Source organism: Camelus bactrianus, chromosome X, assembly GCF_048773025.1.
Source record: "Camelus bactrianus isolate YW-2024 breed Bactrian camel chromosome X, ASM4877302v1, whole genome shotgun sequence".
NCBI lineage: Eukaryota > Metazoa > Chordata > Mammalia > Artiodactyla > Camelidae > Camelus > Camelus bactrianus.
The window spans coordinates 63,802,719-64,091,076 of record NC_133575.1 but is presented as its reverse complement, the minus strand read 5'-3'; positions in this window follow the sequence as shown (position 1 = coordinate 64,091,076).

Genomic DNA, 288,358 nt, shown 5'->3' with positions numbered 1-288,358 from the left:
AAATTCTGGCAAAGGTATGGAGCAACAGGAACACTCATCCACTTCTGGTGAGAATGCAAAATGATGCAGACACTTTAAAAAAGTTTGGTTGTTTCTTACAAATCTAAACATCCTCTTACCATGTAACCCAACAATTGTGCTTCTTGGTGTTTACTGAAACAAAAGTTGAAAATTTATGTTCACATAGAAGTCTGCACACAGTCATTTAGAGCAGAATTATTGATAATTGCTCAAAAATTAGAAGCAATCAAAATGTTTTCCAGTAAGTGAATGGATAAACTGGTACATCTAGACAACAGAATATTATTCAGTACTAAAAAGAAATAGCTATCAAGTCATGAAAAGACATGGAGGAAACTTAAATACAAATTGCTAAGTGAAAGCAGTCAATCTTAAAAGGCTGCATACTGTATGATTCCAGTTCCAACATTATATGACATTCTGGTCAAGGTAAAACTATGGAGACACTGTAAAAATTAGTGGTTGCCCAGGATTAGGAGGGGAAGGAATAAATAGGTGGACCAAGAGGATTTGAGGGCAATAAAAACTATTTATATGATATCATAATGATGGATTACTTTCATTATATATGTTTTTTTCAAATCCATGCAATGCACATCACCAAGCGTGAACATAATACAAACTGTGGACTTTGGAAAATTGTATTATGTTATTGTAGGTTCATCAATTGTAACAAATAGACCACTTTTACAAGGACTGTTGATAATGGGGGAGGCTATGTATGTAGGTGCATAGAGTATATGACAAATTTCTGTTCCTTTCTTTGAATTTTGCTGTGAAACAACAACTACTCTAAAAATTGTCTTAAAATAAAAGGGAATGGAGAAAGATAGATTATGCTAATAAGAATCAAAAGAAATCTGGAGTACCTATTTTAATTTCAAACAGATTAAATACCAGAAAAAGTAATGTATCAAAGATACAGAGGGGAATCACACAATAAAGGAGGGGTATGTTCTCCAAAAAGATACATAAATCTTTAAGGTGTATAAATCTAGTAAGAAATCAGAAACAAGGCAAGATGTTCAATCTCACTACTCTTTTCCAACATAGTATTGGAAGTCTTAGCTAGTTCAATAAAGCAAGAAAAGAAAATACATTTTATATATTTTAGGAAGAAAAAATTAGAATGGTCTTTGTTCACATAGCACAAAATTGTCTATGTAGAAAAATCACAAAACATTGACAAAAAGACGTCTCCCAGAATTACTTAGAAATTATAGCAATGTCAACAATGTTGATACACAAATACAATGGCTTTCCTATATATTAGTGATGAACAACTGCAATGTGAAATTAAAAACACAATGTCATTTAAGTCAGTAGTGAAAATGAGTATTAAATGTTAATATAACTAACTATATGAATATAACATAAAAAACTATAACACTCTGAAGAAAGAAATAAAGATATATGTTAATAGTGATTTATTGCATTTCATTCTTTGGGAAATTTGATATTGTTAAGATATCAGGTACTCCTAACTTGATATATAGATTTAGTATAGCATCAAACAAAAGTCCAGCAGGATAATTTAAAGATATCAATAAACTGAATATGAAGATGACATGGAAACATAAAAAACATCAAATAGCCCACACAATACTGAAGAAGAACAATGTCTGTAGACTGACAGTACATGAATTGGAGAATGTATATAAATTTTTATCAATCAAGAAAACATGGAATTGTAAAAAGAAGAGTAACACAGGTTAATGGATACAGACTAGAGAGTTTGTATCAATTCAAAATAGATTGTAATAACTTTAGAATGCAATCCTCATGGTAACCAGAATGATATATCTATTGAATATACACAAAAAGAAATGAGAAGGGAGTCAAAACTTGTCTCTAGAAGCACTCAACTGAAACACAAAAGAAGTAGTAAAACAAATGAGGGAAAATATTATGACATAAAGAACAAAATAGCAAAATGTTAGAAATAATTCCATCATTGTCAGTAATTATTTTACATATAAATAGATTAAACTCTACAATCAAAAGGCATAGATTGGCACCTTGGACAAATATACATTGTCTAAGTCTCTTCAGCAAATGGTGTTGGGAAAACTGGGCAGCAGCATGTAAAGCAATGAAGCTAGAACACTCCATCACACCACACACAAAAATAAAATCAAAATGAATCAAAGACTTAAACATAAGACAAAATACAATAAACCGCCTAGAAGAAAAATACAGGCAAAACATTATCTCACATAAATCTCAAATATGTTCTACTAGTGCAGTCTACCCAAGCAATAGAAATAAAAGCAAGAATAAACAAATGGGACCTAATTAAACTTACAAGCTTCTGCACAGCAAAGGAAACCATAAATAAAACAAAATGAAAACCTATGGAATGGGTGAAAATTTTTGCAAACAATGAAACCTACAGAGGATTGATCTCCAGAACATATGAGCTCATACGACTTAATAAGAAAAAAACAAACAACCCAATCCAAAAATGGTCACAAGACCTAAACAAGCAATTCTCCAAGGAAGACATACAAATGATCAATAGACACATGAAAAAATGCTCAATATCACTAATTACCAGAGAAATGCAAAACAAAACAACAATGAAGTATCACCTCACACCAGTCAGAATGGCCATCATTCAAAAGTCCACAAATGACAAATGCTGGAGAGGTTGTGGAGAAAAGGGAACCCTCCTACACTGCTGGTTGAATACAGTTTGGTGCAGCCATTGTGGAAAACAGTATGGAGATTCCTCAAAAGACTAGGAATAGACTTACCATATGACCCAGGAATCCCGCTCCTGGGCGTATATCCAGAAGGAATCCTACTTCAAAATGACACCTGCACCCCAATGTTCATAGCAGCACTATTTACAATAGCCAAGACATGGAAAGAGCCTAAATGCCCATCAAGAGATGACTGGATAAAAAAGAAGTGGTATATTTATACAATGGAATACTATTCAGCCACAAAAACCGACAACATAATTCCATTTGCAGCAACATGGATGTCCCTGGAGAATGTCATTCTAAGTGAAGGAAGCCAGAAAGAGAAAGAAAAATACCATATGAGATCACTCATATGTGGAATCTAAAATTAAAAACAAACAAACAAAAAACAAAACAGAAACAGACTCATAGACATAGAATACAAACTTGTGGTTACCAATGGGGTGGGGGGTGGGAAGGGACAGACTGGGATTTCAAAATGTAGAATAGATAAACAAGATTATACTGTATAGCACAGGGAAATATATACAAGATCTTATGGTAGCTCACAGAAAAAAAAAAGTGACAATGAATACATATAAGTTCATGTATAACTGAAAAATTGTGCTCTACACTGGAATTTGACACAACAATGTAAAATGATTGTAACTCAATAAAAATGTTAAAAAAATAAAATAAAATCATCATATATATATATATATATATATATATATATATATATATATATATATACACGTATACATTTTCTAACTATATTCTGTCTATTAGAGACTCACTTCAGGTCTAATTACCCAAATAGATTGAAAGTGAAAAGATAGACAGTTGCATTCCATGTTAGTGGTACCAAAAGTGTTGGGGTAGCTATACATACCTAAAAATAGACCTTAAGTCAAAAACTTTTACAAGACACAAGCAGGGACATTATATTTTGCTAAAAGTGTCAATTCAATAAGATAATATAATTATAAATATATATGTACTGAACATCATGGCCTCAAAAAACATGAAGTGGGCATAATCAAATGGACAAATATACAGTGGTACAAAAACATATGGAAATTTCGTTACCTCACTTTTGATAATGGATAGAGTAACCAGATATAAGATAAATAAGTTAATAGACAGCTTGAAAATATAAACCAATTATATCTAACAGATATATGTGTGTATACACACACACACACACACACACACACACACACAGGACACTCACCTCATAACACCAGAGAACACATTTTCTAAGTGTTAATTGAAAATTCTCCAAGATAGGCAGTATGTTAGGTTCAAAACAAAGCTTAATGTATTGTTGAATATTGAAAGTATACGGAGTAGGAAGGGTGCCAAGATGGCAGAGTAGAAGGACGTTCTTAGCTCACCCTTTTCCATGAATACACTAAGAGAGATATCCATAAACACGCCCATTCATTCAGAACACTTGATGAACTTTGAGAGAATATCACCTACTTCAAAAAACAAAATTCCTCACAAAATAGTGCAGGAGAAAAAAAAGAAAAAGGAAATTACTGCCAGACCTGTCCCATGGGGAGGGAGTGGCAAAGGAGGAATAATGCTCTTACTCTGGGATTCCCCCTCTCCAATGGAAAGTTCAGAGGGGGTGGAGCGGCAACCTCTGAGGCTCTGAGGAGTGCACAAGAGGCACTCAGACCTGTGAACTGTACACAGACACAGTGTTAGGGATGGTGCTACCCAGTCGTACACTGCAAATCCAGGTGTATGACTGCAAAATCACTATACCTGGTGGCTTGGTGAGCACACTCCTCTGAGATGAATGAGTGGAGTTCTGCTGCATAGAGGGGGTGACTGTGGGAGTAGTGTTTTCAGCAGACCTGTGTACCATATGTAGATGTGGTGCTGGGGACAGCAGTGCCCTGATATTGCACCACGATCCAGGTGTGTGACTGCATGATCACTATGGCAGATCCAGATGTCAACAGATGTGCACTGGTAGCTCTGAGGGCACAAAACCTGGGGACACCAGAGCAGAGTATTGATATTCTTGTGGCTAAAGCAGGAACAAAGGCAGCATCAATACAGAGTACTTGAAGTACTGCAAATACTCCTACCACACACTGCAGCTCAGAAGCTTCCATTAAAATGAAAGAATAACAGACCCATCCCCTCTCAGGGTTGTATCAACCACAGAACAAAAAGGAGGCCCTGCTCAATAACCAGGGCAGGCCCTGATCGCCACAATACCAGCCATACCCCCAATAAAAGGGATAAGAGCCAACACACATGGAAGAAAGATGTAGAAACCATCCATACTAAAAACAAACCTTGCAACAAAATTGTTAGAGGCACACAGTCTACACAGGAAGACATCCTTTAAAAAAAAAAAAAAAAACCTTCAAGACCAGAGTAGATAACTGATACTCCTTAATCCATAGAGCCAGAAAGATATAAGTAAAATGAAGAAGCAGAGGAACTACTCCCAATTAAAAACACAAGAAAAGTCCCCTGAAAGAAAGATCAATGAAATAGACCCTGACAGTCTACTAGATCAAGACTTCAAAAACAGGAAGAAAAAATCACTCACAGAAATAAAGACTATGCAAAAATGAAGAATACTATAAAAATGAAATATAAACTATAAAGAGGAGCCAATTGAAAATGGAAAACTCAAATGCTGAGATAAAAGCTGAGCTAAAGGCAGTCAAAAGCAGACTAGACAATGCAGAGGGACAAATAAGTGACTTAGAAGACAGGATAACAGAAATAACCCAAGCAGAACAACAAACAGAAAAGCAAATGAAAACTAATGAAAACAACATAAGGGACAAAAGGGATAATATAAATTGTGCCAATTTATGCATAATAAGTGTCCCAGAAGGAGAAGAAAGACAAAAGGGGATTTAAAAGGTATTTGATGTGGTGTATTTATACAATGGAATACTATTCAGCCATAAAAACCAACAACATAATGCCATTTGCAGCAACATGGATATTCCTGGAGAATGTCACTCTAAGTGAAGTAAGCCAGAAAGAGAAAGAAAAATACCATATGAGATTGCTCATATGTGGAATCTTAAAAATATATATATATATGTAAATACAAATAGAAACAGACTCATAAACATAGAATACAAACTTGTGGTTGCCAAGGGGGCAGGGGATGGGAAGGGACAGACTGGAATTTCAAATGTAGAATAGGTAAACAAGATTATACTGTACAGCACAGGGAAATATATACAAGATCTTATGGTAGCTCACAGAGAAAAAAATGTGACAATGAATACATATATGTTCATGTATAACTGAAAAATTGTGCTCTACACTGGGATTTGACACAACATTGTAAAATGACTATAACTAAATAAAAAATGTTTAAAAAAATAAAAGGTATTTGAAGAAATCATGATTCAAAATTTCCCACTCATAAAGAAGGAATCAGACATCCAAGTACAAGAAGTACAGAGGGTCCCCAAAAAGAATATAAATTGACCTATGCTAAGACACAGTGTAATTTAGATGGTCAAGGTTAAAGAGAAAGAAATTATTCTAAAGGCATCAAGAGAAAAACAAAGAGTTAGTTACAAGGAAATCTGGATAAGTCTGTCAGCTGATTTCTCAACACAAACATTGTAGGCCAGAATGGAGTGGCAAGATATATTCAAAGTACTGGTTGAGAAAAAGCTGCAACCTAGCATACTCTATCCAGGAAGATCATCCTTTAAAGTAGAAGAGAAAACAATTTCACAGATAAGCAAAAACTAAAAAAGAATCAGCAATACTAAACCTGTGCTAAAAGAAATATTAAAATTGTCTACTCTAAACTGAAAATAACCAGGGCACCATAAAAAGGAGAAAACCATAATTGGAAATGTGATAACTACAATGATCTGCAATAGCATACACATGAAGATGTAAAAGAGGACATTAAAATCAAAGAACATGGAAGAGGGAACAGGAAAATATAGATATTTTTCCTTTTTTGTTCTTTTTAGTATATGTTTGAGCTTATATGACTATCAGTTTAAAGCTAATGAATATAGTAATGGGTTAATATACTTGAAAAACAGGGTAACCATGAAGCAAATGCATACACCAGTGTCTCACACACACACACACACACACACACACACACACACACAAAAGAAACCAAGATAATAAAAAAGAAAATTACCAAACCACAAAAAGAAAAACAAAAAGGAAAAGAAACAAAGAGGAAAACCAAATAAACTGGAAAACAATGTTCAAAATGGCAATAAACACACATCTATCAATAATTACATAAATGTTAATGGACTAAATGCACCACTCAAAAGACATACACTAGCAGATTAGATAATAAAACAAAAGCCTACAATGTGCTGTCTATAAGAGATCCACTTTAGGGTGAAGTACACACACAGATTCAAAGTGAGAAGATGGAAAAATTATATTTCATGCACGTGGAAATTACAAGAAGACAGCAGTAACAATACTGATATAAGACAAAACAGACTTTAAAACAAAGACCATAAAGAAATATAAAGAAGAACTCTATATAATGATCAAAGGAGCAATACAAGATGAGGATATTACACTTATTAACATGCATGCACCCAATATAGGAGAACCTAAATATAGAAAATAAATACTAACAGGCATAAAGAGATGCACTAATGGGAATAAATAATATTAGGAGATTTTAACACCCCACTAACATCATCGAACAGGTCTTCCAGAAAGAAAATCAATAAGGCAATGGAGATACAAAATGACACAATGGAACAATTGGACTTGGTTGATATTATTAGGACTTTACATTCCCCCAAAATAGAATACACATTCTTTTAAATTGCTCATGGAACAATCTCTAGGATAGACCACATACTTGGCCACAACAGAAGCCTCAACAAATTTAAGATGCTAGAAATTATTTGAAGCCTCTTCTCTGACCACAATGGCGTAAGACTAGAAATCACCAACAGAAAAACAAATTAGAAAAATGACAACATGAAAATTAAACAGCAAGCTAGTAAAAAATAAATGGGTCAATGATGAAATCAAAGAAGACGTTAAAAAATACTTTGAGATGAACGACAATGAAAAGAAAGCCATAAAGAATCTATGGGATGCAGTAAAAACAGTCCTAAGAGGGAAGTTAATGGCAATACAGGCCTTGCTCAAAATAGGAAAATCTCAAATAAACAACCTAACCTATCATCTAAAAGAATTAGAAAAAGAATAGTAAACAAAATCTAAAGTCAGCAGAAGGAAGGAAATAATAAAGATCAAGGAGGAAATAAATAAAATTGAGATAAAAGTGATAAAATCAATCACACCAAGAGATGATTTTTTGAAAGAGTAAACAAAATTGACAAACCTCTTTCCAAGCTCTCCAAGAAGAAAACTGACAGAACAAAAATAACATAAATAAGAATGGAAAATGGAGAAATTACAACCGATAACACAGAAATACAAAAGAAAAAAAGAATACTATGAACAACTATATGGAAACAAATTGGATAACTTAGAAAAAATGGGCAAGTTTCTGGAAACTTACAGTCCATCAAGACTGAATCAAGGAGAAATTTAGACCACATGAACAGACTGATCACTAGAAATAAAATAGAACCAGCAATAATAATAAAAAAAAATCCCTAAAAACTAAAGTCCAGGACCAGATGGCTTCACTGGAGAATTCTATCAAACATACAAAGAAGAACTCATACTGATCCTCCTTAACTCTTCCAAAAGACTGAAAAGCAGAGAGTATTCTCAAGTGAATTCTATGAAGCCACCGCTACCCTGATACAAAAAACAGACAAATACATTAACAAAAAACCAAAATTACAGTCCAATATCATTGATGAACATAGATGTGAAAATCCTCAACAAAATGTTACCAAACAGAGTCCAACAGTACATTAAAAAAATCATACACTATGATAAAGTTGTATTCATCCCAAGGAAACAGGATGGTTCAATATATGCAAATCAATTAATGCGATACACCATATCAACAAATGAAAGGACAAAAATCACACGATCATCTCTATGGATACAGAGAAAGCATTTGATGAAGTTCAACATCCATTTATGATAAAAATCCTCACCAAAGTAGGTATAGAGGGAACTTATCTCAACATAATAAAAGTTATTTATAAACAAACCTACAGCCAGCATTCTACTCAATGGTGAAAAACTGAAAACCTTACCACTAAAATCTGGGACAAGATAAGGTTGTTCACTCTCACTATTTCTATTCAACATAGTCTTAGAAGTCCTAGCCACAACAATCAGGCAAGAAAAAGAAATAAAAAGAATCCAAATTGGAAAAGAAGAGGTAAAATTGCCATTATATGTGGATGACATGTTAATATGTATAGAAAACCCTAAAAGCCCCACACAAAAACTACTAGAACTAATAACAGAATTCTGCAAGGTAACAGGATATAAGATTAATGTACAAGAATCAATTGTATTTCTTTACACTAATAATGAATCAATAGGAAAAGAAACTAAAGAAACAATCCCTTTAAAATAGCACTCAAAGTAATAAAATACCGAGGAATAAATCTGACCAAGGAGGTGAAATAATTACACATGGAGAACTACAAAAAATTGATTAAGGAAATTAAAGAAGACTTAAAGAAATGGAAAGATATATCATGTTTCTGGATTGGAAAAATCAATATTGTTAAAATGGCCATACTGCCCAAGGCAATCTACAGATTTAACACAATCTCTATCAAATTATCCAGGACATTTTTCACAGAACTAGAACAAAGATTCCAAAAATTTATATGGAATCACAAAAGACCCAGAATTTCCAAAGCATTATTGAAGAAAAAGAATCAAGCTGAAGGAAAAACCCTTCCAGACTTCAAACAATACTACAAAGCTACAGTAATCAAGACAGTATGGTATTGGTACAAAAACAGACATGTGGATCAATGGAACAAAATAGAGAACCCAGAAATGAACCCACAAACTTTTGGTCAATTAATCTTTGACAAAGAAGGCAAGAACACACAATGAAATAAAGACAGTCTCTTCAGCAAATGGTGTTGGGAAAACTGGACAGCAGCATGTAAATCAATGAAGTTAGAATACTCCCTCACTCCACAAACAAAAATAAACTCAAAATGGCTTAACAATTTAAATATAACACAAGACACAATAAATCTCCTAGAAGAAAACAGGCAAAACATTATCTCACATACATCTCAGTAATGTTATCCTGGAGTAGCCTATTCAAGCAATAGAAATAAAAGCAAAAATAAGCAAATGGGACCTAATTAAACTTATAACCATTTGCACAGCAAAGGAAACCATAAGTAAAACAAAACAACAACCTACAGAATAAGAGAAAATATTTGCAAAAGGTGAGACTGAAAAGAGTTTGATTTCCAGAATATATAAACAGCTCATATAACTTAATGAGAAAAAAAAAAAACAAAACAAAACGAACAACCCAATCCACAAATGGGCAGAAGACCTAAACAAGCAATTCTCTATTGAAGACATGCAAGTGGCCAATAGGCACATGAAAAAATGCTCAATTTCATTAATTATCAGAGAAATGCAAATCAAAACTACAGTGAGGTATCACCTCATAGTAGTCAGAATGGCCGTCATTCAAAAATCCACAAACACTAAATGCTGGAGAGGGTGTGGAGAAAAGGGAACCCTCATACACTGCTGGTGGGAATGCAATTTGGTGAAGCCATTGTGGAAAATATTATGGAGATTCAACAAAATTAAAAATAGTTTTACCATATGATTCAGCATGCCCACTCTTGGGCATGTATCCAGATGGAATTCTAATTTGAAAAGATACATACACTCAAATGCTCATATCAGCACTGTTTACAATAGCCAAGACATGGAAACAACCTAAATGTCCATCAACAGATGACTGGATAAAGAAGTGGTGGTATAATTATACAATGGAATACTACTCAGCCAGGAAAAAATAAAATAATGTCACTTTCAGCAACATGGGTGAATCTGGAGAATGTCATTCTAAATGAAGAAAGCCAGAAAGAGAAATAAAATACCATATAATATCACTCATATGGATGTGGAATCTAAAAAAAAAAAGACAAATGAAGTTATATATAAAAGAGAAACAGACTCATAGACATAGAAAACAAACTTATGGTTACCAGGGGGAAAGAGGGTGGGAAAGAATAATTTGGGAGTTCAAGATTTGCAGATATTGACTGGTATATATAAAATTTATTAACAAGTTTATATTGTATAGCCCAGGGAACTATATTCAATATCTTGTATTAGCTTATGGTGAAAAAGAATGAAAACGGATATATGTATATTCCTATATGGCTGAAGTATTGTGCTGTACACCAAAAATTGACACAACATTGTAAACTGACTACACTTCAATAAAAAAAAGAGAAAAAAAGAAAATCCTACAAGCTTCATAGGAAAACTACTAGAGCTGATAAAAGATGTTGGCAAAGTAGCAGGATACAAGATTAACATACAGTTATGAGTTGCATTTCTTTACACTAACAATTAAATAACAGGAAAAGAAAGTAAAAATCACTTTTAACATTGCATCCCTAAAAAATACTTAGGTATAAATCTGACCAAGGAAGTGTAAGACTTATACATGGAGAATCGCAAAACATTGATTAAGGAAATTAAAGATGACTTAAAGAAATGGAAAGATATCCCATGCTCCTGGATTAGAAGAATCAATATTAAAATAGTGAAACTGCCCAAGGCAATTTACAGATTTAATTCAATCCCTATCAAGTTACTCAGGACATTTTTCACAAAACTAGAATAAAGATTCTTAAAATTTACATGGAATCACAAAAGGCTCAGAATTCCCAAAGCAATAGTGAAGAAAATGAACAAAGCTAGAGGAATAACTCTCCCAGACTTCAGACAATACTACAGAACTACAGTAATCAAAACAGTGTCATATTGGCATAAAACAGACATACGGATCAATAGAACAGAACAAAGAGCTCAGAAATAAACCCACTGACCTACTGTCAATTAGTTTTTGATGAAGGAGTCAAGAATATACAATGGAGAAAAGACAGTCTCTTCAGCAAATTGTGCTAGGAAAATTGAACAGTAGAATATAAATCAATGAATTTAGAACACTCCCTCACACCATACACAAAAATAAACTCAAAATGGATCAAAGACTTAAATAAGAGACAAAGCATTATAAACCTCCTAGAAGTAAACATAGGCAAAACATTCTCTGACCTAAATCTTAGCAGTGTTCTTCAAAGACAGTATACCCAGGCAATAGTAATGAAAGAAAAAAATAAATGGGACCTAATTAAACTTATAAGCTTTTGCACAGCAAAGGAAACCATAAATAAAACAAAACAACAACCTACAGAATGGGAGAAAATATTTGCCAAAGATGAGATTGACAAGGGCTTAATCTCCAAAATATATAAACAGCTCTCACAATTTAATAACACAAAAGTGAACAACCGAATACAAATGGGCAGAAGACCTAAACAAGTAATTCTCCAATGAAGACATGCAAATGGCCAATAAACACATAAAAATGCTCCATATTGTGAATTATCAGAGACATACAAATCAAAACTTCAATACATATCACCTCACACCCATCAGAATGGTCGTCATTAAAAAGTCCATAAATCATAAATGTTGAAGAGGGTGTGGAGAAAAGGGTATCCTCCTATACTGCTGGTTGGAATACAGTTTGGTGCAGGCATTATGGAAAACAGTATGAAGATTCCTCAAAAAACTAAAAATAGACTTAACATATGATCCAGCAATCCCACTCCTGGGCATTATCTAGAGGGAACTCTAATTTGAAAAGATATATGCACCCCAATGTTCATAGCAACACTATATACAATAGCCAAGACGTGGAAGCAACTTAAATGTCCATTGACAGATGATTGGATAAAGAAGTTGTGGTATATTTTCTACGATGGAATATTACTCATCAATAAAAATAAATAAATTAATGCCATTTGCAGTCACATAGAAGGACCTGGAGATCATCATTCTAAGCGAGGTAAGCTAGAAAGAGAAAGGAAAATACCATAAGATATCACTCATATGTGGAATCCAAAAAATAAAAAGAAAGAAGGAAGTAAGGGGACAATAATTAACTCATCTACAAAATAGAAACAGACTCTCAGACTTAGTAAGCAATCTTATGGTTACCAGGGGAAAAGGGGTGGAAGCGATAAATTTGGGAGTTTGATATTTGCAAATGTTAACCACTATATATAAAAATAGATAAAAACCAGATTTCTTCTGTATAGAACAGTGAACTATATTCAATGTCTTGTGATAACTTTTAATGAAAAAGGATATGAAAATAAATATATGTATATGTATGCCTGGGATATTATGCTGTACACGATAAATTGACACATTTTAACCGACTATACTTCAATAAAAAGTTAGACTTTATACCACTGTTATTACAAAGAAATATTAAAGGCAAATGGGGATCTCAAAAAATACATACTGAGTAAAATGTGTTCTGATAACAATGGAACGAAAATTGAAATCAATATTAGAAAGAAAAATGGAAATTTCACAGATGCACTAATGAATCAACTTTTATTTATACACAGTTAGGTTAAAGAAGAAATCACAAGGGAAATTTTAAAAAAAATATTTTGAGACCAATGAAAATGAAAATACAACATAACCAAAACTTATTGGGATTTAGCAAAGGCAGTATTATAAAGTTAATTAACAATTGTAATTTTATACATTAAAAAGAATAACCTCAGTCAATAACCTAACCTTATATCTTAATGAACTAGAAAAGGAAGCACACACTAAACTCAAAAATAGCAGAAGGGAAGAAATAATATATATTAGAGTGGAAATAAATTAAAGGGAGCAGGAAAGCAACAGAGAAAATCAAGCAAAATGAAAGTTGGTTATTTGAAAAGATAAGATTGACACACCATTAGCAAGATTGGTTAAGGAAAAAGAGAAAAGTTTCATATTAGTAAAACCAGAGATAAATATGAGGACATTATGGAAATAAAAAGGATTATCAGATAATAGTAAGAAAATTTGTATGTGCATTGGATAATCTAGGGGAAATGGACAAATTCCTAGAAATAAACTATATTAGTCACCTCAGCTGCTATAATAAAATACCACTGACTGGATAATTTAAACAACAGACATTTTTAAATTGAAGTATGGTCAGTTTAAAATGTGTCAATTTCTGGTGTACAGCATAATATTTCAGTCATACATATACATGCATATATTCCTTTTAATATTCTTTTTCATTATAGTTACTATAAGATATTGAATATAGTTCCCTGTACTATACAGTGGAAAATTGTTGTTTATCTATTTTGTATATAGTAGTATATGCAAATATTGAACTCCCAATTTATCCCTTCTCACCCCCTTTCCCCCCTGGTAAGTTTGTTTTCTATGAGTTTGTTTTCTGTCTGTGAATCTATTTCTGTTTTGTAAATAAGTTCATTTGTGTGTGCATGTGTGTTTTAAGAATCCACATATGAGTGATATCATATGGTATTTTTCTTTCTCTCTTGCTTACTTCACTTAGAATGATGATCTCCAAGTCCACACATGTTGCTGCAAATGGTTTGTTTTATTCTTTCCTATGGCTGAGTAGTATTCCATTGTATAAATATGCCACAATTTCTTTATCCAGTCATCTGCCAAATGGATTTTTAAGTTGTTTCCATGTCTTGGCTATTGTAAATAGTGCTGCTATGAACATTGGGGGTGAAAGTATCTTTTCAAATTAGAATTCCCTTATTATATATGCTCAGGAGTGGAGTTCCTGGATTATATGCTAAGCCTATTTATAGTTTTTTTGAATAATCTCCATATTATTTTCCATAATAGCTGCACCTGTCTACATTTCCACCAAAAGTGTAGGGGGGGTTCCCTTTTCTCCACACCCTCACAAGAATTTATCATTTGTGGACTTTTGAATGATGGCCATTCTGACTGGTGTGAGGTGATACCTCATTGTGGTTTAGATTTGCTGCACTGATAATTAGTGATATTGAGCATTTTTCATGTGTGTATTGGCCATTTGTACAAACATTTATTTTCTCATAGGTCTGGAGAATGGAAGTATAAAATCAGTGTCAGCATGATCAAGTTCTAGTGAAAGCTCACTTCCTGTCTTGCATATGGCCATCTTATTGTTTTACCTTCATATGGCAGAGAAAGATCTTGCTCTCTTCCTCCTCTTAAAAGTCAAAACCCTTATTAAATCAGGGCCCCACACTTATGATACATTTTAACCTTAATTAACTTCTAAAAGCTGTATCTCCGAACACAGTAGTATTGGGAGTTTGAGCTTCAACATTTAAATTTTGGGGAACACAATTTATTTCATACCATACTTTAGGTACCAAAACTGAATAAAGGAGAACTAGAAAATCTCAGTAGAGAAAAAGCTAATAAGGAGATTAAGCCAGTAATCAAAAATCTCCTAACAAAGGAAAGCTCTATATCAGATGACTTCACTAGTTAATTTTACTAAACATTTAAAGAATCAACACCAATTCTTCTCTAACTTTTCCAAAATAGAATAGTATTGGATACATTTTTGACACTTCTTAACTCATACTATGAGAACAGTATTATTCAGATATCAAACCAGACAAATATAAGAAAATAAATTATAGACAAATATTCCTTATGATTTTTGATGAAAAAATCCTGAACAAAATACTAGTAAGCCAAATTCAGCAGCATATTAGGATTAAACACCATGTAATGAGATTTATTTCTGAAATGCAAGGGTCGCTCAACATATGAAAAATGATCAGTGTAATATACCATGTTAACAGAATGAATAATGTGAGGAATAAAATCATATGATTATTTCAACTAATTCAGAGAAATCATTTGCCAAAATCAAAACTGCTTTCTGTTAAATACCAGGAATAAACCAGTAGTAAAAGGAGATGTCCTCAACATGATAAAGCTCATATATGAAAAGTCCACAGCTAACATTATACTCAATGGTGAAACACTAAAAAATTTTCCCCCAACATAAGGAATTAGACAAGGATAATCACTTTCAACACTCCATTCAATATAATATTGAAAATTCTGGTCAAAATAACTAAGCATAAAAATAAATAGAGGCATTCAAATTACAAAAGTAGAATGAAAATAATCTCTGTTTGCAGATAACATGTTCTTAAATGCAGAAAACACTAAATAGTCCACCACAAGGAAATGTTAAAACTACTAAACAATTTCAGTAAATTTACAGTATACAAAATCAGTACCCAAAAATCTGTTGCTCTTTTATACAGTAATATGAACAATCCAAAAAGGAAACAAGTAAACAATTCCATTTACAATAGCATCAAAAATTAAAATACTTTTGAATAAAATTAACCAATATTAAACATGTACACTGAAAATTTCAAAAAATTTTTGCAAGAAATTAAAGATGTTAATAAATGAAAATACACTCTGTGTTTGTGAACATGAAGATGTCAATACACTTCAAAGTGATCTACAGATTTAATGCAATCTTTATCAAAATCACAATGGTAAGTTTTATTAAATAAAAAACATACTAAAATTCATATGGAATCTCAAGGGACCTCAAATAGCTAAAACAATATTGAAAAAAAGTAACCAAATTGGAGCACTCACACTTCTTGTTTTAAAAAATTATTATTAAACTACAGTAATCAAAACTATGCTAATGACATCAAATTTGACATACAAATCAAGAGAATGGACTAAAAATCACAAATAAACCCTTGCATGTATAATCAATTGATTTTCAACAAGCGTGCCAAGAACATTCAAAAGGGAAAGAAGAGTCTTTTCAACAATTGGTGTCTGGACAATTAAATATTCACATGGAAATAATAATTGGATCCTTACCATACACCAAATATAGAAATTTACTTGAAATGGAACAATACTTAAGAGCCAAAACTATGAAACTCAGAAAAAAGTGGGGAATTCTTCATGGCCTTGGATTTTATCAAAATTTCTTAGATATGATATCAAAAGAGCAGGTAACATGAAAAATATATAAATTGGACTATATCAATCTTAGAACTTTTGCACATCAGAGGACTCTATCAATAGAATGAAAAGACAATCCAAAGAAATGGAAAAAAGTATTTGCTAATCATATATTTGATAGGAAATTAACATCCAGAAAATATGAAGAACTCTTACAATGCAACAATAACAAAAACAAACAACCCAATACAAAAGTGGGTGAGGTACTTTAGTAAACATTTCTCCAAAGAAGATATTGCAAGTGGCTGATAAGAATGTAAAAGATGATCAATATTACTAGTCATCAAGGAAATTCAAATCAAAGTCACAGAGAAATAACAGCTCACATCCACAAGGATGGATATTATGAAATATCAGAATATAATCATTGTTGATGAAGATAAGTGTTGTGGGGAAATAGCAACTCTTGTGCTTTTCTGGTGGGAATGTAAAATGGGTGCAACTACTGTGGAAAATGCACAGTGATTCCTCAAATATTTAAACAGAATTGCCAAGTGATCCAACAGTTATATTCTTAATATATACCCCAAATAATTGAAAACAGGAACTCAAACAGATAACTGTACACCAAATTTCATAGCAACATTATTCACAGTAGCCCAAAAGTGGAAACAACCCAAATGTCCTTCAACAGATGAATGAATAAACAAAATGTGGTATACATACAATGGAATACTATTCAACTTTAAAAAGACGAAACTCTGACTCATGCTGCAATAAGGATAAACTGTGAAAACAATATGCTAAATGAAATAAGTCATACATAAAAATGTATAATTCCATTTAACAAAGATTCCATCTTTAACCAAATTTTTACCAGGCTTCTCTGAAACTTCTTTACATCTAGCCCTCAACCTTTGGACTTCTGTGTTCATCTTTTCAACACTCAACTGTAGCAAGGGTCTTACTAACATAGAGTAGCAAAAATCCCCTACCCTGATAACTCTTATCTGATAAATTTTTTGTTGTTCACCATCCCCCAGGGCATATCTAATCACCATGGCATGCCTTCAGCAAAAATTCTGTGAAGTTGATTTATCCAAAATGCCCCTTACTGATGTTTCTTCTTAGTAGTTATTCACCCACTGACCCTCACTCTAATCTTTGGCTGTAAATCTCTACTATTTCATGCTATATTCAGAAATGAGCCTAGTTCTATAATGAGGTATCTTTTGCTCTATTGATATTGTTCTCAACTAAAATCTGTTTTTGATCACTTTAACTATAGTAAGTCTCTGGTTTTTCTTATATATACTTACATGATGTATCTATAAAAATATTTATAGATACAGAAAGTATAATTGAGGTTACCAGGTTTTTATTTGGGATGATGAAATTGTTCTGGGAATGGTTAGTGATAGTGATTGCACAGCATTGTAAATGTACTTAATGCCACTGAACAGTACACTTAAAATGGTTAAACTAGTATATGTTATACATATTTTTAAAAAGAATGGATATATGTCACAGGGCACAGGAGCAAATCAAGAGTTATCATTGGACAAAGCTAAAACAATTTAAACAACAAAATTAAGTACCACTAGATTATAACCCAAAATATAAAATAAATATCTATAAATACTTATTACAAATAAATTACTGAATGAATAAATAAGTTAATAAATAAAAATAATGAATGAAAGAGAGGAAACAATCCTCCCATGAAAAAACCCGAATAATTTACATGTGTACTTTGTCCTCAAAGAAGGGAAAAATAATTTACCACATAGTAACTTCCTGTCCAAGATTAAAGAATAGAAATGGAGAAAATGCACAACTTTTAGCAAAGAAATTTGATAAATGTTACTTCAATCAGGTAATCAAGGTCAAGAACATTATTGATAAATCACCTTGAAAATATGTATCCTTGATATTATGTGATAAAGATGCTGTTTTGTTTCTGTTTTCTTCCTCCCAAATACTTATAATCTCTTTCTAACTATACTGGGTTAAATGCCAGCTGGGCTTCAAAACTGTGACAGAGTAAATATTGCTGTTTTTAAGATATTAAGTTTGTGGTAACTTATTACAGCAGCCCTAGATAACTAATACATTAACCATGATAAAAAGTTAAGAAAATCCAAATTGAAGTACATTTTACAAAATGCAAGACTAGTAATTCCCCAAACAGTAAAAGTCATCAAAATAAAGGAAAGACTAAGAAACTCACAACCATGAGGAGCTTAGGGAGATATTAAGACTAAATGTAATATGTTATATTAGAAAAGCCTATAACACAGAGAGTGTTAGGGAAAAACGAAGGAAATCTAATTAAAGTGTAGCTATTAGGAAAGTTGGATTAAGATAGTGGAGTAGGAGAATGTAAAATTCAACTCCTCCCATGAACACATCAAAAGTACATTTACATGTGGAACAATTCTCACTGAAAACTACCTGGAAACTGGCAGAAAGATTCCTGTACAACAAAGGTTGTAAGAAAGATACATGTAGAATTGGGTAGGAGGGGGAAGAGAAGTATTCAGATTGGGACTTGTGCCCTTGGAAGTGAACTCAGAGGAAAAGGGAGAATAAATGGGTTGAATCCCTCCCTGAGGAGTGAGCAGTTAGATCTACATATTGGGAAACCCAGTGTTGGGGTCTGACACAGGGAAGACAAAACTCCTTGGCTTGCTGGAGGGTCAAAGGGCCTAATATGAGGGCTGTTGGGAAGCCTGGACTCCACTAGAGAGGAGATGATGCAAACTGGCTTGCTTTTGCAGCAGAGTGAAGAAAGGAGACTGCTCCAGTGGCTGCCTGATTTCCCATGATTGCCCCATTGAGGCTGAACGTGAGCTGAGTACATGCTCCAGCCCTGCTTACTTCACATCACAGCACCATACTGGAGTGAGGACTACCATGACTGGGAAAAGAGCTTGGTCATTGGGTGCAGATGTTGCCTGGACCCAGTGCTGCATATGAATGGGGCACTATAAGCCATTGTTGGTGCCTTCATAGGCAGCACTTCAGTAGCAATCCCAATCTCTGATGGAAGCCAGACTATGACAGCCCATACTCCGACAGGAGCTGAGAGTCTGCACAGATCTCTCTTGCTCTAACATTGCTCTCTTCTGAGGTAGGGGTGTCAGTGCTGCAGTAGGAGAGAGTACACACTAAAATGAAACAGAGCTAGATCAGACTTGACCCTCAGGGCTTCTGCTCCAACAACTTGGAATCCAACCCTGCCCTCCACAGGGTAACAATGGCCACTGAGCAGAGGGAAAGACCTCAAACATGACTCTGGCCCTAGCCCCTCCATCTCTACCCATAACTAATACAAAACATCCCAGGGAAAGACATGATAGCTGCCAGCACACCCCAAGGAAGATGTCTATTATTACATCAAATCCATCTCTCCAACGAAAGGCCTCCTGGGCACATGCAGACTGTTTATGGATGATCCCACATAAGGATATCCATTCAAGACTGCAATAAGTAACTGCTTTAGCTAAATTCGTACAGATAGCTAAGCAAACTGAGAATAAAGGAACTGGTCTCAATTGAAATAGCAAGAAAAAACACCTGAAAAAATAATGAAACTAATAAACGATTTACTGGATAAAGAGTTCAAGGCATTAGTAATAAGAATACTAACTGAATTAAAGAAAATAATAGAAAACATGGTGAGAATTTTAACAAAAAACTAGAATATTTAAAAAGAGCTAGTCAGAACTGAAAAATAAAATAACTGAAATGGAAAACAGAGCAGAAGGATTTACTGGCAGACTAAGTGATACAGAAGAATGTATTAGCAATCTAGAAAATGGGATACTGGAAATGACCCGATCAGAGCCACAAAAAGAAACACAAATTGAAAAAAAAAATGAGAACAGATTAAGAGATCTCTGGGATAATATCAAGCATAGGTACATTTACATTATATGGGCTTCAGAAGAAGGGGGGGGACAAAAATGTATTTAATGAAATTATGGCTGAAAACAAACCAAAATTGAAGAAGGAAACAGATATCATTCAAGCATGAGAAGCACAGAGGATCTCAACCAAGATGAATCCAAACAGACTACACCAAGACATATTATAATTAAAATGGCAAAAGTTAAAGATACAGAGATGATTTGAAAGGCAGCAAGATCTCCTAGGACTGTCTAATCAGGCAATAGAGATAAAATAAAAAATAAAGAAATGGGACCTAATTAAGGTTATAAACTTTTGTAGAGCAAAGGAAACCATAAGTAAAGCAAAAAAAAAACCCTACAAAATGGGAAAAATATTTGCACATAATGAGACTGACAAGGGCTTAATTTCCAGAACATATAAAAACTCAAACAACTTAATAAGAAAAAACAAACAACCCAATCCAGAAAAGGGCAGAAGACCTAAACAAGGAATTCTCCAATGAAGACATACAAATAGCCAATTAGCACATGAAAACATGCTCAACATCTCTAATTATCAGAGAAATGCAAATCAAAACTACAATGGGGTATCACCTCACACTAGTCAGAATGGCCTCATTAAAAAGTCCACAATTGATAATTGGTGAGGCTGTGGAGTAAAGAGAACCCTCCTACACTGCTGGTGGGAATGCAGTTTAGTGCAGCCCTTATGGAAAACAGTATGGAGATTTCTCAAGAAACTAAAAATAGACTTACCTTATGATCCTGCAACCCCACTGCTTCGCATACATCTAGAGGGAACCTTAATTCAAAAAGATACATGCATCCCAATGTTCATAGCAGCACTATTTACAATAGACAAGAAATGGAAACAACCTAAATGTCCATCAACAGGTGACTGGATAAAGAAACTATGGTATATTTATACAATGGAATACTAATTAGCCATAAAAAATAATAAAATAATACCATTTACAGCAACATGGATGTTCCTGGAGAATGTCATTCTAAGTGAAGTAAGCCAGAAAGAGAAAGAAAAATACCATATGAGATCACTCATATGAAGAATCTAAAAACAAAACAAAACAAAACAAAACAAAACATAAATACAAAACAGAAACAGACTCATAGACATAGAATACAAACTTGTGGTTGCCAAGGGATCTGGGGGTGGGAAGGGACAGACTGGGATTTTAAAATGCAGAATAGATAAACATGATTATACTGTATAGCACAGGGAAATATATACAAGACCTTGTGGTAGCTCATAGTGAAAAAAATGTGACAATGAATATATATATGTTCATATATAACTGAAAAATTGTGCTCTACACTAGAATTTGACACCACATTGTAAAATGACTATTACTCAATAAAAAATGTTAAAAAAAAACAACAACCAGAAAACAAGTAACAAATGGTAGTAAGTGCATATCTATAAATAATTACTTTAAATAGCAATGGAATAAATACTCCAATCAAAAGATACCGGGTGAATGATTGTATTAAAATTACAAAGCCCATATACATGTTTATTACAACAGATTCACTTTAGAGCTAAAGATACATAGATAAGTGAGGGGATGAAAAAACATATTTCATGCAAAAATAAATGACAAGAAATTAGGGAATCAACACTCATATCAGGCAAAATAGACTTTAAAAGAAAGCCTATAATAAATGACAAAGAAGAACATTATATAACGATAAAAACTAAGAATAAATAAATATGTAAAAGATTCATGCACTATGATCAAGTGGGGTTTATTCCAATGATGCAAGGATGGTTCATTACTTGCAAATCAATGTGATACACCATATTAACAAAAGGAATGAAAACAATTACATAATCATCTCAACAGATGCAGAAAAAAATGGACAAAAATTAAAATCCATTCATGATGAAAACTTGCATCAAAGTTGGTGCACAGGGAACATTTATCAACACAATATGGGTCATTTATGACAAACCCACAGGTAGCATCATACTCAACAGTGAAAAGCTAAAAGCTTTTCCTCTAAAATCATGGAGAAAATAAGAATGCCCACTCTTGCCACTTCTATTTAACATAGTACCAGAAGTCCTAGGGATAGGAACCACACAAGAAAAAAGAGAAAAAAGAAATAAAGGCATCCAATTTGTAAGAGAAGAAGTAAAAATGTCACTATTTGCAGATGACCTGATACTTTATATAGAAAATGCTAAAATCTCCACCAAAAAACTATTAGAACTAATAAAGTAATTCAGTAAAGTTGCAGAATATGAAATTAATTATACAGAAATCTGTCACTGTTCTATACACTAATAATAAACTATCATAATGAGAAAGTAAAAAGCAAAAAAAAAAAAAAATCTCATTTAAAATTACATCATAAAGAATAAAATGCCCACAAATAAACTTAACCAATGAGGTTAAAGACCTATACACTGAACACATTAACATATTGATAAAGGAAATTGAAGGTGAAACAAAGGAAATTGAAAGTGAGACAAAAAATCTCTCCCATTTCTTAGATTGAAATAATTATTATTTTAAAAATGTCCATACAACCCAAAGCAATCTTCAAATTTAATGTAATCCTTATAAAAATACAATGACTTTTTTACAAAATTTGATCAATTATTGATAAAATTTATATGAAACCAAAAAAAACCTGAATTGCCAAAGCAATCTTGAGAAAAAAGAACAGAGCTGGAGGTATCACCCTATCAGACTTCAGACTATTTTGTAAAGCTACAGTAATCAAACAGCGTGGAATTGGCACAAAAACAAGCACATCATTCAATTGAACAGAATAGGGAGCCCAGAAATAAACCTATGGTGAATTTTTCTATGACAAAAAAGGCAAGAATAGACAACGGAGAAAAGACAATCTCTTCAATAAGTGGTGCTAGGAAAACTGGATAGCTACTTGTAAAAGAATTACGTGAGAACATTTCCTCGTACTATATACAAAAATAAACTCAAAGTCGATTAAAGACCTAAATGTAAGACATGAAACCATAAAACTCCTAAAATAGAACATAGGCAAAATCATAGAAATATTTTTTATGTGTTTCCTAAAGCAATAGAAATAAAAGCAAAAATAAACAAATGGGACCTGATTTAACATACAATTTTTGCACATAAAAGGAAACCATAAACAAAATGAAAAGACAACCTATGAAATGAGAGAAATATTTGCAAATGATATAACTGATAAGGGATTTAATATCCAAAATAAATAAACATTTCAGGCAACTCGATCAAAAAAAAAAAAAAAACTTGATTAAAGAATGGAAGGAGGCCTGAATAGACATTTTTCCAAAGATGTGCAGATGGCCATTAGGCACATGAAAAGATGTTCAAGATTGCTAATTATTAGAGAAATACAAATCAAAACCTCAATAAGATATCCCTTCACACTTATCATAATTGCTGTCATCAAAAGTCTATAAATAACAAATGTTTGTACAGATGCGCAAAAAAGGAAACCCTTGTACACTGTTGGTGGGAATGTATATTGGTGCACCCATTATGGAAAATTGCATGGAAGTTTCCAAAAATGAAAATAGAAGTACCATATGATCCAGCAGTTCCACTCTTTGGTATATCTGAAAATAGTTAAAAGAGTAATTTAAAAATATACATGCACTCCAATGTTCATAGCAACTTTACAATAGTCAAGATATGGATGCATTTCAAGTGTACATCAACAGATGAATGGATAAAGAAGATATACACACACACACACATACATACACACACACACACATATATACATATTTATATGTACATCATATATGTATGTATTCCATTGTATATTTATGTATACTCAGTCATAAAATAATAATATTCTGCCATTTGCAGCAATGTGGATGGACCTAGAGTATTTTGCTTAGAAAAGTCAGGCAGAGTAGGACACAAACTGTATGTTATCACTTATATGTGGAATTGAACAAATAATGGAAATGGATATATATAGCAAAACAGTAACAGATTTACAGATACAGAAAACAAAGTGTTGGTCACCAGTGGGGAGAAGGTAATGGGGAAGAGCAAGATAGGAGTTTGGGGCTAAGAAATACAAACTACTATGTATAAAATAGATATGCAACAAGGATATATTGTATAGCACAGGGAAATATAGAGATTATTTTTAATAATATTTACATAATCTATAAAAATATTGAATCATTATGCTATACATGTAAAACTAATGTAATATTGTGAATCAACCATATATTTAGAAAATTAACTTATGGAAATTTATCAGATACATTTGTACACAAATATTATATATATATATATATATATATATATATATTTAAAGTTTGCTCACTGAGCATGGTTTGTAATAGCAAAAATTTGGAAACCCATGTGTCCATATATAGGGAACTGATTTAATAGACTATGGCACATCCATATATTAGAGTAATATATAGATGTAAATATAAAACATGAGAGAGTCTTCTATTTACTGATGTGGAAAGATCTGTGCGAGGTATTAATTTAAAAAAGTAAAGTGCAGAATACTGTATTCTGCATACAAACATAAAGTAGCAGGATAAGAATATATTCATATTTATCTGTATTTGCATAAAGAAACACAGAATGAGATATTAGAAATTAACAAAAGAATTTATTCCTATGAGGTGAGAGGGGAATTGTGGAAATTGGTGGGTAGAAATGTGGAGAAAAAAATGGTGAGACAAAGTAGAGGCCATGGAGCCTAAACACACCAAGGGTGTTTAGGGATTGGGCTATACATATACACTTAATGTTTGGAGCAGCCTGGGCAAAAATAACTAATCAATCATTTAAAATACATTCATAAAAAACAATTACAACCAATTAAGCCTTGGCACCTAAATTCAGACTGCTCTATTATAGTCAAACTAATATACTAGCCTTATAACAATGGTTACAGTATTTAATTATTTTATGGGATAGTCTGACAAAAAAATAACATTTCATTTCAAAATTTTTTTTCTTGGAAGGTACATATTACTCAAGATGGAAACTGTTACAGAGATCCATTACCAAGACAAGAATGTAGTACAAAGCAGAAAGAAAACTAGACATTTATAGTAAAAGTATGTTTCTGGAGAACCCACTGTCAATTTTGTCTATAACTGCCATTTGTGAGTAGAGTATATATAATTTTAAAATATTTTAACATCTGTTACAAAACTGAAAGAAATAATATTTATTCATATCTCTAGCTATCTAAACATTAGTCTGATCTCATTTTACAGATAAGATAAATCAGAGTCCATGCCATGCATACTGTGAACATTAGAATAAGATATATCATTTCACGTGACTGCCACATTTTCCTAGAAGAGAAATTAGGATTCAAGTGTGACTGTAGACAGGACAAGGGTTGTACATATGGGCCTACACTTTGCCACTGAAGTGACATGGCAGGTCTTGATGCCAAGTGCTGTTTCTTTTCAATTCAAACTAATTTTGTTGTTTTTATCCAGATAAAAATCAATGCAAAATACCTCAGTATTTTTTTAACGTCAAGACAAGTGCTGTTTCCTGAAACATCTGGAGAATTATTTTGTGTAATTGTTTCTGTATCATCAAAATACTGCTTTGGAATTGGTTTGGCAATGTCAGTCTTATTAGTGGAAGTAACCAATTTCATTATAAAGCTAGAACATTAAAGTAAGTAAGCGTTATAATTTTTTAAATTAAAGGAAATATCTGGTTTGGGTCAATTTGAGTAGATTACTTTAATTGGAGAGAACTAGGATGCTGTTCTCTTTGAAGTTTTCCACTACCTTTCACTGATGATTAGTTTGAGGATGAGATGATGCATGGGTATTTTTAGTGCAAACTACTCTGCTTACTGCTTAATTTGGAAGAGTTTCTTTTCCTTTTTTCAGTTTCCTATAGTCTTCATGTTTCATCTTGGTTAAGTCATTTTTGTTACTTAGCACTTCAAAGATTTGCCTTGTTCTATGAAAATAGTAATTATATATTATAGGCATAGTAGGTGCTCAATATATGTTGAATTCAATTGACTTGCTACAAAGAATAATTTAGAGATCAAGTAAAAGAAACTCTAAAGCTTTATTATTTTAGTTTTGCTAATGGACTTATTCGACTATGAATGCCAAAAATAAATTTTGCTTCTTTCACTTTTGTGAGTCACATGTCCACAAGTCTCTGCAGTAACTATTCAAAATAGATCCTTAATTTACAACACTACATCTGGACTGGTAAAAACACAGCTTAGTGAATCTAAACAAAACTACAATAACACAAAACACAAAATTTTTAAATAATAGGTAAGTCATTTGCCAAGAGAGGGAGAAGAAGGTGACAGGGTTTAAGACTAGAGAGAAAGTTCCTCTAGCATGAGGATTGAAAAAATAATATTTATTATCATTTTAAAAGAATTGGTCACTTTGTGTGTGTGTGTGGCTTGTGAATCTCTCTTTTAAATTTTTTCCAATTTTATTTAGGTATAATTGTCAAATAAATATGTATATATTTAAGGTATACAATGTCATGTGTGTGTGTGTGTTTATATATATATATATATATATATATATATATATATATATATATATATATATATTTAAATGATTACCACAACCAAGTTAAGTAACATATCCATCACCTTACATAGTTACATTTTTTTTTTGGTGAAAACATTTATGATTAACTCTTTGCAAATTTCTGGTATACAATAAAATATTAACTATAGTCAACTTGCTGTGTGTAACATTTAGAGAATTATTCATTCCAGATAACTGGACCTTTGTATACTTTAACCAATATCCCCATTTTCACACCCTCCAAAATACTAGCAGTAAACATTCTATTCTCCACTTTTACAAGTTAGACTTTAAAAAAAATTCTTTCAGTTTTATGGAGATATAGTTGACATACTGCACTATATAAGTTTAAAGTGTACAGCGTAATGATTTGATTTCCATACATCATGAAGCGATTATCACAAACTTAGTGAACATCCATCATCTCATATACATACAAAATTTTAAAAATAGAAAAAAATGTTTTCTTACAATAAGAAATTTTAGGATTACTCTCTTAACAACTTTCTCATATAACATACAGCAGTGTTAATTATTTTTATCATTTTGTACATTACGTCCCTAATACTTATTTATGTTATAACTGGAATTTTGTACTTTTGACTGCCTTCATACAATTCCCCCTTACCCACACCCCACATCTGCTAACCACAAATTGATTTCCTTTTCTATTATTAATTTGCTAATTTCTGTTTCTTTGTTTCTTTTTGAAGTATAATTGACCTACAACACTATGTTCCTATTACATAGTGTTTAGATATTTCTATTCATTTCAAACTATCACCACAATAAGTCTAACTACAAAATGTCACTATACAAATGTATTTCATAGTTAATGACTATATTCCCCCACACTGTACATTTTATACCAGTGACATTTATTTTGCAAGTGGAAGTTTGTACCTCTTAATCTCCCTCATCTATTTTTTCTGACCCCTCCCCCCTGGCAATCACCTGTTTGTCCTCTGTATGTAAAACTCTGTTTTTACTTTGCTATGTTTGTTCATTTGTTCTGGTTTTTAGATTCCACATATAAGTGAGATCATACAGTATTTGTGTTTCTATGTCTGACTTATTTCTCTTAAAACAATACCCTCTAGGTCCATCCATGTGGTTGCAAATAGCAAAATTTCATTCTTTTTATGGCTGAGTAATATTCCATTGTGTGTGTGTGTGTGTGTGTGTGTGTGTGTGTGTATGTGTGTGTGTATGTGTCTCCAACTTCAATATCCATTCATCTACTTATGGGTCCCTGGGTTGCTTCCAAATCTTGACTATTGTAAATAATGCTGCAATAAACACAAGGGTGCATATATCTTTTCTAATTAGTATTTTTGTTTTCTTTGGATAAATACCAGGATTGGAAATGCTGGATCATAAGATATTTCTATTTTTAATTTTTTGAGGTAACTCATGCTGTTTTTTTTTATAGCGGCTAACCAATCTACATTCCCACAAACAGTGCATGAGGGTTCCCTTTTCCTCACATCCTTGCCAACATATGTATAATAGCCATTCTTTACAGGTGTGAGGTGGTATCTCATTGTGGTTTTGATTTGCATTTCCCTGCTGATGTGTGATGTTGAGCATTTTTTCGTATGCCTATTGGCCATCTGTATGTCTTCTTTGGAAATTGTCTATTTAGTTCTTCTGCCAATTTTTTAGTCTTGTTACTTATTTGATATGGAGTTTATGAGCTGTTTATATAATTAGGATATTACTAGTCATGTCATTTTAAAATATTTTTTCCCATTCAGTAGGCTGAATTTTCTTTTTGTTGATGGTATCTTTTGCTGTGCAAAAGTTTGTAAATTTAATTAGGTCCCATTTGTTTATTTTTGCTTTCCTTTCCTTTGCCTTAGGAGAAAGATCAAAAAAACATTGTTATAATTTTTGTCAAAGAATGTTCTGCTTATGTTTTCTTCTAGGAGTTTTATTGTTTCTGGTCTTACATTTAGGTCTTTAATCCATGTTGAGGGTTTCTTTCTTTTTTTTTTTTTTTGTATATGTTATAAGAAAATGTTCTATTTTTATTCTTTAACATGTAGCTTTCCAGTTTTTCTAGCACCACTTATTGAAGAGACTGATTTGGCTTTATCAATGAGATTTTTCCTTTTCTAATTTTCATGCTTCTAGTTGTGCCTTTTCTTTTTCGTTTAGAGAATTCTATTTAACATTTCTTGTAAAGCTGGTTTGGTGGTGCTGAAATCTTAGCTTTTACTTGTCTGTAAAACTTTCAATCTCTCCATCAAATCTGAATGAAAGCCTTGCTATTAGAGTATATTCTTGATTGTAGGTTTTTCCCTTTTATAATTTTAAATATATGATGTCACTTCCTTCTTCTGAAAAGTCAGCAGAGAGTTTTATAAGAGTTTCCTTGTACATGTTAGTTTTCCTTGTTTCTTTTGGTATTCTCTCCTTGTCTTTAATTTTTGTCATTTTAATTATAATGTATCTTGGTGTGATCATCTTTGGGTTGTTCCTGTTTGAGACTCTGCTTCTTAGACTTGGATGTCTATTTCCTCTCCGAAGTTAGAGAAGTTCTTGTGTATTATGTCTTCAACTATGTTCTCTGGCCCTTTATCGCTCTTCTCTTTCTGCGACCCCTATAATGTGAATATAGTACACTTAATGTATTCCCAAAAGTCTCTTAAATTGTCCTCTTTTTTTTCTGTTCAGCTCCAGTGAGTTCCACCACTCTCTTTCAGCTAACTGATCTGTTCTCTATCATCCTATCTTTGTTGATTCCTTCTGGTATATTTTTTAATATCAGTTATTGTATTCTTTAGTTCTGTTTGATTCTTCTTTGTATTTTATATCTGTTTGTTAAAGTTCTCACTCTGTTCATCCATTCTTCTCTTGAGTTCTTTGAGTATCTTATGATCATCACCTTGAACACTTAATGGGAAAGGTTGCTTATCTCCACTTCACTTAATTCCTCTTCTGGGATTTTACCTCATTTCTTTGTTTGGAACATTTTCTCTGTTGACTCATTTTGCCTAATTTTCTGCCTTTATTTCTATGCATTTGGTAGGTTGTTTATGTTTCCTGATCTCAGATAAGTGACCTTTTGCTGTAGATGTCCTACGAGTCTCAACAGCACACTTCCCTCTGGTCAGCAGAGCTATATGCTTTAGTGGCATTCCCTTGTGTTCCATGTAGGTCCTTCTGTTGTGGCAGGCTGACCTGTTGTTGATCTGGTAGGCATGGCTGGCTCCTGATCTGGATGGTTGCCAGGCATTGCCTTGTGTGTAGGCTGCTGGCTGCTATTAGGTGAAGCCATATCACAAAGTGGATGGCTGTAAAGACTGTAGGATTTCAGGTTATTGCTGGCCCACTGGTGGGTGGAGCTAGGTTGTGAGGTTACAGGAACAGGTTTCCTGGATCTAGTGTTAGCCTGCTGGTGGGTGGTGGCTGTGAGGTCTGGATCTAGTGTTAGCCTGCTGGTGGGTGGTGGCTGTAAGGTCTGGGGTTTTCCAAAGCTGGTGCTGGCCCACCAGTAAATGGGGACATTTACCAGGGAGAGTGGTTGAGTAGTCCAAGGTGTCACAGAAATGGTGCTGCATGCAGTTGGTTGGGTCAGGGTCTTGGGGCTTTCCAGGGGTGTTGTTGACCTGCTATTGTGTGTAGGGCTGAGGCCCAGGGAGTCATGGTCTAGTGCAGGAAAATGGTGGTCAGAGTTTGGCCCCAAGATCTCTATCTAAAGAATCATGATTGTTCCAGATGTGGTGGTGGCTTGCTAGTGGGCAGAGCCAGGGACTATGTGTTCCTGGGGCAGGTACCAGTCTGCTGGTGAGTAGGCTAGGTCCTGAAATGTCAGGTTGTAGGACTTTGGTGGTCCTGGGGCCCATATCTGCCTGCTGATTGGTAGGGACTGGGCTAAGGAAATCCCTAAACTGTTGCCCACCCACTGGTGGGTGATTCTAGGTGCTGAGACTGATTGTGACCCACCCATGGCTGGAGACATGTCCTGGCATTTCTGTCTGCGAGACATGTGATTCCTAGATTTGATGTTGGCCTGCTGATGAGAGGGACTGAGGCTACGGGAATCTTGGGGCTAATGATGGCTCACTGATTGGTGGAGCTAGGTCCCTGATTCTCTGGCTGCAGGGCCCTGAGTGTCTCAGGGATAGTTCTGGCACACTGATGTGTGGGGCTGGGTCCTGGGTCCTCTGGTTGACAAGGTCAATTCCTGGTCAGCCGTAGGCTCAGGGTTTCTTAAGGCAGCATGACTGGTGGCAAATGGCGTTGTTTCCTCTCCTGCTCATTACTTTCCTTGAGGTATCCCATTACTGGTGCTGACAGGCTGGTGGACAGGGCCAGGTCCAGGTGCTAATAAGCTAGAGGGAGTATTCCAAAATAAAATGTGTATCCATATAGTAGAAAAAACTCCCCAAAATGGCTGCAGCCATTGAACACAACCAGGGTGAGCTCCAGCTGCCTTCTGCCTCTCTGGGAATCTCCCCAGATCAGCAGGTGTATAAGATCCAGGCTCTTTTTTTTTTTCTTTTCTTTCAGGCTCTTTTCAAATTAAAATCTTTTCCCTGTGTCCCAGAACATGTGAGATTCTGTGTGTGTCCTTTGAGAGTGGAGTCTCTATTTCCTCTGGCCCTCTAGCACTCCCCAATGTAAGCCCTATGGGCCTTAAATCCAAACAATCTAGAGGCTAATCCTGCAGGCTGGGGAGCCTGATGTGGGGCTTGGACCACTTGTTCCTTGGTGAGAACCTCTAAATTGTAATTATACTCCCATTTTGGGGTCACCCACCTGGGGCTTGGGTACTGACTATACCACTTTTCCACACATCCTACCCACTTTATTGTGGTTCCCTCTTTATATCTTTAGTTGTAGTAGATGTTTTCTGCTAGTCTTCTGGTTTTTATCTTCAATAGTTTGTCTGTAAATAGTTGTAATTTGAGTGTGCTTATGAGAGAAGGTGTGCTCGGGGTTTTCCTACTCAGTCATCTTGGCCACCTTCTCCATGAGGTGGAACTTTTAAAATCCCATATATAAGTGAGATCATGCAGTATTTGTTTTTCTGTGTCTGGCTTATTTCACTTAGCATGTCCTCTAGGTTCATCCGTGTTGTTGAAAATGATAGGATTATTTCTTATTTTAAGGTTGAGAATATTTCATTTTAAAGATATACCATATTTTCTTTATCTATTCATTCATCACTGGGCATTTATGTTGTTTTCATATCTTGATTATTGTAAATAATGATGCTATTAACATGGAGGTGCAGATATCTCTTTGAGATAGTGATATCTATTTATATATATACATGTATACATATATATATACACATACATACACAAAATAGTGACATTTCTGAGTCACATGGCAGTTCAAAATATGTAGCATTTTGAGGAATGTCCATACTGTTTTCCATAGTGGCAGTACCAATTTACATTTCCACCAACAGTGAACTAGGGCTATCTTTTCTCTACATCCTTCCCAACATTTATTATTTGTTGTCTTTTGATGACAGCCATTATGACAGGTGTGAGGTAATAACTCATTGTGGTTTTAATTTGCATTTCCCTGATACTTAGTGAGATTGAGCATCTTTTCCGATGCCTGTTAGACATTTGCATGTCTTTTTTTGAAAAATATCTATTCAGATCCTCTGCCTAATTTTTAAATGGGTTATTTCTTTTTTGTTGCTATTGACACGCATGAGGTCTTTATATATTTTGGTTGTTAACCCCTTATCAGATATATCATTGAAAATATCCTTTGCATTCAAGAGGTTGTCTTTTTGTTTTGTTGATAGTTTCCTTTGCTGTGCAAAAGGTTGTAAGTTTAATTAGGTTCCATTTGTTTATTTTTGCTTCTGTTTCCCTCATCTAAGGAGACAGATCCAAAATAATAGTGATAATCTACAAAAAAGCAACAGGTTTCTGTATATTAATCTTGTATCCTGAAAATTTTATTACTTTTAACAATTATTTGGTGGAGACTTTAGAGTGTTCTATATATGATATCATGTCACCTGCAAATAGAGTTTTAATTCTTCCTTTCTAATTTGGAGGCCATTTAAAAAATCTTATCTGATTGCTATGACTAGAACTTACAATACCATGTTAAATAGAAGTGGTGAGAGTGGACATCTTTGTCTTGATCCTGATTTTAGAGCTAAAGCTTTCAACTTTTCAGCATTGGATATTAGCTGTGTTTTTTTTTTTTTTCATAGAAGGCCTTTTTTATACTGACATGTGCTCCCTCTATACCAACTTTGTTGAAAGTTTTTGTCATGAATAGGTGTTGAATTTTGTCAAATGCTTTTTCTGCATCTATTGAGATGACCCTATTATTTTTGTCCTTTTTGTTAATGTGGTATATCTCATTGATTGATTTTCAGATATTAAAACATCCTTGCATTCCTGGAATAAATCCCACTTACTTGTAGTGTATCATCCTTATTATATATTGCTGAATTCAGTTTTCTAATAATTTGTTGAGGATTTTTGCATCTATATTCATCACTGATGTTGACCTATAGTTCTCTCTCTCTCTCTTATCTCTATCTCTTTTATAATATCTTTTTTTTCCCCTAGTTTTGGTACCAGAGTAATGGTAAGCCTGTAGAATGAATTTGAGAGTGTTCCTCTCTCTTCAGTTTTTTGGAATAGTTTGAGAGGATACAACTTAACTCTTTTTTATATGTAGTGTTATCTTCTGAAGCCATTGGTTCTGGATAATTGTTTATTGGAACTTTTTGATTACTGATTCAGTTTCAATACTTGTGATCTATCTGTTTAGATTATCTATTTCTTCCTAAATCAGTCTTGGAAGATTGTATATTTTTAGGAATTTATTTAAGTACAACTAGTCCTAATGTGTCATTTAAGACCACTGCTTCCTTATTGATTTTGTTCTGATGATCTTTCAATTGACATAAGAGAGGTGTTAGAGTCCCCTACTATTGTTGTATTATTGTCAATTTATCCCCTTGTGTTTGATAATTATTGGTTTATGTATTTATATGTTCCTTTAGTAGGTGCATATATGCTAATAAATGTTTTATCCTCTTCTTGTATTGATCCCTTTATCATTATACAATGTCCTTGTTCCTTTATTATAGACTTTTTTTGAAGTCTACTTTGTCTAATATGAGTATTGCTGCTCGGCTTTCTTTTCATTTCCATGAAATATCTTTTTCCATACTTTCACTTTCAGTGTGTGTTTGTATTTCAATCTGAAGTGAGTCTCTTTTAGGTAACATATAGACGGGTTTTGGTTTTTAGTGCAATCAATCACAATATGTATTTTGTTGGGTGCATTTAGTCCATTTACATTTCAAGTGATTATTCGATTTTCTTATGGTTTGATGACTAGAGCAGGTCCTTTAACATTTGCTGTAAAGCTGGTTGGATGGTGCTGAAATCTTTTAGCTTTTGTTCATCTGTGAAGATTTTGATTTCTCCATCAAGTCTGAATGAGAGCCTTGCTAGATAGAGTATTCTTGGTTGTAAGTTTTCCGCTTTAATCACTTTAAATATATCATGCCTCTCCCTTCTGTCTTGTTGAGTTTCTGCTGAAAAATCAGCTGATAACCTTAAGGGAGTTCCTTTTTACATTAGTTGTTGCTTTTCTCTTGCTTGTTTTAATATTTTCTCCTTATCCTTAATTGTTGTCAATTTGATGACTATGTACCTTGGTGTGTTCCTCTTTGGGCTGATTATGTGTGGTGCTTTCTGTGCTTCCAGGACTTGAGTGACTGTTTCCTTTCCCAAGTTGGGGCAGTTTTCAGAGATTATCTCTCCAAATAATTTCTCAAGTCCTTTCTCTCACTCTTCTTTCTGGGACGCCAAAATGCTAACATTTGTGCACTTCATGCTGTCCCAGAGTTATTTCTAGTTCACCGATCCGGTCTTCTGCCTCATTTAGTCTATTCTTGGTTCCTTCTAGTGTATTGTTCATTTCAGTGATTTTATTCTTCAACTCTGTTTGGGTATTCTTTATATTTTCCAACTCTTTGCAGAAAACTTAACTCTGTGCATCTATACTCCTCTTGAGTTCACTGAACATCTTGGACATCATTACTTTAAACTCCTTCTCAGATAACTTGTCTATCCCCTCCTCACTTATTTCATCTTCTGGAATTTTTATCTTGTACCTTGGCCTGGAAGATTATCCTTTGATGCCTATATCATCTATCTTTCTATGTGTTTGTGGATTCCTTACACAGGCTTTGGGATTATTGTTTCCTTTTTCTTTTCCTAAAAATTTTATTTTTTTAAATTTTTTTAAAAGATTTTTTAACAATATAAAATTTTTTTCTAATTTAAAATAATTTTACAATGTTGTGTCAAATTCCACTGTAAAGCACAATTTTTCACTTATACATGAACATATATATATTCATTGTCATATTTTTTTTAATGTGCACTAGCATAAGATCTTGTGTATATTTCCCTGTGCTATAAAGTATAATCTTGTTTATGTATTCTACAATTTTTTAACATTTTTATTGATTTATGATCATTTTACAATGTTGTGTCAAATTCCAGCGTAGAGCACAATTTTTCAATTATACATGAACATATATATATTCATGTCACATTCCTTTCTCTGTAAGCTAAAATAAGATCTTGTACATATTTCCCTGTGCTATACAGTATAATCTTGTTTATCTATTCTACAATTTTGAAATTCCAGTCTATCTCTTCCCACTCCCCACCCCCTTGGCAACCACAAGTCTGTATTCTATGTCTGAGTCTATTTCAGTTCTGTATTTATACTTTGTTCGCTTTTCTTGTTTTTTTGTTTTTTGTTTTTTTAGATTTCACATATGAGCAAATTCATATGGTATTTTTTTTCTCTTTCTGGCTTACTTCACTTAGAATGACATTCTCCAGGAGCAACCATGTTGCTGCAAATGGCGTTGTGTTGTCAGTTTTTATGGCTGAGTAGTATTCCATTGTATACATATACCACTTCTTCTTTATCCAGTCACCTGTTGATGGACATTTAGGCTGTTTCCATGTCTTGGCTATTGTAAATAATGCTGCTATGAACATTGGGGTGCAGGTGTCATCCTGAATTAGGGTTCCTTCTGGATATAAGCCCAGGAGCAGGATTCCTGGGTCATATGGTAAGTTTATTTCTAGTCTTTTGAGGAATCTCCATACTGTTTTCCATAGTGGCTGCATCAAACTGCATTCCCACCAGCAGTGCAGGAGGGTTCCCTTTTCTCCACAGCCTCTCCAGCATTTGTGGACTTTTAAATGATGGCCATTCTGACTGGTGTGAGGTGATACCGCATTGTAGTTTTGATTTCCATTTCACTGATAATTAGTGATATTGAGCATTTTTTCATGTGTCTATTGATCATTTGTATGTCTTCCTTGGAGAATTGCTTGTTTAGGTCTTCTACCCATTTTTGGATTGGGTTGTTTATTTTCTTCTTATTGAGTCATGTGAGCTGCTTATATATCCTGGAGATCAAGCCTTGTCGGTTTCATTTGCAAAAATTTTTTCCCATTCCGTAGGTTGACTTTTTGTTTTACTATGATTTCCTTTGCTGTGCAGAAGCTTGCAAATTTCATTAGGATCCATTTTGTTATTCTTGCTTTTATTTCTTGAAGGAAAAAATTTTTGAGATATATGTCAGATAATATTTTGCCTATATTTTCCTTTAGGAGGTTTATTGCATCTTGTCTTATGTTTAAGTCTTTGATCCATTTTGAGTTGATTTTTGTGTATGGTGTAAGGGAGTGTTCTAGCTTCATTGCTTTACATGCTGCTGTCCAGTTTTCCCAATACCATTCGCTGAAGAGACTGTCTTTATTCCATTGTATATTCTTGCCTCCTTTGTTGAAGATGAGTTGACCAAAAGTTTGTGGGTTCATTTCTGGGCTCTCTATTCTGTTCCATTGATCTATATGTCTGTTTTTGTACCAATACCATGCTGTCTTAATGACTGTAGCTCTATAGTATTGTCTGAAGTCTGGGAGAGTTATTCCTCCAGCCTCTTTACTTTTCGTCAGTAATGATTTGGCAATTCTGAGTCTTTGATGGTTCCAATTAAATTTTATTATGATTTGTTCTAGTTCTGTGAAATATGTCCAGGGTAATTTGATAGGGACTGCATTAAATCTGAGGATTGCCTTGGGCAGTGTGACCATTTTAACAATATTGATTCTTCCAATCCAAGAGCATGGGATATCTTTCCACTTTTTAAGTGTTCTTTAATTTCCTTCATCAATGTTTTATAGTTTTCTGTGTATAATTCTTTCACCTCCTTGGTTAGATTCATTCCTAGGTATTTTATTACTTTGGGTGCTATTTTAAAGGGGATTGTTTCCTTACTTTCTTTTTCTGTTGATTCATCGTTAGTGTCAAGAAATGTGAGTTTTGAACGTTAATCTTGTAACCTGTTACCTTGCTGAATTCTTCGATTATCTCTAGTAGCTTTTGTGTGGACCTCTTAGGGTTTCCTGTATATAGTAACATTTCGTTGGCATATATTGACACTTTTATCTTTACTTTTCCAATTTGGATCCCTTTTATTTCTCTCTCTTACCTGATTGCTGTGGCTAGGACTTCCAAGACTATACTGAATAGGAGTGGTGATAGTGTGCATCCTTGTCTTCTCCCAGGTTTTAGTGGGAAGCTGTTGAGTTTTTCACCATTGAGTACTATGCTGGCTGTAGGTTTGTCATATATAGCTTTTATGATGTTGAGATATGTTCCTTCTGTACCCACTTTGGTGAGAGTTTTTATCATAAATGGGTGTTGAATTTTATCAAATGTTTTTTCTGCGTCAATTGAGATGATCATGTGGTTTATGTTCTTTCTCTTGTTGATGTGATGTATTCCATTGATTGATTTGCGTATGTTGAACCAGCCTTGTGTCCCTGGGATGAACTCCACTTGGTCATGATGTATAATCTTTTTTATGTGTTCTTGGATTCTATTTACTAATATTTTGGTGAGGATTTTGGCATCTATGTTCATCAGTGATATTAGCATGTAATTCCCTTTTCTGGTAGTGTCTTTGCCTGGCTTTAGTATCAGAGTGATGGTGGCTTCATAGAATGAGTTTGGGAGTATTCCCTCCTTTTCAATCGTCTGGAAGAGTTTGAGAAGGACTGGCATGAGGTCTTCTTTGTATGTTTGGTAGAATTCCCCGGTGGAGCCATCTGGTCCTGGACTTTTATTTGTAGGGAAGTTTTTTATTGCTATTTTGATTTCATTTCTAGTGAACGATATGTTCAAGTGGTCAGTTTCTTTTTGATTCAGTTGGTTGATTGTATGTTTCCAGAACTTTGTCCATCTCTTCTAGGTTATCCGGTTTGTTATATATATAGTTTTTCAAAATATTCTCATATGATATTCTGTAATTCTATTTTATTTGTTGTGATTTCTCCATTTTCCTTTGTTATTTTGCTAGTTTGTGCTGTCTCTTTTTTCTTCTTTGTGAGTTTGGCCAGAGGTTTACCAATTTTATTTACTTTTTCAAAAAAACAGCTTTTGGTTTGGTTGATTTTTTTCTATGGTCTTGTTAATGTCTATTTTATTTATTTCCTCCCTGATATTTATAATTTCCTTCCTTCTGCTGCCTTTTGGGTTTTTTTTTTCTTCTATTTCTAGTTCTTTTATTTGGTGGGTTAAATTGTGTATTTGAGATTGTTCTTTTTTGAGGAAGGCCTGTATCACTATTAAGTTCCCTCTTAGCAGTAACTTTGCTGTGTCCCATAAATTTTGTCTGATTGTGTTCTCATTTTCATTTGTCTCTAGGTATTATTTAATTTCAGCTTTGAATTCCTTATTGATCCGTTGTTAATTTTAATAGCGTATTGTTTAATCTCCATGCTTTCCTTTTTTTCTTTTTTTCTCTGTTGTTGATTTCTAGTTTCATGGCACTGTGGTCAGTAAAGATGCTTGAGATAATTTCTATCCTCTTAAAATTTTTGAGGTTTCTTTTGTGCCCAAGTATATGGTCAATCCTAGAAAATGTTCCATGTGCACTTGAAAAGAATGTTTATCCTTTTTTGGGCCAGTTTAATGCTCTGCAAATATCCCCCAAATCTTATTTTTCTGTTGTATTATTTAGTTTCTCTGTTGCCTTATTTATTTTCTGTCTGGAAGATCTGTCTAGTGATGTTAATGCAGTGTTAAATTCTCCAACCATGATTGTATTCCCATGGATATCCATCCCCCTTTATCTCTGTCAGTAATCATTTTATGTATTTATGTGCTCCTATATCGGGTGCATATATAGTAACAAGTGTAATATCCTCATCTTCTATCACTTCTTTAATCATCATAAAATATCCTACTTTATCTTTCTTTATGGCCTTTGTTTTAAAGTCTATTTTGTCTGAAATCAGTACTGCAACACCTGCTTTTTGGCTTTTCCATTTGCATGGAATATACTTTTCCATCCTTTCACTCTCAATCTATATGTGTCTTTCTCCCTAAAGTGGGTCTCTTGTATGCAGCTTATTAAAGGTTCTTGCTTTATTATCCAGTCTGCCACTCTATGTCTTTTGACTGGAGCATTTAGTCCATTAACACTTAAAGTGAAAAATGATAGATTTGTTTTTTTTTTTTTTTTTGCCATTTTCAACTTATATTTTCAGTTGATTTGGTATTTCCTCTTTGTTCCTTTCTTCTTCCTTTTGTGGTTTGGTAATTTTCCTTTGTATTATCATGGGTTTCATTTAGTTTTCATGACTCCCTTGTAAGTTTTTGGCTTGTGGTTACCCTTTTCTGTAAGTTTATTAGCCTATTACTATATACCAAGCCCATCCTACTGAGAACAAAATCTTTAAAAAAGAAAGAAAAAAAATACTCTATAGTTTCCTGCTTTCCTCCCCCACTCTTAATGGTTTTGATGTTTTCTTTTACAAATTCATGTTTATTTTATTTGTAATTCATGAGTTATCACCTTTCCAGTTATGACAGTCTCATTTCTGTAGCATCCTGCTGTTTTTCTATTTAGAGTAGACCTTTCAATATTTCTTTTAGTATGGGTTTAGTGTTGCTAAACTCTTGTAGTTTTTGCTTCTCTGTGAAATTCTTTATCTCTCCTTCTATCCTAAAGGATAGCCTTGCTGGAAACAGTATCCTAGGCTGCATCTTTTCTTCATTCTGGACTTTGATTATATCTTGCCACTCTCTTCTGACCTGTAGTGTTTGTGTAGGGAAATCAGCTGAAAGCCTTATGGGGATTCCCTTGTAACTCACTCTTTGCTTTTCTTTTGCTGCCTTTAGGATCATTTCTTTATCCTTGACTCTGGCCATCTTGATTATGATATGTCTTTGTGTTTGTCTGTTTGGGTTCTTCCTGTTTGGGACCCTCTGAGCTTCCTATACTTGGATATCTGATTCCTTCTTTAAGTTTGGGAACTTTTCAGTCATGATTTCTTCAAAAACCTTTTCAATCCCCTTTGATATTTCTTCCACTTCTGGAACCCCTATTATGCGAAGATTGGCATTATTATCCCATAGGTCCCTTATGTTACTTTCATTTGTTTTTACTTGTTTATCTTGCAGTTGTTCTGGTTGGGTGTTTTCTATTGTCCTGTCTTCTAGGTCACTAATTCGTTCCTCTGCATTATCTAGTCTGCTTTGCACAGCCTTTAGATCCATTCTCATCTCAGCCAATGAGTTTACCAATTCTACTTGGCTCTTCTTTATAGCTTCAATTTCATTTTTGACATATTTTATATCTCTAAACACTATCTCTTTTAGTTCCTTCAATATTTTGATCACTCCTTTTTTTGAAATCTTGATCTAGTAGGCTATCAATGTCTATTTCATTGATTGTTCTTTCAGGGGATTTCTCTTGTTCTTTTAATTGGTAATGGTTTCTCTGCTTCTTCATCTTGCTCATATCTCTCTGGCACTGTGGCTAATGGAGTATCAGTTATCTATTGTGGTCCTTATAGGAGTTTATTTATTTATCTATCTAATGCCTATGTAGGAATAAAACTGATAAAATAAAAATAGAAGAGAGAGAGAAAGAGAATTTTAAAAGAAAGGAGAAAAAAAGGTTTGAGAACTGTATAATCAGTTATAGAAGTGCAATTTGAATTAGACTAGCATTCGAGTTGAGAGGTCTTTTTAAAAAAACCCTTTTAAAAAAAGGGAAAAATGTCCAAAAACGATATTTGAAACCTATTTATAATCAATAACTGGAGATTGAAACCAAAAGAAATGAAAATGAAATCAGGTGGATTTTTAAAGAAAAATAATAGTATAACTACTTTAAAAGAAAAATTTAAAAAGTAATTAAAACTAGAAGCATATACAATTGTTTACAAAGTAAAAATTAAAAAGGTAATAGAAAATAGAATAGATTAAAAAATGATAAATAAACGGAATTTTAAGACAAGGGAGGAATAAAATGTTTGAAAACAGTGTATAGTCAATTATAGAAAAGCAATTTGAATCAGACTAGCATTCGAGTTGAGACATCTTTTTAAAGACCCTTAAAAAAAAAGGAAAAATATCAAAAAGTATATTAGAAACCTATTGATAATCAATAACAGGTGACCAAACCCAAAAGAAGTGAAAATTTAATCAGGTGGAGTTTGAGAAAATAATAATATAACTAATTTAAGAGAAATATTTTAAAGGAATTAAAACTAGAAGCATATCCAATTGTTTAGAAAGTAGAAATTAAAAAGGTAATAACAAATATAAGAGATAAAGAAAGATATGATAAAGAGGGGATTTTGAAAAAGGTGAGAAAAAAGGTTTCAAAACAGTGTATAATGAATAATTGAAGAGTAAGTTGAAACAGAATAGCAACTGGGTTGAGACTTTTCTTTAAAAGCTTTAAAATACTAGAAAAGAGGAAAAAATATATTTGAAACCTGTGTATAATCAATAACAGGAGATCAAATCCACGAGAGATAAAAATGACATGACGTTGATTTTTTAAAGTAATAATAATATTATTTTAAAAGAAAAATTTAAATGGGATTAAAACTGTTTTAATCAAATTTAATTAAAATTTAATTAAAACAATTAAATATAATTGTTTAAAAAGTGAAAATTAAAAAGGTAATAGAAAATACAACAGGTAAAAACAGGTTAAAAAAAGGGGGAGGGGGTGTTCTCCTGGGGACTGTGTGCTCTTAATGAGAAGTCTTTCTGTCTTTGCCCTGTTTCCCGAGCTTGACTTGCTGTTTCCAGAGGCCCTTTGTTGGCTCCCTCGTCTGTGCTGTTCCCAGTGCCTGTCGGCAAGCAGATCGCACCCTCCCCCCAGCACAGCGTTCCTGCTGGAAAGGTGGGGGGCCACCCGCTGTCTCCTGGCACCAGTCGCTCCACGGCTCTGTGCCGCTGCATGCTCTGCCCTGGGTCGGCGCTCTGCAGGCGGGCCCCGGGAAGACTGTGGAACAGCCCCGCCCCTGCTCCATGTCCAAACTCAGCTCCTTGTTTGTTCTGGTGGCGCAAACTTTGTGAGGCACCAGGGCCATAGGATCCTATCTGGCTGGGCTGCAAACAAGTCACTGTCTGGCCTTTGAGCCTGCCGAGCCCCTAGGCGCGGATTCAGGTTTCACCCCCGCCCCCACCTGGATGCCAAGCGCTGGATATGGTGGCTGTGCCTGAGTCCCGCCTCTCCACCGAAAACCTTCCACGGGTTTTCAAAGATGGGGGTATGTATCCTTCCCCCCAGGGCACATTAGCCATGCTGTTTTATGGAGGGCCCAGGTTGCCCTGCCCTGTGCACCCACTCATCCACGTTGTGCAGCACCCTGCAGTCCCCCAGGGCTGCCTCAGTGCAGCTGACCCAATCCCCCGCCTGGCTCAGGCAGCCTGTCCTGGCCCCCAGCTCCTGGCTCGGGTCTCGGGCTGGGTGTTGCAGGGACCCTCTGTGCCCATTTAACTTAGTTCTGTCAGTCAAGGGCTGCTCCGTATAGATCTGAGCCTCAGAGACTCCCCCTCTGTCTCGGTGGCCTCTCCATTGGAGAGGGGGAGGCCCAGCGAATGAGAGCACCAGTCCTCCTTTGTCGCTCCCTCCCCGAGGGACCAGTCCCACACTGCTTTGATTTTTCATCTTTTATTTTTTCCTTTCTCCTACCAGATTTTTGGCATCTTTGTCTTTTGAAGAGGACAATGTTCTGTAGGAGTTCAGCAGGTGCTCTGGTTGGCTGAGTGGGTCTGTGGATGTGAGTCTTGCTGTACCTGTGGGAAAGGGTGAGCTACAAGCATCCTACTAATCCGCCATCTTGGCCTCTTCCTTGGGATTATTGTTTTCTTATTTCTAGTTTCTGCTTCTGGTGGATGAGGCTGGACTAGAGGCTTATGCAGGCTTCCTGGTAGGAAGAGCCAGTGCCTGCCCACTGCTGGGTGAATCTTGGTCCTGGACCTCTGGTGAGTAGGGCTGTGTCTAGAGGCCTTTGTGGCTTAGGAAGTCTGAGGATGGGTGTGGCTCTGTTCTCACCCTGTAGGTTGTTTGGCTTGAGGCTTCCCTACAGGCTGTTGGGTGAGGCTAGGTCTTGGTGCTAATGATTGAATCAAGATGCCAGCCTCCAGGAAAATTCATGTAGAGTAACAATTCTGGAATATCCACCGCCAGCTTTTATGACCCCTGAGTGAGCTATGGCCATCCTACATGTCCCTAGGAGACCCTCCAAATCCAGCAGTCAGGTCTGGCCCCAGTTCCTATGAAATCACTGTCTCTGCCCTTGGAGCTGGTACATGTGAGTTTCTGTGTACACTTCCCAAGTGAATGGAGTCTCCATTTCCACCAGTCTTGTGAGGCTCCCAGAGCAAAGCTCCCTTGGCCTTCAAAACCAGATGTTCTTGGGTCTGCTTCTCTTCCCAATGTGGGACCTGAGCTGGGGAGCCTGATGTAGGGCTTAGAGCTCTCACTCCTGTGGGAGGGCCTCTGTGACTTAACAAACCTTCAGCTTGTGGGTCATGCACCCAAGGGGTATGGGGTCCAATTATATCACAAGCATGCCCCTCTTACAATCCTGCTGTGGTTCCTTCTTTATGTTTCCAGTTGCAGAAGATATTTTTGGCTAGGTTCTGGTCTTTTTTTGATGTTTGTTTAGCATTCAGTTGGTGTTTCATTGTAGCAAGGAGAGATCATTGATCAAGTGATCATTGATGGGTATGTTCATTTTGCCATTTTCTTATTTGATTTCTAGTTATTCTTGCAGTTCCTCTCTGTTATTTTCTTATACTTTCAGTCTCCCTTCTTGTGGTTTGAGGATTTTCTTTAGTGCTATATTTTTATCCCTTTCTCTCTGGCTTTTGTATCTATTGTAGTTTTTTGATTTGTGGTTACCATGTTGTTTGTTTGTTTGCTTGTTTATTTATTTTTCTGTCTTTTTCATTAGAAAAGCCCACTTGTGTCTTTTTCTTTATTGAGTTATAGTCAGTTTCCAATGTTGCATCAATTTCCAGTGTAGACCACAATTTTTCAGTTATACACGAACTTACATATATTCATTTTCACATTCTTTTTCACTGTGAGTTAACACAAGATCTTGTTTCTATGTCCATGTGCTATACAGTATAATCTTGTTTGTTTATTCTACATATGCCTGTCAGTATCTACAAATTTTCTCTTTCTGGCTTACTTCACTTAAAATGACATTCTCCAGGGACATCCATGTTGCTGCAAATGGTGTTATGTTGTCATTTTATGGCTGAATAGTATTCCATTGTATAAATATACCACATCTTCAGCAAATGGTGTTGAAAAAACTGGACAGCAGCATGCAAATCAATGAAGCTAGAACAGTCCTTTACACCATACACAAAAATAAACTCAAAATGGATGAAAGACTTAAACATAAGACAAGATACAATAAACCTCCTAGAAGAAAACATTATCTGACATACATTTCAAAAATGTTCTCCTAGGGAAGTCTACCCAAGCAATAGAAATAAAAGCAAGAATAAACAAGTGGGACCTAATGAAACTTACAAGCTCCTGCACAGCAAAGAAAACCATAAGTAAAACAAAATGAAAACCTATGGAATGGGAGAAAATTTTTCCAAAAGAAGAAACTGACAAAGGCTTGATCTCCAGAATATATAAGCAGCTCATATGACTTAATAAGAAAAAAACAAACAACCCAATCCAAAAATGGGCAGAAGATCTAAACAAGCAATTCTTCAATGAAGAAATACAAATGATCATTTGGCACATGAAAAAATGCTGAACATCACTAATTATCAGAGAAATGCAAATCAAAACTACAATGAGGTATCATCTCAAACCAGTCAGAATGGCCATCATTCAAAAGTCCACAAATTACAAATGCTGGAGAGGGTGTGGAGAAAAGGGAACCTTCCTACAGTGCTGGTGGGAATGCAGTTTGGTGCAGCCACTCTGGAAAACAGTATGGAGATTCCTCAAAAGACTAGGAATAGACTTAACATATGGCCCAGTCATCCTGCTCCTGGGCATATATCCAGAAAGAACCCTACTTCAAAAAGACATCTGCACCCCAATGTTCATAACAGCACTATTTACAATAGCTAAGAAATGGGAAAAGCCCAAAAGTCCATCAACAGATGACTGGATAAAGAAGATGTGGTATATTTATACCATGTAGTTCAGTTATGTTAACCTATAACTGTATCTACTTGTTTTAAAAGGATAGTCATTTAAGTTCAAATAACTTCTAAAGACTACATTTTTAGTACCCCCCCAATGTTTTGCATTTTCGATGTCATATTTTACATTTTTGTGTCTATCTCAACTGTTGATTTTAAAATTTTGCCTTTTATCCTTTATTATAGTTTATTTAAGTGGTTGAGCCACATCTTTTACTGTATATTTGCCTTTACCAGTGATATTTTATTCTTCTTAAAATTACTTATTTATTATTGTAGCCTTTTCTTTTTCACTTAAAGAAGACCCTTTAAATCAGCTTAGTATTGATGATGTTTAGTTTTCACTTGCCTGATAAACTCTTTACTTCTCCTTCAGTTCTGAGTGATAGCCTTGTTGAGTATAGTATCCTAGGTTGTAGTTTTTTTTTTTCTTTTCAGTACTTTAAATATATCATTCCATTCCCTTCTGACTTGAGAAGGTTCTTCTGCAAAATCAGCTGCTAGTCTTATAGAAGTTCCTTTTTATACAATTCTTTGTTTTTCTTTTGCTATTTTTAGAATTTTCTTTTTGTCTTTAACTTTTGCTGGTTTAATTATATGACATCTTGATGTGTGTCTGTTTTGGTTCATCTTGTTTTTGACTCTCTGTGCTTCCTTTACCTAGATATCTGTTTCCTCCTTCAGGTTCAGGAAATTTTTTGCCATCATTTCATCAAAGGTACACACACACACACACACACACACACACACACACACACACACATATATATATATATATATATATATATATATATATATATATATATATATATATATATTCCCTTTTCTCTGTTTCTTCTCCTTTTAATGCCACATATAATGAGATTCTATTCTTCATATTGTCCTAGAGGTATCTTAAACTATCCTCACTTTTCAAAATTTTTTTCTTTTTTGCTGTTCTGATTGGATGATTTCCGTTATTCTATCTTCCTCATTGCTTGCGCTTTCTTCTGTATCACCTAATCTGCAGTTAATTCCCTGAAGTGTATTTTTCATTTTAGTTGTTGTATTCCTCAGCAATGCTTTATTCTTTTTGATATTTTCTTGTTTTTTTGTTAAAATTCTCACTGTTTATCTGCTCTTTTCCGCAGTTATTTAGCATTTTATTATTATTGTTTTGAACTCTATCAGGTAAGTTAACTATATTTAATTTGGATTTTTTCAGATTTTCTCTTTGTTCTTTCAATTGAAACATATTTCTCTGTCTTCTCATTTTGTTTAACTTTCTCTTTCCCTATAAAATTAAATGAAACAGTTACCTTTCCCAGTTGTGATGTGGTGTCCTTGTGTGGGAGCATCCTTATCTAGTCTTCATGTGCCCAGTGACTTTTTGTGGAGAGCTGGATCTGTAGTGAGCTTGGGTTGCATCTTCCCCAGTGTGTACTGGCAGCCACCATCTTGGTTGGAGATATGACTGGAGTTAGTTGGGCTAGAGCCAGAGTCACATGTTAGCCAGGGCTTCCCCTATGCTCAGTGGCCATTATTGCCCTCTTGAGGTAATATTTGGTAGCCTAGAAGCCCTGAGAGGATTGAGTTTCTCATGTGTATGATGGCAATCTCTGCCTTGATTTGACAATTGCCCAGGGCCTGAAGGGTTGGAGTTGCACTTCTGTGCTGATTTTACTCCCCCATCCCAGTGTTCATGCCTTGGTTAGAAGCTAATTTAGTGCCCCTGCTGTTGGTGCTACATTACTGAGCTGGTTTTGCTTCTGTTGAAAATGGCTGTCTCTACCCTTGAGCTATTTTCACTCCTAAATGTGAGCAGTGACACACATTCTGGAAATGGCTGTCTCAGCCCTGATCAAAGGCATGGTTGGGTCTGAGCTTGTTTCATTTCTTCTAGGTTTGCATACTCTCATCTGCAACTGTAGCTTCTGCCCTAATGGAGATGAGCACCAGAACAAATGGTGCTGGTGCAGGCATCTTGTAAAGGCTGGGGTTCACACTTCAGAAGTTCTGGCAAGCCAACCAGAGCTTCAAGGTTTTTCAGTCTACTGCTGTCCTGCTATAACCAGAGTAAGCATATCTGTGCATGCATTCAAGAGCAGAACCTCAGGTTCTTTTAGCCCTCATATAAACTCCACTGGTTTTCAAACAGTTAAGGAGGCTTGCCTTTCCCATGTCAGACCCCAGAGTTGAGGTGTCTAACATGGGAATCAAATCCCTTGCTCCTCAGGAAGGATCCCCAAGCATGTGATATCTCTCTCCTCTTCTGTGTCCCACATAAGGAGGTCAGGACCTGATGATATTACTTCTCCTTTCCTACTCTACTATGTATAAATATTTTTTTACAACCTTGATTGTAGAAGAGCTGTTCTGCTACTCCCCAGGTCAATTTCAGTTAGTGTCACACTTTGCAATTGTAGTTTTGATGTGTTCATGATGGGAGGTGAGTCCAGAATCCTCCTACTCTGCCATCTTGATGTCTCCCAGGTTTCCATTCTTTCTGAAGATAAGTCTGCTATTAATCTTACTGAGGATCCATTATATATGATGACACTTTTGTCTTGGTGCTTTCAAGATTATTTCTTTGTCTCTGGCTTTAGACTGTTCTTTTATGATTTATACAAGTGTAGGATACCTATAAGTTCATCTTAACTAGAATTCATTGAACTTCTTTGATATATAGACTTCTATTTTTTTTATTAAATTTGAGGAGTTAGTTATTGTTTATATAAGTTTTTTTTTTGCCTTTTTCTATGTCTCTTTCTTGACCCCTATTATTTGTAGGTTGGCATGCTTGATGGGTCCCACTGATCTGAGACTCTGTTCCTTTTATTAAATTCTTTTTTCCCTGTTTCTCTTACTCAGTGATCTCAATTACTTTATCTTTAAGTTTACTGATTCATCTGTCATCTCAAATCATCTTTTGGTCTTCTAATAAGTGTTTTATTTCACTTATTAATTTTTTTACCTTTATATTTTCTATTTCTTTTTTATAATTTATATTTTTATTGATATTCCTTAAGTGGTGAAATATGAATCTCATACTTGTATATGTTTTTTACACATGGTTTACTTTAGCTTTTGGAACATACTAATAAGAGCTGATTCAATATCCTTGTCTAGTAAGTTCAACATCTGAGCATCCCTGGTGACAGTTTATGTCAACCACATTATTTCCTGTCTATGGGCCATATATTCTTGTTGTTTTGCATGTTTTGTTATATTCTTGAAAGGTGGATATTTAAAATAAATAATGTGGCAAATATGGAAATCAGAATTTCCCCTCCTCAGGGTTTGTTACTGTTTCTATTTGTTGTGTTAGTTGTTATTTTTTAGTAACATTTCTGAAATAATTTTGTAAAGTCTGTATTCTTTGTAATTTGTGGCCAACAATACCTCTATTCAGCTTACTTTCAAGCTAAAGCTTGTAGAGACCTTTTCTTAAATTTTGAAGCTAATAAGTTTCCAAGTTTTTGTTGATGGCTTCTGTGTAGATGTCATAGCATACTTACAACATTAATCCCAACACTGACAACTTTAACTTTATCTTCATTTCCTAATTGCATATCAACCCACCTATTGTTCAAAATTGGATCTGAGGGACTTCTCAATTATTTATTAAATATGTACAATACCTTGGGATAGCATACTGTTCTTTGCATGTGCATAGATATAAATATCAGAAATGTGTCATATAATTTCAAGGCTTTTATGGACATCCCATATTTTCCCCTAGATTTAGTTTCAAGATTTGTATATCCTACTGTTTACTCCAGTTTTCCCCACTGCTTCAGGTAGCAGTGAATTTAAACAATTATTCTTAATATTTTCAACCAACGAAACCTTTCCACACAGAGTAAGATAAGTAATATCAATAAAGATAATCTTTCAAATGTGGTCTTCCACTGACTTATCAAAAGTGGCAGGTAGTGACAATCTCTGGTAATGGGGATTTGAAGGAGGTCAAAGCCAGTTCTTTCATTGTGGTGGCTACCAGGCTGATGATTTTCACTGTGATTTTGAGCTATTTGTATTAAAGGATATTGTAAAGCTTGAGTGCTTGGGATGGGAATAGGACAATAAAGTAACATAAAAGGTAACAAAATAATTGTTGTTACAGAGATTAAGCTATTTCTATGGAATAAATTCTCTTCAGAATCCTGCAAGTGCTTGTTTCATTTCCACATATATAAATAAGTATATTTTAATAGTTTATGTCCATTTTCTCATTTATTTTCTGGAAAAATGATTTTTGGATGTTTCTCTTAAGCAGAATCTTGGACATTATGTGGCTTATGCCAACCAAGAGAGAATATCTATGTAGTTAGGCAAAAAGGCAAAAATGATGGAAACGATATCTGAGCAGGGACATCAATGACTTTACATTATGGAGGAAATATACTTCATAGAACTTTTCATCAAGGGGATTAAACAAATAAATGACAAGGAAAATAATAAAACAACCAGGGGTGTGTCAGCATCCAGATAAGCTACATTATATTATTTAAAATGTCCGCTTTTCAAAGCAAATTCGAAACATTCAAAGAAACAAGAAATAGTGCCACAAACGCAGGAGCAGGACATGCAGTATAAACTATCTCTCGAAGAAACTACTGTGAGTATGTTCACAAAACTACAGGAAATAGCACTTAAAGAATAAAAGAAGATATGAAGCCATTCTCTTTAAAATAGAAATATTAATATAGAAATTAAAATGTTTTTAAGAAGATCCAAAATGGACACTTGGGAGTTTAAAAGTACAATAACTGAAATGAGAAAAAATAGTAAAAGGGCTCAGCAGTAGATATGAGCTAGCAGAAGAAATAATTAGTGAACTAATTGATACAGGTTATTCATTCTGAAGAACAGGGAGGAAAATAATAGAAAATACAAACACAGCTTCAAAAAGATATAAGATGCCATTGATTGCATACATATATATGTAATTAGAGTGACAGAATTTTAAAGGGATAATGGGATAGACAAAATATTCAAATAACTAATGGCTGAAAATTCCAAATTTGGTGAAAAAAATCTATATAACTAAGAAAAACAAGTAAAATGAACAGAGAGGAAGATTCACACTCAGATACATCACAGTAAAAATGTTGAAAGACAATGCCAAAGGGAATATTTTGAATTCAGCAAGGAAAAAACTTGCAAATACAAGGTAACCCCAACAATCATAACATCTCATATCTCATAAGAAACAATGGAAGCTAGGAAAAGTGGGATGACATATATATTTAAAGCATTTAATGAAAAATAATTCCACCAAGAATCTTATACCTAATGAAAGGATTTTTCAAAATGAAAGTGTTTTAAAGACAATTCTAGATAACCCAAAGGTGATAATTAATTGCTTATATACCTGCCTTAAAAAAAAAACAAAGAAACTCTTCAGATTGAAAATAAATGGCCACATAGAGTAATTTAAATCTACATGAAAATTTTAAAAAAGATGGTATAAATATTAATTTTTTCATAATTTTCTATAACTGATTAAAAATTAACTGTTTAAACAAGAATATAATTGTGTTTTAGGGCCTACAAATTATGGAAATATAATATATTTGACAAGAACTGCACAAAGGAAGCAGTTGAGGAAAAAAACACTGTATTGAAGGAAATAACAGACAGTAATTGAATTCTATAGGAATAAGTGAAGACAATCAGAAAGGTTAAATAAGAAGGTTAATATAACATTCTGCAAATATTACTTGTTTACCTTTTTTCAGTCAACTCTTTATAGGATCTAAGAGTATACAAAGTAACAGTTATAATAATGTACTGTGGATTTTGTAATGTATATATAAGTAGTAGGTATGACACTAATACAACTAAAAATAGAGGGGAGAGAATGGAACTATATAAATGTAAAATGTCTATATTTCACTGTAATTTAGTCAGTATAAATCTGAAGGAGTTCTCAGAAGATAGTGTGTTTATTTCAGGCCCTAGAGCAATCACTAAGAATGTAACTCAGAAAGTATAATAAAATATCATTAAAAGAAGTAAAATGTTACACTAAAATATTTACTTGAGACAGAATAAAACATTAGAAAAGAATAGAGGAAGAAAATGACAAACATATAGAAAAAAAAACAAAGCAGAAGATATAAAAGTCAATTCTGTCAGTAATAATATTAAATATATATGGATTAGACAATATAATAAAAAGCAGAAATTTCCAGATTTTTTTTAAAAAAGAGCCATCTATGTTTTGGCTACAGGAGACAAATTTGATTCAAATATATAAATGTAGTGAAAGTGAAATGATGGCAAATGTTTTACTGTGCAAATAAGCATAAAAGAACTGCAGTGGCTATATTAATATCATATAAAGCAGACTTTAAATCAAATATATTAATAGAGATAAATAGGTAAAATTTATGATAAAATGGTGTATCCAACAGATATACCTTAAATTATACATATATATGCACCTAACAATAGAGCCCCAAATTACACAATGCAAAAACTGCCTGAACTGAAGGGAGAAATAAGTAATTCGGCAATAATATTTGGATAATTCAATATTTCATCTTCATTAATACGTGGAACAAAAAGACAAGAAATAAGCAAGTATATAGAAGACATGAACACCACTATGAACAAACTAGACCCAAAATACAACTGTAGAATTCTCCATGCAACAGCAGAATGATGCATATTCTTCACAAATTCACATAAAGTATTCTCCTGGGTAAAAGTCATCTTAGGCTGTAAGAAATACCTCAATGAATTTAAAGTGATTGATACAACACAAATTATGTTCTCTTAAAACAGTGGAATGAAATTAGGAATAAATATCCATCTCAAATTTGGAAAATTTAAATGTTTTCTAAAATTAAACAATATCACTTGAGATAACAAATGGGCCAATTAAGAAATAATAAGGAATATTAGAAGATACTTTGAGATTGACTTTAGTAATTGGTGAATATGAAGCCCTGGACTCTCTTTTTACTACAGATACACCAAGTCAACAACAATAGATAGATAAATTCATTTCATGAGACATCAAGGAACTAATTGAGAGGTTCCTGCACCCTGGGTGAGTGCAAAACCAGCCACATTAAAACTTGTATTAAAATTGGAGATAACCCTTACTCATAATTCCCACTCCTGTCACAGTGCCATATGATAAAGAGGAAACCTCAGTTTCTAGCTTCTTACTGAGAATAAAAAGATTTAGAACACACACCAAACATTCAAGTTTTCCAGGTACTGCCTGGAATACTGGATTCAGTCTTTTCTGTCTTGGAGCCCTGATGGAGAACATAACATTCTAATCCCTTGGGGACTGCAAAAAACAAAGGCAGTGGTTTGCTTAGCATTCAGGGACTCACCACAGATCCTCACTACAGCTCAATGTAGAGCGAGAAGGCAAAAATCTCCAGCATCAAGAAACTGTTAAGGGAGGAAGAGTTGAACTTGAACTTTGCATCATGTTTTAGCTTTTGGGGGAGTTGCCCAAGGATCTGGCCTCTGTCTAAACTGTCTTGGAGTTCTGATGAGGCTCTACATACTTTAGATGTCTAGGGATCTGGGGACTGCTATGAACAAAGACGACAGTTTGGGCTAGCATGAATTTTTGAGTATTGCTACTTCCTGCTTTCTTGTCATTTCCATTTGCATGAAATATCTTTCTCCATCTTCTCACTTTCAATCTATGTGTCTAGTTCACTCTAAAATGGGTCTCTTGTAGGCAGCATATTGTAGGCTTTTGCTTTATTATCAATCTTCCACACCATGCTTTTTGATTGGAGCATTCAGTCCATTGACATTTATAGTAATTATTGATAGATACGTGTTTATAGCCATTTTGAATTTTGTTTTCCAGTAGATTTGGTATTTCTTCTTTGTTTCTTTCTTTTCCTTTTTGTTTTTATTTCTGTGGTTTGATAATTTTTTTGTATTAACTTGGTTTCTTCTTGGGTTTTGTGACTCCATTGTATGCTTTTTATTTGTCATTACCCTGTTTTTCAAGTATATTAATCCCTTACTATATCTGTTTGCTTTAGACTGATGGTCATGTAGGCTAAAACACACCATAAAAAGAATGAAGCAAAAAAAAAAATAAAGAAAAGAAAAATATGAGAGAGAAAAAAACTATAATTTTTTGCTCCCCTCTCCCACATTTTATGATTTTGATAATTTTTATTTTTATTTGTTTTACAACTCCATGTTTATTCTCTTGCAATTCACTGTAGTTATTGCATTTCCAATTATGGTTTTCTCATTTCTGTATCTTCCTGTTTCTTTTCTAGATAGAATAGACTTCTCAATATTTCTTTTAGCATAGGTTTAGCATTGCTGAATTCTTTTAGTTTTTGCTTATCTGTGAAATTGCTTATCTCTCCTTATACTCTAAAGGATAGTCTTGCCAGAGAGAGTATTCTAGGTTGCAGTTTTTTTCTCATTAAGGACTTTGTATATATGTTGCCACTGCCTTCTGGCCAACAGTGTTTGTGTAGAGAAATCAGGTGAAAGCCTTATGGGAGTTCCCTTGTAACTAAGTCTATTTTTTTTTACTGCCTTTAGAATCCTTTCTTTATCTTTAACTTTAGCCATCTTAATTATAACATGTCTTGATGTAGGTCTGTTTGGGTTCTTCTTATTTGGGACCCTCCGTGCCTCCTGTACTTGGATATCCATTTCCTTCTTTAGGTTTGAAAATTTTCAATCATTTCTTCAAATATCTTTTCAATCCCCTTTTCTACTTCTTCTCCTTCTGAAACTCTTATTATATGTAGGTTGACAAATTTTATATTATTCCATGGGTCCCTTATATTGCTTTCATTGATTTTTATTTGCTTTTCTGTCATTCTGATTGAGTGACTTCTGTTATCCTGTCTTCTAAGTCATTTATTTGTTCTTCTGCATTATCTAGTCTGCTTTTGACTGCCTTTAGCTTGGCTCTTATCTCAGTCATTGAGTTTTCCTTTTTTAATTGGCTCTTCTTTAGAGTTTCAATTTCCTTTTTAAAGTATTCTCTGTCTCTATTGATAATCTCTTTTAGTTCCTTGACTGCATTGCTCATTCCCTTTTTGAAGTCATGATCTAGTAGACTATCGAGGTCTACTTCATTGATCATTCTTTCAGGGGATTTCTCTTGTTATTTTAAAGCACGTAGTTCCTGTGTTTCTTCATTTTACTTATATTTCTCTGGCTCTATGGATTTAGGAGTATCAGTTATCTACTGTGTTCTTGAAGGGCTGTTTTATTTTTTGTTTGTTTTTATTTAAAGTGGGAGCATTCCTGTGCAGACTGCATGCATCTAATAGTTTTGATGCAATGGCTGTTCTTAGTATGGATGGCTGCCAAGTCTTTCTTCCATGAGTGTTGACTGCTATTTCTTTGACTGGGGTGTGGTTGGTGTTGTTGTCAGAGCCTGCCCTGATTGTTGTTGTTGAGTCAGTCTCCTTTTTTGTTCTCTAGTTGTCACAGCCTTGACAGGGGACTGGTTGCCTCAACCTGTTGCTGGAGTAGAGGTTTCTAGACCCAATTTTGACCTGTGGTGCATAGTAGTCAGGGTTAGAGTGCTTCAGCTGGGAAGAAGAGTAGGCAAGAGATATCCACTAGGAAGTGCCTTCTCTGGTGTTGTCTGTCACTTGCTATGCAGGCTTACATGGTACTCTTTGTTGATGCTGCCTTTGTCCCCACCTTAGCTGCAGAAATGTAGGCCACTTGCTCTGATGTCCCTGTATTTGAGCCCGAGGAACCACCAGGGCAGATCTGTCAATGTCAGGCACTAGGACATGCCTTAGCAAGCATGCATTCACACACTTGAATCTGTGGTATGCCACAGGGTTGGCACAGACCCCAGCTCCACCTCCACTTACAGTAAAGTAAGTTGGCCTATTTTAAATATCCATACTCACCCTCTCCATGAGTCAGAACTCTGTTTACTGCCAATTTGTCCCAGAGGCATAAGTCCACAAAGGGTCCAGAGAAAGCAAATCTTCCCTCTCTGCTCAGGGCTTTAAATAAGTCTCAGTCCCTCCAGAGAAGTTGCAGGGCCACAAGGTATAGATTCAGCCTTCAGCCCTGCCTCCCTGAAGTAGTGATGGGTATGACTGAGCCCCACTACTCTTCTTGGGAGAACACACCAACAATGGAGCCAAGCTGAGAAAGTGGCTAAGACACAGCTGTGTTGTGCCCGTCCCCACCCACACCTACAGTGCTGCTTTTTTTATGGGGGTCCTAGGCTATTCTGTTACACATACATCCCTAGCCAAAGTTCATACTGCCCTCCAGTCCCCTGAGGCTGCTTCTGTGCATTGGGTCCCAGCCTTCTGCTTGGTCTCCTCACCAAACTCCAGCAGCCTGTCCTGGCTCATCCTTTCCTGCTCACATTTAAGACTGGGGATTGCAGGGACCCTCCATGGCAGTTTCCCTTAGTTATGTCTGCCAAGCAGTTGTCACTTTCTGCTCTGAGTCTCTAAAGCTCCCCTTCTGTCCCTGCTGACCTCCTGCCTGGAAAGGTGGTGTCCCAACATGCAGGTACCTTTCTTCTATGCCACTCGCTCCCTCCCTGCAGGACCAGTTCTGCACTGATTTTTTCTTTTTTCCTATTTTTGTTACCATACTTTGTGAGAGTCCTCTTGTAGTTGAAATGAGAGATACTCTGACAGAGTTCAGTAGGTATTCTGTGCAATTCAATGGGTTTGTAGATGTAATTATTGGTGTATTTATGGGAGAGGGCAAGCTGTGAGTCTCTCTACTACACCATCTTGGCTCTGCTACCACCAGCATGAAGTTTTCAGAAGCCCACAGAAACTCTGGCCAGATTGTTTTGTGAAAGATTTCTCCTGTGTGAGGCCAATCCGTGAAGACTGGGAGAGGTGGTGTATTTTTCTGATGTATAAGTACCGACACAAAGATTCAAGGATAGTAAAGAAACAGGAAGACATGATCCAAACAAACAAACAAGATAAAACAAACAAACAAACAAACAAACAAACAAACAAAAAACCAAACAGAACACTGACCCTAATGAAATGGTAATGTAATTATAACCTGGAGGACAATTCAAAATGATTGTCAAAAAAAATAGTCCATGAACTCAGGGGGACATATGGGAACAAATTAAAAATTTCAGTAGAGACAGAAAATTTTGAAAAGGACAAGCAGAAATCTTGGAGCTGAAAATATACAAAAACTGAACTGAAAAATTCACTAGAGAGGTTCAACAGTAGACTAAAGCAGGCAGAAAAGAATACAAAGATAAGCCATTGGAAATAATCAGGTCAGGAGAAAATTCAGAATAAAAAAGAGTTAAGAAAGCTTAAGGAACTTTTGGGACACCATTGAGGAGACCAAAATAGTCAGTCCTTCATATCAATAAATTTTGAATCTGCATATTCAACTTATCACAGTTTGAAAATATTTGGGAGAAAATTGCAGAAAGCTTCAAAAGTTAAAACTTGTATTTGCCATGTGGAAACAATCATTTACATAGCATTTACATTATATTTTCAACTGTTTAAAATAACATTTGATTGTATTACATATTATAAGTAAGCTAGAGATGATTTAAATTATACAGGAATATGTACATAGGTTATAAGCAAATACTATATTACTTCATATAGGGAATTTGAGCATCTGTAAATTTTGGTATCTGCTGGAGGTCCTGGAACCACTCCCCAGTGGATACTGTGGAATGGCTGTAAATGCTTTTGAGAGTCTCAGAAGAGAGAAATAATCAGAAAGCATATTCAAAGTGGTAGTACCTAAAAATCTTCCCAAATCTGCAGAAGAAAATTAATACCCAGATCAAAGAATTCTAAAAGATATCAAATATGACTTCTTTGGAGAAATCCACATGTAGGCATGTTATACTCAAGTTGTCAAAACTCAAAGACAAAGAAAAATTTGAAAGCTACAAGAGAAAAGATATTTATACAATGGAATACTATTCAGCCATAAAAATGACAACATAACGCCATTTGCAGCAACATGGATGTCCCTGGAGAATGTCATTCTAAGTGAAGTAAGCCAGAAAGAGAAAGAAAAATACCATATGAGATCGCTCATATGTGGAATCTAAAAAAAAAATAGAACATAAATACAAAACAGAAACATACTCATAGACATAGATTACAATCTTGTGATTGCTAAGGTGGCAGTGGGTGGGAAGGGACAGACTGGGACTTCAAAATGTGTAGATACTGACAGACATATGCAAAATAGATAAACAAGATTATACTGTAGCACAGGGAAATATATACAAGATCTTGTGTTAGCTCAGAGTGAAAAAAATGTGATAATGAATTTATTTATTTTCATGTATAACTGAAAAATTGTTCTCTACACTGGAATTTGACACTACATTGTAAAATGACTATTGCTCAATAAAAATGTTTAAAAAAAAAAAGAACTTGTCATGTGCAAAGGAACCCTCATAAAATCATGAGAAGATTTTTCAGTAGAAAAGTTTCAGACCAGAGGGAGTGGAATAATATATTCAAAGTGCTGAAAGAAAAAAAAAAAAAAAGCTGTCAACCAAGAAAATATACATGGCAAAAACGTCTTTCATTTAAGGAAGGAGATATAAAGACTTTTCCAGAAAAGTAAAAGTTGAGGGAGGTCATCACCACTAGACCTGACTTACATAAAATGCCAAAGGAAGTTCTTTAAGTTGAAATAAAATCATGCTAAACAGCACCATAAAATAATATGAAAATATAATGCTCAGTGGTAAAGGTCAATATATAGACAAATAGAGAATACTTTATTACTGTAATAGTGGTAGATAAACAATTTCAGTTCTGGTAAAAATTAAAAGATAAAATATTAAAATAAAAATAACTAAAATATGTTAATAAATACATAGCATAAATAGGTTTATATTGTGACACCCAAAACATGAGGCATTTGTGTTGAGTGGGTATGTAAAAGTGTAGAGGTTTTCCATGCAATTGAAGGTCAGTTTTTATCAGCTTAAAATGCATTTCTATAACACGGAGATATTTTCTGCAAGCTCCATGTGAACCACAAAGAAAAACCCTATGAAATTACACAAAATAATATGAGAAAAATTCAAAGTATATCAACACAATAAATCAGTGAAACACAAAAGAAAACAGCAAGGGAGAAAAAGGAAAAAAAGAACTACAGAAAGTTTTTAAAAAACAATAATGACAAGAGTAAATCTTTCCTATTAATAATTAATTTACATGAACATTTCTCAAATTGCCTACTGAAAAAGAAATGAGTATCTGAATGGATAAAAAATATTAAACCATTTTCTGTCTTCAAGATACTCACATTAGATGCAAGCACACACACCGAGTAAACATTACAGGATGGAAGATTATATTGCATCCAAATGGGAACCAAAAGAGAGCAGGGGTGGCTAAGTTTTTATTAGACATAATAGACTTCAAGTAAAAAAATGGTTATAAGAGATTAAGAAGGATGCTATAAAATGATAAAAGGTCAACTCACCAGGAAGATATGATAATTATAAACATATATAAACTCAACATCACTGATCATAAATGTATAAAATAAATACTGACAGAGGAGGAGGCCAAGATGGTGGAGTAGAAGGATGCTCGTAGCTCACCCCCTCCCACAAATGCACCAAGACTCACATCCACAGTCCCACTCGGCCAACCAGAGCACTTGCAGAACTCTGACAGAACATCATCCTCTTCAAAAGATAGAGAAACCAAAAATCTGGTAGGAGAAAAGGAAAAAAGACAGAAGAAAAGACAAAACACTGTGGGACTGATCCCACGGGGATGCAGCAGCAAAGGAGGCCTTGCGCTCCTTCGCTGGGTCTCCCTTCTCCAACTGAGAGCCAGTGGGACAGAGGTGGAGACTCCGAGGTGTGGATCTGTACAGACCAGCCCTTGATGGACAGAACTAAGTTAAAGGGGCACAGAGGGTCCCCGTGACACCTAGCCCGAGATGAAGGCCAGCAGCTGGGGGCAGGGCCAGGCTGCCCAAGCTGGGCAGAAAATGGAGGCAGCTGCACTGAGGCAGCCCCGGGGGACTGCAGGGGGTTGTGTGCCATAGCTGTGGGTTCACAGGGCAGAACAACCTGGGCCTTCCATAAAACAACAAGGTTGATGTGCCCTGAGGGGGAAGGGTGCATAACCCCATCTCTGAAAGCCCACAGAAAGTTTTTGGGTGAAGAGAGGTGGGGCTCAGGCACAGCCGCCATATCCTCAGGCACTTAGCACCTAGACGGGGGCGGGAGTGAAACCTGCATCCACACTTAAGGACTTAGCAGCCTCAAAGGCCAGACGGAGACTTGTCTAAAGCCCGAGGCAGATAGGATCCTTCCATCCTGGTCCCTCAGAGAACTTGCTCTGCCAAGACAAACAAGGAGATGGGATCTGGCCTGGAGCAGGGACAAGACAGTTCCTCGGTCTTCCCTGAGCCTGCCTGAGGAGTGCCAACTTGAGTCGGAGGGTGCAGTGGCACAGAGCAATGGAGTGACTGGCGCCAGGAGAGGGAGGGCTGCCCCCCCAAATTTCGGGCAGGAACGCAGCCCTGACCACAGTGCTGGGAGGGGGTGTGACCATGCCCTCCTACATGGCCAATCTGCAACATCTGACTGCAGCATCTGGAGGGGCAGTGACCCGCCCACCTACAGCAAAGGAGAGCTGCACCTGACCCAGTTTTGGGAGGAGGCGCGATCTGCTTGCCGACAGGCACTGGGAGCAGCAGAGACGAGGGCGCCAAACGAGGGCCTCTGGAAACAGCAAACTGAGGTTCCAAAACAGGACAAAGACAGAAAGACATCACATTAAAAACACAGTCTCCAGGAGAACACTGACACCCTCCCCTTTTTTTTTTTAAATCTGTTTTTACCAGCTCTATTTTCTATTACCCTTTAATTTTTACTTCTTAATTCGTTTTTATTTCTCTTGGTTTTGATGTCCTGTTGTTGATTATACACAGGTTTCAAATACATCTTTTCCTCTTTTCTGCTTTTTATAAAGGTTTTTAAAGGACGTCTCAACCCAATTGCTATTCTGCTTCAACTTGCTCTTCTATTATTCATTATACACTGTTTTCAAACATTTTTTTCTCCCTTCTTTTAAAATTCTCTCTCTCTTTCTATTTTTTTCCTAAGTCTTATTCCAACATAAGCATTACATAGATAAACTCTTCAAGGACAATAGATATCTGATACTCCATAAACCTCAGTGCAAGAGAGGTATGAACAAGATGAAGAAGCAGAGAAACGACTCCCAATTAAAAGAACAAGAGAAATCCCCTGAAAGAATGATCAATGAAATAGACATCGATAGCCTACTAGATCAAGATTTCAAAAAAGGAGTGATCAAAGTACTGAAGGAACTAAAAGAGATAGTGTTTAGAGATATAAAATATGTCAAAAATGAAATTGAAGCTATAAAGAAGAGCCAAGTAGAATGGGTAAACTCATTGACAGAGATGAGGAATGACCTAAAGGCTGTGCAAAGTCGACTACATAATGCAGAGGAATGAATAACTGACCTAGAAGACAGGACAATAGAAAGCACCAATCAGAAGAGCAACAAGATAAACAAATAAAAACAAGTGAAAATAGAATAAGGGACCTATGGGATAATATAAAGCATACCAATCTTTGCATAATAGGGGTCCCAGAAGGGGAAGAAAGATAAAAGGGGATTGAACAGGTTTCTGAAGAAGTCATGACTGAAAACTTCCCAAACTTAAAGAAAGAATCAGATATCCAAGTACAGGAAGCTCAGAGGGTCCCAAATAGGAAGAACCCAAGCAGATCCACAAGACCTATCATAATCAAGATGGCCAGAGTCAAAGATGAAGAACTGATCCTAAAGGTAGCAAAAAAAAAGCAGAGTGAGTTACAAGGGAAACCCCATAAGGTTCTCAGCAAATTTCTCTACACAAACACTAGAGGCCAGAAGGGAGTGGCAAGATATATTCAAAGTGCTGAATGAAAAAAAGATGCAGCCTAGGATAATTTATCCAGCAAGGCTATCCTTTTGGATAGAAGGGGAGATAAAGAAATTCACAGACAAGAAAAAGCTGCACGAGTTTAGCAACACTAAATCCATGCTAAAAGAAATATTGAAAAGTCTATTCTAAATAGAAAAGCAGCAGGATGCCACAGAAATGAGAAACACACAACTGGAAAGGTGATAACTCATGAATTACAAATAAAATAAACATAAAATTATAAAAGAAGACATAAAAATCATTTTTGGTGGCACCTGGAGGCAGGAAAATATAGAATTTTTTTCTTTCTATTTTAAAACTTTTTGTTCTCGGTAGGATGGGTTTGAGATTATGTTATTATCAGTTTGATAAAAACAGTTATGCTAATGGATTAATAGACGTAAAAAAAAAAAAAAAGGTAACCACAATACAAAAACTTACAAGGGAGTCACAAAAACTAAGTAAAGTTCATGATAGTACAGAGGAAAATTACCAAACCACAAAAGGAAGAAGAAAGGAACAAAGAAGAAATACCATATCAACTGCAAACATAAGATCAAAATGGCAATAAATAAACATCTATCATTAATTATTGTAAATGTTTATGGACTAAGTGCTCCAGTCAAAACACATAGAGTGGCACACTGGATAATATAGCAAGAACCTACAATATGCTGCATACAAGAGACCCACTTTGGGGAGAAGGACACATATAGATTGAGAGTGAAAGGATGGAAAAGGATATTCCATGCAAATGGAAAAGCCAAAAAAGCAGGTGTTGCAGTAATGATTTCAGACAAAATAGACTTTAAAACAAAGGCCATAAAGAAAGATAAAGAAGGACATTTTATAATGATTAAAGGAGAGATACAAGATGAGGATATTACACTAGTTAATATATATGCACCCAATATAGGAGAACCTAAGTACATAAAACAATTACTAACAGAGATAAAGGGGAATATTGATGGGAATACAATCATACTTGAACATTTTAACACCACATTAACATCACTAGACAGATCTTCCAGACAGAAAATAAATAAGACAACAGAGAAATTAAATAATACAATAGATAAGTTAGATTTGGTGGATATTTTCAGAGCATTACACCCCCCAAAATAGGATATACATTCTTTTCCAGTGCACATGGAACATTTTCCAGGATTGAGCATGTACTTGGGCAAAAAAGAAACTTCAATAATTTTAAGAAGATAGAATTTATCTCAAGCATCTTTACAGACCCCAATGCCATGAAACTAGAAAGCAACAACAGAGAAATAAAGGAGAAAAGAAGGAAAACATGAAGATTAAAAAATATGTTATTAAAAAAACAATGGGTCAATGAGGAAATCAAAGCTGAAATTAAAAAATACCTTGAGACAAATGACAATGAAAGCTCAACCACAAAAAATTTCTGGGACACATAATAGACAGTGCTAATAATGAAGTTTATAGCGATACAGGCCTTTGTCAAAAAAGAAGAACATTCTCAAATAAACAATTTAACCCACCAACTAAAAGAACTAGAAAAAGAAGAACAAAACACCCCAAAAGGCAGCAGATGGAAGGAAATTATAAAGATCAGGGAGGAAATAAATAAAATAGATATTAACAAGACCGTAGAAAAAAATCAACCAAACCAAAAGCTGGGTTTTTGAAAAGTAAATAAAATTGACAAAACTCTGGCCAAACTCACAAAGAAAAAAGAGACAGCACAAACTAGCAAAATAAGAAAGGAAAATGGAGAAATCACAACAGATACAATAGAAACACAGAATATCATATGAGAATATTATGAAAAACTATATGGAACCAAACTGGATAACCTAGAGGAGATGGACAAGTTTCTGGAAACATACTGTCCATGAAGGCTGAATCAAGAAGAAACTGACCACTTGAACAAACCAATCACTAGAAATGAAATCGAAATAACAATTAAAAAAAACCTCCCTACAAATAAAAGTCCAGGACCGGATGGCTTGTTTGATAGAACAAATGTCATCGGCATATAGTGACACTTTTACCTCTTCTCCACCGGATTGCTCCACCGGGGAATTCTATCAAACATACAAAGAAGAACTCATACCAGCCCTTCTCAAATTCTTCCAGAAGATTGAAAAGGAGGGAATACTCCCAAAATCATTCTATGAAGCCACCATCACCCTGATACGAAAACCAGTCAAAGACACTACCAAAAAAGAGAATTATACGCTGATATCACTGCTGAACATACATGTAAAAATCCTTACCAAAATATTAGTAAATAGAATCCAGCAGCACATAAGAGATTATACATCATGACCAAGTGGAGTTCATCCCATGGACACAAGGGTGGTTCAACATACACAAATCAATCAATGGAATACATCACATCAACAAGAGAAAGGACAAAAAAGACATGATCATCTCAATCGATGCAGAAAAAGTGTTTGATAAAATTCAACACCCATTTATGATAAAAACTCTCACCAAAGTGGGTATAGAGGGAACATATCTCAACATTATAAAAGCTATATATGACAAACCTACAGCCAGCATAGTACTCAATGGTGAAAAACTCAAAAGCTTCCCACTAAAATCTGGCACAAGACAAGGATGCCCACTATCACCACTCCTATTCAACATAGTCTTGAAAGTCCTGGTCACAGCAATCAGACAAGAGAGAGAAATAAAATGGATCAAATTGGAAAAGAAGAGGTAAAAGTGTCACTATATGCCGATGACATGTTACTTTATATTGAAAACTCTAAAAGCTCCACACAAAAATGGCTAGAGCTGATCGAAGAATTCAGCAACGTAGCAGGTTACAAGATTAACGTTCAAAACTCAGTTGCATTTCTTTACACTAATGATGAATCAACATAAAAAGAAAGTAGATAAAAAATCCTCTTTAAAATAACACCCAAAGTGACAAAATACTTAGGAATACATCTAACCAAGGAAGTGAAAGAATTATACACAGAAAACTATAAACCACTGATGAAGGAAATTAGAGAAGACTTCAAAAAATGGAAAGATATTCCATGCTCTTGGATTGGAAGAATCAATATTGTTAAAATGGTCACACTGCCGAAGGCAATCTACAGATTTAATGCAATCCCTATCAAATGACCCAGGACATATTTCACAGAACTAGAACAAATCATAATAAAATTCATATGGAACCATCAAAGACCTAGAATTACCAAAGCATTACTGAAGAGAAAGAAAGAGGCTGGAGGAATAACTCTCCTAGAATTCAGACAATACTATAGAGCTACAGTCATCAAGACAGCATGGTATTGGTACAAAAACAGACATATAGACCAGTGGAACAGAATAGAGAGACACGAAATGGACCAAAAACTTTTGGTCAACTAAACTTCGACCAAGGAGGCAAGAATATATAATGGAATAAAGACAGTCTCTTCAGTAAATCGTGTTGGGAAAACTGGACAGCAGCATGTAAAGCAATGAAGCTAGAACACTCCCTTACACCATACAGAAAAATGAACTCAAAATGGATCAAAACTTAAACATAAAACAAGATACAATAAGCCTCCTAGAGGAAAATATAGGCAAAACATTATATGACATATATCTCAATATGTTCTCCTAGAACATTATACTCAAGCAATAGAAGTAAATGCAAGAATAAACAAATGGGACCTAATGAAACTTACAAGCTTCTGCACAGCAAAGGAAACCATAAATAAATAAAATAAAAAGACAACCTATGGAATGGGAGAAAATTTTTGCAAATGAAGCTGACAAACACTTGAGCTCCAGAATATAGAAGCAGCTAGTATGACTTAATAAGAAACAACCAAACAACCTAATCCAAAAATGGGCAAAAGATCTAAAGAAACATTTCTCCCAGGAAGACATACAAATGATCAATAAGCACAGAAAAAATGCTCAGTATCACTAATTCTCAGAGAAATGCAAATCAAAACTACAATGAAGTATCACCTCACACCAGTCAGAAAGGCCGTCATTCAAAAATGCACAAATGACAAATGCTGGAGAGGCTGTGTAGAAAAGGGAACCCTCCTACAGTTCTGGTGGGAATACAGTTTGGTACAGCCACTGTGGATAACAGTATGGAGATTCCTCAAAAGACTAGGAATAGACTTAACATATGACCCAGGAATCCTACTCCTGGGCATAAATCCAGAAGGATCCCTACTTCAGCATATGTGCACCCCAATGTTCATAGCAGCATTATATACAATATCCAAGTCATGGATACAGCCTAAATGTCCATCAACAGATAACTAGATAAAGAAGAGGTGGTATATTTATACAATGGAATACTACTCAGCCATAAAAACCAACAACACAATGCCATTTACAGCAACATGGATGCACCTGGAGAATGTCATTCTAAGTGAAGTAAGCCAGAAAGAGAAAGAAAAATACCATATGAGATCGCTCATATGTGGAATCTTTAAAGAGAACAAAACAAAACCAAAACATACAAACAAATTAAAAAGCAAACAAAGCATAAATACAAAACATAAACAGGCTCATAGACATAGAATACAAACTTGTGGTTGCCAAGGGAGCAGGGAGTGGCAAGAGATAGACTGGAATTTCAAAATTATAGAATAGATAAACAAGATTATACTTTATAGCACAGGGAAACGTATACAAGATTTTATGGTAGCTCACAGAGAAAAAAATGTGACAATGAATATATATATGTTCATGTATAACTGAAAAATTGTGCTGAACACTGGAATTTGACACAACATTTTAAAATGTTTTGAAATCAATAAAAAATGTTAGGAAAAATAATAGAGATAACCTATGTGAAAGCACCTAGGTGACATGTAAAATTAAATAAATAATGTAATACTAATTAAATAAACGTGAGATTCTTTTTAAAATAAAAAAATATTGACAGATATCAAAGGAGAAAATGACAACAGTAATAGATTTCAATACTGTACTTTTAAAATATATTTTTATTGAAGCATAATCAATTTGCACTTTTGTGTCAATTTTTGGTGTGCAATACAATACTTCAGTCATGTAGGAACATTCATATATTCATTTTCATATTCTTTTTCCCCATTAGTTACTAAAATATATTGAATATAGTTCCCTTTGCTATAGAGTATAAGCTTGTTGTTTACCTGTTTTATATATATTGATTAATATCTGCAAATTTTAAACTCCCGTTATCCTTTTCTACCCCTTCCCCCCTCGTAATCTTAAGTTTGCTTCCTATGTCTGTGAGTCTATTTCTATTTTGTAAATAATTTCATCATTTTTTTAGATTCAACATATATGTGATATCATATGGTAATTTTCTTTCTTTTTCTGGCTTACTTTACTTAGAATGAAATTCTCCAGTTTCATCATTGTTGCTGCAAATGACATTATTTTATTATTTTTTTAATGGCTGAGTAATATTCCATTGTATAAATATATCAATACTGTACTTTTAATAATAGGTAGAAAAAATACAGAAAATCAACAAAGGACGAGTGAACTTAACAGTATGGACAAATTTAACTGTTATATACAAAACACTTCTTTCAACAACAGAAAAATATGTTTTTTTCAAGCACATTTGTAATATTCTCTAGGGAATAGCACTTTCAGAAAGTCTTATCAAGTTTAAGAAGATTAATACTTTATCAATTATCATTTTTGACCACAATGAAAATGTAATGAAACTAGAAGTCAATAATAACAGGAAAGCTGTAAAATTTACAGGTAAGTGGGAATTAAACACTAACCACCTGAAAAAAAGGTTGGAGCAGAATTGAAAGGTAAGTTAAGAAACATATTAAGACAAATTAAAATGAAAATACAGCATACTCAAACTTATGACATGTAAAAAATAAGAACTGATATAAAGTTTATAATAATAAATGCTACATTGAAAAAAATAAGAAAGACTTCAAATAAATAATCTAATATTACACTCCAACAGTAGAAAGAGAAGAAAAAACTGAACCTGGAGTTAACAAAAGAAGTATATAATAAAGAGTAGGGCAGAAAATAAATGAAATAGAAATACAATAGAAAAATCAATGACATTATGAAATTGGTTTTTAAAGATATTGAAAAAAATTTTTTTAACTTAGCTATGCTCAATAAGAAAATAAGAGAGAGGAATCAAAATCAGACATAAACAAGAAGACAATGAATGCCAGAGAAATAATAAAAATTCTAAGAGACTACTATAAATAACTTCATGTCCCAAACTAAACATCCTAGAAGAAATAGATAAGTTCCTTGAAACATAAAACCTATCAAGGCTGAATCATAAAGAAATAGAAAGTCTGAAAACATCTATAAATAACAAGATTTAATCAGTAATCAAAAGCATCAAAACAAAGAAAAGATCAGGGTCAGATAACTTTACAGGTGACTTTTGTGAAACATTTAAAGAATAATCAATGTCATTCGTGCTTAAACTATTCCAAAATTTGAAGATGAGGGAACAATTCTAGACTCATTTCATGACACCAATATCACCCTGATACCGAAGCCAGACAAGCCACAACAAAATAATACTATAGGCCAACGTTTCTAAAGGATATAGATGTCAAATTCCTCAATAAATACTAGCCAACTGAATTAAACACATTAAAAACATCACACACCATGACCAAGTGAGATTTATCCCTATGATGCAAATATGGTTCAACATATGAAAATCTATAAATGTGAGAAACTATATTAACACAATGAAGGATAAAAAATTACGATAGTCTCAAGAGATGCAGAAAAGATGTTTGATAAAATTTAATACAGTTTCATGATAAAAACTCTCAATAAATGAGGGAAAGAAGAAAATTACCTCAACATAATAAAGACAATATCTGAAATGCTCACAGTTGACATCATTCATAATGTTCAGAAATCAAAAGCTTTTCTCTACGATCAAGAACAAGGCAAGGATGCCCACTTTCACCATTTCTATCACCATGGTACTGGACATCCTAGCAGAGCAATTAGGAAAGAAAAAGAAATAAACAGAATCAAAATGAAAAAGGAAGGAGTAAAATTGTCTGTTGGCAATTTGATGAGATTATCTAAAATTAAAAACTCTTAGAGATGCCACAAAATAACTTTTAGAAATAATAAAAGGATTCAGTAAATTTGCAGGACACAAAATCAACATACAAAATTTAGTTGAGTTCTCTGCACTAAGAATGATGTATCTTAAAAGGAAGTTAAGAAAACAACCACATTTACAACAGCCATGGTCTTAATGTTTGTTTCCGTCACAATCCATATGTTGAAACCCTAGTACCCATTGTGATGTATGAGTATATAGAGCCTTTAGAATGTGCTTAAGTTATGAGGGTAGAACTGCCATAAATAACATTAGCATCTTATAAAAAAGTCTCCAGAGAGAACCCTGGCAGCTTAGGCCATGTGAGAACACAGCAAAACAACTGCATCCTGTATATCAGCCCTCATTTGACCATGCTAGCACCCTCATCTCAGACTTTTAGCCTTCAGAACTGTGAGAAATAAGTTTCTGTTGTTTATAAGCTATCCAGTCTATGGTATTTTGTTATAGCAGCCCAAACAGACCAAGATAGCATCAGAAACACAATAATCTTTAAAATGATCTTAACTAAGGAAGTGTAGGATTTGTACACTTTAAATTACAGAACTTTGATAAAGAAAATTAAAGAAGACACAAACACATGGAAGGAAGTTCTATGTTCATGGATTGGAAGAATTGATATTGCAAAAATTTCCTTATTATCCAATGTGATCTATAGATCCAATGAAACCTTTATCAAAATTCCAATGGCATTTTTATAGAAAGAGAAAGGAGATTTCTAAAATTCATGTGCAACCACAAAAGACCTCGTATAGCCAAAGGAGTTTTGAGCAAGAAGAGCAAACTTGGAGGCATCACTCGCTGATTTTTAAAATACATTACAAGGTGGCAGTAATCCAAAGAGTATGGTACAGTAATAAAATCAGACCTATAGATCAATGGAACAGAATAGAGGGCTCAGAAATAAACACACAGATGTATGGTCAACAGATCTTTGAAAAGAATGCCAAGAATACACAAAGAAAATAAGAACTGTCTTTTCAACAAATGGTGTAGGGGAAAACTGGATATCTACATAAAAAAGAATAAAATTGGACCCTTATCTTATACCTTACACAAAATTCAACTCTATTGTTTTTTATCCTGTTGCTGTAATAAATAACATCTGTAAGTAAGAATATATGCTCACTTCTGTGAATCATTTTAGCGATTTATCGGACTTTGGTGGCAGTGGTAGGATTTGCTCAAATGATGCTGAGTCAGTGAAATATACCAAAAACATATTTTGGAAAAAGGAAAAATGGAAGGGTGGGGAATAGTAAACCTTTCTTGTCTGGGTGCCTATGGAGATCACCATAGTACAAAAGAACATCTTAACTTCTATCTATTATAAATAATAAAAGTTGTGCACAAATTTTTTAAATGACAGGTCCAAGCCTGGAAGAGTTAGCTCAATGGATTTCCTGGCTGCTTTTGACTGTGAAAATATTTTTTAAAAGTTCAGATTGTGTGGTGCCTTTGGTTTTTGTTCTGTTTCTCAGGTTAGAGTAGATAGAGCACAAATATTCCAAAAGGTAGCTTTGGGTGGGACAAATATGTTAAAAATGAGTAATACTATTTTCTCCAAGTGAAAGGAGCAAAAAATTAAATCATTTGCTGGAGTTGAAAAGGAAAGGACAAGAAACACTCTGGTAGCTGTTGCAGCAGCATCTTCCCTCCATCCCCCCCACAGCAATCTGGTAGAGATCTTATGGCAGCTATAATGTTAACCTCATAAATGCTAAATTTACTGATAGGGACTTGAGTAAACTTGCAATAAATGTGGGACAATTTCTTAAAATGGTTTTCCATTTTGGGACTATTGAATTAGATGTATAATAAAATTCTTGTAAATACTATATATTGAAATTCCATTAATATTAAAAAAAATCATCTCAATCAGGGAAAAATGCAAACAATAAATATTAATGGTTCACCAGTACTTTGATTTTTATCTTTGATGGGTAAAATTCTTTGAGTATTGGAAACAGAGAAAAATCTCCATAAGTGATAATTTTTGCTAGAAATTTTACCTATAGGAGACAATGAAAAAATGAAGATAAAATTTAAAAAGTAATTTCTACATGGGAACACATTTTTGGAGTTTTAAAAAGTAGTCTCAGTTGCTAATGAGCTCTTGTAAAATTACATGCCTGACTTTTAGAAGCTAATGATACCCCAGCCTAATGCACATATTTCAGAATGGGCCAATTTCGACTCTAAAACTGTTAAAAGGAAAAAGGCTTAGGGAAATCTTGCTTGCCACTTGGATGTGGAACATGGTTATCCAGAGCGGCAGGATTCCTGCTTTGTTACTGCAAAAAAAAAAAAAAAAAAGCCTCTTTTTATATTTTTTGAAACTTAAATTCACAGACCTTAATTGCTTGGACCTGACTATAAGCTAAAATCTGATACTGTTTATATGATGCACCTTAGCCATACAATAAGCTTAATAAATAATACATTGATTATGGGAGTGTTGCAGATGTTAGGGCACTTCTTTTTGAGGCCATAAACTATAAATTCATCAGGGATGCTAGCTGAACTAAGTCATTTGCTTATACCCACCAAAAGGGCTTTTTTGATGATTTAATTAAAAGTGGATCTGCTTATCAGATCTATGTTTCTGATACATGAAAACTGAATATATTCTTAATTTGTAAAAGTTGAAAGTTGGGGAAGGGCACATAACAGGGAATATGACCCCTTTACCCACTCTTGACAGATTGGACTCTCAGTTCCCTCTTGAAACTGTCTCAATGCAGTTGATTAGTTGTGTTCAGCTTGCTGGATTAGTTACAATTTGCAAAAAAAAAGAATGTTACCTATTTCACCCTTTTCATTGTACACACATCTTAGCAAAGCAATGCAATTTTTTTCAGGTTTATTGAAATATAATTAACAAAATTGTATATATTTAAGGTGTACATATACATTGTAAAATAAGTACCACAATCATGTTCACTAACACATCCATCACCTCACCTCACATAGTTACCATTTCTGTGGTTTGTCTTTTTACTAGAAAAATTAAGATCTACTTTCTTAGGAAAGTTCAAGAGTACAGTATTATTAACTATATTTACCATGCTACACATTTGATGCTTAGAACTCATTCATTGTTTAAATGAAAATTTGTACACTTTTAATCACCTTTCCCCATTATTCTCCCCTCAGTCGCTGGCAATCAATATCTTACTTTCTGTTTCTATGAGTTACATTTTTTTTCTTTTCTTTTACATTCATATATAAGAGATACCATACAGTATCTTTTTACATTTGGCTTATTTCACTTAGCATTATGCCCTCCAGGTTCATTCATGTTTTCACAAGTGGCAGGATTTCCTTCTTTCTAAAGGCTGAATAATATTTCATTATTTATATATCTGTATCTATCTATAGATATATGTCACATAGTCTTTACTCATTTATCCTTTGACCAACACTTAAGTTGTTTCCATGTCTTAACTATTGTGAATAATGCTGTAATGAAGATGGAAGTACAGATATCTCTGAGATAAGTGATCTAATTTCCTTTGGATATATACCCAGAAGTTGGATTCCTGGGTCATATGATAATCCTACTTTTAAGTTTTTGAGAAACGTCTCTACTGTTGTCAATAGTGGCTAAACCAAATTATATTCTCACCAACAGTGTATATGGTTTTCCTTTTCTACACATTCTTGCAAACATTTGTTATCTCTTGTCATTTTGATGATAGACATCCTATTAGGTGTGAGGTGATATCTCATTGTGGTTTTGATTTGCATTTTCCTGATGATTAATGATGTTGAGATCTTTTCATAAACTTATTAACCATTCGTATGTCTTCTTGGAAAAATTCTATCCAGGTATATTGGCCATTTTTAAGTGAGTTATTTGATTTTATGTTACTGATTTGCATGAGTTCCTCATATATTTGGAATATTAACTCTTCATCAGATATATTGTTTGCAAAAATGTTCTCTCATTGTTTAGGTTGACTTTTCATTTTATTGATTCTTTCCTTTACTATGCAGATACTTTTTTTCAGTTTGATATATTCCCACTTGTTTATTTTTGCTTTTGTTACCTTTCCTTTTGGTGCCATATTCAAAATAAGCATCACCAAGACCAAAGCCAAGGAACTTTTTTCCTATGTTTTAATTTTTTCCCTTATGCTTTCTTCTAGGAATTTTATAGCTTTAGGTATTACATTTACATCTTTAATCAACTTTGAGTTAATCTTTTTCTATGGTGTAAGATAGCAGTCCAATTGTATTCTTTCATATATGGATATTTAGTTTTCTCAGCACCATTTATTGAAGAGACTATCCTTTCCAAACTATGCATTCCTGGTTCCATTGTTGAGCAATTATATTATTGAAAGCAATTATACTCAGAAATGAATTAATCTTTTCTAGGCTACTCTCTAAGTGAAAAAGCAGGATAAAAGGATGTAAATTAAAGTCATTTTGATCCTGGGCATATATCCAGAGGGAAACAATTCAAAAACACACCTGAACCCCAATGTTCATAGCAGCACTATTTACAATAGCCAAGACATGGAAACAACCTAAATGTCCATCGACAGATGACTGGATAAAAAAAGTTATGGTATATTTATACAATAGAATATTACTCAGCCATAAAAAATAATAAAATAATGCCATTTGCAGCAACATGGATGGACCTGGAAAAATATCATTCTAAGTGAAGTAAGCCAGAAAGAGAAAGAAAAATACCATATAATATCACTCATATGTGGAATCTAAAAAAAGACAAATAAACTTATTTATAAAACAGAAACAGAATCTCATACATAGAAAACAAATTTATGGTTACCAGGGTTTGAAGGGGGTGGGCATAAATTGGGAGTTTGAGATTTGCAGATACTAACTACCATATATAAAATAGATAAACAATAAGTTTATATTGAATAACAATGGGAACTATATTTAATATCTTGTAATAACTTATGGTTAAAAGAATATGAAAACAAATATATGTATGTTCCCATATGACTGAATTATTGTGCTGTACACCAGAAATTGACACAACATTATAAACTGACTATACTTCAATAAAAAAAATTTCTAAAAATGTTATTTTGAAATTATTTTGAAAATTCAGGATTTTGTCCTTACCAATTTCTGCACATGATGTGTTAGGCTGCATACAATACTTCTGTATAAAAAAAGCTTTTGTCTTTATTGTTTAAAACCTTTCTAGATGAAATGTATAGGTAATTATGGGATGATTGAAAAACACGTGAAGTTATAATTGCTAAATGAGACCAATTCATTTTACAACACAGAAAAAACCTCTGTTACCTGGAGAAGCATGGCAGAGGAGAAACAGAAATGACCTTGGGTTTTCAAAGCAGCTTTTATTTATTTATTTTTTTAACATTTTGTATTGATTTATAATCATTTTAAAATGTTGTGTCAAATTCCAGTGTTCAGCACAATTTTTCAGTTATTCATGGACATATACACACTCATTGTCACATTTTTTTTCTCTGTGAGGTATCATAACATTTTGTGTATATTTCTCTGTGCTATACAGTGTAGTCTATTCTACAATTTTCAAATCCCAGTATATCCCTTCCCACCCTCCACCCTCCTGGTAACCACAAGTCTGTATTCTCTGTCTGTGAGTCTATTTCTGTCCTGTATTTACGCTTTGTTTTTGTTTGTTTGTTTGTTTTGTTTTTGTTTTTTAGATTCCACATATGAGCTATCTCATATGGTATTTTTCTTTCTTTTTCTGGCTTACGTCACTTAGAATGACATTCTCCAGGAGCATCCATGTTGCTGCAAATGGCATTATGTTGTCGGTTTTTATGGCTGAGTAGTATTCCATTGTATAAATATATCAACTCTTCTTTATCCAGTCACCTGTTGATGGACATTTAGGCTGTTTCCATGTTTTGGCTATTGTAAATAGTGCTGCTATGAACATTGGGGTGCAGGTGTCATCCTGAAGTAGGGTTCCTTCTGGATACAAGCCCAGGAGTGGGATTCCTGGGTCATATGGTAAGTCTATTCCTAGTCTTTTGAGGAGTCTCCACACTGTTTTCCATAGTGGCTGCACCAAACTGCATTCCCACCAGCAGTGTAGGAGGGTTCCCCTTTCTCCACAGCCTCTCCAGCATTTGTCATTATTGGATTTTTGAATGACAGCCATTCTGACTGGTGTGAGGTGATACCTCATTGTAGTTTTGATTTGCATTTCTCTGATAATTAATGATATTGAGCATTTTTTCATGTGCTTTTTGATCATTTGTATGTCTTCCTTGGAGAATTGCTTGTTTAGGTCTTCTGCCCATTTTTGGATTGGGTTGTTTATTTTTTTCTTATTGAGTCGTATGAGCTGCTTATATATTCTGGAGATCAAGGCTTTGTCGGTTTCACTTGCAAAAATTTTCTCCCATTCCATAGGTTTTTTTCTTCTTTTATTTCTGGATTCCTTTGCTGTGCAGAAGCTTGTAATTTTCAATAGGTCCCATTTGTTTATTCTTGCTTTTATTTCTTCTAGGAGAAAATATTTTAAATGTATGTCAGATAATGTTTTGCCTATGTTTTCCTCTAGGAGGTTTATTGTATCTTGTCTTATGTTTAAGTCTTTAATCCATTTTGAGTGGATTTTTGTATATGGTGTAAGGGAGTGTTCTAGCTTCATTGTTTTACATGCTGCTGTCCAGTTTTCCCAACACCATTTGCTGAAGAGACTGTCTTTATTCCAACATATATTCTTGCCTCCTTTGTCAAAGATGAGTTGACCAAAAGTTAGTGGGTTCATTTCTGGGCTCTCTATTCTGTTCCATTGGTCTATATGTCTGTTTTTGTACCAAAACCATGCTGTCTTGATGACTGTAGCTCTATAGTATTGCCTGAAGTCTGGGAGAGTTATTCCTCCAGCCTCTTTCTTTATCTTCAGTAATGCTTTGGCAATTCTAGGTCTTTGATGGTTCCATATGAATTTTATTATGATTTTTTCTAGTTCTGTGAAATATGTCCTGGGTAATTGGATAGGGATTGCATTAAATCTGTAGATTGCCTTGGGCAGTGTGACAATTTTAACAATATTGATTCTTCCAATCCAAGAGCAGGGAGTATCTTTCCAATGTTAAAGTCTTCTTTAATTTCCTTCATCAATGGTTTGTAGTTTTCTGTGTATAACTCTTTCACCTCCTTGGCTAGATTTATTCCCAGATATTTTATTAATTTGGGTGCTATTTTAAAGGGGATTGTTTCTTTAATTTCTTCTTCTGTTGATTTATCGTTAGTGTAAAGAAATGCAACTGAGTTTTGAACGTTAATTTTGTAACCTGCTACCTTGCTGAATTCAATCAGCTACCTACCTTCAATCAGCTCTAGTAGCTTTTGTGTGGACCTTTTAGGGTTTTCTATATATAGTAACATGTCATCAGCATATAATGACACTTTTACCTCTTCTTTTCCAATTTGGATCCCTTTTGTTTCTTTCTCTTTCCTGACTGCTGTGGCTAGGACTTCCAGGACTATGTTGAATAGGAGTGGTGATAGTGGGCATCCTTGTCTTGTCCCAGATTTTAGTGGGAAGCTTTTGAGTTATTCACTGTTGAGTACTGTGCTGGCTGTAGGTTTGTCATATATAGCTTTTATTATGTTGAGATATGTTCCCTCTATACCCAGTTTGGTGAGAGTTTTTATCATAAATGGGTGTTGAATTTTATCAAATGCTTTTTCTGCATCGATTGAGATGATCATGTGGTTTTTGTCCTTTCTCTTGTTGATGTGATGTATTCCATTGATTGATTTGCGTATGTTGAACCAGCCTTGTGTCCCTGGGATGAACCCCACTTGGTCATGATGTATAATCTTTTTTATGTGTTGTTGGATTCTATTTGCTAAAATTTTGGTGAGGATTTTGGCGTCTATGTTCATCAGTGATATTGGCCTATAATTCTCTTTTTTTGTAGTGTCTTTGCCTGGTTTTGGTATCAGGGTGGTGGTGGCTTCATAGAATGAGTTTGGGAGTATTCCCTCCTTTTCAATCGTCTGGAAGATTTTGAGAAGGACTGGTATGGGTTCTTCTTTGTATGTTTGGTAGAATTCCCCTATGAAGCCGTCCGGTCCTGGACTTTTATTTGTAGGGAGGTTTTGAATTGCTATTTCTATTTCCTTTCCAGTGATCGGATTGTTCAAGTGTTCAGATTCTTCTTGATTCAGTTTTAGTGGACAGTATGTTTCCAGAAACTTGTCCATCTCCTCTAGGTTATCCAGTTTGGTTCCATATAGTTTTTCATAATATTCTCGTATGATATTCTTTATTTCTATTTTGTTTGTTGTAATTTCTCCATTTTCCTTTCTTATTTTGCTAATTTGTGCTCTCTCTTTTGTCTTCTTTCTGAGTTTGGCCAGAGGCTTGTCGATTTTATTTACTTTTTCAAAAAACCAGCTTTTGGTTTGGTTGATTTTTTCTATGGTCTTGTTAATCTCTATTGTATTTAATTCCTCTCTGATCTATATTATTTCCTTCCTTCTGCTGCTTTTTGTTCTTCTTTTTCTAATTCATTCAGGTGGTGGATTAAATTGTTTATTTGAGATTGTTCTTCTTTTTTGAGGAAGGCCTGTATCGCTATAAACTCCCCTCTTAGCACTGCCTTTGCTGTGTCCCATAGGTTTTGAGTGGTTGTGCTTTCATTATCATTTGTCTCAAGGTATTTTTTAATTTCAGCTTTGATTTCCTCATTGATCCATTGTTTTTTCAATAACATATTGTTTAATCTCCATACTTTCCTTTTTTTCTCCTTTGTTTCTCTGTTGTTGATTTCCAGTTTCCTGGCATTGTGGTCAGTAAAGATGCTTGAGATAATTTCTATCTTCTTAAAATTGTTGAGGGTTCTTTTGTGCCCAAGTACATGATCTATCCTGGAAAATGTTCCATGTGCACTTGAAAAGAATGTATATCCTATTTTTGGGGGGTGTAATGCTATCGAAATATCCACCAAATCTAGTTTTTCTATTGTACTATTTAATTTCTCTGTTGCCTTGTTTATTTTCTGTCTGGAAGATCTGTCTAGTGATGTTAATGCAGTGTTAAGATCTCCAACTATGATTGTATTCCCATCAATATCCCCCTTTATCTCTGTTAGTAATTCTTGTATGTACTTAGGTGCTCCTATATTGGGTGCATATATATTAACGAGTGTAATATCCTCATCTTGTATCTCTCCTTTAATCATTATAAAATGTCCTTCTTTATCTTTCTTTATGGCCTTTGTTTTAAAGTCTATTTTGTCTGAAATCAGTACTGCAACACCTGCTTTTTTGGCTTTTCCATTTGCATGGAATATCCTTTTCCATCCTTTCACTCTCAATCTATATGTGTCTTCTCCCTAAAGTGGGTCTTTTGTATGCAGCATATTGAAGGTTCTTGCTTCATTATCCAGTCTGCCACTCTGTGTCTTTTGACTGGAACATTTAGTCCATTAACATTTACAGTAATTAATGATAGATGTGTGTTTATTGCCATTTTGAACTTACCTTTGCAGTTGAATTGGTATATCCTCTTTGTTCCTTTCTTCTTCCTTTTGTGGTTTGGTAATTTTCCTTTGTATTATCATGCATTTTATTTAATTTTTGTGACTCCTTTGTAAATTTTTGGCTTGTGGTTACCCTTTTTGTAAATCTATTAACCCATTACTATAACTGTTTTTATTAAACTGTTAGTAACATGATCTGAAACCCATCCTACTCTTAAAAAAAATTTAAAAAGAAAGAAAAACATATTGTATATTTCCCTGCCTCCCTCTCCCACTCTCAGTGACTTGTATGTCTTCTTTTATAATTTCATGTTTACTTTATTTGTAATTCATGAGTTATCACCTTTCCAGTTGTGTGTTTCTCATTTCTGTGGCATCCTGCTGCTTTTCTACTTGAAATAGCCCTTTCAATATTTCTTTTAGCATGGGTTTAGTGTTGCTAAACTCCTGCAGCTTTTTTTTATCTCTGAAACTCTTTACTTCTCATTCTATCCTCAAGGATAGCCTTGCTGGATAAAGTATCCTAGGCTGCATCTTTTTTCCATTCAGGGCTTTGAATATATCTTGCCACTCCCTTCTGGCCTGTAGTGTTTGTGTAGAGAAATCAGCTGACAGCCTTATTGGGGTTCCCTTGTAACTTACTCTTTGCTTTTCTCTTGCTGCCTTTAGAATCCTTTCTTTATCCTTGACTCTGGCCATCTTGATTATGATATGTCTTGGTGTGGGTCTCTTTGGGTTCTTCCTGTTTGGGACCCTCTGAGCTTCCTGTACTTGGATATCTGATTCATTCTTTAAGTTTGGGAAATTTTCAGTCATGATTTCTTCAAAAAACTTTTTAATCCCCTTTGATCTTTCTTCCCCTTCTGGGACCCCTATTATGCGAAGATTGGGACACTATATTATCCCATAGGTCTCTTATGCTATTTTCATGATTTTTTATTTGCTTCTCTTGTAGTTCTTCTGAATGGGTGCTTTCTCTTGCCCTGTCTTCTAGATCACTAATTCGTTCCTCTGCATTATCTAGTCGGCTTTGCACAGCTATTAGATCTTTCCTCATCTCTGTCAATGAGTTTACCCATTCTACTTGGCTCTTCTTTATAGCTTCAATTTTATTTTTGACATATTTTATATCTCTAAACACTATCTCTTTTAATTCCTTCAGCAATTCGATCACTCCTTTTTTGAAATCTTGATCTAGTAGGCTATCGTTGTCTATTTTGTTGATCTTTCTTTCAGGGGATTTCTCTTGTTCTTTTAATTGGGAAATGTTTCTCTGCTTCTTCATCTTGCTCATATCTCTTTGGCACTGTGGTTTACGAAGTATCAGTTGTTTATTTTGGTCCTTAAAGATTTTATCGATCTTATGCTTATTTATGAATAGAACTTAGGAAAAAAGAAAAAAAAATAAGAGAGAGAGAGAAAGAATTTTAAAAGAAGGGAGAAAGAGGGTTTGAAAACAGTGTATAATGAATAATAGAAGAGTGAGTTGAAGCAGAGTATTAATCGGGTTGAGATGTACTTTTAAAACCTTTACAAAAAAAGGGGGGGTGTAGATGAATAGATGTATTTGAAACCTGTGTCTAATCAATAGCAGGATATCAAAACCCAAGAGAAATAGAAATGAATTAAGAAGTAAAGTTTAAGAGAGTAATAGACAATAGAACAGGTAAAAACAGATTTAAAAAAAAAAAGGGGGGGGGTGTTTGTCGGTGTTCTCCTGGAGTCTGTGTGCTTTTAATGTGAAGTCTTTGTGTCTTCGTCCTGTTTTGGAAGCTCAGCTTGCTGTTTTCAGAGGGCCTCCGTTGACGCCCTCTTCTGTGCTGCTTCCAGCACCTGTCAGCAAGCAGATTGTGCCTCCTCCTAACACTGGGTCAGGTGCAGCTCTCTGCTGTGGGCGGGCGGGTCGCTGCCCTTCCGGATGCCGCAGTCAGATGTTGCAGACTGGCCAGGTAGGAGGGCGGGTCGTGCCCCCTCCCAGCACCTCGGTCAGGGGCTGTGTTCCTGCCCAAAATGCGGGGGGGGGGGGCCGCTCTCCCTCTACCTGAGCCGCCGGTAGCTCCGCTGCTCTGTGCGGCTGCGAGCTCCACCCTGGTCGGCGCTCCGCGGGTGGGCTCGAGGAAGACCGAGGGACAGCCCTGTCCCTGATCCGAGCCAAAACCCAGCTCCTTGTTTGTCTTTGTGGAGCAAGTTCTCTGAGGGACCAGGATGGAAGGATCCTATCTGCCCCGGGCTGCTGGCCAGTCTCAGTCTGACCTTTGAGGCTGCTAAGCCCTTCGGTGTGGATGCAGGTTTCGCCCCCGCCCCCGCCTGGGTGCTCAGTGTGGAGTATATGGCGGCTGTGCCTGAGCCCCGCGTCTCTTCCCCTGAAAACTTTCCGCGGGTTTTCAGAGATGGGGGTGTGCACCCTTTCCCCGAGAGCACATCAACCTTGCTGTTTTATGGAGGGCCCAGGTTGTTCTGTCCTGTGCACCCACAGCCATGGCGCAGCCCCTTGCGTTTCCCCGGGGCAGCCTCCGTGCAGCCACTTCCGTCCTCCGCCCGGCTTGTGCAGCCTGGCCCTGCCCGCCGCTGCCGGCAGCGTCTCAGGCTGGGTGTTGGGGGGACGCTCTGTGCCCGTTTAACTTAGTTCTGTTAGTCAAGGGCTGCTCTGTACAGATCAGAGCCTCGAAGTCTCCCCCTCCGTCCCGCTGGCCTCTTAGTTGGAGAGGGGAGACCCAGCGAGCGAGCGCCAGTCCTCCTTTGCCGCTCCCTCCCCACGGGACCCGTCCCGCGCTGCTTTTCCTTTTGTTCTTCCTTTTTTCCTTTTCTCCTACCAGATTTTTGGTGTCTTTATCTTTTGAAGAGGGCGATGTTCTGTCGGAGTTCCACAGGTGCTCTGGTTGGCTGAGTGGGTCTGTAGATGTGGGTCTTGGTGTATTTTTGAGAGAGGGTGACCTGCGAGCGTTCTTCTACTCCGCCATCTTCTCCGTCCTCACAGCAGCTTTTAGATGCTTTCCCCTCCTCATGAAGAAAGATATTATTGCTCCCTTTCCAAGTTGTTGGGAGTGCTTTAAATTCAGACTGACAACTGAGCCTAAATCTGAGAGCTTGCTGACTATTAGAGAGCAGAACGTGGTCTCAGTTCCTGCAATTTCCACACAGAACACATCCAGATGTCATCCACACACATGAAGTAGATAAACTGATGTCATGGACAAACAGAAATGTTTAAAATTGACTGCACTCAGGCATTCTCTCTGCAACAAAGACAAAACTAAATAAATTGTACCAGACTGGGAACGCTAGAGCAGGGGACATCATAGTGGGAGCCCACATTGGCCCTGTTCATCTATACCACATAACTCATATATGTCCTGTTTGAGTTGCCTGAATATTTATAAGCTCTATGTTTATAGGGTGATCACCTGTGTCCTCTGGTATTATAATTCTTATGTGTACCATGAATGTTATGGTGCTGTCTCAGCCCTGGGACTTTCAGGTTGACATCAACCTATTGGCCTGGTTGTGCTGTATGTGACTTTATACCTCAGGAAAGATCAAATTGAGAGATTAAGCATGGATGGTCTGGGTGATTCCATAGGGTAAGGGCACTTAGAAGCTTATATGTGTTGTCTACCGGATTTAACCCATATCTCTTCCCTTTGCCAACTTTGCTTTGTATATTATTGTCTTGATAAAACATAGCCCTGATGATGGTTATATTCTGAGTTCTTAGCAAATAATTGAACTTGGTGGTGGTATTGGGGACCCCTGACTCAGGAGCCTTCATATATTTTGGTGACAATGTAAAATGGTACAGCCACATGTGAAAACAGTTTGTCATTTACTCAAAGTAGTAAACAGAAAGATTGCCCTATTATGCAGCATTTCACATGTGAAAAACTTACCCATGAGCATTCACAACAATATTATTCATAATAACCACTAAGTAGAAATAACCCAAGTGCCTTTCAACTAGTGAATAAATAAACAAGATATGGTATATACATACAATGGAATATAATTGAACAAAAATAAACAAATGACTAATATATGATACATCATGGATAAATATTAAAATTTTATGCTAAATGGAAGAAGTTAATTACAAAAGATAATGTATTATGTGATACTATTTCTATGAATTACCTAGAATAGACACATTTATAGTGACAGAAAATGTTTGCCTAAGGTTAGGACAGGGAGCAGTGTGAAGTGATTGCAGTTGGCATTTTTATTTTTGAAATGTAAGTATTTTAAAAGTAGATTGAACAAACGATCCAATCCAAAAATGAGCCAAACACCTAAACAAGAAATTCTCCACTGAAGACAAGCAAATTGCCAATAGGCAGATGAAAAAATGCTCAATATACTAATTATCAGAGAAATGAAAATCAAAACTACAATGAGTTGTCACCTCACACCAGTCAGAATGGCCTTCATTAAAAAGTCCACAAATGAGAAATGCTGGAGAAGGTATGTAGAAAAGGGTACCCTTTTACACTGTTGGTGGGAATGTAGTTTGGTGCAGCCATTATGGAAAACAGTATGGAGATTCCTCAAAAAACTAAAAATAGACTTATCATATGATCCAGTAATTCAAAATATACATGCATCCCAATATTCACACCAGCACTATTTATAATAGCCAAGACATGGAAACAACCTAAATGTCCATTGACAGATGACTGGTTAAAAAGTCATGGTATATTTATACAATGGAATACTACTCAGTCATAATAAAAAGAATAAAATAATGCCATTTTCAGCAACATGGATGGACCTGGATATTGTCATACTAAGTTTAAGTAAGCCAGAATGAGAAAGAAAAATACCATATGATATCACTCATATGTGGAATCTAAAAAAAAAGAAAAGAAAAGAAAAGAAAAAGATACTATTGAACTTATTTACAAAACAGAAACAGACTCAGAGACATAGAAATCAAACTTATGATTACCAGGATTGGAAGGGGCTGGGAAAGGATAAATTGGGAGTTCAAAATTTGCAGATACTAACTAAATATATAAAATATATATAAAATAGAGAAAAACAAGTTTATACTGTATAGCACAGGGAACTATATTCAATATCTTGTAGTAACCTACAATGAAAAAGAATATAATATGTATATGTAAGACTGAAACATACTGTACACCAGAAGTTGACACAACAGTGTAAACTGACTATACTTCAATTAAAAAAATTAAAGTAGATTCAGGTAATGGTTATAAAACTTTGGGAATCAACTCAAAACTACTGATTCTGTACATTAAATGAGTGAATTTCATGGATTGCAAATTATATCTCAATATAGCTGTTAAATTTATCCCAAAAAACAAAATGTATTTGTACAGTGGAACTCAAAGATGTATAAGAATTTTGCGTTTAGTTTATTGGTAATAGGTGAAGAATTTGGGGGTCATTCAGGAGAGAAAAAACACGTTGGTTATCGGAACAGAGATTTTTATGTAAAGAATTGACAAGTAGGTATAAAATTGTTAATGGGTCAATCAAAAGGGTAAAAGAGAATTCTTTAGTATAGCGGAAATAATAAATGCAGGATATAGATAACAGTGCTAATACTGAGGAACAAATGAAAGAAGCTGAAATTATTAAAACTTAGAAAATTAGAGAAAGGTTTTCATGCAGCTGAAACTCAGACCTCTTCTGAGGATATGCTACCTGCCTTCTCCTTTTGTCTCTGGGATGGATGTGAGGGAGTGGTGAACTGCTTCTGCAAGTGTTGCAGATATTTCAAACAGGGTTCAGTTGCTGCTGTGAGATAAAAAAGCTTTGCTAACACAATGCTCATAAAAAAAGAAAACACAGAGGAAGCAGAATTCTTCCTTCTTACTCTAGCTTTGCAGTCTATTTCCTGTGCCCATATTGGCAAACATAACAGAATGCTGGCTGGGAAAATAGAAACATGATTTGAACAATTCTACCATCAGAATTACTAAAGTGATTATAGAAGAGTGAGTTTGGGGCTGAAGACATTAGCTTAATAGCTGACATATGGTATTATACAAAATTAATAATTAAAGGCAAAATTAATAATTAAAGGCAGATATTCCAAAATTAAAAAGCTATGAGTTTAAATTTGCTAATGACTACATTTGTCAAATTCAGCATAAAAAGAAATGATTTTTTTAAAATATTGTCCAAAATTTCTGTATTGACTGCTTTGTCTTATTTTGCATGAGTGACACTTTGCACACAAGCTGATGGATTTTTTTAGGTTCCACTGAAAAGCATGATAAAGTCTTGTACCTGTGAATAATTCATATGGCCTGTATTTCTTTTATGTGCTTTACTTAATTGATGAATTTTTCTACCTATACAAAAAGTGGAACATTAATTGAATTATAATTAAAAACACCTTGAAGTTCTAGTATAATTTTGCCAAAGATTTTTAACTACATATTTTAAACAAGTTTTATTAAATGTAAATCAAATAATTACATTTAGTCTACATAGCTTTATAATAGAGTAAATTTTATATGATGAAGTGATTTTCATTTTGCTATGTGCAAAGTGTTTATCTCAACTGAGAGAATCTTTAAGGAGAAAATTCACTGAATTATACATTGAGAATTTCCATCAGTATTATTTTCTTTCAATTTTAATCCAGAGAATGTTGATAAGAAGAATTACTTAATGAACATTTTTCCACAGTCCATACTGGTTTGGCAAGATTCTTGCTTAAGAGAAAAGCAACTGAGTATGTTTAAATTATAACTTCAATATTTGAACAAATCAGAAAAGAGGCATAATAAACATTGAATGTTATGGACTGAACTGTGTCTCCTCTCTAAATTCATATGTAGAATCCATAATCCCCAATGTAAGTGTATTCAGAAATAGGGACTTTAAAGAATAAATTCTTGTTAAATGAGGTCACATAAGTGGAGCTCTAATCTGATAGGACCAGTGTCCTTATAAGAAGAGGAAGAGATACAAGGGATGCATGTGAATAGAGAAAAGGCCCTGTAAGGATACAGCAAGAAGGTGGTCATCTGTAAGTCAGGGAGAAATCTCAGGAGAAAACAAACCTGCTGTTATCTTGAGGCAGAATTGTGAGAAAATAAATTTCTGCTGTTTAAGTCATGCAGTCTATGATATTTTGTTATGTCAGCCCAAGTAGACTAATACATTTTTTCCCAAGAATGACTATAAAGACCTTCTTTGCAATACTAATTCTTGTACAGAAATATGTTACTATCAGATAATTAGCAGTGCACTCATGCATAATGCAGGTTGTGTTCTTTTTAGAAGCTATGCCTTTACAGTTGTGGTTCTCAACAATGGCTACTCTTTAGAATTATTTGAAACCTCATAAATTCTTCTAAAATTCTAATAACTTAGACTCCCAGTTTCTGGTTCAGCAGTGTAGGAAGGTTCTTTTTTCTCCACACCCTCTCCAGCATTTATCATTCATGGGATTTTGAATGAAGGACACTCTGACTAGTGTGAGGGGATACCTCATTGTAGTTTTGATTTGTAATTTTCTGATAATTACTGATACTGAGTATTTTTTCATGTTCTTTTGGCCATTTGTATGTCTTCATTGGATAATTTCTTGTTTAAGTCCTCTGCCCATTTTTGGATTGGGTTGTTTGTCTTTTTGTTATTAAGTTGTATGAGTTGTTTATATATTCTGAAAATTAAGCCTTTTTCAGTTGCAACATTTGCAAATATTTTCTCCCATTCTGTAGGTTTTTCATTTTGTTTTGCTTATGGTTTCCTTTGTTCTGCAAAAGCTTATAAGTTTAATTAGGTCCCATTTTATATTTGCTCTTATTTCTTTTGCCTGGGTAGACTGCTCTAGGAGAATACTGCTAAGATTTATGTCAGAGAATGTTTTGCCTATGTTTTCCTCTAGGAGATTTACTGTGTCTTGTCACATTTAAGTCTTTAAGCCATTTTGAGTTTATTTTTCTGTGTGGAGTGAGGGGGTGTTCTAACTTCATTGATTTACATGCTGCTATCCAGTTTTTCCAACACCACTTGCTGAAAGGACTGCCTTTTTTCCATTGTATATACTCACCTCCTTTGTAGAAAATTAATTGACCATAGGTCTATGGGTTTATTTCTGGGCTATCCTGTTCCATTGATCCATACACCTGTTTTTATGCCAATGCCATGTTGTTTTGATTACTGTAGTTCTGTAGTATTGTCTGAAGTCTGGGAGGGTTATTTCTCCAGCTTCTTTCTTTTTCTTTAATATTGCCTTGGCAATTTTGAGTCTTTGGTGATTCCATATACATTTTAGGATTGTTTGTTTTAGTTCTGTAAAAAATGTCCTGTGTAATTTGATAGGGGTAGCATTAAATCTGTAGATAAGAAGCACATGAAAAAATGCTCAGTATCACTAATTATCAGAGAAATGCAAATCAAAACTACAATGAGGTATCACCTCACACCAGTCAGAATGGCCATCATTCAAAAATGCACAAATGACAAATGCTGGAGAGGCTGTGGAGAAAAGGGAACCCTTCTACACTGCTGGTGGGAATGCAGTTTGGTACAGCCACTGTGGAAAACAGTATGGACATTCCTCAAAAGACTAGGAATAGACTTACCATATGACCCAGGAATCCTGCTCCTGGGCTTATATCCAGAAGGAACCCTACTTCAGGATGACACCTGCAGCCCAATGTTCATAGCAGCACTATTTACAATAGCCAAAACATGGAAACAGCATAAATGTCCATCAACAGGTGACTGGATAAAGAAGAAGTGATATATTTATACAATGGAATACTACTCAGCCATAAAAACTGACAACATAACGCCATTTACAGCAACATGGATGCTCTTGGAGAATGCCATTCTAAGTGAAGTAAGCCAGAAAGAGAAAGAAAAATACTATATGAGATTGCTCATATGTGGAATCTAAAAAACAAAGAAACAAACAAACAAAAGCATAATTACAGGACAGAAATAGACTCATAGACATAGAATACAGACTTGTGGTTGCCAAGGGGGTTGGGGGTGGGAAGAGATAGAATGGTATTTCAAAGCTGTAGAATAGATCAACAAGATTATACTGTATAGCACAGGGAAATATATACTAGATCTTATGGTATCTCACAGAGAAAGGAATGTGACAATGAATATATATATGTTCATGTATAATTGAAAAATTGTGCTGTACACTGGAATTTGACACAACATTGTAAAATGCTTATAAATCAATAAAAATGTTAAAAAATAAAGAGTATACACCCCAATGTTCATAGCAGCAGTATATAAAAGAGCGAAGACATGGAAGCAACCTAACTGTCCATCAACAGATGACTGGATAAAGAAGGTGTGGTATGTTTATACAATGGAATACTTCTCAGCCATAGAATAGATCAAAATAATGCCATTTGCAGCAACATGGATGGACTTAGAGATCATCATTCTAATTGAAGTAAGCCAGAAAGAGAAAGAAAACGACCATAAGGTATCATTCATATGTGGAATCCGAAAAAAAAAAAGAGAGAGAGAGAAAGAAAAAAAAGGACACTATGAACTCATCCACAAAACAGAAACAGACTCACAGACATAGTAAAAAATCTTATGGTTACTGGGGGAAGGGGGTGGGAAGGGATAAATTTTGGAGTTTGAGATTTATAATTGTTAGCTACTATATATAAAAATAGGTTTAAATAGAGAAAGTTTCTCCTGTATATCACAGGGAAGTATGTTTAATATCTTTTAATAACCTTTAGTGAAAAATAATATAAAATTTATATGTATGTGTATGCATGACTAGGACATTGTGCTGAACACTAGAAATTGACATATTGTAGCTGTCTGTTTTTCAATTTAAAAAAATTCACCAGAACTTTCTCTTTTTCATAATAAAGCCTGACACAAAGATATACTAGTTTATTGAGGTATAACCATATTGGAGTTTTATAAAAGCCCAATCAACCAGAAGGAAGAGAAATACCAAGGTTCTGCCTGCTCAAGACTTCCACATGGGGGAAGAGAAATGCCAAACTGTAGTCTCTTCTAGCCAACTTGTCCCACCTAAGGCAGAGATAAAACTGAAAGTCACTTGTGAAATTCACAGCCCAGAGGTAAATGCTCACTATGAGACCAATATGACTGTACAATGCTTCCTCTCTCCCTACACCTTAATGCCTTATTATTAAAGGCCTATTTACTGGAGTTCTTTTTACATCATGTCCTAGTTTCAACAACAAAAAAATCATAAGGCACCACTAGAAAATTAAAAACAGTTTGAGGAGATAGAATAATCATCATAACCAGACTCAGATATGTCAAGAATGTTGGAATTATTAAACTGTGAATCTAAAACCACTATGATTAGGAGATTTTCCTGTCAGGATGGCAGAGTAGTAGGACCACGAGCTTGTTTCATCTCATGATTACAACTAAATCACAACTGACTGCTAAACAAGCACTGATGGAAGAGAACTGGAACATGGCATAAAAGATCTTCTCAACTGAAACATAAAGAGGGAATCATGTCAGGATAGGACTCCATGGGACTGGGGGAAACAGAGTCTTCTCTCTCTTGGAAAGAGCACATAGGATCTAACGTGCACTGGGACCAAGGGAAGAGACAGTGATTTTATGGGAACCTGATCCAGACCTGCCTACTGGTTTTGGAAGGGTTCCTGGGGAAATGAGGGGTAGCTGCAACTCACCCTGGGGACATAAAGTTGGTGATGGACATTCAGGGATTGTTCATCTACATGAGCTTCTCTGGAGGCTGACATACTGCTTGGGTCACTGGTGCTGAGACCTGGCCCCACTCAACAGGCTGTAGACTTAAGTGCTGGGAAGCCTCAGGCCAAAAAAAACATACTGAGTGGGAATGTATCCACAATTCTGTGTTGCTAAAAATACTAACCATCATCTGAGACATATAATCATTTTGCTGATGGAGAGTCTTGCCCCATTGTTGATGGCTTCTGACTGATGATGATGGTGGTTGCTAAGTGTTGAGGCAGCTGTGGCAATTTCTTAAAATAAGAGAACAATGCAGTTTGCCTCATCATTTGACTCTTTCATGATATATTTCTCTGTATTATGAAATGCTATTTGATAGCATTTTACCCAAAGTCAAACATCTTTCAAAACTGGAGTCAATCCCTTGCCACTGCCTTATCAATTAAGTTTATGTAATATTCTAAATCATCATCAGAGCATCTAAAGATGAGTAGATTTCATCTTAAGAAACTGTTTTCTTTGCTGATCCGTAAGAAGCAAACATTCATCCATTAAAGTTCTATCACAAGGTTTCAGCAATTAAGTCACATCATTATGATCCACTGCTAATTGTAGTTATTTTGCTATTTCACCACCTCTGCAGTTACATCCTCCACTGGAGTTTTCATTGGCAGCTGGAATCAAATTCTTCCTGTTAATGTTAATATGCTGATTTCTTTCCATGAATTACAAATATACTTAATGACACCTGAAATAGTGAATCCATTCCAGAAATCTTTTTTTTAAACTTATTTTGCCCAGATTCATCAGAGGAAATGCTATCTATACCAGCTATAACCTTAGAAAATGTATTTCTTTTTTTTGATAGAAAACAAATCTATTTTATTTCTGTATATGTATATTTTTAATTGAACTATATTGAGTTTAAAATGTTGTGTCAATTTCTGGTGTACAGCAATATGTGTAAGTCACTCATAAACATACATATATTTGTTGTCATATTCTTTTTCACCATAAGTTAGTAAAAGATATTGAATATAGTTCCCTGTGCTATACAGTATAAACTTAATGTTTATTTATTCTATATATATCTGTCTATATCTACAAATCTCTAACTCCCAGTCTATCCCTTGCCACCCTCCTCCACCCTGGCAACCACAAGTTTGTAGTCTATGTCTGTGAGTCTATTTCTGTTTTCTAAATAAGTTCATTTGTCTTCTATTTTTTGTTTAGTTTCCACATATGAGTGATATCATATGGTATATTTCATTCTCTTTCTGGCTTACTTCACTTAGAATGACATGCTCCAGGGACATCCGTGTTGCTGCAAATGGAATTATTTTGTCATTTTTTATGACTGCACAGTATTCCATTGTATAAATATATGACTACTACTTTTTCTGATCATCTGTCGATGGACATTTAGGTTGTTTCCATGTCATGGCTATTGTAAATAGTGCTGCTATGAAAATTGGGGTGCAGGTTTTTTTCTAAAGTAGGGTCCCTTTTGGATATATGCCCAAGAATAGGATTGCTGAGTCACATGGTAAGTTTATTTTTAGTTTTTTAAGGAATCTCCATTCTGTTTTCCATTATGGCTGTATGAAACTACATTCCCACCAGTGGTTTAGGAGAGTTCCCTTTTCTCCACACCGTCTCCAGTATTTCTCATTTGTGAACTTTTTAATGAAGGCTATTCTGACTGCTGTGAGGTGGCACCTTATTGTAGTTTTGATGGGTATTTCTCTTATAATTAGTCATAATGAGCATTTTTTCATGTGCCTATTGGCCATTTGTATGTCTTCTTTGGTTAATTACTTGTTTAGGTCTTCTGCCCATTTTTGGATTGGGTTGTTTGTTTATTATTATTAAGTTGTATGAGTTATTTATATATTTTGGAAATTAAGCCTTTGTCTGTCTCATCTTTTGCAAATATTTTCTCCCATTCTGTAGGTTGTCTTTCTGTTTTGCTTATGGTTTCCTTTGTTATGCAAAAGCTTATAAGTTTAATTAAGTCCCATTTGTTTATTTGTGTTTTATTTCTATTGCCTGGGTAGACTGCCCTAGGAGAACATTGCTAAGATTTATGTCATAGAAAGTTTTGCCTATGCAGGAGCATGGGATATCTTTCCATTTTTTTAAGTCTCCTTTAATTTCTTTCATCAATGGTTTATAGTTCTCTGTGTATATGTCTTTCACCTCCTTGATTAGATTTATTCCTAGGTATTTTATTATTTTGGGTGCTATTTTAATGGGGATTGTTTCTTTACTTTCTTTTTCTGTTGATTCATCATTAGTGTAAAGAAATGCAACTGATTTTTGAACATTAAACTTGTAAACTGCTACCTTGATGAATTCTTCAATCGCCTCTAGTAGTTTTTTATGTGGACCTTTTAGTGTTTTCTATATGTAGTATATCATCTGCATATGATGACACTTTTACCTCTTCTTTTCTAATTGGGATCCCTTTTATTTCTCTCTCTTGCCTGATTGCTGTGGCTAGGACTTCTAAGACTATGTTGAATAGGATTGGTGATAGTGGGGAGACTTGCCTTGTCCCAGATTTTAGTGGGAAGCTTTTGAGTTTTTCACCGTTGACTACTATGCTGGCTGTAGGGAAAAAAAAAGAATGTTTTGCCTATGTTTTATTCTAAGAGGTTTATAGTGTCTTATCTTATATTTAAGTCTATAAGCCATTTTGACTTAATTTTTGTGTATGGTGTGAGGGATTATTCTGACTTCATTGATTTACATGCAGCTGTCCAGTTATTCCAAGACCATTTATTTTACTGATGTATAGTCAGTTTACAATGTTGTGTCAATTTCTGGTGTACAGCAATATGCTTCATTCATACATGAATATGCATATATACATTTTAATATACTTTTCACCATAAGTTACTACAAGATATTGAATATATAGTTCCCTGTGCTGTTTATCTATTTTATATATATATATATATATTGGTCAGTATCTACAAATCTCAAACTCCCTGTCTATCCCTTCCCACTCCATTCCCCTCTGGTAGCCATAAGTTTGTTTTCTGTGTTTGTGAGCCAGTGTCTGTTCTGAAAATAAGTTTGTCTTTTTTTTTTTTTTAGATTCCACATATAAGTGATATTATGTGGTATTTTTTTCTATCTCTTTCTAGCTTACTTTATTTAGAATGACATTCTTCAGTTTCATCCATGTTGCTGCAAATGGCATTATTATTTTTATGGCTGAGTAGTGTGTGTATATATATATATATATATATATATATATATATATATATATATATACCACAACTTCTTTATGCAGTCATCTGTAGATGGACATTTAGGTTGTTTCCATGTCTTGGCTATTGTAAATACTGCTGCTATGAACATTGGGATGCAGGTATCTTTCTGAATTAAGGTTCCCTCTGGATATATGCCCAGTACTGGTGTTACTGTCCCAACACCTTTTGTTGAAGAGACTGTCTTTACTCCATTGTATATTCTTGCCTTCTTTGTCAATGATTAATTGACCAAAAGTTTGTGGCTTTATTTGTAGGCCCTCTGTTCTGTTCCATTGATCCATAATGTCTTTTTTGTACACCTAACATGCTGTTTCTATTACTGTAGCTCTGTAGTATTGTCTGAAGTCTGGACGGGTTATTCCTCCAGATTCATTTTTTTTCTTCAGTATTTCTTTGGCAATTCTCAGCCTTTTGCGATTCCATATAAATTTTAGGATTATTTGTTCTGGTTCTATGAAAAATATCATGGGTACTTTGATGGGGAATGCATTAAATCTGTAGATTGCTTTGGATAGTATGGACATTTTAACAATATTAATTCCTCCAATCCAAGAACATGAGATATCTTTCCATTTCTTTAAATCATCTTTAATTTCCTTGGTCAATATTTTGTAGTCCTCCATGTACAAGTCTTTCATTTCCTTGGTCAGATTTATTCTTAAGTATTTTATTGTTTGGAATGCAATTTTAAAAGTGATTGTTTCTTTAATTTCCTTTTCTAATATTTCATTGTTAGTGTAAAGAAATTCAATTGATTTCTGTATGTTATTTATTCTTGTATCCTGCTGCCTTGCCAAATTCTTTCATCAGCTCTAGTAGTTTTTGTGGGGACCCTTTAAGTTTTTCTATATATAGTAACCTATCATCCACATATACCACTTCTCTTCCCTTTTATTTCTTTTTCTTGTCTATTTGCTATGGCTAGGACTTCCAATACTATATTGAATAGAAATGGTGAGAGTGGGCCTCCCTGTTTTGTCCCATTTTAGCAGAAAGTCTTTCAGCTTTTCTCCATTGAGTATTATGCTGTCTGTAGGTTTGTCATAAATAGCTTTTATTAAGTTGAGATATGTTTTTCTCTCTATACCCTCTTTGGTTAGAGTTTTATCATAAATAGGTGTTGAATTTTATCAAATGCTTTTTCTGCATTTATTGAGATGATAATGTGGTTTTTGTCCTTTCTCTTTTTGATGTGGTGTATCACATTGATTGATTTGCATATGTTGAAGCATCCTTGTGTCCCTGGGATGAACACAACTTGAACATGTGATGTAATCTTTTTTATGTGTTTTTGGATTCTGCATGCTGATATTTTGTTGAGGATTTACACCTATGTTCATCAATGATGTTGGCCCATAGTTTTCTTTTTTTGGTAGTGTATTGTGTGGCTTTGGTATCAGCATGACAGTGGTTTCATAGAATGGGTTCAGGAGTATTCCCTCATCTTTAGTCTCTTGGAAGAGTTTGAGAAGGATTGGTATAAGCTTTTCTTTGTGTGTTTGATAGAATTCCCTAGTGAAGCCATCTGGTCCTGGACTTTTGTTTCTAGGGAGGCTCTTTAAATTGCTGTTTCTATTTCACTTCTAGTTGTTGCTCTGTTCAAATGATCTATTTATTCATAATTCAGTTTTGGTGGACTAAATGTTTCTAGAAACTTGTCTGTTTCTTCTAAGTTGTCCAATGTATTGACATATAGTTGTTCATAGTATTCTCTTATGATTTTTTGTGGTGTTGGGTGTAATTTATCCATCTTTATTTCTTTTTTGTTGTTTATTTGTGTCCTCTAACTTTTCTTCTTGGTGAGCCTGGCCAGAGGTTTGTCAATTTTGTTTACTCCTTTGCAAAACTAGCTCTTGGTTTGATTTATTTTTTCTATTGTTTTTTAATGTCTATTTATTTATTTCCTCTCTACTCTTTATAATTGCTATCCTTCTGGTGACTTCAAGTTTTGTTCTTCTTTTTCTAATTCTTTTAAGCATTAGGTTGGGTGGTTTATTTGAGATTGCTCTTGTTTTTTGAGGAAGGCCTGTATTGCTATAACATTCTTTCTTAAGATTGCCTTTGCTGCATCCTATAAATTTTGTGTGGTTGTGTTTTCATTATCATTTGACCCAAAGTATTTTTTAATTTCTTCTTTGACTTCTTTGTTGACCTATTGGTTTTTTTAGTAGCATGTTTTAGTCTCCATGTTGTCATTTTTTTCCTCATTTGTTTTTATGTGGTTGATTTATAGTTTCATGCCCTTGCGGTCAGAGAAAATGCTTGAAATAATTTCTATCCTCTTACATTTGTTGAGGCTTCTTTTGTGCCTGTTTATGTAGACTATCCTAGAGAATATTCCATGAATACTTGAAAAGAATGTACTTTCTGTTTCTTGGGGATGTAATGTCCTAAAAATATCAATGAAATCCAACTATACTTTTGTGTCATTTATTATCTCCATTGCCTTATTTTTATTTTTATTTTTTTATTTTTTACAAACCCTTGTGTCAAGGGTTGAGTTTCAATAGATCACAGTGAGGGAGCTCCTCTGTTATGTACAAAACCCCAACACAGAAGCAGGTCATCTACCTATGGTTTGGCACCAAATCTGTTGCCTTATTGATTTGTCTGTGTGGAATTCCTGTCCAATGATATTAGTGGGGTGTTAAACTCTCCTACTATTGTTGTATTCCCATCAGTTTCTCCCTTTATGTCTGGAAGTATTTGTTTTATATATTTAGGTGCTCCTATATTGGGTGCATATATGTTAATGAGTGTAATATCCTCATCTTGTATTTCCCCTTTGATCATTATATTGTGTCCTTCTTTATCTTTCTTTATTGTCTTTGATTTAACGTCTATTTTGTCTGATATGAGTATTTCTAATCTTGCTTTCTTGTCATTTTCATTTGCATGAAATATCTTTTTCCATCCTCTCACTTTCAATCTATGTGTGATCTTCACTCTAAAGTGGTTTGCTTGCAGGCAGCATATAGTAGGCTTTTGTTTCATTATCCAATCTCCCACTCTATGTCTTTATATTGGAGCATTTAGTCCATTGACATTTATAGTAGTTACTGATAAATGTGTGTCTATTGTCATTTTGAAAAGTTGAATTGTTATTTCATCTTGTTCCTTTTTTTTTCTTTTTGTTTTCTTTTTGTAGTTTGATAATTTTCTTTTGTATTAGGTTGGTTTCTTTTGGTTTTTGTGACTCTATTGTATGCTTTTGATTTTTGGTTACCCTGTTTTTAAAATATGTTTACACCTTACTATATCTGTTTGCTTTAGACTGGTAGTCATGTAGGCTCAAACATATCCTGAAAAGAATGAAGAAAAAAAATAAGAGAGAGAGAGAAAAATATATATTTTCTTGCTCCTCTTTCCCACCTTTTATGATTTTGATGTCCCTTTCTTTTTTTACATCTTTATGTTTATTCTCTTGCAACTCATCTTAGTTATCGCATTATCAATCATGGTTTTCTCATTTCTATAGCTTCCTTTTTCTTTTCTATTTAGAGTAGACCTTTCAAAATTTATTTTAGGGTAAGGTTAATATTTCTGAATTCTTTTAGTTTTTGCTTGTCTATGAAATTCTTTATCTCTCCTTCTACTCTAAAGGATATTATTGCCAGATAGAATATTCTAGGTTGCAGCATTTTCTCATTCAGGACTTTAAATATATCTTGCCTCTCCCTTCTGGCCAGGAGTGTTTGTGTAGAGAAATCAGCTGAAAGCCTTATGATGGTTCCCTTATAAGTAGCTCTTTGTTTCTCTTTTGCTGTCTTTAGAATCATTTCCTTATCTTTAACTTTGGCTATCTTAATTATAGTAGGTCTTGGTGTAGTTCTGTTTCAGTTCTTCTTATTTGGGCCCCTCTGTGCTTCCATTACTTGGATATTTGTTTCCTTCTTTAGGTTTGGGAAGATTTCAGTCACGATTTCTTCAAATTTCTTTTCAATCTCCTTTGCTCTTCTCATTCTGTGGCTGCTGTTATGTGTAGTTTGGCACACTTTATCTTATCCCGTAGATCTGTTATATTGCTTTTACTGGTTTTTACTTGCTTTTCTGTCTGCAGTTCTGTTTGGCTGACTTCTGTTATCTTGTCTTCTAAGACATTTATTCTTTCTTCTGCATTATCTAGTCTGCTTTTGAGAGCCTTTAGCTTGGCTCTTTTCTCAGCCATTGAGTTTTCTGTTTTTAATTGGGTCCTCTTTATAGTTTCAATTTCCTTTTTATAGTATTCTGTCTCTATTTATAGTCTCTCTTATTTCTTTCAGTGCTTTTATCACCCATTTTTGAATTCATGATCTAGGAGACGGTTAATTTCTATATCATTGTTCATTCTTTCAGGAGACTTCTCTTGTTCTTTTAATTGGGAGTGGCTCCTCTACTTCATCATTTCATTTATATTTCTCTGGCTTTATGAGTTTAGGAGTAACAGTTATCTACTGTGGTCTTGAAGAGCTATTTTATTTTTAGTTTGTTCATTTTTATTTAAAGCAGGAGTGTTCCTGTGTAGACTATGTGCATCCAATAGTTTTGTTGTGAGGTCTGTTCTTAGTATGGATGGTTGCCACATCTTTCTTCCATGAGTGTTGGCTGTTACTCTTTTGATTGTGGGTATGGTTGGTGTTGTGGTGACTAGAGCCTGCCCTGACTGTTGTTATTGAGTGGAGCCTCCTTTTTTGTTCTGCAGTTATCATAGCCTTGACAGGTGCTGAGTCTGCTCCCCTGTTGCTGGAAAAGTAACTTCTAGACTGATTTCTGAGCTGCAGCATGTAGTAGGCAGGGTTGGAGCATTTCTGCTGGGAAGAAGAGTTGTTGAGTATACCTCAGGAGAAGGTATCTTCTCAGAAGTGTCCTCTGTGGTGTTGTTCATCACTTGTTATGTAGGCTTACAAAGTACTCTTTGTTGGCACTGTCTTTATCCTTGCCTTAGCTGTGGGAATGTCAGTCACCTACTTTGGTGACCCCAGAACCACTAATGCACATCTGCCAATGTCAAGCACTGACTCACTGTAATGAGAATATATCTGTGGTTCACCACAAGGTCAGCAGAGACCCCAGCCCCACCTTGGTGTGTGGTATATACACCAACCTATTGTAAATACCTATATATTCCCCTGCTTTTTTCCAGCACTCCACTCACTGCCTGTTCATCCCAGACATGCAGATTCACAAAGCACCAGTGGGTGAATCCACCTTTTCTACCTTGGGCCATAAAACTATCTCAGTCCCACCTTTGCAGTTGCAGGGCCCCTGGGCATGGATTCAGCTTTCAGCCCCACCTCTGTGCAACAGTGATGTCTATGACCAAGCCCCATTCCTCTTCTTGTGAGAACACACCAACAATGGAGCCAAATGGAGATAGCAGCTATGATGTGGCTGTATTGTGCCCCTCCCCTCCACACACAGCAGCAATGGTGGTTTTTTATGGGGGTCCCAGTATGTCCTGTTCTACACAAACCTGCAGTCAGAGCTCATACTACACTCTTGTCCCCTGAGGCTGCTTCTGTTCAGTGGATCCCAGCCCTCTCACTGGGCTCATCACTGATCTCCAGCATACAGCTCTGGCTTGTCCCTGTATGCTCATGTCTAGGGCTGGGGATTGCAGGGACCCTCCATGCTAGTTTATCTTAGTTCTGTCTTATGTGGTTTGCCACTTTGTCTTCCAAGCCTCAGAAGCTCTACTTTTGTCCCTGCTGACCTTCTGGCTGGAGAGAGGGGTGTCCCAGCATTATGATGCCTTTCTTCCCCTGCTGTTTCCTCCCAATGGAATCAATCTCACATTGATTTCCTTTTTCTTTTTTGTTATTTTTTTTTTTCTGTTACCGGATTTTGTGAGAATCTTTCAAAGCAGGAGACACTCTACCAGAGTTTAGTAGGTGTTCTGTGTGATTCAGTGGGTTTGTAGATGTAATTCTTGGTGTATTTGTGGGAGAAGGCAAGCTGTGAGTCTCTCTACTCTGCCATCTTGGCCCATTCCTGAAAACATGTTTCTTAAATAATAACTTCAGTCAAGTGCCTTAAGAATAAGTTGAAATAAGAATAAGTCAAAATGATTCCTTAATTCATGGGCTGTAGAACAGATGCTGTGTTTGTAAGAATAAAAACAATATTAATCTTTGTTACATGTTTTCATCAGAGCTTGTGGGTGGCCAGGTGCATTGTCAGTGAGAAGTAATATTTTAAAAGGAATCCTTTTTTCTGACCAGTAGTTCTCACAGTGGGCTTAAAATATTCAGTGAACCATATTGTAAACAGATGTGCTGTCATCCAGGCTTTATTTTTCCATTTATAGAGCATAGGCAGAGTAAACTTAGCATAATTCTTATGGGCCCTAGGATTTGGGAATGGTAAATGAGCATATTGGTTTCAACTTAAATTCACCAGATGTGTTAGCTCCTAACAAGAGAGTCAGCCTGTCCTTTGAAGCTTTGAAATCAGGAATTGAATTCTCTCTAGCTATGAAAGTCCTAGATGGCATCTTCCAATAGATTGAAAATCTGTCATTTAGTGTAACCACCTTCATTAATTATTTTAGCTAGATCTTCTGTATAACTTGCTGCAGTTTCTACATCATGATTTGCTGCTTAAACTTGCACTTTTATGCTATGGAGATGGCTTCTTTCCTTAAAACTCATGAAGCAATCTCTGCTAGTTTCAAAGATTTTTTCTGCTATTTCTTCACCTCTCTCAGCCTTCACAGAATTGAAAAGAGTTAGGGCCTTGCTATAGATTAGGCTTTGACTTAAGGAAATGTTGTGGCTGGTTTGATTTTTAATTGAGACCACACAAACTTTATCCATATCAGCAATGAGGCTGTTTTGCTTTCTAATCATGTATGTGTTCCCTGAAGTACTATTTTTAAATTACTTCAAAAACTTTTCCTTTACATTCACAATTTTGTTGTTCAGTATAAGAGGCCTAATTTTCAGCCTGTCTCTGCTTTTGACATACCTTCCTCACTAAGCTTAACCATTTCAAGATTTTGATTTAAAGTGAGAGACATGTGACCTTTCCTTTCACTTGAAAATTCAGAGGCCATTGTCAGGTTATTAACTAATCTAATTTCAATATTGGCCTGTCTCAAAGAATAGGGAAGCCTGAAGAGAGGGAGAGAGATGGAAGAATGGCTGATTGGTTACCATGAGCACTACATGTAACATTCTAAATTCATAATAATATAATTTAATTGATATCAAATTGCCTCTAATTGCATTAGTTCAGCACCACCAAACTAGCTTAATGAAAAATGTTAGAGGAACTTCTTTAGGTGAAAAAGACCACAACTAGAAATAAGAAAATTATAAATGGAAAAATCTCCTTGGTAAAAGCAAACATACTGTGAAGGTAGGAAATCATCCATACACAAAACTAGTAGGGAGATTAAAAGACAAAAGTAGCATACTCATCTATACCCACAATAAGCAGTTAAGGGATACACAAAACAGTTTGATGTAAAATATGATATCAAAAAATCATGATGGGAGAACAGTACAAATGCAGGATTTTTAAAATACATTTGAAATTAAGAGATCAGTGACTTAAAACAATCACATATATGTATAGTCTGCTATACAAAATGATAAACACAAATCAAAAATCTATAATAGATATATACACAAAAAAGAAAGAGAAATATAAACATAACACATAGTCATCAAATCACAAGACAAGAGAATAAAAGAAGAAAGGGAAAAAAAGATCTACAAAAACAAATCCAAAACAATAAACAAAATGACAATAAGAACATACATTTGATAATTACCTTAAATGTAAACAAATTAAATACTTCAACCAAAAGACACACAGTGGCTGAATGGATACAGAAACAAGAAGTATATATATTCTGCCTACAAGAGGCTCACTTCAGATCTAGAGACACATACAGACCGAAAGTGAGGAGGTGAAACAGGGCATTATATGCAATTGAAAATCGAAAGAAAGCTGGAATAGCAATACATCTATCAGAAAGAATACAATTTAAAATATGAGACAAAGAACACTAAATAATAATCAAAGGATCAATCCAAGAGGAAGAATAACAATTGTAAATATGTATTTACCAACATAGGAGCTCCTTGATATGTGAGGCAAATATTAACAAACATAAAAGGAGAAATCAAGAGTAATAGTAGGGGACTTTAACACTCCACTCACATCAATGGACAAATCATCCAGACATAAAATCAATAAGGAAGCAATTGTCTTAAATAACACATTATATCAAATTAACTTAATTGATACATAATGACCATTCTATCTGAAAGCAGCAGAATACATATTATTTTTAAGTGCAGATGGATCATTCTCCAAGATAGGTCATATACTAGACCATAAAACAAGCCTTGGTAAATTTAAGAAAATTGGAATCATATCAGGAATTTTTTTTTCTGGTCACAACACTGTGGGACTAGAAATCAAATACAAAAAACAAATAAACAAGAATTGCAAAAAAAAAAAAAACACAAACATGTGGAGGCTAAATAATATGCTGCTAAACAACGAATGGATCACTGAAAAAATCAAAGAGGAGGTCAAAAAATACCTAGAGACAAATGAAAATGAAAACTTGATAATCTTAAGCCTATGGGACACAGCAAAAGCTATTCTAAGAGGGAAGTTTATAGTGATACAAGCTTACCTCATGAAACAAGAAAAACCTCAAATAAACAACCTAAACTTAAGCCTAAAGCAACTAGAGAAAGAAGAACAAATAAAACCCAAAGTTAGTAGAAGTAAATAAATCATAAGTTCAGAGCAGAAATAAATGAAAAAGAGACTGAAAAAAAAAAAAACAGCAGAAAAGATCAATGAAACTAAAAGCTGATTCTTTGAAAAGAAAAACAAAAATGATAAACCTTTAGCCAGGCTCATCAAGGGAAAAAAAAGAAAAAAAAAAGGAGAGGGCCCAAATCATTAAAATCAGAAATGAAGTGAAAAAGAATTTATAATTGACACCACAAAAAAGCCAAAATCATAAGATACAACAATAAAATGGATAGCTTACAAGAAATGGACATAAAATTTTAATATTTTATAGTCACAGTGATTTCTTATTGTCTTTGTTTATCTCCTGAGTTATTGTTGTTTGATTAAATTTAATGCTGAATTTTTAGGTTGTCTTCTTAGGGGTTCTTCTCTATCTGCATCTATTGTTGGTCAGTTGATAATTATCAAAGTTTGTGCTCAAACTTCTTTAGTCCTAAAAATGTGTTTATTCTCTACTTGTAGATCTATGTTTGCTTTGGGTATTTTATTCAAATTCAAGCAGCTTTTTAAGATTTCTATAATTTTTATTTTTCACCAAGTCCTCTGAGATCTCCACTATAATTGCTGTAAAGGTCTCAGACAACCAGAGACACAGGAAATGTTAATAAAGTCATTAAATGGTTATCTAATTTCCAGGAAGTCTATGTTAAATTTATGGCTAGACTTCAGGTTCCTTTTGCTCTAACTAGCACTGCAGCCTTAGGCTAGGAATGCTTCATGGTTTTTCCATACACTACTGGTCATGAGTTTTCTGCTCTCTGATCAAAAGTAGTTTCTATGGCTGGTAGGTGGGAATGGAGAACTCCTCATGAAAGAATGAAATGACTCCCATTGTTCTTACCTAAAATTAATCTGTTTTTGTTTTTGTCATTACTTCTCAATTTGTTGCTTTTGTTCAGTGTCCAGAACTCTATAATTTCTTTTGACTATTTTATTCAATTTTATTGTTGTTTTTATGGAAATGGTCTGTCAACCTCTTCATTCCTCCTTAGCTGTATGTCTTACTTCCTCCCTTCATTTACTTTTTAATTTATAATATACAAAATATAAGACATAGTTTTCTAATGCATTATAAGCAAGATAAAATAATTTGCAAATTATTTTCTAAGTTCTTAATTCATAACGGTTATAGTAACTGAAACCAACAAATCAACTTAAAAAAATGACTGATTCATGGATCCAAGTGAACAAAATATTTGTATGAAGTCACTGTTCCTTTGGGAATAGCAATCCATGGGTTTACTATTTTTAAAAATTACTGTCTTACTATTCAGTGTATCTTATACATCAGATTAATTCTTTACTTTTTTCATACTGTAATTTTTGGAGTCTGGGAACAACAAAGAATGCCTCAGAGGTGGTCATTGGGCACTACCAACTCTGAAATGGTAAGCATTTGGATTACTAGCCTTCACTTCCTCAAATAATAACAACTCAATCTCAGATTTTTCATGCTAGGTTTCCACATAAAATTTTGTATAGTGAAAGAGCACCATGCATTTGAAAACATTGCCTTAACTAAATATAATGATGTTGTTTTTTTTAGTTGTGAGATGTGAGCATTCATAGTCACTTAGGTGGAATATTATATTATTCATTACTGCCCTGAGCTTAAATACCTGTTCCTAGTGAGTTTGAAAAGTAAAAGTAAAAGCAGGTTAGTGCATCTCATCTAATTAAATAAAATTTGGCATACACATAATTAGACTCTGTGCTTACTAAGCCCTTAAAAAAAGGAGGTCTTTTAGGGTTATCCTTTAAAAAAATGTATTGCCCATTATCCTAAATCAAATTATAGCTACATCAGAATATTTAACAACATTCCTTTCTTAATTTGTTTCACTACTCCCTTGTGAAATTTTATAAAAATTATTTATACATATATGATTAAATTTTATAACATGGTTTAAACAAGATGAGAGAATAATTATGAAAATACATTTAATTGAAGAATAGAACATGGAAAACATTATTTTTACTTCACTAAATTACTTTTATGACAAGGGTAAAACTGAAAAATCTGTTGTGGAAATTTTATCTAAGGTCTTTAATAAACTATGACGTTCAGTTATAATTTAGTTATTTTTGAAGTCTATTTTTATTTATGTTTTCATTTGGGTGCTGGTAAGTAAACTTGCATAGAAAGAACAAAAGTTACATTTAAACTTTGACTAATTTAAATTTTGATTGAGTTGAGGGTTCTTAAAATTAAAACGTGATTTATTGATGTTTATAGAGAAAAAGTAATTTTGTTTTCCTTTTTTCTGTAGGATGTGAGAATGTACTTAATAACATATTTGAAGAAAACAATTAAAATACCCCAACTTGTGAAGATAAACTCTTTCAAGACTGTGTTTTTCTCTTAAGTATTATTTTGAAGTGCTCAAAACTAGATGTATGTATGTGCTTGTTAAATTTTTTTCAAGTTTCATGGTTATCACAGAAAGTGATGGGGTTTTTTCTTGGTAAGGAAACAATTACTTAAGGAAAATAGGGATGACAACATGCAATGGTGGCTCACTCATAATTTAAAGAAGTTATTCTCAAAATTTAATACATAAAATAATTATGTGGTATATTTGTTAAAAATGCAGTTTTCTGGGGTTGCTGATACAGATTTCCAATGAATAGTACTGAAGTCGCAAAACTTGTATTTTTGATGAAAATCACAGAAATTTTCATATGCATTGTCCCCTATCTCTATTCTGAGAATCAATGGTTTAAGTCTTTGGGTTTTGAATTCTAATTTATTAATGCAATTTATGTAATTTATTGAAAGGATTCTTAAAAATGCTAATAAAAATTTGTATTGTCTTTTATTATGTATTAGTGGGAGAAACTTGATCCATTCCAGGATAAATGAACACTGACTACATCTTTTATATATATTTATTTAGTGTCTGCCAGTCAGAGTTCTAGAACTGACTATATAGCAATGAATAAAAAAGACAAAAATTCTTATGGTTGTGGAATTTCATTTTAGTGTGAATAGATAGCAAACAATAATGGTATAATGGATATGAAGATTTTAAAATATGTTAGATGTTATTATGGACTCTGAAAATAATAAAATAATAACAAGGAAGGGGGATAAGGAGTGTTGGGGTAGAAATAAACAAGTAAAGGTGTGATCAGAAATGTTCTCATTAAGAAGGTGAATTCTAGCTGAGAAAGAGGGAGTGAGCATTTGGAAGTGTGGCCTTAAGGCTGAGTCTGACCATGTTGATACAAGGGTGGTTCCATTTCATGATGGATCCCTCCTCATGCATTTTTTTTTCTCTGTGATGTTGTATCTGCTTGAGGTAAACAAGAAGCAGAAAGGAAGTTTTAAACTGTTAAGTCACTTGTCACACCCTCCATCATTCACAGCTGTCAGAGTAAATACCCACCTAGCCTCAGTACAGTGTGTGAAAAATCTGTTATTTGATGAACTTCAGAAGCATTTTGATGGATTAAGTTTTCCTATTCTTCAACATCCAGAGCTTCAGGATATCTTATTTATTCCTGTCATTGGACCTAGTTTTAAACCAGTTAGTTATAAGAACACTTCCCAGTGGACATCTTCTGTGGAGGTACACTCAGTGACTCTTCTTCCCAGCTGAAGCACTCCAACCCTGCCTACCACACACCACAGCTCAGAAATGGGTCTAGAAGCCTCTATTCCAGCAACAAGGGAGGAGACTTGGCACCTGTCAGGGCTGTGACAACCACAGAACAAAAAAGGAGGCCCCTCTCAACAACAACAATCAGGGCGGGCTCTGATCACAACACCAACTGCACCCCCAATCAAAGGGTTAATAGCCAACACACATGTAAGAAAGATGTGGCAACCATCTATACTAAGAACAGCCTTTGCAGCAAAACTATTAGAAGAATAGTCTACACAGGACAGATCCCATTTTAAATAAATCAAATAAAAAACAGCCCTTCAAGACCACAGTAGATAACTGATACTCCTAAATCATACAGCTAGAGAAATATGAGTAAAATGAAGATGCAGAGCAACCACTCCCAATTAAAGGAATAAGAGCAATCCCTTGGAAGAACAAATAATGAGATAGACATTGACAATCTACTAGATTATGACTTCAAAAAAGAGGTAATAAGGCTACTGAGGGAAATAATAGAGACTGTAAATAGCAGCAGAGAATACTATAAAAAGGAAATAGAAACTATAAAGAGGAGCCAATTAAAAATGGAAAACTCAATGGCTGAGATGATAGCCGAGCTAAACGCAGTCAAAAGGAGACCAGATAATGCAGAGGAATGAATAAGTAACTTAGAAGACAGGATAACAGAAGTCACCCAATCACAACAGCAGACAGAAAAGCAAGTAAAAAACAATGAAAACAATAGAAGGTACCTATATGATAATATAAAGCATGCCAACCGACACATAATAGGGGTCCCAGAAGGAGAAGAAAGAGAAAAGGGAACTGAAAAGGTATTTGAAGAAATCATGACTGAAAACTTTCCAAACTTAAAGAAGGAAATAGAAATCCAAGTACAGGAAGCATAGAGGGTCCCTAACAAGAAGAACTCTAATAGATCTACACCAAGACATATTATAATTAACATGGCCAAATTTAAAGATAAAGAAATTATTCTAAAGGCAGCAAGAGAAAAACATAGACTTAGTTACAGCAGAAACCCCATAAGGCTTTCAGCTGATTTCTCTACACAAACACTGCTGGCCAGAAGGGAGCAGCAAGACATATTCAAAGTCCTGAATAAGAAAAAGCTGCAACCTAGGATACTCTATCTGGCAAGAACATCCTTTAGAATAGAAGGAGAGATAAAGAATTTCACAGACAAGCAAAAACTAAAAGAGTTCAGCAATACTAAACCTATGCTAAAATAAATGTTGTAAGATCTACTCTAAATAGAAAAGAAGCAGGATGCTGCAGAAAAGAGAAAACAATAATTGGAAATGTGATAACTACAATGAGTTGCAAGAGAATAAATATGAAGATGTAAAAAAAAAAAGAATCAAAATCCTAAAAGGTGGGAAAGGGGAGCAAGAAAATATAGTTTTTTTTCCCTCTCACTTTCTTTTTTTTTTCTTCATTCTTTTTAGGATGTGTTTGAGCCTACATGACTCAGTCTAAAGCAAACCGATATAGTAAGGGATTAACATATTTGAAAAACAAGGGAACCACAAATCAAAAGCATACAATAGAGTCACAAAAACCAAAAAGAAACCAAGCTAATACAAAAGAAAAATATCAAACCGGTAAAATACCATATGATATCACTTATATGTGGAATCTAAAAAAAAAGGCAAATAAACTTATTTACAAAACAGAAACAGACTCACAGACAGAAAACAAACTTACGGTTACCAGGGTTGGGGAAGGGGGTGGGAAGGGATAAACTGGCAGTTTGAGATTTGTAGATACTAATATATATATATATATATATATATTAGTTTATTTATATATATATATGTATAAAATAGATAAACAACAATTTCATACTGTATAGCACAGGGTACTATATTCAATATCTTGTATTAACCTGTGGTGAAAAAGAATATGAAAACAAATCTGTGTACATTCATGTATGACTAAAGCATTGTGCTGTACACCAGAAATTGACACAACATTGTAAACTGACTATACTTCAATAAAAACAAACAAAAAAAAGGTGAATTTTAAGTAAAGGGAATAAACCTTTTCTTAAAGAAAAGTAATCCAGGAATAGAGACTAGAAAGAGCAATGACTGTGAGTCAAAATGTGCCATTCAAATGTGTGGTATATACCACATACCAAAATGTGGTATATTCTAGGAATAGGAAAGAGTCTTGTGTGGCTACAGCAGAAGAACCTAGGAGCTGAGGATTGGAAATGAGGTCAGAGGGCTAATGGCTTGGGGGAGATGAAAGGTGATGTAAGGACTGTAGGTCACTATAAGGACTTTGGCTTTTATTTGGAGTAAAATGTGACACTATTGAATGGTTTTCAGCACTGAACTGATGTGACAAGGTCTGCCACATTTTAACAAGTTCCCTATAGCTGCTGCTCTAAGAATACATTGAAACGTGTAGGAGAGAAATGAGTAGATGCAAGGAGACAGGTCACGCCATGGTAAAACCTCCAGGTCTTGCAAGACTGTAGTGGCATCAGTATTAATATCATAAATCTCAATCCATCTTGTAGTTGCAATTCAAATTAATCAGGTAATGTAGACTTCAAATTAAGAAATTTCTGAGACTCAGTCTGTCAGATATTGTACAATTTTTATCATACTTAACCTTAAGCTTTAAATAACCTCACCAATTACCCTAATTCTAAAGCATCTAACCACTGGTATATTGCATTACTTTGCATAGAGAATACATATTGATAGACAATTGTAAAATGGCACTGAAAAATATCTTCAGGTTATAAGAGAATGATCTCAGCAGGCTTATGTCACACAACATAGATATTATCAAAAGTTTAACAGCATTTTAGTAACATTATTAATTCTCAGAATTATGTGGTTCAGCATCTGGGCCTGCAAAGACCAAGTCAGCCTCAAAACCACTATATGCCAGAAATGACTTCACTGAGCTAAGATGTAGATGGATTAATTCCAGTACTGTAAAGTCAACATAATTGATCATTGGCTACATCACAATATTCATTACTGTGATCTGGATCAAGTTGTGATGAAGTAATTTCCCTTGAGTTTAGTACTTAGATAGCCTATAGGGTGATCTCCTTGGACTTGAGAGCAGTCCTCCATTCCCTACCACCAAATAAATTGGCTTTTATCAGTTGCACATGGATATCTATGACGTGGAAGAGTTTCAAATGAGATCCACATGGTTCATGGCACTTTATACTCAAACAATTGAATGCATGAGATGAAATTCAGTTTTTTTTTTGCTCAGGTGATGGAATTAATAACAGATGATAAAATACTCAATGTGAAGACTTACAAATACAGAGAAGCACTAGCTGATGGTAATTTTAATAATGATTCTTCCCACTTTGCAGTGGAGCCACACATTTGCTATATCATTTCTATTACTCAGATTTCAAATTCTCCAAAGCAACTGATATAGGGCCCATGCTTAAAATTCCACACCGGCCAGTTATAATCATAATTTTGACTTATAAGTGACATATTTTAGCCCTTAGAAGAGTTGCAGTCTTACAATGCCAAGCTTAAGCAAAAGCATATAAACTTCAGTTGCAGGCTGATTTTTCAAATATATTTCTTTTGTAATATCCACAAGCAGCACCATTCTCAGATGCATCCTATTTTTTTTTTTTTGTATCTGAGGGAAAATTGAAATGGTCAATAAACAAAGTAAATAAATAAACATATTTTGAAAGATTATCTATTTAAATTTATTACCATAGTACCTTAAACATTAAATAGAAAACAATATTCAGGTTATTTGCCAACATGGAAAGTTGAGATAAAAATATTGTATGGTATAATACAAAATGATCAGCCTTGGTATATTAAAAACTTGACATTGAACATTAGCTGTAAGAAAGTAGGCATTCTCCAAGTATCCACTCTACATAGCAGCTTTGGAATGTATGTGTTTATGTGCATAAAATTGTACATAATCTAGCTTACTTAATTCTGAAAAAAATTACTTTGTGTTCCTAGTGGAAAAAATTCATAGCATTTTTATTTTGCTCCTGCTACAATAATATGAATTAGTTACTACTAGTATCCTAAGTTAATCAATGAGAAAACTAAAATTTAGAGACTACTGAACTTGCCTAAAGTTAAATAGCAGGTAAATGGTCAGGATACAAAACAAGCCTCTTTTATTTAATCACAATGTTAAAGAAATTATTCATACATTTGTGCATTATGTACCTTGCCAACATCTTTCATATATCTTTAATCCTAGCAAATCAATTATTTCACCTTCAATCATAGTAGATCTTAACATATTTTATAATTGAAAGGAATAAATACAAGAGACTATGACTATGATGATTAATTTGCTTATGCTAAAATTATTTGCAAATTTCTAAATGTTTTCAGTCAACTAATTTGTATGTGCTATGGTTTCTGTCTTCTTTTTTTTTTTAACATTTTTTATTGATTTATAATCATTTTACAATGTTGTGTCAAATTCCAGATTCCAAATTCTGTCTTCTTGATTACAATATTAAGGCTTATTCCACATTGATGTTGCTAGATGGAACTCAGTGCTTTCTTTATGACTAGTCTACTAATTCTGCAGAATGATTAATTTTCAGTTAATTGCTTAGAAATTATTTGGACAAACAGTAAATATTTAGTAAGCATCTATTATATGCAATACACTGTCTGGTTAGAGTGCATAATACAAAGATAAAAGAGATGGAATCACATTTGAAGAAACAATGTCTGGAGAGATTAGATTTCTATAAAAACATTTTTGTGATACAAAGAAGAGTGCAAAAAAGTGCTAAACAGAGGCATGAAACATTGAGTCCAAAATATAAAGATTAGATTTAGATGGGATCACAGAAGAGTTCATGGAAGAAGTGGTACTTGAGCAGAAACTTGAAGGATTGCTAGGATTGAGAAGCAAAGCTAGGGAAAATAACCATTCCATTTGGAAAGAGCAACATGAACAAAGTTATGAATTCAAAGATAGTGCAGAATTGGTAGAAACAGAAGTAATCTAATCTAATTGGAACACATGTGAGAAATCTATGTGAGAAAAAGCAATGGAGAAATTACATTGGAAAGGTAAAATTTAGGCCTTGAACTCTATCCTTGGGCATTTGGGTATTCTCTTTAATCACTAAAGTATTATTAAAGGAGTTTGAGCAGGTAAGTGATATTATTTAAGCTGTGCCTTAGGAAGTAGGCTTCTCCAGTTTGATTATCGTAGTGACTGAATTAACTGAACCACACGTGGTTATTTTTGCCATTAATACGAATGAATGAGATCTATCATTCTGCAGTTGAGCCATTGCTTATTATTAAACTCATAGCAGAAGTATTCAGATCAAGGCAGTAAAACTAGTAGTGGAAGTTTGAAACTTATCTTTGAAACACAAAAATCAAGGCACAGCTGGAATCACTTTAGCAATAAAATCTACTTTTACAGTTTTTTACTTATGTTTTCCCATTCAGAACTTACAACTTAGTATACTTACCTGAGCACTTATCTCACATAGTAGCCTGTATTGATACGATTCTAAACATAAACATGAAAATTCTTTGCATTTAAACCTCACTTTCAACTTTTCTAAGTGGTTTTGTATTTAAGGTCAATTTTGATAACCACAACATTCCTAATGAGGTAAGTAGGCAGGCAGAATCAAAGAAATGAAGGCTAGAGGAGGTTAAGGAGTTTGTCAAAAGCTATTCAATTTATTACTATCAGGGCTGGGACAAAAGCCGTATCTCTTTGCTTTGAGTCCAATTTTTTTTCTATTGCACAAAAATGCTGCTTCTTCCAATAGAAAAGCATACAATCTTCAGTACAACTATAGAAAATGCACATAAAAACCAATTTCCAAATGTTTAATATAACACAAATAAAATTAGCTGAATAAATATAACCCTCTTAACTGGATGTATAGATACTGTGTTAACATAGCTTTAGTACTTTCCATAGTTAGTTTCAGAGCATCAGCTGAGGATTTAACTATTAAAATCACCATAGCAGATTAGCCATGACAGGTTATGATGAATCAACCATGCCAAATGAAGTGATACTGAGCAATTTTATAGTTATCTTGATTAGAGTAAGTAACCCTTTTCATGTGATTTATCTAAATTATCCAGATTAGCTGTCTTCATTTATCAGGGGATCTCTATTATTGTTAAATCTTCAGCTCACTTTGTACTTATGTAGATATGCTCAAAAGTGTAGTTTTTACTCTTTGTGTAGTAAAAATGGGTCTTTCAATGAGGAAACTGACACAAACTGTGTGGAATTGGTGTAAACATTTAAACAATGGTGGCATTTTTTTTTTCTTTTTGAGTATTGTGTCCATATGTTGATAAGAAAAAAAATCATTAGCCTCTTTTTCTAGCAGTGGCTTCAAAGCAACTCTGTTGACTGTAGAGTGATACCTAAGAACAGCCATCAAAATTGTAATGGCATTAAAGTTTATCTTTGGCATTTCTGCCTTCTTTTCTACATCTTCTGTCTGTTTTCTTCCAGAGTCTCTTTCTCCCAGAGACCCATCAGTCTCAAGCTATTTCAGTCCAAACCAGCCTTGGCAACACTTTTTCTATCAGTTAAAAGCTGATGGTTTTTCCTCTCATAAACATATATTTTAAGGCCAAAACCTAGAATTTTAGGCATCAGTAAAAGTTATATTTTTGAGTATGTAGTGGATTATTTTCTTCTACATTTCAGTTATCACAATGCATAAATATTTCACCATTAATTGGCACAACTGATGTCAAGGTTATAATTGGAACTGGTGACTGCAATGTCAAAGTGAAAATGTCCTGAATACTGCATAAATTTCTAGCTAATCATATGCTACCATCCTAGTCTAATCTGAGTGTGTCCATATCTTGGACTTATCTTGCATATATCTGCTTTTTAGTTACTATGCCCTACGGTGAAAAGAGCTGGCCAAATACAAGCCATCAATTATCAAATAAGTCATTAAACAGAATTCACAAGAACCTGGGCTCTTGCTCTCTGTATTTATACACCAACATCATATCTCATTCTCAGTTCACTTTCACTCCACAAACATATAATTTCGGCTTCTCTTCTATTTGACACCTATTCATTTGAGGACCCATTACCAACCTGATGCTCACTGAAAATAACACCTACTTAACTCTATATGAAAGCTTATTCCCAGCTGTTTTTCTCTTTATCCAGTTAGCCTACACTGATTCTGATCTTGCCAAGATGCAGAAAACCTGGAGTAAATGTGTCTGTGGACACTTCTTTTGTTGAATTTGGAAATTTGCTCTGGGTTCTGAAAAGTGGGTAGCATAGAACAGAGTTAAGAAATGTGTATGAGTTTTTCTGCTTAATTATATATATATATATATATATATATATATATATATATATATATATATACACACACACACAAACACACACACGCATTTTCTGTTGTTTGGAAGTATAGTCAGTTTACAATTTTATGTCAATTTCTGGTGTAAAGCACAATGCTGCAGTCATATATGAACACACAAATATTCACATTCATATTATTTTTCACCATAAGTTACTTCAAGATATTGAATATAGTTCCCTGTACTATACAGTATAAACTTTATCTATTTTATATATACTAGTCAATATCTGCAAGTCTCAAACCCCCAGTTTATCCCTTCCCATGCTCTTCCCCCTCTAGTAACTGTAAGTTTGTTTTCTATGACTGTGAGTCTGTTTCTGTTTTGTAAGTAAGTTCATTTGTCTTCTATCTTAGATTCCACATATAAGTGATATATGGTATTTTTCTTTCTCTTTCTGGATTACTTAGAATAACAAATCTCCAGATCCATCGATGTTGCTGTAAATGGCATTATTTTATTATTTTTTATGGCCGAGTAGTATTCCATTGTATAAATATACCACCTCTTCTTTATCCAGTCATCTGTCTATGGACATTTAGGTTGTTTCCATGCCTTGGCTATTGTAAATAGTGCTGCTATGAACGCTGGAGTGCAGGTGTCTTTTTGAATTAGGGTTCCCTCTGGATATATGCTCAGGAGTAGGATTGCTGAGTTATATGGTAAGTCTATTTTTGGTCTTTTGAGAATTCTCCACACTGTTTTCCACAATGGCTGCACCAAACTGAATCCCCACCAACAGTATAGGAGGGTTCCCTTTCCTCCACATCCTCTCTAGTGATTATCATTTGTGGACTTTTGAATGATGGCCAGTCTGGCTGCTGTGAGGTGGTACCTCATTGTAGTTTTGATTTGCATTTCTCTGATAATTAGTGACATTGAGCATTTTTTATGTGTCTATTGGTCATTCATATGTCTTCATTGGAGAATTGCTTGTTTAGGTCTCATGTCCATTTTTAGATCAGTTCTTTTTTTTAATTGAGTTATAGTAGCTATTTTCTTTTAAATAAACTTTCTGACCCTCCTTATTCTCTTCTACAGCTAGAATCCTGATTATCTATTATTTATTTTTTAAGGAGTTCCCATAAATCACATAGGTTTTCTTTACTGTTTTTATATTTTTAAATTTTTTTTCTGTTGTTTTTCTTCTGTGACTCGGCCACTTTTAAATCCCTGTATTCTAGTTCATTTATTCTGTGTTCTGTTTGCTTTACTTTATTCAGATACTCTATGTTGCATTTTTCATTTTATTGAGTTATTCAGCTTCAGAATTTTTGCTTGTATTTTAAAATTATTTCTATCTCTTTGGAAAACATCTCTCTGTAAACCTGTATGTTATTAATGATTCAGTTGAATTATGCTTCTGAAATTTCTTGTAGCTCATTGAGCTTCTTCAAAACAGACATTTTGAATTTGTTGTTGTCGAGATTGTAAAATTATATGATTTTGCACTCAGTTATTAGATAGTTATTATATTTTAGAGATGACATTTTTACTTGATATTCATGTTCCTCTTAATTTGGTGTTGCTACTTTCACATTTGAAGTAGCAGATATCTCCTTAAACTTTAGTAACTGCCATCAGGTAGGGTATTCTGTTCATTGTAGGTATTGTATCTGTGATTTTCTCTGCCTTTTTATGGGTACAGTTGGTCTATTTTTCTTGCTTTCTCTTGTAGCAGAATTCTTAAGATTTTATATCTTCTCCAGTTCTTAGCACTCACCAGACTACCTGCTGGAAACCTGTCTTTTGCTTTCCAGAAGGTGGCCCTATAGCTCAAATTTGGGGTTTCCTCCTTGCCCACAGATCCTTGTTTGCTCTTCTGATAGCATTCCATTCAATCTTGCTCTTGTGTTGTACTCAGGAACATGCACAAAGAGCTGGCCTCAGAGTGAGGGAAAATGTTTGTTTAGTATTTGAGGCATTGGTTGTATCCACAGGTCCAGTGGTGTCATCAGGTAAGGTTCTCCTAGAAGATTATGGGTAAACTTCCTGCTGAAATCTTGAGTTTAATTAGCATAAACCACATCCCTTTAATGCCTTTTGATATTCTTATCTGCCTTTTTTCTGACATCTCCCCAACCCCAGTCCTGGAGGTCTCACTTTAGTACTCTGGGTGGTGCTGGAAAGAAACAAGTTTCTCTCAGCAGCATCTCACACAGCTGTGTTTGCTGTACACTCATTCACTACTGTTCTTTTCTCACACAGAAGCTCTAAATAAAGTCTGAAATAAAGTCTAACACTGTGTTCTCATGGCACATAGATAGATAGTGTTGGCAAAGTTCCTCTTCTTTTTTGTGTGTTCAAACTGATATTTTTTCTAGTTATGTCATGCTACAATCTCCATTTGGGGAGGCTAAAAATCTTCAAATTCTCTCTCACCCACAGCTATCTACCCAGGTCACCGCTGACTGCAGCTGAGAGGGGTTGGGGCAAGTTTGCTGGCCCCACTGGCTCTACAGCTCATACTGAGATCTGTATGCCTATTACCAGATGTGCAGGTGCATGAGACTCTACCCAGGACCCTTGATGTGTAGTGCTGGATCTTACAACTTCCATAGAGGCACTTTTGGTTTTTTATGGATGTTTAATTAATTGTTAAAAGGGGTAGTAAAAAGGAGGGATGTCTTATGGCACCATGATGGTGATGTCATTCCCCCTCCCTCTTTATTTATGATACCCTTTATCTTATTCTTTTTGTTCATATTATTTCTCACTGTATACAAGGACCTTGCAAGAGCCTTTCCAGGGACATGGCATGGTTCACATCTGCTCCCTTCCCTGGTAACAGGCCAGCTGCCTGTAGACCCAGTTGTAGACCCAGCATTGGCACTGTGATCCAGCTACAACCCCACTAGACCATAGTCCAAGATGCAGTCCCATCTGCTAGGGAGCCTGGCAGGAATCACATCTACCCATGCCATTAGTAACAGGTCCATCAATCACAGAACAAACTGTGGATTCAGCAGCACATGTATGACCTGACGGCGGCCCCACTCAACTGCGATCCTGGAAGTAGTCCCGTTAATTTAGGGACCCAGCAGGAGATCTTAACATGTCAAAATCGGTCTTTAAAGACTGAAAGAGGTGTCTGCACCTTCCAATGTGTTGACACCAAAGGAAGACTGACTACACAGATCATGAAGAATCAGACAAACATGATACCACTTAAGGTAAATAATAAGGCTCCAATAACTGACCTTAAAGAAGTAGATATCCATGAACTGCTTGACAATGGATTCAAAACAGTTGTTGTAAAGAAGCTTAATCAATTGAAAGAGGATACAGATAGAGTAAATAAAATTAGGAAGATAATATATGAATGAAATGAGAAATTTAATGAAGATATAAAAACCATAAAAAACAAATTCTAGAATAGAAGAATGTTATGACTGAATTGAAAAATGAAATAGAAGTCTCAATAGCAGATTGATCATGAAGAAATAGGAATCAGTAAGCTCAAAGACAGGCCATTTCAAATTATCCAGTCAGAGAAGCAAAAATAATTTTTAAAAAGAGAGCGAGAAAAGAGTGAAGAATGAGTAAAGATTTATTCAGCATCGTGATATGAAATTATATGTGCATAAAGGCAATCCCAGAAGGAGAAGAAAGAGAAAACTTATCTAAAGAATAATGTCCTTAGAAGAACTTCCTAATTCTAGGCAGTGAAATGGATATCTTGGTTAAAGAAGTTCAAAAATCTCTAAATAGATTGGACCCAAAAAGATCTATACAAAGACACATTTTAATTCAATTATCAAAAGTCAAAGGCCAAGAAATAATTTTGAAAACAGCATGAGAAAAATGACTTGTTATATCCAAAGTTCCCATGGGACTATCAGTGTGTTTTTTAGCAGAAGCATTGTGGTACAGGAGAGAATGGGATGACATACTCAAAGTAGCAAAAGAAAAGGATGGCAACTAAAAACACTTTACCTGAAAAAATTGTCTTTTCTGAATAAAAGACAGGGTAAAACTTTCCCAAAAAGACAAAAACTAAGAGAGTTTATCATCACTAGATCTGCCTAACAATAAGTGCTTAAGGGAGTTCTTCAACTTGAAACCAAAAAGACGCTAAACAACAACCAAAAAGCATATGAAAATATAAGTATTACTGACAAAGGTAAACATAAAGACAGACACAGAATATTGTAATGCTGTAATGGTGACATAATCATTGTTAACACTATTATATAATTTAAAAGACAAAAGCAATATGACCACAGAAATTTGTTAGTAGAAACATAATATATATATAAAAAAGTAAAACCTAACATCAATTACATAAAATTTGTGGGGGAGGTAAAGTATAGTGCTTCTTTATGCAATCTAAGTTAGTTACTATTTACTTAAAACAGACTATTATAACTAAAATATTTGCTGTGAACTCCATGGTAATGAAAAATACAGTAGATACACAAAAGATAAAAAGAAAAGAATCAAAGCACACCAGTACAAAAATATCATCAAACCACAAAGACAATATGAAAAGAGAGGAACGAGAAAACCACAAAGCAGACCAAAAAAATTAACAAAATGGCAATATTAAGTCCTTACTTATAAATAATTTCTTTAAATGTGAATGGACTTAACTCCCCAATCATAGAGTGGCTGAATACATTTAAAAAATAACTAACTATATGTTTTCTACAAGAGACTCACTTTTTATTTAGAGACACACATATGCTAAAAGTGAAGGGCTAGAGACAGATAATTCATGAAAATGGTAAATAAAAGATAGCAGAGTAATTATACTTCCATCAGACAAAATAGACTTTAAGTCAAGAACTGTCACAAGAGACAAAGGAAATCATCATATAATGATAAAAGGCTCTAGTATATATTTCCCTGTGCTATACAGTATAATCTTGTTTATCTATTCTACATCTTGAAATCCCAGTCTATCCCTTCCCAGCCCCCACCCCCTTGGCAACCACAAGTTTGTATTTTATGTCTATGAGTCTATTTCAGTTTTGTATTTGTTTTGTTTGTTTGTTTTTAATTTTAGATTCCACATATGAGTGATCTCATGTGGTATTTTTCTTTCTCTTTCTGGCTTACTTCACTTAGAATGACATTCTCCAGGAGCATCAATGTTGCTGCAAATGGTGTTATGTTGTCGGTTTTTATGGCTGAATAGTATTTCATTGTATAAATATACCACATCTTCTTTATCCAGTCATCTGTTAATGAACATTTAGGCTGTTTCTGTGTCTTGGCTATTGTAAATAGTGCTGCTATGAACATTGGGGTGCAGGTGTCATGGTAGCTCATAGATAAAATAATGTGACAATGAACATATATATGTTCATGTATAACTGAAAAATTGTGCTCTACACTGGAATTTGACACAAAATTGTAAAATTATTATAAATCAATTAAACAGGTTAAAAAGTGATAAAAGTCTCAATTTAAAAGGAAGACATGACAACTATAAATATATGTGTGTGTATATATATATGCACACCCTACAGTGAAGCACCTAGATATGTAAAACAGACATTGATGTATCTGAAGGGATAAATAGATAGCAATACAATAATAGTAGGAAATTTAATATCCCAATCTATAATGGATACATCATCCAGGCAGATGATTTATCTAGTTTGCATTAAGCTAAAAAGAATCTGAGAACAAGGGAAATAATCAACAGAACGAAAAAGCAACATTTAGAATGGGAGAAAATATTTGCAAACCACATATTGGATCAGGGGCTAACATCCAAAATATATAAGGAACTCATATAACTCAACACACAGACACTCAAAAACCTGACTGAAATTTGGCAAAGGCCCTGAAAAGATATTTCTTAAAAGAAAATACACAAAAAGCTAACAGATATATGAAAAAGTGATCAACATCACTAATCATCAGTGAAATGCAAATCAAAAATAAAATTCATTTTCACTTCACAGCTGTTAAAATGGCTATAACCAAAAAAAGGGTAATAAGTGGTAATGAGGATGTGGAGAAAAAAAAAGTAACACTTTTGCACTGCTAGTGGGAATATATATTGGTATAGCCACTATAGAAAACAATATGGAGGTCCCTCAAAAATTTAAAAATAGAACTACCATGTGATCCAGAAATCCCACATCTTGCCTATAACCAAAGGAAATAAAGTAAAGCATTTCAGATAAATATTTGCACTCTCATTTCTTTGCAGCATTAATCACCCTAGCCAAGATATGTAAACCACCTAAATGAATGTCAACAGATGAATGGATAAATAAAATATAATATAGAGGGGGGGCCAAGATGGTGGAGTAGAAGGATGCTGGTAGATCACCTTCTCCCACAAACACACCAAAACTCACATCCATGGACCCACTCAGCCAACCAGAGCACCTGCTAAACTCCAACAGAACATCACCCTCTTTGAAAGACAAAGATACCAAGAATCTGGCAGGAGAAAAGGAAAAAAGAAGGAAGAAAAAGCAAAATGGTGCAGGACCGGTCCCAAGGGGAGGGGCAGCAAAGGAGAAATAGCACTCATTCACTGAATCTCCCCCTCTCCAACAGAGGTCAGCAGGACACAGGTGGAACTTCTGAGGCTCAGATCTGTATAGAGCACACCTTGACCTACAGAACTAAGTTAAATGGGCATAGAAAGTCTCTGCAACTCCCATCTCCAGAGGTAAAGCAGCAGGTGAGGGATGGGACAGGCGGAGGACTGGGGAAGCTGCACTGAGGCACCCCTGGGGGGCTGCAGGGTACTGCATGCCATGGATGAGTGGGTACACAGGGCAAAACAACCTGGGCTGTCCCAAAAACAACATGGCTGATGTGCCTTGGGGGGATGGGTGCCATACTCCCATCTCTGAAAACCCATGAAGGTTTTCCGGAGAAGAGAGATGGGGCTTAGGCACAGCCACCATATCCTCAGGCTCTTAGCACACAGGCAGGGGAAGGGTCAAAACCTGAATCCATACCTAAGGGCTTAGCAGCCTCAAAGGCCAGAGGAGACTTGTTTACAGCCTGAGGCAGATAGGATCTTTCTGCCTCAGTACTTCAGAGAACTCTCATAGCCAAGACAAACAAGGAGCTGAGTTTTGGCACGGAGCAGGGGCAGGGATGTTCCACCAACTTCCCTGAGCCCGCCTATGGAGCTCGGACCCGGGGTGGAGTGGGCAGCTACACAGAGCAGAGGAGCAACCGGCACTGGGAGAGGGTGGGTGGTCACCCACCTTCCTGGCAGGAGCTCAGCACCTGACCACAGTGCTGGGAGGTGGCGCAATCTACCCGCCTACCTCACAGAGTGCAGCATCTAACTGTGGCATTGGGAGGGGGAGTGACCTGCCCACCCACTGTGAAGGAAAACAGCCTCTGACTGCAGTGTCAGGAGGGGGCGTGATCTGCTTGCCAACAGGCACTGGGAGCAGCACAGATGAGAAGTGCCAACAGAGGGCCTCTGGAAGCAGCAAGCTGAGTTCGTGAAACAGGACAAAGACAGAAAGACCTCTCGATAAAATCAATAAGAGCACACAGTCTACAAGGGAACACATTCCTCCCCCTCTTTTTTTAATCTGTTTTATTTTTTATTATCTATTTAATTTTTACTTTTTAAACAATTGCATATGCTTCCAGTTTTAATCCCTTTTAAATTTTTATTTTAAAATTTTTTATTATTATTATTTAAAAAAATCCACCTATTTCATTTTCATTCATCTTGGTTTTGATTTCCTTTTATTGATTATACACAGGTTATTTTTTGTTTTTTTGCTATTTTCTCCTTTTTTAAAGGTTTTTAAAAGAGGTCACAAACTGATTGGATTCTACTTCAACTAGCTCTTCTATTATTGACAACACACTGTTTTCAAACCTGTTTTTCCTCCCTTGTTTTAAAATTATCTTTTTTCATTTTATCTTTTTTATCTATTCTATCTTATATTACTTTTTTAATTTTTATTTTTTCAAAAATTGTACATGCCTCCAGTTTTAATAACTTTTAAATTTTTTCTTTTAAAATAATTTTATCATTATTGTTTTAAAAAATTCACCTGATTTCATTTTCATTTCCCTTGGTTTTTATCTCTTGTTATTGATTATACACAGGTTTCAAATACTGTTTTTTGATCTTTTCTATTTTTTAAAGGTTTTAAAAGACGTCATAACTCGATTGCTAGTCTGTCTCAAATTGCTCTTCTATTATTGATTATACACTGTTTTCAAACCCTTTTTTCCACCCTTCTCTTAAAACTCTCTTACTCTTTTTTTAAAGTTTTATTCCTGCATAGGCATTAGATAGATAAATAAATAAACTCCTTAAGGAACACAATAGGTAACTGATACTCCATAAGCCACAGTGTCAGAGAGATATGAGAAAGATGGAGAAGCAGAGGAACCACTCTCAATTAAAACAGCAAGAAAAATCCCCTGAAAGAACGATCAATGAAATAGACATTGATGACATAATAAATCAAGATTTCAAAAAAGGATTGATCAAAGTACTGAAGGAACTGAAAGAGACAATGCTTAGAGATATAAAATATGTCAAAAATGAAATTGAAGCTGTAAAGAAGAGCCAAGTAGAATTGGTAAACTCATTGGCTGAGATTAGAGCTGACCTAAAGGCTGTACAAAGCTGACTACATAATGCAGAGGAATGAATAACTGACCTAGAAGACAGGACAAGAAGAAGCACCCAAGCAGAAGAGCTTAGAGAAAAAGAAATAAAAAACAATGAAAACAATATAAGGGACCTATGGGATAATATAAAGCATGCCAATCTATGCATAATAGGGGTTCCAAAAGGGGAAGAAAGAACAAAGGGGATTGAAAAGGTATTTGAAGAAATCATGAATGAAAACTTCCCAAACCTAAAGAAGGAATCAGATATCCAAGTACAGGAAGCTCAGAGGGTCCCAAACAGGAAGAACTCAAATAGACCCACAACAAGACATATCATTATCAACATGGCCAAGGTCAAGGATAAAGAAATGATCTTAAAGGCAGCAAAAGAAAAGCAAAGAGTGAGTTACAAGTGAACCCCCATAAGGCTCTCAGCTAATTTCTCTACACAAACACTACAGGCCAGAAGGGAGTGGCAAGATATATTCAAAGTTCTGAATAAAAAAAAAAAAATACAGCTTAGGATACTTTATTCAGCAAGGCTATCTTTAGAATAGAAGGAGAGATAAAGAATTTCACAGACAAATAAAAAGTAGAAGAGTTTAGAAACACTAAACCCATGCTGAAAGAAATATTGAAGGGTCTACTCTAAACAGAAAAGCAGCAGGATGCTACAGAAATGAGAAACTCAACTGGAAAGGTGATAACTCATAAATTACAAATAAAATAAACACAAAATTGTAAAGAAGACATCTAAATCATTGAGAGTGGGAGAGGGAGGCAGGAAAATATAGAATATTTTTTCTTTCTTTTCAAAATTTTTTGTTCTCAGTAGGATGGGATTGAGATCATGTTACTATCAATTTAATAAAAGCAGTTATAGTAATGGGCTAATAGACTTACAGAAAAGGGTAATCACAAGCCAAAAACTTACAAGTGAGTCACAAAAACTAAATAAAGTCCATGATAATACAAAGGAAAATTACCAAGTCACAAAAGGAAGAAGAAAGGAACAAAGAGGATATAACAAATCAACTGCAAACATAAGTTCAAAACGGCAATAAACACACATCTATCATTAATTACTGTAAACGTTAATGGACTAAATGCTCCAGTCAAAAGACATAGAGTGGCAGACTGGATAATAAAACAAGAACCTTCAATATGCTGCATACAAGAGACCCACTTTAAGGAGAAGGACACATATAGATTGAGAGTGAAAGGATGGAAAAGGATATTCCATGCAAATGGAAAAGCCAAAAAAGCAGGTGTTGCAGTACTGATTTCAGACAAAATAGACTTTAAAACAAAGGCCATAAAGAAAGATAAAGAAGGACATTTTATAATGATTAAAGAAGTAACACAAAGTGCACCCAATATAGGAGCATCTAATTACATAAAACAATTATTAACAGAGATTAAGGGGGAATTGATGGGAATACAATCATTGTAGGAGATTTTAACACTGCATTAACATCATTAGACAGATATTCCAGACAGAAAATAAATAAGGCAATGAAGAAATTAACTGATACAATAGAAAAATTAGATGTCATGGATATTTTCACAGCATTAATTTCCCCCAAAATATGATACACATTCTTTTCAAGTGCACATGGAACATTTTCCAGGATTGATCATGTATTTGGGCACAAAAGAAATCTCAACAATTTTAAGATACAAATTATCTCAAGCATCTTTACTGACTACAATGCCATGAATCTAGAAATCAACTACAGAGAAAAAAAGGAGAAAAAAAGGCACGCATGGAGATAAAATAACATGCTACTAAAAAAAAAAACAAAAACAAAAAAAACCCAATGGGGGAATGATGAAATCAAAGTTGAAATTAAAAAATTACCTTGAGACAAATGAAAATGAAAGCACAACCACACAAAATTTATGGGACACAGCAAAGACAGTGCTAAGAGGAAAGTTTACAGCGATACAGGCCTTCCTCAAAAAAGAACAATCTCAAGCAAACAATGTAACCCACCAGCTGAAAGAATTAGAAAAAGAAGAGCAATAAAACTGCAAAAGTCAGCAGAGGGAAGGAAATAATAAAGATCAGGGAGGAAATAAATAAAACAGAGATTAAAAAAACAGAAAAAATCAGTCAAACCCAAAGCTGGTTTTTTGAAACAGTAAATAAAGTCGACAAACCCCTGGCCAAACCCACAAAGAAGAAAAAAAAAAGAGAGCACAAACAAGCAAAATAAGAAAGGAAAATGGAGAAACTACAACAAATAACATATAAATTCAGAATATCATATGAAAATATTATGAAAAACTATATGGGACACAATGGATAACCTAGAGGAGATGAACAAAGTTCTGGAAACATACAGTCCACCAAGACTGAATCAAGAAGAAACTGATCACTTGAACAAACCAATCACTAGAAATGAAGTCGAATTAGCAATATAAAACCTCCCTAAAAATAAAAGTCCAGGATTGGACGGCTTCACTGGGGAATAATACCAAACATACAAAGAAGAACTCATACCAGTCCTTCTCAAACTCTTCCAGAAGATTGAAAAGGAGGGAAGAGGGAATACTCCCAAAATCATTTTATGAAGCCACCATCATCCTGAAACCAAAAGAAGGCAAAGACACTACCAAAAAAGAGAATTATAGGCCAATATCACTGAAGAACATAGATGCCAAAATCCTCACCAAAATATTAGCAAATAGAATCCAGCAGCACATAGAAAAGATTATACATCATGACCAAGTGGGGTTCATCCCAGTGACACAAGGGTGGTTCAACATATGCAAATCAATCAATGTAAAATATCACATCAACAAGAGAAAGAGCAAAAACTACATGATCATCTCAATAGATGCACAAAAAGCATTTGATAAAATTCAACACCCATTTATGATAGAAACTCTCACCAAAGTAGGGATAGAGGGAACTTATCTCAACATAATAAAAGCTATACATGACTAACCTACAGCCAGAAGAGTACACAATGGTGAACAATCTCAAGAGCTTCCCACTAAAATCTTGGATGATACAAGGCTGCTCACTATTATCAATCTTATTCAACATAGTCTTGGAAGTCCTAGCCATGGCAGTCAGGCGAGAGAGAAATAAAAGGGATCCCAATTAGAAAAGAAGAGGTAAAAGTGTCATTATATGCAGATGACATACTACATATAGAAAACACTAAAAGGTCCACATAAAAAACTACTAAAGGTGATTGAAGAATTCAGCAAGGTAGCAGGTTACAAGATTAACGTTCAAAAATCAGTTGCATTTCTTTACTCTAATGATGAATCAACAGAAAAAGAAAGACAAGAAACAATCCTCTTTAAAATAGCAACCAAAGTAATAAAATACCTAGGAATAAATCTAACCAAGGAGGTGACAGACTTATACACAGAAAACTATAAACCATTGATGAAGGAAATTAAAGAAGACTTCAAAAAATGGAAAGATATTCCATGCTCCTGGATTGGAAGAATCAACATTGTTAAAATGGTCACACTGCCCAAGACAATCTACAGATTGAATGCAATCCTATCAAACTACCCAGGACATAATTCACAGAACTAGAACAAATCATAATAAAATTGATATGGAACCACAAAAGACCTAGAATTGCCAAAGCATTACTGAAGAAAAATAAAGAGGCTGGAGGAATAACTCTTCCAGACTTCAGACAATACTATAGAGTTACAATAAACAAGACAGCATAGTATTGGTATAAAAACAGACATATGGACCAATGGAACAGAATAGAGAGCCCACAAATGAACCCACAAAATTTTGGTCAACTAATCTTCAACCAAAGAGGCAAGAATATGCAATGGAATAAAGACAGTCTCTTCAGCAAATGGTGTTGGGAAAACTGGACAGCAGCATGTAAATCAGTGAAGCTAGAACACTCCGTTACACCATACACAAAAATAAACTCAAAGTGTATCAAAGACTTAAATATAAGGAAAGATAAAATAAGCCTCTTAAAGGAAAATATAGGCAAAATATTATCTCACATACATCTCAAAAATGTTCCCCTAGGGCAGTCTATCCAAGCAATAGAAATAAAAGGAAGAATAAACAAATGGGATCTGATTAAACTTACAAGCTTCTGTACAGCAAAGGAAAGCAAAAGCAAAACAAAACAACAACCTATGAAATGGGAGAAATTTTTGCAATAGTTGAAACTGACAAAGGGTTGCTCTCTAGAATATATAAGCAGTTCATATGACATAATAAGAAAAAAACCTAACAACCCAATCCAAAAAAGGGCAGACTTAAACAAGCATTTCTCCAAGGAAGAAATACACATCATCAATATGTACATGAAAAAATGCTCAATGTCACTAATTATGAGAGGAATGCAAATCAAAACTACAATGAGGTATCACCTCACACCAGCCAGAATAGCCATCGTTCAAAAATCCACAAATAACAAATGCTGAAGAGGCTGTGGAGAAAAGGGAACCCTCCTACACTGCTGGTGGGAAGGCAGTTTGCTGCAGCCACTGTTGAAAACAGTATGAAGATTCCTCAAAAGACTGGGAAGATACTTACCATATGACCCAGGAATCCTGCTCCTGGGCATATATCCAGAAGGAGCCCTACTTCAAAAAGACACCTGCACCCCAATGTGCATTGCAGCACTATTTTCAATAGCCAAGACATGAAAGCAGCCTGAATGTCCATCGACAGATGACTGGATAAAGAAGGTGAGGTACATTTATACAATGGAATACTACTCAGCCATAAAAACGACAACATAACATCATTTGCAGCAACATGGATGTCCCTGGAGAATGTCATTTTAAGAGAAGTAAGCCAGAAAGAGAAAGAAAAATAACATGAGATGTGGAATCAAAAAAAAAAAAACATAAATACAAAACAGAAACAGACTTACAGACATAGAATACAAACTTGTTGTTGCTAAGGGGGAGGGTGTTGGGAAGGTACAGACTGGGAGTTCAAAATTTGTAGATACTGACAGGCATATGCAGAATAGGTAAATAAGTTTATATTGTATAGCACAATGAAATATATACAAAATCTTGCGGTAGCTCACAGCAAAAAAGAATGTGAAAATGAATATATGTATGTTCATGTATAATTGAAAATGTGTGCTCTACACTGGAAATTGACAGAACATTGTCTACTGACTATAGCTCAATAAATAAAATTAAAAAAAAAGAAAGAGTATTGGAACAATTCCAACCCTACATACCACATGCTGCAGCCCAGAGAACATTTCGTAGCTACAATTCCAACCAAATTGATTAGGTCCTGCCACCGTCAAAGCTGTGATAAACACTTAACCAGAAAGAGGCTCTACTAAACAAGAGTGAGTGATGACCACCACAACAAAAACCACACAGGTAATCAAAGAAATAAGAGGCAACACACACAGAAGGAAGACAATGCATCAATCAATACCCAAAAGAGTCCTCATAGCAATATTATGAACTTTGTACAACTTGCATAGAAAAGCTTCCATGCCCTTCAACTCTAAAAGAGATAACTGATAATCTTTAAGCCATGGAGACATAGATACATAATTAAATGAAAAAGAAGAACCATCCCTGATTAGAAAAGGGAGAAAACCCCTTAAAGAACAATCAATGAATTAGAACCAAAACTCCATAAGAACATTACTTGAAAAAGGAGGTGAGAAAAACATTGAAGGAACAAGAGAGGTTATGAATAAAAATGCAGAAGAAAAATTGAATCAGTAATTTAAAAATTCCAAAAAACAAAAGTCCAGGTCAAGATGGCTTCACAGGTGAATTCTACCAAACATATAAAAAAGAGTCAATACCTATCCTTTTCAAACTATTCAAAAAAATGAAGTGGAAAGGACAGTCCCATACTAATTTTATAAGGTAGTATTATCATAATACAAAAACTAGACAAAAACATCACAAGAAGAGAAAATTACACAGCAATATGCTCATGTATATAGAAGAAAAAAATCCTCAACCAAATATTACCTAACTGACTTCAGTAATACTTTAAAAGGATCATACACAATGATCAGGTGGAATTCATTCTAGGGACGCAAGGATGGTTTACCTGTAAATCAATCAAATTGATGTATTATATTAACAAATGAAGGCTATAAACTATGATTATTTCAATAAATGCAGAAAAATATTTTGCTAGAATTCAGTATCCATTTATAATAAAAATCCTCAAGAAGAGGGTATAGAAAGAACATACATCAACATATTAGCAGCCATATATGACTAACCAACAGCTAACATCATAGTCAATAGTGAAAATCTGAAAGTTTTTCCCCTAAGATCAGGAACAAGATAATGATTCCTACCCTCCCCACCTTCGTGCAACATAGTATTGGAAGTTTGAACTCTAGCAATTAGAAAAGAAAAAAAAATCTAAAAGACACCTAAATTGGAAGGGAAAAAGTAAGCATATCATTATTTGCAGATGACATGATACTACATATAGAAAACCTCAAAGATGCCACCAAAAGTATTATAACTAATAAACTGATTCAGTAAATTTTCCAAATACAAAATTAATATACTATTCTCTATATACAAAACTTATAGAAATTTGTTACGTTTATATACACTGACAAACTACAAGAAAAACAAATAAAAATCTTATTTAAAATCACATAAAAAATAGTATAATACTTAGGAATAAATTTAACCAAGGACATGAAAGACTTTAAAATCTATAAGATTCTGAGGAATGAAATTGACAATGTCATAATAAGTGACGGGACATACCATACTCATGGGGAAGTACTGATACTGTTAAAATATCTGTTCTACCCAAAGTAATACACAATTCAATGCAATCTATTAAAATATCAATGGCACTTTTCACAAAACTAGAACAAGTTATCCCAAAATTTATATAGAGCAGATAGAGATCCTGAATATCCAAAGAAATCTTTATCAAGAAGATCAAAGCTAGAGGAATCATACTTCTAGACATGAAACTATACTACAGTGCTACAGTAATGAAAGCAATATGGTAATGCTGCAAAAATAGATCCATAGATTAATGGAATAGAATGGAGAACACAGAAATAAACCCACACTTATGTGGTCAATTAATCTATGAGAAAAAGGCACAAATATATAATGGGAAAAAGACAGTATCTTCAATAAATGATGTGAACCTGGGAAGCCACATAGTCACATGTGAAAAAAAAATACTGGAGCACTATTTTACACCACATACAAAAATAAACCCATGTGGACTAAAGACTTAAATATAAGAACTGAAATCATAAAACTCCTAGAAGAAACGATAAGCAGTAAACTCCCTGACATCAGTGTTAGCAACATGTTTATGGATATGTCTTCTCTGGCAAGGGCATCAAAAGTAAAAATAACAAACACAAAACACAATTACATCAAACTAAAAAGCTTTTGCACAGTTAGGGAAAACCCCAAAATACAAAAAAAAAAAATCATCCTACTAAATAGAAGAATCTATTTTCAAACAATATCTCTGATAAGGGGTTGATATGCAATATATACAAAAAACTTACACAACTCAACATCCAAAAAAAAAAAAAAAACAACTTGATTAAAAAATGGGTAGAGAACTGGAGTAGATGTTCCTTAAGAAGACATACAGATAGTCAACTGGCACCAGAAAAGGTTCTCCACATCAATAATCATCATGGAAATGCAAATCAAAATCAAAATAAGAAATGAGATACCAACTCATATCCGTAAGAAAGGCTATTATCAAAAATACAAGAACAACAAGTAGTGACAAGGATGTAGAGGAAAAGAAAACTTTGTGCACTGCTAGTGGGAAAGTAAATTGGTGCAACCACTTTGGAAAACAGTATGCAGTTGCCTCCAAAATTTATGACTAGAACTACCATGCAATGCAGCGATTTCATTTTTGTGTATTAATCTGAAAAAAAAACAAAAACACAAATGAAATCTTGACATTTACAACATTGATGGACCTAGAAGGTATTACACTAAATGAAGTAATTCAGACAAAATACTTATATGTGGAATCTAAAAAGCAAAACAAATAAACATACAAAACAAAAAAGAAAAAGACTCATAGATAAAGATAACAAACCAGTGGCTGTCAGAGGATAGGGTTTGTGGGGATGAATAAAACAGGTAAAGCAGATTATGAGTCACAAAATTTCAGCTATAAAAGAAATAACTCGTGGGGATGTAATATACATATAAGCCATATCATCAATAATATCATTAACAACAAACGTTGTATGGTAACAGATGGAATTGAACCTGTGGTGATTATTTTATAAGGTATAAAAATATCAAATCAGTTGCTGTACAGATAAAACTAATACAATTTTTTTATATTTTATTTATTTATTTATTTTAACATTTTTATTGAGTTATAGTCATTTTACAATGTTGTGTCAAATTCCAGTGTAGAGCACAATTTTTCAGTTATACATTAACATACATATATTCATTGTCACATTTTTTTTCACTGTGAGCTACTACAAGATCTTGTATATATTTCCATGTGCTATACAGTATAATCTTGTTCATCTATTATGCATATGCCTGTCAGTATCTACAAATTTTGAAATCCCAGTCTGTCCATTCCCACCCCCCCCAACCCCTACCCACTTGGCAACCACAAGTTTGTATTCTATGTCTAAGAATCTGTTTCTGTTTTGTATTTATATTCATTTTTTTTAAGATTCCACATATAAGCCATCTCATATGGTATTTTTCTTTCTCTTTCTGGCTTACTTCACTTAAAATGACATTCTCCAGGGACATCCATGTTGCTGCAAATGGCCTTATGTTGTCGTTTTTATGGCAGAATAGTATTCCATTGTATAAACATAATAAAAGCTATATGTGATAAACCTACAGCCAGCAAAGTACTCAACAGTGAAAACTCAAAAGCTTCCCACTAAAATCTGGGACAAGACAAGGATGCCCACTATCACTACTCCTATTCAACATAGTCTTGGAAGTCCTAGCCACAGCAATCAGACAAAAGAGAGAAATAAAAGGGATCCAAATTGGAAAAGAAGAGGTAAGTGTCACCATATCCAGATGACATGATGCTATATATAGAAAATCCTAAAAGGTCCACACAGAAACTGCTAGAACTAACCAAAGAATTCAGCAAGGTAGCCAGTTACAAGATCAATGTTCAAAAATCAGTTGCATTTCTTTACACTAACAATAAATCTACAGAAAAATAAAGTAAAGAAACAATCCCGTTTAAAATAGCACCCAAAGTAATTAACTGCATTAGAATACATCTAACCAAGGAGGTGAAAGATGTATACACAGAAAACTATAAACCATTGATGAAGTAAATTAAAGGAGACATAAGAAAATGGAAAGATATCCCATGCTCCTGGATTGGAAGAAACTAATACAATGTTTCATAGCAAGGATAATAATTTTAAAATACTTTATTATATGCTGCCCATAAGAATATCACTTCAAGTTCAAGAAAAAACATAGGCCCAGAATGAAAGAATAGAAAAAGTTACTACACAACTGGAAACCAAAAAGGAGCAGGGGTAGCTATAGTTTTATCAGACAAAATGACATTAAAACTGTAATAAGACAAACATGTCATTACAAAATGATAAAAGAGGTATTTCATTCAGAGGATAAAACAATTGTAAATATATATGCACCCAACATTGGAGTACCTAAGCATAAAACTAATGGATCAACTGACCAGAAGGGGAAAATGTATAACTTTACAATAGTTGAAGGAAAATTCAATACCCTGTTTTAAACAATGTATAGACTATCCAGACATTAAATCAATAAGAGAACATTGCACTTGAACTATACCATTAACCAAATGCCTCAACTGACATATCCAGACTACTCCACCAAACAGCAGTAGAACGTGCAATCTCCTTAAAAGTACATGAAACATTTGCCAACATAGATCATATGTGTGGTCACAAAATAAGTCTTAAAAATAGAGGAAACTTGACATCATACCAGGTATCTTTTGCAAACACAATGGTACGAAATTAGAAATAGATAATAGAAGAAAAACTGCATATTTAAAAAATACATGGAAATGAAACAACACAATTCTAAAAAAAACAAAATGAGCCAAAATATTAAAAAGGAAATAAAAATATTTTGAAACAAATGAAATACAAACAAAACCTACCAAAATGTGAGATGTGTCAAAAACAATTATAAGAAGGAGTAGTGATAAATACCTACATTAAGAAAAAGAGATCTGAAATAAACAGCTTAAGCTTACAGTTCAAAGAACTACAAATGTAAAATAAACTAAGTACAAATTTTGCAGATTATAGCAAAACAAAATAAATAGAAACAAGAAAAACAATAGTAAAGATTAACAAAACTAAGAACTATTTATTTGATGAGACAAAAATTGACAAATTTTAAACTAATTACAAAAAAAGAGAGAAGTCAAATAAAATCAGAAACAAATTAAGAGTCACTATAACTGACAGTACAGAAATACAAAGAATCATGACACTACTATGAAAAATTTTATGTCAAAAATTGAGTAGCTTAGAAGAAATTGATAAATTCTTAGAAATACACAACCTACCAAAACTGAATCAGGAAAATATAGAAAATCTGAAGAGACCTAAACAAGCAATTCTCCAATGAAGACATACAAATGATCAATAGGCTCATTAAAAAATGCTCAGCATCACTAATTGTCAGAGAAATGCAGATCAAAACTACAATGAGGTATCACCTCACACTAGCCAGAATGGCCATCATTGAAAAGTCTACAAATGATAGATGCTGGAGAGAATATGGATAAAAGGGAACCCTCCTACACTATTGGTGGGAGTGTAGATTGGTGCAGCCACCATGGAAGACAGTATGGAGGTTCCTTATAAAACTGAAAATAGACTTACCATGTGATCCAGCAATCCCACTCCTGGGAATATATCCGGAGAAAAATAAAATTCAAAAAGACACATTCACCCCAATGTTCATGGCAGTACTATTTACGATAGCAAAGACATGGAAACAACCCAAATGTCCATCAACAAATGGCTGGATAAAGAAGATGTGATACATATATACAATGGAACACTACTCAGCCATAAAAAAGAATAAAATAATGCCATTTGCAGCAATATGGATGGACCTGAAGATTGTCATTCTAATTGAAGGGGGCTGGAAAGAGAAAGAAAAATGTCATATGACATCATTTATATGAGGAATCTAAAAAATAATAACAATAATAATAAGGACACAAATGAACTAATTATTATTTTGATTACTTGAATATGTGTAAGCACATTTGACTGTCCTTTATGGTTGGATTTCTGCATTCAATTGAGAGTTATTTTGTAGTTGGCTTTATTCCTTTGATAACTATGTAAGTTTAAAAAGCTAAATGTCTAATTGGTTCTTAGAAACAATAACTAGTACATATATGTAAATATTAAAAATGTTCAGTATATTGTATATGTGTATTTACATGCAATACAATGTGTATGTGCAGTTGAACTGTAATAATTCTACCTAATAAAACTGACAAAGGGAAAAAAATCTGAAGAGGCCCATAATGAATAAGGTGATGAAATCAATAAGGAAAATAAAACTCCCAACAAAGAAAATCAGAAGGCCAGATGGTTTTACTGTTGAATTCTATCAGGCATTTAAAGGAATATTAGTAACAGTCCTTTTCAAACTCTTCTAAACTTGAAGAAGAGGGCTCATTCTCAGACGAATTTTACTAGGGCAGCCTTACACTGATACTAAGTCAGATAAAGACAACAAAGGAAAACTACAGACCAGTATTTCTGTTGAATATAGATTCAAAAATTATCAATATAATATTAATAAACCAAATTCAGCAGCACATTAAAATTGTCACAAAGCATTATCAAGTGAGTTTTATTCCTGGGATACAAGGGCAATTTAAATTACACAAATCAACCAATATGATATGCCACATTAACAGAACTGAAGAAAAAAATCACAAGATCATCTCAATAGATGCAAAAAATTCATTTGACACAATTCAACAAACTGTTATGACAAGAACTCTCTGAAATTCGTGTATAGAAGGTACACACCAAAACATAGTAAGGCCATAAACAACAATCTCCCAGCTAACAACATACTCAAGGGTGAAAGGTTGAAAATATTTTTTTGCCAAAACCAGGAACAAATCAAGAGAGTGCTCACTCTCACCACTCTTATTCAGCCTCACACTTGAGTCAGAACAGTTAGGAAGGCAAAAATAGGCATCAGGATGTGAAAAGAAGGAATAAAATTGCATCTGTTTAAAGTTGATATGATCTTTTATATAGAAAATCTTGTGCTCCATCAAAAAAACTGGTAGAAATAATAAACTAATTCAGTAAATTTATGGGAAACAAAATCAATATGCAGTAATCAGTTGTGTTTTTAACCACTTTCAGCAAACTTTTCTGAAAAAATCCATTTACATTAACATCAAAAACAATAAAATTGTCTTGTGCATCTATTGTACTTGTATGGGTCAGTTTAGTTGTTAATAATAATAAAATGATATACAGGCCTAGAGAACTGATTGGGAAGATGATTATTAATATGTGATCATAAAAATGTAAGACTAATTCCATAGTGGGTCTTGTTGCATCTTGAAAGCTTAGTTGAAATGGATATGCCATAGAGACATATAGGATTCTCACCTATAATTAAACTTTGATAAAGTTACAGTTATGTAATATTTCCACTAGTATCTTTTATTGAGAAAGACATAATGGTCATGATGTTGGCTTGAAACCAGTTGAGGAAAGTTGTTTCCTTCCTTACTTATTTTAAGTTTACATAAGTAGTGTCTTTAAATGTGTAATATGATGGAGGGCATCCATGTAATCGTTCTGTTAGTAGTGGTTAATTTTGCTACTCAGACTTCTCAGTTGGATGCAAATGCTTCCCAAATTATGAAAATTGTTAATATTACTGCTATTAATGAGATGAATGAGCCTACAGTTGAAATTATATTTCATGTCATTTATGCATCAGAATAGTAGAAATATTGTCATGGCATTCCTGAGAGGCCCAAGTGCTGTGGGGAGAATGCTATATTTAATCCTATAATCATAATTGTGAAATAGATTTTTTGCTCATGCTAAGTTGAGTGTATAACCTGAGAATAGTGGAAATCAATACACAAAGCCTCCTATAATGATGAAGGCAGCTCTCATTGACAATGCATAATTGAAGTGTGCTACTACATATGTATTGTGAAGGACTAAATCCTAAGGTGAATTAGCTAGGACAATTCCTGTTAAACTACTTATTGTAAAAAAGAAAATAAAGCCTAAGCTCAAAATATAGCAAGAGATCATTTAATATTAACTCTGTGAAGAGTTACTAATCACCTAAATACTTTTACTCCTTTAGGATAGCAATCATAGTAGCTGATGTAAAGTATGCTTGTGTGTCAACATCCATCCCTACTGTAAACATATGGTGAGTACATATAAAAGGAAAAATGGATATCATGGCTCATACTATTCCCATGTATCCAAAAGTATCTTTGTTCCCCCTGAGTGATATGTAACAATATGTGAGGTTATTCTGAACCGAGGTAAAATAAAAATATAGACTTTAGGATGACCAAAGAATCAAAATAGGTGTTGGTAATAGGATTGAATCGCCTCCTCCTGTGAGGTTGAAAAAGGTTGTATTTAGATATCAGTCTGTTAAAAGCATAGTATTCTGGATCTAGTACTGGGAGTAATAATAGTAACATGACTGTGATTAAGACAGACCAAAAAAATAATGGTGTTTAATATTGAGATATGGCTGGTGATTTTATATTAATGATTATAGTAATAAAATTGATGTCACATAGAGTTGAGTTGATATCCTCTAAAGGAGAAAATGGAGGATCGGGCTAATTGTGGATATATAGTTTAGCCAGTTTCAGCACCAGCTTTTACTATCAATAACGCAAGTAAGAGTAGGAATGAAAGGAAAAGTAGCCAAAACTTTTATTGTTATTTGGGGGAATGCTATATCAGGTGTCCGAGTTATTAGTGGGAAAAGTCAGTTTCTGAACACTCCAATCACAGTTGTCATGACTATAAAGAAAATTATTACAAATGCATAGCCCATTAAACTATGTTGTAGATTTGATCATCTCCAAGTAATGCTCTGGGTCGGCCTAGCCCAGCACAGATTAGTAGACTTAACACAATGCCTACTAGTTCAGCTCAAGCACCAAATGGTAAATATAAATGCCAATATAATTTATAATTTGTTGAAAATAATCAGCAGTTCATGAACATTGGTAAAATGGCCGAGTAAACATTAGACTGTAAATCTAAAGACAGCGATTGAGCCCTCTTTTTGCCAAGTCCTGTGGCAAATTAACATATTCAATTGCAAATTCAAGGAAGCAGCTTTAATTCTGTTGGGGCTTCTCCCGCCTTTTTATTTTATTTTATTTTATTCTTTCTTGAAGGTTGGAGAAGTAGATTGAAGCCACTTGACTAAGGTATTTAGCTGTTAACTAAAATATAGTGGTGTAGATTTTGCTTAATTAAAGTGTATACAATTGATGCAGTATAGAGTTTTGCAAATTCTTAATTTTCAGGACTTAAGTAAACAACACTGGTGTAGAAGCTGGCTTTGAAGGCTCTTAGTCTGTGCTAACCTAAATTACTAGTCTAGTATTGATAGGATGGGTTTAAGGATAATAATAGTGTGGATATTATGATTACTGTTGGTAGAAACGTTATTTGTGTTTGTTCAAATTGTCATTTTATTTTATGTTGTTTATTATTGGAAGTATAGTCAATGATGTGAATATGTTAGTCCATATAGAAAAATAGGTTAACTAGTGTCATAATTGATAGACACTACCAAACTCCGTTTCACCAATCTGCTGCTATTTTAGGACAAGCCAAGCCAACTGCAAGTAATAATTTCTGCCTTCTGCAAAACCCATCAATCAGCATTTACCCTTCAGCTTACCTCATCTGCATGACAACTTCCGCCTCTCCAGACTTGAGTGAGAACTACTGGCGGGAAAGTTCATCCATGCCCCTCTCTCTTTCACACACGCCCCTTTCACTTTCAGGATACCCACCAATCAAAACTTACCTCTCAGTACCCCTCGTTTGAATAAGAACCCACCAATCAGCTCCAACCCCCAGGCATAAAATAACCAAGTCTGTATATCAAAAGTGGGCTCCAGTCCGGCTGGAGACGGCTTCTGCTGGTTTCTCCCAAAGCCTGCATGCACAGCACAGGCTCTAGTCTAACTGGAGACCCCTCTGCTGTTTCTCAAGTAAACCTGTCTCTGCCCTTGATCTGTCTCTCTCTCCTTTCTTTCTCTCAGACTTTAACAATAATGGCTATCAGTGTTGGTAGAATAGTGTTACTATTTATCTCTTAAATGTTTATTCACTTGGGTATACATCCTAATAGTGGTGGGAGACCTCCTAAAAATAGTATGGTGATGAGGATAAGGGTTGTGATGAGAGGCACTTTGTTTCATGCGTGTGATAACAGTAATGTTTTGGTGGATGAGCTGTGCATAAATAATATGAAGATAGTGAGTGTTATCTTAATGTAATTAATAGATTTAGAAATGCTATGGTTTGATTGTACACTATGATATTTGTTACTCTAAGTGAGCAATTGATCAGTAGGCTATAATTTTTCTCCTCTGAGTTTTGTTTAGTCTGCCTTAACCTCCAATTATAATTGATAACATGGATATAATTAATAGTGTATTTAGATTAATAGATGATGAGATTTGGTATAAAATTGATAGGGGTGCAAGTTTTTGTCATGTCAATAGGATTAAGCTTGTTGTTAGTGGAATATCTTGTGTAACCTCAGGTAACCCAGAAGTAAAATGGGAAAAATCCTAGTTCTATGACTGGGGCTATTGTTATGATGGCAGTTGCTTTTGGGTTAAAGATTTTTGTGATAGTTCATTGACCAGAGTATAGTAGGTTTATGATAATGGCCATTTTAAGTAGTATTGATGCAGTGGCTTGTGTTTGAAAATATTTGGTGGATACCTCTACAACTTGTGGATTAAACTTTTTTATTAGTATGGGTATTATAGCTAGCATATTTATTTCAAATTCAATTCAAGTAAGAGGCCAATGTGATTACAGTTATGGTCCCAAAGATAATAGAATGATAAAAATGATAGAATTTATTAATGTGGGAAGGATATAAATCAACATTTGTGGAGTATGGGCCTGATAGCTTACTTACCTGACCTTACTATAGAATGTGGTGTAATATGGTAACATAAAGAATTTTTAATTCTTAAGAGTAAGTTCAATTCCTATAATTCTAGAAGTAAGAGGACATACACCTCTATTATTTACTTTATCAAAGTAAGTCTTTTATCAGATACATTTCATATATTTGTGGTGGGATGTTTGATGTAAAATGGGTAGTGAAATTTGTCATATGCTTAGGGCTAGAATTAGTGGTAAGAAAATTTTTCATAAGAGATGAGAGTGGATCATATCTGAATTGTGGATAGGAGTCTCAAATTCATAGGAGAGAAATTGTTAGAATTGTTTTAATAATGAAATTGGCTGTATGTAATTCTGGCACGTAGGGATTGTGAGATGTTTATAAAAATAGGATTACTGTAAAATATTTGCTATGATGGTGTTGGCATAGTCTGCTAAGAAAAATAAGGCAAATAGGCCTGCTGCATAATCTACATTGAAGCCAGATGTGAGTTCTGATTCTCCTGCTGTTAAATCAAGTGGGGCTCAGTTGGCTTTTACTGAGGTAGAAGTAAATCATATTATCACTAGACATCAGGATAGGAAAATTAGTCACAAATGTTCTTGTGTAATAATTAGTATTGGAAGTGTAAATGATTAATCAGTAGAACTGATAAGAGAATAATTGATAATGTTGCTTCATATGAATCTGTTTGTGTTACTGCCCATAGAGCTCCAATTAGTGTGTGTTTTGAGTTTGAAGCTCATCCAAATTAGAGGATGGAGTAGATGGACAGGCTTGATATGGCTAATATAAATACTACACATACAAAGGTTTGATCTCCAGAATATATAAGCCGCTCATATGACTTAATAAGAAACAACCAAACAACCCAATCCAAAAATGGGCAAAAGACCTAAACAAGCAATTCTCCAAGGAAGACATACAATAGGCACATGAAAAAATGCTCAATGTCACTAATTATCAGAGAAATGCAAATCAAAACTACAATGAGGTATCACCTCACACCAGTCAGAATGGCCATCATTCAAAAATCCACAAATGGCAAATGCTGGAGAGGCTGTGGAGAAAGGGGAACCCTCCTACACTGCTGGTAGGAATGCAGTTTGGTGCAGCCACTATGGAAAACAATATGGAGATTCCTCAAAAGACTAGGAATAGACTTACCATATGGCCCAGGAATCCTGCTCCTGGGCTTATATCCAGAAGGAACACTACTTTAGGATGACACCTGCACCCCCAATGTTCATAGCAGCACTATTTACAATAGCCAAAACATGGAAACAGCCTAAATGTCCATCAACGGATGACTGGATAGAGAAGAAGTGGTATATTTCTACAATATTTATACAAAGTGGTATATTTATACTCAGCCATAAAAACTGACAACATAATGCCATTTGGAGCAACATGGATGCTTCTGGAGAATGTCATTCTAAGCGAAGTAATCCAGAAAGAGAAAGAAAAATACCATATGAGATTGCTCATATGTGGAATCTAAAATTAAAAACAAACAAACAAAGCACAAATGTGAAACAGAAACAGACTCACAGACATAGAATACAAACTTTTGGTTGCCAAGGGGGCAGAGGATGGGAAGGGATAGATGGGATTTCAAAACTGTAGAATAGATAAACAAGATTATACTATATAGCACAGGGAAATATACATAAGATCTTATGGTAGCTCACAGAGAAAAAAAATGTGACAATGAGTATATATATGTTCATGTATAACTGAAAAATTGTGCTCTACACTGGAATTTGACACAACATTGTAAAATTATTATAAATCAATAAAAAACATTTAAAAATAAATAAATAGTACACCTAAGTTTAAGTCAATGAGTGGATAGGATATGGGAAGAGGAATTCATATTATAAGGACCAGGATTAAAACTAGAATTGGTGCAATGATAAATATAGAAATTGATGAAATTGATGGTCAGACTGGTTCTTTAATAAATAATTTAAATGTGTCAGCAATGGGTTGTAATAATCCATAGTGTCCAATGATGTTTGGTCCTTTTGAGAGTTGCATATAGCCTAAGACATTTCATTCAATTAATGTGAGGAATGCTACAGTAAGTAAGACCAGGACAATGAGTGAAAAAATATTAATTGTAAACACTTCATTGAGAAGAAGAATTGAACTTCTAGTAATCAAAGTTTCAGTTTTATCCAAATACCAGACTCTATCACCCTAACAAACCCAGTTCTTCAGCAAGGCATATGTATAGATGATCTCGCCATTGGTGTAAGTATAGTGTCAAAGTTCCCCACTATTACTGTGTTACTGTCAATTTTGCCCTTTATGTGTGTTATATTTGCCTTTGCATATACACAAAAATCTTTAACAAAATACTAGAAAACTGACTCCAGCAATACATTAAAAGGATTATACACCATGATCGAGTGGGATTTATGTCAGGGATCAAAGTTTTTTCAATATCTGCAGATCAATCAATGTGATACACCACATTAACAAATTGAAGAATAAAAACCATATGATCATCTCAATAGATGCATAAAGAACTTTTGATAAAATTAAACATCCATTTATAATAAAAACTTGCAGAAAGTGGGCATAGAGGGAACATACCTCAACATAATAAAAGTCATATATGACAAACCCAGAGCTAACATACTCAATGGTGAAAAGCTAAAAGCATTTATACCAAGATCAAGAACAAGACAAGGATGCCCACTCTCCCCACTTTTATTCAACATAATTTTAGAAGTCTTGGCCATAGAAATCAGATAATAAAAATAAATAAAAGGAATCCAATTTTGAAAAGAAAAGCTGTCTCATGCAAAATCATGAGAGCCAGGAAAAAGTGGCACAATATTTTTCAAGTACTGAAATAAAGGAGCTGTCAACTGTGAATTTTACATACATCAGAAATATCCTTCAAGAATAAAAGGGAATTTCTTTAAAGACAAAAATAAAATTAAGCCAAGAAATAAAAAGGCTAAACCTACAACTATCATATGACACAGCAATTGCACTCTTGGGCATTTATCCCAGATAAATGAAAACTTGTTCACATAAAAGCATACAGAAATGTTTATAGCAGCCTCATCTGTAGTAGCTTCAAACTGAAAACTACCAAAATACACCTTAGTATGTGAGTAGTTAGATAAACTTTGGAACATCCAAACTAAACAATAGATAGGAGAAAAAACTATTGATAAATATAAGAGCTTGGTTGGATCTTAAAGATATTACATTGTGTGAAAAAACCTAGTGCCAATAGATCACATACTGTATCATTCAATTTATATAATATTTTAATGTATAAATTAATAAAGTTTGAAAACAGAAAAGTATAGAGGTTGCCAGTGGTTAGAGATGGGGAGAAAGGGTGGCCTCATTTATAAAAGGGCAACACAAGGGATCCTTAAGGTGATGATACTGTCAATATCTTGATTATGGTGGTAGTTACATAAACTTACACTTGTGATAACATTACATAGAATTATACAAACAGAAATGAAAGTACATAAAACTGATGAACTCTAAGTTCAGTGGACTGTAATAATGTTGGCTTCCTGGTTTCGCTATTGTATTATGTAGTTTCACAAGATCTTACCATTAGAAGGGATTGGTTAAGGAATATACAGAGTCTCTCTTTAATTTTGGGGGATTTTTGTACTAATCTATAATGATTTTAAAACAAAAATGTTTTGAAAAATGAGTATCAACAAGAAAAAATTAAATCATAGTCCTTGGTGTTTTAAAGTTCTACTTTCTTAGCAAAATAAAAAGTTGTCATCACTATGCTGGTCTCTAAAATGTAGTGTTTGAAATGTTGCTGACATTTAAAATCTAAAAAATCGAGAATCATTAAAGTAAATTATACCAGAGTGTGGCTTTTTGAAGAAGGCAAGAATAGAAGAGAGAGAGGAAAGTAGGTAAACAGAATTTTACAGATTTTTTTCTCTTTCTTTTTGTTTCACACACTCTATTTATTTTAAGAAAACATTAGTCATAGGGATCATAGGGGAGGAGATCAAGATGACAGAGTAGGACAGGGAGCTCACCTCCCTCCACAAGTACATTGAGAATACATCTACTTCTGGAACAATTCTCACAGAATACTAACTGAAAGCTGATAGAAGATCTCACACAACCAAAGCTGTAAGAAAGATCCCATATAACCAGGTAGGACTAAAGGAAAAAAAGGGTATTGAGATAGGACTTGTGCCCCTGGGAGGGAACCCTGAAAGAGGAAAAGTTTCCTCACCCTGGGAAGTATGTCTGACATGGTCTAGGAAAAGCAAGGAGACTGATGTAAATGGAGTAGTGTGAGCAACAGGAAGTAGTTGTAGAACTTTAGGTCAGAAAACAGTAAGCTTGATTATATAAGCTTTTTTTTTAAATTGACATTGGCTTTTTGAATGACATGACAAGTTACTACAGGATTCAAGTAGAATCCAGAGCCCTGGGTAAAGATTGGTTCCAGTTTCCACCACCGTATAGACCTAGAATATTTTCTCTCTTATCTCCTGCTTATTCATGGCTCCTCTGTATAAATCTACTCCACTCTCCCTGGATTAACCAATCTCTTTTTCCTGCCCCTATTCCCTTAAGGAGAGTTCTTACTTACTTAAGCAGTCATCCCTCATCCCTTGGTATCTATGGGGAATAGGTTCCAGGACCCACTGTGAGTGAATACCAAAATCTGGGGATGCTCAAGTGCCATTATCGGCCCTCTATATCCAAAGTTGTGCATCTGTGGATTCAACCAACTGTGCATTGTGTAGTACTGTAGTATTTATTGAAAAATATGCACAAAAGTGAAGCCACACAGTTCAAACCTGTGTTGTTCAATTGTTCAAGAGTGAACTGTACTCTGATGTAGGCAGTAGTTTATTTCACTAAAGAAGAGACAAGAACAGACAAATCTATAATCTCTGACCTCTGGCTGTATATATTTTTTAAAGGGGCACCTGGTATATGTGCTTGTGTGTGTGTGTGTGTGTATACATATATCTTTAGGCCTATCCCAATATGTAGGGCTATTAGACTTAACTACCTCTATACTGCTTTATAATTAGTCATTCTTCTTCCAGTTTCTTCTTCCCTGCCAGTTTTCATAGTCAGATTTGACAGCTTGCCTTCTTTGTTCCTAAATATAATTTAGCTTAGACAAAATTTTATCAGTAAAAATTAGATGAGTAAGCTTGCTACATCACTTTATTTTTGCACAAATCTAAGCTAATATACTCCTACTTGAATGTTATTTCACAATTTTTTGAGTGTGAGATAAAATGCAACAGTCTTAAGCCCATTCTTTCTTTCTCCTCTTAAAGACCATTTACATATATTTTTAGGTCTTGCCACTGTGGTATGATAGTTTAGGTAGTTTGATAAAATGAAACAGATGAAATCAAGGTTAAAATATTTTATATTATGTTTATATTCCAGGATCAACATGATCATCATAATCTATTTTAGAAGTATGACTGAAAATCTTGGTATATACAAATAGGAAACCTGCATGCAAAATGATCTTTAATTTTCTATGTCTGTTGCTTGCAAAGTCTTGTCTCTTTCCCTGTAAGCATCATATGATTTGATTTATATTTCAGTACATCTTTTAACCTGGTTTATTTTGCTTGAATTTACACTTACCTCAACAATCCTACAAAGTAAAAATAAGCATCTGTTCTCCTCACACATCTGTTAAACTGCCCTATTTCTTTTGTGATATTGATAAGATCTAGTTATGTAATTAAAATGTATTATACCCATATTTTTCTTTTGAAAACCTTGCAAGTGGACCTTGCAAGTATAGCCTTCCCTAAGTGGTTGGCATTAAGGAGAACAGTGAGTGAAAATACAGGCCGCACATTCTTGCTGCTCCTGGCAGTATGTGGCATTTCATTTAAATTAAATTGGTCAATATGTATCAAAGCACTTTATGAATTGTGAAACACTCTATAAATGCTATCTAGCTATTTAATTAGAAATTTTGACATCTGGTATCATGTTTCAGGTGGAAATGAAACAGGATTATTTTAGGAAGCTCTGTCATTGGTCATTTGCAAAAATGTGCCAGAATTCAGTGTCTGCTTTCTCCAACATTATTAAATATTTGACCAGATTTCAGCAATTTAACTATCTATTTTATTCATTGTTTTCAGTAACTTACCCTCAGAAGAACTTCTTTAGAACTCTAATACTCTCACACTTGTAAACATATTGTTACATTTAGAAAAATTTGAACTTGCTGAAAATGTAACAGGAATTTTATTGTGCTCATAGATTATTATAAATATGAAGGTAAATGATAAAATTTAAACCTTAAATGTGTTCTAAATTGTTACAAATATTCACTCCATATCAATTCTATAATTAAATCCAAGCTGATAGCACTATAATCTTTAAACTACTTCTTTGGTGAAGACACAGTGGGGGCTATTCTGCTCTTTGCTTCTTCCTCAGCAATGTATGAAAATAAATAGAGATTAAACTAACAGGGGAGGCTAAAACGCAGTGCCCTGTCTGGTTTGTCAGAAGATGGTTCTTTGTCTTTTGGGATGATTTTAATTTTTTTGTCTTTTCTCACCTCCTTTTCTTTATTCATCATTGATATGCACCCTTCCTATACCCCATTTCTCAAAGATCTTCTCAGTAACCAGTCACAGGGTCTCTGGAGGATAAAAATCCTTCAAGGCAAAATGGAATGAATTTTCCCTGTATAAATTTTGAACCTGTTGTAGGAGATATAGAGGTTACTTTTTGAAATGGTATCTGGCCAGTACCTCTCTTTTTGTCTTCTTTATATATATGCCAGTTCTGCTTATGAACACTGATAATTATTACCACAAGAAATATTTTCCTCAAACAAAAAAGAAAAGTACCAATATTTTCCTCTAAACACACAGGTAGTGTCTCACGTACATATTTATATATTTATTAATATATTCAACAAATTTTGTGAGCACTTACTTTGTGCCCAGCACCATTCTATGTACAGTGGATAAAGCTGTGAATAAGTCGAAGTTTCTAGGCCTTTGAAGCTTACATTCCAGAAGGGAGAGGGGCTGAAAATACATACATATGTACATATACATGTATGCACATAATATAATTGCAATGTTTTGTATTATATCTGTGAGAAGTGCTAGGAAGGAACCAAATACAGGATCCTTTGACAGTGTATGAGAGGAATCTAATCAAGACTGAGACATTAGAAAAGGCCTCTCTGTAAAAATGATATTTATGCTGAGATCTGAATAATAAGGAGAATTAGTTGGTCAGAAAGCTAGGAGAAAATCATTTCAGGAAGAGTAAACATCATGTCTACAGATCCTGAGTTTATAAGGCACTTGAATGAGCAACCAGAAGTTTTGAGTGTCTCAAAAAAGTAGAATAGTGAAGGAACAACATAAGTTTCTGGCTGAGATCACAGACTAGAGTCAAACTCCGTGGATACATTCTAGTTCTGCCAAACTTACTACCTATGGGGCCTCTGTCAAGTAATTTAACCTGTTTATACTTTAGTTTCCTCATCTGTAAAATGGAGATGATTTTAATAATAATGATCTCATAGGGTTTTAGTGACTATTATGTGAGATATTTTATGTAAAGCACTTAGGAAAATGTATGGCACATAGTAAGCATTAGCTATTATTATAAATATTTTGAATACCCCTCCCAGCAATAATTTGCATCTATGTGTCATCTTTCAGATAATCATTACTATATACAATTTGACTCATAAAAATCAACGTAGGAAAAAAACCTGCTTTTACTCTAGTCTCATTTTGTGAGAAGGAGCCTCAGGCTCAAACAACTAGTTGGCAGTAAACCAAGTCTAGTCCACAAGTCAATAGATTGTCATATCAGTGCTTTTCCCAAATCATTACCCCAAATCTTCAGTTAATATTCAAGTTAGTATCAAATTCCATTGCATTTTAGACTTAGAAGTTATAGGTTCTCCTGGGTGTGGAATGGAGTAATCTTCAATTCTTACATCAGACATAAACTTTGCTGAACCCAAATCTACTTCACCCATACTTTTACATGATTAATCAAAGGCAGAGCCAATGCTTAGTTTGTGGAGTCATAATTACTCTGGGCTTCATACTTGGGTTCATCCAATTTTAACAGAGTAGCATACAGAATATTTCCTGGAAGTTCCATAGGAAAAGAAGAATTATTCCTTACTTGATTTAAACTCCACTGGGACACAATTTACTTCCCATCCCCATCCCAAAATTCTACTCTAAGAAATAATTGAATTTTCAGCTTAGATGACTCTGTTTTGTATTGATTTAGAATAAAGCATCACAATTCATTTGGTGCAGAGATGATAAACCGTAGGAGATATTAGGGGCTATCTCTACACATTTCAATAAACACTAAGCAGTTACTAAATTCAAGGAATTTGGTTAAGTTTGTGTAGAATACAAAGAAAAATAAGGCATATCTTTTGACCTTAAGAACGTTGCCATCTAAAAAGGAAGTTAAAGCAAGGGCAGAAATAACTATCTCTTCGTAATATGAAGAGAGCCAAGGGAAGGTACAAAATAATATGAGGAGTGTTCAACTGAGGGAAGTAAATACAAACTTTGAATGTGGGGATGGGAACAAAATCATAGATGCGGTACAACTTGAGATGTCCTTTTAAAAGTTAAGTAGAATATTAACAGGCAGAAATAACAAGAAGGGGGATTGTAGATAGAGAGAACAGTATTGAACAAGGGCATGGAGATGGAAAAAATAAAGGTTGTGTTTAGGGAATTGGGAGTAGTTTTAAATTGGAACATAGGACATGTGTATGAAAGCTAAGAAATTATCATGGAAAGAAATACTGAAGACAGATTTTTGAACACCCTGAAATTCAAGCTGAGTAGTTTGGACTTAATTATAAAAGTAATGAGAATGTTTATGGACAGTGTTATATTTATAACTGTATACTAAGATGTCTCTTTTAGTGGTATATAGCATAGTTTGTTCAGGGAGATGCTTGGACATAGAAACAGTAATATTCTGGGAGAGATAAGCAATTAGGATTTGAACAATTATGGTAGCAGAGATAATGGAATTAGTCACTGCAGAGATAAAATTTGTGGATCTTGACATGTGTAAGAAGTCAGTGAGAGGGAGGTGTGAGATAACTTTATTGTTTTGTGCCAAGGAGAGTAGCAGAATGGTGGTGCCATTATTAAGAATAAGAATAGGAAGGAGCTGTTTTCTTTGTATGTGCTTATCATACAATCATAATCAACTGTTTTTTTTTTTTAGTTTAATTTTGTTTTTGAATTATAGTCAATTACAATGCATCAATTTCTGGTGTACAGCACAATATCCCAGTCTTGCATATACGTACATATATTCATTTTTGTATTTTTTCATTAAAGGTTACTACAAGATATTCAGCATAGTTCCCCATGTTATACAAAATAAACTTTTTAAAACCTATTTTTATATATAGTGGCTAACATTTGTAAATATCAAACTCAAATTTATCCCCTCCCACCCCCTTTCCCTGTTAACCATAAGATTGTTTACTAAATCTTAGAGCCTGTTTCTATTTTATAGGTGAGCTCATATTGTCTTTTTTTTTTCAGATTCCACATAGGAGTGATATCATATGGTATTTTTCTTTCTCTTTCTGGCTTACTTCACTTAAAATGACGATCTCTAGGTCCATCCATGTTGCTCCAAATGGCATTATTTTATTCTTTTTTATGGCAAAGTAGTATTCCATTGTATATATATACCACAGCTTCTTTATCCAGTCATCTGTCTGTGGACATTTAGTTTGCTTCCATGTCTTGGCTATTGTATATAGTGCTGCTATGAACATTGGGGTGCATGTATCTTTTCGTATTAGAGTTCCCTCTGGATATATACCCAGAAGTGGGATTGTTGGATCATATGTTAAGTCTATTTTTAGTTTTTTGAGGAAGATCCATACTGTTTTCCATAATGGCTGCACCAAACTACATTCCCACCAGCAGTGTAGGAGGGTTCCCTTTTCTCTACATCCTCTCTAGCATTTATCATTTGTGGACTTTGAATGATAGCCATTCTGACTGCTGTGAGGTGATACCTCATTGTAGTTTTGATTTGCATTTATCTGATAATTAGTGATATTGAGCATTTGTTCATATGTCTATTGGCCATTTGTATGCCTTAATTGGAGAAATGCTTGTTTAGGTCTTCTGCCCATTTTTGGATTAGATTGTTCATTTTTTTGTTATTAAGTTGTATGAGCTATTAATATATTCTGGAAATTAAGCTTTTGTCAGTCACATCATTTGTAATCATTTGTAAATATTTTCTTCCATTCTACAAGTTGTCATTTTTGACTGGTTTCTTAATAAATAAAGAAACAATATAAGCTAGTGGTTAAAAGTACAGACTCTGAAGTCAGTTCAAATCCTGGTTCCACTGCTTCCTAGTCTTGTGATCATGGGAAAGCTGTGTAAGCTCTCTAAGCTTAAGTTTCCCCAGTCTAAAAAATGTGTGTTGGTAACGATACTATCTACCTTAGAAAGTTGCCATGAGGATTAAGTTATAATCCATAAAATTGCTTATAATATTAACTGATATTTAAATAATTATTTTAAGAAAAGGACAAATGGTTAATTAAGAAATCTATTTATATGCTGCATTTGTACCAATAATATATGGATATGTGTCCATATAGTAAGATATTTTGGAGAAACTAAGAATCAGCTCTTACACGTAAAAGGGACTAGCAAACACAATATACACATTAAAAATCATTTGTATGAAAAAATATAAAAAAGAAACTAAAGAGCAATAAACAAGATTTTAATGATGAGCCATTAATGCTGTCCTTGAAACCCTCCTAAAACCCAAATTCTTTTCTCTGGTATAGAATATTATAAGCATTTACTGGTCATTTTACATATTAAAACTTACCAACAAATTGTTTCCACTCTATCCCTGAACTTCAAAAAATGTGGAGTGCAAGGGTTAACAAACTTAAACATTTAAAGAGTCATGAAATGGACTGTTTCCGCTTTCCATCTGGATTTTATCAATTTTAAGTCAGTTTCAGAAGGACTGCTACACAATCAAAACACACAATCACCCTAGTCAGATAATTGAATTTTATAAATGAATTACTTATGTGCCTATAAGTAAATACATTCCTATGCATGAAGATATCAACTGCTGTCAATGAGATAATCAAATCCAGAGGAAAAGTCTATCCTTGTAAACACTTTAAACTCAAAAAGGCCCCATATTTCTGGACTATGATAAATCCAATAAAAAAAAATTTCAGTCTTACAGAAATGGCAAGTTAGAAAAAAGATTTTCAGCACAAAGACACAAGGTCAACAGAACAGATGTCAAAAGAGAGCCATTTATATTAGAGAAAGAGAGTTAAAAAAAACCCTGCTATTCTGTACCACTTCAATGTCTTGAAAACACATATGCATGCCAAAAGAAAGTGAACATTGCCCAGCAGGTGACAATGATTTCTGAAAGACAGCAAAAAATAAAGGAAAAAAAAAAAAAGAGTCTGACAAACTTATATGTGAACCCTGGCTCTTCTACTTACCAGCTGTGTGAACTTGAGTGTGTGACCTTGAGCAATTTACTTAACCTCCCTGGTCTTCAATTTATATATATATATGTATTTCACAGGGTTAGACCACATAGAAGATAGAAGGCATAAAAAGAATAACAGCTCTTAAAGTCTGTCATTTGCTATAGAATTTAGCACAAATAATCTAACTTCTTGACTTTTGTCTGCTTTCTGTGAATAAAAAAGCAAGCTATTGGAGAAGGACAAATGTTGATATAAGTATACTGATGCATATAAAAGGAAATTAGTTTATGTATGTTAACACACAAAATCATATCTTAAATTTATAAGTTAATTTTCATTTTCACAAGAAGTTTCACATATATTAAATTATATAATCCACAGAACAAGCCTGTGATGTTGACAGGGTGGGTATTTTTATCCCTATATGATACATGAAAAACAAATTTTGGAGTAATTACTTCCTGCTTACCAAAATTCACACAATTAAGACAATAATTTAGACCTTCCACCATTCTGTTGTAATAAAATGACACATCTTAAACCCTTGATGCTTTTCTAAAACTCCACATATCCTCTCTTTTTGGCATTGCATGAAATTACTTTTTGTTCTTACAAGTCAGGAAAGTACATTGAGATCACCAGATAAAATATTTTAAATAAATATAAGATACTGTTTTGTTTTAAAACTTTGTGAAAAAGTTTTCTTGTTAATTATAAAAGCAATCCATGCTCACTGTATAAGCCAAATGTTACAAAGATATATTTAAAATTTGCTATAACACTTGAGCAAACACATATTACTAATTAATGATGAAGATAGTCTAGCCATGTTTCTATGTCTATTGTCTTTCTATACCTGTTTTGAGTAGATCTTTATAACTATTTCCTGGTAATCAATGAAAAATTTGAAATATAATTATTCTAAGCTATGCATTATAAATATGTTAACAGAAATGTGTTGCTTACCTAATATAAACATAGTGATTTGAGAGAGTTTGATTTTAACTTTCCAGAAGCATGATTTTGTGAATATGACTATTTTAAATTACCTTAGAGTGAGAATCTGAGGAGGCCTAGGTTCTTAACTGTGTTGCCTCTAACTATTTGCCTAATTTTGAATTAATAACTTCTCTTAAACTCCTATTCCCTTATGGATGAAATGAGGGAGGTTGCTTTTAACCCCCAAATTGAGTCTATAAGACATTAGCCAGATACTACTTAGTAAAATGTATCTATTAAGCCATTATTTTCCACACTAGCTGGAGTTTCATAAGTGTTTTAAATCCTAACTCATAAAAATTATGGGGAACTTTAAGCAAGGATATGTAAATTTCTGTATAATTGAGTTTTGGGATAACAGGGCTATCTAAAAACTTTTATTTTAATTATGTTTGTGAAAATTTATCATTCTATACTTATCTGAGCTGATCTATATTTAATTCTGGGTATAAACTGTGACCTTAGTTGTAAATAGCTATAAAAGAAAGCATCTTATGACAGGCATATTCTAAATTATTAAGAGTATCATTGGGCCCTTTGCAATTAAATACCCTTTCTGGTTGGCTTCTAGGACCTTCTATACAAAAGAAAGTACTATTGTGGGAAAGGAGGAAAAATACAGCAAAAGTGATCTTGTTATCATTCATTCATCTGTCTCCTATCACTCTTCATACTTTATAAATTTAGAATGAAAATAAAAGTAGACATAGGTGTCAAGTGTGGGGGAGAACAGGTGAAAACTATAGCTCGCTTAAAGAAAGGATCTGCGGATGACTAAAAGGAAGGCATATGAAATGGAATTGGACTTGAATAAATTAACTTAGAGTTGGCTCTAGAATCAGAATTATCTGTATTTGAATCCTGGCCCTGCTATCTATTGTCTGTGAAACCTTGGGCAGATTGTTACTCTCAAACTATATTCTCTCATTGGTATAATGATTATATTTATAGTACAGGACTATAGTGAGGATTAAATGAGGCAATGACACAATGTGTTTAGCACAGTGCCTGACACATATTAAGAACTCAATGAATGTTAGTTACCATGGCAGAGAAATTTACTGCTCACCAGGTATCCATGTACTTCTCCACATTTCCCAGTCTCTTTGTAGTTGGTTGAGACTGTGTTGTATTACAACATCTGTCCCATAGGCTGTAGATGAAACTAATGTGTATAATTTCTGGATCAAAATTTAGAAATGTGAATGTGAATTATTCATGTTCTAATCTTCTGTTCTGTTGACCAAGTAGTCCATATATTCCAGGTAATATAGTTACCAGATGGTACAGCATCTGCTAGTCTGGTCACTGAATAAACTAAATAAGAAGCAGCATCTCCTGCTCATCCATGTTAGAAATGTAGCAGGAGTGAGAAATAAACTTGTGTTGTTTTAAACCACTGAAATTTGGGGGGGTTTGTTAGGCAGCATAGCATAGCCTATCCTGACTGAATTAATTACATCATGAGCAGCATTATCAATGATCAAGGCTAGGTAATGATATAGAGAAAAGTACAACAGGATGGAAATAAACAGATGTGGGTTCCAGACTTGTTTCTCTTGTTAATTATATGACTGGAGAAAAGTAATTAAACTGCTATATGCTTTAATTCATATGTCTGCCAAATGAAGATATTATTCATTTTCTCAGAAGACTGTTGTTAGAATAGCATATAGGTAATAAATATTCTTTGAAAAGTTGAAATCATGTGGAAAAACAAAGAAATGTTATTGCTGTCTGGCTTGAGGGTATTAGTTGTTTATGTGAGCCTTTAGAGGAAGCTAAAGGGGAATCACTCCACAGTATTAAGAATATATGTTAAATTTTATTCTATGCTGGATTAAGGCAAATACTCTGTTCATGGGCAGGGGAGGCTCTACTCTTTTACAATACAAATGAATTATTTAGACCATAAAGAAACAACCATGACAAGAGTTGACTTATTAAATAGTACTAAGAAGAGAAATATAATCTTGAATAAGACTTGATTTACCTAGTTACTTTTTAGTATGATAGCATAGTACAAATAGAAATGACTTTAGATCTTGTCTAATCTAACACAATAACCTGAATTTTATAGATGTCTGAATTCTGGCCAAATGGCAAATGGTAGTTCCTTAATAACTACTAGATAATACTGCTTCTGTCTAAATGCCATCACCATTCAATTTGATCAATCTTTTTAAATTTGTGATTTATTTTTACATTACCACTTATCTTTTATTTCAGATAATTTTTCTTTGTTTACTTTTTGAAGAGGCTACAACATACAAGCCATATTTATGGGAATTAATTCATTGATGAAAACCATTGAGTGTTAATAAACAGACAAACCAGATGATGAGGAATCTTGATTGCTAAATTGCAATAATTAAATTTTATTTTTGATTATCAAATAACCTCAATTCCAGCTAGAATAAATGTATTTATTTTTAAATGTCTATGTATTTGCATATGTATTTAAATGTCTAATGCATTTGCAGCATGCTGGTAAAATATCCTCCTAAAATGTATACAGTGTTTCATAAGTAGTGGCCAGCTTTGAAGAAATTCAAATAAGATGGAGTCTAGATGAGAGTTTGGGCAGATATCATATCTTTGAAACACTATATATATATATATATATCCTGCAAACTATATATATATATCCTGCAAACACTATATATATATATCCTGCAAACTAATAGGACCACTCTCTTCTTGGATAATTTCCATCCAATGAAAGTGATAGGCTAATGGAAATAAACTGATCAGTGTGGCAAAAATATGCTTATCTTATAACATAGTATAACCACTGCCTCAAATAGTTACCATGGTCTCTAAAAAATCTTTGATTTTCACCAGCTTATTTTAATACTAGGTTTCTTATGCACAAAGCCATGGCAAAAGAATTAGTAATGACCCCAGGACTGCCCCTGCCTTGAAAAACAAATGTGGTAGACGTGTTCTTTAACACAACAGCCATCCAGGGTCACCTTTTAAACAGACTAAAAAAATCAGTTGTAATTAAACACAGTTTAAAGATTTGTCATTTCAGTTCACCAAAGGCTATGTTCATACCTCCATTTATCATTTTACCCCCAAAGCAATAAAGGCTCAGATATCCTAGTCCAGTTCTCCATAGCAATTCAGAATGGCAATATTCTATGATATCTGATGGAGTTGTAGACTTGGCTTAATAAAATCTGTGACTATTGAGTGTCATCTTCAGTCCCACAGCATGATATATTTTAGATTGGTATATTGAAAAAGAAGAGATAAAAGAAATAGGATTTTTTTTCTTCTTTGGGCTTATTTTTTTGTCACATCTGCATCAAGAGGAGAGTCAGTTTTATGCAGTTCAAAGAACACTGAGCCCAGACATCTCCTCTCTTTAACTACCCACAGTAGCAGGTGTATAATTTGACCAAATCTCCAACATCTCTGGGCTTTGTTTTCTTCATCTGTTCTATCTCTCTATGTTCTTTTTCTGTTCTGTAAGTCAATTTCTTTTAGAATATAGGTAAAATTAACTAAGCCGATAAATTTGATCCTCCTTAATTCTGTTGACATTTAAATTTGGCCTCAAATTTCCTCTGATAGTGCAAACCTGATTTCAGATTAGTATTTGAAAGCTGTGGCAAAGAAGAAAGCTCTCATGCTTGACTGGTCCATGAGAGACCTGGCTGAAGAGAAAAGAAAGGAAACCATGTGATAGACAGAATATATACTTGCTGTTATTCCCCCATCACCAACCAGATTTTTCATGACTTAGTTCTAAAAAAATCGTTGGCTTCTTTAAGTACAGATAATTGTCCAAAACCTTAAGGTTGTTATAATGTCTTCCATAATCTGCTCTCAACCTCTCTTTCTGGTCATGTTGCCCATGATTTTCCCAGTTACACTTTTTCTCCAACCAACTTGAGTCTTCAGTGCACATTCTCTGCTTATTATCTTTGTTCTTGCTATTCCCATAACCTGTGGTGACTTTGTATCCAAATATCATTTATTTACCCTAACCCTCAGGGCTAAGTAACATTTAAGAGAAATCAATTTCTATTAAACTCTGCCTGAAGTTATCATTCTCCTCTGAATTTTCATTTTCTGCATATACTCTCACTGCAGTAAAATGAGAAGATAAAAGTTTGTCTGCTTTTCTGATATCCTCTTTGACTTCAGCTGTTTTCTCTGTAAATACAAAGGGTCTGAATTAGTTATTTTTTATTAAGTTAGCATTACTGCATATTATGTGAGTGGCAGAAACAATGTCACATAATATCTGGCCATATGGAATATAGAATAGAACAATAGCTTGGCAGTCCAGTTTGACATTGAAACTTACTGACTACAAAATCTGTAATGTAGTGTCCAAATTTAAAGACAAATATTCAGTTTTCAGGCCATGTTTTAAAACAGGTATTGAAAAATAAGTCCATCTTGGGAGACAATCGTGATCATAAATAGTCTGGAATTAAAATCATATGAGGAAAGTTTAAAGGAACATGGGCTATATAGACTGAAGAAGATGGATTTTTAAGGCAAAATAATTGCTTCCGAACATTTAAAGAACTGTGATATGGATGAGAGGTGAAGGTTTTTCTAGGATCAAATGAGTGGAGTTTACCAGGAAACAAATTTAGTTCAGTTCAAGAGGAACTTCTGAATAAAGATGCCAGCCAATCAAATGGATTGCTTTAGAGATTGAACTACTCACTGGGGTAATGTTCAAGTAGAGTTATGATCATCTATTAGAGATATCATTTAAAAAATAGGAAGGTGGATTCTACTTCTAGATTTCCTTCCAATTTGAAGGTTTGATGAATCTAAGCCATGTTTTTTGTTGTCCTGGATAGGGACAGGTTTTCTGCTATCACATGGTAGAAGGAAAACACTCCTAGAAACGTCTTAAATTATCTTTTCCAATAGGATTATACTTGGTTGCTCAGTTAGCTCTAGTAGTTGCATGTTCCAATCGGAAAGAACATCTGGAGTTGTACTGCCATCCCTGTGCCTGCATTGGCTACTAAGAATGGATTTACAGAAGGATACTTCCAACTCATTAAGACTCTGAAGTCAAAAACAGCTATAATATATTCAAACAGCATTATAGTGTCAATTCTCTGTACACCAAATGTTTACAATATAAGGAGTTAATATTTACATCTATTAATTACATTTGATAAGGGTGGTGTAGACCTTCCAAATTTCTGGAAAGAACATGGTGGAAAATGATATAATTGGTATTGAAATAGAAAATTCTCCTGTCACTCATGCCAGATGTTGAAATTAAAGAAAGTAATGCAAATACAGATTTGAATCATGGCAGAATCATTTAAAATAACTCCAGACATTTACTTCCTTTATTTTCATTGCCCTATAAAGCCAATAGGAGACATTTCCAATCAAATAAAATTAATTCAGCTCATTGCAGCATTGAGGACTGCAAAAGATTAACATTTTTCTGTCACATGGAAAGCTATAAGTTTATAATACTGAGTTAACAAGGTAAGCCATTTGAAGCTACACTTACTGATTTATATAGTAAAGATGAGTAGTCATCAAAACAACAGAAATTTCAAGTAACATAATCTTTGCAAATTACTCCTAATTCTTATGCTTGAAGCTATTAAGTAGAGCAAATAAATCCACTAGATTCCTAATGATGAATATACTGTATGCCTTTTTAAAAAAGTGAACAATAAATCTCCTGTGATCCTCCAGGTTCAATTATTTTTCACATGGAAAGCCTTATTGGTGATGAAGCTGACAGGCATTCCTTACAAACATCTTGGTTTTGGAAAGTAGTTTGCATATTTTGGCACTTTATTTTAGAGAGGAATTGAAGTAAGTTACTGCCAACATTCCACTAAATTACACCTTTAAAGGTCTTTTTTTGATGTCTCCACCATTTCAGTTCTATTTTCCTGGAAAATCCTATAAAGTACGGTTATGCATTCCCCAAAGAATAGCCTCCCATAATCAGCCCTTACAAAGTTCAGGAGGTCTTATTTTCATGGGGGAAGTGCTTTAATCAAGATTAATTTTTTCCAGTTTCAGTAATCAGAGTTCTTCCTGAGTTTTCTTCAACCCTCCTTTAGAATGAAATTATCAAATTTCCATGTCAATTAAATGAAAAGATTTGAGTGTATGGATCATGCTGTACAACAGTCACCAAAGTACAAGTGAAATTAAGTAAAGGAAAAAAGTGCAGGATTAAGCTGAAGGCCATAGGCTCACAAAATACATGTCTGTGGCTGAGCTCCTCTGCTGGGAAAGAGTTTTGCTTTCTTGCCAGATTTATTTCTCTGAACCTGTTTAATCTGTAGCTCCAAGACAAAGTTGACTCTGATCAAAAGTTCTATAATTAAGAAAACAAATAAAATAATAAAATTAATTTTTCCATTATAGAGAAGACAAATTTAGACCATACAGAAATAATTGCTAACTGGGAGGTTTTATTTTTCTCCTAAGTTTCATCCCTTACATGTTGTTTTTCAAGAATTGTTTAAAAAAATATGAAGTGACTTTATATAATAAGTTAATTATATAACTACCTGTATGCTTCTTCCAAGATGTTTCTTGAGACTGGAAAAGAACACACAACACTTAGGTAGCATTTAATGACATTCACTTTTCTCTTTTTGAACTGCTGAGTACTCCTAAGGCAAATTAATGACCCTGCCATTCAGCAGATTGCATTTTCCCCTAGCTGTGTTGCCATCTGGTAAATACTTTAAGAATGCATGGGAATACTTACAAGAGGAGCAAATGAAAGTTAGCGAAGACACTGAATAAGTGGTTCTGTATTATGCCTATAACAGAATCACCTATAGTGCTTACAGAAATATTCCAGACCTTACCTCCATTCAATTCAATTACTGTATAGGGTATATCTGAATCAGTTTGTCTATAGACTAAATGGCCCAAATAATTTTTTAATTTCTTTTCTATTTTCAACTGATTTGTGTTTCCTTTTCTCCCACATAGCTCCAGGTGCATGCATGGAGATAGCAACATATACTCTCCAGAAGCTTTAACACACAAACAAACTCAGATTATACAAGGCCTCTTGATTTGGCCCCTGCCTACATCTCTAATTTAATCTCATACCACTTTCCTCCTAAATTTATAATGATCCAGCCATATTGGGTTTCTTTAATTTCCTCAATCATGCCAAGGTCCCTCCTTGTCTTAGAGATCTCACATAGTTCCTACCTCACATCATTAAAAAGTTCCCAATTGAGTTATTTCTTAATTGAACTATAGTTGATTTATAATGTTATGTTAGTTTCAAATGCAGCACTATTTACAATAGCCATGACATAGAAACAACCTGAGTTAATTTCTTTAACTCAATAAATAAAGCCATGAAAACATTACAATACAAATATAGAGGGTGTATTTATTACCTCGCAATAGGGAAATTATTTAAACATGATAAAACACCAAACCTATTAAGCAAAAGCTTGGTAAAATTCAGTACATTAAAATAAAAAACCCACATAACAAAACAAACCATTAAATTGAAATACAAAGACAGTTTTGATTTGCTTTTCTCTGATAATTAGCGATACTGAGCATTTTTTCATGTGCCTATTGATCATTTGCATGTCTTCATTGGAGAATTGCTTGTTTAGGTTTCCTGCCCATTTTTGGATTGGGTTGTTTGTTTTTTTTTCTTATTAAGTTGTATGAGCTGCTTATATATTCTGGACATCAAGCCTTTGTCGGTTTCATCTGTTGCAAAAATTTTCTCCCATTTGGTAGGTTGTCATTTTGTTTTGCTTATAATTTCCTTTGCTTTGCAGAAGCTTGTAAGTTTAATTAGGTCTCATTTGTTTATCCTTGCTTTTATTTCTATTGCTTGGGTAGATTTCTCTAGGAGAATATTTTTGAGACGTATGTGAGATAATGTTTCGCCTATATTTTCTTCTAGGAGGTTTATTGTATCTTGCCTTATTTTTAAGTCTTTGATCCATTTTGAGTTGATTTTTGTGTATGGTGTAAGGGAGTGTCCTAGCTTCATTGCTTTACATGGTGCTGTCCAGTTTTCCCAACACCATTTGCTGAAGAGACTGTCTTTATTCCATTGTATACTCTTGCCTCCTTGGTAGAAGATGAGTTGACCAAAAGTTTGTGGGTTCATTTGTGGGCTCTCTATTCTGTTCCATTGGTCCATATGCCTGTTTTTGTACTGATACCATGCTGTCTTGATTATTGTAGCACTATAGTATTGTCTGAAGTCTGGGAGAGTTATTCCTCCAGCCTCTTTCTTTTTATTCAATAGTGCTTTAGCAATTCTAGGTTTTATGTGATTCCATATAAATTTTAATATGATTTGCTCTAGTTCTGTGAAATATGTCCAGGGTAATTTGATAGGGATTGCATTAAATCTGTAGATTGCCTTGGGCAGTGTGACCATTTTAACAATATTGATTATTCCAATCCAGGAGCATGGGATATCATTCCATATTTTTAAGTCTTCTTTAATTTTCTTCATCAATGTTTTATAGTTCTCCGTGTGTAAGTATTTCACCTCCTTGGTTAAATTTATTCCTAGGTATTTTATTACTTTGGATGATATTTTAAAAGGGATGGTTTCTTTACTTTCTTTTCCTATTGATTCATTGTTAGTGTAAAGAAATGCAGCTGATTTTTGTACGTTAATCTTGCAACCTGCTACCTTGCTGAATTCTTTGATTAGTTCTAGTAGTTTTTGTGTGGACCTTTTAGGGTTTTCTATATGTAGTATCATGTCATCTGCATATAGTGACACTTTTACCTGTTCTTTTCCAATTTGGATCCCTTTTATTTCTTTCTCTTGCCTTATTGCTGTGGCTAGGACTTCCATGACTACAATGAGGTATCACCTCACATCAGCCAGAATGGCCATCATTCAAAAGTCCACAGATGATAAATGCTGGAGAGGCTGTGGAGAAAAGGGAACCCTCCTACACTGCTGGTGGGAATACAGTTTGGTGCAGCCACTGCAGAAAACAGTATCGACATTCCTCAAAAGACTAGGAATAGACTTACCATATGACCCAGTCATCCCACTCCTGGGCATATATCCAGAAGGAACCCTACTTCAGGATGACACCTGCACCCCAATGTTCATAGCAGCACTATTTACAATTGCCAAGACATGGAAACAGCCTAAATGTCCATTGACAGATGACTGGATAAAGAAGAAGTGGTATATTTATACAATGGAATACTATTCAGTCATGAAAAATGACAACATAATGCCATTTGCAGCAACATGATATTCCTGGAGAATGCCATTCTAAGTGAAGTAATCCAGAAAGAGAAAGAAAAATACCATATGAGATCGCTCATATGTGGAATCTAAAAAAAAAAAAAAAAAAAGAACAGAAATACAAAACAGAATAAATACAAAACAGAAACAGACCCATAGACATAGAATACAAACTTGTGGTTGCCAGGGGGAAAGAGGGTGGGAAGGGACAGACTGGGAGTTTGGAATTTGTAGATAACGACAGGCATATGTAGAATAGATAAACAAGATTATACTGTATAGCACAGGGAAATATATATAAGATCTTGTGGTAGCTCACAGTGAAAAAGAACATGAGAATAAATATATGTATGTTCATGTGTAACTGAAAAATTGTGCTCTACACTAGAAATTGACACAACATTGTAAACTGACTATAACTCAATAAAAAGTGAAAAATGCACACACAGATCAGAAGAAATTATGTGGAAAGTACGAACAAAAGCCTCTTTTCCAGACTCATAAACAATATAGGACAAAATCAACTCTTTGCTCAATTATATGGAGAAATAATTCACAGAGAAGGAAGTAATAGTGGCCACTGAAAATGTAAAGATTGTCAATATCACTAGTAGTTTATAACAAGGTAAAAGTTAATACAATTTTCACCTAGGAGATGATCAAAAATATACAATATTAATGTTGTCAAGTGTTGGCTGTTCAGAAGCACATTCAGGGACCTAGGTTTGATCTTGCAATTCTGCCATCCTCTAGAGGCTTGTATTTTCTTAATGTTGAAATCAGGTCGCCACCATATCCATGCACTAGCCTGTTAAAGAAAGAAAACACTAGAGTGAGCAACTCTATTTTTATATTTAATAAAGATTTCATTTAAGAATAATTTTAGATTTACAAAATTATTACAAAGATAGTGCAGAAAGTTTCCATATATCCCACAAACATTTTTCCCTAATATTGATACCTTACGTTAGTATATTTGTTACAACTGGGGAACCAATGTTGTTATATTATAATCAGCTAAAGTCAATAATTTATTAATATTTCTTAAGTTTTACTTAATGTCCTTATTGTATTCCAGGATCCCATCGAGGATACTATATCACATTGCATTTAGTCATCATGTCTCCTTAGACTCTGCTTGGGTATGAAAGCTTCTCAGACTATCCTTGTTTTTGATCAGCTTGACAGTTTTGAGAACTGGTCAGATATGTTATGGAATGTTCCTAAGTTGAGATTTGTCTGATGTTTTTTTCTCATGATAAACTGAATTTATAAGATTTTTGCAAGAAGATCACAAGGATAAAAACCCATTCTCACTGTATCATTTCCAAGGTACACACTATCAACATGACTAATCACTGATGATGTTAACCTTGGACACCTGGCTTAGTATTTCTACAATGAACTGACTTCCCTTATCACTCTTCCTCCTTCTTTCCTCCTTTGTTCCCTTCTTTTTTATACCCTACTCTTTGTCAACAAGTCAATAAGTTTAGCCCATACTTAAGTGGTACAGAGTTATGCTCCACCAGCTTAAGCTATTTGGAATTCTGCATTATTACATTTTTTATTCTGTTGCTTGAATTGTTTTATCTTTGGCTTTTGTGAGCTCTTTCAATTGACTCCTTTGTCCCTTTGACATATCCTTGTCATTGTAGCATTTTGTTTAACTTTTTTCTTAATTTTTAGGTCTACAAAATGTTCCAGGACCATCTTGTATATTCCCTACCTCAGCACACATATGTGTGTATGTGTTTATATATGCATGTTTGTATATGTATGAATGTGTATTTGTATATATTTACATATATATTTACCTGTATCCATATTAAGTTAAACATGAGTTCATATTCATTTATCTCTTGATATATCCAACTCTAATCCAGTATCACATGGTTCGTTCTAGCTTTTACTCCTTGATTATATGTAACCTAGCACTCCTGAAGCGAGAAACTTGTCTCCTACTGTCTACCATACCTTTACATATTTGTTCAATTCCAGTGACATGAACCACTGTTTCAGAATTGTTAACTATACTTACATGGGAAGCAACTTTATCAACTGCTTATGTGCAGCTCCTTTTGTTTTCAGTCTTACAAAATCCAGTCATTTCCAAAGTTATTTAGATCAGCACCACTCCTTCCCCACCCTCTTCAAAGAGGTTATGCCTTACTTTTGCAATATACAGAAATAATTTTCCAGTCTGCATTTCATTTGGGGTACCCCTGATCTCTAAGTAGATTTAAAAAAAATCATTTTTGTTCATTCATTTTGCTACAAAATGTTATGTGTTCAACAAATGCAACAAATGTATAATGTAATATATTCACCATTAAGTACAATACAAAATAGTTTCCCAGCCCTAAAATACTCATTGAGTTTCACCTAGTCAAACACTTCTCACTCCCCAAAGCCCTGGCAACCACTAATCTTTTCTACTGCTCTACCATTTTGATATTTCTAGAATGTCATATAAATTTAATCATATAGCATGTAGCTTTTCCAGTCTGGCTTCTTTCACTTAGGAATAAGCATTTGAGTCATTCATGTTGTATTTATTAATAACTCATTTATTTTTATTCCTGAGAAGTTAGGCATTCCTTGTTTATTCACTCATCTGTTAAGGAACCACCTTTGTTGTTTTCAGTTTTGAGTAATCATGAAATGAAGCCTGTATAAACTTTTACATGCAGGTATTTGTGTGTAGACATAAGCTTTCAAATCAGTTAGGTAAAAACCTAGGAGCATGATTACGGCACCAATTACAAGTCTCTGTTTAACTTTATAAGAAACCGCCCAACTATTTTCCAAAGCGATTGATTGTTTTTAATTCCCACCCAGAATAAATGAGAGTTCTTTCTGTTTTACCTCCTCACAGAACTTAGTATTGGCAATTTTTCTGCAAAAATGTACATTTTTATTGTTTAAAATTGCTTAGTTAAGGTGGTCTGTTGAGTTTCCTTGTGGAAAGTTTCTATTTTCCCCTTGCAGGAGACACTTTTTTTAGACTAGATGAATTACTATTCTCTACTCAAGCTTCTATGCACTAACTTTAGCATTTATTGATGAATCTTGCCTTCAGAAATAATTATTTTGTTCTTCTAATGCTAAATTTCTGTTTCTATCATCCTCCTGCCTTTGCTAACTGGTATTCTTTGGTAAAGAAGAGTGTCCATGCTCCTTCACATATCTATCTATCTATCTATCTATCTATCTACTTACTATCTAATCACTTATTAATATCAATATGTGCCCACTGATATTTATTTCATTACTTAAGTTATAATTCAATGTTGTCTCTAGTTATTTTGTTACTCAGATTGCTCCAGGCCTGATCAGTAGGAACACTTTTAAATTGGTTCCTGAGCACTTCTCTCTGGCCTTTATATCAAGGGTTAATTAACTATGGCTTACAGTCAAATGTGTCCTTCTCCCTACTTTTATTTATAAAATATAAATATGAATAAATATTTATTGGGACAAAGTTTACTTATTATCTACTGCTGCTTTAAACCTACAATGGCATAATTGTATAATAATGACAGAGATCATGTGGCCTGCAAATCTTAAAATATATACTATCTGGTCTTTTATAGTAAAAGTTTGTCAACTCTTAACCTAGATGATTTTTTAATGATGTGTAGTTGATTTACAATATCATATTAGTTTCAGATGTACAGCATAATGATTTGATGTTTTTATAGATTATATTTCATTGAAAGATATTATACAGTATTGGCTATATTCCTTATATTGGACAGTATATCTTTGTATCTTATATATTTTATACCTAGCAGTTTATACCTCTTAATCTCTTGCCCCTCCCCCACCCTTCTCCTCACTGGTAACTGTTAGTTTGTTCTCTATATATGTGAATCTATTTTTGTTTTGTTATATTCATTAGTTTTTGTTTTACACATATAAGTGAAAACATAAAGTATTTGTCTTACTCTGATTTACTTCATTAAGCATAATACATTCCAGGTCCATTGCTGTTGTTACAAATGGCAAATTTTCATTGGTTTTTCTGGCTAAGTAATGTTTCATTGAGTGTGCATGTGTATCTCACATCTTCTGTATCCATTCATCTGTTAATGGACACTAAAGTTGCTTTGCTTTTATATCTTGGAAATTGTAAATAATGCTACTGTGAAATTCAGGGTATATATATCTTTTCAATTAATGTTTTTTTTTTCTCTTTGAATGTATGTTCAGAGAAGAATTGCAGGATTATATGGTAGTTCTATTTTTAATTTTTGAGGAAACTTCATACTACTTTTCTTATTGAAAGAACCAATTTACATTCCCACCAACAGTGTACTATGGATTCCTTTTTATCCATATTTGATATTCATTATCTTTTTTGACAATAGTCATTCTGACAAGTGAGATGTGATATCTCATTGTGGTTTTGATTTGCATGTTCCTGATGAGTAGTGATGTTGAGCATCTTTTAATGTGTGGCCATCTCTATGTCTATTTTGGAAAAAAATATTTATTCAAGACTTCTGCCAATTTTTCAATTGAGTTGTTTCTTGGATACTGAGGTAGGAGATATTTATGTATTTTGAACATTAAACCTTTATCAGACATCATTTGCAAATAACTTCTCTCATTAGATAGATTGACTTTTCATTTTGGTGATGGTTGCCTTCAATGTGCAAAAGACTTTCAGTTTGGTTAGGTCCCATTTGACTATTTTTGCTTTTGTATCCTTTGCCTGAGGAGAGAAAACCAAAAATAAACATTGCTTAGACTAATATCAAAGAGTGTACTGATGATGTTTTGTCTAGTTTTATGGTTTTGAGTCTTACATGTAGGTCTTTGAGTTTGTTTTTTGGATATGGTGTGAGAAAATGTTCTAATTTTATTCTTTCACATGTAGCTGTCCAGTTTTCACACTACCACTTATTGAAGAAACTGTCTTTTCCTCATTGTACTTATATATGCCTCCTTTGATGTGGATTAATTAACCAGATGTGTGTGGGTATATTTTGAGGCTCTTTATTCTGTTCCATTGATCTATATGTCTGTTTTTGTGCTAGTATCATACTGTCTTGATTGCTGTTGTTTTTTTTTTCTCATTGGCCCATTGTTTTTTGAAGTCAAAAAGTGTGGTATCTCTGGGTTTCTTCTTTGGTCTCAAGATTCTTTCTGATAATTAGGGTCTTTTGTGGTTTCATATGAATTTTAGGATTATTTCTTTCAGTTCTGTGAAAAATATCATGGATATTTATTTTGATAAGGATTGCATTAAATTTGTATATTGCTTTGAGTAGTATGGACTTTTGAACAGCATTAACCTGTCCAATCTGAGAATGTGAGATAGATATATTTCCAGTGATTTATATAATCTTTAATTTTATTTATGTATTTATTTATTTATTCATTCATTCATTCATTCATTTATATTTTGAAAGTATAGTCAGTTTACAATGTGTTAATTTCTGGTGTGCAGCATAGTGATTCATTTATAGATCTATATATATTTATTTTCATATTCTTTATCATTATAGGCTATTACAAAATGTTGAGTATAATTCCCTGTGCTATATAGTAGGACCTTGCTTTTTACCTATTTTATATAGAGTAGTTAGTATCTGTAAATACTGAACTCATAATTTATCTTTCCAACCTCCCCTTTGTACCCTGGTAACCATAAGTTTCTTTTATATGTCTGTGAGTCTGTTTTTATTTTGTAAATAAGCTCATTTGTGTCATTTTGTTTAGACTCCACATACAAGCGATATTATGTGGCATTTTTCTTTTTCTTTTTGGCTTACTTCATTCTATCTCAAGGTCCTACCATGTTGCTGCAAAAAGCATCATTTTATTATTTTTTATGACTGAGTAATATTCCATAATATATGTGTGTATGTATTATATATATAATATATGTGTATACATATATTATATATATATATATATAATTGGATAAATTATATACAATTACTATCCATGGACATTTAGATTGGTTCCATGTCTTGCCTATTGTAAATAGTGCTGCTATGTACATTGGAGTGCATGTATCTTTTCAAATTAGAGTTCCCTCTGGATATATGCCCAGGAATGGGATTGCTGGATCATATGGTAAGTCTATTCTTAGTCTTTTGAGGAATCTCCAAATTGTTTTCCATAATGGCTGCACCAAATTACATTCCTACCAACAATGTAGTAGGATTCCCTTTTCTCCACACCCTCTGCAATACTTATTGCTTGTGGACTTTCTAATGATGGCCATTTTTCTGATTATTAGTGATATTGAGCATTTTTTTCATGTGTCTATTGGCCATTTGCATATCTTCATTGGAGACATGTTTGTTTAGGTCTTCTACTTATCTTTGGATTGTTTGTTGTTGTTGTTATTGGGTTGTTTGAGCTGATAACTCATTATGGGAATTAAGCCTTTGTTAGTCACATTGTTTACAAATATTTTCTCCCTTTTTTATGATTTCCATTGCTGTGCAAAAGCTTATCAGTTTAATTAGGCCTTATTTGTTTAGTTTTGCTTTTATTTCTATTGCCTTGGTGAACCTAGTGTATCACACTAAACTTCACTCTTAGACCTGCTTTTGCTGAGTTCCATAGATTTTTGGAAAGTTGTGTTATTTTAATTTGTCTCAAGGCATTTTCTGATTTCTTCTTTGATTTCTCATTGGCCCATTGTTTTTTAAGTAACTTGTTGTTTAGTCTCCATGTGTTTGTTCTTTTTTCATTTTTCTTCCTCTAATTGATTTCTAGTTTCAAACTTTTGTGTTCAGAAAAGATGTTTGATATAATTTCTAGCTTTTAAAATTTTTTGGGTCTTGTCTTCTGGCCTAACATGTGATCTATCCTAGAGATCATCCCATGTACACTTGAAAAGAATGTGTATTTTTCTGTTTTTGGATGAAGTGTCCTATAGATAGCAATAAGGTCCAACTGGTCTAATGTTTAATTCAAGGCCACTGTTTCCTTCTTGATTTTATTACAGGATGATCTGTCCATTGCTCTAAGTGAGATGTTACAGTTCCCTACTACTGTTGTATTATTGTCAACTGCTGTCTTTATGTCTGTTAACATGTACTTTATTATTTGTGTTTGTATATTAGGTGCATATATATTTACAAATGTTATATCCTTTTTATGTAGTGACCCCTTCATTAATATATGTTTTTCTTTGTCTTTTATTATAGTCTTTAGTTTAAAGTCTATTTTATCTGAACACTACAAAGCTACAGTAATCAAAACCACACGGTATTGACACAAAAACAGACATGTAGATCAATAGAACAAAGTAGAGAGCTGAGAAATAAACCAACACACCTACAGTAAATTAACCTACAAAAAAGAGGCAAGAATACACAATGGAAAAAATATAATCTCTTCAGCAAGTGATGTTGGGAAAGCTAGACAGTCTCATGTAAATGAATTCAATTAGAATATTCCTTCATACAATATACAAAAAATAAACTCAAAATGGCTTAAAGATCTAAGTATAAGACATGACACTATAAAACACCTAGAAGAGAACATAAGCATACCATTTTCATAAATAAATCATAGCAATATTTTCTTAGATCAGTCTCCCAAGACAAATGAAGTAAAAGCAAAAATAAGCAAATGAGACCTAACCAAACTTAAAAGCTTTAGCACTGCAAAGAAAATCATTAACAAAACAAAAAGACAACCTAAAGAATTGGAAAATTTTACAAATAATGTGACTGACAAGGGGTTAATTTTCAAAATATAAAAACAGCTCATACAACTCAATATAAAAAAAAACTCAATCACAAAATGAGCAGAGGTTCTGAGGAGACATTTCTCTAAGAAGACTTGCAGATGGACAACAGGTTCATGAAAATGCCCTACATCACTAATTATTAGAGAAATGCAAATGAAAACCACAATAAGGTATCACCTCACACTAGCCATAATGACCATCATTAAAAATCCAACAAATAACAAATACTGGAGAGTACATGTAGAAAAGACAACCCTCCTACACTGTTGGTGGGAATGTAAGTTGGTGCAGCGACTGTGGAAAACTTCATGGACGTTTATTAAAAAATCTAAAAATACAGCTACCATGTGATCCAGCAATTCCACTCCTAGGCATATATATGGAAATGATGAAAACTCTAATTAGAAAGATACATGTACCCCAATGTTCACAGCAGCACTATTTACAATAACCAAGACATGGGAAGAACCCAAATGCCTATAAACAATTGATTGGTTTAATAATACACACACACAAGCAATGAAATATTACTCAACCATAGAAAGAATGAAATAATGCCATTTTCAGCAACATAGATGGACCTAGAGAATATCATATTAAGTGAAATAAATCAGATAGAGAAAGACAAATATTATATGATATCATCATATTGGGAATCTAAAAAAATAACACAAATAAAGCTATATACAATACAGAAATAGACTCACAGACAAAGAAAACAAATTTAGGTTACCAAAGGAGAGAAAGAAGCAAGGGATGGATAAATTAGGAATATGGGATTAACAGATACAAACAACTATACATGAAATATATAAGGAAAGAAGATTTACTGTATAACATATGGAACAATATTCAATATCATGTGTTACCCTATAATGGAAAATAATTTTAAAAATATATATGTGTGTGTGTGTATATATATATCTATATATATCTATATCTATATATATATATATATATATATAGTTAGTTAGTTCACTTTGCTGTACACCTGAATCTAACACAATATTGTAAATCAACTATACTTCAGTAAAAATACAAATAAAGTCTACTTTGTCTGATATGCATATTGATACCCAAGCTTTCTTTCTGTATCCGTTTGCATGGAATATCTTTTTCTATCCCTTCAATTTCAGTGTGTGCTCTTTAGCTCTAAAGTGAGTCTTTTGTAAGCAGCATATAGATGGGTCGTTGGGTCTTTTTTTTTTTTTTTTATCCAATCAGCCACTCTATGTCTCTTGATTGAAGCATTTAGTACACTGACATTTAAAGTGATTTGACAGTGCCAACTAAAATATCAGACGTGGAGACCTGAATAGAATAAAAAGGTATTTGTGGATTTCTTAGAGCTGCAACCCAAGAAACACAGATTCAAGAAGGAGTTGAGGAGAGCAACCAAAATGGCAGAGTAGAAGGATGCTCTTAGCTCACCGTCTCCCATGAATACACCAAGAGAGACATCCATGGACCCATCCCTTCACTCAGAACACCTGCTGAACTTTGACAGCACATTGCCTCCTTTAAAAGACAATTTGCCTTCATCACAAATCAACTAGGAGAAAAAAGAAGAAAAAAGAAATTAGTGTGGGACCTGTTCCGTGGGAAGGGAGCACAAAGGAAGAATAGTTCTCTTATTCTGGGACACCCCTCTCCAACTGAGAGGTCAGCAGAACAGAGGGAGAACTTCTGAGTCTCTATGCAAAGCAGCCGTTGACCAACAGAACTAAGTGAAAGGGGCACAAAGATTCCCTGCAACCACCAGCCCTAAATGTGAGCCAGTGAAGGTGGGCCAGGACAGGCTGCCCGAGCTGGGTGGAGGACTGGGGCCAACTGCACAGAGGCAACCTCTTGGGACTGACGTGTACTGTGTGCCATAGGTGGGGGTGCACACAGAAAAGAATAGCCTGGGTTCCCCATAAGAGAGAAAGAAAGGAAGAAAGGAAGAAAGAAAGAAAGAAAGACTGCTGATGCATGCTGAGGGGAAAGGCACCATAGCCTTTGTCTCTGAAGACCCACAGCCCCATTGCTGGTACATTCTCCAGTAAAGAGAAGCAGGGCTCAGTCATAGCCACCATATTCATTGGTTTGTGGCCCCCAGGTGAAGGTGGGGTTGAAACTTGAATCTGTACCCAGGGGCTCTGCAACTTCATAGGCAGGACTGAGATTTGTTTACAGCCCCATTTGGCTCCACAGATGCCTCTGTGGACCTGCATTTCTAAGACAAATGAGCAAGGAGTAGAGTTCTGGCACACAGCAGGGGTAAAGGCTGGTCTGGCCAATTTCTGCAAGCCTGCCTACTGTATGTGGATGAGGTGCTAGGAATAGTGCTTACCCGGTGGCACTACCTGCTTGCCTCTGAAATGAGCAAGCAGTTTTCACACAGTGGGGCAAGTGCAGGAACGCATTTGGTGTTGGACAAAGCACTGACCAGATAGTGATGATCCAGGTGTGCAATCCAGAAGTCTGTGGAACTGCATGGGTATCTCTGAGGGCAGAGAAACTGAGGGACACTAGAGCAGCACACTGACATTCCCACAGCTTAAGTGGCGACAAGGGCAAAGTCAACAAAGAGTACATAAAGCACTCGACCCCACCTACTATGAACCACAGCTCTGAAATTGTCTGGGAGCCTCCATTGCAATAAAAGGGGAACAGACCTGGCCCCTGTCAGGGCTGTGACAACCACAGAACAAAAATGAGGCCCCATTCTATACGTAGGGCAGGCTCTGGTCACCACAACACCAGCTACACTTCAAATCAAAGAGATAACAGTAAACACACATGAAAGAAGATGTGGCAAACATCCATACCAAAACCAGGCCTCACAAAAAAATAATTAGGGATGCACAGTCTACGCAGGGACAAATCTATTTTTAAAATTTAAAAGAAAATTTTCAATTAAAAAACTTTTAAAAATTTTTTTATTAAAACTTTTTTGTTATTTTTATTACATTTATTTCCACATCCTCTTTTAAAAAATCCTTCAAGGCCACAGTCAATAACTGATACTCCATAATCCATAGTGACAAAGAGATGTAAGTAAAATGAAGAAGCAGAGGAACTACTCCCAATTAAAAGAACAAGAGAAATCCCCTGAAAGAACAATTAATGTAATAGACCTCAATAGTCTACTATCTCATGACTTCAAAAAGAGAATAATCAAAGCACTGAAGGAACAAAAGAGACTATGAATAGAGACAGGTAATACTTAGAAAAGGAAATTGAAATTGTAAAGAGGAGCCAATTAAAAACAGAAAACTCAATGGCAAAGAGAAGAGCCTAGCTAAAGACTGTCAATAGCAGAATAGTCAATGCAGAGGAATGAATAAGTGATTTAGAAAACAATATAACAGAAGTCACCCAATCAGAACAGCAGACAGAAAAGCAAGTATATGCCAATGAAAGCAATATGAGGGACTTAAGGGATAATATAAAGCATGCCAAGCTACACGTATAGGGATCTCAGAAGGAGAAGAAAGAGCAAAGGGGATTGAGAAAGTCTTTGAATAAATCATGACTGAAAATTTCCCAAGCCTAAAGAAGGAATAAGTTATCCAAGTACAGGAAGCACAGAGGGTCACCAACAAGAAGAACCCAAACAGACCCATCAAGATGGCCAAGGTTAAAGATAAAGAAATGATTCTAAAGGCACAAGAGGAAAACGAAGAGTTAGTTACAAGGAAATATCCATAGGGCTTTCAGCTGATTTCTTTACACAAACACTGCAGGCCAGAAGGGACTGGCAAGATATAGTCAAATTTCTGTATGAGAAAAAGCTGCAATGTAGAATATTCTATCCATGAAGATTATCCTTTAGAATACAGGGAGAGATAAAGAGTTTCACAGACACGCAAAAACTAAAAGAATTCAGCAATACTAAATACTGTGCTAAAAGAAATACCCTAAAAAGAAAAGAAGCAAGGTGCTATAGAAAGGAGAAAACTACAACTGAAAAGGTGATAAATACAGTGAGTTACAACAGAATAAACATGAAGATGTAAAAGAGGACATCAAAATCATTAAATGTGGGAGAGGGGAGCAAGAAAATTCAGGGTTTTTTTTTCCTTTTTTTTTTTGTTCTATTTAGAATGAGTTTGAGCTTATATGACTATCAGTTTAAAGCAAACAGATACAGTAATAGGTTAATATACTTGAAAAATAGGGTAAACACAAGTCAAAAGCATATAATAGAGTCACAAAAACCGAAAAGAAAACAAGCTAATACAAAAGAAAATTATCAAAGCACAAAAAGAAAAACAAAAAGAAAGGAACAAAGAGGAAATACCAAATTAACTGTGAAACTAAGTTCAAAATGTCAATAAACACATATTGATCAATAATTAGTGTAAATGTTAGTAAATTAAACACTCCAATCAAAAGACATAGAGTGGCAGACTGAATAATAAAAAGGAGCCTATAATATGCTACATACAAGAAGCCCACTTTAGGGAGAAGGACACACATAGATTGAAAGTGAAAGGATAGAAAAAGATATTTCATGCAAATGGAAATGACAAGAAAGCGGGAGTAGCAATACTTATATCAGACAAAATAGATTTTAAAACAAAGGCCATAAAGAAAGATAAAGAAGGACACTATATAACAATTAAAGGAGCAATAAAAGATGAGGGTTTTACACTTGTTAACATATAGGCATGCAATGTAGCAGCACCTAAATACATAAAGCAAATGCTGACAGATATAAAAGGGAAAAAAATGTTGGGAACACAATCATAGTAGGAGACTGTAACACCTCATTAACATCACTGGACAGATCTTCTAGACAGAAAATCAATAAGGCAATTGAGAAACTAAATGTCACAATAGAGAAGTTGGACTCTGTTGATATTTGTAGGACATTATATCCTCCCAAAAAAGAATATACATACTTTTCAAGTGTGTATGGAATATTCTGAAAAGTAGATCATGTACTTGGGCACAAAAGAAGCTTCAAGAAATTTAAGAGGATATAAATTATCCCAAGCATCTTTTCTGACCACAATACCATGAAACTAGAAATCAACCACAGAAAAACGAAGGAGAAAAACATGATAGTGTGGATATTAAACAACATGCTACTAAAAAAAAAAAAATCAATGGGTCGATGATTAAATCAATGACAAAACTAAAATATATTTTGAGACAAATGAGAATGACAACAACCACACAAAATCTTTGGGATGCAGCAAAGGCAGTCCTAAGAAGGAAGTTCACAGCAATATAGGCCTTCTCCAAAAAAGAACAATTTCAAATAAACAACCTAACATACCACCTAAAAGAATTAGAAAAAAAACAAACAAAACCTAAAGTCAGCAGAAGGAAAGAAATAATAAAGATCGGGGGGAAATAATTAGAGATTAAAAAACAATAGAAAGCATCAATCAAACCAGGAGATGGTGTTTTGAAAGAGTAAACAAAACTGACAAATCTCTGTCCAGGCTAACCAAGAAGAAAAGAGAGATAATACAAATAAATGAAATAAGAAAGGAAAATGGAGAAATTACAACCAATATCACAGAAATACAAAATATCATAAGAGAATATTATGAACAGTTATACAGAAACAAATTGGACAACCTAGAAGAAATGGACATGTTTCCGCAAACATACAATCTTCCAAGACTGAGTAAAGAAGAAATATATCAGAGAATGTTATTCTAAGTGAAGTAAGCCAGAAAGGGAAAGAAAAAATACCTTATGAGATCGCTCATATGCAGAATTTAAAAAAACATAAATACAAAATAGAAACAGACTCATAGACATAGAATACAAACTTGTGGTTGCCAGGGAGATGGGGGTGGGAAGGAACTGGGATTTTAAAATGTAGACTAGATTAACAAGATTGTACTGTGTAGCACAGGGAAATATATACAGGATCTTGTGGTGGCTCACAGCAAAAGAGAATGGGACAATGAATGTATGTATGTTCATGTATAACTGAAAAATTGTGCTCTACAGTAGAATTTGACAAAACATTGTAAAATGACTATAAATCAATAAAAAATGTTTAAAAAAGAAGAAATATACCACTTAAACAGATCGATTACTAGAAATGAAATAGAATTAGCAATAAAAAACCTCCCTATGAACAAAAGCCCAGGACCAGACAGCTTCACTGGGGAATCCTACCAAATATGCAAAGAAGAACTAATACTGGTCCTCATCAAGTTCTTCCAAAAGGTTGAAAAAAAGGGAGTACTCCCAAACTCATTCTATGAAGCCACCATCACCCTAATATCAAAGCCAGAAAAAGAAACTATCAAAAAGGAAAATTACAGGCCAATATCATTGATGAAAACAGATACAAAATCCTCAACAAAATATTAGCAAACAGAATCCAATAGCACATAAAAAGATCATACACCATGATCAAGTTGGATTCATCCCAGGGACACAAGGATGGTACAACATATGCAAATCAATTAATGTGATATGCCACATCCACAAAGAAAGGACAAAAAACACATGATCATCTCAATAGATGCAGAAATAGCATTTCATAAAATTCAACATCCATTTATGATAAAAAAAAAAACTTACCAAAGTGGTTATAGAGGGAAAGTATCTCAACATAATAAAAAGTATTTATTACAAACCTGCAACCAGCATAGTACTCAACGGTGAAAAACTGAAAGCCTTCCCAATAAAATCTGGAATAAGACAAGGATGACCACTCTCACCACTTCTATGCAACATAGTCTTGGAAGTCCTAGCCACAGCAATCAGGCAGGAAGAAGAAATAAAAGGGATCCAAATTGGAAGAGAAGAGGTTAAATTGTCACTATATGTAGATGATATGATACTATATATAGAAAACTCTAAAAGCTTCACACAAAAATTACTAGACATATAAAAGAATTTGACAAGGTAGCAGGATACAAGATTAACATACAAAGTCAATTGCATTTCTTTACACTAACAATAAATTATCAAGAAAATAAAGTAAAAAACAATCCATTTTAAAATTGCATGCAAAACAATAAAATACTTAGGAACAAAGCTGACCAAGGAAGTGAAAGAATTATACATGGAGAACTATAAAACATTGACTAAGGAAATTAAGTATGACTTAATGAAATGGACAGATATCCCTTGCTCTTGAATTGGAAGTATTGATATCATTAAAATGTCCATATTGCTCAAGGCAATCTACAGATTTAATGCAATCCCTATCAAATTACCTATGACTTTCTCAGAGAACTAAGACAAACAATCCTAAAATTTATATGTAATCACAAATGACCCAGAATTGCCCAAGCAATACTGAAGAAAAAGATCAAAGCTAGAGGAATAACCCTCCCAGAATTCAGACAATACTACAGAGCTACAGTAATCAAAACAGCACGGTATCAACATTAAAAAAGACATGGATCAATGGAACAGAATAGATACCAGAAATAAATCCATAGACCTATGGCCAATTAATCTTCAACAAAGAAGGCAAGAATATACAAGGGAGGAAAGACAATGTCTTTAGTAAGTGGTGTTGCAAAAATTGGATAGCAGCATGTAAATCAATGAGTTAAAACACTCCCTCACTCCATACAGAAAAATAAAATCCAAGTTGCTTAAACACTTAAATATAAGACAAGAATGATAAATCTTCTAGAAGAAAACATAGGCAAAACATTTTCTGACATAAATCTTTCTAACATTCTCTTAGGGCAGTCTACCCAGGCAATAGAAATAAGAGTGAAAATAAATAAATGAGACCTAATTCAACTTATAAGTTTTTTCACAGCAAAGGAAACCATAAGTAAAACAAAATGACAACCTATGGAATGGGAGAAAATATTTGCAAATGATGTGACTGACAAGGGCTCAATTTCCAGAATATATGAACAGCTTATATAACCTAATAAGAAAAAAAACAAACAGCCCAATCCAAAAATGGGCAGAAGACCTAAACAAGCAATTCTCCAATGAAGACATACAAATGGTTAATAGGCACATGAAAAAACAAAGCTCAGTATCACTAATTATCAGAGATATGCAAATCAAAACTACAATGAAGTATCACCTCACACCAATCAGAATGGCCTTCATTCAAAAATCCATGAAAGATAAATGCTGGAGAGGATGTGGAGAAAAGGGAACCTTCCTCCTTCACTGATGGGAATGTAGTTTGGCATAGCTATTATGAAAAACAATATGAAAAGTCCTCAAAAAACTAGAAATAAAACTACCATATGATCCAGCAATCCCACTACTAGGTATATAGCTGGAAGAAACTCTAATTTGAAGAGATACATGCACTGCAATATACATAGCAGCATTATTTACAATTGCCAAGACATGGAAGCAACCTAAATGTCCACCTACATGACTGGATAAAGAAGTTTTGGAACAGTTATACAGTTGAATAATACTCAGCCATACAAAGTAATAAAACAATACCATTTGCAGCAACATCAATGGACCTAGAAATGCTAGCTGTACAAACTGTATTATGACATATTTTAATTTTTCAAAATATTTTTTATTTTTGCTTATATAATTTGATGATTTGATCATATTGAAGCACATTATCTAATTTTCAGGCATTTGTGTTTCCCTAGCTATCTTTTTGCTACACATTTCTATTTTAACCACAGTGTATTAAGGATATATTCTATGAGTTATTTCATTCAATGACAATAAAAATCTTAGCTTTTTTGTCAAAATTGACAAGCTTGTTTTGAATTTTAGGTGGAAAATAAAAGCATAGTCAAGACTTGCTTGAAAAATGCCACACCTGGAAATTTTACACTACTAGACATGAAGGCTTAGTATAATGAATTGTGTAATATTGACATAAGAATAGAAAGCAATCAGACAATGGAATGAAACAGAGATTCCAGTGAAATATTTGTACATATTTGGGCATTTGAGTTATAATGGGTTGGTGATGCAAAAGAGTGTAAAATACACTTATATACACCATTAATATGGACAAACAAGTATAGACACACTTTTTTGTTTCTTTTTTAAACAAAAGGTGGAAAATAGCATAATAGTTTCATAACTTCCATTTTCACTAAATATATATTGTATATATGAACTTGTTGCATAGTCTTATATTTTATATAGAATAAATAACTTAACCAATACTCTATAGGTGGATATTTATGTACGTTTTAAGACTGTTGAAGCTTTTTGATAACTGTCTCCCAGATATAATAGTTTATGGCTTCATATGAAGAGCATAAATTTCCCTATCCTTGAATCATGGCAACATGAATTTTAGCTTCTTTCATAGTTGCCAGAATGTAAGAGAAATGACATCTTATTTTTTTAGTTTGCATTTAATGTAATAATATTTTGGTCAAATATTTACACTTATTTTTGTCTATTTTTCTCTTTATTTCCTGTAACTTCTCTTTACTGTTCAGCAGTTAATATTTTTTTCTGAGTTTTTATTTTTTGAGAACTCTATATATTAAGAATATAAACCATTTTCCTGTGCTTTATGGTAGAAGCAATTTCTCAGTTTATATCTTAATTTGGTTTAGTGCATGTATGTCTTAAATACATTGAGAAATATTCATAATATTGCTCTTATAGTTTTCAGTTTTATAAATTGATGTATAGTTGATTTAAATTATTATAGTAGTTTCAGGAGGACAACATAGTAGTTCAATACTTTTATTGCTTATACATCATTTAAACTTACTGCAAAATAAAGGCAATATTTCCCTGTGCTCTACAATATATTCTTGTTGTTTATCTATTTTATACACAGTAGTTTGTATCTCTTAATTACGTATCCCTATCTTGCACCTCCCCACTTCCCTGTCCCCACTGATAACCAAGTTTGCTTTCTACCTGTGAGTCTGCTGTTGTTTATTTAAATACATTTATTTGTTTTATTTTTTAGATTCCATATGTAAGTGATAATGCACAATATTTGTCTTTCTCTGTCTTACTTATTTCACTAAATATAATACACTCTAGGCCCATTCATATTGTTGCAAGTGACAGAATTTTGATCTTTTTTATTATTTAATATTATTCCATTGTATATGTACCTCATCTTCTTTCTAAATTCATTTGTTGATGGACACTTAGGTTGCTTCCTTATCTTGACTATTGTAAACAATGCTACTGTGAACATTGAATATGTACCCAGGAGTGGAATACATACCAGGAGTGGAATTGCTGGGTCATATGGTAGTTCTACCCAGGAGTAGATATATACCCAGGAGTGGAATTGCTGAGTCATATGGTAGTTCTATTTTTAGTTTTTTGAGGAACATTCATACACTTTTCCATGGTGGCTGAATCAATCTACTTTACAACCAAAGTGTACAAGGAATCCCTTTTCTCCACATTTGTACCAACATTTGTTATTTGTGGTGTTTTTGATGATAGCCATTCTGACAGTTGTGAGGTGATATCTCCTTGTGGTTTTGATTTGTATTTCACTTAAAACTAGTGATGAGCATTTTTTCATGCGCCTGTTGGCCATCTATATGACTTCTTTGGAAAAATGTTTATTCAGGTCTTCTGCCCATTTTTGACTTGGCTGTTATTTTCTAAACATTGAGTTGTATGTGCCATTTATGTATTTTGGATATTAATCTCTTATCTGTCATATAATTTGCAAATATTTTCTCCTATTCAGTAGGTTGTTTTCATTTTGTCAATGGTTTCCTTTCCTGTGTAAAAGTTTTTAAGTTTAATTAGATCTCATTTGTTTATTTTTGCTTTTATTTCTTTTTCCTTAAGAGATATATCCAAAAAATATTGCTATGATTTATATCAAACAGTGTTTTGCTTATGTTCACTTCTAGGAGTTTTATGGTATCTGGTCTTACATTTAGGTCTTTATTCCATTTTCAGTTCATTTTTTGATATGGTGGGAGGAAATTTTCTCATTTTATTGTTTTACATGCAGCTGTCCAGTTTTCCAGCACTACATATTGAAGAGACTGTCTTTTCTCTATTGCACATTTTGCCTCTTTTGTCATAGACTGATTATCCATAAGTGTATGGACTTATTTCTGGGCTCTCTGTTTTATTCCATTGATCTATGTGTCTGTTTTTGTACCAGCACCATGGTGTTTTGATTACTGTACCTTTGTGGTATAGTCTGAAATTGGGAAGCATGATACCTCCAGCTTTGTCATTTTCGCAAGACTGCTTTAGAAATTCAGGGTCTTTGTGGCTCCATATAAATTTTAAGATTATTTCTTCCAGCTCTGTTAAGAATGCCATGGGTATTTTGATAAGGATTGCATTAAATCTGTGGATTGTTTTGGGTACTATGGACATTTAAGTAATATTAATTCTTCCAATCCAAGAACAGGGAAGACGTTTCCATATCTTGAATTATTTTCAAATGCCGTCATCAATGTTGTGTAATTTTCAAAGTATAGATCTCTTATATCCTTGGTTAAGTTTAATACCTAGTTTATTATGTGTATAATATAATAATATTATATTTTATTATATTTATGATGTGATTTTAAAAGGGTTTGTTTTCTTGATTTCTCTTTCTGATAGCTCATTGTTAGTGTGTAGAAAAATGAGATTTCTGTGTATTAATCTTATATCCTGCAACTTTACTGCATTTATTAGTTCTAATAGTTTTTGTGTGTGTGTGTGTGTGTGTGTGGAGTTTTAATTCTTCACTCCCAATTTGGTTGCCTTTTGTTTCTTTTTCTTCTATGATTGCTGTGGCTAGAAATTCCAAGTCTGTGTTAAATAGATGAGGCAAGAGTGGGCATCCTTGTCTTGTTCCTGATTTTAGAAGAAAAGTATTGAGTTTTCCAACATTTTGTATTTTGGCTATGAGTCTGTCATAAATTGCATTTATTATGTTGAGATATGTTCTCGCTATACCATCTCTGATGAAAAATTTTATCATAAATGAACGTTGAATTTTGTTAAATGCTTTTTCTGTGTCTATTGAGATATTCATGTGTATTCTCTCCTCTTACTTTTTTGGAATCATTTGAGAAGGATAGGTGTTAGCTCTTCATCATATGTTTGGTGGAATTCCCCAGTGACACAATCCTATCTTGGACTTTTGTAAGAGCCTCCCCTTAAAGTAGTAGTTTAGTAAGGATTATAAGTTCTAGAGCCAGACTTCCTGAGTTCAAAGTTTGACTCTAGAAGACTATTTGAGTGAGTTTCTTAATTTTTTAAATCATCAACTTCCTAACTTTAACATGAGAATATAATAGTTCTTATATCATAGGACTGTTGTGACATCTATGGCATTATCTTCATTGTAATCACTATTAAGCATGTCTGAAGATTCCGATCTTATATTATACCTTCTTTTATCTGCCTTTTTGGGTGAGAGTCTTCTCCTGGATCATATTTTTTACAATGAATAAAATTTTATTAATAATGATAGATGAATAGATATAGATGATATATAGATAGATAGATAGATAGATAGATAGATAGATAGATAGATAGAATTACTTTTCCCACAGATTATTATTTTCCTTTTTTTTCAGTTTTATTGTGATATACTTGACATATAGCACTGTATAAATTTAAGGTGTAGCACAGGATTTGACTTTACATATATTGTGAAATAATCACCAAAATAAGTTTAGCTAAGAACCACCATCTCACATAGAAATAAAATATGTTTTAAAACTTTTTTTGTAATGAGAACCATCAGGATCCATCATATTAACAATCTTTACACATAACATACAGCAGTGTTAATTATCATAATCATGCTGCATATTATATCTGTAATATGTATTTATCTTATAGCTATTAGTGTGCACACTTTGAATGCTTTCATGCAATTTGCCTTCTCCAAACCACTGTATCCAGCAGCCACAAATATGTTCTCCATATATATATATTTAATTCCATATACAAGTGAGATCATGCAGTATTTGTCATTCTGTCTGACTTATTTCACTCAGCATACTGCCCTCAAGCTCCATCTGTGTTGTCAAAAAAGGCAAGATTTCCTTGGGTTTTTTTGTGTTTGTGTGTGGCTGACTAATATATATGTATACACATCACATTTTTTTTAACCATTGGTCTGTCAATGGATACTTTGTTTCCATTTCTTGGCTATTGTAAATAATGTTGCCATGAACATGTGGGTGGAGACATCTCCTCAACATAGCATTTTTGTTTCATTCAGATATATTCTCAGTGTGATAATTCTGGGTAATATCATAGTTATATATTTTTTTATTTTATAAGGAACCTCATACTATGACTGTAACAGTTCACATTCCCGCTATCAGTGCACAAGGGGTCCACTTTCTTTATATTCTCGCCAGTATTTGTTACCTCTTGTCTTTTTAATAATAACCATTCTAACAAGTGTGAGGTGGTATCTCATTCTAGTTTTGACATGCAATTCCCTAATGATTAGTAATGTTGAGTACCTTTTCATGTACTTGTTGGTCATTTGTATATATTCATTAGTGTAGCTATATAACGTAGCTTGAAATCAGAATGTGTGATACCTCTCACTTTGTTCTTCTTTCTTGTGAATACTTTGGCTATCCAAGGAGTTTGCATTTCCATATAAATTTTAGGATTTTTTCTTTTTCTTTTATAGAAAATGAAATCTTAATAGAGACTGGATTGAATCTATAGACGATTTTGGGTAGTATTAATTTTCAAATTTTTTTCAGGGGAGTAATTAGGTTTGTTTATTTATCCGAATCCAGGATCTTGTGCATGCTACGCACACTAGCACTGAGCTATACCCTCTCCCCTGGATAGTACTGATATTTTAACAGTATTATTTTTTCTAACCCATGAACACAAGATACCTGTCCATTTATTTGTGTATTCTTCATTTTCTTTCATAATGACTTGTAGTTTTCATAGTAGAGACTTTTTATCTCTGTGGTTAATACTTGGTTAAGTATTTTATTGTTTTTGAACCTACTGTAAGTAGGATTTATTTCTTTATTCCTTTTTCAGATAATGTGTTGTTAGTGTATTAAAAATAACACTACTGATTTTTGAATATTAATTTTTTTCCTTCAACTTTCCCGAATTCTTTGATTAGATCTCATAGTTTGTTAGTGGAGTCTTTAGGTTTTATATATATAAAATTAGGTAATCTGCAAGGAGAGATAAGTTTATCTCTTTCCTTTGAATTATGTTGCCTTTTATTTTTTTTTTTTCACTTGATTGCTCTGGCTAAGACATCCAATATTTTATTGAATAGAAGTGGTGAGAATGGACACTCTTATCCTGTTTCTGGTCTTAGAGGAGAAGCTTTAAACCTCTTGCCATTAAGCATGATGTTAGTTGTGGGCTTAGAATAAATGGATTTTATTATGTTAAGGTGTGTTCTTTCTATATCTAATTTTTTAAAGACTTTTTATCATGATCAAACCTTAAATTCTGTCAAAAATTTTTTCTGTGTCCATTGAAGTGACCATACAATTTCTTTCTTTCCTTCAATCAATGTGATGTAATGTATTGATTAATTTACATATTTAAACATTCCTTGCATTCCAGGCATAAATCCCACTTGATCAGGTACATGATCTTTTTACTATGCTGCTGAATGAGTTTTGCAAGTATTTAATTGAGAATTTTTGCATCTATATTCACTGGAGTTATTGGATTATAGTTTTCTTATCTGGTAGTGTCCTTTCCTGGCTTTGGTATTATGGTAATGCTGGACTTGTATAACAAGTTAAGGAGTGTTATCACCACTTCAATATTTTGGAAGAATTAGAGAAAGATTGACATTATTTTTTTCTTTTTTATGTGTTTGTTAAAAGTTACATTCCATTTACAGTTATTAAAAATCTTGGCTATATTCCCTGTGTTGTACAATACACCCTTGAGATTGACCTATTTTATAAATTTGGTGGGAGTGGAGTCAGGGCTTTTAACTCAGAAGGGCTACAGATTTTAATTTGCAGCTTTAATTCCTTTGGATTTTGCCCTTTGGATATTAATGTACAAGAATATTTAAATTTTTGACTTTATCACTGGAAATTTGATGGATGATCTTTATTTAAAAATTTTTATTATTTCTTATTGAGATAAAATTTACATATAATGTTAGTTTCAAGTGTACAATATGATTCAAAATTTGTATATATTGTGAAATGATCACCACAATAAGCTTGTTAAAATCTGTCACCATACATAGTAACAATTTTTTCTTGAGAATGAGAACTTTTAAGATCTACCTTATTTACAACTCTGAAATATGCAATAAAATATTAAGTATAGTCACCATGCTGTACCTCAATGCACATAATTTATTTAGTTAATAACTGAAATACACATGACTTATTTAATAACTGACTCCCTTCCCCTATTTTTCCGACCCCCCACTTCTGGCAACCACCAATCTATTCTCTGTGTTTATGGGCTCACTTTCTGTTTGTTTGTTTATTTTTATATTCCACATATAAGTAAGATCATATGATATTTATCTTTCTTTGTCTGACTTATTTTACTAAACATAATGTTCTCAAGGCCCATCTATGTTGTTGTAAATGGCAAAATGTTCTTTTTTATGGCAAAAATGATATCCCTTTATATATGTATATATGTATGTATGTGTATATATGTTATATACACATATATAATGGGATATTTATATATCACATTTCTTATTTCACATATATAGTATATTTCCTTATTCCTTCATATGTCAATGGACACTTAGGTTGTTTTCATGTCTGGGCTATTGTAAATAAATATGGGATGTGAAGATATCTCCTCAACATAGTGTTTTTGTTTTTTTCTGATAAATTCCCAGAAATGAAATTACTTTATCTAGTTGGTAGTTTTATTTTTAATTTTTTGGGAAATACAAAAATCATTGTCAAGACCAATATCAAGGAGGTTACCACCTATGTTTTCTTCTAAGAGTTTTATGGTTTTATGTCTTACATTCAAGTTTTTGATCCGTTTTGAGTTAATTTTTGTGTATGGTGTAAGATAGTGATCCAGTTTCATTATTTTGCACATGGCTATTTTTCCCAACACAATTTATTGAAGACGCTTCCTTCTCCCATTGTATATTCTTCACTCTTTTGTCATAAATTAATTGGACATATAAACGTGAGTTTATTTCTTGACTTTCTATTTTGTTCCACTTATTTGTGTGTTTGTATTTATGCCAATATCATACCATTTTGATTACTATACATTTTAGTATAGTTTGGAATCAGGGAGCGTGATGCCTGTAGCTTTTCTCTTCATTTTCAAGATTGCTTTGGCTATTTGGGGTCTTCAGTGATCCCACAGAAATTTTAGGATTGCTTATTTCTGTGAAAAATGCTATTGGAATCTTGATAGGGATTGCATTAAATTTGTAGATGGCTTCGGCAGATGAAAAGACTTGATATTAAAATCTGGGGCATTTTTGTGCTGGCATTTCATTACTGCAGTATCTTAGTCCTATCATTTTACCTTTATGCAGAATATCTAACAGCTTTTATTGGGCAACATGTCTAGACATTATTTGGAATAGGAAATATAAGAAAGTGCACTTTTGGCCTTAGGTGCAGATTGGACTTGGAATGAATTTAACTGATATACATACTGTATTGACCATTTCAAACCCCTCTGGGAGCATTACCCATCCATGGCCTGAGAAGAATCAGTGGTCAGTGTTAGAGTAAAGCTTTACCAAGGTGGGAGCAAGACTGTACCTGTAGACTGCTGATCTCCTCCTTTGAGTAAGGTCAGCCACATTTCTGGTGGAATATAGGCTTAATTGTTGACTTTAGTGAGTTAAAGGAAACAAAATTGTGGAATTTTGAGTTAGGAGAAAGGCTTTTTCAAGCCTGATTTTTTTTCCATGAGGAGGGAGTACTACTAGTGTAACAGCCCTGTCCTTTCTTTACTTTCTTACTCCTACCCAGAAGAGGTGATTCAATCTGAATAATAAGTTTGAAAGCAGGAACTTGATAGGTATAACTAAATGACATATCCCCTTTTACTTGTGGAAGATGGCTTGCCTGTAGAAATCATGTGTTCTACTCTGTAACTCCATGCCTTAAATCTTAACAGACTGACCCCACACAGAAAGCCTGTGGTGGAGAGTAATGCCTGTTCCTAAATTGGTAAGTCTATCTAAATTGTGGTTTATATTAAGGAAACAATATCCTCTATGTCAGCTCTATTAGTAAAAAGGTAATGTTTTAGTCTCTCATCTACCTCACCCATGAATATCCAGTTCATGTAACTTCTCCCCTGTGAAATATTTTTCTCTAATAATCTTTTCCTTCTCTGAAATCATACAGGATTTATTTCTGTTCATACTTACTTTGGTACTTAATTATATGCTGTCTTACATTATTCATTCAGTTATTGAGTAATTGCTGAAGAAGATACAGAATAGAGGTACATAAGAGACAAACCCTGCCCTGAAAAGGCAGAGAATCTAATGAGGAAATATAGATTAGAGCAGATTCAAACCAATGGCATAAGAGGCATTAAAAGCCTTAGTAGAACTTAAGGGAGAGATGATCCAGTTGGTGGGAGTATTTCCATGAATAAAAAAGACAGATGAATTTGAGCATAAAGTTTTTTGGGGAGATAAGAAAATTCCAGCTAAAAATGGGAGGTGGCAATCATGAGATCTGAGGACATAATAGCAAGAAAACTGTTGTTGCCTTGGGTGTATAAAATGAAATGAGGGTGATGGGAATAAGAAGATAAGTTCTAACCAGATTATAGGCAATCATAAACATCAAACTATACTGTTATTTATTTTTCCCAGCTTTATTAATATATAACATTGTGCAAGTTTAAGGTATACAATGTGATGATTTGATACACATATATAGTTAAATGATAACCACAGTAGGGTTAGTTGACATCGCTGTCACTTCACATAGTTGTCATGTTTTTTTTGTGTGGTTAAAAATATTTAAGATTTACTCTGTTAGCAATTTTCAAGTATATAATACAGTATTGTTAACTATAATTTATCACCATGCTATATATTAGATTCCCAGAACTCATTCATCTTATAATTGGAAATTTGCCTGCTTTGATCAATGTCTCCTCATTTCCCTTACTGCCCAGCCCCTGGCATTCACTATTCTACTCTCTGTTTCTATGAGTTTGGCTTTTTTTTTTTTTTAATTCAACATACAAGTTATTTCATACAGTATTTGTCTTTCTCTGACATATTTCACTTAGCATAATGCCCTCAATTTTCATCAGTGTTGCAAATGGCAGGGTTTCCTTTTTCCTCATGGCTGAATAACATTTTATTATATGTGTGCATATGTGTATATGTGTGTGTGTGTATCTCACATCATCTTTATCTATTCATCTATAGTTGGACGCTTAAGTTGCTTCCATATCATGGCTATTGTGAGTAATGCTTCAGTGAACATGGTAGTCCAGATACTCTTCTAAATATTGATTTTAGTTCATTTGGATATATATCCAGAAGTAGGATTGGTGGACCATGTAGTAGCTATATTTTTAATTTTTGAGAAGCCTCTAGACCATTTTCCATAGTAAAATAACCTATTTACATTCCAACCAACAGAGTGCAAGGGTTCCCTTTTCTCTACATCCTCACCTATGCTTGTTATCACTTTTCATTTTTATAATAGTCATTCTAACAGGTAAGAGGTGATATCTCATTATGGATTTGATTTGCATTTCCTGGATTATTAGTGACGTTGAACATCTTTTCATGTACCTCTTGACAATAATATGTCTTCTTTGAAGAAAAATCTATTCAGTTTTTCTGCCCATTTTTAAATCAGAGTGTTGCTTTGAGTAGTATGTTCCTTATATTTTGGATATTATCCTCTTATCCTACATATGTTTTGTAAATACTTTCTTCCATTCTGTAGGTTGACGTTTAGTTTTGTTGATCATTTCTTTTGCTGTGCAGGAGATTTTAAGTTTGATGTACTCTCACTTATTTATTTTTTCCTTTTGTTGCTTGTGCTTTTTTTATTGAGTTATAGTCAGTTTACAGCATTCTGTCAATTTCTGGTGCACAGAACAATTTTTCAGTCATACATGAATATACATATATTCATTTTAATATTCTTTTTCACTGTGAAGTACTACAAGATCTTGAATATATTTCCCTGTGCTACACAGTATAATCTTGTGTATCTGTTCTGTATATACCTGTCACTATCTACAAATCTCGAACTCTGAGGCTATACCTTCCCACACCCCTCCCCACTAGCAACCAGAAGTTTGTATTCTATGTCTGTAAGTTTGTATCTATTTTATATTTAAGTTCATTTGTCTTCTTTCTTTCTTTCTTCTTTTTTTAGGTTCCACATATGAGTGATATCATATGGTAATTTTTTTCTCTTTCTGGCTTACTTCACTTAGAATGACATTCTCCAGGGACATGTTGTTGCAAATGGTATTATGTTGTCATTTTAATGGCTGAATAGAATTCTATTGTATAAAGATACCACATCTTCTTTATCCAGTCATCTGTCGATGGACATGTAGGCTGTTTCCATGACTTAGCTATTGAAAACAGTGCTGCTACGAACATTGGGGTGCAGGTGTCTTTTTTAAGTAGGGTTCTTTCTGGATATATGCCCAGGAGTGGGATTACTGAGTCATATGGTAAGTCTATTTTTAGTCTTTTGAGGAATCTCCAAACTGTTTTCCACAATGATTGCACCAAACTGCAGTGTAGGAGGGCTTCCTTTTCTCCATACCCTCTCCAGTGATTATCATTTGTGGACTTTTGAATGATGGCCATTCTGAATGGTGTGAGGTGATACCTCATTGTAGTTTCAAGCTGCATTTCTCTGATAATTAGTGATATTGAGCATTTTTTTCATATGCCTATTCAATATTTGCATGTCTTTTTTTTTCAGTTGGTTAGAAACTTTTATTAAATGTCTATGCTTGAGGGTCCCACAGAAGCTGGCAATTTTGTTTCAGTTTTGTTCAGACCCAACCCTGAACCCTGTCTCCTTATGTTGTTAACAGACGCCTTTGGTTCCCAAGGGGGAAGGATAAGAGTGTGACAGACTGTCTAACTGCTTCTACCAAGAGAAAAATAATTTTTTAACATTTTTTGTTGATTTATAATCATTTTACAATGTTGTGTCAAATTTCAGTATAGAGCATAATTTTTCAGTTATACATGAACATGTATATAACTCATTATCACATTTTTTTTCTCCGTGAGCTAACATAAGATCTTGTAAATATTTCCCTGTGCTATACAGTATAATCTTGTTTATATATATTACATTTTGAAATACCAGTCTATTCCCCATCCATCCCCCACCCCGTTGGCAACCACAAGTTTGTATTCTACATCTATGTCTGTGAGTCTGTATCATTTTTGTATTTATATATTATTTTAGATTCCACATATGAGCGATTTCATATGGTATTTTTCTTTCTCTTTCTGGATTACTTCACTTAGAATGACATTCTCCAGTAACATGCATGTTGTTGCAAATGGCATTATGTTGTCAGTTTTTATGGCTGAATAGTATTCCATTGTATAAATATACCACCTCTTCTTTATCCAGTCACCTGTCGATGGACATTGAAGCTGTTTCCATGTTTTGGCTATTGTAAATAGTGCTGCTATGAACATTGGGGTGCAGGTGTCATTTTAAAGTAGGGTTCCTTCCGGATATATGCCCAGGAGTGGGAGGAGAACATTTCTGAGATGTACGTGAGACAATGTTTTGCCTGTATTGTCTCCTAGGAAGTTTATTGTATCTTGTCTTATGTTTAAGTCTTTGATCCATTTTGAGTTGATTTTTGTGTATGGTGTAAGGGAGTGCTCTAGTTTCATTGTTTTACATGCTGCTGTCCAGTTTTCCCAACACCATTTGCTGAAGAGACTGTCTTTATTCCATTGTATATTCTTGCCTCTTTTGTCAAAGATAAGTTGACCAAAAGTTTGTGGGTTCATTTCTGGGCTCTCTATTCCGTTCCATTGGTCTATATGTCTGTTTTGGTACCAATACCATGCTGTCTTGATTTCTGTTGCTCTATAGTATTGTCTGAAGTCTGGGAGAGTTATTCCTCCAGCCTCTTTCTTTCCTTTCAGTAATATATTGGCAATTCTAGGTCTTTGATGGTTCCATATAAATTTTATTATGATTTGTTCTAGTTCTGTGGAATATGTCCTGGGTCATTTGATAAGGATTGCATTAAATCTGTAGATTGCCTTGAGCAGTGTGACCATTTTAAAAATATTGATTCTTCCAACCCAATAGGATGGGATATTGTTCCATTTTTTAAGTCTTCTTTAATCTCCTTCATCAATGGTTTATAGTTTTCTGTGTATAATTTTTTTACCTCCTTGGTTAGATTTATTCCTAGGTGTTTTATTACTTTGGGTGCTATTTTAAAGGGGATTCTTTCTTTTCTTTCTTTTTCTGTTGATTCATCATTAGTGTAAAGAAATGCAACTGATTTCTGAACGTTAATCTTGTAACCTGCTACCTTGCTGAATTGTTCGATCAGCTCTAATAGTTTTTGTGTGGACCATTTAGGGTTTTCTATATGTAGTAACATGTCATTGGCATATAGTGCCACTTTTACCTCTTCTTTTCCAATTTGGATCCCTTTTATTTCTCTCTCTTGCCTGAATGCTGTGGATAGGACTTCCAATACTTTGTTGAATAGGAGTGGTGACAGTAGGCATCCTTCTCTTGTCCCAGATTTTAGTGGGAAGCTTTTGAATTTTTCACCATTGAGTACTATGTTGGCTTTAAGTTTGTCATATATAGCTTTTATTATGTTGATATATATTCCTTCTATACCCACTTTGGTGAGAGTTTTTATCATAAATGGGTGTTGAATTTTATCAAATGCTTTTCTGCATCGATTGAGATGATCATGTGGTTTTTGTCCTTTTTCTTGTTGATGTGATGTATTGCATTGATTGATTTGCATATGTTGAAACAGCTTTGTATCCCTGGGATGAACCCCACTTGTTCATGATGTATAATCTTTTCTATGTGCTATTGGATTCTATTTGCTAATATTTTGGTGAGGATTTTGGCATCTATGTTCATCACTGATATTGGCCTATAATTCTCATTTTTAGTAGTGTCTTTGCCTGGTTTTGGTATCAGGGTGATGGTGGCTTCTTAGAATGAGTTTGGGAGTACTCCCTTCTTTTCAATTTTCTGGAAGAGTTTGAGAAGGACTGGTATGAGTTCTTCTTTGTATGTTTGGTAGAACTCCCTAGTGAAGCCGTCTGGTCCTGGACTTTTATTTGTAGGGAGGTTTTTTATTGCTAATTCAATTTCATTTCCAGTGATCTGTTTGTTCAAATGATCAGTTTCTTCTTGGTTCAGTCTTCATGGACTGTATGTTTCCAGAAATTTATCCATCTCCTCTAAGTTTTTCATTTTGTTTCCATATAGTTTTTCATAGTATTCTTATATGATATTCTGTATTTCTGTTTTATTTATTGTAATTTCTCCAGTTTCCTTTCTTATTTGGTTAATTTGTGCTTCTCTTTTTTCTTCTTTGTGAGTTTGGCCAGGGGTTTGTCGATTTTATTTACTTTTTCAAAAAACCTGCTTTGGGTTTGATTCAGTTTTTCTATTGTATTTATAATCTCTATTTTATTTATTTCCTCCCTGATCTTTATTATTTCTTTCCTTCTGCTGACTTTTAGGGATTTTGCTCTTCTTTTTCTAATTCTTTTAGCTGGTGGGTTAGATTGTTCATTTGAGATTATTCTTCTTTTTTGAGGAAGGCCTGTATCTTTGTAAACTTCCCTCTAAGCACTGCCTTTTCTGCATCCCATAAATTTTGTGTTGTGTTTTCATTTTCAAATGTCTCAAGGTATTTTTCAGATTAAACTTTGATTTCATCATTGACCCACTGGTTTTTTAATAACATATTGTTTAATCTCCATGCTTTTCTTTTTTTTCTCCTTTGTTTCTCTGTAGTTGTTTTCTAGTTTTATGGCAGTGTGGTCAGTAAAGATGATTGAGATAATTTTTATCTTCTTAAAAATATTGAGGTGTCTTTTGTGCCTGAATACATGATCAATTCTTGAAAATGTTCCATGTGCACTTGAAAAGAATGTATATCCTATTTTGGGGGGGTTTAATGCTCTGAAAATATCCACCAAATCTAATTTTTCTATTGTATCATTTAATTTCCCTGTTGTGTTATTTATTTTCTGTCTGAAAGATCTGTCTAGTGATGTTAATGTGGTGTCAAAATCTCTGACAATGATTGTATTCCCATCTCTATACCCCCTTATGTCTGTTAGTAATTGTTTTATGTACTTACGTGCTCCTATATTGGGTGCATATATATTAATGAATGTAAAATCCTCATCTTGTATTATTCCTTTAATCATTATAAAATGTGCTTCATTATCCTTCTTTATGCCCTTTGTTTTAAGGTCTATTTTGTGTGAAATCATTACTGCCACACCTGCTTTTTTGGCTCTTCCTTTGCATGGAATATCCTTTTCCATCCTTTCACACTCAATCTCTATATGTCCTTCTCCCTAACATGGGTCTCTTGTATGCAGCATATTGAAGGTTCTTGCTTTATTATCCAGTTTGCCACTCTATGTGTTTTGACTGGAGCATTTAGTCCATTAACATTTACAGTAATTAATTATAGATGTGTGTTTATTCCCATTTTGAACTTATTTTTCCAGTTTATTTGATATTTCCTCTTTGCTTCTTTCTTCTTCCTTTTGTGGTATGATTATTTTCCTTTGTATTATCATGGATTTTATTTAGTGTTTGTGACTCTCTTGAAAGTTTTGGCTTGTTGTTACTATTTTTTGTAAGTCTATTAGCCCATTACTATAACTGTTTTATTAAACGTATAGTAACCTAATTTCAACCCATCCTACCAAGAACAAAAAATTTAAATAAAACACTTTATATTTTCTTGCTTCCCTCTCCCACTCTGAATGATTTAGATTCCTTTTACAATTTTGTGTTTATTTTATTTGTAATTCATGAGTTATCACCTTTCCAGTTATGAGTTTCTCATTTCTGTAGTATCCTGATGGTTTTCTATTTAGAGTAGAACTTTCAACATTTTTTAGCATGGGTTTATTGTTGCTAAACTCTTGTAGTTTTTGTTTCTCTGTGAAATTCTTTATCTCTCCTTCTATCCTAAAGAATAGCCTTGCTGGATAAAGTATCTTAGGCTGCATTTTTTTTTTTTCATTCAGGACTTTGTGTGCATCTTGCCACTTCCTTCTGGCCTGTAGTGTTTGTGTAGAGAAATCAGCTCAGAGCCTTATGGGGGTTCCCTTGTACCTCACTCTGCTTTTCTCTTGCTGCCTTTAGGATCATTTCTTTATCCTTGACCCTGGCCATCTTGATTATGATGTGTCTTGCTGTGAGTTTGTTTGGGTTCTTACTGTTTGGGAGCCTCTTATCTTCCTGCACTTGGATACCTGATTGCTTCTTTAGGTTTGGGAAGTTTTTAGTCATGATTTCTTCAAATACCTTTTCAATCCCCTTTGATCTTTCTTCCCCTTCTGGGACCCCTATTATGTGAAGATTGGCATGCTTTATATTATCCCATAGGTCCCTTACATTGCTTTCATTTGTTTATCTCACAGCTGTTCTGATTGGGTGCTTTCTGTTATCCTGTATTCTAGGTCACTTATTCATTCCTCTGCATTATCTAGTCTGCTTTGCACAACATTTAGGTCAGGTTTCATCTCATTCAATGAGTTTACCAATTCTACTTTGCTCTTCTTTATAGCTTCAGTTTCATTGTTGACATATTTTATATCTCTAAACACTATCTCTTTTAGCTCCTTCAGTACTTTTATCACCCCTTTTTTGAAATCTTGATCAACTAGGCTACAGATGTCTATTTCATTGATTGTTCTTTCAAGGGATTTGTCTTGTTCTTTTATTTGGAAATGGTTTCTTTGCTTCTTCGTCTTGTTCATATCTCTCTGGCACAGTGGCTTATGGAGAATCAGCTATCTTTTGTGGTCCTTAAGGAGTTTATTTATTTATCTATCTAATGCCTATGTAGGAATAAAACTTAAAAAAATAGAGAGAGAAAGAAAGAGAATTTTAAAAGAAGGGTGAAAAAAGGTTTGAAAACAGTGGATAATCAATTATAGAAGAGCAATTTGAATCAGACTAGCAATCGAGTTGAGACGTCCTTTTAAAAACCCTTAAAATAAAGGAAAAAATATCAAAACACAATATTTGATATCTCTGTATAATGAATAACAGGAGATCAAAACCAAAAAAATGAAAATGAAATCAGGTGGATTTTTAAAAAATAATAATAATATATCTAATTTAAAAGAAAAATTTTAAAAGAATTAAAACTAGAAGCATATACAATTGTTTACAAAGTAGAAATTAAAAAGGTAATAGAAAATAGAACAGATAAAAAAATAAAGAGAATTTTAAAAGAAGGTGGGAAAAAGGTTTGAAAACAGTGTATAATGAATAATAGAAGAGCAAGTTGTAGCAGAATAGCAATTGGGTTGAGACATCTTTTAAAAACCTTTAAAAAAAAAGAGAAAAGGGGAAAAAAATATTTGAGACCTGTGTCGAATCAATAACAAGAGATCAAAACCAAGATAAATAAAAAGGAAATGACATGGATTTTTTAAAATAATAGTAATAAAAGTATTTTTTAAAAAATTTAAAAGGGATTAAAACTGGAAGCATATATAATTGTTTAAAACATAAACATTAAAATGGTAATAGAAAATAGAACAAGTTAAAACAGATTTTAAAAAAAGGGTGATGTTCTCCTGGAGACTTTGTGCTCTTAATGAGAAGTCTTTCTGTCTTCACCCTGTTTTGCGAACTCAGCTTGCTGTTTCCAGAGGCCTTCTGTTGAGGCCCTCCATTGGAGCCCTCGTCTATGCTGCTCCCAGTGAATGTCAGCAAGCAGATGGCGCCCCCTCCCAACACTGGGTCAGGTGCAGATCTCCTTCGCTGTGGGCAAGCGGGTCACTCCCCCTCCGGATGCCACAGTCAGATGTTGACTGGCCAAGAAGGCGGGCTGATCGTGCCTCCTCCCAGCACCATGGTCAGGTGCTCCATTCCTGGCAGGAAGGCCGGTGGCCACACTCCCTCTCCTGGTGCCTGTTGCTCCCCTGCTGTGTGCCGCTGCCCGCTTTGCCTCGGGTCCATGCTCCATAGGCGGGCTTGGGGAAGACCGTGGAACAACCCCACCCCTGCTCCTTGCCAAAACCTAGCTCCTTGTTTGTCTTGGTGGCACAAGTTCCTTGAGGGACCAGGGCAGAAGAATCCTATCTGTCTTGGGCTGTAAACAAGTCGCTGTCTGGCCTTTGAGGCTGCTAAGCCCTTAGGTGCAGATTCAGGTTTCACTCCCACCCCCGACTGGGTGCTAAGCACCAGAGGATATGGCTGCTCTGCCTGAGCCCCACCTCTCTTCACCTGAAAACTTTCTGCAGGTTTTCAGAGATGGGGGTATGCACCCTTCCCCCCAGGGCACATAAGCCATGTTGTTTTATGGAGGGCCCAGATTGTTCTGCCCTGTGTACCCACTCATCCACAGCACGCAGCACCCAGCAGTCCCTCAGGGCTGCCTCAGTGCAGCTGCCCCAGTTCTCCACCTGGCTCGGGTAGCCTGTCCCAGCCCCCAGCTGCCAGCTCGTGTCTCGGGCTGGGTGTTGCAGGGACCCTCTGTGCCCATTTAACTTAGTTCTGTCGGTCAAGGGCTGCTCCGTACAGATCCAGGCCTCAGAAGCTCCCCCTCCATCCCACTGACCTCTCCGTTGGAGGGGGGAGACCCAGCGAATGAGTGCTAGTTGTCCTTTGCCGCTGCCTCCCCGCGGGACCAGTCCCACAGTGTTTTGTCTTTTCTTCATTCTTTTTTCCTTTTCTCCTACCAGATTTTTGGTGTCTGTGTCTTTTGAAGAGGACGATGTTCTGTCAGAGTTCTGCAGGTGCTCTGCTTGGCTGAGTGGGCCATGGATGTGAGTCTTGGTGTATTTGTGGAGAGGGTGAGCTATGAGAGTCCTACAACTCTGCCATCTTGGCTTCTATCCTGTATGTCATCATTGGAAAATTGCTTGCTTAGGTCTTCTGCCCATTTTTGGATTGGGTTCTTTGTTTTTTTGTTATTAAATTGTATGAGCTGTTTATATACTCTAGAGATCAAGCCCTTGTCAGTTTCATTTTTGTAAATATTTTTTCCCATTCCGTAGGTTGTCATTTTGTTTTGCTTATGGCTTCCTTTGCAGTTCAAATATTTGTAAGTTTAATTAGGCCTGATTTGTTTATTTTTGCTTTTATTTCTATTGCTTGGGTAGACTGCCCTAGGAGAACATTTTTGAGAGGTATGTGAGATAAGATTTTGCCTATATTTTCTTCTAGGAGGTTTATTGTGTCTTGTCTCATGTTTAAGTCTTTAATCCATTTTGAGTTTATTTGTGTGTATGGTGAGAGGGAGTATTCTAACTTCATTGATTTACATGCTGCTGTCCAGTTGTCCCAATACTATTTGCTGAAGAGAATGTCTTTATTCCATTGTACGTTATTGCCTCCTTTGTCAAAGAATATTTGACCAGAAGTATGTGGATTCATGTCTGGGCTCTCTATTCTATTTCATTGTTCCATTATGTCTGTTTTTGTACTAATTCCATGCTTTTTTGATTACTGTAGCTCTGCAGTATTATCTGAATTCTCAGAGGGTTATTCCTACGGACTTATTCTTTTTATTCAGTAATGCTTTTGCAATTCTGGATCTTTTATGACAACATATAAATTTTATTATTATTTGTTCTAGTTCTGAGAAATATGTCCTGGGTAATTTGATAGGGATTGCATTAAATGTGTAGATTGCCTTGGGCAGTATGTCCAATTTAACAATATTGATTCTTCCAATCCAGGAGCATGGGATATCTTTCAATTTTTTAAAGTCTTCTTTAATTTCCTTAATCAATGTTTTGTAGTTCTCCATACATAAGTCTCTCACCTACTTGGTCAAAGTTATTCCTTGATATTTTACTACTTTGGGTACTATTTTAAAAGAGGTTATTTCTTTACTTTCTTTTCCTGTGGATTCACCATTACTGTAAAGAAATGCAACTGGTTTTTGTACATTAATCTTCTATCCTGCTATCTTGCTGAATTATTTTTCTAGTTTTTATAGTTTTTGTGTGTAACTTTTAGGGTTTTCTGCATATAGTGTCTTGCCATCTGCATATAGTGACAATTTTACCTCTTCTTTTCCAAATTTGATTCCTATTATTTATTTGTCTTGCCTGATTGCTGTGGCAATGGCTTTCAATACTATGTTGAATACTCCTGGGCATATATCCATAAGGAACCCTACTTCAAAATGACACCTGCACCCCAATGTTCATAGCAGCACTATTTACAGTAGCCAAGACATGGAAACACCCTAAATGTCCATCAACAGAAGACTGGATAAAGAAATGGTGGTATATTTATACAATGGAATACTATTTAGTCATAAAAACCGACAACGTAACACCCTTTGCTACAACATGGATGTTCCTGGATAATGTCATTCTAAGTGAAGTAAGCCAGAAAGAGAAAGAAAAAAATACCATATGAGATCGCTCATATACAGAATCAAAGAAAAAATACTAAACAAAACATAAATACAAAACAGAAACAGACTCATAGACATAGAATACAAACTTGTAGTTGCCAAGGGGGTGGGTAGTGGGAAGGGACAGACTGGGATATCAAAATGTAGAATAGATAAATTATACTGTATAGCACATGGAAATATATACAAGAACTTATGGTAGCTTACAGAGAAAAAATTGTGACAACGAACATATATATTTTCATGTATAACTGAAAAATTGTGCTCTACACTGGAATTGACAACATTGTAAAATGATTATAACTCAATAAAAAATGTTTAGAAAAAAAGACTATGTTGAATAGGAATAGTGAGAGTGGACAACCTTGACTTGTCCCACATTTTAGTATGAAATTTCTCAGTTTTTCACCATTGAGTACCATGCTGGCTGTAGGTTTGTCATAAATAGGTTTTATTATGTTGAGATGTGTTACTTCTACACACTGTTTGGTGATGGTTTTTATCATAAATGGGTGTTGAATTTGATCAAATACTTTTTCTGCATCTATTGATATGATCATGTGGTTTTTGTCCTTTCTCTTGTTGATGTGTATTACACCAATTGATTTATACATGTTGAACCAATCTGTGTTCCTGGAATGAACCCAACTTGATCATTGTGTATGATCTTTTCTATGAGCTGTTGGATTCTATTTGCTAATATTTTGGTAAGGATTTTTGCATCTATGTTCATCAGTGATATTGGTCTGTAATTCTCACTTTTGGTAGTGTCTTTGCCTGGTTTTGGTATCAGGGTGATGGTGGTTTCATAGAATGAGTTTGGGAATATTCCTTCCTTTTCAATCTTCTGGAAGAGTTTGAGAAGGACTGAAATGAGTTCTTCTTTGTATGTTTGGTAGAATTCCCCAGTGAAGCCATCCAGTCCTAGACTTCTGTTAGTAGGGAGGTTTTTTTTTTTATCACTAATTCGATTTCATTTCTAGTGATCAGTTTGTTCATGTGGTCAATTTCTTCTTGATTTAGTCTTGGTTGGCTGTATGTTTCCAGAAATTTGTCCATCTCCTCTAGGTTATCCATTTTGTTTCCATATAGTTGCTCATAGTATTCTCATATGATATTTTGTATTTCTATCATATTGGTTGTAATTTCTCCATTTCCTTTCTTATTTTTATTATTTGTGCTCTCTCTTTTCTCTTCTTGCGGAGCCTGGCTAGAGATTTGTTAATTTTGTTTACATTTTCAAAAAACCAGTTCTTGACTTGATTGATATTTTTCTATTGTTTTTTAATCTCTATTTTATTTATTTCCTCCCTGACCTTTATTATTTCCTTCCATTTTCTGACTTTTGGGTTTTTTGCTCTTCTTTTTTTAATTCTTTTAGCTTTACATTAGGTTGTTTATTTGAGATTGTTCTTTTTTGAGGAGGCCCTGTATCACAGGCCTTTCCTGCATCCCATAAATTTTGTGTGGTTGTGTTTTCATTGTCATATATCTCAAAATATTTTTTAATTTCAACTTTGATTTCATCATTGACTGATTGTTTTTTTAGTAGCACGTTGTTTAATGTCAATTCTGTCATTTTTTTTTTCTGTAGTTGATTTCTAGTTTCATGTCTTTGTGGTCAGAAATATTTCTATCATCTTAAAATTGTTGAAGGTTCTTTTGTGCCCAGGTACATAATCTATCATAGAAAATGTTTCATATGTATTTGAAAAGAATCTATATTCTATTTTGGGATTATGTAATGTTCTGAAAATATGAACCAAGGCTAGTTGTTCTATTGTGTCATTTAATTTCTCTGTTGCCTTATTAATTTTCTGTCTGGAAGATCTGTCCACTGATGTTAATGGAGTGTTAAAGTCTTCTGCAATGATTGTATTCCAATCAATTTCTCCCCTATATCTCTTGGTATTTAGTTTATGTCTTTAGGTGCTCCAATATTGGGTGCATATATGTTAATGAGTTCAATACCCTCATGTTGTATTACTCCTTTAATCATTATAAAATGTCCTTCTTCATCTTTATGACCTTTGTTTTAAAGTCTATTTTATCTGAAATCAGTATTGCTACTCTTGATTTCTTGTCATTTCCATTTGCATGGAATATATTTTTCCATCCTCTCACTCAAACTATGTGTGTCCTTCTCCCTAAATTTGGTAATTTGTTTGCAACATATTATAGGTTCTTGTTTTATTATCCAGTCTGCCACTCTGTATCTTTAGATTAGGACATTTACTCCATTTACATTTACAGTAATTAATGATAGATATGTGTTTATTGCCATTTTGAACAAATTTTGCAATTGATTTGTTATTTCCTTTTTGTACTTTTCTTTTTCTTTTTGTGGTTTGATAATTTTCCTTTGTATTATCTTGGCCTTTTTTTTTTTTTTTTAGTTTTTGTGACTCTATTGTAAGTTTTTGGCTTGTGGTTAACCTATTTTGTACATATATTAACCCATTACTCTAACTGTTTATTTTAAACGGATAGTAATATAAGTTTAAACCCATTCTACCGAGAACAAATAATTAAAAAAGAAAAAAACTGTATATATTTTCTTGCCCCCTTCCCCCCTTAATGATTTAGATGTCCTCTATTACAGTTTCATGTTTAATCTGTTGTAATCATGGTACTTATCGCCTTTCCAGTTATGGTTTTCTCCTTTCTGTAGCATCCTGATTCTTTTCTGTTTAAAGTAGACATTTCAGTATTTCTTTTAGCATAGTTTTGGTGTTGCTATATTCTTTTAATTTCTGCTTGTCTGTGAAGTTCTTTATGTCTCCTTCTATTCTAAAGGATAGTCTTGCTGGATAAAGTATCCTAAGCTGCATCTTTTTTTTCATTCAGGGCTTTGAATATATCTTGCCACTCCCTTCTGGCCTGTAGTGTTTGTGTAGAGAAATCAGCTGAGAGCCTTATTGGGGTTCCCTTGTAACTTACTCTTTGCTTTTCTCTTGCTGCCTTTAGGATCATTTCTTTATCTTTAACCCTAGCCTTCCTGTTTATATTATATCTTGTTGTGGATCTGTTTGGGTTCTTCTAGTTTGGGACCCTCTGTGCTTCCTGTACTTCAATATCTGATTATTTCTTTAGGTTTGGGAAGTTTTCAGTAATGTTTTCTTCCAATACTTTTTCACTCCCCTTTGCTCTTCTCCTTCTGGGACCCCTATTATGCATAGGTTGGGATGCTTTATATTATCCCATAAGTCCCTTATGTAGTTTTCATTGGTTTTTATTTGTTTTCCTCTCAGCTGTTCTGATTGGGTGATTTCTGTTGTTCCATCTTCTAAGTCACTTATTCATTCCTCTGCATTATCTAGCCTACTTTTTACAGCCTTTAACTCAGCTCTCATCTCAGCAAATGAGTTTTCCAATTTTACTTGGCTCCTCTTTATAGTTTTGATTTCCTTTTTGATATTTTCTCTGTCTCTAAATGCAATACATTTTAATTCCTTCAGTACTTTGATCACTCCTTTTTTGAAATCATGGTCTAGTAGATTATAAAGGTCTATTTCATTGATCACTCTTTCAGGAAGTGGGAGTGGTTCCTCTGCTCTTTCATTTTACTTATATCTCTCTGGCACTATGGCTTATGGAGTATCAGTTATCTAATGTGGTCCTTAAGGAGTTTATTTATTTATTTATCTAAAGCAAATGCAGAAATAAAACTAAAAACAGAAATTTAAAAGAAAAAAATAGTTTGAAGACAGAATATCATCACTAACAGAAGTACACATGAAGAAAAATAAAAATTGATTTGAGATGTATTTAAAAACCTTAAAAGAATTTTTAAAAAGTGAAAACAGATTATAATCAATAACAGAAGACCAAAACCAAGAGAAATAAAAATCAAATTGAGAGAAATAAAAAAAAATTAAAGAAAAGATTTGAAAACAGTATAATAAGTATCAGAATAAAACAAAGAGAAAAAAATGAAATTGAGAGAAACTAAAAAATAATCATAGAAATATTTTAAAAGAAAATTTTAAAAGGGATTAAAAATCAAAAATATAAAAAATATTAAAAAGTAAAATTTAAATAAGTAAAACAAAACAGAACAGAAGAAAAGTGGATGTGTTCTCATGGGGATTGTTCGCCCCCTCCTGATACTGTGGTCTGGCACCAGGCTAGTACAAACTAGGCCAGATGGTCGCTTCCCTGCTCCATACAGCTCCCTGCTCTGCACTAGTTCTGTGCTTCATAAGCGGGCTTGGAGGAAAAGGCCAACCAGCCCTCACTTCTGCTCTGTGCCAGAACTCTGTTCCTTGTTTGTCTTAGAGGCACAAGTTCACAGAGGTACTGGAGCAGTAAGATCCTACCTGCCTAGGGATGTAAATTAATCTCAGTCTCACCTATGAGGTTGCAGAGTCCTTAGGTATGGATTTATGTTTTAATCCCACTGCATACCTGAATATATGGTGTCTGTGGTTGAGCCCTGCCTCTCTTTACCCTGAGAAAGCACCCCGGGTCTTTGGAGATAAAGGCTTGGCAACCCTCCCCCAAGGGCACAACAGCAGTTTCTTTGCTTTTTTTTTCATATTTTGTGGAGAACCCAGGTTGTTCTGCTTTGTATGCCTTCCCAGCAATGATGCACAGCACACTGCAGTCGCCCTAGGTTGCCTCTGTACAACTGACCCTAGTCCTCTGCCTGGCTTGGGCAGCCTGTCTCTTCCCACACCTGACAGTTTGCCTCTAAGGCTGGGGGTCACAGGGATGCTTTGTGCCCGTTCATCTTAATTCTGTCAGTCGAGGGCTATTCTGTACAGATCCGAGCCTTGGAGGTTCCCCCAGAGTCCTGCTGACTTCTCCAATGGAGAAGGGGAGACTCAGTGAATGTGCACTATTCCTTCTTTGCTGCTCCCTCCCCATGTACTGGTCCCAAACTATTTTGCTTTTTCTTCTTTCTTTTTCCCTTTTCACTTACCAGATTCATGGCGTCTTTTGTCTTTTCAAGAAGGTGATGTTCTCTTAAAGTTCAGCAGGTGTTCTGATTGGATGGGTTGGTCCCTGGATGTCTGTCTCAGTGTATTTGTAGGAGAGGGTGAGCTACGAGTATCCTACTACTCCAGTATCTTGACCACTTCCTTAATTTACTCTTAAGATGAAAGCTAAAAATGAAATAAATATTCACTACATAGCCCTCTGTTTTTTCTTCCCATTACTCAGCCTTCTGTTTTGGAATTTTTCTTATATATATGTTTTTTATTTAAGATTTTTTATGGATTTATAATCATTTTACAATGTTGTATCAATTCCAGTGTACAGCACAATTTTACAGTTATACATGAACATATACATATTCATTGTCATGTTTTTTTCTCTGTGAGCTACTATAAGATCTTGTATATATTTCCCTGTGCTATACAGGATAATCTTGTTTATCAATTCTAAAATTTTGAAATCCCAGTCTAACCCTTCCCACACTCTGACCCCTTGGCAACCACAAGTTTGTATTCTATGTCTATGAGTCTATTTCTGTTTTGTGTTTATGATTTGTGTTTATTTATTAAATTTTTTTTTTAGATTCCAAATATGGGTGATCTCATATGGTATTTTTCCTTCTCTTTCTGGCTTGCTTCACTTAGAATGACATTCTCCAGGAGCATCCATGTTGCTACAAATGGCATTCTGTTGTTGGTTTTTATGGCTGAGTAGTATTCCATTGGATAAATATACCACATCTTCTTTATCCAGTCATCCACTGATGGACATTTAGGCAGTCTCCATGTCTTGGCTATTGTAAATAGTGCTGCTATGAACATTAGGGTACAGGTGTCATCCTGAAGTAGGGTTCCTTCAGGATATATGCCCAGGAGCTGGATTCCTGTGTCATATGGTAAGTCTATTCCTAGTCTTTTGAGGAATCTCCATACTGTTTTCCACAGTGGCTGCACCAAACTGCATTCCCACCAGCAGTGTAGGAGGGTTCCCCTTTCTCCACAGCCTCACCAGCATTTGTCATTTATGGATTTTTGAATGACAGCCATTCTGACTGGTGTGAGGTGATACCTCATTGTAGTTTTGATTTGCATTTCTCTGATAATTAGTGATATTGAGCATTTTTTCATGCGCCTAATAATCATTTGTATGCCTTCCTTGGAGAATTGCTTGTTTAGGTTTTTCTCCCATTTTTGGATTGGGTTGTTTGATTGTTTCTTATTAAGTCATATGAGCTGCTTATGTATTCTGGAGATCAAGCCTTTGTTGGTTTCATTTGCAAAAATTTTCTCCCATTCTGTAGGTTGTCTTTTTTGTTTTACTTATGGTTTTCTTTGCTGTGCAGAAGCTTGTAACTTTCATTAAGTCCCATTTGTTTATTCTTGCTTTTATTTCCATTGCTTGAGTAGACTGTTCTAGAACATTTTTGAGATGTATATCAGATAATGTTTTGCCTATATTTTCCTCTAGAAGGTTTATTGAATCTTATCTTATGTTTAAGTCTTTGATCCATTTTGAGTTGATTTTTTTGTATAATGTAAGGGAGTGCTCTAGTTTCATTGCTTTACATGCTGCTGTCTAGTTTTCCTAACACTATTTGCTGAAGAGACTGTCTTTATTCCATTGTATATTCTTGCCTTCTTTGTCAAAGATGAGTTGACCAGAAGTTTCTGGGTTCATTTCTGGGCTCTCTATTCTGTTCCATTGGTCTATATGTCTGTTTTTGTACCAATACCTTGCTGTCTTGATGACTGTAGCTCTACAGTACTGTCTGAAGTCTAGGAAAGTTATTCCTCCAGCCTCTTTCTTTCCTTTCAGTAATGCATTGGAAATTCTAGGTCTTTGATGGTTCTATATAAATTTTATTATGATTTTATCTAGCTGTGTAAAATATGTCCTGGGTCATTTGATAGAGATTGCATTAAATCTGTGGGTTGCCTTGGGCAGTGTGACCATTTTAACAATATTGATTCTTCCAATCCAAGAGCATGGGATATCTTTCCATTTTTTAAAGTCTTCTTTAATTTCCTTCATCCATGTTTTATAGTTTTCTGTGTATAATTCTTTTACCTCCTTGGTTAGATCTATTCCTAGTTATTTTATTACTTTGCGTGCTATTTTCAAGGAGATTGTTTCTTTACTTTCTATTTCTATTGATTCATCCTTAGTGTAAAGAAACGCAACTGAGTTTTAAATGTTGATCTTGTAACCTGCTACCTTGCTGAATTCCTCGATCAGCTCTAGTAGTTTTTGTGCGAACCTTTTAGGGTTTTCTATTTAGAGTAACATGTCGTCAGCATATAATGACACTTTTACCTCTTAGTTTCCAATTTGGATCCCTTTTATTTCTCTCTCTTGCCTGATTGCTGTGGCCAGGACTTCCAAGATTATGTTGAACAGGAGTGGTGATAGTGGACATTCTTGTCTTGTCCCAGATTTTAGTGGGAAGTTTTGAGTTTTTCACCATTGAGTACTATCCTGGCTGTAGGTTTGTCATATATAGCTTTTATAATGTTAAGCTATGTTCCCTCTATACCCACTTGGTGAGAATTTTTATCATAAATGGGTGTTGAATTTTATCAAATGCTTTTTCTGCATCTATTGAGATGATCATGTGGTTTTTGTCCTTTCTCTTGTTGATGTGATGCATTACATTGATTGATTCGCGTATGTTGAACAACCCTTGTGTCCCTTGGATGAACCCCACTTGGTCATGATGCATAATCTTGTTTATGTGTTGTTGGATTTTATTTGCTGACATTTTGGTGAGGATTTTGGCATCTATGTTCATCAGTGATATTGGCCTATAATTCTTTTTGTTAGCATCTTTTCCTGGTTTTGGTATCAGGGTGATGATGGCTTCATAGAATGAGTTTGGGAGTTTCCCCTCCTTTTCAATCTTCTGGAAGAGTTTGGGAAGGACTGGTATCTGTTCTTTGTATGTTCGGTAGAATTCCCTGGTGAAGCCATCCAGTCCTGGACATTTTTTACTGCTATTTTGATTTCATTTCTACTGATTGGTTGGTTCAAGTGGTCAGTTTCTTATTGACTCAGTCTTGGTGGACAGTATGTTTCCAAAAACTTGTCCATCTCCTCTAGGTTATCCAGTTTGTTTCCATATAGTTTTTCATAATATTCTCATATGATATTCTGTATTTCTGTTGTAGTTGTTGTGATTTCTCCATTTTCATTTCTTATTTTGCTAGTTTGTGCTGTCTCTTTTTTCTTCTTTGTGAATTTGTCCAGAGGTTTGTCGATTTTATTTACTTTTTGAAAAAAACAGCTTTTGGTTTGGTTGATTTTTCTATTGTTTTTTAATCTCTATTTTATTTATTTCCTCCCTAATCTTTATAATTTCCTTCCTTCTGCTGCCTTTTGGGGTTTTTTGTTCTTCTTTTTATAGTTCTTTCAGCTGGTGGGTTACATTGTATAATTGAGATTATTATTCTTTTTTGAGGAAGGCCTGTATCACTATAAACTTCCTTGTTATCACTGTCTTTGCTGTGTCCCATAAATTTTGTGTGGTTGTGCTTTCATTTTCAATTGTCTTAAGATATTTTTTAATTTCAGCTTTGATTTCATCTTTGAACCATTGGTTTTTTAAATAACATATTGTTTATCTCCATGGTTTCCTTTTTTTCTCCTTTGTTTCTCTGTAGTTGATTTCTAGTTTCATGGCATTGTGGTTTGTAAAGATGCTTCAGATAATTTCTCTGCTCTTAAAATTGTTCAGGTTTCTTTTGTGCCCAATTACATGATCAATCCTAGAAAATGTTCCATGTGCACTTGAGAAGAATGTATATCCTATTTTGGGGGGGTGTAATGCTCTGAAAATATCCACCAAATCTAATTTTTCTATTCTATTATTTAATTTCTCTGATGCCTTATTTATTTTCTGTCTGGAAGACCTGTCTAGTGATGTTTATGCAGTGTTAAAATCTCCAACTATGATTGTATTCCCATCAATGTCCCCCTTTATCTCTGTTAGTAATTGTTTTATGTACTTAGGTGCTCCTATATTGGGTGCATATATATTAACAAGTGTAATATTATCATCTTGTATCACTCCTTTAATTATTATTAAATGTCCTTCTTTATCTTTCTTTATGGCCTTTGTTTTAAAGTCTATTTTGTCTGTAATCAGTTACGGCAACATCTGCTTTATTGGCATTTCCATTTGCATGGAATATCCTTTTCCATCCTTTCACTCTCAATCTATATGTGTCCTCCCTAAAGTGGGTCTCTTGTATGCAGCATATTGAAGGTTCTTGCTTTATTATCCAGGCTGCCACTCTATGTTTTTTGACTGGAGCATTTAGTCCATTAACATTTACAGTAATTAATGATAGATGTGTGTTTATTGCCATTTTGAACTTATCTTTGCAGTTGAATTGGTATATCCTCTTTGTTCCTTTCTTCTTCCTTTTGTGGTTTGGTAATTTTCCTTTGTATTATCATGGATTTTATTTAATTTTTGTGACTCCTTTGTAAATTTTTGGCTTGTGGTTACCCTTTTTTGTAAATCTATCAACCCATTACTGTAACTGTTTTTATTAAACTGATAGTAACATAATCTCAAACCCATCCTACTGTTAAAAAAAATTTAAAAAGGAAAGAAAAAGATATTCTATATTTCCCTCCCTCCCTCTCCCACTCTTAGTGATTTGTATGTCTTCTTTTATAAGTTCATGTTTACTTTATTTGTAATTCATGAGTTATCACCTTTCCAGTTGTGTGTTTCTCATTTCTGTAGCATCCTGCTGCTTTTCGATTTAGAATAGCCCTTTCAATATTTCTTTTAGTATGGGTTTATGGGTTTAGTCTTGCTAATCTCTTGTGGTTTTCTCTTGATGTGAAGTTCTTTATGTCTCCTATCCTAAAGAATAGCCTTGCTGGATAAAGTATCCTAGTCTGCATCTTCTTTTTCTTTCAGCACTTTGAATATATCTTGCCACTCCCTTCTGGCCTGTAGTGCTTGTGTAGAGAAATCAGCTGAGAGCCTTATAGGGGTTCCCTTGTAACTCACTCTTTGCTTTTCTCCTGCTACCTTTCGGATCATTTTTTTTTATCCTTGACCCAGGCTATCTTGATTATGATATGTCTTGTTGTGGGTCTGTTTGAGTTCTTTCTGTTTGGGACCCTCTGAGCTTCCTGTACTTGGATATCTGATTCCTTCTTTAGGTTTGGGAAGTTTTTAGTCATGATTTCTTCCAGTAACTTTTCAATCCCCTTTGATCTTTCTTCCCCTTCTGGGACCCCTATGATGTGAAGACTGGCATGCTTTATATTATCCCATATGTCCCTTATGTTGTTTTCATTTGTTTTTATTTGTTTATCTTGTAGCTGTTCTGGTTGGGTGCTTTCTGTTGTCCTGTCTTCTAGGTCACTAATTTGTTCCTCTACATTATCTAGTCTGCTTTGCACAGCCTTTAGATCATTTCTCATCTCAGCCAATGAGTTTACCAGTTCTACTTTGCTCTTCTTTATAGCTTCAATTTCATGTTTGACATATTTTGTATTTCTAAACACTGTCTCTTTTAGTTTTCAGTACTTTGATCACTCCTCTTTTGAAATCTTGATCTAGTAGACTATTGATGTCTATTTCATTGATCATTCTTTCAGGGGATTTCTCTTGGTCTTTTAATTGGGAATGGTTTCTCTTCTTCATCTTGCTCATACCTCTCTGGCACTGTGGTTTATGGAGTATCAGTTATCTTTTATGTTGCTTGCAGAGTTTATTTGTTTATCTATCTAATGCCTATGTAGGAATAACCATTAAAATAAAAAAAAAGAGTGGTAGAGAGAGAGAAAGAGAATTTTAAAAAAAATGGGATAAAAAATGTTTTAAAACAGTGTATAATGTATCACAGAAGAGAAAGTTGAAGCAGGATAGCAATTGGGTTGAGACGTCTTTTAAAAACCTTTAAAAAAGGAGTAAAGAGGTGAAAAGTGTATTTGAAACCTGTGTATAATCGATAACAGGACATCAAACCCAAGAGGAAATTGAAATGTTGTGGATTTTAAAAATAACAGTAATAAACATATTTTTAAAAAATTTAAAAGGGATTAAAACTGGGAGTATATATAATTGTTTAAGAAGTAAAAATTAAAAGGGTAATAGAAAATAGAACAGGTAAAAACAGATTTAAAAAAAAAGGGAGGAATGGTGGTGTTCTCCTGGAGACTGTGTGCTCTTAATGCAAAGTCTTTCTGTCTTCATCCTGTTTTGGAAGCCGAGCTTGCTGTTTCCAGTGGTCCTCCTTTGTCGTCTTCATCTGTGGTGCTCCCAGTGCCTGTTGGCAAGCAGATAACTCCCCCTCCCAACACTGGGTCAGGTGCAGCTCTCCTTTGCTGTGGGTGGGCGGTCACTGCCCCTCCAGATACTGCAATTAGATGTTGCAGACTGGCCAGGTAGGAGGGCGGGTCACGTCCCCTCCCAGCACCGCGGTCAGGGGCTGCATTCCTGCCTGAAATGCAGGGGCTGCCTGCCCTCTCCAGGGGCCGGTTGCTCCACCGCTTTGTGCTGCTTCGTGCTCTATAGGCTGGTTTGGAGAAGACCAAGAACCAGCCCTGCCCCTGCTCTGGGCCAAAACCCAGCTCCTTGTTTGTCTTGGTGGAGCAAGTACTCTGAAGGATCAGGATGGAAGGATCCTATCTGTGCTCAGCGCCAGAGGATATGGCGGCTGTGCCTGAGCCCTGCCTCTCTTCACCCAAAAACTTTCCACAGGTTTTCAGAGATGGGAGTATGCACCCTTCCACCCAGGTGACATCAGCCGTGTTGTTTTATGGAGGGCCCAGGTTGTTCTGCCCTGTGCACCCACACCAACGGCACGCAGCTCCCTGCAGTCCCTGGGGGCTGACTCAGTGCAGCCATCCCCATCCTCCTCCTGGCTCGGGCAGCCTGACCCAGCCTCCAGATGCTGGCCTGCGTCTCAGGCTGGGTGTCGCTGGGACCCTCTGTTCCTGTTTAACTTAATTCTGTTGGTTAGGGGTTGCTCTGTACAGATCTAAGCCTCAGAGGCTCCTCCTCTGTCCCACTGGCATCTCAGTTGGAGAGGAGAGACCCAGCGAATGAGCGCCAGTCCTCCTTTGCCACTCCCTTCCCACAGGACCAGTCCTGCACTGTTTTGCCTTTTCTTCTTTCTTTTTTTTTCCTTTTCTCCTACCAGATCTTTGGTGTCTCTGTCCTTTGAAGAGGATGATGTTCTGTCGGAGTTCCGCAGGTGCTCTTGTTGGCTGAGTGAGTCTGTGGATGTGAGTCTTGGTGTATTTGTGGGAAAGGGTGAGCTACAAGTGTACTTCTACTCCATCATCTTGGCCTCCTTTCCATCATATATATGTTTTTAACGTTGGCATTCTCATATTTATCAATCTTTTAATTTTTTTTTCTATTTTATTTATTTTTTTCTTTTTTAATCTAGTTTATGTGGCCTTTCTTATTTCAAAGCCATAAAGATTTTTTTGATATTTTTTAAATACCTTTTTTACAATTTATATTATATTATTACATAGTACATTTTTAATATATACTAACAAGAATTTGAATTATTTTGTAGTGTTATGCAGAAGTTATATTTGAAATATTTAACAATTTCTTCTTCATCATCCTCTTCTCTTTCCCTTGTCTTTCTGAGCAATTTAATCCTAAAGTTTTTAGTTGAACCTGAACATAGCAAAGACAGATTGGTTACTTAGAAAGAAACTTATCAAATTAGTAGATGTTTTAAACATAATGAAAATAGGTTTCTTTCTGTTAGAGAAAGGAGTTACAAATATGGAAAGAGATACAACTACAATAACCCTGTGTTGTTGAATTGGAATTGGAGGCATCAATGTAAACTCATATTTTTTTAAGAACAAAGATAGATATATAGATGATAGATAGATTGACAGATAGACAGATTGATGTAAATGCATATGCATATACATACATATATTAGTTAGATTTTTCTCCTGACAAAGTCTAAATGTTGTAATCTCCAAAAGTAATAATCATACTTGATACTCAAGTTTAAGTTCCTAAATACCATTCTCCAATAAAAGGTACCTGGGCTCCTTGGAGAAGAGGTTGATTCCAGGGTTGGCGCAGGGAAAATACAAGATGAACCTGGTGTGGGACATCTTGTAGTGTCATAAAGCAAGGAAGTGCTTAAAGAATGATTGGGACTTATCAAAGGAACAATGAAACCAGCCTTAATGAGCACCTAGTAGCCATATTTGAAATAATTTGAGCACAAAATAATATTAGTAGTAATGTATTATAATATATTAAATAAAATAAGAAGCATGAGTACATATTGATATAAATAAATGAATTAAAAATTTGAAGGTATGATGAGGAATAGGGTATTTACATAATCTCAAAATACTCTCCCACAAAATAATCTTATGGATGAGAAACTTGGAACACACTTCCTTAAGTGATTAAGTGAATATTATCACTCAATTCTAGTTTGAAAGAATCTAAAGAAACAAACTGAAAACAACACATGAGCAAAACTTCGGTGAAGTATGAGAATTAGAGGGTAGTAAGGTATAAATGTTGTTTTCTTGATTTTGGTGGTTTTGTTGCAGTTATCTTAGGGAATACTCATGTTTGTCAGAAATGAAGCATTTGAGAATGAGTGAGAGTTATACTGGCTACACTCTCAACTTGTTCAGAGGAAAAAGTTTTTTGTACTTAAAAGATTTGTGCAAGTTTGACATTATTTAAAAAATTTAAAAATTAATAATATTGAACTATTGTTATGGCACAAGTATTGACCCATCAGAAAAGACTGAATGTTAACAACCAGTTCATGCCAACAAGATATCTGTTGTGATGTTAGGTAGCAATCTATTTTACTGTTCCCTAAATGAATATCCAATTATCCCAACTTTGTTAAGTAAATAGTCCATTTTTTCCCAATTAAGTTAAATGCCATTTTTAGCAAGAACCAAATATTCATATATGTAGGTCTATTTGTGGCTTATTTGCTCTGTTCCACTGGTGGAACAGAAGCAAGTTTATTTAGAGACACACACATTCCATGGACAATATGCAGTCCATCTCAGAAGGGAGAACAGCCCTAGGAGACAGACATTCCATAGAAAAGTGAAAGTAGATTTATTCAGGGAGATACACACTTCATAGACAAAGCATGGGCCAGGCCATTTCAAAAGGTAAGAGAAGTAGCCTTGAGGTGTGAGGATGGTTAGTTTCTATGGGCTGGGTAATTTCATATGCTAATAAGAGGGAGGGTTATTCCAAAGTTTGCCAATTTTTTCCCAAGTCATCTCAGCACTTGCTTAGTAGAATGAATGAACATGGCAACAGTGATAGGGAGTTATTTAAGGCTTACTCAACAGCTTGTCCCTGCTACTTACTCTTGGAGAGACTTAGTCACCAATGGCCTAAAAATTGCTTCCACCTCTGGACCTTTGCACCAGCACTCCCTTTGTCCAAAATGTTATTTTCTGTTATTGTTATGGTTAGCTAATTTTTGTCACTCTGATCTTAGTTTAAATGTGTCTACTGAAATAAATGCGCAGCCAAAAAATTGAGAGTTATGTTTTTTTTTGGTGGACATTTTTGAGGACTTGATCCCTTTCAAGTGCAGGATGACAACCTCACAGATGGCTCTGAGAGACTGCTTTGAAGAGGTAGGGGAGGAGTCAGGATAAATAGGAGTTTTTCAACAAAGACCAGGTAGTCAGAACATTAAAAGATAGCTTGTTACCTGAAGAAAGCCAGACATCTGAAGTTAAAGAATTTAGCACTTTTCTATGTATGGGAGGGAGCAAACATTTGGGCTCACTGAAATCATTCTTTTGACAAGAATCTAGCTATCTAGGGCCAGTAACCTGTTCTTTCACATTCTGAGTACCCTCAAGCTGTAGAGAATTGCATGCTTATCTTCACTGTGGGGAGTGGCACAGTGAAACTTTCTTTACTTCTTCAGTGAAACTTTCCCTGAGCACCCCATGTAAAATCATCACCCAGTCACTCCCTATCACATCACCTAATTTAATTATTTGCATAGAACTGTCTTTTTAATTGTCTATCCTTTCTCAGCTGCATTGTAAGGTCCATGAGATTAATCTGATATATTAATCATTTTATGCTCAGTTTCAAAAAAACAAAAAACATATGGTAGGCACTCAGTTATTATTTTTGAAATAAGTGGAGGTGGATATCCCTATATCATCTCTTTAGAAAAAGGGAAAGGTGAAAACTGTGCCTATACTTGCAGTGGCTAATCAAAGTTTATCAACTGCCCATGATCTTTTTCTTGTTATGGAATCTTTTCTTGATGCAATTTTTCTCTTAAAATCAAAGTTAAGTGTCTTCCATAAGGACCTAAAAGGAAATGAGAAATTTCAGCACCACTCTATTTTCTCCTAGTCTCCACAGCTGCTCAGGGGTTATGCTTACCTTCCATACCTAGAGGCATTGATCTCAACTATTGCATTAGAAAAATAATATAACATAATTGCAATTAAAATGTTAATACTTGTTAATGACTTCGAGTGGTAACTCTACTGGGGTACTTAAATTTTAACAAGGGCCTCTTGAAGAAAATATAGGCATTAAGATTTATTATTATGGATTACAACCCATTTATTTTCTGATTGGAAATCTGCCATCCATTTGAGTATTCAATCAAATTCTAGTGAAGGTCTTCTGAAAATCCAAATGCTTTTTAAAATTCTTTTTCATGAAAAAGAACTACTTGGAGGCTAATATGGATTGAATAACCCACTCCAAATTGTTTTCATGATTGCCCCAAAAGCTTTTATAATCAACTAATATTAACCTATAGTATCTATGCAAAGCACTGACTGAAGAGTATTTGTGCAGAATCAAATATGAAATTCACATGTCTGTAGTTAAAAAAAATCTCTGCTTCTTACTCTATTGTTTCATATTCGACATCTGGAAAATTAATGAGTTAAGACACTGGATTTCATTCTTAATTCTGTCACTGGCATTTTAACCATGAGAAATGCACTTCACCTCTCTTAACTTCTGTTTTAGCTTGGGCTGCTATAACAAAAATATCATAGACCTAGTGGCTTAAACAACATTCATTTCTCACAATTCTAAACACTGGGATGTCCAAGATAAAGGCACTGGCAGATTCAGTGTCTGGTGAAAGCCATCTTCATGGTTCATAGACAGCTGTCTTATCATGTGTCCTCATCCTGGCATGGTGGAAGGAATGAGGGAATTTAACAAGGTCTCTTTTATATGGGCAGTAATCCCACTCATGAGAGTTCTGCCCTCATAACCTAATTATCTCCTATAGGCTCCACCTCCAATAATTATCGCATTAGGGATTACATTGCAAAGCATAAAGTTTGGAGGAAGGACACAAACATTCAATCTATGGTATTCAATCCTAGGTCTCCCAAAACTCATGTTCTTTCTGCATGTGAAATTAATTCATTCCATCCCAACAGCCTCAAAAGTCTTGTTCCAGCATCCACTCAAAAGTCTAAAGTCCAAAGTCTCATTTAAATAGTATCTAAATCATATGTGGGTGAGACTCAAGGTATAATTCATCTGAGGCAAATTCCACTCCAGCTGTGCATCTGTGAAACTAAAAAAGTATCTGCTTCCAAAATACAATGGTGGGACAAGCATAGGAAAGATTGCCATTCCAAAAGGGATAAATAGGAACAATTAAGGAATGACAGGCCCCAGGTAAGCCCAAACCCAACTGGACAAACAACATTAGATCTTAAATTATGAGAATAATCTTCTTTAGCTCAATGCTTTGCCTTCCAAGCCTGTTAGGGTGGCAACATCACCCCCAAGGCTCAATGGAAAGTTCCTGCAGCAGCTTTCTGCTTGCACCCCACCTCTGCAGGGGTTCTCTGCCTAGATCCTATGCCTCTCCCAGGTTGGGGTCCTGAGCCCATGGCTCTGATGGGTAGTCTGGTCCTTTGAAATCTAAGTGAAGGCAGCCTTACTCACAGACCTGTGCACTCTAGGTACACTCTGTTTGCTGCCTCCAGAGAGATGGCCACAAAAGCCTGCACTGACCCAAGGTTTACTGGAGCTGTACCTGGAGTGGATGAAGAATGCAATCCTGAAGTATGGGGAGAGGAACATGCAATGTGAGGTAGCATGAGGCAGTGCATGCTGAAGTCTCACACATGCCAATAGTCTGTCTTTTGAAACCACTCTACCCTCCAAGCCCTTGCACTCTGAGCCTGTGATGGTGTTGGAAGCCTTGATGATCTCTGAACCAACTTCAGGGTCATTCTTCTATTGTCTTAAACAATGAGAAAGTTGATTCATATTAATATCCTTATCAAACAGTTGTTTGTCCACAGCTTTTGTGTTCTCTCCTGAGCAGGTTTTCTCATTTTTTTTTGCAATATGGATAGTCTTAGAAATTTTCCAATATTTAACTTCTGCTTCTTTTCAGCTGAAGAATTCCATCTTGAAGTCACTTCTCTCTTCTTGCATTCAAACAGCCAGGAAACATGAATACAATTTAGCCAAGTTCTTTGTCACTTTATGACAGGATTGCCATTCCTTCAGTGTCCAATAACATGTTCTTTATTTCTCTAGGGGGACCTCATCAGAATAGTCTTTACCATCCATATTTCTGCCAATATTCTGTTCAGAATTACTTAGGTATTTTCTAAGAAGATTTAGGCATTTTCTACAACTCTTTTTTCTCACTGAGTTCTCACAAGAATAACCCAGGTCTAAAGCTGCTTCCACATTTTTAGATATTTGTTACAGCAGCAGCCCTTTTCTCAGTAATAATTTCTTAGTCAGCTTGGACTGCTGTGACAAAAATACCATAGAATGGGTGGTTTAAACAGCAAACATTTCTCACAATTCTAGAGGTTGAGAAATTAAAGATCAAGGTGCTAGCAAATTCTATGCCTGGTGAAAACCCACTTACTTTTTCTCAGACAGTTGTCTTTTCACTGTGACCTCACATGGTGGAAGGGGCAAGGAAGGTCAGTGGGGTTTCTTTTATAAAGGCACTTAGCTCATTCATGAAGTCTCCATCCTCATGAACTAATCACCTCCCAAAGTTTCTGCATCCAAATACCATCATATCAGGGATGAAGTTTCAACATATGAATTTTGGGGGAGACACAATATTCATACTACGGTAGCTTCTGTCTTTTCTTTTGTAAAATAAGGTTAGGTAAAATAATCTCCAGTATCCCTTGGTCATACAAGCCATGTTCTTTGTTTTGATTTCCAATCAAGGTTTGATTATCTTATCCTAATGCAATTACAGATAGAAAAATATTTAATTTTAAACATTTGGTGGAGATATCTAGTATTAAAAGACAGTTGAGTATGTTAAAACCAAATATCTTTACTTCTAATTTGGCTGTTACATTAAAAAAAATAATAACAACATAAATTCTGACTTAGTAAAATATCAGAAAACCTTTCTCTATATTCACAAATAAAAACATTTCAGGATTATTTGTTTGTTTGCTTCAGTGGGCTTCAAATTAATTTGACAAGATATTGTTTTGCTCCTGTCTGATGAAGAAAAAATTGACATTATGAAGATTCAATGCTATTTCTTTCTTCATCACCATTGGTAAACTTAATTTTTATCACTATTATACAGCTGTTCTACAAGCAACTTTGTTCATTTTTCAAGATCATGTCACCAATGAATACTTTGCTGAATGAATATGTTAATATTCTGGGTTAATATTAAAAAAAAACAGAAGAAATTTAAAAGCTTTAGCAATTCTATCACCTTTTACAAAATTGATGACCTTGATAATTTGTAGGCATAGAAGAAAGAAAATATAAACTATCAAACTTTAGCTTGACAACTTTGTCCCAGAGAATGCCTTATAAATCTTAAGTCTAAATTATGTCACCATTAAACTTGTGGTATGAGGCACAAAATTGCTCAAATGAATATGGTAATATGTCATTTGGAAGGCACATTGGACTAAGAGTCAGGAAACCTAGGTTCTGTTCCTAGTTCCTTCACTAGTTGAATTTAGTAATACCTCATAATCTGAGCTTCAGCTTCTTCTTCTGTCTAGTGGTGGTGATAATATCTTTCCTTCACAACCCACAGGTTTAAGAAGACTGAATGAGCTAATGTATTTAATAAAAAGTTTTTAAAGTTTACCCTACTCTGAGGTCATTGAATTGTTAAATATGTAGACCAATGTGCTTCCTCAAATTTTGAAGGTTTTGTGCTTCCTCAAATTTTGAAGGTTTTGACCATTATTTCTTTTATATATACACACACACACACACACACACCATTTTTTATTTTCTTCTTCTGTGACTTCCACTGTGTATGGTGCTACTCTTGATGGTATCCCACAGGTATCTGCTGCTTTGTAATTTTTCTTCTGTTTTTACCTTTTTATTCCTCAGATTGGCTACTCTTAATTGGTTAATTTTTAACTTTGATGACTCTCTCTTCTACCTGCTCAAATCTGCTGAACTCCTCTCATGATTTTTTCTATTTCAGTTATTGTATCTTAAGCTTCAGAAATTATGTTTAGTTTCTGTATTCATTTATCTTCATTTATTGATGTTCTTAATTTGGTGGGACATTTATACTTTTCTGCAGTTCTTCAGACATAGTTTCCTTTACCCCTTTGAAAATACCTAAAATAATTGATTTAAAGTATTTTCTAGTATGTTCAACATCTGAGCTTCCTCAGAGATAGGCTTTATTTTTTTAATTTTTTTCAACATTTTTTATTGATTTATAATCATTTTACAATGTTATGTCACATTCCAGTGTTCAGCACAATTTTTCAGTCATTCATGGACATATACACACTCATTGTCACATTTTTTTCTCTGTGAGTTATCATAACATTTTGTGTATATTTCCCTGTGCTATACAATGTAATCTTGTTTATCTGTTCTACAGTTTTGAAATCCCAGTCTGTCCCTTCCCACCCTCCACCCCCCTGGCAACCACAAGTCTGTATTCTCTGTCTATGAGTCTATTTCTGTCCTGTATTTACACTTTGTTTTTGTTTGTTTGTTTGTTTGTTTGTTTTTGTTTTTGTTTTTTATTTTTTAGATGTGGTATATTTATACAATGGAATACTACTCAGCCATAAAAAGCGACAACATAATGCCATTTGCAGCAGCATGGGTGCTCCCGGAGAATGTCATTCTAAGTGAAGTAAGCCAGAAAGAGAAAGAAAAATACCATATGAGATCACTCATATGTGGAATCTAAGAGATAGGTTTTATTGATTACTTTTTCTTATGCATGGGTCATAGTGTCATTTCTTTTTATGTCTCATATTTTTAAACTAGATATTTCAATTAATATATGTGGTAGCCCTGAAAATCAGATTCTCTCCCTTCCCCCATGTTTGCTATTGTTACTCTTTATTATAATTTTTGTTTGTTTCTTTAGTGACTTTTCTGAACTAATTATGTAAACTATGTGTTCTCTATCATGTTCGTCAACTGAAGTCTCTATTCCCTTAGCTTAGTGGTCAACTAGTGATTCATAAGATATTTCTTTAAATGTCTGAAACCAACAAATCCTCCAGTCTCTGCTAATGGGCTCTATGTGTTTGTTGGGGCATGTATTCAACTTTCTGTTGGACAGTTCACAATTCTGCCTTAGCCTTTACTTCCTGCTTGAATAGAGCTTCAAAGTCAGCTGGAATCAAAAGCTTAGGGCCTTCTCAGATCTTTCCTGAGCTTGCACACAGCCCAACAAAGGAATGTGGACTTCTAGACCCTCAAGACTATTTTGGAGTTTTTCAAAGTCTCATGGACATTTCGTCCTGAGCTTTTTTTTCAAAAAAAATTGGTGTGCCTATTTGCCTTTCTCTAATACTTCAGGCAGCTGTGATGTTCATTAAAATGTTCAATAAATGCCTCTACAGAGAGGATTTTAGTACTGGGTCACTGAATGAGTTACAGTGACCTCAAATGTAAAAATAGCTTTTTTGGGAAGGTCTTCCAGGGAACCACCAGATAGCTCAAATAATGACTATTTTTTGAGAATTATGCTTTAGAAAAGTTCCAGCTGCATTTTGCTGCCTTCAATATTTGAAATGTGAGCTGATTTTTTTCAAGGCTCCACTGAGCTGTAACTGAGGGATGAGGCCAGAATAAATTGAAATACCACAAATCCACTGTTCTTATGGAGATTCATATATATTTTTATCTTTTACTAAATGATCATCAGGTTGCTGCAAGTCTTTGGTTAATTTCCAGAGTTCTGAAAATGTTGATTCTGACAATTTTCCTCATTTTATTGCTTTTATACAAGGATAAATTTTTGGAATTCACTTTCCACTTCCACTTTTGCAGATGTCACCCCTACATTTCATTCCTTCTTGTGTCATATTTTATTTTTGACTAATTTACTCTTTACTTATCCACTATTTAAGCTATTCATCGAATTTTTATTTGCTTAATGTAATTTTCAGTTATAGAATTTCCAGATTTCCCCCCCAGATTTGCAATGTAATTTTTATACTTTCTAGTTTCTTGCTGAAATTTTAAGTTTTATCTCCATGAATATGAAAATTGCCTAGTAATTCTACTATCTGGTGTACCTGTGGGTCTGGTCCTATTACCTGGTGTTTGTGATGATGCTCATTCATGCTGGTTTTTTTTTCTATGTATCTGATTATATTTTCCTTGTGTGTTAGACATTGCAGTTGCAAAATTATTTCTGGAAATAATTTAACACTTAGGATGATATATTTCTTTTTTTAGAGTATACTTTTATATGCTTTCTTCTAGTATATTAGAACTAGCAATCTAGGGTGAATTTCAAATTTCAGAACTTGAGATTTTCTGGACTATCAAAATAACGTGAAGCTAGGCAGCAACAGTCCATGTGAGTTCTGGACTACTTCAGGTTTGTCTTTGATCCTTGGGTGCAGTTTCTCAGGCTCTTAATATTAATTGAAGGGTGACTTACTAGGGTCCTTATACCTGGAAGAAACTGGATTTGAAGTTTTGTCTCACTAGTCTGGTGAGGTTGTTAAAAGTTCTACTCAGTCTTTAAGATGCCTCACCAGGATAAGCAGAAGGGGCACTAAGAGCCAGGCTGATGTCTTTGGACTCTCTTCTCATACAACTTGGCCCAGTAGTTCTGATCTTGTGTCTTGACCCATTTAGGAATATGTTCTAAATAAAGACACTCCTCTCTTTGTGTGGTTCTTATGTTTAAAAGTTACAATTACCAGAGCTTAGTTAAATAGTACCAGACCTACAACAACATTGTTTATATTTACCACAGTGTTCTAACTATGAGTACTTGCTGAAATTACAAATTTTACTGCTGGCTCTAGTCCACAAATCATTACATAAAAAATAAATGCATGTCATGGTCAATGACCAATTACATGGCTTCTTTAAAAGTCTATCAGCAATTGGTCACTGTGGATATGTTGTACAGTTCATGTAGTTATGCTGTCACGTTGCCTCTCAGAGATAACTCATGTGGTGCTTTACAACAATGGATAATTGAAAGGGGAGACTGACCAACAAAGATCAAAGTGCAGCAAAAGAATAAAAAGTGATACTACTGAAAATTAAATTTAAATCAAATGTAAATGGAGTTACAGAAGAAATAGCTGACTGTGGGAATATTGACACTGTCACCACTGAGAAACTCTAGATCCAGAGGAACTTAATTAAGACAGACTTATATACACACATGAGTAATTGTGATAAAAAGGATGAAGGTATCCCGGAGAAAGTAATGCTGACAAATATTTCATATTAAAGGAACTCTGGGAAGTATTTCTTAACAATGAATGTACAAAAGATAAAATGTTGGAAGCTAATTCAAACTTAGAAATGAGTGTGACAATTCTGCAAGACAGAGAAAACATGCCTCCTCCAAATCATAAGTTATATGACTAGAAGGAGAACACTGTTCTGATCACTCTTCATATATTTTACAAAGAAATAAAACATTTTAATTTTAGAATATTTAAAACACAGTGCACTAAATTGATAGTTTTCCTATTTTTTGTTTTCATTTGTAACCAAAAGTAACAGAGCTTTTAATGCTTTGACAACAAATGTTTAAAGTCTCAGAAGAATCATAATTTTTCCTGTTGATTCTAAAGATTGCTTTGCATGGCTTCAGCTTCTACAGCCACTTTTGTGATTCCACACCATTGTGCAATATAAAGACTGTCCGTATTTTGTTGAGTTTTTGTTGTTGTTGTTGTTATTGTCTTCATCAGATAGTTTGTTGTAAATAGTTCTACATCATCCTGTATAATTTTCAAAGAATCTCTTCATACATGGTCATATTTAATTCCCATAATGACTCTGAGATATAGTATACAGGTTATGTTATGTTCTATATTTTATAAATGAGGAAACTGACACCTAGAGATGATTGATGGTCCTGAGTTAAATAGCTAGTGAATGTGAAGTTGGGATGCAAACTCAGGTTTATTTGACTCCAAATTCCTTGTTTGTAACCACTGTAGTATAATGATTGTTCTGGGAGTAGAATCTATTCTTCTAATTAGGGACTTTTTTTGTACTATATAAAGTATGCTCTAACATTAGGATTTGTCTACTCAAAGCCAATTCAGTCTTCAAAATAGGAAGAAGTCTTTCTGGCTAGAAGAACTAACTATTCTTAAAATGGTGAAGATAAATCATTGAGTAAGTATATATTAAACTTCTCATATGCATGTTGAAGACACTCTAAGAAACACAAAAGGAGAAATGGCTTGCTTTCTAAAGGTCTGTGATTTTATTAGAGGACAATGTAAGGTATATATTCATATGCATGTTTATGTGCTTAAAAATCTATGTTGTAATACTTCAAAGAATGAACTATCAAAAGGAAAATGATGCATTAAAGTGAGACTATGTTGAATTTTGAAGAATGGTTCAGATTAGGGTTATTAAAGAGGAAAATCATAGTGAGTACACACAAAAATAGTGAAGACCAAGAACAAAAGCAGAGATGTAGCAATGAGCACTGTTTGCAAAAGAAGAGTGACAGAGGCCTTGTAGTTTCTTGCTTTGTTAAAGGTTGTTGTTAGTGCTTGGGAGGTGGCTGAGAGGAAGGACTGTCAGCAATCCTATCTCCAAGACTAATTGTTTACATTCAACTAATCAGGAGACTCACCTCTGGAAACTATAATTTGTTTAGGAAGTTTCAGGAAAACAGTCTTTGAAATGGGATTTCCTTCACTTTGGCTTTACAATCACATTGGAAAGTTCTCAAGAACTGCCTTTCTTCTGGGTCCTGTCAAAACATTCACAATAGAAAAGTAAACAGTCCTGTAAAGCCATTCATTAGAACATCTTAAAAGCTCTAAAATAACTCTGAGAAGTTTGACCATTATAATAGCTTCCAAACTAAGTTTAGTATATAACATTGTAGAAACTGTTAATAATATTTCATATGTTCTAAATGCAGTCATTTTATAGCTACAGACTAAATGTATCTCAGCAGAAAACTAGAAAGAATTCTGAAATTATCAAATATCTGTACAAAATTTCTAATGTCACTGTAATTACTTTTTTAGAATCAAACATGCAATTAATAAAATTAATAGTCTAATGAAATATGAAGTTCTAAATAATGAATTTGGAAGTTTGGCAGTTGTTCAAAATATTAAATATAGAGTTATCACATGATCTAGTAGTTTCACTCCAAAGTACATATCCAAAAGAATTAGAAACATGTTTTTACATGATTGTCCATAGCAGCATTATTCATAATAACCAAAAAGTGGAAGCACTCTAAATATCCATTAACTGAAGAATGGATACATAAAATGTGGTGTATTCCTACAATGTAATATTATTCAGAAATGAAAACAAATGAAATATTGATACATGCTATGGCATGGATGAACCTTGAAAACATTATGCTGAGTAAAATAAGCCAGTTGTGAAAGACCACATATTATATGAAACTATTTACATAAAATGGCTATAACAGGCAAATCCATAGAAACCAAGAGTAGACTAGCGGTTGACTAGAGTTGGGGTGTTGTGGGAGAGTGGAGAATGACTAATGGGCATCAGATTTCTTGTCGAGTGAAAATGTTTAAAATTAGACAGTAGTGGTAGTTGCAGAAACCTGTAAATATACTAAAAAATTAAATGGTACACTTTAAATAGTTGAAATTAATAGTTTGGAAAATTTTGAAACTTATGGTATATTGATGGCGCTGTTTTAAAACAAGACATGAAAGATATAAGATAATGAAAGTAAGAGATTCCCTGTCTTTTGTACTGATTAGATTTCTCTTAGAATAATGTATTCATGTCTTAACAAGATGCTTTGAAAGGATATTGATGAGGAGGACTAAATGCATTCTGAGGGCAGTGGCAAAGATGATGAAGGCACACAAAAATACAGTATTTTGATCATTGACTTGAGAAAAAATCTCTATAAAGAAAATTACTGAGTCAAGTGACAAAATTAGAATAAGGGTGACAGATTAGCTAAAGGTGTTGCATCAATGCTAAATTTCTTGAGGTTAATAACTGTACTGTGGTAACATAAGAGAATATCCTACCTGGTGATAAATGCACACTGAGGAATATAGTGGTAAAAAGGTATGCACTTTCTATCAAAAAGTGCAGAAAATATATTATGTGCATAAGTGTATGTGAAGTCTGAAATGAGTATCACTGGACAAAATCAGTGGGTCAGCACAGGCATGTAACACTGGAGGCTCTAGAGAAGAATCCATTTCTTGCCCCTTCCAACTTCTGTTAGCTCCAGAATTCATTTTAAAGTCATATTTTAATACAGGTGCCATCTTACACAGCAAATCAAGGCATACACCCAAACAACTGCTTTTCTAATTACATCCCTTTCAACTGATGCCCTGTCATATCTTGGATAGTCAAGAAATGAGAAAGTGGGCAGCAGTAGATGTAACTAAGAGTACTGAAGGAAATTCTCTCTTTGTAGTACTTTGCTAAAAATAATTAGGTCTATTATGTGAATTATTTTTTCCATTTGGCAGCTTTTTGTCAGACTCAGTGGCAATTTTTTAAGGAGATAGGAAGTTTCTTAACAGCATTCATAAACCTCACAGCGATGTACCAAAACTTTTTGAGGCAGCAATTGAGACAACTAGAAGTACCAATTGCAGAACAGACTAGTATTCATGGGACCCAGAAGAACGTATGCAGTTGACTTGGTTATTTCTAATTGCTTCTAGACATAAGTTCAAATGATGTTTTTTGTCATTCCATATTTTGAGTCACCAGGAGAAAACTGCTTTTCATTTTAAGAGTAAATCAGGGTGGTGGAAGTAATTTGCTGAATTATATGCATTTATTGGCATGTGACTGGTATAACAGAGCTGAGACTAACTTAGACAAAAACATTGTATATAAAAATTATATTGGGCAAACATTCTATTAGTGTAGCGCTGTAAACAGCTACTAGGAGTCAGAAAACCTGAGTTCTAATAGCAATTTTGTCAGTTATGGTTATTGTGACTTTGAGCAAGTCATTTCCCTCTCTAAACTTCAGTTTCCACCTCTGTAATATGAGACTCATACCTTTTAACTCCAAAGTCATCATAATCTAAATAATAATGGTAAACCTGATTTTTCAGTATATAAAATGTCTACCAGGATTTCTTTACTTTGATTTGGATCAATATGTACGCTGTACCAGTAAACTGTGGTTAAAATAACAAATTTTGAAGTCAAGGAGATGTGGGTTCTCGTTCTTGATCTGCCACTTTCTAGCCTCATGACTTTGGGCCAGTTAATTATCCCTGTTTCAGTTACCTTCATCTTTAAAGTGAGATTAATAATTATACTGATTTTATAAGGTTTTAGTGAGAATTAAGTGCAATAATGCATATATGTGGTTTGCACAGTGCCTGTGACATAGCAGACACTCAATAAATCTTGGCTTTACAAAGGGAAGAACTTTCCTTAATTTGAGTTTCCTCTTATCATACCTTTGTTCTGGGACCTATTGGTACATGTGAATTTGAATTGTATTTTTTTTCTTAACACTTATTTATATGCTACCTGATAACTGCTACTAAGTCACTTTCATATTTTTATGTGACTTTAAGCTGCTAAAAGTCAGAAATTAAATACATTTCCTTGATCTTTCTGCACAACAACTAACATAAGGTTTTGTATGCAAAATTTACTTGGATATTTGATCTTAACTGGCTAAGCAAATGTCAAACTAAAACCAGAATTCATGCTGCTCAATTTACAGTAACCTTTTCATAGAACAAAGCCTGTAGCATATCTCTGAAGATTGCACTTAAAACCATTCCTTATCAAAATTCAAAACTGATCATAACTTTATCCAGAGTAAGGCTCAAAATGACTCTCTAGGAAGAAGTGAACAATTTTAACAGGAGAAATTGAACTCACATTTAATTAGGAAAGATGATTTTTGTCAAAAAGAATCTGATTAACTTAATAGGAAAAAGCTCGTCAGTTTAAAGAAATGGTAATTTTAGTTCACTTCAGAGATTTAATTTTAAGTAGATTTATTTACACTCTTTGAGGCTGAAGGATATTCGTGCATGTGTGTGTGTGTGTGTGTGTGTGTGCGTGTGTATGTGTGTACTGTAAGAGCAGCTACGTTTAACAGTCAAGCATTGTTTAGTAGTGATAGATGATCCTGTGAAAATTTTACCCAGAAAAAGAAAGTCACTGACAATATTGGTGCAGATTTTCTCCATTTCAAGAAAGTCACATAGGCAGAGATTTAGTCACCTTTTTATATAAACTATGTAAAATATGGACAGCAACTGCATCTCAGATATGTTGCTATTTTGGTCCCTTAAACTAATAACAACCTTTAAAGAACACAGAGTCCAACTCTCTTATTTTATAGATGGAGAAACTGAGGCTTAGCAGAGAGAAGGGCCTTGTCTGAGAGGTAGTAAGCAGTAGAGTTTTGCTGCACAAATCTGTCTCCCCATTTACCTTGCATACACATACCACTGATTGTATTCTCATACTGAAACTTGGACTTCTATATGTCCTCTTGTTTTGACTCAGGATAACCAGTTACAAAAATATTCCATTACATTAGGGTCTATAGCCATTTCATCAACTGGCTGTGACCCTCAAGATTTTATTTTACACGAGATAACCAACAAGTATGAGTAGGCTTCACTCTAGATTTATGTGAGAGCTCACGAGAAGAAGATTTAGATGGAAAAAATAAGAATAAAGCTTTTTTCATTCCCCCTGCAAAAGGGGAAATCCCTGCTTTAATTTCAGCCTCTGCCACTTTAAATGACTCCCTTCAGTGGTTATAGGAATAAAGGGCAAGTCATAATATGAACAAAATTACAATGTCGGCATTAAGGAGGCCTGTGATTAATGATTTACCCTAGCATCTTGCTACTCAAAGTGTTATCTGAGGAGCAGCAGTGTCAGCATTGCCTGGGAATTTGTTAAAAATCCAGAATTTTAGGGCCAACCCCAGATCCTCTAAATCAGAATTTGCCCTTTAGCAAGATCTTCCTCAAGAGTATTTAAAAGATTGCTGAATTTAAGTGGCCTAATCAGTTTGATCTGGATACAATTCAGGTGACAAATCAAAAGGCAAAATCTTTAGAAAGAGATCAAACAGATAGGTATCCAGGAATTCCCCCAAACTGTATTGTTTTGTATTTCTGCTGTAACAAATTGCTACAAATTAGAGCCTTAAAATCCCACAAATTAATTTTCTTACAGTTCTGAAGATAGAAATATAAGATGTTTCCTTAGGGATGCATTCCTTCCTTATGGAAGTTCTAGAGTAGGATTGGTTTCCTTTATTTTTCCAACTTGTAGAGGCCTGTTACTTGGCTTATGGCCCCTTCTTCTGTCTTTAAAAGCCATCAGTGCAGCAATTGCTATACCATGCTCTTTATGTCCTTCTGAGCACCCATCAGCAGCATCTTTAATGTCCATATTTCTATGAACAGTATGTTTATGACTGCATATGTATTTCTAAGATGATACAGATTTCTTTCTGCCATGTTCTTCCTTTCCTTCTGAACCCTTCCCACCAGAGTGCATATTTACACTAATAGTATATTCAAGGAAATCTAATCTTTTTCTAACTTTTTTCTCAAAAATTTTCAGCCTCTATCCATTATTAGTCTCAAAGCCACTTCCACATTTTTAAGTATTTGTTACAGCAAATAAAAATGTTCCCTGCCATTCACAATTAACTGTCATGAGAATATCATGAATTTCCAAGTGCCTACATTTTATTATAGCATGTAATTTTTCTAATAAAATGCAATAAAATATAATTATAAAGTATGTTATATAAATAAGAACTGTTTAAATCAATTTGTATCACAGTGAAAAATACTTAATAGACGCTTGGTGAGGTTTCTTAATTTAAATGCAACTGAAATAGTATTGGCTTCAACGCGGATGAAATCTCTGACTTATTTCTGTCCCTAGATAAATAAGTAAATTTAGATTGATCTTAGTTTTCCATTCTTGAAATGTTGATAATCAACACTACAAAACACATTATAATTAGAAGGTAGTTCTAATTTGATGAGATACTATCAGAGGAGCTAAACCAACAGACGAAATATAAAGTGCTATTTTGTATTAAAAGTGTACCCAAAGCATTAGAATGTTAAATTTAGAAATTGATCATTTCACTTTCAACTTATTTTGCTTAGTTTCCTCAACTATTTAGTATCTTAGCCTTTGTTTAAAAAAATATAGGAGGAATTCCTACTGAATTTAAAAATGTATCTCAATAGCCATCAAGTATGTGATAATGTGTGGACTAAAAAAAATACTGGATTAAGAATAACTAGGTGACCTAGATTCTAGCTGTAGCTCTCTCATTAATTTAGATTGTGTGTGTGTGTGTGTGTGTGTGTATGTGTGTGCGTGTGTGTGTATTCTCCAGGGACATGCTGATTTACAGGCAGAAAACAGAAGTCTCAATGGAGTCAACTGATCTGAAGACACCTAAAGCACAAATGAACTGGAAACATGGGGTTAGTTAAGAATCAAGTCACAACAAAACCAAGATTCAGTATATATTATTTCCATTTAAGAATTTGTCATTCTGGTTTTTTTAGCAGGTAGAAAATCCAAACTCAGAAAATAACTAGGAAGCTATTTATTTATTAAATAACTATTGTTGACTGCTTACTATGTTGTAAGAAACACTTAAAAGAAAGACCATAGACCACATTCTTCTGGACACCTAGTGATAACTTCAGCTGATTTTTATTTATATTTTCTTCTCAAGCAGAGCTTCCCTGCTCCCAGAAATTTTCCAAAGGTTTTGGGAAGTCTCGGATAGCTAATTATTTGGGTAGACCTTGGATACATCATTTTACCTCCCCAGTTTTCAATTTGCATATTGGTAAAATAAGGATATTGAAAAAAATAATCTTCAAGGTCCCATCCAGCCCTAATATTTTGACTCTATCTTTGTAAATTCACAATCTATAAACTGCTAGGAAATATACATGGATAAGCCATTAAAATCATCCAAAATCAGAAGGGTGGACCTTATGAAAGGAAAAAGAGGCTAGAAAATTGGCTTTCTTCTTTTTATACAGCAGGAAGTGATATTGTATATTTGAAATTGTCATTTCTTTCATGTTATGAAACATTAAAAGATGCCATACAAAATACTGCATGACAAATAGGAAATAAAATGTTTCAATGAATTGGAGGTGAGCTTATTCTTAAAAACAAAGCTAGTTTTGTTAATAGTCTGCTGCATGGAGGTCGGATGATAATCACAATTTCTTGGCACATTTTGCTGTCCACATCAAAATGTGAATATCTATGTTCAAGCAAACTGAGTACAAATTGTAATATATGAGTAAATATCTAATCACATGTTGGCTATTGGTTAATTCCATTCACTCATAGTCTTGTTTATGTAACAAGGAAGGCTTTATCTACTGATTTTTCCCCAAGCCCATACCTTGTTTTAATATAAAGTTGTTAGTTTTGTGTTTGTTCTCACCTGATCCTTCAATTTCTAGGATTTTTCTGCTTTTTCTAAGCCATACATGAAAATTTTGTTTGCTAATATTTATTCTAATTGGGACTATGTCAGTAGCAAGACTAGTCTTAGGTTTAAGCAATTCCAAAAATGTTGAGTTCCGCGTTCCTCCCTCTCCCTACCCCCATCTTTACCTTTTTCTTTGTTCTGCCATGTCCTCTACTTCCTTGGTTATTTTGCTGCTGTCACTTTGTTTTAGTGACATTGGAAACGTTGAGGAGAAGTCAACATACTTTATTTCTATGCTAAAGGATTGCCATTATTCTATTATATATGCTGTACTGTATCTTGAAGTTTATGGTCAGTATTCTTTCCTTTTTAAATTGAAAAAAAAAATGAGGAGTTCATGCAATAGTTCCTGCCCCAAGAAAGGACTTTCCTTGAAAGTCTACTTGTCTTTTAATTACAGACATGAAATAAAAAATCTTTTGACAACAACACTGGGAGCCATTTCAAAGGGAAGCTGGAGAGTGAATGAAACTTGAACAGACTTTGTGCATACAAATTGTTTTCCTAATATCATTTCATGCTTCTCTCCTTCGTTAGCTGCCAAGAGATTTAAATGTGATAGATCCCATTTCCAGCTCCAGGGGTAGATTCAATCAGCATAAAGCTCAGGACTTCCACAGTTTGGCAAAGAATTCTCTGTCTCTCTCTCTTTCTCTCCCTTTCCACCCTCTTTAATAGATTTGAATGACAAATTGTGTATCCCTGGACCAACACTGAGCTGCAGAACAGAAAGAGGGACATAATCTAAGAGACTGGGTCCTTGAAGGTCTCACTGAACCTCAGTATATCTGCCTATAAACATATACCCTCCAAATATGCGAGAGAATAAATTCTTATATTTTTAAGCATATTTGAGTTGAATTATTTGCAACTTATACCTTCCTAACTTCTACATCTTGGCTTTTTTAAAGTCTGTTCTTAATCCTTTTACATGGTTTCATTTCAGTTAGCCTGCTTCTTACAATTTATATGTTGAAAATGATTCTATCCTAGACTTAAGGAAATAGAGAATCCTTAACTGAGGTGAGGTGTGCTTCTAATTTTCCTGGGGATGTGAAAAATGTTCTAAGACTAGAATATTTGAAAAAAAATGTACTATTGAGGGAACATGAGTTCCAATGTTCAAATTTCTCAGAAAAATACAATTTCAGTAACAGCCTGCTTACCCCACCATATCAATAATACTGTTATTACACAATGGAGACAGTTTCAAAATTGGATGTTCCTTTAGATTAGAAAACTGCTAGATATTTCTGATATGTTTGTAAAACAAACATTCCTTTTGAGACTGGCTCAATTGTATGATACCAGTAACATAGATATGGTGGGCTAAGCAGGGTATGATTAATATTTTGAAGTCAAATGTTTCTTTTTCAAGTAGATATCCAAGTATTTCAATTATGTTGTGATTTATAAACTTTTAGCAACAGATTTAGACCATAATCAGAAAGTAATGAAAAAAGAATGAACTAATGATACGTGCAACAATGTGGATTAACTTTATAGATATAATTATGAGTAAAAGAAGTCAGATATAAGACTATATATTCTATGATTTCATATGTATAAAGTTAATTTTGAGAAATCAGTCTATGTAGATTGAAATCAGAATAATGGTTATCTGAGGACACTGACTAAAACTTACAAGGGAGCCTTTGAGGTGCTGGAAATCTTTACTTTCTTTATCTGGGTGGTTACACACATGGACACATATGTAAACTTTCATTGAATTGTGAACTTAAGATATGTCCACTTTTCTGTCTGTAAACTATACCCCCCAAAAACAAAACACTTTTAAAAAGAAGAAAACTATTACCTAGGAGTAATAAATGAGGTGGTATGTATGTCAAAGAGTGGTATTATATAGTGTTCAGTGTATTTATTCTTTTGGAGGCCATCTTAGTAACACAGTACAATGGTTTGTGTTAGGATTAACTCCACAGTTCTTTCAAAGAGCTGTTCATCCATGTTTGACTACTGCTACTCCAACACATTAGTTAGAAAATCTCTTGTGACAATAAACCTAAACAACACCATCCATGCATTACTGCAGTTTAATTCAAATGGGATTTTGGAACACAGAGAGACATTTTAAGATACTAAACAGACCACTGAAGCAGCCATTATTTTTTACTTTGAAATTCTTTGAGAACTTATTGGGTATCAATCTTTGTATTAGGCAACATATGCCATGGAGAGGGAGGGAAAAGTCAAATGACTTTAAAATTTTTTTCTAGTAGTGATTTTCTTGATCAGCCATGATGTGCTTTGAGGTATTTGAAGTATAGAGGTCTTAGGGAATGAGGTCTGTAGTTTCTTACACTTTTCAGAAAAAGAATTTGGGAAGGAACAGAAAATTCAAAACTTTAGACAAATCATATTAGCTAAGGCAAAAAGTTGAATAGTTGAATAAATAATAGTAAAGGGAAATTACTCTCCTTTTTATTGTGGTTCGTTGAAGAGTTGCTAAGCCCTGGCCACTAGAAAAAGCTAGGCCAAGGGGCCAGAAAGAAAAGAAGGATTGCGCATATGTATGTATAAATCACATAAGTTTAAAATACTTATTTTTTAGATTGTGTTATTCAAACCTCATTTCTCAATTAAGAGTCACATTGACAGTTGACTATGCCTTCTTGGTGTATGTCATACATTATTCTATTGATAAAGTATCCTGTCCTTTTATACTGACTTCTTACCCAGCTTTACCCTTTTGCATGTTTCTATATGTATCAAACTTCTTTGAAATCAAAGGAGAGCATTCAAGGATAAAGATGAAAATTTTGTTCCCAGTTTGTTCACATATATAAACAAACATCTTCTGTTCTATTGTATCCCTGTGAACTCTTGCACTGAATTTAAAGATCCAAAGAAAAGCAAATAAGTAGTATTATTCCAACTTGACCTTGAATTGTAATATGTATCAACAACTCCAGAGATGGGATTAGGGAGTTTCTTCTGGTGTTAGAAAAAATGAAACCTAAAAGAATGAATGAGTGTCTCAATTCACTTACTCATTGCATGTTCTGAACAGAGATCCCTGAATTAATTTTTCTTATATATTCCTCAGAAAGAAGAGGTTACTGATACTTGGTGGCAAACTCAAATAAGTTGTCCTCATATTTAGTCTTGCTAAAGCAAATGAGACCTGTCTTAAAACAGGGGATGTTTAAAATTGCATTTTATAACAAACCAAGTGGACACACTCAGATAGAATATGAGATGGCTTAGTTGTTTCTAGGGAATTCTTTGTTCATTAGAAAAATGAGTTTCTAAAAAATATAACAGCCCACAAATTTCTGTACAGTAGTATTAGTAGACTGTTGTCAGTATTATTAAATATGTCATTATATTATTGCTGCCAGTCTTTCTGCACAGGAGACAAATAAACAGCAAGTATTTGTCAGTCTCAACAATAAACTATACTGGCAGCAAACTTAATCTGGTGTTAATTAGGCTTGTGGAAAACTAAATCAAGCATCAAAAACCACAGATTATTTTAGGCTTCCTCTAGCGTAAACAGTAAGCCTTGAGGGTCCATAGCATGTTATTTTTGTTGACGGTCTTCCATTTTTGACCAATTGATTTTGTATTCCTGATAGATTCTGTCTTGATTGTCCTGAGCTCTATCTTCTCTATCTGCTCCAAACAGCAGTTTGTTAATCCTTCCTATTTTTGTGTATTTAAGCAGGATTACAAACTTAAAATACCTTGTAAAATGAACCTGTATACAACCTTTCAAAACCACTTAAATGACCTAGTGATGGAAGAACAAGCCTTGTAAGTAAATACAGAACATTTCAGAAATCATGCCAAGTGTTTATTTATGAGCCATTTGTAATCACTAAGCAAGAATGAATGAAAGCTCTGGAAAATGTAAAACAGCAGAACATTTTGCATTGAATTACTATTTACCCCCATGAAGAAAATGGTAATACTGTTTGTCTAAGTCTGTTCTAATTAAGGAGTGTGATTATGTTCTACAAGCTCATTGACAAGCAAATTAAGATTTCTAAACTGTAGAAACTTTAGTACACATGTAAAAGAATGTCACTACAAAGAACAAGCAAACAGATATGAACAATGGTCATATTTCACTGCAAGAGTTCCTTACAGTTTTATACACCTAAGTGATGACTGATCAAGTAATGAATTTTTTTTTTGGTCTCTTCAAGTAATATTTTTTAGGATTCCTGAATATACTCCTTAAACTCTCTTCTTTCATTTTTCAAGCATGGCAGAAGCCTTCTATACTTTCTCATGAATTATTTAATATTTCTTTCCTTCCTTCTTTCCTCCTTTTTTTTCTTCTTTCCTTCCTTCCTCCCTTCTTTCCTTCCCTCCTTCCTTCCTTCTTATTGCCTGCTTTCCTGTCTACCTTCTTGCCTTCTTCAGCTCCATTCTTCCCACCTTTCAGCTCTTCTTCCCTCCCTCCCTCAACTTTATTTATCTCTCTCCATTGCCATCTCTCTGCATTCCCATGAACATTTCTTAAGCACCTACTCTGTATGAGGTCTTGGAGACACAGTATCAAGTAAGATAAAATCCCTGCCCTCAAGGCATTCATAACTTAGAGAGAGACATGACATCATAAAGTACAATATAGAGTGTAACAATTCATTAAAAAAACATAGAGTAAATACTATAATAGAGATATTCACTAGTGCTATAAGAAAATAGAGTCTGGGCTTATAGATCAGATTGACTGGAGGAAGGTGATCAGGAAGGATTCTTGGAGATTATGATGTTTATTATGAACTTTAAAGGAAAAATAAGAGTTAATCGCAACAACATTCACAATAGTCAAGATAAATTGATACACACACAATAAAATATTTTTCACCTTAAAAAAGAAGGAAATTCTGCCATTTGTGATAACACAGATGGAGCTAGAAGACATTATGTTAAGTTGAATAAGCAAGATACAGAAAGAAAAATACTACATGATGCCACTTATGTGTGTAATCTAAAACAGTCTAACTCACAGAAACAGAGAGTTAGGTGATGTTTGCCAGGGGCTGAGGGGAAAAGGGAAATTACATGATTTTGGTCAAAGAGTACAAAGTTTCAGTTACACAAGATGAATAAGTTCTGTAATTCTAATGTACAGCCTGGTGGCATTTTCTAAAAAGCTAGATCTTAAATCAAATATTTTCACCTCACACACTCACCTACACACATGGGTAACTATGTAGAGATGATAGATATCATAATTAATTTGATTGTGCTCATTTCAAAATGTATATGTATATCAAAATCAAGTTTTGCACTTTAAATATATACAATTTTATTTGACAATAATGTCTTAAAAAAGAACTGATGGGAGTTACATAAAGGAGGTTTGAAAAGCACCATAAGCAGTAAAATGAATATATAAAACAGCATAATGATATCAAGCATTCAAGATGCATTCTGGAACCTATGTTCAGTATACTGAGAGGAGGGCTTGCACGTGGAGTATGGCAGTGAATGAGATCACAGAAATAGATGTTAGTCAGAATATGAAGCGCATTATGTGCTAAATTCAGGAAACTGACTTCAGTCTGGAAGATCTGGGCAGCCTTTGAGGTATTTTAAACATGAACATGACATAATCATGTTATGAGTTTGTAAAAGATCACTTTAGAATTAGTGTGAAGGAAAGGAGGATGAGATAAATCAGGAAACCAAGTTAGGGACTGATGCAACAAGTAGATAAGCATGGATGAAACTTATATAAGGAAATGGCTTTGGAACATAAAGGAAGGGATAGATTTGAGAGTTACTGAGAATGTGTTCTCATCAAGGCTCAGTAATATCGTGTAACTTATCCTGATTTGGTTATAACCTGTATTTTTTCATAGCATTTGTGATAGTCACAGTTATTATTCAATCACTACACATCCAGTGTTTTGCACAACACTTTTCACATAGAAGGTACTCAATAAATATTTTTGAATATGTTAAAGTGACCTAGAATTACGGAAAATAGTGGTTCAGAAAGTGAGGTACTGAAGTTTGCTATTTCAGAGATGGAGCAGTTCTAAATCATTGCAAAACCCATAGTGTATTCATGAAAGTGAGTAGCTGAAGTGAAATGAAGTTGAGGAACAAGTAATCATGAGGTAAAGGTGCTGGGTGGGTTATCTAAATGAACATTGGTTTAATTCTCTTGAGCATGGATTTAAGAATCTGTGCTCATGGTGGCTTCTGAAGAGGCACAGTCTTGAAGGAACTTGGGCTTGGTTTCTGGCCTGTATGAAATTGACTTCTAATGAAGTGTTCATGCATAGGCAGTTGTGAATAACAAATAAATGAATGTTAATATGGTTAAAAATAAATGTGACTCTGAGATGTGAAGGGTCACTAAAGTAATTGCTTGGGATTAAAACATAATGATAAGAAAGTCAACAACCATATAATGATATTGGCCAGTTGCAGCCTTTGGTTTATGAGACTTAGTCAAACATATAGGGAAATTAAACATGAGGAAAATTATCTTGCCACAGATAAACACTCATTTTTAGTAGATTAAATGTGCCTTTTAAAAGAGAAGATTATTATATCTCATATTTACATGTTTGGAGTCAAACCTCAGTGTTTCAAACAATAGGAAAAATATTAATTAATGTCAAATTTTAAAATATTTTCTAGTATATTTAGAAAGTTAAATTAACCATGCATTGTCCTTCAGAATAGCAATCCCAAACTTTATGATGATATTTGAACACCATATTGAAGGGAAATAGACCAGACTCTTCATGGTCAGAGGGCCTGGTATCAGGCTGCCTGACTCTGTTGTACCATCCTGAGGGCTGAGAGGATCAATGTCTTGGTACTCCTGTAACCAATTTTTTGCTTACTACTTGGGAAGCTCTGCTTTAAAATTCCTGGCTTTTAGAATGAACAAAAATATTTGTGATTAACACATCAATTTAAAAACTATTAAAAGTTAAGTTCAGTGATGGAGAAGATATGATTCTTGCACTAAAAGGATCAATGTGAGAAATGCTGGACTTGCTCATGTGGCAATTATATCAGTTCTATGTAAAAGTGTTGAAATCACTTAAGTGATAACTCTGTCTATTTAGAAGGTACTTTTTCTCAAAAATAAAACAGCTCCAGTCAAATTGTCCCAAATGTCAGATAAATTTGTTCTGAAGTTAACAAAAGACATCAAAAGAATGGCAGTATTCCTGTTAAGAGGCACAGAGTGCTAACATCCTATGTTACACAATTGCTTCTAGTCACTTTTGACTAGCAGTTTATTTTATCCTTGAATAAGTGTTCTACCATTCAAATGAAAATTTAATGAATATTTATTTGTACAAGCATTTATTTGTACAAATATTCCTATTAGAGAAGTAAAAATGCATAAAATAAATTTGGAAATACAGCTTCTGCCATTAACAATATCATGAAAAGCAGTATGGTTGTTCAGAAGAGGATATGGTAAAAAAAAAAAATCAAAGACTTGGGCTCAAGTTCAGTTCTGCTACTTTCAAGTAATTTGGACAATTTACTAAAGCACAGGATTAAAAACAATAATATATGTAAAACAAGTTTTAAAAATAGATATACTAAATAAATATATTTAAGAACAAAAATACAGTGAGAAGCACACACATACAATGAACTGTAAAAAAAAAAACTAAATGTGATGTGTGTCATAATAGTGATAGAAATTTAGTGATGGAGATACTTGACTTGGAGCAGTTTAGATGTGGAAGATATTACTTATCTTTCAAAAAGAACAAAAAAGTGAAAGTTTCCAAGTAAAAGTATACACTAAATGGTCTTCCTTAAACCTAGCATTCATTAAAATGGTGATTAGTAAAATCCATCTTGAGTAATATCAAGCCTAAAATAGTTGGAACATACCTCTAATGTATAGGATTTTTCTGTTGTGGTCCATTTTTAAGGAAAACAAGTAAGTCATAGGACAACAACTTTATATTGGAGAATTTTTAATATTTCCAGGTATTTTTTTCTGCTGTATAATATACATAAAGCCCTTTATGTACTCTCTATATCTTTAGTCCTGGACAATGATAAATGATGTTCAGCTAGGTCTTGTAATATCCTCAGTCAGTGAAAAAATATAAAGAAAAATATATTAAATTATGGCCACTCAACTATACAATATCTAGAAATGGGGCTTAAGCAATTTGTAATGATTGTCAAAACATAATTAATTTTTTTCTTTTATGCCTCACTAATCTAAAAATTTAGTAGTCCAAAAATCCCTACTTAAGGCCTTCAAGTTTATTAAAACTGTATTGTATGTAAAAGAGGTGCTCTGACATAATACTGCTCAGCTTTGTTATCAAAGTGTTACACGTTTGGAGGGATAATACATAACAATAGTTGAGTACCTAGTGAGTGAAGTCACTTTCCTTTCTACTCCCTAGCATGAAAAATGCATGGTATAATGGACTGGATATAGCTATTGGTCCAGACCAGAAAGCAATCAAAAGAAGAATCCCACATTGGTAAGAGTAAGGAGTAGGTAATTGTCAAAATTGAGATAAATTCAGAGAGAATTGTATTAGGAAAATCTCTCTCTTTCTCTCTCTCTCTCTCTGTGTGTGTGTGTGTGTGTAGAAGCATGGAGGAATAAAAAGATAACTGATGTAAGTTTCAGTCTCAGTTCTGCCAATAACAATTTTGAGCACATCACCCTTCTTGGCCTCAATTTTATCATCTGTAAAATGAAAGTTTGTATTAGATGATGTCTAAGGTCCCTTCCAGCTCTAATATCCTATAGGGGAATTATCTTTCCTAATATTTTTTTACTAGGAATGGTTTTCGTATACTGTTAAATCTGAAGTACTTAAGAAAAGAATATTATATATTCATTTCATTTTTTAGTTTTGATATTATTTCCTTTCAATCATATATTTAGTCTTTTCTTTAAAATAATTATATATAATTTTATATTACTCCTAAGATTAATAAATACTGCATTTCATATTTAATCTTGTCATAATAAAAGACTGTCATAAAATATAATGCTTTTGGTCATCTTCTAAAATTTCAAAATGTATTAAAATCCTCATTTTTACTGATGCATACATTTAAAAACTTTTCTAACATGTTCAGGAGACATCACTGTAGCTAGTAGTCACATTTTAATAATCATCACAGAGTTACTTGACAACTAACTCACTGGGGAAAAGAAATGATAAGAATACTAACAAGAATGAGTATCCATGTTTAGTCATGTTTTGTGGCAAGGTGATATACTATTAGACTCACTATATGTATTCATCTGTATATAGTTATAGCTCTGAAACACTCTGGTTAAAAATACTTTTTATTCTAGACAAAACAAATGCTAGAGTTAAGCACATTTAATATACATAACTGATTGTATTTAACTTATGGAAGAAAGGGAGAGAAGAGAAAGAGAATAAGGACTACAAGAGGGCAAATAGAGTAGTAGCAGTGATTGTATTTCAGTAGTAGAACTGTGGATAAGTTTTGTTTCCATCTTTTTTTATTTTCTTCTGAATTTTATGTATTTTCTTTAGGTAGCAAACAAAAAAGAACACTTTACACAGGAGAAAAAGCAATTTTATAAATTCAGATATGTTATCAACTCCCATTAGTTACATCTCATAACTGACTTTTCAGTTGTTCATTTTTCTTCATGTCCACTACCTATGCTTGAGATCCAGATACCCTTATTCCTCACTTGGTTAACAGCTTCCTAACTGGTCTTCCAGTCTCCACTCATGCCTCTCTATGAATCCATTCTTAACACAGCATCCAGAAGAATTTTTGTGAAAGGTAATTTAAATTATATCACTTTGTCATTAAAACTTTTGCAAGGCTCCTCATCATATATGACAATAGGTTCCACGCTTTGTTTTAGCCATAGACCTCTATTAACAAATAAAAACTTACCTGGAAGCCTATTAAAATATTTTTTAAAAATTTAAAGTTACTTTTATGATTAAAGCAGAAGTGATGGACCCAAAGACTGGTCTGCTTGGCATGTCCACGGTGGCATCTGAAAATATTCATGAAATTCATGAATGAATTCAGAGAAGTTTGAGAACCACTAATATAAAGGATGAAGATAAAATTTTTTAGCATAGTTTCAAAATACCTTTTTTTATACATCCTTTGTTTACTTCCCTGATCTTCTCCTTTGCTGCTGTCTTAGCCCTTGAAATTTCAAAGAAATATTTAGTCATCTTAAGCCTCTGTATAATATGAGCCCTCTGCATAAAAAAACTCATTGCCTCCTTGTTCAACTGATAAAGTATGGTTAATACTTCAAATTATTTCTCAGCTTTTATTCCTTTAAAACGCTTTAAATTTGAGTTGTATATCCAGGTTAATATCCATGGAATCCAGATAAAAAAACCCATCTCTCAGATTTTCAAATCAAGAATATACACAACTTTATAGACAGAGGTCTTTTAACCATGTGTCTTCCCCACGGAGGCCAAGGTGCAATTTATGAGGGAAAAACAATTGCCAAGACATCCATAAGCCTCCATATTCTATATTGCTATCCTTCCTTATTGATTCCGTGTCTTTCTCTGCCTATGAAGTAAACATGGATCTTTACAAAATTGCACTTTCACAACAAGTATCAACATGTTCATGTTATGTTTACCAAGAAGTAGAAGATAGCCTTTCAAACACAACACTGACAATTTAAACATATTATAGAATTATTTGCCTCACTAATGCCCATTGGGAAATTGTTACACTTGACAAGTTCACTCACATCTAGATAATTTGGCATGATGTGTGCCTATGTACAGCAGTTCTAGAAATTTAAACACACTGTGGATCAAGGCTAGAAGGAGTAGGATGTCTAGATAATCTGTTCTCTATGGAGATTGTCTGAACATCCTGCAGGAGAAGGCCCATACCCAAATACTTCACTGTTGTCTTAGTAACACCCCCAGCCGATAAATATTACACATTCAAGGCTCTTTATTCTTTTTTTTCAAATTGAAGTATAGTTTATTTATAATATTATATTAATTTAAGGTGTAAAACATAGTGACTTTAAAATTTTATATGTTACAGTGTATTTAAAGTTATGCAATACTGGTTACATTTCTGTGCTGACCAATATATCTTTGAAGTTTATTTATTTTATACACAGTAGTTTGTAACTATTAAACACCTACCTCTATCTTGCACTTCCACTCTTCCCTCTCCCCGCTAGTAATCAATAGTTTGTTCCCTATATCTATAAGCCTGTTCCTGTTTTGTTATATAAAATCACTTGTTTTATTTTTTAGATTACATATAGAGTATTTGTGTTCCTTTGTTGGAATTATTTAACTAAACATGATACTATGCAGGTCTATCTGTGTTGTTGCAAATGGCAAAATGTAATTCTTTTTGTGGCTAAATAAAGATAATACACACACACACACATGTATATAATCACATCTTTTTTAAACATCCATCTGTTGATGGACACTTAGGTTGCTTCTATATCTTGGCAATTGTAACTAATGCTGCTATGAACATTGGGGTACATGTATCTTTTTGAATTAGTGTTTTTCATTTTTTCAGATACATACCCAGTAGTGGAATTTCTGAATCATATAGTAGTTCTATTTTTAGTTTTTTTGACAAACCTCCATACTGTTTTGCACAGTGACTGCACCAATTTGCATTTTCACCAACAGCATATGAGAGTTCCCTTTTCTCGACATCCTTGCCAATATTTGTTACTTGTGTTCTTTTTGATGATATTCAGACAGGCGTGAGGCAATAGCTCACTGTGGTGTTGATTTGCATTTTTCTGAATATTAGCCATGTTGAGCATCTATGCATGTGCCTGTTGGCCACTGGCATTTCTTCTTTGGAAAAATGTCTATTTAGTTCTTCAATAAGGTTGCTTGCTTGTTCGTTTGTTTGTTTGTTTTTGATGTTGAATTCTTTGAGCTATTTTAAAATGTTGGATATTAACCCCTAATCAGTCATGTCATTTGCAAATATTTTCTCCCATTCAGTAGGTTGTCTTTTCATTTTGTCAATGGCCTCCTTTCTCTTGCGAAAGCTTTTAAGTTTAATTAGGTCTCATTTGTTTGTTTTTGCTTTTATTCCCTTTGCTTTAGGAGATGGATCAAAAAAATTCTGCTATGATTTATGTCAAAGAGTGTTGTGCTTATGTTTTCCTCTAGGAGTTTTACGGTATCTTATCTTACATTTAATTCTTTAATACATTTTGAGCTTATTTTTGTATATGATGTTAGAGAATGTACCAATTTCATTCTTTTACATGTAGCTGTCCAGTTTTCCTAGCACTACTTATTGAAGGGAATGTCTTTTCTCCATTGTATATTCTTGCCTCCTCTTTCATAGATAAATTGGCCATAGTGTGTGGGTTTATTTCTGGGCTCTTACCAAATTCATTGATGAGCTCTAGTAGTTTTCTGGTCACTTCTTTAGGGTTTTATATGTATAGAATCATGTCATCTGAAAATAGTGACAGTTTTAATTCTTTGATTCCAATTTGGATACATTTTATTTCTTTTTCTTCTCTGATTGCTGTGGCTAAGACTTCCAAAACTATGTTGAATAAATGTGGTGAGAGTAGGCATCCTTATCTTGTTCTTGATCTTCGAGGAAGTGCTTTCAGCTTTTCCCTGTTAAGTATGATGTTAGCTGTGGGTTTGTCATATATGGCCTTTATTATGTTGAGGTATGTTCCATCTATGCCCACTTTCTGGAGAGTTTTGATCATAAGTGGATGTTGAATTTAATCAAAAGCTTCTGCATCTATTGAGATGATCATATGGTTTTTAGTCTTCAATTTGTTAATGTGGTGTAACATGTTGATTGATTTGCAGATATTGAAAAATCCCTGCATCCGTGGGATAAATTCCATTTCATTGAGGTATTTGATTCTTTTAATGTATTGTTGGGTTCACTTTGCTAATATTTTGTTGAGGATTTTTGCATCTATGTTTATCAGTGATACTGACTTGTAATTTTCTTTTCTTGTGATACCTTTGTCTGGTTTGGGGATCAGGGTAATTGTGGCTTCATAGATTGAGGTCAAAATGGTTCTTGCTCTGCAATTTTTTGGAATAGCTTGAGAGGGATAGATGTTTACTCTGAAGTTTTAGGAGAATTCACTTGCAAAACCATCAGATCCTGGACATTTGTTTGTTGGGAGTTTTCAAATGACTGATTCAATTTTGTTACTGTTAATTAGTCTGTTCACATTTTCTATTTCTTCCTGGTTCAGTCTTGGAAGATCATGCCTTTCAAAGAATTTATCCATTTCTTCTAAGTTGTCCATTTTACTGGCATATAGTTGTTTGTAGTAGTCTCTTATGATCACTTGTATTTCTGTGGTGTCAGTTGTAACTTCTTCATTTTCATTTCTGATTTTATTGATTTGGTCCCTTTCTGTTTTTTTTTTTTTTTTTTTTTTTTTTTTTTGAGGAGAAAAAAAACACTGCAAAATTCTCGAACACATGGAGGCTAAACAACATGTTACTAAATAACCAATATATCACTGAAGAAATCAAACAGGAAATCAAAAAATACCGAGACAAGTGAACACAAAAACACAATGATCCAAAACCTATAGGATGCAGCAAATGCAGTTCTAAGAGGGGAGTTTACAGTGGTACAAGCTTACTTCAGGAAATAATACAAATCTCAAATAAACAACCTAGACTTACACTTAAAGGAACTAGAGAAAAAAAAAACAAAAAAAACCCCTCAAAGTTAGTAGAAGGAAAACAAATCATAAAGATCAAAAATGAAATAAATGAAATAAAGACTGCAATAATAATAGGAAATATCAATGAAACTAAAACCTGGTTCTTTGAAAAGATAAGCAAAGTTGATAAGCTTTTGGCAGACTCATAAAAAACAAGGCTATTGACTCTTAATTGGAATTCCTATAAGCTCTCATTATAATTTCCACTCAGGGACTCAAGACATGTTCACCTTCTTCATGCCTAGATTTCCAAGATACTATTCTGTCTAGACTCTGCATGTAACATAACAAACTGTAATACGTTATAATTTGGAATATTTTAATCAAGTTAAAGTATGTTTTGGGTAATTCAAGAGGTTGTTTCTCACTTCCATGTCCCACAGAAATATGTCATGTTAGATTTGACATTTAAATTATCTGCTTCTGAAAACTATGAAACCATCTTGGTTGTGATCAATATTGTAATTAAAATAATACAAAGTGTATCATACCCATTGGTACAAGGTATATTTTACTTGTGAGTTAAAAATAAGGTCCATTCCTTTTAACTGATCTCAACTAAAATCTAATTGTGGATGCTAGTTTGCATCTCAGCTTTAGAGACTGCTATAAATAGTTTTTTTAATCCTCATTTTGCTTTCCACCCACTCTCCATCTATAAACTTAAAGCTATATTTTCTAGAAATTCTGAACTCTCATCTATAAATGAGGCTGCAGGAAGTCTAGAAAACATTGTCTTACACTATAGGTTATTTTCCTAGGTATCTCACTAGCATCCATCCCCATCTATATTTCTAAAATCACTTACTCAGTCCTACCTTCTAAAGTTGTACATTATTCATTTCAGGCTTCTTTAAATACTACAACACAGAATATAGTATTCTTTATTGTTTCTAATGTATTTAATATTTAAAATGTGTTTATTAAAAAAGGAATAGATAAATATTTGGAGGCAGACTTCTTGAATGGCAGTGTGAGAAGCATATGGTAACCTCTCCCCCACAGATACATCTATTAAGCTTGTGAAAATAAATAAAATTATCATTCAAAGTCCCTGTGGTTGATCAAAGGACTTTCAAAACATTGAGAAGAATTTATTCAGCAAAATCTATAGAAACTTGGTAAGAAAAATGGTGGAATGGCATTCCAGCTATGGACTATAGCCATCCTCCATATTTCTGCCATGTATAAGAGTTGCTCCAGATTTCTCAACAGCCAAGTGGCAATTCACCTCTCTCACAGCTGCCTGGGATGAAAAATTGTTCCACGTGGATTTGGCAACAGGTTAGTATCTGAAGATCATATTTTTCACTTTCATGCTTCAGAAGGCCTGTATAGAGTAGTGGTAACAGCTGAATAGTGACACCAGCACACACATACACAAACACACACACACACACACACACACACACACACACACACACACACACACATCTCCTGCCCTGTAGAAATGATCTTGGTGGGAAATCCAGTGATGAGTAAGTTCCTTTCTTTCATCCCAGCTCTTGCTCCATAGCACATAGGTTCTTCCAGTAAAGAGTCAAAATAAGTTTCAAAGACTGGCAATGCCCTGTCCCTGAAAAAAAGGCACAAATTCAATTGGATCAGACTTTGTAGCAATTTATGCTCCAGGGCATACATTTGAGAGATCCAAAACAATAGGCAATCAGCTAGCAATTAGTAATAAATTATAACAGCTGGTGTGATACAATTTAGACAGACCAACCAGAAGTTTAATGAGGTGTTCAGAAACAAATGATAGTCTAAGAGACCCAAGGTAAAATCACAGATATCCCTGTTGATTGGGAGACTATGAGCATCTCCAAGACTGTGCCCTCTGAGGAAAAATTAGGAAAGAAATTTCTAAAGTACAAGTCCCTGACTAAGTGTAGCACAAATTGGTAAACTCTCTAAAGAGTGAAAGTAGTCTAAAATCTACATGCAGATTTGACAATTGTGGTTGGAAACCTTACAAGTCCAAGAGTCAGCTACCAAACAATGGCTGACAAATCAATAATACTGACCGAGGGGCAAAACCTATGAAGCAAGTCTTAAAAATAACAATAAGGAAAATTTTTCATCGTGGATATCAAAGGCTACACACTGTAGGGAAAACAGACCAAGGAACTAGTCTAGAAAAGTCATTAAATAAGTAAACAGAAAAATAAAATAACAACAACAACAATCTCTGGAACAATCAGTATCTAGCACAGTGATAATATTTTATCTATAATGTCAAGTTTTCAACAAAAATGTAAGATATGATTAGGAACAGAGAGGTAACACACACACACACACAAAAGCATATTAAGAGGCCTAGATTTCTGATTTAGCAAAAATAAACTCATTCATTTATCATTAATTGATCAGCAAAGTTGCCCCTAGTATTCGATGGCAGCAGAATAGTCTTTCAAAAAATAATTGGAAAAATTATATGGAAACAAATTGGACAACTTAGAAGAAATGGACAAGTTTCTGGAAACATACAGTCCACCAAGACTGAATCAAGAAGAAATAGACCACTTAAACAGACCAATCACTAGGAATGAAATAGAATCAGCAATTAAAAAAAAAAAAAAAAAACACCTTACAAATAAAAGTCCAGGACCAGATGGCTTAACTGGGGAATTCTACCAAAAAAACAAAGAACTCATGCCAATCCTTCTCTAACTGTTCCAAAAGAATGAAAGTGAGGGAGTGCCCCTAAACACATTCTATGAAGCCACCTCCACCCTGATAACAAAACTAGAGAAAGACACTACCAAAAAATAAAATTACAGGTGAATGTAATTGATAAACATAAATACAAAAATCCTTAACAAAATATTGGTAAACAGAATCAAACAGTACATAAAAAAGATCAGACACCATGATCAAGTTGGATTCATCCTAGGGATACAAGGATGGTTCAATGTATGCTAACCAATCAATGTGATACACCACATCAATAAAGGAAAGGACAAAAATCACATGATCATTTCAATAGATGCAGAAAAAGCATCTGATAAAATTCAACACCCATTTTTGATAAAAACTCTTATCAAAGTGGATATAGAGGAAACATATCTCAGCATAATAAAAGGTATTTATGACAAACCCACAGCCAGGATAATACTCAATGGTGAACTCCTGGGCATATATCCAGAGGGAACCCTAATTGAAAAAGACATCTGCACCCCAATGTTCATGGCTGCACTATTTACAATAGCTAAGACAGGGAAACAACCTAAATGTCCATTGACAGATAACCGGATAAAGAAGTTGTGGTATATTTATACAATGGAATACTACTCAGCCATAACAAATGATAAAATAATGCCATTTGCATCAACATGGAAGGCCCTGGAAAATGTCATTCTAAGTGAAGTAAGGAAGAAAGAGAAAGAAAAATACCACATGATATTACTCATATGTGGAATCTAAAACAAAAAAGAAAAATTAACTTGTATATAAAACAGAAACACACTCATAGACATAAAATACAGACTTATCATTGCCAAAGGGGATGGTGGTGGAAAGGGATAAACTGGGAGTTCAAGATTTGCAGATACTGACTGGTATATATAAAATAGATAAACAAGTTTATACTGTATAGCACAGGAAAATATATTCAGTATCTTGTAGTAGCTTATGGTGAAAAAGAATATTAAAGTGAATATATATATCTATATATATGTTACTGCATGACTGAAGAATTGTGCTGTACATCATAAATTGACACAACATTGTAAACTGACCATATCTCAATAAAAATAATAATAAAAACAGAAAAAATACTCAATGGTGAAAAACTGAAAGTCTTCCCACTAAAACCTGAAACAAGACAAGGATGCCCATTCTCATCAGTTCTAGTAAACAGAGTTTTGGAAGTCTTAGCCACAGCAATCAAGCAAGAAAAAAGAAATAAAGGGGATCCAAATCGGAAGGGAAGAGGTAAGTTGTCACTATATGTGGATGATATGATACTATATATAGAAAACTCTAAAAGCTCCACACAAAAACTACTAGAGCTGATAAAAGAATTTCAAAAGGTAGCTAGATACAAGATTAACATACAAAAATCAGTTGCATTTCTTTACACTAAAAATGAAATAGCAGGATATGAAAGTAAAGAACAATCCCTTTAAAAAATTGCATCCAAAACAATAAAATACCTAGGAATAAATCTGAACAAGGAAGTGAAAGATTTATACATGGACAACTACAAAACATTGACTAAGGAAACTAAAGATGACTTAAAGAAATGGAAAGATATCCCATGCTCTTGAATTGAAGGAATCGATACTGTTAAAATGGTCATACTGCCCAAGGCAATCTACAGATTTAATGCGATCTCTATCAAATTACCTATAACTTTCTTGTAGAACTAGAAAAAATAATCCTAAAATTTATATGGAATCACAAAAGACCCAGAATTGCTAAAGCAATATTGAAGAAAAAAGAATGAAGCTGGAGGAATAACCCTCCCAGACTTCAGACAATACTGCAGAGCTACAGTAATCAAAACAACATGGTATTGATACAAAAACAGACATATGGATCAATGGAACAGAATAGAGAGCCCAGAAATAAACCCACAGACCTACAATTAATCTTTGACAACTGAAACAAGAGTATACAATGGAGAAAAGACAGTCTTTTCAGCAAGTGATATTTGTAAAACTGGATAGCAGCATGCAAATCAGTGAAATAAACTCCAAATGGCTTAAAGACTTAAATATAAACAAGACACAATAAACCTTCCAAAAGAAAGCATAGGCAAAGCATTCTCTGACATAAATCTTAGCAATGTTCTCCTACGGCACCCTATCCAGGCAATAGAAATTAAAAAAAAAAAGGATCTAATTAAATTTATAAGCTTTTGCACAGCAAAGGAAACCATAAGCAAAAGAAAAAGGCAGCCCTCAGAATGTGAGAAAATATTTACAAATGATGTAACTGAAAAAGTTTAATTTCCAGAGTATGTAAACAGATCATACAACTTAAGAACTGAAAATAAACAACCTAATCCCAAATGGGCAGAAGATATAAATAAGCAGTTCTCCAATGAAAACATACAAATGGCCAATAGGCACATAAAAATGCCCAATATCACTAATTATCAGAGAATTGCAAATCAAAACTACAATGATGTATCACCTCATACCAGTCAGAATGGCTATCATCCAAAATCCACAATCGCTAAATTCTGGAGAGTGTGTGGAGAAAAGGGAACCTTCTTACAATGTTTTTAGGAATGTAGTTTGGTACAGCCATTATGGAAAAGAGTATGGAGATTCCTCAAAAACTAAAAATAGATTTACCATGTAATCCAGCAATCCCACTCCTGGGCATATACCAAGAGGGAACTTTAATTCAAAAATATACATACATCCCAATATTCAGAGCAGCACTATTGACAATAGCCAAGACATGGAAGCAACCTAAATGTCCATCGACATTTGACTGGATAGACGTTGTGGTATATTTACACAATGGAAAACTACTCAGCCATTAAAGAAGAATAAAATAATGCCATTTGCAATAAAATGGATGGACCTAGAGATTGTCATTCTAAGTGAAGTAAGCCAGAAAGGGAAAGAAAAATACCATATGGTATCACTCATATGTAAAATCTAAAAAAAGAACAAAGTGGATGCTAATAAATTCATCTACATTAGAGAAACAGACTCACAGATATATTATACAATTTTATGATTATTAGGGTAAAGTGGGTGGGAAGGAATAAATTTAGGAGTCTGAGATTTGCCAATGTTAGCCACTATATGTAAAATTAGATTAAAAAACCAATTTCTTCTGTATAGCACAGGAAACTATATACTCAATATCTTGTTATAAACTTTAATGAAAAAGAATAAGAAAATGAATATATATGTATATGCATGACTGGGACATTGTGCTGTATACCAGAAATGGACCCATTGTACCTGACTATGCTTCAATTTTAAAAATGATACTTGGACACTGGATTTACATGTACAAAAGACCTTAACTCACAACATACATAAAAAATAAGTAAAAATCAATCTAACCTAAATGTGAGAACTAAAACTATAAAACATTGATAAAAACATATAGATGTAAATTTTCATATTCTTAGATTAGGCAATGATTTATTAGTTATGACACTAAATACACAAGTCACAAAAAAAAATAAAAGGTATGTAAATAGGATTTCATTAAAATTAAAAAAATCTTTGTACATCAAGAACACTATCAAAGAAAGTGCAAAGGCAATCTACAGAATGGTAGAACATATTACCAAAACCTATATCTGATAATGGCCTAATATCCAGAATACATGAAGAATACTTATCACTTAATAATAAAAAATAAATAACCCAAATTTTAAAAATGACACATTATTTGAATAGACATTTTCAAAAAATATATATAGAAGTAGCCTATAAACACATGAAATGATGATCTATATCATTAGTAATTAGGAAAATGTAATTCAAAATCACAGTAATATTCCACTTTATGTTCACTGGCATGATTATAATTTTTTCTACAAAAAGAATATTAAAAATATTGGCAAGGTTGTGGAGAATTGGAACCCTCACAGATTTCTGGTAAAAATGTAAGACGGTGCAACTGCTGTAGAAAACAGTTTGCAATTTCTTGAAAATTAAACTTACAATTATCATATGACTCAGCAGTCCACTCAGGTATATGTGTGAAATAATTGAAAACATATGTTCACACAAAAAATTGTATACTATTTCTTATAACAGCCCAAATGCAGAAACAATCCCAATGTCTATCAACTGATAAATAAAATATGCTTTATCCGTATATTGAAGTATTATTCAACCACAGAAAGGAATGAAGTACTGAAACATGCTACAATATAGATGAACGTTGAAAACATCATGCTAAGTGAAAGAAGCCATAACACAAAAGAATAGCAAAGAATATTGCATGAGTCCATTTATATGAAATTTTCCAGCATAGTCATATCCAAGACTGAATTTAGATTAGTGGTTGCTAGAGACTGAGGAAAGGAAGAATGTGGAGTAACTGCTAATTATTATGTGGTTTATCTTTAGGGGGTAAAAATGTTCTAAAATTAGGTAATAGCAATAGTTGCAAACTCTGTGAATATGATAAAAGAACATTGAATTGTACACTTTTAAAGGGTGAATTTTTTGATATGTGAATTATATCTCATGAACTGTATATTACCAATAAAAAATAAGTGTAAAGAGATGCACACTTGTGATCCCTACCCACATCAGGAAAAATAACACTGAAAGTATCCCACAGTAACTCTGTAGTTCCTTTCTTAATCATACCCTTCTCTTCCAAATTCTATATCTAATCACAATATTGACTTTTATAGTAATAGATATTTCCTTTTCTTTAGGTTTAACACCTGTGTATAAACAATGAGATTCTCTTTGTCTAATTTTTGAGCCTGTTATAAATAAAATTATACAGTATGCCTTGCTTATTTTACTCAAAATCATGCTTGCAATATTTATCCATGCTGTTACATATATCTTTACTTTTTCACTTTTATTGCTGTATAACATTCAACTTACAACACATAAAATTATTATTTTTTTAACATTTTTATTGATTTATAATCATTTTACAATGTTGTGTCAAATTCCAGTGTAGAGCACAATTTTTCAGTTATACATGAACATATATATATTCATTGTCACATTTTTTTCTCTGTGAGCTACCATAAGATCTTGTATATATTTCCCTGTGCTATACAGTATAACCTTGTTTATCTACTCCACAATTTTGAAATTCCAGTCTATCCCTTCCCACATAAAATTATTATATTATTCATTTGCATGTTTATTAACATTTGGCTCTTGAGAGTGATGACTTTTAATTCTGATTTACCTTTTTCCTAAGGATGTAGCCTTTCAAAGTTCCAGATTAATATGAGACTGTGTTCTCTTAGGTTCACACTATTTATTGGCCTTTGGATTTACTTTCTCTCTCATTTACTCTCACTAGCCCATAATAATCATAAATCAGTTCCACAGTCCAAATATTAGGGCAAAAGTGAATTTTATTATTCTGCTTAATTCTTTAGGGGCTGGCTCCCATTTTGGCTTGGTTCAGTAATTCCTTTCTATACTGTCAGCTCATTTGGAAAACTACAAAACACTGATTAAGGAAATTAGAGATGATTTAAAGAAATGCAAAGATAGTTCATGGTCTTGGATTGGAAGAATCAATATTGTTAAAATGGCCATACTACTCAAAGCAATCTACAGATTAAATGTAATCCCTGTCAAATTAGCCAGGACATTTTTCACAGAACTACAAAAAATAATCCTAAAATTTATATGGAATCACAAAAGACCCAGAATTACCAAGGCAATACTGAAGAAAAAGAACGAGGCTAGAGGAATAACCCTCTCAGACTTCAGACAATACTGCAGAGCTATGGTGATCAAAGCAACATGGTACTGGCAGAAAAATAGACATATGGATCAAAGGAACAGAATAGAGTGGCCAGAATAAATCCACACACCTATGGTCAATTAATTTTAACCTAAGGAGGCAAAAATATGCAATGGAGAAAAGACAGTCTCTTCAAAAAGACAGTCTCTCGTGAAAGCTGGGCAACTACATGTAAATAAATGAAGTTAGAACACTCCCTCACACTATACACAAAAATAAAATGGCTTAAAACTTAAACGTTAGGCAAGATACTGTAAACCTCTTAGAAGGAAACATAGGCAAAGGAAGAAGAAGAAATGTGTACATTCCTTGAGAGAAATGATGGTGAAAATACAACCACACAAAATCTATGGGATGCAGCAAAAGCAGCCCTAAGAAGAAAGTTCATAGCAATACAGGCCTTCAGCAAAAACAAATACAATCTCCCATAACAATCTAATCTACTACTTAAAAGACATTCTCTGACAAAAATATTAGCAATGTTGTCCTAGGCAGTCTACCAAGGCAACTTATATAAAAGCAAAAAAAAAAAAAAAAATGGAACCTAATTAAAGTTACAAGTTTTTCTACAGCAAAGAAAACAAAATAAAAAGACTATCTACAGAATGTGAGAATATATTTACAAATGATGTAACTGACAAGAACTTAGTTTCCAGAATATACAAACAGCTCATGAAACTCAATAACAATAACAACAAAAAAACCCAACCCAATCCAAAAATGGACAAAAGACCTAAACAATCATTTCTCCAGTGAAGACATACAAATGGCCAATAAGCCCAGGAAAAAAATGCTCAATATCACTAATTATCAGAGAAATTAAAATCAAAACTACAATGAGGTATCACCTCACAGCAGTCAGAATGGCCTTCAATAAAAAGTCTACAAATGATAAATACTGGAGAGGGTGTGAAGAAAAGGGAACCCTCTGACACTGTTGGTGGGAATGTAGGTTGGTACAGCCATTATGGAAAACAGTATGGAGGTTCATTAAAAAAAAAAAAAAACCTAGAAATAGACTTACCACATGATCAAGCAATCCCACTCCTGGGCATATATCCAGACAAAGCTCTAATTCAAAAAGATATATGCACTCCAATGTTCATAGCAGTACTATTTACAATAGACAAGATATGGAAGCAACCTAAATGGCCATCGACAGATGACTGGATAAAGAAGTTTTGGTATATATGTACAATGAAATACTAAAAGAATAAAAATAAAAAGAATAAAATAATGCCATTTACAGCAACATGGATGGACCTGGAGATTTTCATAGTAAGTGAAGTAAGCCAGTAAGTGAAAGAAAAATACAATATGATATCACTCATATGTGGAATTCAAAAATGACACAAATAAACTTATTTATAAAACAGAAAAAGACTAACAGACATAGAAAACAGACCTACAGTTACCAGGGGAAAGGAGGGTGATGGTGCAATAAATTGTGAGTTTGGAATTTGCAGATACTATTATATATAAAATAGATAAACAGCAACTTTTTACTGTAAAGCACAGGGAACTATATTAAATATCTTGTAATAACCTATAGTGAAAAGGAATATGAAAAGTATATACATATAGAACTGAAACACTATTCTCTACAGCACAAATTAACACAATATTGTAAACTGCCTATACTTCAATTTAAAAAGATAGAGCCCAGGGTTCCCATAGCCCCCTTGTTAGTTGCACCAGCTCTCCAACCATCCAAGAGGGTTTCTCTTCCCTTTGTTGGACCCCAGGGCTTGGACATCCAATATGGATCTCAAATCACTCACTCCCCAAGAGGTTCTCCACCTGTTTATTCTTCCTTTTCCTTTGAGTCCCCTTCCAGGGGCATGGGTCCCCTATCTTTCTTACAGCCTTGGTTTTACAGTAGTCTTTTTGCTAGTCTCCAGATAGTTTTCAGTGAAAATGATTCCACATATAGATGTATTTTTGAAGTGTTCCTAGAGGAAGGTGAGTTCTGTGTCCTCCTACTGGGCCATGCTGATTTGTGTAGGTCCTATTATTTTAATTGTGGCCTTTTTTCTTGATTGAGTATTCACTTGGCTGTGGTAGATTTTTATTTTTCATAGCTCTTATAAGGTTAGTTCAGCAAGTTAGGGTTTTTTTCTTTTATTTTAAAAAATATTTACATGGTCGGTGAGTATCTGGTGCTTCTAGTCTGACATTTTGCTCATATTACCCCTTTCTAGTGAGTTATTTTTTAAAGTTGGTTTTTGTTTTCCATTTGGTTCATCTTTACATCTTGATTTCTTCACTAAGTCTCTATTTCCTTTCACTTAAAGTGTTCACACCATTCTACCAAACCTTTAAAGAAGAAACAAAACCAATCCTTCTTAAATGCTTCCAAAAAATAAAAGAAATAATACTTCTAAATTCATTTTATGAGGTTAACATCACTATGAAATAAAAGATAAACAAAGATGACACAAAGAAAGAAAACTACAGGCCAGTATCTCTCATGCAAGTGGAAACCAAATAAAAGTGGGATAGTTACTTTTCTACCAGACAAATTGGACTTCAAGCCAAAAATTTTAGCAAGAGTCAAATGAGGTCAAAATATAATGATACACATGTCAATTCATCAAAATAATATAACAACTACACACATACACACACACACACACACACACACACACACACACACACACACACACACGTATACATCCAAAATCAGAGGATCTAAATATATAAGCAAATACTAACAGATTGGAAAGAAAAAATAGTAATAAAATAACAGTAGGGACTTCAAAACCCCAGTTTCATCAATGAATAGATTAGCCAGACAGAAAATCAATACAGAAACAATGGACTGAATCATACATTAAGGTGAATGGATGTAATGGACATGCAGAAAGAAGATTGGCGGTTGCCATTGTTTCAGGGGAGGGCGAAAAAGGATGTGGTATGTGATTGCTTAGTGGCTGTAAGCTTTCTTTTAAGGATGATGAAAATGTTCTGAAATTAGATAGTGGTAATGGTTAAACAACATTGTGATTGTACTAAAAGTCCCTGACTTGCACACTTTAAATAGTTTAAATCATGAATTTTATGTTATGTGAATTTTACCTCAATAAGAAAACTATCATACTCACCAAATGACATAGAAGTTTAAATACTACAGAATTATGTTTTATTATTTAGACATTTATCATAAAAAAATACAATATCTACTTAAACTCATTTACATTTAGCACTACTTAGTTTGTGAACAGGAGGAAAAAAGTCAAGAACAAAAAGGTCAGATGAGAAAATAAGAATGTTACATGTCTCTGAGATTCTCAGTGGACTTCCTCATATAATGAGAACTTGGAGCTCATGAGATACACAGCTCAGCTTACATAAGGTCACACAGACTCTCCTTCTAGCAAGCTATTTATACCATTTCATCATGGCACACCTGAAACCAGAGCACCAGGGATCAGAGGAAGAATCTAGCATAGAAAACTGTAAGTTATGTATGTAAGACAGTGCCTGGAATATAGAGCCACCTACGGGCCATCCTAGGAGATACAGAATGACAAGAAGGCCTTTTATACAAGGGAGGGTAACTATGTGTTGCTGCTGGGGAGTCTCACACAGGTGATTTATCAGAGCTACACTATGATTCTGTAAAGCCACTGAACCCTATCCAAAACATTGAGTATTATTCACAGGGACTTTTCTTGGCTCTAAGTTCAAAATAATCCATTCCAGTATTCCAATGTCTGTGACATCTTTACTGTTCAGCTATATTTCTTCTCTTGACTTTCTTCCCTCAGATTTCACAACATTATTCTGAAGGTTAACATCCTTACAAGGATACACATATTTCATGAACTTTCCCTTTTTTTCTCACACCCAACATTGCCAACAACCTATAAAAAGCATTTTCAGCTACCCTCTAAGAATGAGAAAATTTCTTCAGAATCTGCCATCTACCTCCCTTTGCATTTATTCTATTTCATTAATTTTTGTCCTAAATTAAATGTATTCTAAAAATTTTACAAAGAGCTGTATATTCACTGAGAAATGACAAATACATAGGTAAAATTAATATTATCTTATTTCTTAATCTTTATTATCCCTTCCCATCCCCTCCCACCCCTGTGATCAAAGCTAGAAGTATCACATGTATCTTTCTCGAATGATGTTCTCCATGTTCACTTAACATACACTTCTATAGGAGCATTTTTGTTGTCTATATTAATCAGAGTTCTTCAGGGAAACAGAACCAATAGTGTATGTGTGTCTGCATCTGTGCATGTGTGTGTGTGTGAAGAAAGGGACAGAGACAGAGTCAGAGAAAGAGATTGATTGATTGATTTTAATAATTGGATTATACAATTTTGGAGACTGATAAATCCAAAATCTTCACAGTAGGATAGTAGGCTAGGGACCCAAGAAGAGTTGTAGTTCAAATTCAAAGGCAATCAACTGGCAGAATTCTCTTGTTTTCATGGAAAGTCACTTTTGTTCTTAAGGCCTTCAACTCACTGGATGAGGCCCATTCATATTATAGATGGTAATCTGCTTTAACCAATGTCTATTGTTTTAATGTTAATTCCATCAAAAATTACATGCACAGAAACATCTAGAATAGTGTTGGCCCAATACCTGGCTACCATGGCCTTGCCAAGTCAACACATATGATTAACCATCAAAAGTTCATCCTTTGTCAACTCAGCATCCATAAACATCTCCTTAAATTACACTTAATCACCAATAAAGATAATAACAAGGTCACACTTTTGCCTAACATGATACAACTATCCTATGAGCAACCAAGTATTCACTAATCATTTACATCAAAATAGGAAATAACATCTTTGTGTGGTGATATTTACTCTTCTCCTTGATATCCTATAACTTAAATGCTATGGTGTTAAATCAACAATAGTTAAATACTATGATATAAATCAATGCATCTTGCTGTCTGATTAGGTCATGATAGAGGGAAGAAACAAAGACATACAGATAGATAGATAGACAGACAGACAGATAGATATGATTATATATTATTATCTTGTTATGAACAGTTTGTGACCATTATAGTCTTCATTTCTGTAACTGTCCAAATGGTTTTAGCTTATATTTATAACTACCTTATTTCACTACCTATTCTGTGTTTCCCTTGCCTTCAAGCAAGCATCTCAACTGTTAATGACTCTTTTCCAGGTTGGGAGATGTAAAAGTTTTTTCCTGAAGGATCTAGGTCATTAGTAGTTCTTCCTGAATTGGGTTGCTGTAGTTTTCCATTGACCTAAATCATGTGGCATGGTAATGCTAAGAGATACGCTAAGGGATTTCCTGTATTCCAGGCATACCTTTCTTTACCTCCATTGTGGAATAGCAGTGCAGTTTCCCTCTTGGTAGTCAGAATCAATCACCTCAGCCAGCGCAGTAACTATCTTTGTCTTTTGATTCAGAGGCATGAGGAACACAAAGTGGCCAGGTGGCAGTCTTAACCTCTATTTAAAAGGAATGATTGTTATTTCTCCAGGTGGAAGAATCCTTCTTCCCCCCTTGGAACTAAGACCTCTAGGCCAACAGAGCATATGATTGTGGGGACAAGAAGCAAAAAATCTTGCTAGTGGGTCCCTAGGGGTAATAGTGAGTAGTGCCACTCCCATTTCTACCTCTTGATTTCTGGGCCCATAATCCTGACTAGGAGAGAAACAGCACCATATATTGGACACTGATTCAGGGTACATATAGCCTCCTGGAGAACCCTGACCCAATCCTGCAAGGAATTGCTACTTAACTTGTTCTGCTACTTAATTTTCAAGAGGCCATTCCACATTTCTATCAAGACAGCTGCTTTAGGATGAAGCATCATTCTAGGTATTTTACATATATTTAATCATTTAATCCTCATAATTCCCATGGAGTAATCAACAATACCATACTCACTTTACAGACATGAACCAAGGCACAAGTCCCTTGCAAGGTCTGAAGCTAGGATTTGAAACAACACAGTCTGGTTCCACAATCTATATTCTTAATCTCACAGTATAATGATGATTTTTTTGTGCCAGCTCTAGCTCCAGAGAAACATCCTATCTAGGTCTAGCAAACTATATTTTTGTTTATTTTAATATTTCATTACATAAAACTAACACTTGCAATCTCCTACTGTGTGGTGCTAACTTCTCACACTTCCTGACAGGAGATTAACCAATGCCCTCTGAGAAAATATGCCTAGGTTTTCTTCTAATAACTGAATCAGATCAATAGAAGGGCAGTTATACTTATATATATCAAGCAAGTGGGCTGCCACACAGAAAATGCTTAGCAAATTACCAATATTCCTTCCAGGAAGATCACTTTAGTCTTCCAATAAAGATACCATGAGATAGGCCAGCCCAAGTCATGCCTTCTTAACACCTACCAGTTTATAACTGCCCCATGGTTAATTATTGATGCACAAATTTATAACTTTATGAACACTACCATATCCCTGTTAATGTTTTTTTTTTTTTGGTGGACTTTGGACCTTACAGCAATTTTATAAATAACACTTGGTGCCACAGAACATATATGCTCCTGTGCAAAGACTAGTATTATGACAGTAATGTGACTAACAGGTACTCTCTTTTGGAAGGGAACAAATTGGATATGTAGAAGTTTATTACATCATCATAAGGAGCACCACAGAAATAATGTATGTACCCATATATCTTTATCATCATTAATTGTGAGAAAACAGGGTCAGAAAAACCAAGGATCTAGCTAAGGGTGTCCCTAGGTTCCCCCTAACTATGTGCTATTCAGCAAAAAATCTATGTATTATTGTTCATGGTTTGCAGTTTGAATTGTCTAATCTCAAAGACAATGCCACTTTCTAATGGTGGCCACTCTCTCAAATGTGGAATTACACATTGTGTAGGCAAAACTAAAAGGAAAAATCTACATAATGTAGGATCATCTCTAAAAAACAGCAAACAGACACTAAACTTAATCCATAATAAAAATGACCAATTTTGGAAGGAGATATATTGGATATATTAGGTTTAAAAACTGAAAATATACTGGACAGTATTGTGAGTCAAGCAAGGGAAGAAAGATAAAAATATTATTTAATTGAATCTCAAAGGGGTTTTAATTATATCCAAAATTTATAAAGAACTCATACAACTCAATATTTAAAGTCTGATTAAAAATCAGCATAGGCCCTTAATAGACATTTTTCCAAAGAAGGCATGCAGATGGCCAACAGGCACATGAAAAGCTGCTCAACATCACTTATCATCCTGGAAATACAAATCAAAACCACAATGAGATATAACCTCAAACTTGTCAGAATGGCTATTATCATAAAGGAAAAAAAATTGTGTTGGGGAGAATGTGGACAAAAGGGAACTTTCATGCACTGTTAAGGGAAATGTAAATCGATGCAGCCACTATGAAAAACAGTATGGAGATATCTCAAAATATTAAAAAAAAAAACTGTCATATGATCCTGCAGTTTCAATTCTGAATTTGTCTTTTTATGAGTGATGTAGAAGACTTTTTCTTACATTTTGGACTATATATATTTCCTTTATCTGCTTATATCCATTGCCTGATTATTTATTTAGTTATGTTTATTTCTTTGCTTATTTGTTTATAAGGGTTCTACATATATTAAGAAAATTAACTCTTTGTCTAAGATGATATGTGTAGCAAATATTCACCAGTTTGGTCTTCTGGTGATATCATTTTTGATGCTTGAAGTATATAGTTTCTATATATGCAATAAGGCTCTTGTATGACAAGCTTGAGATGCCCCACCACTGATATAGGGCATTTTCATCAAATAAATTGTGTGTCTGTGTCCTTATGGGTTAAATTTTTACCAGATTTTAAAAATGTATTTCCAAGTTCTTGGGGTGGGAGGAGGCATTTCTTCCCAAAGTTTATCTTTTCTAAGGATATTATCCCTAGTTAGATAACCTAACTAGCTAAATATAATTGGCAATGCACACATCAGAATATTTCAACCAATACCTACTAGCAGTATAACTAATTTTGGCCATTATCAATTTTCTATAATTTTCAACACTTCCTTACTCTCAAAGCTAGTCTCATTCACTAGCAACCTCACTGTAGAGAATTACCCACAAGTCTGAGTTCTTGAGTTCTTCAAACCACACGTCAGAAATAAATATATATTGCAAACTTTCTATTGACCAACAACTAATGCTGGGTGTTGCATTGAAAAGAGCAATAGTCCTTAAACATATGTTTTTCTTTTCTTCAAATGAAAATTTTTATAGATACCTAACATACAAAATTCATAATAGTGGAAATGCTCCAATGAAAAAGAGGATGGATATAAGGAATGATTTATTGCCCCCCCTGAGATATCTCTAGGTTTCCATGGAATGTAATTTGAAAGTTCCTAGCAGAGAACATCACATGTACCTATCTACACACTTCATACTGTCCTCCCATTCATGAAGAAAAGTGGATAGAAAGTTCTTGGACACACTCCCTTTAACTGCCATCGTCATCTGGGTGATTTTTGGCAATAGATACTATCATCTCTCCAGGTATATGACATTTTCTCTTAATCTTCTGTCTGAATAACAAGGACCCCATTTTCCATTCTCCAATCTGCACTTAGTACCCTACTCATACCTTGGAGGATGAGGAGTTTAGGTATGACATCTGGGCTGTATTAGATTCCAACCAGCAGGAGATAAATCGACTGAGAGAGATAGACCTGAAGAGTAGACCAAGAATTTCACTCTGTTGAAATCGTTAACTAACAGCCTCCCTTTCAGTCCCAGGGTTCTTGGAGAGAGACAAAGATGTGTGTGTGTGTGTGTGTGTGTGTGATTTGTGTGTGTGTGTGTGAGAGAGAGAGACAGAGAAGAAGAAGGAGGAGGAGGAGAGGAGAAGAAAAGAGGGATGGAGTTAGATATCAAATGGCTAATCCAAAAAGTTTTAGGAAAGCTGAAGGAGTACCCAGTGGAAGTAGAGCCCTACCTTCTCTATCTATGTCCAAAGAGACACTGATGAAATCAAACTTTAAGAGAAATAAGTGATAGTTTCCTATGTTTAAAGTCAAATTATTGCACTTTAATATATCTATTTATATTTCTGTAGACCTCAAACTCCTCCCAAAATTTTGCCTCCTGCATTTTACTTTCAGATTCTTATTTTATCAGTTTCTATTCTGGGAGCCACCTCCGGGTTTTATTCCACAACTTAACATCTACCACCATGGCCAGATTCTGTTTCTTGTTTTCCCTCTCCTGACTCCCAAACCATTATTCCCGGCCACTCACTTCTTCTGTGTGCTTAACATTCATATTGGCTGGGCTTTTTGCACCATTGCCTCTTTCATTTGGGTATGACATGGTTGGGACTGGAGGGAAGAAAACTAAGTAAAAAACATGACAAACCTTGGATGATGACATAGGAGACTTTTAAAGAAAATGTGGAAATCAGGCTTCATTCCACTAACAATTTGAAGGTCAATCTCTGGGATAAGAAAAAACAAAAGAAAAACTAAAAGTTGAAAAAGGAAAAGAGGAAAGATAATAGTGTTAGAAGTAAAATAGTAGTAGTATACTGGTAGAAATACAAATAAGATTAGCCTTTGTTCTGCTTACATTTTCTCAGAAATCAGTATCTGCCTTAGGATTAATTTCCTTAATTTTTATTGATGTAATATTAATTTTTTACTTTATAGACTTTGGACATAGGTTTTTCCTATCATCAAGACATACCAAATGCTATGTATGTATGTATGTATTCATTTATTTCTTTTTGTTGAAGTATAGTACATTTACAATGTTATATTATTTACAGATATATAACAGAGTGAGCCAATATTTTTATAGATTATTTTGCATTTGCAGTTACTATAAAACACTGGCTATATTCCCTGTGCTGTATAATGTATTCCTGTAGCTTATTTATTTTATACACAGTAGTTTGTACCTATTAATCCCCTACACCTATCTTTCCCTTCCCCACTTCTCTCTCCACACTAGTAACCCGTTCTGTATCTCTGTGAGTCTGCTTCTGTTTTGTTATTGTATTATATTCAATCATGTGTTTCATTTTTTTAAGATTATACATATGTGACAACACAAAGTATTTGTCTTTCTCTGACATTGTTCACTAAGAATGATATCCTCCTTGTCCATCCATGCTGTTGCAAAAGGCACAATGTCATTCTTTTTGTGGCTGAGTATTATACCGTGTTATCTTTATCAATTCATCTGTTGATGTACACTTAGCAGTTGCTTCCATATCTTGGCAATTGTAACTAATGGTGCTATGAATATTGGAGTGCATGTATCTTTTTGAATTAGTGTTTTTGTTTCTTAAAAACCCAGGAGTGGAATTGCTGGATTATATGGTAGTTCCATCTTTATTTTTTTGAAGAACATCCATGCTGTTTTCCATAGTGGCTGCACCAATTAACAACCCAACCAAAAGTATACTACAGTCCCCTTTTCTCCACATCCTCATCAACATTTGTTATTTCTGGTCTTTTTGACCACAAATTTAGCCATTCAGACAGTTGTGAGGTGATATCTACTTGTGGTTTTGATTGCGTTTCTCTGATGGCTAATGATGTTGAGCACCTTTTCATGTGCCTGTTGGATTTCTATATATCTTATTTGGAAAAATATTTATTCAAGTCTTCTACCAATTTTTCAATTAGGTTGTTTTGTATATTGAGTTTTATTAACTGCTTATATGTTATAGATATTAACCCCCCACCAGTCATATCATTTGCAAATATCTTCTCCCATTCAATATGTTACCTTTCTGTTTTGTTGATGGTTTCCTTTGCTGTGCAAAAACATTTAAGTTTAATTAAATCCCATTTTCTTATTTTTGTTTTTGTTTCCTTTGCCTGAGGGGACAGTTCCAAAAATATATTGCTACAATTTTATGTCCAAGAGGGTTCTGCCTATGTTTTCATCTAGAAATTTTATGGTTTTCAGTGTTATATTTTGGTATTTATTCCATTTTGAGTTTATTTTTATATATGATATTAGAAAATATTCTAATTTCATGCTTTTACATGTAGCTGTCCAGTTTTCCCAGCACCACTTATTGAAGAAACTCTTTTCTCCATTGTATATTCTTTTTTTTTTTGTTCTGAACCTATCCCTAACCCTGAACCTAGACCTAACCCTAAACCTAGCTTTAACCCTGAAACATGCCCTAACCCTCAACCTATAACTAAACCTCAAGCTAGAATTAACCCTGCACCTAGCCCTAAATGTGAACCTAGCCCTAAAATTAAAACTAGGCCTAAATCTGCAACTAGGCCTAACACTTCACCTAGCCTTAAACCTAAATATATCCCTAAACCAGAACCTAGCCCTAACCCTGCAACTATCCCTAAACCTAAACATTTTCCTAACGCTGAACCTAGCCCTAATTCTGAATATAGCCCTAATCCTGAACGAAGACCTAAACTTCAACCTAGTCCTAACCCTGAGCCTAGCCATATACCTGAACTTAGCCCAGCCATATACCTGAACTTAGCCCTAACCCTGAACCTAGACCTAACGCTTCACCTAGCCCTAACCCTGATGCTAATGATAACCCTGAACCTAGCACTAACCTTGAACCCAGCTCTAATTCTAAACGTAGACCTAAACCTAAACCTAGCCCAAATCCTGCACTTAGACCTAAACCTGGATCTTGCCTTAACCCTGCACCAAACCCAAATCCTGCAACTAGACCTAACAATTAACATAGACCTATCCTTGAAATTAGCCCTAAACTTGCACCTAGCCCAAACAGTAATCCTAGCCCCAATCCTGCAACTAGCCCTAACCTGAACGTATCCGTAACCATGCAACTATCCCTAACAGTCAACATAGCCCTAAACCTGAGCCTAGCCCTAACACTGCAAATCGCCCCAACCATGAACCTAGCCCTAAGCCTGCAAATAGACCTAAACCTCAACCTAGACCTATCCCTAAAACTAGCTCTAACCCTGCACCTAGCCCTAAACCTCAACCTACACCGAACCCTGAAACTAGAACTAAGTATTCAACTAAACCTAATTTTGAACTGAGTGCTAAAAGTGAACCTAGTCTTAACTCTCAAATAGGCCTAAACATGAAAATAGCTCTAACCCTGAACCTAGCCCAAACCCTGAACCTTGCCCTAAACCTGAAATTACCCCTAAACATGAACCTAGCCCTAAACCTGAAACTAGCCCTAACCCTGAACCTAGAACTAACCATGAACATAGCAATAACCCTGAACTTAGTCTTTTTTTTTTAGTGGATTTAACTTTTTTAACATTTTTTATTGATTTATGATAATTTTACAATATTGTGTCAAATTCCAGTGTAGAGCACAATTTTTCAGTTATACATGAACATATATATATTCATTGTCACTTTTTTTTCTCTGTGAGCTAACATTAGATCTTGTGTATATTCCCCTGTGCTATACAGTATAATCTTGTTTATCTATTCTACAATTTTGAAATCCCATCTATCCCTTCCCACCCACCGCCCCCTTGGTAAGCACACATTTGTATTCTATGTCTATGATTCTGTTTCTGTTTTGTATTTATGCTTTGTTTTTTTGCCTTTTTTTTTTTTTTAGATTCCACATATGAACGACCTCATAAGGTATTTTTCTTTCTCTTTCTGGCTTACTTCACTTAGAATTACATTCTCCAGGAGAATCCATGTTCCTGCAAATGGCATTATGTTGTCGGGTTTTATGGCTGAGTAGTATTCCCTTGTATAAATATACCACAAATGCTTTATCCAGTCATACATTGATGGACCTTTAGGCTGTTTCCATGTCTTGGCTACTGTAAATAGTGCTGCTATGAACATTGGGGTGCAGGTGTCATCCTGAAGTAGGGCTCCTTCTGGATATATGCCCAGGAGTGGGATTCCTGGGTCATATGGTAAGTCTATTCCTAGTCTTTTGAGGAATCTCCACACTGTTTTCCACAGTGGCTGCACCAAACTGCATTCCAACCAGCAGTGAAGGAGGGTCCCCCTTTCTCCACAGCCTCTCCAGCATTTATCATTTGTGGATTATTGAATGATGGCCATTCTGACTGCTGTGAGGTGATACCTCATTATAGCTTTGATTTGCATTTCTCTGATAATTAGTGATATTGAGCATTTTTTCATATGCCTAGTGATCATTTGTATGTCTTCCTTGGAGAACTGCTTGTTTAAGTCTTCTGCCCATTTTTGAATTGGGTTGTTTGTTTTTTTTTCTTCTTAAGTAATATGAGCTCCTTATATATTCTGGATTTTAAGCCTTTGTTGGTTTCATTTGCAAAAAGGTTCTCCCACTCTGAAGATTGTCTTTTTGTTTTACTTATGGTGTCCTTTGGTGTGCAGAAGCTTGTAAGTTTCATTAGGTCCCATTTGTTTATTCTTGCTTTTATTTCTTTTGCTTGAGTAGACTGTTCTAGGAGAACATTTTTGAGATATATATCAGATAATGTTTTGCCTATATTTTCCTCTAGTAGGTTTATTGTATCTTGTCTTATGTTTAAGTCTTTGATCCATTTTGAGTTGATTTTTGTGTATGGTGTAAGGGAGTGTTCTAGCTTCATTGCTTTACATGCTGCTGTCCAGTATTCCCAACATCATTTGCTGAAGAGACTGTCTTTATTCCATTGTATATTCTTGCCTCCTTTGTCGAAGATGAGTTGACCAGAAGTTTGTGGGTTCATTTCTGGGCTGTGTATTCTATTCCATTGGTCTATATGTCTTTTTTTTTTTGTACAAATACCATGCTGCCTTGATGACTGCAGCTCTATAATATTGTCTGAAGTCTGGGAGAGTTATTCCTCCAGCCTCTTTCTTTCCTTTCAGTAATGCTTTGGCAATTCTAGGTTTTTGATTGTTCCAAATAAATTTTATTATGATTTGTACTAGTTCTGTGAAATATGTCCTGGGTAATTTGATAGGGATTGCATTAAATCTATAGATTGCCTTGGGCAGTGTGACCATTTTAACAATATTGATTCTCCCAATCCAAGAAAATGGATATCTTTCCACTTTTTGAAGTCTTCTTTAATTTCCTTCATCAATGGTTTATAGTTTTCTGTGTATAATTCTTTCACCTCCTTGGTTAGATTTATTCCTAGGTATTTTATTATTTTCAGTGCTATTTTAAAGTAGGTTTCTTTACATTCTTTTTCTGTTGATTCATCATTAGTGTAAAGAAATGCAACTGATTTTTGAACGTTAATCTTGTCACCTGCTACCTTGCTGAATTCTTCGATCAGCTCTAGTAGCTTTTGTGTGGATCATTTAGGATTTTCTATATGTAGTAACATGTCATCGGCATATAGTGACACTTTTACCTCTTCTTTTCCAATTTGGATCCTTTTTATTTATCTCTCTTGCCTAATTGCTGTGGCTAGGTCTTCCAAGTCTATGTTGAATAGGAGTGGTGATAGTGGGCATCCTTGTCTTGTCCCAGATTTTAGTGGGAAGCTGTTGAGTTTTTCACCATTGAGTACTATGCTGGCTGTAGGTTTGTCATATATAGCTTTTATTATGTTGAGATATGTTCCCTCTTTACCCACTTTGGTGAGTTTTTATCATAAATGGGTGTTGAATTTTATCAAATGCTTTTTCTGCATCTATTGAGATGATCATGTGTTTTTTATCCTTTCTCTTGTTGATGTGATGTATTCCATTGATTGATTTGCGTATGTTGAACCAGCCTTGTGTCCCTGGGATGAACCCCACTTGGTCATGATGTATAATCTTTTCTATGTGCTGTTGGATTCTATTTGCTAATATTTTAGTGAGGATTTTGGCATCTATGTTCATCAGTGACATTGGCCTATAATTCTCTTTTTTGGTAGTGTCTTTGCCTGGTTTTGGTATCAGGGTGATGGTGGCTTCATAGAATGAGTTTGGTAGTGTTCCCTCCTTTTCAATTTTCTGGAAGAGTTTGAGAAGGGCTGGTGGGAGTTTTTCTTTCTGTTTGGTAGAATTCCCTGGTGAAGCCATCCGGTTCTGGACTTTTATTTGTAGGGAGGTTTTTAATTGCTATTTCTATTTCCTTTCTAGCGATCGGATTGTTCAAGTGTTCAGATTCTTCTTGATTCAGTTTTGGTGGACAGTATGTTTCCACAAACTTGTCCATGTCCTCTAGGTTATCCAGTTTTGTTCTATATAGTTTTTCTTAATATTCTCGTATGATATTCTTTATTTCTTTTTTATTTATTGTAATTTCTCCATTTTCCTTTCTTATTTTGCTTATTTGTGCTCTCTCTTTTTTCTTCTTTGTGAGTTTGGTCAGAGGTTTGTAGATTTTATTTACTTTTTCAAAAACCCAGCTTCTGCTTTGTTTGATTTTTTCTATTTTTTTAAAGTCTATTTTATTTATTTTCTCCCTAATCTTTATAATTCCCTTCTTTCTGCTGCCTTTTGAGGTTCTTTGTTCTTCTATTTCTAGTTCTTTTAGTTGGTGGGTTAGATTGTTTATTTGAGATGGTTCTTCTTTTTTTGAGGAAGGCCTGTATTGCTGTAAACTTCCCTCTTAGCACTGCCTTTGCTGTGTCCCATAAATTTTGTGTGGTTGTGCATTCATTCTCATTTGTCTCATGGTATTTTTTTAATTTCAGCTTTGATTTCCCCATTGACCCATGGTTCTTTTAATGGCACATTGCTTATTCTCCATGCTTTCTTTTTTTCTCCTTTGTTTCTCTGTTGTTGATTTCTAGTTTCATGGCATTGTGGTCAGTAAAGATACTTGAGATAATTTCTATTTTCTTAAAATTGTTGAGATTTCTTTTGTGCCCAAGTATATGATCAATACTAGAAAATGTTCCATGTGCACTTGAAAAGAATGTATACCCTATTTTTGGGTGATGTATTGCTCTGATAATATCCCCCAAATCTAATTTTTCTATTGTATCATTTAATCTCTCTGTTGCCTTATTTATTTTCTGTCTGGAAGATCTGTCTAGTGATGTTAATGTGGTGTTAAAATCCCTGACAATGATTGTAATCCCATCAATGTCCCCCTTTATCTCTGTTAGTAATTGTTTTATGTACTTAGGTGCTCCTATATTGGGTGCATATATATTGATGGGTGTAATATCCTCATCTTGTTTCACTCCTTTAATCATTATAAAATGTCCTTCTTTACCTTTCTTTATGGCCTTTGTTTTAAAGTCTATTTTGTCTGAAATCAGTACTGCAACACCTGCTTTTTTGGCTTTTCCATTTGCATGGAATATCCTTTTCCATCCTTTCAGTCTCAATCTATATATGTCCTTCTCCCTAAAGTGGGTCTGTTTTATGCAGCATATTGAAGTTTCTTGCTTTATTATCCAGTCTGCCACTGTATGTTTTTTGACTGGAGCATTTAGTCTATTAACATATACAGTAATTAAGGATAGATGTGTGTTTACTGCCATTTTGAACTTATCTTTGCAGTTGATTTGGTATTTCTTCCTCGTTCCTTTCTTCTTTCCTTTTTGGTTTGGTAATTTTCCATTGTATTATCATGGGTTTTATTTAGTTTTTGTAACTCCCTTGTAAGTTTTTGGCTTGTGGTTACCTTTTTTTGTAGGTCTATTAGCCCATTACTATAACTGTTTTTACTTAACTGATACTAACATCATCTCAAACCCATCCTACTGAGAACAAAATGTTTAAAAAAGAAAGAAAAAAAATTCTATATTTTCCTGCCTCCCTCTCCCACTCTTAATGATTTGGATGTCTTCTTTTATAATTTTGTGTTTATTTTATTTGTAATTCATGAGTTATCACCTTTCCAGTTGTGAGTTTCTCATTTCTGTAGCATCCTGCTGCTTTTCTGTTTAGAGTAGAGCTTTCAGTAGTTCTTTTAGCATGGGTTTAGTGTTGCTAAACTCTTGTAGCTTTTTTTGTCTGTGAAATTATTTATGTCTCCTTTTATCCTAAAGGATAGTCTTGCTGGATAAAGTATCCTAGGTTGCATCTTTTTTTCATTCAGGGCTTTGAATATATCTTGCCACTCCCTTCTGGCCTGTAGTGTTTGTGTAGAGAAATCAGCTGAGAGCCTTATGGGGGTTCTCTTGTAACTCACTCTTTGTTTTTCTCTTGCTGCCTTTAGGATCATTTCTTTATCCTTGACTCTGGCTGTCTCGATTATGATATGTCTTGGTGTGAGTCTATTTGGGTTCTTCCTGTTTGGGACCCTCAGCTTCCTGTACTTGATATCTGATTTTGTCTTTAAGTTTGGGAAGTTTTCAGTCATGATTTCTTCTAATACCTTTTTAATCCCCTTTTCTCTTTCTTCCCCTTCTGGAAACCCTATTTTGCATAGATTGGCATGCTTTATATTATCCCATACATCCCTTATGTTGTTTTCATTAGTTTTTATTTGTTTTTGTCTTAGCTGTCCTGATTGGGTGCTTTCTATTGTCCTGTCTTCTAGGTCACTTATTCGTTCCTCTGCATTGTCTGTTCTGCTTTGTACAGCCTTTAGATCAGTTCTCATCTCAGCCAATGAGTTTACCAGTTCTACTTGGCTCTTCTTTAAAGCTTCAGTTTCATTTTTGACATGTTTTTATCTCTAAACACTATCTGTTTTAGTTCCTTCAGTACTTTGATCCCTCCTTTTTTGAAGTCTTGATGTAGTAGGCTATCGATATCTATTTCATTGATCATTCTTTCAGGGGATTTCTCCTGTTCTTTTAATTGGGAATGGTTTCTCTGCTTCTTCATCTTGCTCCTACCTCTCTGGCACTGTTGTTTATGAAGTATCAGTTATTTATTGTAGTCCTTAAGGAGTTTATCTATCTAATGCCTATTTAGGAATAAAACTTAGAAAAGAAAAATAAAAAAGAGATAGAGAAAGAGTTTTAAAAGAAGGGAGAAAAAGGTTTAAAAACAGTGTATAATGAATAATAGAAGAGCAAGTTGAAGCAGAATTTTTTAAAATAATAATAATAAAAATATTTTTAAAAATTTAAAAGGGATTAAAACTGGGGGTATATATAATTGTTTAAGAAGTAAAAATTAAAAGGGTAATAGAAAATAGAACAGGTAGAAACAGATTTTAAAAAAAGAAAAAAAGAGGGGGCTCGGTGTTCTCTTGGAGACTGTGTGCTTTTAATGTGAAGTCTTTCTTTCTTCATTCTATTTAGGAAGCTCAGCTTGCTATTTCCAGAGGCCCTCTGTTGGCGCCATCGTCTGTGCTGCTCCCAGTGCCTGTCTGCAAGCAGATCGCACCTCCTCCCAACACTGGGTCAGGTGCAGCTCTCCTTTGCTGTCGGTGGGCGGGTCACTGCTGCTCCCAATGCCACAGTCAGATGTTGCAGACTGGCCAGGTAGGAGGGGGGTCGCGCCCTCTCTCAGCACCATGGTCAGGGACTGTGTTCCTGCCCAAAAGGCAGGGGGCCTTCTGCCCTCTCCTGGCGCCAGTCGCTCCACTGCTCTGTGCCACTGTGCGTTCAGCCTAGGGTCAGCGCTCCACAGGCGGGCTCGGGGAAGACTGAGGTACAGCCCTGTCCCTGCTCCAAGCCTAAGCCCAGCTCCTTGTTTGTCTTGGCAGAGCAAGTTCTCTGAGGGACCAGGACAGAAGGATCCTATCTGCCTTGGGCTGTAGATAAGTCTCAGTCTGGCCTTTGAGGCTGCTAAGTCCTTAGGTGCGGATGCAGGTTTCGCCCCCACCCCCGCCTGGGTGCTCAGCGCCAGAGGATATGGAGGCTGTGCCTAAGCCCCGCCTCTCTTCCCCTGAAAACTTTCTGCGGGTTTTCAGAGATGGGGGTATGCACCCTTCTTCCCAGGGCACATCAACTGTGCTGTTTTATGAAGGGCCCAGGTTGTCCTTCCCTGTACACCCACAGCTACGGTGTGCAGCCACTTGCAGTCCCCAGGGACTGCCTCAGTGCAGCCGCCCCTGTCCTCTGCCCAGCTTGGGCAGCCTGGCCCTGCCCCCAGCTGCTCGGCCGCGTCTCGGGCTGGGTGTCACAGGGACCCTCTGTGCCTATTTAACTTAGTTCTGTCAGTCAAGGGCTGCCCTGTACATATCCGAGCCTTGAAGTCTCCCCCTGCATCCCGCTGGCCTCTTGGTTGGAGAGGGGAGACCCAGCAAACGAGCGTTGGTCCTCCTTTGCCGCTCCCTCCCCACGGGACCCATCCTCCTCTGTTTTGCCTTTTCTTCTTTTGTTTTCCTTTACTGCTACCAGATTTTTGGCGACTCTATCTTTTGAAGAGGACAATGTTCTGTCCAAGTTCTGCAAGTGCTCTGGTTAGCTGAGTGGGTCTGTGGATGTGACTCTTCATGTATTTGTGGGAGAGGGTGAGCTACGAGTGTCCTTCTACTCCGCCATCTTGTCCTCTGCCCCTTTATCTATGAAATTAAGTGAAGCAGTTAACTATCCCTGCTTTGAAGAGGTTTCTTTGTGTGGGAGCATCTAATGCAGTCTGCATGTGCCTAGTGGCTTTGGTGGGTGAGCTGGATCCAAAGTTACCACAGGTCAGCTCTTCCCCCAAGGTGTGTTGTCAGCTATCATCTTATTCTGTGGTGGGGCTGGAGATAGAAAAGCTAGAGTCAAAGCCATGTGTGAGCCAAGGGTTCTGCAGGAGCAGGTGTGGGTCCCAAGGAGCTGGAACAAAATCCCTGAATTTCAAGGCTTAGTTGTTACCATTCCCTCTAAGTGTATACACTCCCCCCATCTTGACAATAGCACATTTTCCCCTGAGGGAAGCTGTGCTAGAGAAAGAGGATCTAAAGTGGGTACCTGCTGTGGGCTGGGAATGCAGTGGGATGGTTCTGGCATGACAGTCAGAGCTCCAGACTTTTCCCAATCCACTGCCTCTGCAAACACCAATAATGGACATCCTCATCCCATTCAAGTGCAGTACCAGGTCTGAGCCAGCTCTGGCCTGACCCTGCCCCCAAAGTGTGCATTTTTCAGCAATGGCAGCCTTTGCCCTAGCAGGGAGCTGCACCAGAGTTGGAGGGGTCAGGGTAACTACTTGGTGAGGGTGAGCATGTGCTGGTACATTCATAGGAAATCTGCCAGAGCCCCAGTCAGTTTCAGTCTGCTTCCTCTGCTCTGCCTTGTTATCATGAGTAAGAAAGCATGTGCACGCTCTTCAAGAGTACAGTGTCAGTTTCTTACAGCCCTCCTATGAGTCCCACTGGTCTTCAAACCAGCTAAGGATACTTGTCTTCCTTGCATTGGACCTCAGGGCTGGGGTGCCCAATATGTTGTTCAAACCCCTCATTTCTTATGGAGGATCTCTGAACCCATGATTTTCCCTCCTCATCTGTGTCCCCTCCTAGGGTTATGGTCCTGACCTGATCACTTCTCCGTCCTTCCTATCTGACTCCATGTGGAATTTTCTTCACAGCCTTGGTTGTAGAAAAGTTTTTATGCCAGTCACTAGTTTGTCTTTTTTTTAAGTGAGAATTGCCCCACATCTAGATGTATTTTGATGTTTTGTGTGGGGAGGTAAGCTTAGCATCCTCATACTCTGACATCTTGATCTCTTCTCCTCCATTTTGTTTAGTTTATACACATTGCTGTCTGTTCTATAAGTGAGACTATTAAAATAGGCTACTAAAATACAACAAAATTAAATTCTATGTCAATATTTTATTCTTTCTTATAAATAAGCAAAAATTAAATAAATCCCCATCAGTAGAGCTAATGGTTCTGTTTCACTAAAGACTGTAAATAATAGTATTTATTCTAATTGTGAATTCAATTTTTAAATGTATCTTAAGATGATGACTGTTCTGGAGTTTTTGCCTTTCTTTCATCGGATACAATGTAAGACATAAATGATGATGATAGATAGATAGATAGATAGATAGACAGGCAGATAAAAGAAGACAAATCTGCCTATTTATGTCTCAAGTGAGGCTAAGCAAGCATCAGCCATGAGAGGGCAGCAGAAGATCAGAATGGGCAGAAACATGCTGGATATTGACAGGATCAGTTATTTGCCTGCAACTGAAAGAAACTTCTTGACACATCAACTTGGCCATGAGGAAGGGACCTGGACTGGCCTGAAGCACAGAAGAGGGTGGAGTTACAACTCAGAAATGTAATAAAATTACCATAACTCAAAAGGTCTTAAATAGATTTTAAAAAGGAAGTAATCTATTTAGTGGTTTAAAGAGACAAACAGGAATGAGACTTAGGAATCCAAATCCTAGCTTTAATTGGATTTTACATCAGGTTATTAATGATAAAGTCAAAGTTGTACTGAAATCCAAGCACAGATGAGGAAAGAATTAAATCTAGATAGAAGGTGAAGAAGTAAACAGATCTCTGGGCCATTCAGTGTTTTCCCAACATATTGTGAAAAAAGAATGCCACCACTTTTTGAAGCAATGCCATGACCAGATAATATCTAGGTAGATACAGTTTAAAGAATGCAACTCCTAAACATTTTTAGGCAACTTGACACTCTTCCTTCCTCAGTTCCATGCCTAGGGAATAGTGAAATCTTTAGTGGGGTATATTTTGTGGAAATCTATGAAGATGAACATCATTGAAGTGGAATGCTAACCCAATGTTTCCACATAAATGCATCTAATATTTAAAGGTATCCTATCCCAACAACCAAGCTATTTCATTTGACTCCAACAGTACCAAGCACACAAAACTGCCATATTAGTTTATATCATAAAAGGTTATGTGCATTATCAGAAGTAAGCAGTAGGTAATGTGAGTAGAATTCATTATTGACATGGAAGATAGTTTATAGTAGACAATGGACAGATTGTTGTCATTTTTTTTTAGCTGCCAGAAGCCACACTCATCCTAATAGCATCCTAGTTTTTTCTTAGAAATTTACCTCTTCCTCATGATGTGTAGTTTTTACATGACAATGCTATATGCACTCAGGTCCTACTGCTCAACTCCATACTTCTGACTATGGGTGCTGAGAGGATCAAAAAGTTGGATACATAACTTAATCTCTACCAATTAAAAGCTTTTTTCCTGAACTTTAAATTTTGAAAAAAACGATAAAGTCAGAATGAATATTTGGACATAATATTTATTAGAGCTGCAGCCACGTGGTGGTGGTAATAGAACTGGCAAACTAGAAATAACTTTTGAACACATGGACCTTTCTTAAAAGATAGGTGCTGATTTTTATTTCCTCCTTCTTCCTTTTTCAAATCTTCATGATACTTTAGTTTCCCATTAATTCTTTGAGCCTTCAATATCCTTTTGCTAAATTTCATTTTGCTCAAGTTTATCAATGTTGCTTTTCTTTTGTTTCTCACAAAAGACCTTAATACAAGAATATTCTGAATGGAAGTGTATAACACAAATACACAAATTCAATTGTGAAAAGAGAAGACATTTTATTATTTTGATCTCATAGGTGATAATAAGAACAGTCTTTATTCTAAGTTATTGTGATCAGTGTGTAGAATTTATTCATTAACCATCTATTAATAGAAAAGAAAGAGAGGATAACCCTTCACAATGTATGGCCTAATGGGCCAGGCACTATGAAAGCCCTCGTGAATGATTTAGAGACGCAAATGTAAATGTCACCCCCTTAAATGCACAGTATGATAGAAATAATAAAAGTGTCAACATAGTTGCAAAAATTCAACTTAAGTGTGCTCTTAATAATATTACCTGATTTGTTTGTCTATAAAAGTCAAACAATGTCTTGAATATGTAACTCCCAATGGGGAATGAAGAGGTCTTTTATTAATTTGTTGAACCAACATGAAGATAATTCTATAGTATGGCATTAAGGCTATTCTGTAGCTAAGCTCAGGAAACAAGTGTCTATTAATATTGGATGAAGGCAGAAATGGTTAGTGTATAATGTTACTTGGTCTCAGATATGGACCCATTAAATGCCACAGAACAGTGTTTTAAAGAAGCTTATATCATGGTGGGGAGTGTTATACATCATAAAATTAATACGCCCTGCATAAAAGTAATGTATATTATGAATACATGTACCACATGTGAAAGACAAGCACTGACAGGAAAATAAAGGCTTTGCTTGGCAGTACATGCCATTTTATATAGAAGTTCATTCCTGCATGAGTGAAACCACATAAAAACAAACCCAAAATTTCAAAACAAAACTAGAAAAAACAAAATCTAAAATCCTTACAAATTTTACCATTAGACATACAAACTTGGGAGACTAAAAGAATCAGATTAAGTGGAATTTTAGGAAATCAGCTAGATAGCAGAACATGAAATTTCAGCCCTCATCCACTCATAGTAATACCAACTTTTACAACCACCCATGAATAAGAATATCTCTGTGGGAGCCTGGGAGTCCAGCAAAGGTGTTCCAATATGGATTTGAAGCAAAAAGTCTGAGAATAGACATATTGAAGAGGGTAAGAAAAACACCTTCACTTTACCTCTGTCACTCTCTCCCCTAGAAAGACACAGTTCATTTCCAAGAGAGATTTGGCCTGTGATAGCTCCCACAAATGAAAGTGAGATCATAGTGGGTACCTGGCTTCCAAGCTATGCAGGACACTGACAAGAGGCCCAGTTCTTTCTCACTCAAATAAGAATACTGAGAGTACTGGCAAGACAGGTTAGCCCAGGGGCTATATAGGAGCAGAAGAAAAGAGACAGGAATTATAAATGGGCACAAGATTGAATAAAAGAGCATGGATTCTATTAACAGTTTTGCAGACTCCATCCAAGAGACTTTCTCATAAACCTCATAAGGTATATCACCTGCATATTCACCCCCAACAAGGACATGTGCATCCCAAGTACTCCCCTTCCATAAGCAGTGTCCCAGATATGTCAGCATCTGTAGATTGTGCATGTACATTTACAGACATCTGCCTCAATTGTGCTAGTTTGGGAAAAGATGCATAACCTTGAATACTTCAGAGCATTGTCTAGGGAAAATAAACAAAGGTTCTCAGCTTCTGGCCTGAATTTGGAACATAAAGAGAAAACATACAGTTTTAAGACATAGCCCTCAAGAGGAAACATGAGGGGTAACAAGGATGTATTCACAGGAAAAAAAAAAAAAGGAAAGAAAAAAAAAAAGGAAGCATGATAGCATCAAAAGAACACAGTAATTTTCCAGTAACCAAATTCAAAGAAATGGAGAGCTATGAATTGCCTGACATACAATTCAAAATAGTTATTGCAAGGAAGCTCAGCAAGTAACAAGGGAACACAGATAAGAGAATTCAAATAAATCATAAAAAGCAATACATGAAGAAAACTATAAATTCAATAAAGAGATGGAAATGATAAAACAGAACTAAACAAAAATTCTGGAGCTCAGGAATGCAATGATTGAACTTTAAAAAATGCAGCAAAAACCTTCAACAGTAGAATCAATCAAACAAAAGAAAGAATCTGTAAAATCAAAGACAGGTCATTGAAATTGTCCTGTTAGAGGATAATAATAAACAAAAATGATGAAAAATAATAAAGAAATCCTCCAGTTTATATGGATATTATAAAACTTAATATGTGCATTATAGGAGTTCCAGAAGGAACTTTCTTCCTCTTCAGAAAGAAAGAGTGAAAAAGCTTCTTTAAAGAAATAATGGCTGAAAACTTCCCTAACATAGAGAGGAATATGGACACCTAGATCTCTAAAGAACAGAGGCCCTCAAAAAGAATAACTCAATGATTACAATAAGATACATTATCATAAAATTCTCAAAACTCAAAGAAAAAGAGAATTTATAAAGCAGCAAGAGAAAGCAATTTGTCAAAACAAGGGAACTTCCATAAGACTATCAGCAGATTTCTTAGCAGAAAACTTGCAAGACAAAAAAAGAATAGAACAATATATTCAAAGTTCTAAAGAAAAAAAATTGTCACCAAAAAATACTTTACTAAACAGAGCAATTGTTCAAAAAATAAGGAGAGATAAAGACATTCACAGATAAACAAAAGGTGAGGGAGTTCATTACTACATGTGTCTTTCAAAAAATAATAAAGTGAGTTTCTCAAGTTGAACAAAGGACACTAAGAAACAATATGAAAACAAATGAAATTATGGAACTCAATGGTAAAGGCAAATATAAAATCAAATTCAGAAAATGCTGTATGGTAGTTTGTAAAGTACTTTTAGCTAGCATACAATTTAAAAGGCAATAATATTAAAAATAACTAAAGCTACAATAATTTGTTAATGAATACACAATACAAAAATATAAATTGAGATATCAATAACATAAAATTTTAAAAGGGAATGAAATATAGTGTTTGTACATAACTGAAGTTAAATAGTTATCAGCTTTAAATAGACTGTTATAACTATAGATGTTTTATGTAAGCCTCATGGTAATCACAAAACAAAAATCTACAATAAGTATTAAAAATAATTAGAAAGAAATTAAAGTTTTACACTATGGAAGATCATCAATCACAATGAAACACAGCAAAATAAGAAGAAAGGGGCAAGGAAACTACAAAAGAGCCAGGAAACACTAAGATGGCATTAGTAAAGCCTGGTCTATCAACAATTACTTTAAATGCAGATGAATTAAGTTATCCAATCAAAAGGTATGGAGTGACTAAATGGATTAAAAAAGACACAGTTATATGTTGCCTTCAGTTTCAAGGACACACACAGGCTTAAAATAAAGGGATTAGGAAAGGTATTCCATGCAAGTGGAAACCAAAAGAGACCAGATATACTTATACATTAGACAAAATATTCTTTAAGTAAGTCAAAATTGTAACATGAAACAAAGCAGGTCATTATATAATGAAAAATAGATCAATTAATTAAGAGGACAAAACATTTGTAAATATATATGAACCCAAAATAGGAGCACTTAAAATATAAAGCCAATATTAAGAAAACTGAAAGGAGGAGATATAACAATACAAAAATAGTAGGAAACTTCAATACCCCACTTTCAACAATGGATAGACCACTATGTAGAAAATCAATATGAAATTAGAATATTTGATTAATACCACATAAGCCATATGGATCTAACAACAGCAAAATACATATACAGGTCAAAAAATAATGGTACTTTCCCCAGGGTCAATGTTTTGTTAGACCATAAAAAATGTGTTAACAAATTTAAGAAGATTGAAAACATATCAAGCATCTTTTCAATTGCAGTGATATATAACTAGAAATTAGTAGCAGAAAGAAAATTATAAAATTCACAGCTATGCAGAAATTAAACCAAACACTCCTGAACAACCAATGGTCCATGGAAGAAGTCAAAAGGTAAATAAAAATATCATGAGAAAAATGAAAATTGAAACATCATTCCAAAACCTATGGAATGCAATAAAATCATTTCTAAGAGAGAAGTTTATAGTGATAAAAAGCCTATGTTAATAACAAGGCAGATCTTATAGGAACTAGAAAAATAATAACAAAGCCTAAAGTCAGCATAAGGAAGGAAATTATACTAATTAAAGCAGAAATAAACAAAATAGAGACTAAGAAAACAATGCAAAAGACCAACTAAACTAAAAGTTGGTTTTCTGAAAATATTTTAAAAAATAGAAAAAACCCTTTAGCTAGACCAACCAAGAGAAATATAATTATAAAATAAAATTATAAATGAATGGAGAAACATTATAGCTGATACCACATAAGTTTAAAAAATATGAAGATAATATGAATAATTATACACCTAGATGTTGGTGAATTAGTAGAAGCATACATCCAACCAAGACTGAATCATGAAGAAATAGAAAATATAAACAGAACAATAACAAGTGATGAGATTGAGGCAGTAGCAGAAACCCCCCCAATAATGAAAAGTCCAGGACCAGATGGCTTCAACAGTAAATTCTACCAAATAAACAAAGAAGAATGAAGACCTATTTTTTTCAAACTCTGAAGAATTTGAAGAGGAGGGAAGACTTCCAAACTCACTTTAAGAGACTAGCATTATGCCAGTAGCAAAGGTAAACAAAGAACAAAGGAAAAAATCTACAAGCCAGTATCCCTGAATGAGCATAGATGAAAAATCCTCAACAAAATACTAGCAGATTGAATTCAACAGCACATGAAAAGGATCATACACTACTATCAAGTGAAATTTATTCCTGGTGTATAAGATATATCAAATGTCATTCTAAGTGAAGTAAGCCAGAAAAAGAAAAAAAAATACCATATGAGATCACTCATATGTGGAATTAAAAAAAAAATGAACATAGATACAAAACAGAACCAGATTCATAGACATAGAATACAAACTTGTGGTTGTCAGGGGGAAGAGGGTTGAGAAGGTACAGACTGGGAGTTCAAAATTTGTAGATTCTGACAGGCATATGTAGAACAGATAAACAAGATTATACCATATAGCACAGGGAAATATAAACTAGATCTTGTAGCTCACAATGTAAAAGAATGTGACAATAAATATATGTATGTTCTTGTATAACTAAAAAATCGTGCCCTACACTGGTAATTGACACAACATTGTAAACTGACTATAACTCAATGAAAAATAATAATAATATTATGCAAATCAATCAATGTGATATTCCACATTAACAGAAGGAAGGATAAAAATGGTATGGTCATCTCAATAGATGCACAAAAAGCATTTGACAAAATATAAACAGATTTTTGTAATAAAATACTTTCAACAAATTAGGGATTCAAGGAATGTACTTCAACATAATAAAGGCAATATACAACAAGTCCATAGGTAATGTCATACTCAATGGTGAAAAGATGAAAGTTTTTCCTCCAAGATCAGGAACACAACAAAGATGCCCATTCTAAACACTCTTATTCAACATAGTACTAGAAATCATAAACAAAACAATTATTCAAGAAAAGGATTAAAGTCATCCAAATTGGAAAGGAAGAAGTAAAATTATCACTGTTTGCAGATGACATTATCTTATACATAGAAAATTGTAAAAACGTCATCAAAGAAACTTTTACAACTAATAAATAAATTCACTAAATTTGCAGGATACAAAAGCAACATATAAAAACCAGTTGCATTTCTGCAATTTCTCAACAAAAAAATAATAAGCTATCTAAAAAATAAACAAGATGGAAAATCCCATTCCCAACAGCATCAAGAATAATAAAATATTTAAGAATAAGTTTAACCAAGGAAGGGAAATATCTGTACATTGAAAACTATGAAATATTAATGTAAGAAATTAAATGAGACACAAATAAATGGAAATATATCCCCAAAGCATGGATTGTAAGACTTAGTATTTTTAAATTACCCATAATGCTCATAGAGATCTACAGGATCAATGCAATCTTTATCAAAATTATTCTGACACTTTTTACAGAAGTTAAAAAAAACACCTAAAGTTTATATGGAACTACAAAAATACCCAAATTACCAAAGCAATTTTGTACAATAAAAGAACAGGTGGAGGCATCACATTTTCTAATTTCAAAATGTATTGCAAACATACAGAAATCAAAACAATAAGGTACTCCTACTTAAAAATATATAAATAAATTAACAGAATAAGAAGCCCAGGAATAAATCCATGAATATATAGTCAAATTATCTTTGAGACAATGGGGAAAAGATAGTCTTCTCAATAAATGGTATTGGGAAAACTAGATATCCACATGCAGAAGAAATAAAATGGGCCCTTATCTCACACCATATACAAAAGTCAACTCAAAATGGATTAAAAATGTAAACATAAGTCCTGATATTATGAGACTACTTGAAGAAACTGTAGAGAAAAAAAGCTTCTTATCATCTGGGCAATAATATTGTGGATATACCCTCAAAAGCAAAGCAACAAAAGCCAAAATAGACAAGTGGTTTTCAATCCAACTAAAAAGTTTATGCATAGCAAAGGAAACAACCAAAAACATGAAAAGAGAGCTGACAGAATGGGAGAAAATACTTGTACACCATACATCTGTTAGTAAATTAATATCCAAAATATATAAGTAACACCTACAACTCAATAACTTAATAACAAGTAACCTAATTTTAAAATTGGCAAAGGACCTGAATAGACACTTCTCCAAGGAAGACCTACAAATGGCCAACAGATATATGAAAAAGGAATCATTTTCACTAGTCATCAAAAAAATGTAAAGCAAAACCACAGTATCAGTTTACATTTGTTAGAATGGCTATCAACATAAGAGATAAGTATTGGAGAAGTTTAGAGAAAAGAAAACATTAGTGCACTGTTGTTGGGAATTGTAAAGTGGTATAGTCATTATGAAAAAGAGTAAAGAGGTTCCTCAAAAAATTAAAATAAAACTACCATATGATCCAGCAAAGCTAAGTCTGGATATATCCAAAGGGAGTAAAATCATTATCTCAAAAAGATATTTGCACTGTCAGGTTTACTGAAGCATTATTCATAGTGGCTAAGATATGGAAACAGTCTAAATGCCAGTCAATGGATGAATGGGCAAAGAAATTGCTATATATATAATTATGTATTATATATACTATTAACACACATCTATAAAATAGAGATCTAAAAAATAAGGAATTACTGTCATTTGTGACAAGATGGATGAACATGAATGATATTATGATATGTGAAATAAACCAGGTATTAGAAAATTCAACATCCATTATCATAAAAACTCTCAACAAAATGGGTATAGAGGAAACATAATTCAACATAAGGGCCATAGTGACAAAACTATAGCCAACATCCTTTTCAATGGTGAAAAGCTGAAAGCATTTTTCCTAATATTGGGCACAAGACAAAGATGTGCACTCTCACCATGTTTAATTGATATAATATTGGAAGTCCTAGCCACAGCAATCAGACAAGAGAAATAAATAAAAGGCATCCAAATTTGAAATGAAGAAGTAAAACTATCACTGGTTGCAGATGACATGATAGTTTATGTAGAAAATCCTGAAGTTGTCACATAATAAAGTATTAGAACTAATAAATTAATTCAAAAGTATCAGGAAATAAAATTAATATACAGAAATCTGTTGCATTTCTATACACTAACAACCTATCAAAACAAGAAATTAAAGTAATCCACTTTATAATTGCATCAAAAAGAATAAAATACCTGGGAATAAGTCTACTGAGGAAGTAAAATATCTATACTCTAAAAACTATAAGACACTTATGAAATAAATTAAAGTTGACACAAACAAATGGAAAGATATACTATACTTATGGATTGGAAGAAATAAAATTGTTAAATAATCATACTACCCAAGGCAATCTACAGATTCATTGCAACCCCTATCAAAATACCAATGGTATTTTTCACAGAACTAGAACAAATAATTCTAAAATTTGTATCAAACCACAAATGACCTACAATAACCAAAACAATCTTAAGAACAAAGCTGAAGGTATCATGCCCCCTGATTACAAACTATACTACAAAGCTACAGTCATCAAAACAGTGTGGTACTGGCACAAAAACAGATACATTGATCAACTGAATAGACTGGACAGCTCAGAAATGAACCCACACTTACATGGGCAATTAATCTATGACAAAGGAAACAAAAATTTATAGTGAGAAAAAAACAGCCTCTTTAATATATTCTGTTGGAAAAACTGGACAGCTACATGCAAATTAATCAAACTGGACTACTATTTCACATCCTGCACAAAAACAAATTCAAATTTGATTAAAAACTTAAATGTAAGATCTGAAACCATAAAACTTCTAGGAGAAAACTTAGGCAGTGCACTCTTTCACATCGGTCTTAGTGATACTTTGGATATGTCTCTGCAGGCAAGGGAAACAAAAGCAAAAATATACAAATGGAACCACATCAAACAAAAGATTTGCAAAGTGAAAGAAACTATCAACAAAGGAAAAGGCCTCCTGCTAAATGGGAGAAGATAGCTGCAACCAACATATATGATAAGAGGTTAATATCCAAAATATGTAAAGAACTCATACAACTCAACATTAAAAAAAACTTTATTTAAAAATAGGCAAAAGATTTGGAGACTTTTTTTCTAGAGAAGACATACAGATGAACAACAGGCACATTAAAAGATGTTCAACATCACTCATCATTAAGAAAATGCAAATCAGAACCACAATGAGATATCACTTCATACCTGTCAGAAAGGCATTTATCAATAACACAACAAATGACAATTCTTGGTGAGGTTGTGGAGACAAGGGAACCCTCATGCAGGTAAGAATGTAAGTTGATGCAGACAATGTGACAAACACCATGGAGATTCCTCAAAAAACTAAAAATAGAACTACCATATGATTCAGTAACTTAACTCCTGGATACTTATCCAATGAATACAAAAACACTAATTAGAAAATATAGATGCACCCCTATTTTCATTGCAGCATTATTTATGATAGCCTAGATATGGAAGCAATTCAAATGCCTATCACTAGAAGAATGGATAAAGAAGACATGACATATATGTACAAAGGATTATTATTCAGCCATAAAAATAAAATATTACCATTTTGCAACAACATGGATGAACCTAGAGGTTATTGTGCTAAGTGAAATATGTCAGACAGAGAAAAACAAATGCTGTATAATTTCACTTATACGTGGAATCTGAAAAACAAATGAACACAAATAACAAAACAGAAACAGAGTTAAAGATATAGAGAACAAGCAGGTGGTTCCCAGAAGGGAGTGAAGAGGGTAAAGAAAAGAAATAGGTGAGGGATACAAGAGGTAGAAACTTCAAAATAAATGAGTCATAAGTATGAAATGTACAGTGTAGGAAATACGGTCAATAACCATGTAATATCTTCCTAAGATGATTTATCAACACTTAGATTTATCCTGGTGATCATTTTGAAATGTACAAAAATGCCAAATCATTTGTGTAACAGGTACTAACATAGTGTTGTAGGTCAATTATATTTCAAAAACAAACATGAAAACTCACAAAAAGAGGTCATATATGTGGTTACCCGAGGTGGTGTTTCTGAGGAAGGGGAATTGGACGAAGGCAGTCAAAAGGTACAAACTTCCAGTAATAAGATAAGTAAGCACTATGGATGAAAAATATAATTAACACTGCTGTATGTTAAATATGAAAGTTGTTAATAGAGTAATTCTTAAGAATTCTCATCACAAAACATTTTTCTATTTCTTTAATTTTATATCAATATGAGATAATGGGTGTTAACTAAACTTATTGTAATAACCATTTCATGATGTATGTAAGTCAAATTATTATGCTGTACACCTTACACTTACACAGTGCTGTGTGTCAATTATATCTCCATAAAACCGGAAGGGAAAAAATCATGTGGTTTCTCTTAAATTTATATAATTTTTATTTGTAAATTATACCTTGTAAAGGTGGAAAAGTGAAATAAAGAAATTTGTCAAATGAAAAATAAGGGACAGTTTTAAATTGCAGCTCTTCCTCTAACAATTTGTGTAAATTTTTGCAAGATATTTAGACTTTCTGGGGCTTGATTTCCTTGTCAATATAAATGGAAATAATAATAATAACCTTCTCATAAGATAATTGAGAGAATTAAATGAGATATCTCATGTTCATCATTAGCATCATTCTTGGAACATGGTAAATTCTCAATTCTTACTAACAATTTTATATTATATAATTAATTCATCAAATGGTTATTTACCACCTATTACTTACCAAATACTATGCTAAGCAGACTAAGACAAGATTCTCATGGAATATACAAGCTAGTGAAAGAGATAGATATTTATTTATCTAATAATCCTGAATATGAAAAATGTAATTGTGACAAATACTATATAGAATAGTTACATTTGTTCTGAGTTTTCATACTAGTAGAATGATTAATGGAGGCCATGGAGCACTTCCTTAAGAGAGTGGCATAGTGGTAATGGGAATGAAAACATGTGGATCTATTAGAATTTTATTTTGGAGGAATAATCTACAGAGCTTAGTATTTGGATATGGGATATAAGATAGGAGATGGTGTCAATAATTACTTCCAGGTTTCTTAAGTGCACAATGGGAAGGTAAGATTTATTAAAATGGCAAATATTGATTGAGAGAGAGGTTGAACAAGTGAGTGTCAGATACTCAGTTTGGAAAATTTTCTGTTTCAATTGCCTGGAGTACGTTTAAATGCAGTAGGTGGAATATTAAGTAGGTAGTAGAATATAACATCCTGCAGTTTGGGAACTGGAAGTACAAATTTTAGAGTAAGCAGCATGTAGATAACAGTTAAAATTGTAATGCTGAATGAGATTTTCTCTTGAGAGGAAATCCGGTAGAGAAAAATGAGCACTCATAATGAAATTCTATGGAATTCCAATATTTAAAGACTAGATAGCAGAGGTAAAGAACCTGAGGTAAAGTGGACACAGTTAAAATTTAATGTCATATAAGCTAAAGAAAGAGAGTGCTTTAAGAAGAGAGAGGTCAAATGTCCAATGATAAGAAGTCAAATAAACTAAAATTGTTTCCATATAATTTTATAAAGATCATGGGCAAGACGGATTTCAATGGAAGGGTGACTGGTGTGAGTTGAGAGGTTACTGGGAGTAATGTAAGTAACAATACCGTGAGAACATTTAGGGTTGCCAGACAAAATACAGAATGCCCTTTATTTTTATTTGCTAAATGCCACAACACTTGCCCATGTATAGAAAACTCTTTTTAAGAAGTAAGCTTTGAAGAACAGAGATAGATAGAGATAGAGGATAGATAGAGATAGAGATAAAGATAGAGATAATTAGTTTAGGTAGATAGATGATAGATAGATAGATAGATAGATAGATAGATAGATAGATAGATAGATAAAGTGGAAAATCCAGAGGGTCTTTTTTTTTTTTTAAGATGAAAAGAGTAGAATGCTTGAATAATAATGTAAGAGATAAATCTTTAGGGACAAGAATATACCAGGATGTGAGTAGAAATGAACCTGTGTTTTAATTCCTTGAAAATTTTCTCAGACTCTGGAATTCATTGAAGCGCCTAGTATTTCCCAAGAGCATTGACTAGAAAGACCCAGGGCCAAAAGAGGGAGTAGTAACCTAATATAATTATCCATGGAATGTGAAAGATTATTGAAAGTTTATTTTAGAATTAGATATGTGTCTTAATCAGTACTGATCTGACTTTCCAGAGGTCCATCCCAATCCCTTGTGAGGATGTTACACACAAAAAACCCTTGACTTGTACTTCATAAAATTCATAATTCTAAATTTTTGGCAAAAGTTTGATGCTATTGGAGATTTTCCAGCACCATCTGGAAAGTGATGTCATGAGTAGTCTAAGATATTGCCCAGATACATAATCATGCTTCAATCCAGGAAAGTCCTGAAACACTATGTTCATAAAATGTTGGAAAACCTCCCAGATATAATAAAATCCAAAAAGCATAACGATGTATAAACTCACCAGCTATACTGAATGCAAAAGAACTTTTTTCTGTTACCTTACTCCTGAACTCAGCACTGTCACTGAACCTATGAAGAACAAGTAGGTGTCCTTGGTGGTTGATGAAAGTGTTTATTTTAATTGAAGTAGAGTCAGTTTATAATGTGTCAATTTCTGGTATACAGCATAATATTTCAGTCATACAGGTACATACGTATATTCATTTTCATATACTTTTTTCATTATAGGTTAGTACAAGATATTGAATACAGTTCCCCGTGCTATAGAGTACAAAGTTGTTGTTTATCAATTTTATATATAATAGATAGTATCTGCAAATACCAAACTGCCAATTTATTCTTTCCTAACCCCTTCCCCCAATGGGTAGCCATAAATTTGTTTTCTATGTCTGTCAGTCTGTTTCTGTTTTATAATAAGTTAATTTTTTTTATTTTAGATTTCACATACAATTGATATAATATGACATTTTTTCTTTTTCTTTCTGGCTTACTTAGAACGATGATCTCTAGGTCCATCCATGTTGCTGCAAATTGTATTATTTTATTCTTTTTTATGGCTGAGTAATATTCCATTGTATAAATATACCACCACTTCTTTATTCAGCTATCTGTCGATGGACATTTAGTTTGCTTCCTAGTCTTGGCTATTGTAAATAGTACTGCTATGCACATTGGGATGTATGTATCTTTTTGAATTAAGGCTCCCTCTGGATATATGCCCAGGAGTGGGGTTGCTGGAAAATACAGTAAGCCTGTTTTTAGTCTTTTGAGGAATCTCCATACTGTTTTCCATAATGGCTGTACCAAACTACATTCCCACCAGCACTGTAGGAGGGTACCCTTTTCTCCACAGCCTCTCCAGCATTTATCATTTGTGGACTTTTTACTGATGGCCAGTCTAAATGGTGTGAGGCAATACCTCATTGTAATTTTGATTTTCATTTATCTAATAATTAACGATATTGAGCATTTTTCATGTGCCTATTGGCCATTTGTTTGTCATCATTGGAGAATTGCTTGCTTAGGTCTTCTGCCCATTTTTGGATTTTTTTTATTTATTGTTATTATTATGTTGTATGTGCTGTTTATATATTCAGCAAATTCAAGTTAAGGATCAATTAGAGAAACCCTGTTTTATCATGTGATATAGCCATTTTTTTCTACATAAAATGCAGACAGCCTCTAGCCAGGGAAATTGGTAGATAAACATTTACTGATGATCGTTTACATATTCCTATAATGCCTGAATCTTAAATTCTGAAAACAAACACATTTGTCTAACTAGAAAATGTATACCCAAAATTAAGAAACTAGCATATTTACAATGTCAGAAGGGAGTCAAAACTCTGTCATAAAGGTGGAAAAGACATTTCATAAGTTTGGTAGGTACAGACACTTCAAGTATTCAGTATATCATGGTATGCTACATTCTAATTTATAGAGAACTCTTTTGTCTCTTGGTCTGAACATAAACTTCTGATGAGTATATTTATCTCAAGAATTCTCATTGTAGATGGAAGTGCAGCAAACACCACAGTATGTACAGCTAGATTTAGTACTTAAAAATAAAATGAAGACTATAAGTTCTTTAGGTTATGATGGAGTCATGTCCCTCTCTCTAAGCAACATGGAGAATTCAGACATTGTTTAATGGGCAGTGTCAGCCACATAAAATGATATCCCAGATAGAACCTGATGGGGATGTTGACTATCAGCAGTGTTAAATAATACAAAAGAAAGTTTAAGATGGTGCTTGGGTCCATCAGATCAAGACCTGATCCACAAAGTTATTTTATGCTTGAGGCAACAATGGTATACATGTAGAAGTTAACTCATACCACCTTTAGGTTCATGGGCAAATAAAACAGTATCATTGGTGCCTAATACAGAGACTGACACATAGAAAATACTAAGTAGATCTCCAAGTGTGATGTCAACAACATGGCTGGAAAAGACATCTCACATTTCCGACCCACCTCTAAAACAATAATTTAGCTACTCTCCACATATAAAAGCACCTTTGTAAGAGATGTTGGATCCAGAACTATTTACTAAGATACTCAGGAAGAGTCTCACTCACCCATGCATCAGGCAATAAGCATACAGACCTTGGTCCCATCTGTAGACTCTGCAGCTGCTAATGAACCAGCCCCTCTCAGTAGTGGTCCAAGAATTCCTGGAGAAAACTGCCTCAGAAAATCACCCATGGACTAGATAGTCTTTATGGAAGTACAGATTTCCAGCAGAGAATTTCCAACACTCCATTGGATGAAAAAAATACAAGTTTGAATGCATTGGAGATGAGTACTGACTTGTGAGTTGCATGTCTGAGGGGAAAGAGGCTGGAAGAGTGGCATGTTGAATTCTTGAATGGCACTAAAGGGACATGAATCCTACTATATGCATTGCAGACTCCATCAAGAAGTCTGTTAACAAGTCACTGTGGATGCATCAAATATGGATCCACATAACTGGCTCCTGGGCACCACAAAGGTTCTGCATGCATTACCCACACATTCCTCCCTTCTGTGGCCAGATCCTTATAAATGCATCCAATGATGGCAGTGAGAACAAGTTTTGACAAGTGGGTAATGAGCATACTCAGAAAGTAGCATGATTCTGAAAGCCAGGGAGAGACAATAAACTTGCACTTTAGTGCCACATTTGGCAAACAACAGAAGGCTATCAGCACATGTTCTGTTGGACTGCAGGATTGAGAGAAGACATAGACGCTTAAAAATTCTGTAACAAGACAGAGCAAGAACTATAGATAAGATGTATTCATAGAAGATCTGAGAAATCTCAGATCCTTAACAGAGCTGATGGAAGGTAATCTCTCTTTGGAAGGCAGTTATTAGTAACTGAAGGAGGTGACTTCTATTTCAAATGGGAAGACAACAACACAAAACGTGAAGTAATATATAAAATCAAGGAAAATGACACCATTAAAGGATCACAATAATCTCCTAGTACCAAATTCAAGAACATACTAGTTTTTTATTTACCAAATAAAGAATTCAAAATAGCTGTTTTCAGTAGTATGGACATTTTAACATTAATTCTTCCAATCCAAGAACATGGGATGTCTTTCCATTTCTTTAAGTCATCTTTAATTTCTTTAGTCAGTACTTTGTAGTGCTCTGTATATAAGTCTTTCATTCCTTGGTCAGATTTATTCCTAAGTATTTTATTTCTTTGGATGCAATTTCAAAAGGGATTGTTTCTTTACTTTCTTACTCTGATATTTAATTGTTAGTGCAAAGAAATGCCACTGGTTTCTGTATGTTAATTCTGTATCCTGCTACCTTGCTGAATTATTTTTAACAGTTTTTATTGATTTATAATAATTTTACAATGTTGTGTCAAATTCCAGTGTAGAGCACAATTTTTCAGTTATACATGAATATATATATATTCATTGTCACATTTTTTTCTCTGTGAGCTAACTTAAGATTTTTTATATATTTCCCTGTGCTATACAGTATAATCTTGTTTATCTATTCTACATTTTGAAATCCCAGTCTATCCCTTCCCAACAACCACACCCTTGGCAAACACAAGTTTGTATTCTATGTCTATTAGGCTATTTCTCTTTTGTATTTATGCTTTGTTTGTTTGTTTTTAATTTTAGATTCCACATATGAGCGATCTCATATAGTATTTTTCTTTCTCTTTCTGGCTTATGTCACTTAGAATGACATTCTCCAGAAGAATCCATGTTGCTGCAAATGGCATTATGTTGTCAGTTTTTATGGCTGAATAGTATTCCATTGTATAAATATACCACAAATGTTTTATCCTGTCATCTGCTGATGGACATTTAGGCTGTTCCATGTCTTGGCTATTTTAAATAGTGCTGCTATGAACATTGGGGTGCAGGTGTCATTTTGAAGTAGGGTTCCTTCTGGATATATGCTCAGGAGTGGGATTCCTGGGTATATGGTAAGTCTATTCCTAGTCTTTTGAGGAATCTCCATACTGTTTTCCACAGTGGTTGTACCAAACTACATTCCAACCAGCAGTGTAGGATGGTTCCCTTTTCTCCACTGCATCTCCAGTATTTGTCACTTGTCGACATTTGAATATTGGCTATTCTGACTGGTGTGAGGTGATAACTCATTGTAGCTTTGATTTGGATTTCTCTGATAGTTAGAGATATTGAGCTTTATTTCATATGCCTATTGATAATTTGTTTCTTCCTTGGAGAATTGCTTGTTTAGGTCTTCTGCCCATTTTTGGATTGGGTTGTTTGTTTTTTTTTTTTCTTATTGTGTCATATAAGCTGCTTATATAATCTAGAGATCAAGCCTTTGTTGGTTTCATCATTTGCAAAAAAATTTTCCCATTTCGTAGGTGGTCTTCTTGCTTTTCTTATGTTTTCCTTTAATGTGCAGAAGCTTGTAAGTTTCATTAGGTCCCATTTATTTATTCTTGCTTTTATTTCTATTGCTTGAGTAGACTACCCTAGGAGAACATTTTTGAGATGTGTGTCAGATACTGTTTTGCCTATACTTTCTTCAAGGAGGTTTATTGTATCTTGTCTTATGTTTAAGATTTGATCCATTTTGAGTTGATTTTTGTATATGGTGTAAGGGAGTGTTCTAGCTTCATTGTTTTACATGCTGCTGTCCAGTTTTCCCAACACCATTTGCTGAAAAGACTGTCTTTATTCCATTGTATGTTTTGCCTCTTTTGTCAAAGATTAGTTGACCAAAAGTTTGTGGGTTGATTTCTGGGCTCTCTATTCTGTTCCATTGGTCTATATGTCTCTTTTGGTACCTTGATGACTGTAGCTCTATAGTATTGTCTGAAGTCTGGGAGAGTTATTCCTCCAGCCTCTTTCTTTCTCTTCAGTAATGCTTTGGCAATTCTAGGTCCCCTGATGGTTCCATATAAATTTTATTATGATTTGTTCTAGTTCTGTGAAATATGTCCTCAGTAATTTGACAGGGATTGCATTCAATCTGTAGATTGCCTTGAGCAGTGTGACAATTTTAACAATATTGATCCTTCCAATACAACAGCATGGGATATTTTTTCATTTCTTAAAGTCTTCTTTAATTTCCTTCATCAATGGTTTACAGTTTTTTGTGTATAATTCTTTCACCTCCTTGGTTAAATTTATTCCTAGGTATTTTATTATTTTGGGTGCTATTTTAAAGGAGATTGTTTCTTTACTTTCTTTTTATGTTGATTTATCATTAGTGTAAAGAAATACAACTGATTTTTGAACGTTAATCTTGTAACTTGCTACCTTGCTGAATTCTTCGATCAGTTTCTATGTGGACCTTTTAGGGTTATCTATATAGAGTAGCATGTCATCAGCATATAGTGACACTTTTACCTCTTCTTTTCCAATTTGGATCCCTTTTATTTCTCTCTCTTGCCTGATTGCTGTGGCTAGGACTTTCAAGACTATGTTGAATAGGAGTGGTGACAGTAGGCATCCTTGTCTTGTCCCAGATTTTAGTGGGAAGCTTTTGAGTTTTTTACCATTGAGTACTATGCTGGCTGTAGGTTTGTCATATATAGATTTTATTATGTTGAGACATGTTCCCTCTTTACCCACTTTGGCGAGAGTTTATCATAAATGTGTGTCAAATTTTATCAAATGCTTTTTCTGCATCTATTGAGATGATCATGTAGTTTTTCTCCTTTCTCTTGTTGATGTGATGTATTCCATTGATTGATTTGCATATGTTGAACCATCCTTGTGTCCCTGGGATGTACCCCACTTGGTCATGATGTATAATCTTTTCTATGTGCTGTTGGATTTTATTTGCTAATATTTTGGTGAGGATTTTGGCATCTATATTCATCAGTGATTTGGCCTATAATTCCCTTTTTTGGTCTTGTCTTTGCCTGGTTTTGGTATCAGGGTGATGGTGGCTTCATAGAATGAGTTTGGGAGTATGCCTACTTTTCAAACTCCTGGAAGAGTTTGAGAAGGACTGGTATGAGTTCTTCTTTGTATGTTTCATAGAATTCCCTGGTGAAGCCGTCCAGTCCCAGACTTTTATTTGTAGGGAGGTTTTATATTGCTAATTCAATTTCATTTCTAGTGATTGGTTTGTTCAAGTGATCAGTTTCTTCTTGGTTCAGTCTTGGTGGACAGTATGTTTCCAGAAACTTGTCCATCTCCTCTAGGTTATCCATTCTGGTTCCATATAGTGTTCATAATATTCTCATATGATATTCTGTATTTTATTTTATTTGTTGTGATTTCTCCATTTTCTTTTCTCATTTTGCTTATTTGTGCTTTCTCTTTTTCCTTCTTTGTGAGTTTGGCCAGAGGTTTGTTGATTTTATTTACTCTTTCACATAACCAGCTTTTGGTTTGATTGATTTTTCTATGGTTTTTTAAATCTCTATTTTATTTATTTCCTCCATGATCTTTATTATTTCCTTCCTTCTGCTGCCTTTTGGGATTTTTGCTCTTCTTTTTCTAATTCTTTTAGCTGATTGGCTAGATTGTTTATTTGAGACTGTTCTTTTTTGGGAAG